Source organism: Hyla sarda, unplaced genomic scaffold (assembly GCF_029499605.1).
Source record: "Hyla sarda isolate aHylSar1 unplaced genomic scaffold, aHylSar1.hap1 scaffold_595, whole genome shotgun sequence".
Classification (NCBI taxonomy): Eukaryota; Metazoa; Chordata; class Amphibia; order Anura; family Hylidae; genus Hyla; species Hyla sarda.
In genome coordinates this window covers 1-213,949 of record NW_026610609.1, presented here as the reverse complement: position 1 = coordinate 213,949, position 213,949 = coordinate 1, and the positions used below count along the sequence as shown (strand labels likewise).

At 45.5% G+C, this 213,949-nt stretch overlaps 3 protein-coding genes across 7 annotated transcripts; all 3 read left to right on the top strand.

The window, feature by feature from the left end:
* The first annotated feature begins 9,137 nt into the window (after window positions 1–9,137).
* LOC130340502 (uncharacterized) lies at window positions 9,138–64,166 on the top strand. The gene is made up of 13 exons (XM_056554198.1): window positions 9,138–10,828; window positions 23,018–23,089; window positions 25,157–25,626; window positions 25,839–26,503; window positions 31,215–31,297; window positions 31,991–32,458; window positions 33,221–33,467; window positions 33,706–33,993; window positions 54,634–54,807; window positions 56,412–56,538; window positions 56,636–56,727; window positions 56,855–56,963; window positions 61,645–64,166. The coding sequence occupies exons 1-13, from the start codon at window positions 9,687–9,689 to the stop codon at window positions 62,964–62,966; spliced, it is 5,259 nt and encodes a 1,752-aa protein (XP_056410173.1). The 5' UTR covers window positions 9,138–9,686; the 3' UTR covers window positions 62,967–64,166.
* A 5,922-nt stretch (window positions 64,167–70,088) lies between these two features.
* On the top strand, window positions 70,089–109,835 carry LOC130340504 (oocyte zinc finger protein XlCOF7.1-like). 2 transcript variants are annotated; one of them, XM_056554204.1, is made up of 5 exons: window positions 70,089–70,160; window positions 72,852–72,970; window positions 73,380–73,559; window positions 74,725–74,851; window positions 108,876–109,835. In XM_056554204.1, the coding sequence occupies exons 2-5, from the start codon at window positions 72,893–72,895 to the stop codon at window positions 109,823–109,825; spliced, it is 1,335 nt and encodes a 444-aa protein (XP_056410179.1). In that variant the 5' UTR covers window positions 70,089–70,160; window positions 72,852–72,892; the 3' UTR covers window positions 109,826–109,835. The 2 variants fall into 2 exon arrangements, with proteins under 2 accessions (XP_056410179.1, XP_056410178.1); XM_056554203.1 differs by lacking the exon at window positions 70,089–70,160 and having other exon boundaries at window positions 72,724–72,970.
* Window positions 109,836–127,760: 17,925 nt separating this feature from the next.
* On the top strand, window positions 127,761–199,523 carry LOC130340503 (oocyte zinc finger protein XlCOF22-like). Of its 4 annotated transcripts, XM_056554202.1 has the most exons (10): window positions 127,761–127,857; window positions 143,806–143,924; window positions 144,723–144,899; window positions 147,177–147,303; window positions 147,401–147,492; window positions 148,198–148,276; window positions 148,384–148,475; window positions 148,604–148,712; window positions 156,326–157,331; window positions 198,386–199,523. In XM_056554202.1, the coding sequence occupies exons 2-10, from the start codon at window positions 143,847–143,849 to the stop codon at window positions 199,506–199,508; spliced, it is 2,883 nt and encodes a 960-aa protein (XP_056410177.1). In that variant the 5' UTR covers window positions 127,761–127,857; window positions 143,806–143,846; the 3' UTR covers window positions 199,509–199,523. The 4 variants fall into 4 exon arrangements, with proteins under 4 accessions (XP_056410177.1, XP_056410175.1, XP_056410176.1 ...); XM_056554199.1 differs by lacking the exons at window positions 127,761–127,857; window positions 143,806–143,924; window positions 144,723–144,899; ... (4 more) ...; window positions 148,604–148,712; window positions 156,326–157,331 and adding exons at window positions 184,121–185,498; window positions 187,150–187,326; window positions 188,101–188,227; ... (2 more) ...; window positions 190,730–190,821; window positions 190,951–191,059 and having other exon boundaries at window positions 197,536–199,523; XM_056554200.1 differs by lacking the exons at window positions 147,401–147,492; window positions 148,198–148,276; window positions 148,384–148,475; window positions 148,604–148,712; window positions 156,326–157,331 and adding exons at window positions 190,730–190,821; window positions 190,951–191,059 and having other exon boundaries at window positions 127,762–127,857; window positions 197,536–199,523.
* Window positions 199,524–213,949: the final 14,426 nt, after the last annotated feature.

Genomic DNA, 213,949 nt, shown 5'->3' with positions numbered 1-213,949 from the left:
TTTCCTCCTCTTTTCTTCCTCCCTTTCTTTACTCCTCCTCCTCTCTCCTTCCTTCCTCCCTTTCTTTACTCCTTTCCTCTTCCTCTCCTTTTTTACTCCTCTCTCCTTTCCTCCTCTTTTCTTCCTCCCTTTCTTTACTCCTCCTCCTCTCTCCTTCCTTCCTCCCTTTCTTTACTCCTCCTCCTTTCTTTCTCCGTGGTTGTGCCCTCCTATTGCCTAGACCACATCTGTTCACATTGTTGCTATATTTGCCCGTGTAGTTCAGTGATCTTGTTTCTTTATAACAATGTCTCTTTTTTTTTTGTTATATTTCTTATTGTTCCATCATATCATGTTTTTGCTCTTTATATCATTCTGGTTATATATGAGAAGTTTCTTATTTGTATTTTACCACTTGTTTGGAATGGACCCTTAAGACCCTCCAGGTTTTGGTCATCCCTGATTGTCTTTTCTTGAATTTAAAAAAAATCAAGACTCAGGTCTTCACTCTATGGCCTCTGTTATTACACATGACTGGATGAATTAAAAGGGGTATTCCGGTAACACACAAAATATCTTTTAAGGGTGCATTCCCACAGGGTGTATACGCAGCGTATTGACGCTGCGCAAAATTTATGGCAGCAGCGGGATATACGCTGCGTATTCCTCGCTCTCTATACACACAGGGCTTTCCGGCGGCAGCCCTATGCGTGTAGTGAGTTTTGGAGGCGGAGCCGTTGTGCCGGCGTGTCTGTGACGCGCGGCTCCGCCTCCAAAACTCAATGCACACATAGGGCTGCCGCCGGAAAGCCCTGTGTGTATAGAGAGCGAGGAATACGCAGCGTATATCCCGCTGCTGCCATAAATTTTGCGCAGCGTCAAATACGCTGCGTATACACCCTGTGGGAATGCACCCTTAAAAGATATTTTGTGTTACCGGAATACCCCTTTTAATTCATCCAGTCATGTGTAATAACAGAGGCCATAGAGTGAAGACCTGAGTCTTGATTTTTTTTAATTCAAGAAAAGACAATCAGGATGACCAAAACCTGGAGGGTCTTAAGGGTCCATTCCAAACAAGTGGTAAAATACAAATAAGAAACTTCTCATATATAACCAGATGATATAAAGAGCAAAAACATGATATGATGGAACAATAAGAAATATAACAAAAAAAAAAGAGACATTGTTATAAAGAAACAAGATCACTGAACTACACGGGCAAATATAGCAACAATGTGAACAGATGTGGTCTAGGCAATAGGAGGAGCACAACCACGGAGAAAAGAAAGGAGGAGGATTAAAGAAAGGGAGGGAAGGAAGGAGAGAGGAGGAGGAGTAAAGAAAGGGAGGAAGAAAAGAGGAGGAAAGGAGAGAGGAGTAAAAAAGGAGAGGAAGAGGAAAGGAGTAAAGAAAGGGAGGAAGGAAGGAGAGAGGAGGGGTAAAGAAAGGAGAGGAAGAAAGAAGAGAGGAGGAGTAAAGAAAGGGAGGAAGGAAGGAGAGAGGAGGAGTTAAAGAAAGGAGAGGAAGAAAGAAGAGAGGAGGAGTAAAGAAAGGAGAGGAAGGAAGGAGAGAGGAGGGGTAAAGAAAGGAGAGGAAGGAAGGAGAGAGGAGGAGTAAAGAAAGGAGAGGAAGGAAGGAGAGAGGAGGAGTAAAGAAAGGAGAGGAAGAAAGAAGAGAGGAGGAGTAAAGAAAGGAGAGGAAGGAAGGAGAGAGGAGGGGTAAAGAAAGGAGAGGAAGGAAGGAGAGAGGAGGAGTAAAGAAAGGAGAGGAAGGAAGGAAGGAAGAGAGGAGGGGTAAAGAAAGGAGAGGAAGGAAGGAGAGAGGAGGAGTAAAGAAAGGAGAGGAAGGAAGGAGAGAGAGGAGAGTAAAGAAAGGAGAGGAAGAAAGAAGAGAGGAGGAGTAAAGAAAGGAGAGGAAGGAAGGAGAGAGGAGGAGTAAAGAAAGGAGAGGAAGGAAGGAAGGAAGAGAGGAGGGGTAAAGAAAGGAGAGGAAGAAAGAAGATAGGAGGAGTAAAGAAAGGGAGGAAGAAAGAAGAGAGGAGGGGTAAAGAAGGAGGAGAGGAAGAAAGAAGAGAAAAGAGAGACCAAGGAAATCCTGCCAGAAAGCTGAAGGCAAGGTGATCAGGAGACAGATGTCAGGTGACCTGAAGCAAACCACAAAAAGACCAATAAAAAACGAGGGGGGCGGGGGGGGCGTGGCTTGGCGCCGACGGTGATGGCCGCACATTAGGAGGGCTCCTGCTCTGCTGGGCCGTAAAGGAGCTTTAATTCCACAAAGGTGACCCTGCTTTCAAATGGGGAAGAATTCCCGACATGCAAGAAACCCCTCCGCACCCGCCCGGCTGACTTTATCTACCTCCGGAGGCATACCACGCTACTTTCAGCCGTCCCGGCCTCAGCCTCTTCCTCACTCTCCGCCATTACGGGACCTGCGCTGGGCCTGCGCTCCCGTTCCGGCGCTCACCCAGTGCTACCCACGGAGGATCTCTCTGCTTACCGCCTGCCGAAGACACAGGGACGCCTGCGCTCCTACTGCGGTGACTGCAGCTGCTGTGACAGTGCCTCTGACCTCGCCTCAGCCGTCGGGGAGCAGCGCTACTGACCCTGCTCCGGTTCTCCTGCCTGCTGCTGCGGCCCCTGTTGTGGGCTCTTCTCCTGCTCCGGAACTGTTGCCTGTGGCGGTGAGTGCTGCTGGGGGATCTGTGTTCACGGCAGATTCCCCCCCCTAACCCCGCTCTGCAGCTGTCCCTGGTGGGATCCTCTCCCTTATCGTTGGGTGGACCTGCTGGGGCTCCATCTTGGGCCTCCTTGGTGGGGGGCCGGCCTTCTCCAGCAAGTTCTCTGCCATACTCAGCTACTCACTACTGCTCGGCCTCCCACTCCCCTACATCCTCGGTTAAGGGTCTGTGCCTTCCACTGCTGGACAGTTTCTACAAGTGGGACCTGCCTCTGTTCCCCCAGCTCATCCTCATACTGCCCCTCTGGACCCTCTAGCTGCCTGCTATACCCCCTCTCGTTCCCCTAAGCCACAGAGGTACAGGCAAGCTGCCATGCAGACCTCCATACCAGCTTCTGGGGCACTCCATATGTCTCCTAAGGGGACTCCTCGCTCTCAATCTGGGCCGGTAGCACCACCGGGGCCGACCCCAGCCCTCCTGTCCTGGGACTTGGCATCTGAATCTGATTTACCCTGCTCGGGCCTGTCCTGTGCATTCTTCTGCTCTCCCTGATTTGAGCCAGCTCCTTTCCCAAATTCCTACTAAGGAGGACTTCCGCTCTCTTATTGCCGAGGTTAAGGAAGCCTGTCGAGTGGAGATCTCCTCTATGCGACAGGACCTCCAGCATGTCTCTGACCGAGTGGATGGATTGGAAGATGCTCATGATCACACCAGAGAGTATATTGCCCAGCTCCACTCTACCATTGCTTCCCAGACGGACTTCCTTGGGGATCTCCATGCCCATGTTGAGGATCTGGACAATAGAGGGAGGCGTAACAATATCAGGGTGCGAGGGCTGCCGGAGGCTGCACGTGAGGAGGACCTTTTTGCCACCCTGGAAACCATTTTTAACCTGATACTTGGCGAACCCCCCTCCCATAAGATCAAACTGGACAGAGCTCACAGGGCGCTTCGTCCTAAATCTGCCACGGGCGCTCCACGGGATGTTGTTTGCTGTGTGTATGATTTCCAAGTTAAAGAAGCTATAATGGCTAAGGCTAGGTCCCTGAGACATTTTGACTTTGATGGGGCTCCTCTTCAACTTTTTCAGGACTTGTCCTGGTTAACCCTCAGGAAGCGACGACTGCTCCAACCCCTCCTGGAGGTCCTACGCTCTCATCAGGTGCCGTATAGGTGGAATTTTCCATTTGGGCTCCATGCCCGCAGAGATGGACGCTCCGCTGTTTTACGCTCCTTTTCTGACCTTCAAGCCTTCTGCTCCACCTTGGAATTGCCCGTGCCTCAGTTGGAAGATTGGGACCTGATGTCTCCCCCTCCACCTTTGCCTCCTGTGTGGCAATCAGTCCGGGCTCGCCGGTCTGGTTCTCAGCGGAAGTCTTCGCCACCCGCCCTGGGGGCCCCGACTCGGGCTCCCCCCTGAGTTTCTGACTGGGACGTTGTATTTTTTCCTCAATACTTTTTGCTCGGGGGTTCTTGCTGGACTCTGACTGTTCCCTGATTGGCGGAGATTATCCCCTCCGAGCGGTTGACATTTGTTCTAGTTTTATATTGTCCCCATCATTACAGAACAGTTGCATTTTTTGGTCACCTGTGGTTCTTATTCATATGTGTTTTTTCTGCGATGGCCTCAGGGTTGGGCACCTACCTTTTTGGTAGTGGTTCTCCAGTTGGCTCCTTCCATTTCCCCTCCTGAGGCCATAGTTATGGACCGCCCATGCTTTGGTTCATGGTCCACATTGATGGTCCTGGCCTCCACATTGGCTTCCTGGTCAATGGTTTATTTTACTACTGTTTGTTGTACTTTATTTGTTTATCTGGTATCTGTTTGGTCTTTCGTCTGTTTGTTTGTCTTTGTGTTTTCTCTTGATTTGGTGTTGTTTTCTGTTGGTCTTCTGTTGTCTTGTGTGTCCTTTTCCCTTTTTTTTCTTCCGCCTTAGGTTGCCTTCTCCTGCCAGTACAGTTGCTGGTCCCTGCTCTTTCCCAGTCCCCATTGAGGGTTTGGTGCTGCCCGGTGTATCCTACCAGGTTGTTCTTGTGAGTATGCTTCTTCTTGGCTGTTTCTTTTTCTTCACTCACCCGCCATGGTCAGGTGTGTCTCCCTGAATGTTAAGGGGCTTAATTCCCCCACTAAGCGATGCCTACTTCAAAGGGAGTTGGTTGGTTTACATGCTGATATAGTTTTCCTTCAGGAGATGCACTTCGACCATTCTGGGTCCTTCCAATTTCTTCAACACATGTTCCCCCAGTCTTACTCAGCTACCACGAGTAGGAAAACAGCGGGGGTGGCTATCCTGGCCTCTAGGTCCTGCTCGCTTCAAGTTTCTTCCTCTCTCTCTGACCCTATGGGACGATACGTAATCTTAGAAGGTACTCTGGGAGGGGTCCCCCTTTTGCTCTGTAATGTCTATGCGCCTAACACTTCGCAAATCCCTTTCCTGCGTAGGGTCTTTGCTAAACTCCAGAGGTGTCCCCCATCTGCATGGTTAGTGGGCGGTGACTTCAACCTCATTTTTCCCCGTCCTTGGACCGCCATTCTGTTACTAGTGCTCCCCCTGCACCTGCGCAGCTGTGTCTGGCTTCGCTTTTTCGACGTCTCATACGTAATTCCTCGCTCTACGATTTGTGGAGGATTGGCCATCCAACGGAGCGCTCTTTTAGTTTTTACTCACATCCCCACAAATTGCATACACGTATTGATTTTTTTTTTGGGAATCTCCCAATGGTGCGCATGCTCTCTGATACTTCTCTAGATCCTATCTCCTGGTCTGACCACTGTCCAGTTCTTCTCTCTTTTTCTTCTACCCCTTCCTCTCTGAGATCCTGTCATTGGAGGATGAACGACTCTCATCTTAAAACTTTACCTTCCCGTGAATCGATTCAGCAGTGTATTTCCGACTACTTTACCACTAATGAAGGCTCTGTGTCCTCTCAGGCTATCCTTTGGGAAGCTCACAAATCAGTGATCCGGGGCAATTGCATTGCTCTGGGCACTGGTCTCAAGCGGAACGCTCTGAGTCGATCTCGGGAACTTCGTATGGAGATTGCTCGTCTGGAGGCTCTCTTGTTGTGTTCTCCTTCTGTTTCGACTCTGAGGGGCTTGGTGGCGGCTCGGGCACGCTTAAGCGACCTGGCTCTCCATAAAGTTGAGAGGCAATTGCTTTATGCTAGGCAGAGTTTCTATGAGAAGGGGAACAAGGCCCACACTATGCTGGCGAGACGTTTGCGTGACCGGGCTGCTGCTCAGTCCCCCTCTGCTTTAAAGGACCCTGCTGGGGTGCTTCATTACCACCCTGCTGATATCTCTCGTCTGTTTGTTGACTATTACACTAATCTTTACTCACTTCCTTCCCAGTTGCCGTCCGACCCGGGGGAGAGAGTGGCAGCCTTAGATGCCTATCTTTCTCGGTGTGGATTGCCCTCTCTTTCGGGGGCAGACCGGGATGCTCTTAATGCTCCTATTACTGGAGAGGAGATCTCTGAGGTCCTTAAATCTCTCCCCTCTGGTCGCTCCCCTGGGCCGGATGGCTTCCCTTACCTGTACTATAAAACATTCTCATCTTTGTTGGTACCTAAACTTGTCCCTCTTTTCAATTCCTTTCTAGACGGAGAAACAATCCCGCAGTCTTTCTTGCACTCCCTTATCACCCTCATACCCAAGCCTGGTAAGGATCCTCATGATTGTTCCAGTTACCGGCCCATTGCCCTCCTTAACTCTGACCTTAAGCTTTTTTCTAAGGTTTTGGCAGTTAGACTATGTTCCTTCCTCCCGGCCCTTGTTCATAAGGACCAGGTTGGATTTATCCCTTGTCGCCAGGGTGGAGACAACACTAGGAGGGTAGTGGACCTGATTGGTTTGATCAATCGGAGATCTGAACAGGCATTAATTCTTAGTCTTGATGCTGAGAAGGCTTTTGATAGGCTTGGGTGGCCGTTCCTTTTTGCTACCTTACAGAAATTTGAGATTTCGGGGAAGTTTTTGACTGCACTGCGGGGTCTCTACTCCTCCCCTACAGCTTCACTTAAACTTCCTCACTCGCCATCTCCTACTTTTTCTTTGTTTAATGGGACTCGTCAGGGTTGCCCGTTATCCCCGCTGATCTTTGCACTCTGTATTGAACCCTTGGCTGCCATGATCAGGGGTGATCTGGACATAACTGGTATTTCATTACATGATAGGGAGTTCAAGGTTTGTTTATTTGCTGATGATGTTCTTCTTACGCTTTCTCGACCTCTACTGTCTCTTCCTTCTCTCTATAGGGTCCTGCATGACTATGGGGTGGTTTCTGGCTACAAGGTAAATCTTTCTAAGTCTGAGGCTCTTCCTCTTAACCTTCCCCCTCATCTTTCTACTCTTTTACGCTCTAACTTTTCTTTCCGGTGGTCTCCCTCTGCTATTAAATACCTTGGGGTCTGGAACTCCTCTCACTATTCCTCACTATACTCCACCAACTATCTCCCCCTATTCAGGGATCTCCGTGCCCTTATGGAAAAATGGCGCTCACAATATATTTCTTTTTTTGGTCGCATTGCCGCGGTGAAAATGACTGTTCTTCCGAAACTCCTCTACTTTTTTGAAACCCTGCCGTTTCGGGTCCCACTCTAGGCCCTGCGCTCCCTACAGGTGGCAATTTTTCGGTTCATTTGGGACGGGAAAAGACATCGGCTACCGATGTCCGTGATGTTGGCTGGGCGGGCGTTTGGGGGTCTGGCGGTCCCGGATGTGGTGAAGTATTACTGGGCTGCCCATTTGCGCCATCTCGCGGCGTGCTCCACCTATCATGCCTACAGCCGCTGGATGGAAATAGAGAAGCTGTGGTTAGCGCCTATCCACCCTAACGCTCTCCTTTGGACTCTTCCTGCCTCTGCTCCTACTCTCTCCCCTCTCCTGGGTCCTATGGCATAGCATTTTCTAAATATGTGTGGAATTACTGTTCTGTCAAATTTAAACTGCTGTCTCCCTCTTCCCCTCTTCAATCTTTCCTTTATCATCCTAGCTTTTCCCCTGGCCGGACCTCTCTTATGGTGAGGGAATGGGGTCTAGAGGCCTTTTTTGCTGGGCGGATGTAGTTGACCCTTTGTCGCGTACCCTCTTGCCTTTCTCTCAGTTACAGTCTCGTTGGGATCTCCCCTCGTCTGAGCGTTTTCATTATTCACAGCTACAACACTTCATGTCCTCCACGCTAGGTGCGCTAGTGGTGTCTTCCCCTACGGGGTTTGAACGGCTGTGTCGTGGTGGACCTCAGGCGAGGGGGCTTCTCTCCGATATTTATTCCTTGCTAATCCAATCTCAGGAGGGAGTCCAGGTATCTCATCGCTATATGTCTCGCTGGGAGGAGGCGCTTAATGCTACTATCCCTCTCCCTCAATGGAAGATAATATGGGAGCGGGCCTCTAGGGCATCTATATGTATGGCTTATAAGGAGACTCAGTATAAGCTACTTATGGGTTGGTACCATACTCCAGAGTTATTGAATAGGCTGAATCCCGATATCCCCCCCCAGTGCTGGCGTTGTGGGGTGGGTTTGGGCTCTCTGTTTCATGTTTTCTGGTCCTGCCCTCTTATCACGGGGTATTGGGAGTTAGTGAGTCGTTTGGTATCAGATGTTCTTGGAGTATCGGTCCCTCCTGACCCTCAGGTCTACCTCTTGCACCTTTCACACTCTGCTCTGCCCAAGAAACTGTTTAAGCTAGCTATGCATATGTTCTTGGCAGCTAAGACACTTGTTGCTAAATGCTGGAAGAGGACTCTTCCTCCCTCTGAATCAGACCTGCTCTCCCGACTACGAGATATACGCTCTTTAGAATATCTCACTGCCTCTTTGAATAATACTATCCCTGCCTTTCTTTCAGTTTGGGAACCATGGGACCGTTTCTCTGACAGGCAACCTCCCTGAGGCGGTACTGACATCCTCCTCCCCCCCCCCTCTTTCCCCTCCCTCCTTGTTCCCCCTCCCCCCCCCCCTTTTTTGTTGTTTGTTTGTTTTTGTTTGTTGTTTGTTCGAGGTTTTGTTGTCCTTGTCTCTTTTTTGTCTTTGTTTCTGTCTCCTCTCTTTGTCTTCGTGTTGAAGAGTTTTAGTTCTCTCTCTGAATATTTGGCTATATAACTATGTTCATTTACTACAGTCTTTATGGTTTATCTGAGGTTGGGGCTAGTTGTTTTGGACTACAACTGTTTCTGAATGCTCTGGTCTCTATTTTAGCTTGTCATTTGCCCTGATGTGATCGCACTGGGCACTGTCCCGGATTATGCTTTGATTGCGTTTTACTAACTTTCTGTTTTTTATGTGAAAATCTTTAATAAAAACTACAGTTAAAAAAAAAAAAAAAAAAAAAAACGAGGGGGCGATACTTCGTAAGTGAACACAACAATGTTCGATACATCTGAGAAGAGCAAAAGTCCAACCAACAGAGCTAGGTAGCACCATAGCGGTCCATATCTGCAGGGGGCCCGGACAGTAAGCTGCCATATGTTACACAACCCCCTGCAACGTCCAATATAACCTGAAGCACCGTTTCCCAAAATAAGATGAGTGTAGGACTATTATATGGATGACGTTGTACTCACGGCACCACCACAAGGCCAGCAGGTGTCTGGTATGGAAGGCCCCATCTATGAAGGGCAACCGACACTCTGTATCACCACGACAAGATCCTAAAGCGAATCTCCTGACCTTCTGTTGCCTTAATTTGGCCCATTGTTGAGGAGGAATTGTTCCCATCGCTGTTCCTACTGCACCCAACAATAAGGGGGAGGGATTAGGATCCAGATGAGAGCGATAGACCATAGACTAGAATGGAGGGCAGAGGGTGCGATGAGGCCAAACACAACTGTTCAAAGGGCAAGACGGACCGTCCCGGCATAGAGTAAGAATGAGGGCACTCGAAATGACGAGAGGACAATGACCGATCTCTACAAAGGACGTCACATGACAATGTAATAAAGGTCTCTACTTTATAGTTTAAAACAATAATAAAATTTATCTTTATCCCAACAGGAAATCCCAGTAAGAATTCTGAGGGAAACGTCATGTTATCTGTGAATTATAAAGGAGAAGATGGAGAGATCATGGAGCGCTGCTCAGGAGAAGATGGAGAGATCATGGAGCGCTCCTCAGGACAAGATGGAGAGATCATGGAGCGCTCCTCAGGAGAAGATGGAGAGATCATGGAGCGCTCCTCAGGAGAAGACCTCCTTACCCCTAATGTCCATCCAGATCTATCCTATAATAATCCACCTGATCATGAGGAACCTTCTCCTGAACAACCGCACATTGTTACCAAGAGGTCAGGTCAGAAACAGGGCAAAAAATTTAAATGTGATGAATGTGGGAAACGCTTTTCATCACGTTCAAGTTTTCTTGCACATAGAAGAAATCACACAGGAGAAAAGCCATATTCGTGTTCAGAATGTGGGAAATGCTTTACAAACAAATCATATCTTTCTAGACATGAGAAAAATCACACAGGAGAGAAGCCGTATTCATGTTCACAATGTGGCACATCGTTTACCAAAAAATCCTCACTAATTAGACATGAGAAAATTCACACAGGAGAAAAGCCATATTCGTGTTCAGAATGTGGGAAATGTTTTATACAAAAATCAGAGCTTGTGATACATGAGAGAAGTCACACAGGAGAGAAGCCATATTCATGTTCAGAATGTGGAAACTTTTTTATACAGAGACGAAATCTTGTCAGACATATGAGAATTCACAAAGCAAGCAAAAAGTTTAAATGTGATGAATGTGGAAAATTTTTTATAGCCAGCTCATATCTTCTTACACACCAAAAAATTCACGCAGGGGTGAAGCCATACTCGTGTTCAGAATGTGGGAACTGCTTTATGCGAAAATCAGAGCTTGTGTTACATTTGAGAACTCACACGGGAGAGAAGCCGTATGCATGTCCAGATTGTGGGAAATGTTTCATACGAAAATCGCATCTTGTGTTACATGAGAGAACTCACACAGGAGAGAAGCCGTATACATGTTCAGAATGTGGGAAATGTTTTACACAAAAATCAAGTCTTAAACAACACGAGAAAATTCACACAGGAGCAAAGCCGTATTCATGTTCAGAATGTGGGAGATGTTTTACTCTAAAAGCAACTCTTGTTCAACACGAAAAAAATTCACATTTGAGAGGCCATTTTAACCCATTGATGACTTAGCTCATTTTGATTTCTGGCTTTTTTTCTCCTATCCTTCTAGGTCCCATAACTTTTTTTATTTTTTCAAAGACAAAGTTGTATTAGGGCTTGACAAATAATAAATTCATACTTTTTATTGGTGCACTTTCTTCCATTATATAATGTATTACGAAGCCATAAAAAAAAAAAAACATATATATGTAGGGCAAAAAAAGATTTGAATTGCGCAATTTCTTTGTAAATAACTTTTTGGAGTTCACGATACTTTAAGACCGACGTAGTAACTTTATTCTATGGTTCTGTATGATTCCAATAATTCTAAAAAAAAAGAATAAAAATGTAGTAAGTGTTTTATTTGAAAAATCTGAAAAGGAGTGATTAAAATTTATATTAGTGGGGGATTTTTATATATTTTTAAAACATGTTTTTTTAAATTATTTTTTACAAATTTTTGGCCCTCCTAGGGGTCTATTATCCATCAGTAGATGCCGTTGCATTACATTGATCTATGTTATCGGCGCTCGATTGCAAAGGGCTGTCTAAGGCAATCACAGAGCCAGTAAATACACCAAGGGACAGGTAATGTCCCGAGCTTCCCCGGCACCCATCGGCACCCCGCAATTACATCCTGGGGGCCGATGGGACCACTAGACACCAGGGATTACTAGCATTTAGTGTTTAAATGCTGTGATTGCAAATGATCGCGTCATTTAACCAGTTAAATGACTGACATTGGAGCGTTTACCCATTTCCATCATTACAGCTGATGTCATCTGCCGGCAACAGAAACTCATCTCGCGGGATCACCCCATATTCCCCCCCCCCCCCCCGATCCATGACCTACATCTATGTCATGAGTCAGGAAAGGGTTAAAGGGGTATTCCATTCCACTTTAAGATCAACTGGCTCCAGAAAGTTAAACAGATTTGTAAATTACTCCTATTACAAAATCTTAATCCTTCTAATAGTTATCAGCTGCTGAAGTTCAGTTGTTCTTTTCTGTCTGACAACAGTGCTCTCTGCTGACACCTCTGTCTGTCTCAGGAACTGCACAGAGTAGAAGAGGTTTGCTATGGGGATTTGCTTCTACTCTGGACAGTTCCCGAGACAGGTATCATCAGAGAGCACTTAGACAGAAAATAACAACTCAACTTCAGCAGCTCATAAGTACTGGAAGGATTAAGATTTTTAACTTTCTGGAACCAGTTGATATATATATAAAAGGTTTTTTCCTGGATAACCCCTTTTAAAGTTCTATATATGGGGAAAATGTTTTCGGAACTCCTCAGAGAATTCAGATGAGAATAAACCCCGCCCCCATAACTATACCTGATTGGACAGAATTGTGGCAGAACATGCACCAGAATAATGTTGTGTAGAATTAATTACTTCATGTAACATTTTATCAGTATTGTCAATTTTCAATGTATTATTGGATTTAATAAAATGTGACATTGTTTGTTTACTTGGTGTGCCGGAGCTTTCTATTTGCCCGCTCTTTGTCTTAAAGGGGTATTCCACTGCCTCAGCAATCGGAAAATTTTGTGAGTGCGGGCGCCAGGGCTTTTGATGTCAAGGCCACGCCCCCTTGTGACAACACCCCCCCTCAATGTAAGTCTATGGGCCGCCACACCCCCTCCCATAGACTTGTATTGAGGGGGCATGGTGTGGCATCACAAGCCCCAGCACCCGCACTCAGCATTTGGAACAAAATATTCTGAATGCTGAGGCAGCCGAGTACCCCTTTAACCCCTTAATGAAAAAGCCCATTTTGAACTTAACCCCTTAAGGACCCAGGGCGTACCTGTACACCCGTGGGAATTCCTGTCCCCACCGGGCGTGGACCAGACCGTGATGCCTGCTAAAATCATTCATGTCGGAAATCGCCAATCAATTCAGAGCGGCTATTTCGGGTCAATCGGGTCCCCGGTGACCTGGAAAAAAGGGTGATAGGTGCCGTGTTGGATGGCACCTATCACCCTTTAGCAGCAGGAGTGAGGTGGCACTGGTGCTACCTCACGATTGTCCTGATTCATCAGCCGTTACTGGCCGACCAATCAGGACTCCTGCTGTGTGGGGTGTCCCTAAGGGAGGGCGAGAGCGAGTGCTGGGAGTATGTACCCCTGTAGTGGGGGCCCCTGATCCCCTGCATCAGTGGCGTGATCGGGGCCCCCGGAGCGCAGACAGTGGCGGCGGCAGGATGACAGGCAGGACTTGCACAGCAGGAGGTAAGGCCATGCCTCCTGCTGTTGCCTAGCAACAACTCCCAGCATGCACAAAAGGGCATGCTGGGAGTTGTTATGCAGTAGCAGAAGGCACAATTACAACTCCCAGCATGCCCTTTGGTAGTTTGTGCATGCTGGGGGTTGTAGTTAGGCAACAGCTGAAGGCAAATTTCTTCTATGAAAAATTGTGCCTCCAGCAATTGCATAACTACATGCATAAACTACCAAAGGGCATGCTGGGAGTTGCGGTAGTGTGCCGCCAGCTGTTGTATAACTAAAAGTCCCAGCATGCCCTTCGGCTGTAAGTGCTGAGAGTTGTAGTTTTGCAACAGATGAAGGCACACTGGTTGCAAAACACTGAGTTAGGTAACAAACTCCCGGTGTTTTGCAACCAGTGCGCCTCCAGCTGTTGCATAATTATAACTCCCAGCATGCAAGGACAGCCAAAAAGCATGCTGGGAGTTGTAGTTTTTCGACAACTGGATGTTAGGGCCACATATGGGGTATTTCAGTCCTCGGGAGAAATTGCGTTACAAATTTTGGGGGGCTTTTTCTCATTTCACCCCTTATGAAAAGGTAAAGTTGGGGTCTACTCCAGCATGTTGTTACGATTCGGCAGGCTGGAGGTGGATCCTCTGTGTCAGAGAGGGATTGGCGTGGACCGTGTCGGTGGACCGGTTCTAAGTTGCTACTGGTATTCACCAGAGCCCGCCGCAAAGCGGGATGGTCTTGCAGCGGCGGTAGCAACCAGGTCGTATCCACCGGCAACGGCTCAACCTCTCTGACTGCTGAGATAGGCGCGGTACAAGGGAGTAGACAAGAGCAAGGTCGGACGTAGCAGAAGGTCGGGGCAGGCAGCAAGGATCGTAGTCAGGGACAACGGCAGGAGGTCTGGAACACAGGCTAGGAACACACAAGGAACGCTTTCACTGGCACAATGGCAACAAGATCCGGCCAGAAAGTGCAGGGGAAGTGAGGTAATATAGCCAGGGAGTAGGTGGAAGCTAATTAGGCTGATTGGGCCAGGCACCAATCATTGGTGCACTGGCCCTTTAAATCTAGAGAGCTGGCGCGCGCCCTAAGGAGCGGAGCCGCGCGCGCCAGGACGTGACAGCCGGGGACCGGGACAGGTGAGTGACTTGGGATGCGATTCGCGAGCGGGCGCGTCCCGCTATGCGAATCGCATCCCCGCTGGCAATGTCAGTGCAGCGCTCCCGGTCAGCGGGTCTGACCGGGGCGCTGCAGAGAGAGGGACGCCGTGAGCGCTCCGGGGAGGAGCAGGGACCCGGAGCGCTCGGCGTAACAGTACCCCCCCCCCCCTTGGGTCTCCCCCTCTTTTTGGGACCTGAAAATTCTTTAATCGAGAAGACATCTGAGGACCCGGAGACAGGAGTAGCTTTCTCTCGGCACTTGACTTCAAAGTGTCCAAGATAACGTGGTCCCAGATTAAAACTGGGGACACGGAAATACTTGGTGGAGAGCCACACAAAGACAGGAGGAGTTCTTCTTTTTTTGTCGGCATGCTTCTTCATCCGGAATGAGGCTTGTATGAGGGATTTTTGAGTCTTTTTCCAGACGGTGGAGAAGCCCCGGGAAACCTCATCAACAGCGGGCAAACCAGAAGGCGTGGGAGTGGGGAGGGAGGGAAGAGGGTGAAGCTTGGCACGGGGCAGAGTGTTAACAGGACGGGGGCTATGAGGAGGAGACACAGCATAGTCCTGATAGGCCTTGGGGAGACCAGGTAAAGGAGGAGACACAGAGGTTTGACTGACGGGACTGGGAGCAGACATGAGGCATTTTTTGTGACAAGAAGTACCCCAGCTCTTGATCTCCCCGGAGGTCCAGTCAAGGGTAGGAGAGTGGCGTTGGAGCCATGGCAGACCGAGGAGGACTTCAGAGGTGCAGTTGGGCAAAACAAAAAGTTCAATTTTTTCGAGATGCAGTTTAATGCTCATGAGCAGAGGTTCTGTGTGGTAACGCACGGTGCAGTACAGACGAAAATTTTTATTTCTGCGGCAAGTCCTCTCTTCAGGGGTCAGGCGAGACCGATCCACTTGCACAGCCTCCTCGGTGGGAGGCTCAGGGGTAGATTGCAAAGGATACTGTGAGAGAGGTGCTCCGAGCGGTGTGGCCCATGGCAGGGCCTTCCCAGACAGGAGACCACGGCAGAGTCTAGAGTCCCCATCAAATTTGTCCGGCAGGGACAAGCGGGGTTGGGAGCGGCCGCTCGCTGCGGAGGAGGTGCAGGAGTCGGCGGAGGAGATGGTTGTTGCTGTAGCAGCTGCTGTATCTGCGGTAGCAGCTGCTGTATCTGTGACTGAAGTTGCTGTGTCACGGTGGTCAAGTACGACAGCTGGTGATCTCATTGGGCGATCAGTAGGGATTGCTGGGCGATCACCGTGGAAATGTCGGCGAGACTTGACAGCGGCACCTCAGCGGAATCCATGGCCGGATCTACTGTTACGATTCGGCAGGCTGGAGGTGGATCCTCTATGTCAGAGAGGGATTGACGTGGACCGTGTCGGTGGACCGGTTCTATGTTGCTACTGGTTTTCACCAGAGCCCGCCGCAAAGCGGGATGGTCTTGCAGCGGCGGTAGCAACCAGGTCGTATCCACCGGCAACGGCTCAACCTCTCTGACTGCTGAGATAGGCGTGGTACAAGGGATAAGGCAAGAGTAAGGTCGGACGTAGCAGAAGGTCAGGGCAGGCAGCAAGGATCGTAGTCAGGGACAACGGCAGGAGGTCTGGAACACAGGCTAGGAACACTCAAGGAAAGGCTTTCACTGGCACAAGGGCAACAAGATCCGGCCAGGAAGTGCAGGGGAAGTGAGGTAATATAGCCAGGGAGTAGGTGGAAGCTAATTAGGCTGATTGGGCCAGGCACCAATCATTGGTGCACTGGCCCTTTAAATCTAGAGAGCTGGCCCGCGCGTGCTCTAAGGAGCGGAGCCGCGCGCGCCAGGACGTGACAGCCGGGGACCGGGACAGGTGAGTGACTTGGGATGCGATTCGCGAGCGGGCGCGTCCCGCTATGCGAATCGCATCCCCGCCGGCAATGTCAGTGCATCGCTCCCAGTCAGCGGGTCTGACCGGGGCGCTGCAGAGAGAGGGACGACGCGAGCGCTCCGGGGAGGAGCAGGGACCCGGAGCGTTCGGCGTAACACATGTTATTGTAAAAAATTTTATTTTTTACACTAACATGCTGGTGTCGCCCCATACTTTTCATTTTTACAAGAGGAAAAACGAAAAAAAGATCCAAAATTTGTAAAACAATTCTTCCTGAGTATGGAAATACCCCATATGTGGGCTTAAAATGCTCTGCGGGCGCACAACAAGGCTCAGGAGTGAGAGCGCACTATGTACATTTGAGGTGATTTGCACAGGGGTGGCTGATCGTTACAGCGGTTCTGACAAACGCAAAAAAAAAAAAAAACACGTGTCCACATTTTGGAAACTACACCCCTCACTGAATGTAACAAGGGGTATAGTGAGCCTTTACACCCCACAACTGTTTGAAGAATTTTTGATAAAGTTGGACGGGAAAATGAAAAAAATTTTCACTAAAATGCTGGTGTTACCCCAAATTTATCATTTTCACAAGGGGTAATAGGAAAAAAGCCCCCCACAATTTGTAACCCCATTTCTTCTGAGTAAGAAAATACCCCATATGTGGATGTAAAGTGCTCTGCGGGCGAACTACAATGCTCAGAAGAGAAGGAGCGACATTGGGCTTTTGGAGAGAAAATGTGTCTGGAATTGAAGGCCACATGCGTTTACAAAGCCCCCATAGTGCCAGAACAATGAACCCCCCACATGTGACCCCATTTTGGAAACTACACCCCTCACAGAATGTAACAAGGGGTGCAATGAGCATTTACGCCACACAGGTGTCTGACAGATTTTTTTGAACAGTCCGTAAAAATGAAAAATAAAATTTTTCATTTGCTTAGCCCACTGTTCCAATGATCTGTCAAAAGCCAGTGGGATGTAAATACTCACTGCACCCCTTATTACATCCCGTGAGGGGTGTAGTTTCCAAAATGTCGTCACATGTGGGGGGGTCCATTGTTCTGGCACCACGGGGGGCTTTGTAAACGCACGTGGTCCCCGATCTCCATTCCAACCAAATTCTTTCTCCAAAAGCCCAATGGCGCTCCTCCTTTCCTGAGCCCTGTAGTTCGCCCACAGACCACTTTACATCCACATATGGGGTATTTCCATACTCAGAAGAAATGGGGTTACAAATTTTGAGGGCATTTTCTCTTATTACCCCTTGTGAAAATGGAAAATGTGGGGTAACGCCAGCATTTTAGTGAAAAAAATCAAATTTTTCATTTTCATGTCCAACTTTGGCAGAAATTTGTCAAACATCTGTGGGGTGTTAAGGCTCACTATACCCCTTGTTAAGTTCCTTGAGGGGTGTAGTTTTCCAAGTATTATGCCATTTGGGCTTGTTTTTGCTGTTCTGGCACCATAGGGGCTTCCTAAATGCGACATGCCCCCAAAAAGCATTTCAGCAAAATTTGCTTTCCAAAACGCAATTGTGGCTCCTTCTCTCCAGAGCATTGTAGAGCGCCCGCAGAGCACTTTACGTCCACACATGGGGTATTTCCATACTAAAAGAAATGGGGTTACAAATTTGGGGGGGCATTTTCTCCAATTACCTGTTGTAATAATTGTAAATTTGGGGGGAAAAATGCATTTTTGTGAAAAAAAAAAGTTTTTTCATTTACACATCCGACTTTAGCAAAAAGTTGTCAAACATCTGTGGGGTGTTAAGGCTCACTGTACCCCTTGTTATGTGCCTTGAGGGGTGTAGTTTCCTAAATAGTATGACATGTGTTTTTTTTATTTTGCTGTTCTGGCACCATAGGGGCTTCCTGCATGTATAAATTTTCCTGCATGTAGTTATGATTTTTTCCAGAAGTACGACAAAATGAAACCTATATAAGTCGGGGATCATTTTAATCGTATGGACCTACAGAATAAAGAGAAGGGGTCATTTTTACCGAAATATGCACTGCGTAGAAACGGAAGCCCCCAAAAGTTACAAAATGGTGTTTTTTCTTCGATTTTGTCGCACAATGATTTTTTTTTTTCCGTTTCGCCGTGAATTTTTGGGTAAAATGACTGATGTCTCTGCAAAGTAGAATTGGTGGCGCAAAAAATAAGCATCATATGGATTTTTAGGTGGAAAATTGAAAGGGTTATGATTTTTAAAAGGTAAGGAGGAAAAAAACGAAAGTGCAAAAACTGAAAAACCCTGAGTCCTTAAGGAGTTAATGAGTATTTAATAAATTACAGTGGTCCTACGACATACGATCGTTTCAACATACGATGGTCCACCTGGAACCAATTACCATCATATGTTGAGGGATCACTGTATATATATATATTTATTTATAATTGAATCTTTCTTGGTAAATTACTTCTTTTAGAGTATAATATCGGCCCCCCTGAAAATGAAGTATTCCTCACAGGAAAGGATTGCAGTAACACAGGTTTATTCCCTCTGTGTATATATATATATATATATATATATATATATATAGATCTCCTCTCCTCTGTATATATATATATATATATATATAGATCTCCTCTCCTCTGTATATATATATATTGCAGTAACACAGGTTTTGCTATACATATGTTTATTCCCTTTGTGTGTATATATATATATAGATCTCCTCTCCTCTGTGTATATATATATATATAGATCTCCTCTCCTCTGTATATATATATAGATCTCCTCTCCTCTGTATATATATATATATATATATATAGATCTCCTCTCCTCTGTGTATATATATATATTGCAGTAACACAGGTTTTGCTATACATATGTTTATTCCCTTTGTGTGTATATATATATATAGATCTCCTCTCCTCTGTGTATATATATATATATATATATATATATATATATATATATATATTGCAGTAACACAGGTTTTGCTATACATATGTTTATTCCCTTTGTGTATATATATATATATATATAGATCTCCTCTCCTCTGTATATATATATATAGATCTCCTCTCCTCTGTATATATATATATATATATATATATATATATATAGATCTCCTCTCCTCTGTATATATATATAGATCTCCTCTCCTCTGTATATATATATATATATATATATATATATAGATCTCCTCTCCTCTGTATATATATATAGATCTCCTCTCCTCTGTGTGTATATATATATATTGCAGTAACACAGGTTTTGCTATACACATGTTTATTCCCTTTGTGTGTATATATATATATATAGATCTCCTCTCCTCTGTGTGTGTGTGTGTGTGTATATATATATATATATATATATATATAGATCTCCTCTCCTCTGTATATATATATATATAGATCTCCTCTCCTCTGTATATATATATATATATAGATCTCCTCTCCTCTGTATATATATATTGCAGTAACACAGGTTTTGCTATACATATGTTTATTCCCTTTGTATGTATATATATATATATAGATCTCCTCTCCTCTGTGTGTGTGTGTGTGTGTGTGTATATATATATATATATATAGATCTCCTCTCCTCTGTATATATATATATATATATATATATATAGATCTCCTCTCCTCTGTATATATATATATATAGATCTCCTCTCCTCTGTATATATATATATTGCAGTAACACAGGTTTTGCTATACATATGTTTATTCCCTTTGTGTGTATATATATATAGATCTCCTCTCCTCTGTGTATATATATATATAGATCTCCTCTCCTCTGTATATATATATAGATCTCCTCTCCTCTGTATATATATATATATAGATCTCCTCTCCTCTGTATATATATATATATAGATCTCCTCTCCTCTGTGTATATATATATATAGATCTCCTCTCCTCTGTGTATATATATATATAGATCTCCTCTCCTCTGTATATATATATAGATCTCCTCTCCTCTGTATATATATATATATAGATCTCCTCTCCTCTGTATATATATATATATAGATCTCCTCTCCTCTGTGTATATATATATATATATATTGCAGTAACACAGGTTTTGCTATACATATGTTTATTCCCTTTGTGTATATATATATATATATATATATATATATATATATATATATATATATATAGATCTCCTCTCCTCTGTGTGTGTGTGTGTGTATATATATATATATATATAGATCTCCTCTCCTCTGTATATATATATATATATAGATCTCCTCTCCTCTGTATATATATATTGCAGTAACACAGGTTTTGCTATACATATGTTTATTCCCTTTGTGTCTATATATATATATATATATATGATACAGATAAGGTCAGGCTGCTCACCACTCTCGCGTTTGCTGCACTATCTCGTGCTACGGACACCGGTACCGCTCCCGGCTTAGTAGAACTCTCACAGAAAAGAAAACGTCCGGCACTCGAGAAGATGCAGGTAAAACTTGTCAATGGCTTTATTCACACGCTTAGGCAGGACACAATCTGACGCGTTTCGCACCCTCAGGTGCTTAGTCGTAGATAGACATACATTCAATAATGCAGGTTAAAATACACATGAGTTTGGTCACATGACCACATGGATCTTAATTAAAAACAGTTGGTTACAAAACATGGCATTGGGAATCATGATCATATTTGATCGTTCGGAGAGAGTTCACACGAGGATGCAATCAATGCGGCTTTAAATTTCATATTTTAAGTAACATTAAATTTCAAACTTGAATGGTCCAAAGGCTAATCTACCAATACTACCGATATTCATATTAATTTAGGGGTGCATATTTAACCGCAATAAGCAATTTAAATTATATCTACACATCAAAATCCGAGATATTTTTATATATAAATCGATAACCGCATGGTGTGTATCACACCATGTGAACAACCCCTATAATTTGTGACAATTCAAAATTTATTATATGTACCGATATTCATATTGGTTTAGAGGTACATATTTACCGAAATAAGCACTTTAAACTATATCTAAACATCAAAATCTGAGATATTTTTATATATAAATCGATAACCGCATGATGTGCATCACGCCGTGTGAACATCCCCCTATAATTTACAACAATTCAAAATTTATTATATGTGCACAGGAAACGAAGAATGAATATTAAACCGGGGACTAGACTTACGTGATTAATGATAAATTGTATACATCCACCATATTTACTTATTCAATTTATTCACACGTTAACATTAAATCCAATCTTTTATTTAATCCTTGCGGGAATCTTGTTCCCAAGAGGAACATCCAATGTGCCTCTCTATTGTATAATTTCTTTCTGAGATCGCCTCCCCTAGGTCCTAAGGTGACTTTTTCTACTCCCAATACTCGTAAATGGGTAGTGTCCCCTGAATGGGACTCTCTAAAGTGACGTGACAGCATGGACATGTTTGTCAAACTACTTTTAGCATCCGTAATATGTTTCCTAAACCTCACTTTTAATGAATTCCCCGAGCATCCTACATATTGCAAGTTACACGCAATGCATGTGGCTACATATATAATGGATTTAGTATTACAATTGATATACTGGTGTATATTGTATGTCCTATTTGTTGTGCAAGACGTTACAGTATTTGTATTCACCATATGTGTACATGTGATGCATCTGGTATGACCACATTTGCGATTACCTATATTCCTCAACCAGTCCCGATCCTTTACACTTTCCTTTTGACTGATAAATAGACTGGGTGAGACCCTGGTTCCAATAGTGGGGCCTCTCCTGGACACAATAGAAATACCTTCTGATAATAAGTCTCTTAATATTGGGTCTGTTTCTAATACCGGAATATATCTATTTATTATTTTCTTAATCTGTCCAAATTGAGTACTGTATGAGGTCACGAAAAATGGTGGTCTATCTTTACTCGAATTTACATTTTCATTTTCGATTGTATTTTTGGCTGATATGTCTCCAACCTTATGTGAGTCCCTTCCATTCTGATGCCTGCTGGAATAGGATACTAGTTCCTCGCGTCCCCGTCCTTCTATTCTTATTTCTGCTTTTTTTAATATTTTTTCACTATAACCCCTCTGTTCCAATCTAGTATGAAGTTCCTCTGCTGCAATTTTAAATTGTATCTCACTAGAGCAGTTACGTTTTATTCTACATAATTCGCCATAGGGAATATTATCCAGGACATGTCGTGGATGGCAGGAGGAGGCTAGCAGAATGGAGTTAGAGGCTGTATCTTTTCTATAGGGGCGAATTTCTATGCCATCACTCCCACTAATCAACGAAATGTCCAAAAAATTAATTGTATTTTTATCGAAATGTGAGGTAAACCCCAAATTTAGGTTGTTATTCCCAATATACTTAACAAATTTCGAAAATAGTGTCTCTGTACCCCTCCAAATTATCAATAAATCGTCTATGTAGCGGCTGATCCAGTGTATGTTATCATAATATGGGTTTTTGTCACTGAAAATAAAAAGTTGCTCCCAGTGAAACATGTAGATATTTGCAAAAGACGGGGAATATTTGGCACCCATTGATGCTCCCCTGGTCTGCAGGTAGAAACCACCATCGAACACGAAGTAGTTGTGTTTGAGCAAAAACTCCGTGGCGATGGTGATAAATTCCCGCAGACCAGGGGAGTATGTGCTGAACTTTTCCATATGAATGGACAGGGCCTCGAGGCCTTTAGACCAGGGAATGCATGGATATAAGCCTATAACATCACACGTTGCCCATGACAACTGCTCATCCCACACGATTTTTTCTAAGATATTGATCACATGCTTAGTGTCTTGTGTGAATGTGGGGGTGATTTTAGTCAGGGGTTGGTGATGGTGATCCACCCACTCTCCAAGGCGCTCACCCAGCGACCCAATGCCAGCAACTATTGGTCGAAGGGGAGGTGGAAATACACCTTTATGTACCTTGGGGAGTGAGTGGAACACTGGAGTAACTGGATTCTCTACAAATAGATATTCTTCCAGTTTTTTGTTAATTGCCCCCAGTGCTACACCCTCTTCCAATATTTTCTTAAATTCCATTTGGTACGTTTTAGTAGGGTCATTTCTTAATTTACGGTAAGTTGATGTGTCTAATAACATATCCTCATTAAGTTGTTTGTATAACCCTGAATCCAGAACAATAATATTTCCACCTTTATCAGCATTACGAATTACAATAGATTTATTCTCAGATAATTCCTTCAATGCTATACGTTCATTTTTATTTAAATTGTCATAAGCATTATTCCGAGACACCTGTTCATTGAGTTTCACTAGGTCCCGCTCGACCAACTCCTGGAATCTATCCAGCGCCTCCGAACGGGAGGCAACAGGATAGAAACCAGGGTTGGCCGAGCGGTAGTTATTATTCCTACTATCATCGACAACTGCATTTTCTTTCTGCAAACAGGTAAGCTGTAATAATACATTCTGATCCTTGAAATTAGTAACATTAACATTAATTTCATCACCATCGTTCGCTACTGATCCTTCCACCACTGTACCTGAGGATTCTCCCTCCTCATGACTCATAACCCCCTTATGAAAATGTCTTTTGAGAGTGAGTCCTCTTGCCAATTTATTAACATCTAATATGGTATTAAAAAGTTCAAACTTACTTGTCGGCACAAAATTCAGTCCTTTACCAAGTACAGTAATTTGGTCAGCAGATAAGATGCATGCAGATAAGTTCATTACCGGATTTATCTCGGAACCAGTAGCGAGCGCAGGGGATATCTTCTTTCTTCTATGTTTGCGTCCAGCTCTCCTTGCTTTTGACCCTTTAGGTTGTCGGTCTGACCCAGACGGTTTTTTGGAATAGCTCCAAGTTCTTTGGATGGTGCGGCAATCGATGTTAATTTCTTTTTCTGTTGTTGTACTGATGAGTATTGTGCACCTGTGTTTTCCTCTTGGGAACTTTCAGGGTCTGAAAAGCTCACTTTCCTTGCAGATCGAGACCTTGGATGATTTCTGCGTTTGGATCTGGATCGTGGTGTGCGTAAAATAGAGCGCGGTGTGTCTGGATTGTCCCCTTTATTGAGATGCCACGAGAATACTTGGTCTTTGTTGTAGTCCAAAATATCTCTTTGGAATTTACTCTTTTTAATGTCCATTATGGAGTTTTCCACACTATCTAGTTTCTCCAATGCTGCTTGTTCCACGCTGGCAAAATCCTTGTGCTCTTTGTACATAGCCAGCTGGGTCCTAAGGCCCTCCATTTCTTGCTGCATACTGGCTAATTCCAGGGATTCCTCCTCCACAATATATGTCATAAGTTTGGCTGAACATTCCAGCAATGCGGAGTCCCATTTGGTAATGAATCCCTGTGAGTATGTTTTTATGGGTCTTTTTTTCAGTCTTAGACCCCTTGGTACAATGTTCTTTTCTAAATATGTAGTGAGAGTTTTGTTATCCCACCAGGTCTTCGTCTCTTTAATCATGAGATTCTCCAACTGTCTTGTAATAGAAAGCATGTCGGGGGGAACCACGTTAACCGTGGTTGTTACAAAATCATTGAACACTGTTTGAGCTTTCGCATCTCTGCTCGGACCATATTTGTCCATATTACTCACATCAGCGGTTACAGGTTCCCCCAGTCCTAGCCTTGGCGTTTCCAAATTTGATTCAGCCATGTTAATCCACGCGGTGGGAGCACTCCAATGCGGGAACTGTTTGATACAGATAAGGTCAGGCTGCTCACCACTCTCGCGTTTGCTGCACTATCTCGTGCTACGGACACCGGTACCGCTCCCGGCTTAGTAGAACTCTCACAGAAAAGAAAACGTCCGGCACTCGAGAAGATGCAGGTAAAACTTGTCAATGGCTTTATTCACACGCTTAGGCAGGACACAATCTGACGCGTTTCGCACCCTCAGGTGCTTAGTCGTAGATAGACATACATTCAATAATGCAGGTTAAAATACACATGAGTTTGGTCACATGACCACATGGATCTTAATTAAAAACAGTTGGTTACAAAACATGGCATTGGGAATCATGATCATATTTGATCGTTCGGAGAGAGTTCACACGAGGATGCAATCAATGCGGCTTTAAATTTCACATTTTAAGTAACATTAAATTTCAAACTTGAATGGTCCAAAGGCTAATCTACCAATACTACCGATATTCATATTAATTTAGGGGTGCATATTTAACCGCAATAAGCAATTTAAATTATATCTACACATCAAAATCCGAGATATTTAGGACCCAGCTGGCTATGTACAAAGAGCACAAGGATTTTGCCAGCGTGGAACAAGCAGCATTGGAGAAACTAGATAGTGTGGAAAACTCCATAATGGACATTAAAAAGAGTAAATTCCAAAGAGACATTTTGGATTACAACAAAGACCAAGTATTCTCGTGGCATCTCAATAAAGGGGACAATCCAGACACACCGCGCTCTATTTTACGCACACCACGATCCAGATCCAAACGCAGAAATCATCCAAGGTCTCGATCTGCAAGGAAAGTGAGCTTTTCAGACCCTGAAAGTTCCCAAGAGGAAAACACAGGTGCACAATACTCATCAGTACAACAACAGAAAAAGAAATTAACATCGATTGCCGCACCATCCAAAGAACTTGGAGCTATTCCAAAAAACCGTCTGGGTCAGACCGACAACCTAAAGGGTCAAAAGCAAGGAGAGCTGGACGCAAACATAGAAGAAAGAAGATATCCCCTGCGCTCGCTACTGGTTCCGAGATAAATCCGGTAATGAACTTATCTGCATGCATCTTATCTGCTGACCAAATTACTGTACTTGGTAAAGGACTGAATTTTGTGCCGACAAGTAAGTTTGAACTTTTTAATACCATATTAGATGTTAATAAATTGGCAAGAGGACTCACTCTCAAAAGACATTTTCATAAGGGGGTTATGAGTCATGAGGAGGGAGAATCCTCAGGTACAGTGGTGGAAGGATCAGTAGCGAACGATGGTGATGAAATTAATGTTAATGTTACTAATTTCAAGGATCAGAATGTATTATTACAGCTTACCTGTTTGCAGAAAGAAAATGCAGTTGTCGATGATAGTAGGAATAATAACTACCGCTCGGCCAACCCTGGTTTCTATCCTGTTGCCTCCCGTTCGGAGGCGCTGGATAGATTCCAGGAGTTGGTCGAGCGGGACCTAGTGAAACTCAATGAACAGGTGTCTCGGAATAATGCTTATGACAATTTAAATAAAAATGAACGTATAGCATTGAAGGAATTATCTGAGAATAAATCTATTGTAATTCGTAATGCTGATAAAGGTGGAAATATTATTGTTCTGGATTCAGGGTTATACAAACAACTTAATGAGGATATGTTATTAGACACATCAACTTACCGTAAATTAAGAAATGACCCTACTAAAATGTACCAAATGGAATTTAAGAAAATATTGGAAGAGGGTGTAGCACTGGGGGCAATTAACAAAAAACTGGAAGAATACCTATTTGTAGAGAATCCAGTTACTCCAGTGTTCCACTCACTCCCCAAGGTACATAAAGGTGTATTTCCACCTCCCCTTCGACCAATAGTTGCTGGCATTGGGTCGCTGGGTGAGCGCCTTGGAGAGTGGGTGGATCACCATCACCAACCCCTGACTAAAATCACCCCCACATTCACACAAGACACTAAGCATGTGATCAATATCTTAGAAAAAATCGTGTGGGATGAGCAGTTGTCATGGGCAACGTGTGATGTTATAGGCTTATATCCATGCATTCCCTGGTCTAAAGGCCTCGAGGCCCTGTCCATTCATATGGAAAAGTTCAGCACATACTCCCCTGGTCTGCGGGAATTTATCACCATCGCCACGGAGTTTTTGCTCAAACACAACTACTTCGTGTTCGATGGTGGTTTCTACCTGCAGACCAGGGGAGCATCAATGGGTGCCAAATATTCCCCGTCTTTTGCAAATATCTACATGTTTCACTGGGAGCAACTTTTTATTTTCAGTGACAAAAACCCATATTATGATAACATACACTGGATCAGCCGCTACATAGACGATTTATTGATAATTTGGAGGGGTACAGAGACACTATTTTCGAAATTTGTTAAGTATATTGGGAATAACAACCTAAATTTGGGGTTTACCTCACATTTCGATAAAAATACAATTAATTTTTTGGACATTTCGTTGATTAGTGGGAGTGATGGCATAGAAATTCGCCCCTATAGAAAAGATACAGCCTCTAACTCCATTCTGTTAGCCTCTTCCTGCCATCCACGACATGTCTTGGATAATATTCCCTATGGCGAATTATGTAGAATAAAACGTAACTGCTCTAGTGAGATACAATTTAAAATTGCAGCAGAGGAACTTCATACTAGATTGGAACAGAGGGGTTATAGTGAAAAAATATTAAAAAAAGCAGAAATAAGAATAGAAGGACGGGGACGCGAGGAACTAGTATCCTATTCCAGCAGGCATCAGAATGGAAGGGACTTACATAAGGTTGGAGACATATCAGCCAAAAATACAGTCGAAAATGAAAATGTAAATTCGAGTAAAGATAGACCACCATTTTTCGTGACCTCATACAGTACTCAATTTGGACAGATTAAGAAAATAATAAATAAATATATTCCGGTATTAGAAACAGACCCAATATTAAGAGACTTATTATCAGAAGGTATTTCTATTGTGTCCAGGAGAGGCCCCACTATTGGAACCAGAGTCTCACCCAGTCTATTTATTAGTCAAAAGGAAAGTGTAAAGGATCGGGACTGGTTGAGGAATATAGGTAATCGCAAATGTGGTCATACTAGATGCATCACATGTACACATATGGTGAATACAAATACTGTAACGTCTTGCACAACAAATAGGACATACAATATACACCAATACATCAATTGTAATACTAAATCCATCATATATGTAGCCACATGCACTGCGTGTAACTTGCAATATGTAGGATGTTCGGGGAATTCATTAAAAGTGAGGTTTAGGAAACATATTACGGATGCTAAAAGTAGTTTGACAAACATGTCCATGCTGTCACGTCACTTTAGAGAGTCCCATTCAGGGGACACTACCCATTTACGAGTATTGGGAGTAGAAAAAGTCACCTTAGGACCTAGGGGAGGCGATCTTAGAAAGAAATTATACAATAGAGAGGCACATTGGATGTTCCTCTTGGGAACAAGATTCCCGCAAGGATTAAATAAAAGATTGGATTTAATGTTAACGTGTGAATAAATTGAATAAGTAAATATAGTGGATGTATACAATTTATCCTTAATCACGTAAGTTTAGTCCCCGGTTTAATATTCATTCTTCGTTTCCTGTGCACATATAATAAATTTTGAATTGTTGTAAATTATAGGGGGATGTTCACACGGCGTGATGCACATCATGCGGTTATCGATTTATATATAAAAATATCTCAGATTTTGATGTTTAGATATAGTTTAAAGTGCTTATTTCGGTAAATATGTACCTCTAAACCAATATGAATATCGGTACATATAATAAATTTTGAATTGTCACAAATTATAGGGGTTGTTCACATGGTGTGATACACACCATGCGGTTATCGATTTATATATAAAAATATCTCGGATTTTGATGTGTAGATATAATTTAAATTGCTTATTGCGGTTAAATATGCACCCCTAAATTAATATGAATATCGGTAGTATTGGTAGATTAGCCTTTGGACCATTCAAGTTTGAAATTTAATGTTACTTAAAATGTGAAATTTAAAGCCGCATTGATTGCATCCTTGTGTGAACTCTCTCCGAACGATCAAATGTGATCATGATTCCCAATGCCATGTTTTGTAACCAACTGTTTTTAATTAAGATCCATGTGGTCATGTGACCAAACTCATGTGTATTTTAACCTGCATTATTGAATGTATGTCTATCTACGACTAAGCACCTGAGGGTGCGAAACGCGTCAGATTGTGTCCTGCCTAAGCGTGTGAATAAAGCCATTGACAAGTTTTACCTGCATCTTCTCGAGTGCCGGACGTTTTCTTTTCTGTGAGATATATATATATATATATATATATATATATATAGATCTCCTCTCCTCTGTGTATATATATATATATATATATATATATATATAGATCTCCTCTCCTCTGTATATATATATATATATATATATATATATATAGATCTCCTCTCCTCTGTATATATATATAGATCTCCTCTCCTCTGTATATATATATATATATATATATATATATATAGATCTCCTCTCCTCTGTATATATATATTGCAGTAACACAGGTTTTGCTATACACATGTTATTCCCTTTGTGTGTATTGGAACTAAACCAAAAAAGGAGGAAAAAAAGCAAATTGGACATAACGTCACCAAACTCCAAAAATGGTCCGGACAAAATTATTGGCCCCTTAACTTAATATTTGGTTGCACACCCTTTGGAAAAAATAAGTGAAATCAGTGTCTTCCTATAAGCATCAATAAGCTTCTTACACCTCTCAGCCGGAATGTTGGACCACTCTTCCTATAACCATCAATAAGCTTCTTACACCTCTCAGCTGGAGTGTTGGACCACTATTCCTATAACCATCAATAAGCTTCTTACACCTCTCAGCCGGAATGTAGGACCACTCTTCCTTTACAAACTGCTCCAGGTCTCTCTTATTGGAAGGCGCCTTTTCCCAGCAGTAATTTTAAGATCTCTCCACAGGGGATCAATGGGATTTAGATCTGGACTCATTGCTGACACTTCAGAACTCTCCAGGGCTTTGCTGTCATCCATTTCTGGGGCTTTTTGAAGTATGTTTGGGGTCATTGTCCTGCTGGAAGACCCAAGATCTCGGACACAAACCCAGCTTTCTGACACTGGGCTGTACAGTGCGACCCAAAATCCATTGGTAATCCTCAGATTTCATGATGTCTTGTACACATTCAAGGCCCCCAGTGCCAGAGGCACCAAAACAACCCCAAACATCACTGACCTCCACCATATGTCACTGTAGGTACTGTGTTCTTTTCTTTGTAGGCCTCATTCCATTTTCGGTAAACAGTAGAATGATTTGCTTTACCAAAAAGCTCTATCTTGGTCTCATCTGTCCACAAGACGTTTTCCCAGAAGGATTTTGGTTACTCAAGTTCATTTTGGTAAAATGTAGTCTCTTTTTTATGTCTGTGTCAGCAGTGGGGTCCTCCTGGGTCTCCTCCATAGTGGGGTCCTCCTGGGTCTCCTCCATAGTGGGGTCCTCCTGGGTCTCCTCCATAGTGGGGTCCTCCTAGGTCTCCTCCATAGTGTTTCATTTCATTTAAATGTGGACAGATAGTTCGCGCTGACATTGATGCTCCCTGAGCCTGCAGGACAGCTTGAATATCTTTGGAACTTGTTTGGGGCTGCTTATTCACCATCTGGACTATCCTGCGTTGCCACCTTTCATCAGTTTTTCTCTTCCGTCCACGCCCAGGGAGATTATCTACAGTGCCATGGGGTTGTAAACTTCTTGATAATGTTGCGCACTGTGGACAAAGGCAAATCTAGATCTCTGGAGATGGACTTGTAACCTTGAGATTGCTGATATTTTTCCACAATTTTGGTTCTCAAGTCCTCAGACAGTTCTTCTCCTCTTTCTGTTGTCCATGCTTAGTGTGGCACACACAGACACACAATGCAAAGACTAAGTGAACTTCTCTCCTTTTTATCTGCTTTCAGGAGTGATTTTTATGTTGCCCACACCTGTTACTTGCCCCAGGTGAGTTTAAAGGAGCATCACAGGCTGGAAACAATCTTATTTATCCACAATTTAAAAAAAGGGTCCCAATAATTTTGTCCAGACCATATTTTGGAGTTTGGTGACATTATGTCCAATTTGCTTTTTTTCCTCCCTTTTTTGGTTTAGTTCCAATACACACAAAGGGAATAAACCTGTGTATAGCAAAACATGTGTTACTGCAATCCTTTCCTGTGAGGAATACTTCATTTTATAGAAACATTTCAGGGGGGACAACATTTACGGCCATGACTGTATATATATCTGTATATTAACAAAGAATGGTGCAAAATTATATCCTGAGTATTTATAACTGAGAGAACAAATGTATTGAAAAAAATCTAACAAAATTCTCCTTCTGGGAGTTGCAACAGGAACCTGTACACAGTAGAGAGGTGGGATTTTTAACATTTGGAAGATTAAAATGTTTTTTTTAAATGATCGTCTCCCTTTAAAGGAGTTACTATGACTTTAATGCGGTTCCAGATCGTAGAGTCGATCGCACTGGTGCAGCGAATCCCGGCTCCCCTGGACTTAATGCCTGGAGTGCTGCGCTGTCTCTTACGGAGGTTTGGCGTTGGAAGCATCCGTCTGACCCATTGTTCTCCTTCTATTCAGCGGTGCATAAATCATTCTCCAGAATAGATTTGGCATATGCCTCCTCTGATCTTCTGCCTTTGGTAAGAGATGTCATGTACACCACTAGGGGGATCTCAGACCACTCAGCTCTTGTGTTATCTTTGGGTTTGGGCCCTCACCACTCTTCCAAAGTCTGGCGGATGCATCCCGGCTGGCTGCAGGAGGAGGTGGTGACGGCATCCTTGTTGGAAGCTCACAATTGTTTTTGGGAACAGAATGGCTCTCACCATGACAGGTTGGTGCAATGTGATGCGTATAAGGCTCATGTTAGGGGGGCTTTTATGACTGGGGTTGCCAGACGGAGGGCCGTATATTCCGCTAGGGAGGGTGTGCTGCAGGTAGAGATTGGGGTTTTGGAGGTGGAGGTGGTGAGGGACCCTTCTTCTGATGTTGGACATAAATGGTTAAATGCCCAGAGGGCTCTCCTGATCCTTCAGAAAGAAAAGGTTCAAAAGCGGTTGGTGGACAGGACAGGGAGGTGGCTGTATTCGAATTTGGGGATAAAATGGTAGGTTATTGGCTTATTTGGCTAGAGAGAGTAGGCCAGTGGTAGCTATACCTTGTATTATGGGGGAGTCTGGGATTTAGGAATCTGACCCTATTGCTATAAATGCTGTCTTCAGGGACTTCTATGCTGAGCTATATACATCCCACTTGTCGGTTGTGCCAGAAGATTTGGTGCCCTTTTTGAAGGGATTGCCTCTTGCACCCTTGACTGCTGCTCAGGCAGCTGCTTTAGACGCCCCTTTCTCTGATGAGGAAGTTTCTATGGCTATTGCTTCTCTGCAAACAGGGAAAACTCCAGGGTTGGATGGATTGATTGGTGATTGGTACAGGGCGAACGAGGAGCGGCTGATACCTATTCTTCAGAACTTGTTTAGAGCGGCTACGGAAACTGGGAGACTCCCTGATTCCATGAGAGAGGCCCTTATTGTAGTTCTTCCTAAACCAGGGAAGGATCTGACGTTGCCTCATTCTTACAGACCTATTTCCCTCCTAAATATAGACATCAAACTTTTGGCTAAAATATTGGCTAATAGGTTGCGAGGGGTTATAGCCGCTATCGTTCATCCTGACCGGTTTTATGCCAGGTAGGGCCACCGCTATTAATGTACAATGCTTACATCTTAATATAGCCGCAGCGGAAGGGGGTGCTTCTGAGGGATATGTGGTTGGTTTGGAGGTGTACAAGGTCTTTGACTCGGTGGAATGGGTGTACCTTAGGGGTGTCCTTGGGGTCCTTCAGTTCGGTCCTCGGTTCTGGGCATGGGTACGCTTGTTATATGATCACGCTAGAGCCAGGGTGCACACAAATTTGGAAGTTTCAGAGTCCTTCCAGCTGGGTAGAGGTACGAGGCAGGGCTGCCCCGTCTCCTTTTTTGTTTGCTCTAGCTGTGGAGCCGCTGGCAGCAGCTATCAGATCGTCCTCTTGTATTCATGGGGCGTGTCGGGGCTCCTTAGAGGAGGAAGTCTCCATGTATGCTGATGACACGCTGGTTTACTTAGGGGGCCTTGTTTGTTCTATTAGACAAATTTAGTTCCCTTTCCGGTCTCGGGGTTAATTGGGCTAAGTCGGTTTTGATGCCTCCATCGGTGACTGTGGACCCCGTTCCACCTCTTCCTCATGGGCTGCACATGGTGTCTCAATTTAGATATTTGGGAGTGGAGGTTTCTGCATGTGTGAGGGACTATGTCAGGTTGAACTCGAATCAGGTATTGTCGTTGGTTACAGTAAAGTTGCAGGCCTGGTCATCCTGACCTCTTTCCCTAGCCGACAGGATTAATATTTTTAAAATGATATACCTTCCTAAGTTTTTGTATCTTTTCCATCTTTCTCCGGTAATTCCTCCTAGGAAATTTTTTGTGAAGCTGAGTGGCACCCTGAGATCCTTTTATTGGCAGGATAGACCACCGCAATTGGGTCAGGCGTTACTTCAGGCACCTAAACAGTGGGGCGGCTTAGCTGCTCCTAACATGTACGATTATTTTTTTTTAGCATCTCAATTGGTTTATGCTGCCTGGTGGATCAACCTGGATCTGGCGAAGGCATCTACTGCCCTTGCGGGAGCTTTGATGGGTTCATATGAAACTTTGACCAATGTTCTTTACAGGTACACTTCTCATTCTAGGTTGCTGACCCCCATTCAAACTGTGGCTGTGGCCGGTGATGTCTCCTAGAGCACCCCTGTGGGGGAACCCTCTTTTTGAGCACCTTCAGGAGTTCGAGGCTGCCGGCTTCTGGAGTGATTGGGGAGTCAAGTTCGCTCTGCATTTGTTTGGGGAATTTCCTTCTTTCCCCTCCTTCTTGGACCTTCGTGACCGTTTTGATCTCCCTCAGGGTGCCCAATTTCGGGACTTCCAGCTGAGACATGCGGTGGTGGCACAATTTGGCTCCCTTTATGTGACTCCAGCTTTTTTGGAAGTGGAGCTGCATCTGGGCACCGCTGACCTTCCCAAACCTCTGACTCAGGCTTATGCATTACTTCAATCTGTGGGCCCTGATCTGTTTGATTTGGCTTTTGTGAAGTGGGTCGCGGATATTTCTGATCTGCCTGAGGACCAGTGGAGGGAAGTTACTAGGACATACTATCCTACGGCAGTCAGTGCTAGGGACATGCTCATTCAAGTTAGACTAATCCTACTCTTATATTACACTCCTGACAAGCTGTTCCGTATTGGGGTTTCTGCTTCTGACTCTTGTTTTAGGTGCAGTGTGGATGTGGGCTCTCTTCTACACACTATGTGGACCTGTCCTTGTGTGGAGCCCTTCTGGAGAGAGGTGATGCAGTTCTTGACGGATCATTTAGAGTTTCCCTTTGTGTTTTCCCGTTGTATGTCTGTTAGGTGTTATCAATGATCTAGCTTCAGGCGCCTGCTCATTAGGTTTCTCCTGTTCTGTGCCCGTAAGGTCTTGATCATGGCATGGAAGGATACCTCTCCCCCCCCCCCCCCCCTATAGCGCGCTGGTTCAACCTGGTTAACAGATATGTACCATTGTATAAGACTCTAGAGAATGCTTCAGCTCACCCCAGGTGCGCACAGACCGGGCGTGGACCTTGCCCGCAACAGATAAGAACAAAAGAAGGAAGTCCAGCGTCCAAAACTCGGAGGATAACGTTTATTTCACCAGATGGCACATACAGGAACACAGGTACAGTGACGCGTTTCGGCCCTAAAACAAGGCCTGAGTCATACCTGTATGTATGACTCAGGCCTTGTTTTAAGGCCGAAACGCGTCACTGTACCTGTGTTCCTGTATGTGCCATCTGGTGAAATAAACGTTATCCTCCGAGTTTTGGACGCTGGACTTCCTTCTTTTGTTCTTATTGTATAAGACTCTGTATAGTAGTCTTAAATGTCCCAAAAAAATTTAACAAAGTATGGATGCCTTGGTTACTGATCGGTGAATTGGTGGTCCCTCCGGAACGATTGGGTTCTCCTGGGTAGTGCGCTGTTTCTCCTTAACTAGGTGAGGTGGGAGGTTGCTCCGGGTGTGTATGTGTCTGTCGACTGTCCTGTTGGTGTTCGGGCGCGGATCAACTTAATTTCCCAGCTACAGGTACTTTAGTATCCTGTCTCTAATATCCTTATTGGCGGGGATTGGGGAGCACTGTGCTCAAGCTTTTTTGTTCAATGTGTATGTGTTTGATTTTCATAAAAAGTTTAAATAAATATTTTAAAAAATAAAAATAAAGGAGTTACTATATGAAATTAAAGACCCTCTAGTCAATTTTTATTTTATTTTAAAATTCTGAAAATAATTACTTAAAAATCCCCCCAGGAGAGTTGAAAGATTAAATTAAAGTGGTACTCCGGCGCTAAGACATCTTATCCCCTATCCAAAGGATAGGGGATAAGATGCCTGTTCGCGGGGATCCCGCCGCTGGGATCTTCCACCCCGTTAGAATCAGCCCCCGGAGCGTCACACCATCTCCATAGGCTTTCATTGAGGGGCCGGAGCGTGACATCACACGGGGGCGGAGCCGTGACGTCACTATGCTCCGTCCCCGTGATCGCCAGTCATCAGCTGACAGCTGTCACAGCCCCTCCATAGGCTTCCATTGAGGGGGCGTGACATCACAAGGGGCGGAGCCGTGATGTCACTATGCTCCGTCCCCGTGATCGCTAGTAATCAGACCCGGAGCGAGCACGCTCCGGGGGCTGATTCTAACGGGGAGCGGCGTGGAAGATCACGGGGGTCCCCAGCGGCGGGACCCCCGCGATCAGACATCTTAACCCTATCCTTTGGATAGGGGATAAGATGTCTTAGCGCCGGAAATCCCCTTTAAAGACTTGCTAGACAGCAAAGAAGTTGATTTAAAAAAAAAAATTGGGGGAAAATTCTCCTTTTTTTTTGGAAGTTCCAAGTTTTGAGTCTGGCAAAAGAAGATGACACAATGGGGGTGATTTATAAAAACCTGTGCAGAGTGAAAGTTGCCCAGTTGCCCAAAGCAACCAATCAGATCGCGTCTTTAATTTTGCACAGGCTTTTTTTTAAATAAAAGAAGCAATGTGATTGGTTGCTACGGGCAACTTTTCCTCTGCACAGGTTTTGATAAATCTCCCCCAATGGCCTTATCCAAGTGTAAATACAAACAGAATTAGTGTCCAAAAATAGTGAAGAAGAATTAACTTTTGTATAAAAAGCCAAAATAAAAATAATCCTTTTTGTTGGAGACGATGGAGTGTGTGTAGGCCTGGATGGTGGTAGAAGCAGTAAGGGTGGACTGGGGGGATTGTAGTGGCCAAAGCACAGCAGGAGGTGGGGGACCTGTAGCAGCAAGCGAACAGCAAAAGGTGGCGGACTGGTTGGACCTGTAGTATCCAGCAGACAGCAGGAGGTGGCAGTAATGTCGTATCAGCGGCATCTGGAGTAAGAGGGTGAACATTCTACACAGATCCATGCCTGATGCATTTTTACAAACGTGAGTTTTCCCCGTTGCTGACAATGCGGCTCGCTGCGCTGAAAACTCTCTCTAATGCTATACTGGAGGGTGAAGAAGTGGGTTTCAAATTTTTCAGATTTTTTCAAGGCCTGTCTGAAAAACTACTGGGGTGACACACTGTAACAAACCTCCTCCTCATGTAATATCCCTACTACTGGGGTGACACACTGTAACAAACCTCCTCCTCATGTAATCTCCTTACTACTGGGGTGACACACTGTAACAAACCTCCTCCTCATGTAATCTCCTTACTACTGGGGTGACACACTGTAACAAACCTCCTCATGTAATCTCTTTACTACTGGGGTGACACACTGTAACAAACCTCCTACTCATGTAATCTCCTTACTACTGGGGTGACACACTGTAACAAACCTCCTCATGTAATCTCTTTACTACTGGGGTGACACACTGTAACAAACCTCCTCCTCATGTAATCTCCTTACTACTGGGGTGACACACTGTAACAAACCTCCTCCTCATGTCATCTCCTTACTACTGGGGTGACACACTGTAACAAACCTCCTCCTCATGTCATCTCCTTACTACTGGGGTGACACACTGTAACAACCCCCCTCCTCATGTAATCTCCTCACTACTGAGGTGACACACTGTAACAAACCTCCTCCTCATGTCATCTCCTTACTACTGGGGTGACACATTGTAACAACCCCCCTCCTCATGTAATCTCCTTACTGCTGGGGTGACACACTGTAACAAACCTCCTCCTCATATAATCTCCTTACTACTGGGGTGACACACTGTAACAAACCTCCTCCTCATGTAATCTCCTTACTACTGGGGTGACACACTGTAACAAACCTCCTCCTCATGTAATCTCCTTACTACTGGGGTGACACACTGTAACAAACCTCCTCCTCAATTAATCTCCTTACAACTGGGGTGACACACTGTAACAAACCTCCTCCTCATGTAATCTCCTTACTACTGGGGTGACACACTGTAACAAACCTCCTCCTCATGTAATCTCCTTACTACTGGGGTGACACACTGTAACAAACCTCCTCCTCATGTAATCTCCTTACTACTAGGGTGACACACTGTAACAAACCTCCTCCTCATGTAATCTCCTTACTACTGGGGTGACACACTGTAACAAACCTCCTCCTCATGTAATCTCCTTACTACTGCGGTGACACACTGTAACAAACCTCCTCCTCATGTAATCTCCTTACTACTGGGGTGACACACTGTAACAAACCTCCTCCTCAAGTAATCTCCTTACAACTGGGGTGACACACTGTAACAAACCTCCTCCTCATGTAATCTCCTTACTACTGGGGTGACACACTGTAACAAACCTCCTCCTCATGTAATCTCCTTACTACTAGGGTGACACACTGTAACAAACCTCCTCCTCATGTAATCTCCTTACTACTGGGGTGACACACTGTAACAAACCTCCTCCTCATGTAATATCCCTACTACTGGGGTGACACACTGTAACAAACCTCCTCCTCATGTAATCTCCTTACTACTGGGGTGACACACTGTAACAAACCTCCTCCTCATGTAATCTCCTTACTACTGGGGTGACACACTGTAACAAACCTCCTCATGTAATCTCTTTACTACTGGGGTGACACACTGTAACAAACCTCCTACTCATGTAATCTCCTTACTACTGGGGTGACACACTGTAACAAACCTCCTCATGTAATCTCTTTACTACTGGGGTGACACACTGTAACAAACCTCCTCCTCATGTAATCTCCTTACTACTGGGGTGACACACTGTAACAAACCTCCTCCTCATGTCATCTCTTTACTACTGGGGTGACACATTGTAACAACCCCCCTCCTCATGTAATCTCCTCACTACTGAGGTGACACACTGTAACAAACCTCCTCCTCATGTCATCTCCTTACTACTGGGGTGACACATTGTAACAACCCCCCTCCTCATGTAATCTCCTTACTGCTGGGGTGACACACTGTAACAAACCTCATCCTCATGTAATCTCCTTACTACTGGGGTGACACACTGTAACAAACCCCCTCCTCATGTAATCTCCTTACTACTGGGGTGACACACTGTAACAAACCTCCTCCTCATGTAATCTCCTTACTACTGGGGTGACACACTGTAACAAACCTCCTCCTCATGTAATCTCCTTACTACTGGGGTGACACACTGTAACAAACCTCCTCCTCATGTAATCTCCTTACTACTAGGGTGACACACTGTAACAAACCTCCTCCTCATGTAATCTCCTTACTACTGGGGTGACACACTGTAACAAACCTCCTCCTCATGTAATCTCCTTACTACTGCGGTGACACACTGTAACAAACCTCCTCCTCATGTAATCTCCTTACTACTGGGGTGACACACTGTAACAAACCTCCTCCTCAAGTAATCTCCTTACAACTGGGGTGACACACTGTAACAAACCTCCTCCTCATGTAATCTCCTTACTACTGGGGTGACACACTGTAACAAACCTCCTCCTCATGTAATCTCCTTACTACTAGGGTGACACACTGTAACAAACCTCCTCCTCATGTAATCTCCTTACTACTAGGGTGACACACTGTAACAAACCTCCTCCTCATGTAATCTCCTTACTACTGCGGTGACACACTGTAACAAACCCCCTCCTCATGTAATCTCCTTACTACTGCGGTGACACACTGTAACAAACCTCCTCCTCATGTAATCTCCTTACTACTGCGGTGACACACTGTAACAAACCCCCTCCTCATGTAATCTCCTTACTACTGCGGTGACACACTGTAACAAACCTCCTCCTCATGTAATCTCCTTACTACTGCGGTGACACACTGTAACAAACCCCCTCCTCATGTAATCTCCTTACTACTGCGGTGACACACTGTAACAAACCTCCTCCTCATGTAATCTCCTTACTTCCCAACCAGGACCTGCTCTGTATCTGCCAGAAGGTGGAGGTGTAGGACCTGTGATGATGTCACATTCATGTGACCAGTATACGTGGGGGCGGAGCTCAGCGGAATAGAAGGGATTGTAGTAAAGGACCTGTGAGGAAGGTCATGTGATAAAAGAGGGTGGAGCGCAACAATGGAAGAAAATAAGTAGCAGGAAAGGACCTGTGATGATGTCACCATCATATGACCTGGGTGGGAGGAGGCCTGCTGTGAAGAGGAGACTCCCTGCTGAAGTACGTTGATATGGAGAGGAGGTTTGTTACAGTGTGTTACCCCAGTAGTAAGGAGATTATATGAGGAGGAGGTTTGTAACAGTGTGTCACCCCAGTAGTAAGGAGATTACATGAGAAGGAGGTTTGTTACAGTGTGTCACCGCAGTAGTAAGGAGATTACATGAGGAGGAGGTTTGTTACAGTGTGTCACCCCAGTAGTAAGGAGATTACATGAGGAGGAGGTTTGTTACAGTGTGTCACCCCAGTAGTAAGGAGATTACATGAGGAGGAGGTTTGTTACAGTGTGTAACCCCAGTAGTAAGGAGATTACATGAGGAGGAGGTTTGTTACAGTGTGTCACCCCAGTAGTAAGGAGATTACATGAGGAGGAGGTTTGTTACAGTGTGTCACCCCAGTAGTAAGGAGATTATATGGGGAGGAGGTTTGTTACAGTGTGTCACCCCAGTAGTAAGGAGATTACATGAGGAGGAGGTTTGTTACAGTGTGTCACCCCAGTAGTAAGGAGATTACATGAGGAGGTTTGTTACAGTGTGTTACCCCAGTAGTAAGGAGATTATATGAGGAGGAGGTTTGTAACAGTGTGTCACCCCAGTAGTAAGGAGATTACATGAGAAGGAGGTTTGTTACAGTGTGTCACCGCAGTAGTAAGGAGATTACATGAGGAGGAGGTTTGTTACAGTGTGTCACCCCAGTAGTAAGGAGATTACATGAGGAGGAGGTTTGTTACAGTGTGTCACCCCAGTAGTAAGGAGATTACATGAGGAGGAGGTTTGTTACAGTGTGTCACCCCAGTAGTAAGGAGATTACATGAGGAGGAGGTTTGTTACAGTGTGTCACCCCAGTAGTAAGGAGATTACATGAGGAGGAGGTTTGTTACAGTGTGTAACCCCAGTAGTAAGGAGATTACATGAGGAGGAGGTTTGTTACAGTGTGTCACCCCAGTAGTAAGGAGATTACATGAGGAGGTTTGTTACAGTGTGTCACCCCAGTAGTAAGGAGATTACATGAGGAGGAGGTTTGTTACAGTGTGTCACCCCAGTAGTAAGGAGATTACATGAGGAGGAGGTTGGTTACAGTGTGTCACCCCAGTAGTAAGGAGATTACATGAGGAGGAGGTTTGTTACAGTGTGTCACCCCAGTAGTAAGGAGATTACATGAGGAGGTTTGTTACAGTGTGTCACCCCAGTAGTAAGGAGATTACATGAGGAGGAGGTTTGTTACAATGTGTCACCCCAGTAGTAAGGAGATTACACGAGGAGGAGGTTTGTTACAGTGTGTCACCGCAGTAGTAAGGAGATTATATGAGGAGGAGGTTTGTAACAGTGTGTCACCCCAGTAGTAAGGAGATTACATGAGAAGGAGGTTTGTTTCAGTGTGTCACCGCAGTAGTAAGGAGATTACATGAGGAGGAGGTTTGTTACAGTGTGTCACCCCAGTAGTAAGGAGATTACATGAGGAGGAGGTTTGTTACAGTGTGTAACCCCAGTAGTAAGGAGATTACATGAGGAGGAGGTTTGTTACAGTGTGTCACCCCAGTAGTAAGGAGATTACTTGAGGAGGAGGTTTGTTACAGTGTGTCACCCCAGTAGTAAGGAGATTACATGAGGAGGAGGTTTGTTACAGTGTGTAACCCCAGTAGTAAGGAGATTACATGAGGAGGAGGTTTGTTACAGTGTGTCACCCCAGTAGTAAGGAGATTACATGAGGAGGAGGTTTGTTACAGTGTGTCACCCCAGTAGTAAGGAGATTACATGAGGAGGAGGTTTGTTACAGTGTGTCACCCCAGTAGTAAGGAGATTACATGAGGAGGAGGTTTGTTACAGTGTGTCACCCCAGTAGTAAGGAGATTACATGAGGAGGAGGTTTGTTACAGTGTGTAACCCCAGTAGTAAGGAGATTACATGAGGAGGAGGTTTGTTACAGTGTGTCACCCCAGTAGTAAGGAGATTACATGAGGAGGTTTGTTACAGTGTGTCACCCCAGTAGTAAGGAGATTACATGAGGAGGAGGTTTGTTACAGTGTGTCACCCCAGTAGTAAGGAGATTACATGAGGAGGAGGTTGGTTACAGTGTGTCACCCCAGTAGTAAGGAGATTACATGAGGAGGTTTGTTACAGTGTGTCACCCCAGTAGTAAGGAGATTACATGAGGAGGAGGTTTGTTACAATGTGTCACCCCAGTAGTAAGGAGATTACACGAGGAGGAGGTTTGTTACAGTGTGTCACCGCAGTAGTAAGGAGATTATATGAGGAGGAGGTTTGTAACAGTGTGTCACCCCAGTAGTAAGGAGATTACATGAGGAGGAGGTTTGTTACAGTGTGTCACCCCAGTAGTAAGGAGATTACTTGAGGAGGAGGTTTGTTACAGTGTGTCACCCCAGTAGTAAGGAGATTACATGAGGAGGAGGTTTGTTACAGTGTGTAACCCCAGTAGTAAGGAGATTACATGAGGAGGAGGTTTGTTACAGTGTGTCACCCCAGTAGTAAGGAGATTACATGAGGAGGAGGTTTGTTACAGTGTGTCACCCCAGTAGTAAGGAGATTACATGAGGAGGAGGTTTGTTACAGTGTGTCACCCCAGTAGTAAGGAGATTACATGAGGAGGAGGTTTGTTACAGTGTGTCACCCCAGTAGTAAGGAGATTACATGAGGAGGAGGTTTGTTACAGTGTGTAACCCCAGTAGTAAGGAGATTACATGAGGAGGAGGTTTGTTACAGTGTGTCACCCCAGTAGTAAGGAGATTACATGAGGAGGTTTGTTACAGTGTGTCACCCCAGTAGTAAGGAGATTACATGAGGAGGAGGTTTGTTACAGTGTGTCACCCCAGTAGTAAGGAGATTACATGAGGAGGAGGTTGGTTACAGTGTGTCACCCCAGTAGTAAGGAGATTACATGAGGAGGTTTGTTACAGTGTGTCACCCCAGTAGTAAGGAGATTACATGAGGAGGAGGTTTGTTACAATGTGTCACCCCAGTAGTAAGGAGATTACACGAGGAGGAGGTTTGTTACAGTGTGTCACCCCAGTAGTAAGGAGATTACATGAGGAGGAGGTTGGTTACAGTGTGTCACCCCAGTAGTAAGGAGATTACATGAGGAGGAGGTTGGTTACAGTGTGTCACCCCAGTAGTAAGGAGATTACATGAGGAGGAGGTTTTTTACAGTGTGTCACCCCAGTAGTAAGGAGATTACATGAGGAGGAGGTTTGTTACAGTGTGTTACCCCAGTAGTAAGGAGATTATATGAGGAGGAGGTTTGTTACAGTGTGTCACCCCAGTAGTAAGGAGATTACATGAGGAGGAGGTTGGTTACAGTGTGTCACCCCAGTAGTAAGGAGATTACACGAGGAGGAGGTTTGTTACAGTGTGTCACCCCAGTAGTAAGGAGATTACATGAGGAGGTTTGTTACAGTGTGTCACCCCAGTAGTAAGGAGATTACATGAGGAGGAGGTTTGTTACAGTGTGTCACCCCAGTAGTAAGGAGATTACACGAGGAGGAGGTTTGTTACAGTGTGTCACCCCAGTAGTAAGGAGATTACACGAGGAGGAGGTTGGTTACAGTGTGTCACCCCAGTAGTAAGGAGATTACATGAGGAGGAGGTTGGTTACAAGTGTGTCACCCCAGTAGTAAGGAGATTACATGAGGAGGAGGTTGGTTACAGTGTGTCACCCCAGTAGTAAGGAGATTACATGAGGAGGAGGTTTGTTACAGTGTGTCACCCCAGTAGTAAGGAGATTACATGAGGGGGAGGTTTGTTACAGTGTGTCACCCCAGTAGTAAGGAGATTACATGAGGAGGAGGTTTGTTACAGTGTGTTACCCCAGTAGTAAGGAGATTATATGAGGAGGAGGTTTCTGTTACAGTGTGTCACCCCAGTAGTAAGGAGATTACATGAGGAGGAGGTTTTTTTACAGTGTGTCAACCCAGTAGTAAGGAGATTACATGAGGAGGAGGTTTGTTACAGTGTGTTACCCCAGTAGTAAGGAGATTATATGAGGAGGAGGTTTGTTACAGTGTGTCACCCCAGTAGTAAGGAGATTACATGAGGAGGAGGTTGGTTACAGTGTGTCACCCCAGTAGTAAGGAGATTACATGAGGAGGTTTGTTACAGTGTGTCACCCCAGTAGTAAGGAGATTACATGAGGAGGAGGTTGGTTACAGTGTGTCACCCCAGTAGTAAGGAGTTTACATGAGGAGGAGGTTTGTTACAGTGTGTCACCCCAGTAGTAAGGAGATTACATGAGGAGGAGGTTTTTTACAGTGTGTCACCCCAGTAGTAAGGAGATTACATGAGGAGGAGGTTTGTTACAGTGTGTTACCCCAGTAGTAAGGAGATTATATGAGGAGGAGGTTTGTTACAGTGTGTCACCCCAGTAGTAAGGAGATTACATGAGGGGGAGGTTTGTACAGTGTGTCACCCCAGTAGTAAGGAGATTACATGAGGGGGAGGAGGTTTGTTACAGTGTGTCACCCCAGTAGTAAGGAGATTACATGAGGGGGAGGTTTGTTACAGTGTGTCACCCCAGTAGTAAGGAGATTACATGAGGGGAGGAGGTATGTTACAGTGTGTCACCCCAGTAGTAAGGAGATTACATGAGGAGGAGGTTTGTTACAGTGTGTCACCCCAGTAGTAAGGAGATTACATGAGGGGGAGGAGGTTTGTTACAGTGTGTCACCCCAGGAGTAAGGAGATTACATGAGGGGGAGGTTTGTTACAGTGTGTCACCCCACTACTAAGGAGATTACATTAGGGGGAGGAGGTATGTTACAGTGTGTCACCCCAGTAGTAAGGAGATTACATGAGGAGGAGGTTTGTTACAGTGTGTCACCCCAGTAGTAAGGAGATTACATGAGGAGGAGGGTTTTTTACAGTGTGTCACCCCAGTAGTAAGATTACATGAGGAGGAGGTTTGTTACAGTGTGTCACCCCAGTAGTAAGGAGATTACATGAGGGGGAGGAGGTATGTTACAGTGTGTCACCCCAGTAGTAAGGAGATTACATGAGGAGGAGGTTTGTTACAGTGTGTCACCCCAGTAGTAAGGAGATTACATGAGGAGGAGGTTTGTTACAGTGTGTCACCCCAGTAGTAAGGAGATTACATGAGGGGGAGGTTTGTTACAGTGTGTCACCCCAGTAGTAAGGAGATTACATGAGGAGGAGGTTTGTTAAAGTGTGTCACCCCAGTAGTAAGGAGATTACATGAGGAGGAGGTTTGTTACAGTGTGTCACCCCAGTAGTAAGGAGATTACATGAGGGGGAGGAGGTATGTTACAGTGTGTCACCCCAGTAGTAAGGAGATTACATGAGGAGGAGGTTTGGTACAGTGTGTCACCCCAGTAGTAAGGAGATTACATGAGGAGGAGGTTTGTTACAGTGTGTCACCCCAGTAGTAAGGAGTTACATGAGGGGGAGGTTTGTTACAGTGTGTCACCCCAGTAGTAAGGAGATTACATGAGGGGGAGGAGGTATGTTACAGTGTGTCACCCCAGTAGTAAGGAGATTACATGAGGAGGAGGTTTGTTACAGTGTGTCACCCCAGTTGTAAGGAGATTACATGAGGAGGAGGTTTGTTACAGTGTGTCACCCCAGTAGTAAGGAGATTACATGAGGAGGAGGTTTGTTACAGTGTGTCACCCCAGTAGTAAGGAGATTACATGAGGGGGAGGAGGTATGTTACAGTGTGTCACCCCAGTAGTAAGGAGATTACATGAGGAGGAGGTTTGTTACAGTGTGTCACCCCAGTAGTAAGGAGATTACATGAGGAGGAGGTTTGTTACAGTGTGTCACCCCAGGAGTAAGGAGATTACATGAGGGGGAGGAGGTATGTTACAGTGTGTCACCCCAGTAGTAAGGAGATTACATGAGGAGGAGGTTTGTTACAGTGTGTCACCCCAGTAGTAAGGTGATTACATGAGGAGGAGGTTTGTTACAGTGTGTCACCCCAGTAGTAAGGAGATTATATGAGGAGGAGGTTTGTTACAGTGTGTCACCCCAGTAGTAAGGAGATTACATGAGGAGGAGGTTGGTTACAGTGTGTCACCCCAGTAGTAAGGAGATTACATGAGGAGGAGGTTTGTTACAGTGTGTCACCCCAGTAGTAAGGAGATTACATGAGGAGGAGGTTTGTTACAGTGTGTCACCCCAGTAGTAAGGAGATTACATGAGGAGGAGGTTGGTTACAGTGTGTCACCCCAGGAGTAAGGAGATTACATGAGGGGGAGGAGGTATGTTACAGTGTGTCACCCCAGTAGTAAGGAGATTACATGAGGAGGAGGTTTGTTACAGTGTGTCACCCCAGTAGTAAGGTGATTACATGAGGAGGAGGTTTGTTACAGTGTGTCACCCCAGTAGTAAGGAGATTACATGAGGAGGAGGTTGGTTACAGTGTGTCACCCCAGTAGTAAGGAGATTACATGAGGAGGAGGTTGGTTACAGTGTGTCACCCCAGTAGTAAGGAGATTACATGAGGAGGAGGTTTGTTACAGTGTGTCACCCCAGTAGTAAGGAGATTACATGAGGAGGAGGTTTGTAACAGTGTGTCACCCCAGTAGTAAGGAGATTACATGAGGGGGAGGTTTGTTACAGTGTGTCACCCCAGTAGTAAGGAGATTACATGAGGGGGAGGAGGTATGTTACAGTGTGTCACCCCAGTAGTAAGGAGATTACATGAGGAGGAGGTTTGTTACAGTGTGTCACCCCAGTAGTAAGGAGATTACATGAGGAGGAGGTTTGTTACAGTGTGTCACCCCAGGAGTAAGGAGATTACATGAGGGGGAGGAGGTATGTTACAGTGTGTCACCCCAGTAGTAAGGAGATTACATGAGGAGGAGGTTGGTTACAGTGTGTCACCCCAGTAGTAAGGAGATTACATGAGGAGGAGGTTTGTTACAGTGTGTCACCCCAGTAGTAAGGAGATTACATGAGGAGGAGGTTTGTTACAGTGTGTCACCCAGTAGTAAGGAGATTACATGAGGAGGAGGTTGGTTACAGTGTGTCACCCCAGTAGTAAGGAGATTACATGAGGAGGAGGTTTGTTACAGTGTGTCACCCCAGTAGTAAGGAGATTACATGAGGAGGAGGTTTGTTACAGTTTGTCACCCCAGGAGTAAGGAGATTACATGAGGGGGAGGAGGTATGTTACAGTGTGTCACCCCAGTAGTAAGGAGATTACATGAGGAGGAGGTTTGTTACAGTGTGTCACCCCAGTAGTAAGGTGATTACATGAGGAGGAGGTTTGTTACAGTGTGTCACCCCAGTAGTAAGGAGATTACATGAGGAGGAGGTTTGTTACAGTGTGTCACCCCAGTAGTAAGGAGATTACATGAGGAGGAGGTTGGTTACAGTGTATCACCCCAGTAGTAAGGAGATTACATGAGGAGGAGGTTTGTTACAGTGTGTCACCCCAGTAGTAAGGAGATTACATGAGGAGGAGGTTGGTTACAGTGTGTCACCCCAGTAGTAAGGAGATTACATGAGGAGGAGGTTTTTTACAGTGTGTCACCCCAGTAGTAAGATTACATGAGGAGGAGGTTTGTTACAGTGTGTCACCCCAGTAGTAAGGAGATTACATGAGGGGGAGGAGGTATGTTACAGTGTGTCACCCCAGTAGTAAGGAGATTACATGAGGAGGAGGTTGGTTACAGTGTGTCACCCCAGTAGTAAGGAGATTACATGAGGAGGAGGTTGGTTACAGTGTGTCACCCCAGTAGTAAGGAGATTACATGAGGAGGAGGTTTGTTACAGTGTGTCACCCCAGTAGTAAGGAGATTACATGAGGAGGAGGTTTGTTACAGTGTGTCACCCCAGTAGTAAGGAGATTACATGAGGGGAGGTTTGTTACAGTGTGTCACCCCCAGTAGTAAGGAGATTACATGAGGGGGAGGAGGTATGTTACAGTGTGTCACCCCAGTAGTAAGGAGATTACATGAGGAGGAGGTTTGTTACAGTGTGTCACCCCAGTAGTAAGGAGATTACATGAGGAGGAGGTTTGTTACAGTGTGTCACCCCAGTAGTAAGGAGATTACATGAGGGGGAGGTTTTTTACAGTGTGTCACCCCAGTAGTAAGGAGATTACATGAGGGGGAGGAGGTATGTTACAGTGTGTCACCCCAGTAGTAAGGAGATTACATGAGGAGGAGGTTTGTTACAGTGTGTCACCCCAGTAGTAAGGAGATTACATGAGGAGGAGGTTTGTTACAGTGTGTCACCCCAGGAGTAAGGAGATTACATGAGGGGGAGGAGGTATGTTACAGTGTGTCACCCCAGTAGTAAGGAGATTACATGAGGAGGAGGTTTGTTACAGTGTGTCACCCCAGTAGTAAGGAGATTACATGAGGAGGAGGTTTGTTACAGTGTGTCACCCCAGTAGTAAGGAGATTACATGAGGGGGAGGAGGTATGTTACAGTGTGTCACCCCAGTAGTAAGGAGATTACATGAGGAGGAGGTTTGTTACAGTGTGTCACCCCAGTAGTAAGGAGATTACATGAGGAGGAGGTTTGTTACAGTGTGTCACCCCAGTAGTAAGGAGATTACATGAGGAGGAGGTTTGTTACAGTGTGTCACCCCAGGAGTAAGGAGATTACATGAGGGGGAGGAGGTATGTTACAGTGTGTCCACCCCAGTAGTAAGGAGATTACATGAGGAGGAGGTTTGTTACAGTGTGTCACCCCAGTAGTAAGGTGATTACATGAGGAGGAGGTTTGTTACAGTGTGTCACCCCAGTAGTAAGGAGATTATATGAGGAGGAGGTTTGTTACAGTGTGTCACCCCAGTAGTAAGGAGATTACATGAGGAGGAGGTTGGTTACAGTGTGTCACCCCAGTAGTAAGGAGATTACATGAGGAGGAGGTTTGTTACAGTGTGTCACCCCATTAGTAAGGAGATTACATGAGGAGGAGGTTTGTTACAGTGTGTCACCCCAGTAGTAAGGAGATTACATGAGGGGGAGGTTTGTTACAGTGTGTCACCCCAGTAGTAAGGAGATTACATGAGGAGGAGGTTGGTTACAGTGTGTCACCCCAGTAGTAAGGAGATTACATGAGGAGGAGGTTTGTTACAGTGTGTCACCCCAGTAGTAAGGAGATTACATGAGGAGGAGGTTTGTTACAGTGTGTCACCCCAGTAGTAAGGAGATTACATGAGGAGGAGGTTTGTTACAGTGTGTCACCCCAGTAGTAAGGAGATTACATGAGGAGGAGGTTTGTTACAGTGTGTCACCCCAGGAGTAAGGAGATTACATGAGGGGAGGAGGTATGTTACAGTGTGTCACCCCAGTAGTAAGGAGATTACATGAGGAGGAGGTTTGTTACAGTGTGTCACCCCAGTAGTAAGGAGATTACATGAGGAGGAGGTTTGTTACAGTGTGTCACCCCAGGAGTAAGGAGATTACATGAGGGGGAGGAGGTATGTTACAGTGTGTCACCCCAGTAGTAAGGAGATTACATGAGGAGGAGGTTTGTTACAGTGTGTCACCCCAGTAGTAAGGTGATTACATGAGGAGGAGGTTTGTTACAGTGTGTCACCCCAGTAGTAAGGAGATTATATGAGGAGGAGGTTTGTTACAGTGTGTCACCCCAGTAGTAAGGAGATTACACGAGGAGGAGGTTGGTTACAGTGTGTCACCCCAGTAGTAAGGAGATTACATGAGGGAGGAGGTTTGTTACAGTGTGTCACCCCAGTAGTAAGGAGATTACATGAGGGGGAGGAGGTATGTTACAGTGTGTCACCCCAGTAGTAAGGAGATTACATGAGGAGGAGGTTTGTTACAGTGTGTCACCCCAGTAGTAAGGTGATTACATGAGGAGGAGGTTTGTTACAGTGTGTCACCCCAGTAGTAAGGAGATTATATGAGGAGGAGGTTTGTTACAGTGTGTCACCCCAGTAGTAAGGAGATTACATGAGGAGGAGGTTGGTTACAGTGTGTCACCCCAGTAGTAAGGAGATTACATGAGGAGGAGGTTTGTTACAGTGTGTCACCCCAGTAGTAAGGAGATTACATGAGGAGGAGGTTTGTTACAGTGTGTCTCCCCAGTAGTAAGGAGATTACATGAGGAGGAGGTTTGTTACAGTGTGTCACCCCAGTAGTAAGGTGATTACATGAGGAGGAGGTTTGTTACAGTGTGTCACCCCAGTAGTAAGGAGATTACATGAGGAGGAGGTTTGTTACAGTGTGTCACCCCAGTAGTAAGGAGATTACATGAGGAGGAGGTTGGTTACAGTGTGTCACCCAGTAGTAAGGAGATTACATGAGGAGGAGGTTTTTTACAGTGTGTCACCCCAGTAGTAAGATTACATGAGGAGGAGGTTTGTTACAGTGTCACCCCAGTAGTAAGGAGATTACATGAGGAGGAGGTTTGTTACAGTGTGTCACCCCAGTAGTAAGGAGATTACATGAGGAGGAGGTTTGTTACAGTGTGTCACCCCAGTAGTAAAGAGATTACATGAGGGGGAGGTTTGTTACAGTGTGTCACCCCAGTAGTAAGGAGATTACATGAGGGAGGAGGTTTGTTAAAGTGTGTCACCCCAGTAGTAAGGAGATTACATGAGGAGGAGGTTTGTTACAGTGTGTCACCCCAGTAGTAAGGAGATTACATGAGGGGGAGGAGGTATGTTACAGTGTGTCACCCCAGTAGTAAGGAGATTACATGAGGAGGAGGTTTGTTACAGTGTGTCACCCCAGTAGTAAGGAGATTACACGAGGAGGAGGTTTGTTACAGTGTGTCACCCCAGTAGTAAGGAGATTACATGAGGAGGAGGTTTGTTACAGTGTGTCACCCCAGTAGTAAGGAGATTACATGAGGGGGAGGTTTGTTACAGTGTGTCACCCCAGTAGTAAGGAGATTACATGAGGGGGAGGAGGTATGTTACAGTGTGTCACCCCAGTAGTAAGGAGATTACATGAGGAGGAGGTTTGTTACAGTGTGTCACCCCAGTAGTAAGGAGATTACATGAGGAGGAGGTTTGTTACAGTGTGTCACCCCAGGAGTAAGGAGATTACATGAGGGGGAGGAGGTATGTTACAGTGTGTCACCCCAGTAGTAAGGAGATTACATGAGGAGGAGGTTTGTTACAGTGTGTCACCCCAGTAGTAAGGTGATTACATGAGGAGGAGGTTTGTTACAGTGTGTCACCCCAGTAGTAAGGAGATTATATGAGGAGGAGGTTTGTTACAGTGTGTCACCCCAGTAGTAAGGAGATTACATGAGGAGGAGGTTGGTTACAGTGTGTCACCCCAGTAGTAAGGAGATTACATGAGGAGGAGGTTTGTTACAGTGTGTCACCCCAGTAGTAAGGAGATTACATGAGGGGGAGGTTTGTTATAGTGTGTCACCCCAGTAGTAAGGAGATTACATGAGGAGGAGGTTGGTTACAGTGTGTCACCCCAGTAGTAAGGAGATTACATGAGGAGGAGGTTTGTTACAGTGTGTCACCCCAGTAGTAAGGAGATTACATGAGGAGGAGGTTTGTTACAGTGTGTCACCCCAGTAGTAAGGAGATTACATGAGGGGGAGGTTTGTTACAGTGTGTCACCCCAGTAGTAAGGAGATTACATGAGGGGGAGGAGGTATGTTACAGTGTGTCACCCCAGTAGTAAGGAGATTACATGAGGAGGAGGTTTGTTACAGTGTGTCACCCCAGTAGTAAGGAGATTACATGAGGAGGAGGTTTGTTACAGTGTGTCACCCCAGTAGTAAGGAGATTACATGAGGAGGAGGTTTGTTACAGTGTGTCACCCCAGTAGTAAGGAGATTACATGAGGGGGAGGTTTGTTACAGTGTGTCACCCCAGTAGTAAGGAGATTACATGAGGGGGAGGAGGTATGTTACAGTGTGTCACCCCAGTAGTAAGGAGATTACATGAGGAGGAGGTTTGTTACAGTGTGTCACCCCAGTAGTAAGGAGATTACATGAGGAGGAGGTTTGTTACAGTGTGTCACCCCAGGAGTAAGGAGATTACATGAGGGGGAGGAGGTATGTTACAGTGTGTCACCCCAGTAGTAAGGAGATTACATGAGGAGGAGGTTTGTTACAGTGTGTCACCCCAGTAGTAAGGTGATTACATGAGGAGGAGGTTTGTTACAGTGTGTCACCCCAGTAGTAAGGAGATTACATGAGGAGGAGGTTTGTTACAGTGTGTCACCCCAGTAGTAAGGAGATTACATGAGGAGGAGGTTGGTTACAGTGTGTCACCCCAGTAGTAAGGAGATTACATGAGGAGGAGGTTTGTTACAGTGTGTCACCCCAGTAGTAAGGAGATTACATGAGGAGGAGGTTGGTTACAGTGTGTCACCCCAGTAGTAAGGAGATTACATGAGGAGGAGGTTTTTTACAGTGTGTCACCCCAGTAGTAAGATTACATGAGGAGGAGGTTTGTTACAGTGTGTCACCCCAGTAGTAAGGAGATTACATGAGGGGGAGGAGGTATGTTACAGTGTGTCACCCCAGTAGTAAGGAGATTACATGAGGAGGAGGTTTGTTACAGTGTGTCACCCCAGTAGTAAGGAGATTACATGAGGAGGAGGTTTGTTACAGTGTGTCACCCCAGTAGTAAGGTGATTACATGAGGGGGAGGTTTGTTACAGTGTGTCACCCTAGTAGTAAGGAGATTACATGAGGGGGAGGAGGTATGTTACAGTGTGTCACCCCAGTAGTAAGGAGATTACATGAGGAGGAGGTTTGTTACAGTGTGTCACCCCAGTAGTAACGAGATTACATGAGGAGGAGGTTTGTTACAGTGTGTCACCCCAGTAGTAAGGAGATTACATGAGGGGGAGGTTTGTTACAGTGTGTCACCCCAGTAGTAAGGAGATTACATGAGGGGGAGGAGGTATGTTACAGTGTGTCACCCCAGTTGTAAGGAGATTACATGAGGAAGAGGTTTGTTACAGTGTGTCACCCCAGTAGTAAGGAGATTACATGAGGAGGAGGTTTGTTACAGTGTGTCACCCCAGGAGTAAGGAGATTACATGAGGGGGAGGTTTGTTACAGTGTGTCACCCCAGTAGTAAGGAGATTACATGAGGGGGAGGAGGTATGTTACAGTGTGTCACCCCAGTAGTAAGGAGATTACATGAGGAGGAGGTTTGTTACAGTGTGTCACCCCAGTAGTAAGGAGATTACATGAGGAGGAGGTTTGTTACAGTGTGTCACCCCAGTAGTAAGGAGATTACATGAGGGGGAGGTTTGTTACAGTGTGTCACCCCAGTAGTAAGGAGATTACATGAGGGGGAGGAGGTATGTTACAGTGTGTCACCCCAGTAGTAAGGAGATTACATGAGGAGGAGGTTTGTTACAGTGTGTCACCCCAGTAGTAAGGTGATTACATGAGGAGGAGGTTTGTTACAGTGTGTCACCCCAGTAGTAAGGAGATTACATGAGGAGGAGGTTTGTTACAGTGTGTCACCCCAGTAGTAAGGAGATTACATGAGGAGGAGGTTTGTTACAGTGTGTCACCCCAGTAGTAAGGAGATTACATGAGGGGGAGGAGGTATGTTACAGTGTGTCACCCCAGTAGTAAGGAGATTACATGAGGAGGAGGTTTGTTACAGTGTGTCACCCCAGTAGTAAGGAGATTACATGAGGAGGAGGTTTGTTACAGTGTGTCACCCCAGTAGTAAGGAGATTACATGAGGAGGAGGTTTGTTACAGTGTATCACTTGTTCTGTGATTCAGGCTCCTCCTCTTCACCTCCAGCTGACCCAGTTGTCTCCTCTTCTCCTGAATGACCCCCAAGGATGGACAAGGACAGGAATGAGATGACTAAGAGAATATTACACTTCACCTTGGAGATCCTCCACCTGCTGACCGGAGGGGTGAGGTGACCCATCTACATTTCTACCATTGTTGGCCCCCCATCTACATTTCCACCATTATTGTCTCCATCTACATTTCCACCATTGTTGTCCCCATCTACATTTCCACCATTGTTGTCCCCCCATCTACATTTCCACCAGTATTGTCCCCATCTACATTTCCACCATTATTGTCCCCATCTACATTTCTACCATTGTTGTCACCATCTACATTTCCACCATTGTTGTCCCCATCTACATTTCCACCATTGTTGTCCCCATTTACATTTCCACCATTGTTGTCCCCATCTACATTTCCACCATTGTTGTCCCCCATCTACATTTCCACCATTGTTGTCCCCCCATCTACATTTCCACCATTGTTGTCCCCCATCTACATTTCCACCATTGTTGTCCCCCATCTACATTTCCACCATTGTTGTCCCCATCTACATTTCCACCATTGTTGTCCCCCATCTACATTTCCACCATTGTTGTCCCCATCTACATTTCCACCATTGTTGTCCCCATCTACATTTCCACCATTGTTGTCCCCATCTACATTTCCACCATTGTTGTCCCCCATCTACATTTCCACCATTGTTGTCCCCATCTACATTTCCACCATTGTTGTCCCCATTTACATTTCCACCATTGTTGTCCACCATCTACATTTCCACCATTGTTGTCTCCATCTATATTTCCACCATTGTTGTCTCCATCTACATTTCCACCATTGTTGTCCCCATCTACATTTCCACCATTGTTGTCTCCATCTACATTTCCACCATTGTTGTCTCCATCTACATTTCCACCATTGTTGTCCCCCATCTACATTTCCACCATTGTTGTCCCCCCCATCTACATTTCCACCATTGTTGTCCCCCCCCATCTACATTTCCACCATTGTTGTCCCCCCATCTACATTTCCACCATTGTTGTCCCCCCATCTACATTTCCACCATTGTTGTCCCCCCATCTACATTTCCACCATTGTTGTCCCCCATCTACATTTCCACCATTGTTGTCCCCATCTACATTTCCACCATTGTTGTCCCCATCTACATTTCCACCATTGTTGTCCCTCCATCTACATTTCCACCATTGTTGTGTCCCCCCCATCTACATTTCCACCATTGTTGTCCCCATCTACATTTCCACCATTGTTGTCCCCCCCCCCATCTACATTTCCACCATTGTTGGCCACCATCTTTGTAGCCGCTCTATGTTCTGGATGTCTCTTTGTAGGTGACCCCAGTATTCCAGATGTGCTCACTAGAGCTCTATACAGGGGGCACAATCTCCTCTTTGTAGTGGGGGAGGAATACTGGGGTCAGTCCCCTCATTGTCTCTCTCCATACACAGGATTACACCATAGTGAAGAAGACATGGGGGGAGTGTGTGGCCCCCAGCAGCCATCTCCAAGAGTCAGGAGGACGGAGCAGTGCCCGGGGCCCCATCATGGAGCCTCCACCTCACTCACTGATACATGAGGAGAAGATCCTAGAACTCACCCACAGGATCACTGAGCTGCTGACTGGAGAGGTGACCCTGCTGGGACATTATACAGTAATGGAGGGGTCTGGTGATAACTGGAGAGGTGACCCTGCTGGGACATTATACAGTAATGGAGGGGTCTGGTGATGACTAGAGAGGTGACACTGCTGGAACATTATACAGTAATGGAGGGGTCTGGTGATGACTGGAGAGGTGACACTGCTAGGACATTATACAGTAATGGAGGGGTCTGGTGATGACTGGAGAGGTGACACTGCTGGGACATTATACAGTAATGGAGGGGTCTGGTGATGACTGGAGAGGTGACACTGCTGGGACATTATACAGTAATGGAGGGGTCTGGTGATGATTAGAGAGGTGACACTGCTGGGACATTATACAGTAATGGAGGGGTCTGGTGATAACTGGAGAGGTGACACTGCTGGGACATTATACAGTAATGGAGGGGTCTGGTGATAACTGGAGAGGTGACACTGCTGGGACATTATACAGTAATGGAGGGGTCTGGTGATGACTGGAGAGGTGACACTGCTGGGACATTATGCAGTAATGGAGGGGTCTGGTGATGACTGGAGAGGTGACACTGCTGGACATTATGCAGTAATGGAGGGGTCTGGTGATGACTGGAGAGGTGACACTGCTGGGACATTATACAGTAATGGAGGGGTCTGGTGATGACTGGAGAGGTGACACTGCTGGACATTATGCAGTAATGGAGGGGTCTGGTGATGACTGGAGGGGTGACACTGCTGGGACATTATACAATAATGGAGGGGTCTGGTGATGACTGGAGAGGTGACACTGCTGGGACATTATACTGTAATGGAGTGGTCTGGTGATGACTGGAGAGGTGACACTGCTGGGACATTATACAATAATGGAGGGGTCTGGTGATGACTGGAGAGGTGACCCTGCTGGGACATTATACAGTAATGGAGGGGTCTGGTGATGATTAGAGAGGTGACACTGCCGGGACATTATACAGTAATGGAGGGGTCTGGTGATGACTGGAGAGGTGACACTGCTGGGACATTATACAGTAATGGAGGGGTCTGGTGATGATTAGAGAGGTGACACTGCTGGGACATTATACAGTAATGGAGGGGTCTGGTGATGACTGGAGAGGTGACACTGCTGGGACATTATACAGTAATGGAGGGGTCTGGTGATGACTGGAGAGGTGACACTGCTGGGACATTATACAGTAATGGAGGGGTCTGGTGATGACTGGAGAGGTGACACTGCTGGGAAATTATACAGTAATGGAGGGGTCTGGGGATGACTGGAGAGGTGACACTGCTGGGACATTATACAGTAATGGAGGGGTCTGGTGATGACTGGAGAGGTGACACTGCTGGGACATTATATAGTAATGGAGGGGTCTGGTGATGACTGGAGAGGTGACACTGCTGGGACATTATACAGTAATGGAGGGGTCTGGTGATGATTAGAGAGGTGACACTGCTGGGACATTATACAGTAATGGAGGGGTCTGGTGATGATTAGAGAGGTGACACTGCTGGGACATTTTACAGTAATGGAGGGGTCTGGTGATGATTAGAGAGGTGACACTGCAGGGACATTATACAGTAATGGAGGGGTCTGGTGATGACGGTATCATTGTGTGTCAGGTTCCTATAAGGTGTCAGGATGTGGCGGTCTATTTCTCCATGGAGGAGTGGGAGTATGTAGAAGGACACAAGGATCTGTACCAGGACATAGTCATGATGGAGGATCACCGGCCCCTCACATCACAAGGTAAGAAGAGACATATATATAGATATCACTCTCACTACCTAGTAACATAGAAATCTAACCAGCACTGATGTATTCATTCCCTGTGTGTTCCCTACAGATGGAGTCATTGATAGAAATCCACCCGAGAGGTGTCCCCGCCCTCTGTATTCCCAGGACTGTCCAGAGGGAAATGTCCAAGAGAAGCATCAGGTAGATGAGGCTGATCCTATATCTCTATAGGGGGGTCCTGCAGTCATAGATGTGGGGTAGATTTTGGGGTCTCTGTTGCTCCTCCTGTCTGCTGTATTGTAGTGAATTGTTCTATATGTCACATCAGGGGGGAGATCTGACTAATAATAAAGTGGAGGATGAAGAAGAGAGGATGAGGGGCCATCACCCGTGTATGAGGGAAGTGAAGGAGGAAATTCCAGGAGGTGTTACCCCAGGTATGTAATTATTCCAGGAGGTGTTACCCCAGGTATGTAATAATTCCAGGAGGTGTTGTCCTGGGTATGTAATAATTCCAGGAGGTGTTGTCCTGGGTATTTAATAATTCCAGGAGGTGTTGTCCCGGGTATGTAATCATTCAAGGAGGTGTTACCCCAGTAATAATGATCATGCAGAGCATTCAGTAGGATTTTGGAGATTGGCTCTTCCATTCCTTGTATATCTTGAACCTTAACAATCTATGACTGAATGGAGAGGGGTTCCGGACTCTTCCGCAGATTGGGGGGTGGAGGGATGGGTGGGGGGTTTCGCTCTCCCGGCATTAATCACATGACACAAGATTGATAACCGACAGAATCAGGATATCGGAGAGAAGAGATAAAGGCGGAGGAGAGAGGAGGAGTGTAATCTGTGGAGGATGACGCTGGTGTCCTCACTTCTCTACATGTGCAGGAGGATCCCACCTTGGCCCCAGAGGTGAAGTTGTTGGAAACTGCGGAGACGGGTGGGAACCTGTGACCATCTTGTTAGGATCCTAAATCTCATCCCTGCAAAACAATGAGACTCTGAGAACCAAAAATTTAGAATCACCTTCCCAAGAGAAAACAAGAGACAGGAGAGAAAATGAAACACCAGAGCTGACCCCGTCAGATATCTAATTCTCCCTGTGACCCTAATCCCCAGAGATCATCAAGGGCCAAACGTTGCCCATTATGGAGATAATCCAGTGATCTCACCAGAGGTCGAGAACCGACCAACCGGGGTAAGAGAGGCCTCCAGAGAACAGAAAACACAGGGGCCCCTCCTAGAAACCTGCAACAGAGAGAACTGGAAGAGACCAAGGAGGAGACAAGAGCGGCAACAACTAGAGGAAAACCGGCAGCGGGAGAGCCGGTCTTATATAGAGATCCAGAGCTTAGGACCTGCATGTCAGGACCGATAAACTACACAAGGAAGATTACTGTCCCGGTAGTCCCCATATTTAGAAGGCCAAGACCGCCGACCAATAAAGGAGGGACCTTACTAACCTTGCTTAATTATTGGCCCAGTAGGTTAGGATCGGTCTGGGTCGGAAACAGGAGAGACGGTAAAATAAAGGAGGGACCAGACGGGAATCATGAGGCCGACTCCGGGTAATACATAAGGAAGCAGAACCTTCACAGATCTACACTGGGATCCTTAGCCACCCTCCAGTACCGGGGAGAGGGTGGAGGTGGCTTAAATAGGCGCTGGTAAACCAGGATCGGAAAAGGGTCTTTAAATCCCTCAGAGTGAGTGCACAGCCCCTATAGGCCAAGCCAGGAACTGCAATGGGATCAAGCAGCGTGACAGTGGTGGCCAGGAGCCATGAGAGCTGCAGGACCTGACGGCACAAGGATGAGGGGAAATACTAGGGGAAGCCACCGGCATTATATGGAGGATCAAATACTCAAATATAAGATATACAGCCGATCCTGGACACAGAGCCGAGGAGTATAACTGAGGTGACCGCCCGTATGTCCACCGCCCGTATGTCCACCGCCCGTACATACACCCCTCCTGTATATACACCGCCCGTACATACATCCCTCCTGTACATACACCGCCCGTACATACACTCCTCCTGTACATAGATTGCCAGTACAAACCCCCTGTATATACACACCTGTACATACCCCCCCACACCTGTACATACATCACCAGTACACACCCCCTGTACACACCCCCTGTACACACACACCTGTACATACACCCCCTGTACATACACCCCCTGTACATACACACCTGTACATACACCCCTCCTGTACATACACCGCCCGTACATACATCCCTCCTGTACATACACCACCTGTACATACACTCCTCCTGTACATACACCACCTGTATATAGATTGCCAGTACATACACACCTGTACATACACCCCCTGTACATACACCCCCTGTACATACACACCTGTACATACACCCCCTGTACATCTGTCTTATAAGACAAGCATAATGGCCGTATACGAACCCCAAAAATATATTTCCAATCTCCTAACCGGGAAACCAATAAATAAGTTAATGCAGCAGAGGAAGAACAATACAAGAGACTGGACACTTGCAGAGCTGCCAACAGATACAAAAGATAAAGGATTACATTTAAGTAAGCACTCTGGGATTTTTTTTTGCTTACACCAGGTGGGATTCTGCCCATTCTTACAAACAGTGAAGTATCTGCAGGGTCTCTTCTATGGATTATGATAGTCACATCCTGAAGGTTCTGCGGGCCTCTTCTATGGATTGTGATCTTCACACCCTGAAGGTTCTGCGGGCCTCTTCTATGGATTATGATCTTCACATCCTGAAGGTTCTGCGGCCCTCTTCTATGAATCATGATCTTCACATCCTGAAGGTACTGCGGGCCTCTTCTATGGATTGTGATCTTCACACCCTGAAGGTTCCTTGGGCCTCTTCTATGGATTGTGATCTTCACACCCTGAAGGTTCCTTGGGCCTCTTCTATGGATTGTGATCTTCACACCCTGAAGGTTCCTCTGGCCTCTTCTATGGATCGTGATGTTCACATCCTGAAGGTTCCGCGGGCATCTTCTATGGATCGTGATCTTCACACCCTGAAGGTTCCTCGGGCCTTTTCTATGGATCGTGATCTTCACATCCTGAAGGTTCCTCGGGCCTCTTCTATGGATCGTGATCTTCACACCCTGAAGGTTCCTCGGGCCTTTTCTATGGATCGTGATCTTCACATCCTGAAGGTTCCTCGGGCCTCTTCTATGGATCGTGATCTTCACACCCTGAAGGTTCCTCAGCCTTTTCTATGGATCATGATCTTCACATCCTTAACCCCTCAGGACTCAGGGTTTTTCTGTTTTTGCACTTTCATTTTTCCACCTCACATTTTAAAAATCATAACCTACAGACCCATGTGATGACTTTTTTTTTGCACCACCAATTCTACTTTGTAATGACATCAGTCATTTTACCCAAAAATCTACAGCAAAACCCCCCCAAAAAATCATTGTGCGACAAAATTGAAAAAAAATACGCCATTTTGTAACACTTGGGGGCTTCCGTTTCCACGCAGTACATTTTTCGGTAAAAATGACCCCTTCCCTTTATTCTGTAGGTCCATACGATTAAAATGATTCCCTACTAATCTAGGTTTTATTTTGTCTTACTTCCGGAAAAAATCATAACTACATGCAGGAAAATAAATACGTTCTAACAAAGTCCTCTTCTGCATACGGGGATGTATAAGGGCTCATTTTTTTGTGCCGTGATCTTAAGTTTTTATCAATACCATTTTTGTTTTGATCAGACTTTTTAAATCGCATTTATAAATGTATTTTTTTGGACGCTCTTTTGGACTTTTCTAATTTTTTTATGTGTACGCCATTGACTGTGCGGTATAATTAATGATATATTTTCATAGTTCAGACATTTATGGACGCGGCGATACCTCATATATGTTTATATTTTTATTTACACAGTTTTTTTTTTTTTTTGTTGTATGAGAAAAGGGGGGTGATTCAAACTTTTTTTGGGGAATGGGTTAAATCACATTTATTAACTTTTTTTTTTTTTTTTTTTTGCAATGTTATAGCCCCCATAAGGGACTATAACATGCAGTACGTTGATTACAGACACTGATCAATGCTATGCCATAACATAGCATTGGTCAGTGTTTTCGGCGCTCGACTGCTCCTGCCTGGATCTCAGGCACGGAGCAGTCATTCAGCGATCGGACAACGAAGAGGCAGGTAGGGACCTACCTCGTGTCCGTACAGCTGATCGGGTCACTGCAGTGGTCCCGGTCCACCCGAGCTGCCGGGAATGCTTTTTTTTATTTTTATTTTTTTTAAATTTAAGACACGGCTATCAACTTTGATTGCCGTGTCTGAAGGGTTAATACCGGGCAACACATGTCAAGTATTAGCCGCGGGTCCCGGTTATCGCCAGCCGCCGGGACCGACCCGATATGACGCTAGGTGACCCCACGTTATTTTGCGGGAGCCGGTGCAGGATGTAAATATATGTCCTGCGTCATTAAGGGGTTAATGTTCCGCGGCCCTCTTCTATGAATCATGATCTTCACATCCTGAAGGTTCTGCGGGCCTCTTTACATATCTTGATCTTCACATCCTGAAGGTTCTGCGGGCCTATTCTATGGACCATGATTTTCACATCCTGAAGATCATGATTATAAGATGTCTGATGGCGAAGGGTCCAGCTGCTGGAACTCTCTGCGAACTCCGGGCTGGAACCACAGCGTTCTAGAGTCTAGGGGCGGAGTACCCCTTTAAGAGCACCGCCAGCCCGGACATAATAAAAACACAAGGAGTGAGAGGACTCAAAAATTACCCCCCCCCCCCCCCCCCCAAAGACAATCCTGGCTTGAACTCTTTATAATCTGTAATGTGACCTGAACGGCCCACCAGATACCCTCCGGGGCCGCAGGCATCATTGAGATTCTCAAGTGTTTATAAAGCTTTATTTACATTGTGCAGATTTTGTGACATTTTTGGTGCAGTTTTTCATTAGCTATAACAATAGCAGTGGATTCCAAATCAATGAGCAATATGAAGAAAATGTTCATACCCCTACTTACTGCTGGATCAAAAACTGCAAAAAAATTTTTTTTATAAATGTTTCTGTTTTGTGGCGTGAGAAAAAGTAATGAAATTTATCTTTATCCCAACAGGAAATCCAAGTGAAAACATAGAAGACGTCATGTTATCTGTTAATAATAAAGGAGAAGATGGAGAGATCATGGAGCGCTCCTCAGGACAAGATGGAGAGATCATGGAGCGCTCCTCAGGAGAAGATGGAGAGATCATGGAGCGCTCCTCAGGAGAAGATGGAGAGATCATGGAGCGCCCCTCAGGAGAAGATGGAGAGATCATGGAGCGCTCCTCAGGAGAAGATGGAGAGATCATGGAGCGCTCCTCAGGACAAGATGGAGAGATCATGGAGCGCTCCTCAGGACAAGATGGAGAGATCATGGAGCGCGTCTCAGGAGGAGATGGAGGGATCATGGAGCGCTCCTCAGGAGAAGACCTCCTTACCCCTAATGTCCATCCAGATCTATCATATAAAAATCCCCCTGATCATGAGGAATCTTCTACTGACCAACTACACATTGTTACCATAGAGACAGATCATAGAGGGGGCAAAAGGTTTCAATGTGATGAATGTGGGAAACAATTTACAGCAAGCTCAAGTCTTCTTACGCACAGAAGAATTCACACAGGGGAGAAGCCTTATTCATGTTCAGAATGTGGGAAATGTTTTACAAAAAAATCTACACTTGTTAGACATGAGAAAATTCACACAGGAGAGAAGCCATTTTCATGTTCAGAATGTGGAAAATGTTTCATAGAAAACTCAGAGCTTGTGGTACATTGGAGAATTCACACTGGGGAGAAGCCATATTCATGTTTAGAATGTGGGAAATGTTTTAAACAAAAATCAGAGCTTGTGTCACATGAGAAAATTCACACAGGGGAAAATATTTATTCATGTTCAGAATGTGGGAAATGTTTTAAACAGAAACGAAATTTTGTCATACATGAGAGAATTCACAAAGGAGGCGAAAAGTTTAAATGTGATGAATGTGGAAAAGAGTTTACAGCAAGATCCAGACTTCTTAAACACAGAAAAATTCACGCAGGGGTAAAGCCATATTCATGTTCAGAGTGTGGGAAATGTTTTTCACAGAAATGTCAGCTTGCATTACATGAGAGAACTCACACAGGAGAGAAACCGTATTCATGTTCAGAATGTGGAAAATGCTATATACAAAAATCACAACTTTTGTTACATGTGAGAATTCACACAGGAGAGAAGCCGTATTCATGTTCAGAATGTAGGAAATGCTTTAAACAAAAATCCGTTCTTGTACGACATGAGAGAATTCACACAGGAGTGAAGCCGTATTCATGCTCAGAATGTGGGAAATGTTTTATAACTAAAGATAAACAAAGAATTCATGAGAAAACTCACACAAGAGAGAGGCCTCTATGATGTTCTGCATGCGGAAAATGTTTTACATGGGAAATCGGATTTGGAAATTCACAGAGACTAGAAACCCCGGCCCCATTACTATCCCTGATGGGCCTGAATTGTGGCAGAACATGCACCAGAATAATGTTTTGTAGAATTAATTACAGATTCATTTTTATGTTTATACCGGGAAGAGTAGTTCCCTGCCCCCCACACCTTGTTTTTGGTTCATTACTGTTCTCTGTATGGGGAGGTGGAGCAGTTTTGTTCTTAAGTGTTTTTATTTTATATTGTTTGTTATCTTTGTATTTTCCTGCTTTTTTTCTTTAGTACATGAGCTACTCACAAAACTTTTTAGTTACATACCCCAAAAGGGGCGTGGCATTGATTTGACTATCTTTATGCCACTCAAGCAAACAAAACCAACATGGAATTGGTGTAAAAGTGGCATTTATGTGCAACCGGGGTCAAATCCTGTTAACCCCTCAAGGACCCGGGGTTTTTCCGTTTTTGCATTTTCGTTTTTCCCTTCTTACCTTTAAAAAATCATAACTCTTTTTTCAATTTTGCACCTAAAATTCCATATGATGCTTATTTTTTGCGCCACCAATTCTACTTTGCAGGGACATCAGTCATTTTACCCAAAAATGTACGGCGAAACGGAAAAAAAAAATCATTGTGAGACAAAATTGAAAAAAAAACCCGCCATTTTGTAACTTTTGGGGGCTTCCGTTTCTACGCAGTATATTTTTCGGTAAAAATGACACCTGCTCTTTATTCTGTAGGTCCATACGATTATAATGATCCCCGACTTATATAGGTTTGAAAAAGTCATAACTACATGCAGGAAAAACTGAGCAGTCATTCGGCAGTCGGACACCAGGAGGCAGGTAGGAGACCCTCCTCGTGTCCTGCAGCTGTTCGGGATGCCGCGATTACGCCGCGGCGATCCCGAACTGCTCCCTGAGCTAACCGGCATGGTTTCACTTTCACTTTAGACGCAGCGTTCCACTTTGAACACCCCGTCTAAAGGGTTAATAGCACGCGGCAGCGCGATCAATGCCGCACGCTATTAGCCACAGGTCCCACGCCGTGGCCCCGCATTATAGATCGGGAGCGGACGCGTTATAGATCCGGTGCGGACTCATGACATACCGGTACGTCATGGGTCCTTAAGGGGTTAAATGGGTACTCCAGGAAAAACTTTTTTTTTTTTTTATATCAACTGGCTCCAGAAAGTTAGATTTGTAAATTACTTCTATAAAAAAAAAATCTTAATCCTTCCAATAATTGTCAGCTGCTGAAGTTGAGTTGTTTTCTGTCTGACAACAGTGCTCTCTGCTGACATCTCTGCTTGTCTCGGGAACTGCACAGAGTAGAAGAAGTTTTCCATGGGGATTTGCTTCTACTCTGGACAGTTCCCGAGACAGTTCCCGAGTCATCAGAGAGCACTTAGACAGAAAAGAACAACTCAACTTCAGCAGCTCATAAGTACTGAAAGGTTTAAGATTTTTTAATAGAAGTAATTTACAAATCTGGTTAACTTTCTGGAGCCAGTTGATATATATAAAAAAGTTTTTCCTGAATAACCCCTTTTAATATGGGGTAAAGGGGGAGATTTATCAAAACCTGTGCAAAGGAAAAGTTTCCCAGTTGCCCATGGCAACCAATCAGATCGCTGCTTTCATTTCTCAGAGGCCTTTTTATTATTAGTGTAACGTGTATTTACTCCATTTTTCTATTTGTTTTCACTTTAACACATTTTTTTTTCTTTTACGCACTTGGGCGTCTCTAAGACACTTTGTCGTTATTTTTTTCATCTTATTGATTTCATTTATGTTTAACTTTATACGGAAATTTGTATTAATGTTGCAATAAAACTTTTATATACTCCAAATTATATTATAACCAGAGATGAACGAACTTTCACGCCGACCTTTTGCGAAATGTTCGATTTTGGTCAAACTCGTTCGTCATGAACCGGCAATAAAAATAAGCTCCTAAACGCGTGTGTAACACTGCTAGGAATATTTTAATTAGATTTAAAGGGGTTATCCAGGAATTTATATATAAACTGGCTCCAGAAAGTTAAACAGATTTGTAAATTACTTCTATTAAAAAAAATCTTAATCCTTTCAGTACTTATGAGCTGCTGAAGTTGAGTTCTTCTTTTCTAAGTGCTCTCTGAGTACACCTGTCTCGGGAACCGCCCAATTTGAAGCAAATCCCCATAGTAAACCTCTTCTACTCTGTGCAGTTCCCGAGACAAGCAGAGATGTCAGCAGAGAGCACTGTTGCCAGACAGAAAAGAACAACTCAACTTCAGCAGCTGATAATTATTGGAAGGATTAAGATTTTTTTAATAGAAGTAATTTACTAATCTGTTTAACTTTCTGGATCCAGTTGATAAAAAAAAAAAAAAATGTTTTCCCTGGAATACCCCTTTAACCCCTTAAGGACCAGGGGTTTTTCCATTTTTGCACTTTCGTTTTTTCCTCCTTACCTTTAAAAAATCATAACCCTTTCAATTTTGCACCTAAAAATCCATATGAGGCTTATTTTTTGCGTCACCAATTCTACTTTGCAGAGACATCAGTCATTTTACCCAAAAATCTACGGCGAAACGGAAAAAAAATCATTGTGAGACAAAATTGAAAAAAAAACGCCATTTTGTAACTTTTGGGGCTTCCGTTTCTACGCAGTACATATTTCGGTATAAATGCCCCCTTACCATTATTCTGTAGGTCCATACGGTTATAATGATCCCCGACTTATATAGGTGATTTTGTCGCACTTCAGAAAAAAATCATAACTACATGCAGGAAAATTTATACATTTAAAATTGTCATTTTCGGAGCCCTATAACTTTTTTATTTTTCTGCGTATGGGGCGGTATGAAGGTTAATTTTTTGCACCGTGATCTGAAGTTTTTAGCGGTATCATTTTTGTTCTGACTTTTTGATCACTTTTTATTAACTTTTTTGTGGTATAAAAAGTGATCAAAAATGCGCTATTTTGGACTTGAGTTTTTTACGCGTACACCATTGAACGTGCGGTTTTAAAAGCGGTATATTTTTATAATTCGGACATTTCCGCACGCGGCGATACCACATATGTTTATTTTTATTTACACTGTTTTATTTTGTTACTAGGAAATGCCGGGTGATTTAAACTTTTAATTCAGAAGGGAATGCCTGAAAGGGTTAACTTTTTTTTTTACACTTTTGTTTTGCTCCTATAGGGACCCATGAGCTTACAATGGCTGATTGCATACACAGATTGTTGTCTTGCCGTTGCATGGCAACAAGCTGTGTAATCGGCGGTTGATTGATCCAGCCTGTAACTCAATCAGATCCGGGACACCGACGGAAGAAAGTAGGGACCTTCTTCTCTCCGGGTAGCTGATCGGGGCTTCGCGATTTTATCCCGACTGAGCACCCGGGAAGCATTTACTTTCACTTTCGATGAGCGCCGCATCTGGAGGGTTAATAGTGCGTAGCTGAACGATCGTGGCCGCGCGCTATTAGCCGCGGGTCCCGGCTGTGAATAGGCGTCGGGACCATCCCGCTATTATAGACAGGGACCAGACTTAGGACGTACTCATACGTCCTTGGTCCTTAAGGGGTTAAAGTGATTATAACCCCTTAAGGACGCAGATAATTTTTATTTTTACGTTTTCGTTTTTTCCTCCTCGCCTTCAAAAAATCCTAACTCTTTTATATTTTCATCCACAGACTAGTATGAGGCTCGTTTTTTGCGCGACCAGTTGTCCGTTGTAATGCCATCACTCACTTTACCATAAAATTCATGGCGCAACCCAAAAAAATACTATTTGTGCGGGGAAATTAAAAAGAAAACCGCAATTTTGCTAATTTTGGAAGTTTTCGCTTTCACGCCGTACAATTTACGGTAAAAATGACGTGTTCATTATTCTTTGGGTAAATACGATTAAAATGATCCCCAAGATAACAAACTTTTCTATTACTATTGCGCTTGAAGAAAAAATTGCAAAATTTTTAACCAAATTAGTACGTTTAAAATCCCCCTATTTTGAAGACCTATAACTTTTTTCATTTTTCCGTATAAGCGGCGGTATGAGGGCTCATTTTTTGCGCCGTGATCTGTACTTTTTATTGATACCATATTTGCTTATATAGAACTTTTAATCCATTTTTTTATAAAAAAAATTTGGTAATAAAATGTTTAAAAAAAAAAGTCCAAAATAGCTGTTTTTGTATAACACTTTTTAGGGGTGAAATAGGGAAAATGGGACAATTTACGTTTTTATTGGGGGAGGGGGTTTTTCACTTTTTAAAAAAATTTTTTTTTAACTTTTTTTACTTATATTTTTACACTATTTATAGCAATCACTCAATTGCTAATCCTGATCAGTGCTATGTATAGGACATAGCACTGATCAGGGTTATCGGTCATCTTCTGCTCTGGATCTGCGGGAAGGCAGATCAGAGCAGAAGACGCCGGGAAGGCAGCGGAGGCAGGTGAGGGGACCTCCGTCTGCCATGCTGGATGATCGGATCGCCGCGGCAATACTGCGGGCGATCCGATCATCCATTTTAATGACCGCGATGCTGCAGATGTCGTGATCTGTATTGATCACGGCATCTGAGGGGTTAATGGCGGACATCCGTGGGATCGCGGATGTCCGCCATTAAGGGCGGGTATGATCTGGGTAGGATACCTGCCGCGCATGATCCGGGCATCACTCCGATGCTCGCGGTTATGCTTAGGACGTAAATGTACGTCCTGGTGCGTTAAGTACCAGCTCACCAGGACGTACATTTACGTCCTGCGTCGTTAAGGGGTTAAGGTGCTTGTTTATTGCGCTTGCAGATTCTGTATGATTATCAACACTAAAAGATGCATAAAGTTGCATCGGTAGATGGTTGTCGGTAGATGCTAGAGATAAGTGAAGTTACAGTACTTCGATTCTGCACGAATCTCGCGGCTCTGCGAGCCGCGAGGTTCGTGCAGGATCGAAGTACCATAACTTCACTCATCTCTAGAAGATGCTGCCGGTGTTATAATGTACACGGAGGGATCAAAAGACGCAGTGGGGTTTTTTTTTTCCAAGCAATCCAAAAATTATCCCTTTTTGTGAGTAGCAACAGGTTTGGTGACTGTGTCTCAAAATAGTGAAGAATACGGTAGGTTTTTCAAATTTTCAATAAAAAGGTTTTTCAAAAATTTTATTAAGAGGTTTTTAAACCTCTTAAAGGGGTACTCCGCCCCTGGCATCTTATCCCCTATCCCCTATGTGCGTAATGATGGGCGATACAGGGGCCGGAGCAGCGTGACGTCATGGTTCCGCCCCTCATGACATCACGGCCCGTCCCCTTAATGTAAGTCTATGGCAGGGGGCGTGACGACCGCCACGCCCCCTCCCATAGACTTGTATTGACGGGGGCGGGCCGTGACGTAACGAGGGGCGGAGCCGTGACGTAACTCTGTATTGCCCGTCATTACGTGCAGAGCGATCTCGCTCTGCGCAGTAATGATAGCGGGGCGTTGCAGCAGCGATCCCCGGGGTCCCCAGCAGCGGGACCGCGGCGATCTGACATCTTATCCCCAATCCCTTTTAAGGACGCAAGGCGTACCTGTACGCCCGATCCTGGTATAAATGCATATGACAGCCAGGACCCTGGGCTAATAGCATGCGGCACCAATCGTTGTGCCGCTCGTTATTAACCCTTTAGACGCGGCATTCAAAGTTGATCGCCAAGTCTAAATGAAAGTGAAAGCTTCCCGGCAGCTCAGTCGGGCTGATCGGGACCATCGCGGTGAAATCACGATCTCCCGATCAGCTAGAACGCGAGTCCCCTCACCTGCCTAAGGCTGGGTTCACATCACGTTTTTTCTAAAGAAAACCGTATGGCCAAAAAACTGATGGAACAGTATCGGAAAAAGTTTTTAAACTGTATACTGTTTTTAAAAGTGCATACAGTTCCGTCCGTTTCTTTTTTTTTTTTTTTTTTTAACCATATGTTTTTGAAAATGTTGTCCACTATTAATGGGATGGGTGGGGACTTAAGGATGCAAATGCGCATGTGGAAAGTAAAAACCGTATACGGTTTTGCCGTATGTGTGTTTCCCATTGATGTCCATGTTAAAAATAAATAAAGAAAGAAAAAGAAAAAACATACGCGGTTGCAGTACGGTTTTTAAACCGGAGACAAAAACCGGGTCAACCACGGTTTTGACTCCGGTTTAAAAACCGTACTGCAATCGCATAAGTTTTTTTTTAACATGAACGTCAATGGGAAACGCACATTTATACGGTTCCATACGGCGAAACCGTATGCGTTTTTTCTTTGCACATGCGCATTTGCATCCTAAAGTCCCCACCCAACACCCCTCCCATTAAAAATGGACAAAATTTTCAAAAACGGATGGGTTTAAAAAAAATAAAAACTGACGGAACTGTATGCACTTTTAAAAACAGTATACAGTTTAAAAACGCATACGGTTAACTTTTTCCGATACTGTTCCATCCTTTTTTTGCCATACGGTTTTCTTTAGAAAAACGGATTGAAAACAGTATATGGCAAAAACGTAATGTGAACTCCGCCTCAGTCACGTCCGATCGGCGATTGATTTGCTCCAAGCCTGAGATCCAGAGCAATCGACCGCCGATAACACTGATCTATGCCATGTCAATGCACGGCAATGATCTGTGTATGAGATCGGTATGTGCAGTAGGGCTGGGCGGTATACCGGTTCATACCGAATACCGAAATTTTGGTGCTGCACGATATGAATTTTTCCCATACCGCAATACCAGTTGGGCTCCTCCCCCTCGGGAATGAATGAATTATTAGCCCAGCGCTGCGTTGTCCCCACATCGGGGAACTAATCATATGTGATCCGCCAGCGCTGTTCTGCTCCCCCCCCCCCTCCTGAAATAATTTTACTCGCCAGGTTCTGCTCCCCCCCCAATTAATTATCAGCCCAGCGGGGTACTACTCACATATGTCACCCGCAAGCACTGTGGAAGAAGGACCTGTGAAGATTGTCATGTGACAGGAATAGGCGGAGCACAACAGTAGCAGACGAGACGTGGTACAAAAGAATCTTTAATGATGTCACAGTCATATGACCTGCGTGGGCGGAGCTCGACTACAGAGAGGAAAGTTTACACGTGGAGGGTGTTTGTTACAGTGTGTCACCCCAGTAGTAAGGAGATTACATGAGGAGGAGGTTTGTTACAGTGTGTCACCCCAGCAGTAAGGAGATTACATGAGGAGGGGGTTTGTTACAGTGAGTCACCCCAGTAGTAAGGATATTACATGAGGAGGGGGTTTGTTACAGTGAGTCACCCCAGTAGTAAGGATATTACATGAGGAGGGGGTTTGTTACAGTGTGTCACCCCAGTAGTAAGGATATTACATGAGGAGGGGGTTTGTTACAGTGTGTCACCCCAGTAGTAAGGATATTACATGAGGAGGGGGTTTGTTACAGTGTGTCACCCCAGTAGTAAGGAGATTACATGAGAAGGTTTGTTACAGTGTGTCACCCCAGTAGTAAGGAGATTACATAAGGAGGAGGTTTGTTACAGTGTGTCACCCCAGTAGTGAGGAGATTACATGAGAAGGTTTGTTACAGTGTGTCACCCCAGTAGTAAGGAGATTACATGAGGAGGAGGTTTGTTACAGTGTGTCACCCCAGTAGTAAGGAGATTACGTGAGGAGGAGGTTTGTTACAGTGTGTCACCCCAGTAGTAAGGAGATTACATGAGGAGGAGGTTTGTTACAGTGTGTCACCCCAGTAGTAAGGAGATTACATGAGGAGGGGGTTTGTTACAGTGTGTCACCCCAGTAGTAAGGAGATTACATGAGGAGGGGGTTTGTTACAGTGTGTCACCCCAGTAGTAAGGAGATTACATGAGGAGGAGGTTTGTTACAGTGTGTCACACCAGTAGTAAGGAGATTACATGAGGGGGTGGTTTGTTACAGTGTGTCACCCCAGTAGTAAGGAGATTACATGAGGAGGAGGTTTGTTACAGTGCGTCACCCCAGCAGTAAGGAGATTACACGAGGAGGAGGTTTGTTACAGTGTGTCACCCCAGTAGTAAGGAGATTACATGAGGAGGAGGTTTGTTACAGTGTGTCACTCCAGTAGTAAGGAGATTACATGAGGAGGGGGTTTGTTACAGTGTGTCGCCCCAGTAGTAAGGAGATTACATGAGGAGGAGGTTTGTTACATTGTGTCACCCCAGCAGTAAGGAGATTACACGAGGAGGAGGTTTGTTACAGTGTATCACTCCAGTAGTAAGGAGATTACATGAGGAGGAGGTTTGTTACAGTGTGTCACCCCAGTAGTAAGGAGATTACATGAGGAGGAGGTTTGTTACAGTGTGTCACCCCAGTAGTAAGGAGATTACACGAGGTGGAGGTTTGTTACATTGTGTCACCCCAGCAGTAAGGAGATTACACGAGGAGGAGGTTTGTTACAGTGTGTCACTCCAGTAGTAAGGAGATTACACGAGGAGGAGGTTTGTTACAGTGTGTCACTCCAGTAGTAAGGAGATTACACGAGGAGGAGGTTTGTTACAGTGTGTCACCCCAGTAGTAAGGAGATTACACGAGGAGGAGGTTTGTTACAGTGTGTCACCCCAGTAGTAAGGAGATTACACGAGGAGGAGGTTTGTTACATTGTGTCACCCCAGCAGTAAGGAGATTACACGAAGAGGAGGGTTGTTACAGTGTGTCACCCCAGTAGTAAGGATATTACATGAGGAGGATTGTTACAGTGTGTCACCCCAGTAGTAAGGAGATTACATGAGGAGGAGGTTTGTTACAGTGTGTCACCCCAGTAGTAAGGAGATTACATGAGGAGGAGGTTTGTTACAATGTGTCACCCCAGTAGTATGGAGATTACATGAGGAGGAGGTTTGTTACAATGTGTCACCCCAGTAGTATGGAGATTACATGAGGAGGAGGTTTGTTACAATGTGTCACCCCAGTAGTATGGAGATTACATGAGGAGGAGGTTTGTTACAGTGTGTCACCCCAGTAGTAAGGAGATTACATGAGCAGGAGGTTTGTTAGTGTGCCACCCCAGTAGTAAGGAGATTACATGAGGAGGAGGTTTGTTACAGTGTGCCACCCCAGTAGTAGGGAGATTACATGAGGAGGGGGTTTGTTACAGTGTGTCACCCCAGTAGTAAGGAGATTACATGAGGAGGGGGGTTTGTTACAGTGTGTCACCCCAGTAGAAAGCAGATTACATGAGGAGATGGTTTGTTACAGTGTGTCACTCCAGTAGTAAGGAGATTACATGGGGAGGAGGTTTGTTACAGTGTGTCACCCCAGTAGTAAGGAGAATACATGAGGAGGAGGTTTGTTACAGTGTATCACCCCAGTAGTAAGGAGATTGCACGAGGAGGAGGTTTGTTACAGTGTGTCACCCCAGTAGTAAGGAGATTACATGAGCAGGAGGTTTGTTACAGTGTGTCACCCCAGTGGTAAGGAGATTACATGAGGAGGAGGTTTGTTACAGTGTGTCACCCCAATAGTAAGGAGATTACATGAGGAGGGGGTTTGTTACAGTGTGTCACCCCAGTAGTAAGGAGATTACATGAGGAGGGGGTTTGTTAGGGTGTGTCACCCCAGTAGTAAGGAGATTACATGAGCAGGAGGTTTGTTACAGTGTGTCACCCCAGTAGTGAGGAGATTACATGAGGAGGAGGTTTGTTACAGTGTGTCACCCCAGTAGAAAGCAGATTACATGAGGAGATGGTTTGTTACAGTGTGTCACCCCAGTAGTAAGGAGATTACATGAGCAGGTTTGTTAGTGTGTCACCACAGTAGTAAGAAGATTACATGAGGAGGAGGTTTGTTACATTGTGTCGCTGGTTCTGTGATTCAGGCTCCTCCTCTTCCCCTCCAGCTGACCCAGTTGTCTCCTCTTCTCCTGAATGACCCCTAAGGATGGAGAAGGACAGGAATGAGATGACTAAGAGAATATTACACTTCACCTTGGAGATCCTCCACCTGCTGACCGGAGAGGTGAGGTGACCCATCTACATTTCCACCATTGTTGTCCCCCATCTACATTTCCACCATTGTTGGCCCCATCTACATTTCCACCATTGTTGGCCCCATCTACATTTCCACCATTGTTGTCCCCCCCCCATCTACATTTCCACCATTGTTGTCCCCATCTACATTTCCACCATTGTTGTCCCCCCATCTACATTTCCACCATTGTTGTCCCCATCTACATTTCCACCATTGTTGTCCCCCATCTTTGGAGCCACTCTATGTTCTGGATGTCTCTTTGTAGGTGAGGTCTCCAGAACTGACCCCAGTATTCCAGATGTGCTCACTAGAGCTCTATACAGGGGGCACAATCTCCTCTTTGTAGTGAGGGAGGAATACTGGGGTCAGTCCCCTCATTGTCTCTCTCCATACACAGGATTACACCATAGTGAAGAAGACATGGGGGGAGTGTGTGGCCCCCAGCAGCCATCTCCATGAGTCAGGAGGAGGGAGCAGGGCCCGGGGCACCATCACAGAGCCTCCACTTCACTCACTGATACATGAGGAGAAGATCCTAGAACTCACCCACAGGATCACAGAGCTGCTGACTGGAGAGGTGACCCTGCTGGGACATTATACAGTAATGGAGGGGTCTGTTGATGATTAGAGAGGTGACACTGCTGGGACATTATACAGTAATGGAGGGGTCTGTTGATGATTAGAGAGGTGACACTGCTGGGACATTATACGGTAATGGAGGGGTCCGGTGATGATTAGAGAGGTGACACTGCTGGGACATTATACAGTAATGGAGGGGTCTGGTGATGACTGGAGAGGTGACACTGCTGGGACATTATACAGTAATGGAGGGGTCTGGTGATGATTAGAGAGGTGACACTGCTGGGACATTATACAGTAATGGAGGGGTCTGGTGATGACTGGAGAGGGGACACTGCTGGGACATTATATAGTAATGGAGGGGTCTGGTGATGATTAGAGAGGTGACCCTGCTGGGACATTATACAGTAATGGAGGGGTCTGGTGATGACTGGAGAGGTGACACTGCTGGGACATTATATAGTAATGGAGGGGTCTGGTGATGACTGGAGAGGTGACACTGCTGGGACATTATACAGTAATGGAGGGGTCTGGTGATGATTAGAGAGGTGACACTGCTGGGACATTATACAGTAATGGAGGGGTTTGGTGATGACTGGAGAGGTGACACTGCTGGGACATTATACAGTAATGGAGGGGTCTGGTGATGATTAGAGAGGTGACACTGCTGGGACATTATACAGTAATGGAGGGGTCTGGTGATGATTAGAGAGGTGACACTGCTGGGACATTATACAGTAATGGAGGGTCTGGTGATGATTAGAGAGGTGACACTGCTGGGACATTATACAGTAATGGAGGGGTCTGGTGATGACTGGAGAGGTGACACTGCTGGGACATTATACAGTAATAGAGGGGTCTGGTGATGACTGGAGAGGTGACACTGCTGGGACATTATACAGTAATGGAGGGGTCTGGTGATGACTGGAGAGGTGACACTGCTGGGACATTATACAGTAATGGGGGGGTCTGGTGATGATTAGAGAGGTGACACTGCTGGGACATTATACAGTAATGGAGGGGTCTGGTGATGACTGGAGAGGTGACACTGCTGGGACATTATACAGTAATGGAGGGGTCTGGTGATGATTAGAGAGGTGACACTGCTGGGACATTATACAGTAATGGAGGGGTCTGGTGATGACGGTATCATTGTGTGTCAGGTTCCTATAAGGTGTCAGGATGTGGCGGTCTATTTCTCCATGGAGGAGTGGGAGTATGTAGAAGGACACAAGGATCTGTACCAGGACATAGTCATGATGGAGGATCACCGGCCCCTCACATCACAAGGTAAGAGGAGACATATATATAGACATGTCCCCCATGACTTCTCGGGTCACTTACCTCTTCTATAAAACATTGTGATGGAAAGGAAAGTGAAATAAAAGGGGGAGGGCGGGGCTTCTTCTAATCTTCCCACAGGTGACTGAGCTGGAGACACCACAGCCCAGTATAGAAGGGAAATACTTTTCCCGCCAATGGGCCTCCAGCCAATCAGAATGCTGTTGTTGGGCTGGAGCATCGCTGGGCAGAAGATTATGGTTACCGGGCAGAATCTGATCCTCCAATCAGAAGCAGGAATCCATCTCTTATGTACTACAACATATCAGTAATATATTTTCATTATTTATTTTTTCATTTTGAGGGTGAATTTTACGTTTGAAAACCGGCCACTAGGGGTCACCTTCCTAGTGGCCTGCTGCAGCCTGGCATGACGTCACGCCTGAAAAAGGACTGATTTTGGAGTGGCAATCAGTCCTTTTTCATTTAGGCTGCTCTCGCTCCCTGCCTGTCAATCAGACAGGCGGGAGCGAGCGCATTGGCTCCCCGGCCACTGGCTGGGAGGCCACTCCTCCCGCACGTGTTGTCGCCGCCGCTGACCCTGCACGCCCGCTGCCGGACTCTGCAGTATCAGTAAGCATCAGAAGGAGCGGGACAGGGGGAACTGGGTATGTGTTTGTGACAGGGGGAACTGGGTATGCGTGGGCTGTGTGTGACGGAGGGAACGGGGTATGCGGCGGCGGGCGTAGCGCCGCATGGCACTAAGTTATAGTTCATCTACACAGGGTGCCTCCAGCTGTTTTACTACTACATCTCCCAGCATGCCCTGACAGCCAATAGATGTCAGGGCAAGCTGGGAGTTGTAGCGGTGAAACAGCTGGAGGCCCCCTGTGTAGATGAACTAAGGGCGGAAGTCCCCCCCCCAGCAGGCATCAGTGACGTGGTGCCTGCTGGGGAAGTCTGCCTGGTAGTGAGCACACTATCAGGCAGACAAAAAGTTATTTTTAATTAAAAGCAGGGAGGGGGTTAGGGATAGATGGGCAATAGGCAGGGACAGAAAAAAAAAATATAGGATGGTGGGAGCTACCCTTTAACAGTAAATTTAGCTGTAGTGACCAGTGTCGGGCAGCTGCTGCCAAGGCAAATAAAATCATGGGGGGCATTAAAGGGGTATAGATGCCCACGACAAGGAAATAATTCGACCACACATAGAATACTGTGTATAGTACTGGTCAGACCGCACATGGAATACTGTGTACAGTACAGGTCAGACCGCACATGGAATACTGTGTACAGTACTGGTCAGACCACACATGGAATACTGTGTACAGTACTGGTCAGACCGCACATGGAATACCGTGTACAGTACTGGTCAGACCACACATGGAATACCGTGTACAGTACTGGTCAGACTGCACATGGAATACCGTGTACAGTACTGGTCAGACCGCACATGGAATACCGTGTACAGTACTGGTCAGACCGCACATGGAATACCGTGTACAGTACTGGTCAGACCGCACATGGAATACCGTGTACAGTACTGGTCAGACCGCACATGGAATACTGTGTACAGTACTGGTCAGACCGCACATGGAATACTGTGTACAGTACTGGTCAGACCGCACATGGAATACTGTGTACAGTACTGGTCAGACCACACATGGAATACTGTGTACAGTACTGGGCACCAGTGTACAAGAAGGATATAGTGGAGCTGGAGAAGGTTCAAAGACGGGCAACCAGGGTAATACGGGGAATGGGAGGACTACAGTACCCATGGGAGGACTACAGACTGTATATATAACAAGGAGGTGACCTAATAATATATATATAATATATCAGGACAGTACAGAGATCTCTCCATGATCTATTTATACCCAGGACTGTATACATAACAAGGGGGTGACCTAATAATATATATAATATATCAGGACAGTACAGAGATCTCTCCATGATCTATTTATACCCAGGACTGTATATATAACAAGGAGGTGACCTAATAATATATATAATATATCAGGACAGTACAGAGATCTCTCCATGATCTATTTATACCCAGGACTGTATATATAACAAGGAGGTGACCTAATAATATATATAAGATATCAGGACAGTACAGAGATCTCTCCATGATCTATTTATACCCAGGACTGTATATATAACAAGGAGGTGACCTAATAATATATATAATATCAGGACAGTACAGAGATCTCTCCATGATCTATTTATACCCAGGACTGTATATATAACAAGGAGGTGACCTAATAATATATATAATATATCAGGACAGTACAGAGATCTCTCCATGATCTATTTATACCCAGGACTGTATATATAACAAGGAGGTGACCTAATAATATATATAATATATCAGGACAGTACAGAGATCTCTCCATGATCTATTTATACCCAGGACTGTATATATAACAAGGAGGTGACCTAATAATATATATAATATATCAGGACAGTACAGAGATCTCTCCATGATCTAGTTATACCCAGGACTGTATATGTAACAAGGAGGTGACCTAATATATATAATATATCAGGACAGTACAGAGATCTCTCCATGATCTATTTATACCCAGGACTGTATATATAACAAGGAGGTGACCTAATAATATATATATAATATATCAGGACAGTACAGAGATCTCTCCATGATCTATTTATACCCAGGACTGTATATATAACAAGGAGGTGACCTAATAATATATATAATATATCAGGACAGTACAGAGATCTCTCCATGATCTATTTATACCCAGGACTGTATATGTAACAAGGAGGTGATTTAATATATATAATATATCAGGACAGTACAGAGATCTCTCCATGATCTATGTATACCCAGGACTGTATACATAACAAGGGGGTGACCTAATAATATATATAATATATCAGGACAGTACAGAGATCTCTCCATGATCTATTTATACCCAGGACTGTATATATAACAAGGAGGTGACCTAATAATATGTATATATAATATATCAGGACAGTACATGTCACGATTCGGCTGGCAGGAGGTGGATCCTCTGTGCCAGAGAGGGATTGCCGTGGACCGTGTTGGTGGACCGGTTCTAAGTTGCTACTGGTATTCACCAGAGCCCGCCGCAAAGCGGGATGGTCTTGCAGCGGCGGTAGCAACCAGGTCGTATCCACTAGCAACGGCTCAACCTCTCTGACTGCTGAAGATAGGTGCGGTACAAGGGAGTAGACAAGAGCAAGGTCGGACGTAGCAGAAGGTCAGGGCAGGCAGCAAGGATCGTAGTCAGGGGCAACGGCAGTAGGTCTGGAACACAGGCTAGGAACACACAAGGAAACGCTTTCACTGGCACAATGGCAACAAGATCCGGCGAGGGAGTGCAGGGGAAGTGAGGTATAAGTAGGGAGTGCACAGGTGAACACACTGATTAAGCCTGCTGCGCCAATCAGTGGCGCAGTGGCCCTTTAAATTGCAGAGACCCGGCGCGCGCGCGCCCTAAGGAGCGGGGCCGCGCGCGCCGGGACAAGACAGACGGGGAACGAGTCAGGTACGGGAGCCGGGATGCGCATCGCGAGCGGGCGCCTCCCGCATCGCGAATCGCATCCCGGCTGAGAGTGATATTGCAGCGCACCCGGTCAGCAGGTCTGACCGGGGCGCTGCGAATGAGAGGATGCTGCGAGCGCTCTGGGGACGAGCGGGGACCCGGAGCGCTCGGCGTAACAGTACCCCCCCCCTTGGGTCTCCCCCTCTTCTTGGAGCCTGAGAACCTGAGGATAAGACTTTTGTCTAGGATGTTGTCCTCAGGTTCCCAGGATCTCTCTTCTGGGCCACAGCCTTCCCAATCCACCCAAAAATTTTTTTTTCCTCTGACCGTCTTGGAGGCCAGAATCTCCTTCACGGAGAAGACGTCAGAAGAACCAGAAACAGGAGTGGGAGAAACAAGTTTGGGAGAGAAGCGGTTAATGATGAGTGGTTTAAGGAGAGAGACATGGAAGGCATTGGGAATACGAAGAGAAGGAGGAAGAAGGAGTTTGTAAGAGACAGGGTTAATCTGGCACAAGACTTTGAAAGGGCCAAGATAGCGTGGTCCCAGTTTGTAACTGGGGACACGAAAGCGGACATATTTAGCGGAGAGCCATACCTTGTCTCCGGGAGCAAAAATGGGGGAGTTCTTCTTTTCTTATCGGCAAATCTTTTCATCCGGGATGAAGCCTGTAAAAGAGAATTTTGGGTCTCTTTCCATATGGTGGAAAGATCACGAGTCACTTCATCCACAGCGGGCAAACCAGAGGGCAAGGGAGTAGGGAGGGGGGGAAGAGGGTGACGGCCGTACACCACGAAAAATGGGGACTTAGCAGAAGATTCGGAGACTCTGAAGTTGTATGAGAATTCGGCCCATGGTAGAAGATCTGCCCAGTCATCCTGGCGGGAGGAAACAAAATGCCGTAAATAGTCACCCAGGACCTGATTAATTCTTTCTACTTGCCCATTGGATTGGGGATGATAAGAAGAAGAGAAGTTTAATTTGATCTTGAGCTGTTTACAGAGGGCCCTCCAGAATTTAGACACGAATTGGACGCCTCTATCCGAGACGATATGCGTGGGCAAACCGTGAAGGCGAAAAATGTGTACAAAAAATTGCTTTGCCAACTGAGGCGCTGAAGGAAGACCAGGAAGAGGAATAAAATGTGCCATCTTGGAAAATCGATCAACGACCACCCAAACAACAGTGTTGCCACGGGATGAAGGCAAGTCCGTAATAAAGTCCATACCAATCTGTGACCAAGGCTGTTCAGGAACAGGCAGAGGATGAAGGAGACCAGCAGGCTTCTGGCGAGGAGTCTTATCCCGGGCACAGACAGTACAGGCCCGCACAAAATCAACAACATCCGTCTCCAGAGTCGGCCACCAATAAAAACGAGAGATGAGTTGCAAGGATTTTTTGATGCCCGCATGGCCTGCGAGGTGGGAGGAGTGTCCCCATTTGAGAATCCCGAGACGCTGGCGTGGAGAAACGAAGGTCTTCCCTGGAGGAGTTTGCCTGATGGAGGCTGGAGAAGTGGAGATCAGACAGTCAGGAGGAATGATGTGTTGCGGGAGACCTCTACTTCAGAGGCATCAGAAGAACGAGAGAGGGCATCGGCCCTACTGTTCTTGTCAGCAGGGCGAAAATGGATTTCAAAGTTAAAACGGGCAAAGAACAACGACCACCTAGCCCGGCGAGGGTTCAGTCGTTGGGCAGACTGGAGATAGGAGAGATTCTTGTGATCAGTGTATATGATAACTGGAAATTTTGATCCCTCCAGCAGGTGCCTCCATTCATCAAGTGCCAATTTAATGGCCAGTAGTTCTCGATCACCGATGGAGTAGTTTCTCTCCGCCAGAGAGAAGGTCCTAGAAAAAAAAACACAAGTAACAGCATGCCCGGAAGAATTTTTTTGTAGAAGGACAGCTCCAGCTCCCACTGAGGAGGCATCTACCTCCAATAGGAAGGGTTTAGATGGGTCAGGTCTGGAGAGCACGGGAGCAGAAGAAAAGGCAGACTTGAGATGTTTAAATGCGTCTTCCGCTTGGGGAGACCAGGACTTGGGATTGGCATTTTTCTTGGTTAAAGCCACGATAGGAGCCACAATAGTGGAGAAGTGTGGAATAAATTGTCTGTAATAATTGGCGAACCCCAAAAAACGTTGGATAGCACGGAGTCCGGAGGGGCGTGGCCAATCTAAGACGGCAGAAAGTTTATCTGGGTCCATTTGTAGTCCCTGGCCAGAGACCAAGTATCCTAGGAAAGGAAGAGATTGACATTCGAAGAGACATTTCTCCATTTTGGCATAAAGTTGATTGTCCCGAAGTCTCTGAAGAACCATGCGGACATGCTGGCGGTGTTCTTCTAAGTTGGCAGAAAAAATCAGAATATCGTCCAGATAAACCACAACACAGGAATATAGGAGATCACGAAAAATTTCATTAACAAAGTCTTGGAAGACGGCAGGGGCGTTGCACAGGCCAAAGGGCATGACCAGATACTCAAAGTGTCCATCTCTAGTGTTAAATGCGGTCTTCCATTCGTCCCCCTCCCTGATGCGGATGAGATTATAAGCACCTCTTAAGTCCAGTTTGGTAAAGATGTGGGCACCTTGTAAGCGATCAAAGAGTTCCGAGATAAGAGGTAAGGGGTAGCGGTTTTTTACCGTGATTTTATTAAGTCCGCGGTAATCAATGCAAGGGCAAAGGGAGCCATCTTTTTTGGACACAAAAAAAAATCCAGCTCCGGCAGGAGAGGAGGACTTGCGGATAAACCCCTTTTTTAAATTCTCCTGGATGTACTCCGACATGGCAAGAGTCTCTGGAGCAGACAGAGGATAGATTCTGCCCCGGGGTGGAGTAGTACCCGGGAGGAGGTCAATAGGACAGTCATAAGGCCTGTGAGGAGGTAAAGTCTCAGCTTGCTTTTTGCAAAAAACGTCAGCATAGTCCATATAAGCCTTAGGAAGACCGGATACAGGGGGAACCACAGGGTCACGACAGGGAGTACTGGGAACCGGTTTAAGACAGTCCTTGTGACAAGAAGTACCCCAGTTCTTGATTTCTCCTGTGGACCAATCAAGGGTTGGGGAATGGCGTTGAAGCCACGGTAATCCGAGAAGAATTTCACAAGTGCAGTTGGAGAGGACCAAAAATAAAAAATTTTCGTGATGAGGTCCGATGCACATTAGGAGAGGTTCCGTGCGGTAACGCACGGTACAGTCCAATCTTTCATTGTTAACAGAATTGATGTAGAGGGGTCTGGCGAGACTGGTCACCGGGATGTTGAACCTGTTGATTTGAGAGGCCAAAATAAAATTTCCTGCAGATCCGGAATCCAAGAAGGCCATAGCAGAGAAGGAGAAGGTAGAAGAAGAAATCCGCACAGGCACAGTAAGGAGTGGAGAAGCAGAGTTCACATCAAGAGCTGTCTCACCTTTGTGCGGAGTCAGCGTACGTCTTTCCAGGCGGGGAGGACGGATAGGACAATCCTTCAGGAAGTGTTCGGTACCGGCACAGTACAGGCACAGATTCTCCATGCGGCGTCGTGTCCTCTCTTGAGGTGTCAAGCGAGACCGGTCAACTTGCATAGCCTCCACGGCGGGAGGCACAGGAACGGATTGCAGAGGACCAGAGGAGAGAGGAGTCGGGGAGAGAAACCGCCTCGTGCGAACAAAGTCCATATCCTGGCGGAGCTCCTGACGCCTTTCGGAAAAACGCATGTCAATGCGGGTGGCCAGATGAATAAGTTCATGCAGGTTAGCAGGAATTTCTCGTGCGGCCAGCACATCTTTAATGTTGCTGGATAGGCCTTTTTTAAAGGTCGCGCAGAGGGCCTCATTATTCCAGGATAATTCGAAGGCAAGAGTACGGAATTGGATGGCGTACTCGCCAACAGAAGAATTACCCTGGACCAGGTTCAGCAGGGCAGTCTCAGCAGAAGAGGCTCGGGCAGGTTCCTCAAAGACACTTCGAATCTCCGAGAAGAAGGAGTGTACAGAGGCAGTGACAGGGTCGGTGTGGCCCATGACAGAGCTTTCCCAGACAGAAGGCTGACTACGAAAGCCACCTTAGACCTTTCAGTAGGAAACTGGTCCGACATCATCTCCAAGTGCAGGGAACATTGCGAAAGAAAGCCACGGCAAAACTTAGAGTCCCCATCAAATTTATCCGGCAAAGATAACCGTAGGCCGGAAGCGGCCACTCGCTGCGGAGGAGGTGCAGGAGCTGGCGGAGGAGATGGTTGCTGGAGCTGTGGTAATAGCTGCTGTAGCATCACGGTCAGTTGAGACAGCTGGTGGCCTTGTTGCGCTATCTGTTGCGACTGCTGGGCGACCACCGTGGTGATGTCGGCGACAACTGGCAGTGGGACTTCAGCTGGATCCATGGCCGGATCTACTGTCACGATTCGGCTGGCAGGAGGTGGATCCTCTGTGCCAGAGAGGGATTGGCGTGGATGGTGTTGGTGGACCGGTTCTAAGTTGCTACTGGTATTCACCAAAGCCCGCCGCAAAGCGGGATGGTCTTGCAGCGGCGGTAGCAACCAGGTCGTATCCACCAGCAACGGCTCAACCTCTCTGACTGCTGAAGATAGGCGCGGTACAAGGGAGTAGACAGAAGCAAGGTCGGACGTAGCAGAAGGTCAGGGCAGGCAGCAAGGATCGTAGTCAGGGGCAACGGCAGGAGGTCTGGAACACAGGCTAGGAACACACAAGGAAACGCTTTCACTGGCACAATGGCAACAAGATCCGGCGAGGGAGTGCAGGGGAAGTGAGGTATAAGTAGGGAGTGCACAGGTGAAGGTACTGATTAAGCCTGCTGCGCCAATCAGTGGCGCAGTGGCCCTTTAAATTGCAGAGACCCGGCGCGCGCGCGCCCTAAGGAGCGGAGCAGCGCGCGCCGGGACAAGACAGACGGGGAACGAGTCAGGTACGGGAGCCGGGATGCGCATCGCGAGCGGGCGCCTCCCGCATCGCGAATCGCATCCCGGCTGAGAGTGATATTGCAGCGCACCCGGTCAGCAGGTCTGACCTGGGCGCTGCGAATGAGAGGATGCTGCGAGCGCTTCGGGGAGGAGTGGGGACCCGGAGCGCTCGGCGTAACAGTACAGAGATCTCTCCATGATCTATTTATACCCAGGACTGTATATATAACAAGGAGGTGACCTAATAATATATATAATATATCAGGACAGTACAGAGATCTCTCCATGATCTATTTATACCCAGGACTGTATATATAACAAGGTGACCTAATAATATATATATAATATCAGGACAGTACAGAGATCTCTCCATGATCTATTTATACCCAGGACTGTATATATAACAAGGAGGTGACCTAATAATATATATATCAGGACAGTACAGAGATCTCTCCATGATCTATTTATACCCAGGACTGTATATATAACAAGGAAGTGACCTAATAATATATATATATAATATATCAGGACAGTACAGAGATCTCTCCATGATCTATTTATACCCAGGACTGTATATATAACAAGGAGGTGACCTAATAATATATATATAATATATCAGGACAGTACAGAGATCTCTCCATGATCTATTTATACCCAGGACTGTATATATAACAAGGAGGTGACCTAATAATATATATATAATATATCAGGACAGTACAGAGATCTCTCCATGATCTATTTATACCCAGGACTGTATATATAACAAGGAGACCTAATAATATATATAATATATCAGGAAAGTACAGAGATCTCTCCATGATCTATTTATACCCAGGACTGTATATATAACAAGGAGGTGACCTAATAATCTATATATAATATATCAGGACAGTACAGAGATCTCTCCATGATCTATTTATACCCAGGACTGTATCTATAACAAGGAGGTGACCTAATAATATATATAATATATCAGGACAGTACAGAGATCTCTCCATGATCTATTTATACCCAGGACTGTATATATAACAAGGAGGTGACCTAATAATCTATATAATATATCAGGACAGTACAGAGATCTCTCCATTATCTATTTATACCCAGGACTGTATATATAACAAGGAGGTGACCTAATAATATATATAATATATCAGGACAGTACAGAGATCTCTCCATTATCTATTTATACCCAGGACTGTATATATAACAAGGAGGTGACCTAATAATATATATAATATATCAGGACAGTACAGAGATCTCTCCATTATCTATTTATACCCAGGACTGTATATATAACAAGGAGGTGACCTAATAATATATATATCAGGACAGTACAGAGATCTCTCCATGATCTATTTATACCCAGGACTGTGTATATAACAAGGAGGTGACCTAATAATGTATATAATATATCAGGACAGTACAGAGATCTCTCCATGATCTATTTATACCCAGGACTGTATATATAACAAGGAGGTGACCTAATAATATATATAATATATCAGGACAGTACAGAGATCTCTCCATGATCTATTTATACCCAGGACTGTGTATATAACAAGGAGGTGACCTAATAATATATATAATATATCAGGACTGTATATGTAACAAGGGGGCATCCTCTACGTCTAGAGGAAAGAAGGTTTCTACACCAGCATAGACGGGTTCTTTACTGTAAGAGCAGTGAGACTGTGGAATTCTCTCCCGGAAGAGGTGTCATGGTGAACTCTGTAAAAGAATATAAAAGGGGTCTGGATGCATTTTTGGAGAATAATAACATTACAGGTTATATATATTAGATTTATAGGGACAGAACGGGGATCCAGGGATTTATTCTGATATTTGGAGTCGGGAAGGAATTGTTACCTCCTAGAAGGGCAAAACATCTACAGCCACAGCTATTAACATCTCTAGCCACAGCTTAACATCGGATGAGTACTCAGTCCAAAATAAGGGACTTGGAAATGTCCCGAAGTATGACAAGTCTATATTTGACTTTAAAGTGGACATGTTTAAATAGTCCCGGAATATTAAGATGAAGATGTATCTGCATGACAATAAGATCTCTCATCCTATGTCCCCTTCGATGGAGATACCAGAAAACTGGAGACGTTTATCTAGGTCTAATTTTGGGTCTGATATCCATTCGAGTAATTTGGAGACTTTTGAGATTATGGTTAAAAAGGAGGTGGAGGAGAGTGAAAAAGTATTCTTCCAACATTACTAGGGCTGAAAGGACTGCACGGTGACCCCTCCCTTGTTATAGAGAAAACTGACAAGTCCTAATGGACAGGGTTATGTATTTGGATGAGGCACATAAGCAATTAAAGGGGTACTCCGGGCCTGAGACATCTTATCCCCTATCCAAAGGATAGGGGATAAGATGTCTGACCACGGGGGTCCCGCCTCGGGGGACCTCCGCAATCTTGTATTCGGCACCCATCTGTTTTAGCTGCACGCCGCGGTGCCAGCTCACAAACAGCCTGGTGGCGACCATCGTGACATCATGACTCCGCCCCCATGTGACGTCACCCCCGCCCCCGATATATAAGCCTATGGTTGCGGGCGTGGTGGCCGTCCTGACTCCGCCCCCATGTGATGTCACACCCCGCCCCCCCCCCCCCCCCCCCCCCCGGTGTGCAAGTCTATGGGAGGGGGAGTGACTGCGTGACGACTCCGCCCCCGTGTGTTGTCACCCCCAGCTATGCAAGTCACCTGGGGTGACATCACCCCCCTCCCATAGACTTGCATAGCGGCGTGCAGCTCAAACAGGTGGGTGGCGAATACAAGATTGCGGGGGACCCCAGCGGCGAGACATCTTAGGGGATAAGATGTCTCAGGACCGGAGTACCCCTTTAAGCAGTGAGAAGGTGTATAAATGGATGAAATCAGATCCCACTACGGTTTTAAAAAAGGAAATAGATTCTTTCTTGGTCGCTCTTCATTGGGGGACACCTTACTGATGGGTATATGCTCTTGCCACTAGGAGGCGCTGACACTAGGAAAAAAAGTCGGCTCCTCCCTGGCAGGATATACCCGCCCACCTGCAGTGAGGTAATCAGTTTTAGTGTCAAAAGATATATTTATTGAAATCAAGGAAACGGTACAGAGAAGTACATTTCAGCCACAGTTTAACAGTATAAATAGTACTTACAGCTAGTTTTGAACCTAATGTAGTCTCACCGGAGGTAATCAGTTTTAACTCCCCAGACCTGGTCTTTTTTTTTTTTTTTTTTATTATTTTCTAGTAAGGGCTGTTTAGTTAGATTCTTTACTCCCTTTTGTTTCCTTTTTTTTTTTTTTTTTTTCAGATGGGGGTTCAGGAGCATGGCGCTACCTGTTCCCCCATATGCTGCTAAGGGGCACGGGACATGAAATACAAATGCATCGTCAACCCCTTTACCGCCAACGGCCAGCACCTTGGGGTAGCACCTTGGGTCCAGGTCCCCTTATTTTCTCTGCTCGTCTTGGACTGTTGCAGCATGACGTGATGCAGGTGAATATAAGACTGGCTGAATACATTTTAGGTGAGTATATATCCCCCCCCCCCCCACCTCCCTTCCTCTACCTGTGGGACTCTGTCCTTTATTGGGGGTCCCTCATGTCCCCTGGGGGGGGCTGTGTTTTATACATTCTCGGTCCTGTGGAGGACAGTTGTCGGCAGCGGCTCCCTCCACAGGAGTTTATGCCGGCTCACTTCTGAACAGCCTGGCTGTTCCTTCTCGGCTATTTCTTTTGTTAGGATCGACCTCAAAGGCCGAGACGTCTTCTGTCGGCGGATGCCCAATTTGTGTGTGGAAAGCCTGTATGGGGCTGCAGTCACCCAACGTTCCTTCCAACACTACCTGCCATTCAAAATCACGACACAAACACAAGTGTTGTCTCTGTAAGCTGAAGGCAGAACTGCCCTAGCCCTCTTTTCAGGAGTATTTTATAGCCCACTTTCAATTAGGCGTGCGCAGTAAACTCTACATTGTACAAACACAGGAAAACCATAAATCTTTCGCAGAAGAAAGTTAGATACAAAATATACATTGCTTAAGCTCAAATATAATGAACCATTGTTTCAAGGACGCATCTGGGGTAGAAAAAGATAAGTGTCTGCATTCTTGAAGATAAGGTACCCATCGTCTCTTAGTTCAAAAGTTTAAAGTTTGTTATGTAGAAAAAAACAAGAAAGATAGAATACAGTCACTTAGACCGAGAATAATCAAGTCTTCATACAAAATGGAGTCTTTGAACACAAAAATGGAGTCTCCTCTACCCAATTCTATCATTTCCCCCTTTGACATCATCATCTGAAAGAACTGGATCCTCCAGGTCAGGTGTATAGCAGGTCTTTCCTCAGGTACTATCCCAGACCGCGAGTTGTCTGAGGGAACCAAGTCTTCTTAAATTGGCTCCGTCCCCTGAGTAATGGACCGGCATCCTCACCAAGAAGAGTGTTTCAGGTGTGATGTCAATCTAAAAACAAACGAAAAAGAGAGGAGACATGAGAACCTGAAAACAAATGCCGATCATTATTCCTTCTACATCCTGGGAAAACAACATAAAATGTTTATGTTAACCCATTCATTTGAAGTAAACAATACTCAGTATTTACCGATTCTATATTTACAGCGACTTATGCATATCAAAAGCTTTATAACTAAATAAGATAAAAGAATAACAACTGTGACTTGTAATATAAAATGTATGGCACCTCCTACCCATCCTCCAATACCTTTCAACCAGGTGACTGGGTTCATTATGGAGAAAGTATCTCCCCACCACTTATCTTTATTTTGGTCCTTGTCTTTAGCGTACTGTTCCCTTAGTTTTAGTACGTTCTCAAGTTGGTGGTGCATCTGGATGGTACTTGTGGTGTCTGTAGTGACAGCAAGTGGGGCCTATAATCTGGCACATTCCCCCTTGAGCAGCTGTAAGGTAATCAAGAACTATTGTGTGCTGGTTAGTTGTACAGACACAGAGGTGTTAGTGATTTCCAGAATGTCATATATTTGGTCGTCAAGGTAGTCAGTGGTCTCAACTAATTTGTCCCATATTTGCATCATCATGGGGTATACAAAGAGAGTGCTGAAGAGTTTATTGGCTGTTCCCATCTGAACTACGTGTGGTCTTCCATTTTCTCTTTCCTTGTTGTCAGCTGCTCTCTGGTATAGCATGTGTCTTGGGACTGCTCTCTGGCATAGCATGTGTCTTGGGACTGCTCTCTGGCATAGCATGTGTCTTGGGACTGCTCTCATGTCAACATCTTTGTTGGGTATCACAAAAGTCGAGGGAGTGAGTCTTGTTAGGGTACATGTACCATTTACCCCTACTGGCAACCACTTGTAGGCCCCCCTTCCGCATACCCAATATGTGTCTCTTGGGAGTTCCCAATATGAGGAATGTTGATTTATCAGTTTGTTAACTATATCAACCAGTCTTGAGGCGTTAGTCATGTAGCACCATCCAGGTTTCTGTCCCAATGTACCACAGTAACCTATATCTGGGTTATTACATGTCGGGTCATAGGGCTGGTAATATGAAGATTCACTACATTTTTGGTGTCCTGTCATGTTATGGCACTCTTCTTCGGTACCTTGAGGAAAAAGTGTATTATTCAGCCAGTTTTTGTCTCTATTTCACTAGGCTTAAATGTATCAGTACTTACAGATGTTCTGCTAAAACTGACCTTTATCCCCTGTGTGGGTATTCGTCCTAGGTCTAGTATTTGTGTGACTTCACGTGCTACCCAGGAGCCCCCCTTAAAGGTCAGTATCTGCTGTGGTCCTTGTCCAAAACTGCTCAGGTTTCCCTGCCACCAGGGTTGCCCAATCCATCCCACTATTGGAATCCCCACTGAAGTGTTCCAATGTTTTGTATACCGTGTCTTGTTGCTTGCTAATGTGTTGAAGCAATTCCCCTGGAACATCTCATGTGGTGGCACAGGGATAGCCAAATAAGGCATACTCTGGGCAGATGTAGGAGCATGTGTACATATCCAGCAATCTTTCACTGTGAGATTTTGTGCCACCATTAAGTGGTGTTTCAAGAATTTGTTATCTGGATGCTTTTCTAGCTCATCATGTAAGGTTGTGATGTAACATATTAGACAGTTAAACAGAAACCAAAGTATTGTCATGGTCAGATACCGCCTTCTTGCAGTGTGACGCATGAATCCAGCTGGCTGTAGTCAAGAGGACTTGATATGGTCCTTCAAATCAGGGCTCGAGGGACTTCTTGGTATGTTCCTTTACATACACATAGTCTCCAGGCTGTAGCTTGTGGGTTCAATGCTGTCCGGATCTGGGAAGGAAAGACAACACTTGCCCACATGTTAGTTTCAGATACTTTCACAAGAACTGCACATATGAGGACAGATTCTCATACTAATGTTATAACTGTAATACATCCTCCCCATGGGGTAGGCCTCAGGCCAGCCTAAAGAGATCAACGCACACCAAGACAAACACATAGCCTGAACAAGGGGTCAAGCTTATGTAATCTACCTGGACTCTCTAGAGCAGACAGTGTGGCTTTGGGTATACTTTCAGGGGGCTGGTATAGTCCTCCCTGGATTGTATGAAGCACAGGTCATACAGGCTTGAAGAAAAGCTACTACGGTAGTGGAGATACCAGGGGCTATCCAGGATTTGTCTGTGACTTGCAGCATGGCCCCTTTGGACAAAATGTGTTTTACCATGTATTACTTGGACTATCATTGGGAAGCAGAGTTCTAGGCAGGCAGACTTTTGCAGAAGTCCCCCATATGCCGTCTTTTCTCCTCTGTCCCTTAACATCCTCCAAGATTCTTTTTACAGCAACATCTGCCTGTTGTGAAAGGTTTTTCTTTCCACACTCACCTCCACGTCTCTGACAGATATCACTGGCAGTGCGGCGACTGCCTCTGTAGTGGTGTCAGCCAACTCATTATTTTTGGCTTCTAAGGTACCAGTCTTAGTATGGACCCTAATTCTGACAATTCCCACCTCCTCTGACATTAGCAGCCCCTCCATGAGTGCTCCAACTCTCTGCATATTTTATTGGTCTGCCTGAAGAGGTGAGAAAGGTCTTCCAGATAAGTCTGTTAGCGGTTTTACCCCAGACAAGTCTGTAAGTTCCAGTTAGTGCAGCCAACTCATTACCTTATTGCCCTGGGCAAGCAGGTAGAGAGTTTGTTCTTTTGACTACTTGGTGTCATGTAGAATGCATACCCCATCATGTGAGAACCCTGCTGTCTCCTGTAACATTAACTCTATACAGGCATTCATCATCATCATCATCATAATCATTATTATACACAGAGTTTGTAATAAATGATGCCCCTCTCCCATCATCTCTTCCCCTCTCCCATCATCTCTTCCCCTCTCCCATCATCTCTCCCCCTCTCCCATCATCTCTTCCCCTCTCCCATCATCTCTTCCCCCCTCTCCCATCATCTCTTCCCCCCTCTGAATCCAGTCATTATCCACCAGAGAGCAATGAAGCTGGATTCAAGAGCACAGTTATCTAGTGTAGAGAGGAGTGTAATGGATTGGAAAGAAGACCAGACTACCAAGATGCTACAAGTCAGTGAATGGAATCAACAGGTTGACTCCCTCTCACAAACCAAAATGTAATTCTGAAATCATCTCAATCTTTCACAAGAACAGAATTTTAACCCAATAAGACAACAAGGTTTCAGCACTATGGCAAAATTACGCAAAATAAAAGGTGACTTAATATTTTTATCATAAGAGATAAACTACATTTAAATAATCACAAGAAAAACAAAGGGAAACAAACTAGTAATGCCGCTCTCACACAGAAAATCTTGAGAGATAAAAACAGGAAGGTGGGCTGCCCCCCCCTCTGCAGCGTCGAGATGTTCACACACAGGTTAGAATGCTGTGTCAGCTTTTACACGGACGGACCATAAAGACTCAAAAAATACAAACACAAAAAGGGATTCACATAGCAATAAATCACAGATTGCATGATAACTAGTCACCAGCCTATTCCTGAACTACAATACAAGGGTGTTAAACAGAACAGCATAAGCAAGAAGAGGCAAGGGTTAAATAACTAATCCAAGAATGATCTGTGACATACAATTAGATAGGGAAAAATAAAATATTAAACAGATAAAGACACAGGATCAGGATTAGTAAACAAAAAAGTCACAAAGACCTAGTGTTCAAACACAAACATTGAATATTATCTTTGAAGATCAGAAATCAGAACCAAACAAACCTAATAGTGACACAAAGATAGATATATATATATATATATATATATATATATATATATATATATGGATGCAAAAAGCTTATTAGTAGCCTTCTAAAACAGTCTCACTGAGAGATTATTTCCACTTCATTCGACTAAAACATTGCATACTCCAGAATTTCCACTAATCTGGCAACTTCCACATTTACTAAAAAGTATTCACAAACTATCCCATAAGGTAAACACTTATTTCTTTGTCTACAGTATGTAACGTACAAGCTCCTTCTCTTGGAATTTTTGGCGCTGGCTAGTCCCTAGACGCCATATTTAGACCATAAAGGTATCATACCTCACATAAGCGAAAAAAAAAGAGTTTCAATTCACGTTCTCTACCATCACAAGACTCACGTAAAAATGTAGCATGTTAGACATCCCATGTCCTGCATACACAGTGGACAACACAACTTGACAAAACAATTTGTATGGCAATAACAAACATACACATAGATTTCACAGAAAGCTTCTATTTCCTTCACTTAGCTTTAGTCAACTCAACTTGTCAACATTCCCATAACCTTCTGTCTCTCCAAACGCTGATTACTCAGAATTCCATCACTGTCACATTCTGATTTCATTCTTAACTCCGTACATCCCTTTAGTCCTGCTTGTCACTCCCCTCGTCAGCAATACGTTTTCTGCAGGTTTTTTTTTATGTGTCCTGACTTGCCACAATAATAACAAATTGGGGGTTTCCGCGGTCTGTCTCCTTTGTTATTCTGACCCCCACCTTGGGATTTTTCAGAGACATATGCTATTGTAGTCTTTTTAGGGGCTCCCCGTAGGTCAGGTCCTATCCCCTGGGCTTTCAGTTGTTCCCTTCTCTGGGGTCTTAAACCGTCCACAAAAGCACGTACAAACAGTCTCTGTATTACGTCACTATCCATATCTAATCCTTCGTCTAAGTAATGTTGCTCTAGACCAAGGTAATAGTCAGATACAGTCTGGGTCGGGGTTTGAGTGCCCACTGCTACCGTCCCCCTCTCTCTCTGTCTTTGCGTGCAAAAGGTTCTAAGAGAGTTAGTAAATGTCTGTCTGGAGGCCTCTCCCCTGGGTTCATTGGGTCTAGCTGCATGAGTGACAGTTATAAATTGAGAGAACATGGTGGGTGGCATTTTTAACCTGCAAAGGTTTTCCCCATCCTGCCATGTGGCATTATGAGATTCCATGACCTGAGTCAGGTACCTACAAAAACCCAAAGGCTTAGTAAGTGGGTCAGGGGCATTTTGCACAAGAGCCATACATTCCGCAGGACTCCATGGTTTATACAGGTGCCTATTTAAAGGTACTGTCTGATACTGGTTATCTCCTATCATCTCTCTAACCTCATCCCTCAGTAGGTGTACAGGGGCTAGGTTGACAACCTGTCCTTGCCGTGTAATTCTTCAAGGATTGTTTTAAGAGCGTGTATCTGGGGTTCTCCGTCTGCATTCTTGGACTTTTGCTGACCCATCTCTAGCCGACCATTCCTAAGTAGCTTATTGGGGGGAACTTCGGAAAGTATGCCCCCCTCGTTGCCTTCTCCTTAGGCGGCTAGTAGGTTAAAAAGGCTATTTTGGCCTTTTTACCTGATTAAAAGGCTCTCCTGGCCTTTACCTGTGATGCATGACAAGTCTGTATTAGACATTAGCTAACTCATACTAGCCGTCCGGTCCTAGGTAGCTTATTGGGGAAACCCTCGTAAGGTGTCTTTCCCTCTTTGCCGTCCTCCTAGGCGACTAATATGCTAAAAGGCTCACCTGGCCTTTTCACCGTCATCCACATCACTCTCATAGGGTCAGTGTCCGTTCTAGATGTGTTTTACCACACCTTATTCCCCCAGAATACACGGGCTTATCACACGAATCCTGTCCTGGACTTATGATGTATTCCAGGCTCATACTAACAACCAGATAATGGTTTATGTGATAATATGGGATTTAAGCATAATCTGTGACCCCGTTAGGCGCTTTCACAGATCAGTTCGGCAATACCCTCATAAAATCACATACCATCCTCTCTTGGCTCATACATTCGTTCCATGTCTCCTTGCGGAGTAACACTGTACATATCCAACCGACAGAAGGTATATGGGTTCATTGTCTATTCAAATAGACCCACTATCACAGGAGTTTAGCTATTCTAAAACCCAGTCTAAGTGCAGGACCCACAGCCACAGATCTCAGGAGGGCACAGATATAAGAAAAATAAAGCTTTTTCTTACCTGGCCAGGTTTTGTGTAGTCTGTGGTCTCCGGAGGCCCGAGCCGTAGTGGTCCCGCACTATATCTGAGATGCTCCTTGTGATTCGGCAGCGGGTCCCTGTTCGAGCACCAAATAATGTTAGGATCGACCTCAAAGGCCGAGACGTCTTCTGTCGGCGGATGCCCAATTTGTGTGTGGAAAGCCTGTATGGGGCTGCAGTCACCCAACGTTCCTTCCAACACTACCTGCCATTCAAAATCACGACACAAACACAAGTGTTGTCTCTGTAAGCTGAAGGCAGAACTGCCCTAGCCCTCTTTTCAGGAGTATTTTATAGCCCACTTTCAATTAGGCGTGCGCAGTAAACTCTACATTGTACAAACACAGGAAAACCATAAATCTTTCGCAGAAGAAAGTTAGATACAAAATATACATTGCTTAAGCTCTGTCACGATGCCGGCTGGCAGGTAGTGGATCCTCTGTGCCAGAGAGGGATTGGCGTGGACCGTGCTAGAGGATCGGTTCTAAGTCACTACTGGTTTTCACCAGAGCCCGCCGCAAAGCGGGATGGTCTTGCTGCGGCGGTAGTGACCAGGTCGTATCCCCTAGCAACGGCTCAACCTCTCTGGCTGCTGAAGATAGGCGCGGTACAAGGGAGTAGACAGAAGCAAGGTCGGACGTAGCAGAAGGTCGGGGCAGGCAGCAAGGATCGTAGTCAGGGGCAACGGCAGAAGGTCTGGAATCACAGGCAAGGAACACACAAGGAACGCTTTCACTGGCACTAGGGCAACAAGATCCGGCGAGGGAGTGAAGGGGAAGTGAGGTGATATAGGGAAGTGCACAGGTGTAAACACTAATTGGAACCACTGCACCAATCAGCGGTGCAGTGGCCCTTTAAATCGCAAAGACCCGGCGCGCGCGCGCCCTAGGGAGCGGGGCCGCGCGCGCCGGGACAGAACTGACGGGGAGCGAGTAAGGTACGGGAGCCGGGGTGCGCATCGCGAGCGGGCGCTACCCGCATCGCGAATCGCATCCCGGCCGGAGGTAGTAACGCAGCGCCCCGGGTCCGTGGAACCGACCGGGGCGCTGCAGTGAGGGAAGTGTAGCGAGCGCTCCGGGGAGGAGCGGGGACCCGGAGCGCTCGGCGTAACAGTACCCCCCCCCTTGGGTCTCCCCCTCTTCTTGGGGCCTGAGAACCTGAGGATCAGACTTTTGTCCAGGATATTGTCCTCAGGTTCCCAGGACCTCTCTTCTGGACCACAACCCTCCCAATCCACTAAAAAAAAAGTTCTTCCCCTGACCTTTTTAGAGGCCAAAATCTCTTTGACAGAGAAGATGTCCGAGGAGCCGGAAACAGGAGTGGGAGGAACAGATTTAGGAGAAAAACGGTTGAGGATGAGAGGTTTAAGAAGAGAGACGTGAAAGGCATTAGGGATACGAAGAGAAGGAGGAAGAAGAAGTTTGTAAGAGACAGGATTAATTTGACACAAAACTTTAAAAGGACCAAGATAGCGTGGTCCCAACTTATAGCTCGGGACACGGAAACGGACATATTTAGCGGAGAGCCATACCTTGTCTCCAGGGGAAAAAATGGGAGGAGCTCTTCTTTTCTTATCTGCGAATCTCTTCATGCGAGAAGAAGCCTGTAAGAGAGAATTTTGGGTCTCTTTCCATATGGTGGAAAGATCACGAGAAATTTCATCCACAGCGGGCAGACCAGAGGGCAAGGGGGTAGGGAGGGGGGGAAGAGGGTGACGGCCGTACACCACGAAAAACGGAGATTTGGAGGAAGATTCAGAGATTCTGAAATTATACGAGAATTCGGCCCAAGGTAGAAGATCTGCCCAGTCATCCTGGCGGGAGGAAACAAAATGTCGTAAATAGTCACCCAAGATCTGGTTAATTCTCTCTACTTGTCCATTGGATTGAGGATGGTATGCAGAAGAAAAATTTAATTTAATCTTGAGTTGTTTACAGAGAGCCCTCCAGAATTTAGACACAAATTGGACGCCTCTATCCGAGACGATCTGTGTAGGCAACCCGTGAAGACGAAAAATGTGTACAAAAAATTGTTTAGCCAACTGAGGCGCTGAAGGAAGACCAGGAAGAGGGATGAAATGTGCCATTTTGGAGAATCGATCAACGACCACCCAAATAACAGTGTTGCCATGGGATGGGGGTAAGTCAGTAATAAAATCCATACCAATCAGAGACCAAGGTTGTTCGGGGACAGGTAGAGGATGAAGAAAACCAGCGGGCTTCTGGCGAGGAGTCTTATCCCGGGCACAGATAGTGCAGGCTCGCACAAAGTCCACCACATCAGTCTCTAGAGTCGGCCACCAATAGAAGCGAGAGATGAGTTGCACAGATTTCTTGATGCCCGCATGACCTGCGAGATGGGAGGAGTGACCCCATTTGAGGATCCCAAGGCGTTGGCGTGGAGAAACAAAGGTCTTTCCTGGAGGAGTTTGCCTGATGGAGGCTGGAGAAGTGGAAATCAGGCAGTCAGGAGGAATGATGTGTTGAGGAGAGAGTTCAATTTCAGAGGCATCTGAGGAACGAGAGAGAGCATCGGCCCTAATGTTTTTATCAGCAGGCCGAAAGTGAATTTCAAAATTAAATCGGGCAAAGAACAGAGACCACCTGGCCTGACGAGGATTCAGCCGTTGGGCAGACTGGAGGTAGGAGAGGTTCTTGTGATCGGTGTAAATAATAACTGGAAATCTTGATCCCTCCAGCAGATGCCTCCATTCCTCAAGTGCTAATTTAATGGCTAGAAGCTCTCGATCCCCGATGGAGTAGTTCCTCTCCGCCGGAGAGAAGGTCCTGGAAAAAAAACCACAAGTAACAGCATGCCCGGAAGAGTTTTTTTGTAGAAGGACAGCTCCAGCTCCCACTGAGGAGGCATCAACCTCCAATAGGAAGGGTTTAGATGGGTCAGGTCTGGAGAGCACGGGAGCCGAAGAAAAGGCAGACTTGAGTCGTTTAAAGGCGTCTTCCGCTTGAGGAGGCCAAGACTTGGGATCGGCATTTTTTTTTGTTAAAGCCACAATAGGAGCCACAATGGTAGAAAAATGTGGAATAAATTGCCTGTAATAATTGGCGAACCCCAAAAAACGTTGGATGGCACGGAGTCCGGAGGGGCGTGGCCAATCTAAGACGGCAGAGAGTTTATCTGGGTCCATTTGTAGTCCCTGGCCAGAGACCAAGTATCCTAGAAAAGGAAGAGATTGGCATTCAAACAGACATTTCTCTATTTTGGCATAGAGTTGATTATCACGAAGTCTCTGAAGAACCATACGGACATGCTGGCGGTGTTCTTCAAGATTGGCAGAAAAAATCAGGATATCGTCCAGATATACAACAACACAGGAGTATAGTAGATCACGAAAAATTTCATTAACAAAGTCTTGGAAGACGGCAGGGGCGTTGCATAGACCAAAGGGCATGACCAGATACTCAAAGTGTCCATCTCTGGTGTTAAATGCCGTTTTCCATTCATCCCCCTCTCTGATGCGGATGAGATTATAAGCACCTCTTAAGTCCAGTTTGGTAAAAATATGGGCACCTTGGAGACGATCAAAGAGTTCAGAGATGAGGGGTAGGGGGTAGCGGTTCTTAACCGTGATTTTATTAAGACCGCGGTAGTCAATGCAAGGACGTAGAGAGCCATCTTTTTTGGACACAAAGAAAAATCCGGCTCCGGCAGGAGAGGAGGATTTACGGATAAAGCCCTTTTTTAAATTTTCTTGGACGTATTCAGACATGGCAAGAGTCTCTGGGACGGACAGAGGATAGATTCTGCCCCGGGGTGGAGTAGTGCCCGGGAGGAGGTCAATGGGACAATCATAAGGCCTGTGAGGAGGTAGAGTCTCAGCTTGTTTTTTGCAAAAAACGTCCGCAAAGTCCATATAGGCCTTAGGGAGACCGGTTACATGAGGAAGCACAGGGACACGGCAAGGTTTACTGGGAACCGGTTTTAAGCAGTCCTTGGAACAAGAGGGCCCCCAACTCTTGATCTCCCCAGTGGACCAATCCAGGATTGGGGAATGGAGTTGAAGCCAGGGAAGTCCAAGAAGGATTTCAGAAGTGCAATTGGGGAGGACCAACAGTTCAATCCTCTCGTGATGAGATCCGATGCACATTAGAAGGGGCTCCGTGCGGAAACGTATAGTACAGTCCAATCTTTCATTGTTTACACAATTGATGTAGAGGGGTCTGGCGAGACTGGTCACCGGGATGTTGAACCTGTTGACGAGAGAGGCTAAGATGAAATTTCCTGCAGATCCAGAGTCCAAGAAGGCCACTGTAGAGAAGGAGAAGGCAGAGGCAGACATCCGCACAGGCACAGTAAGACGTGGAGAAGCAGAGTAGACATCAAGGACTGTCTCACCTTTGTGCGGAGTCAGCGGACGTCTTTCCAGGCGGGGAGGACGGATAGGACAATCCTTCAGGAAGTGTTCGGTACTAGCACAGTACAGGCAGAGATTCTCCATGCGGCGTCGTGTCCTCTCTTGGGGTGTCAGGCGAGACCGGTCGACCTGCATAGCCTCCACGGCGGGAGGCACAGGAACAGATTGCAGGGGACCAGAGGAGAGAGGAGCCGGGGAGAAGAAACGCCTCGTGCGAACAGAGTCCATATCCTGGCGGAGCTCCTGACGCCGTTCGGAAAAACGCATGTCAATGCGAGTGGCAAGATGGATGAGTTCATGTAGGTTAGCAGGGATTTCTCGTGCGGCCAGAACATCTTTAATGTTGCTGGATAGGCCTTTTTTAAAGGTCGCGCAGAGTGCCTCATTATTCCAGGATAATTCTGAAGCAAGGGTACGGAACTGTACGGCATACTCGCCAACGGAAGAATTACCCTGGACCAGGTTCAACAGGGCAGTCTCAGCAGAAGAGGCTCGGGCAGGTTCCTCAAAGACACTTCGAATTTCCGAGAAGAAGGAGTGTACAGAGGCAGTGACGGGGTCATTGCGGTCCCAGAGCGGTGTGGCCCAAGCCAGGGCTTTTCCAGACAGCAGGCTGACTACGAAAGCCACCTTAGACCTTTCAGTGGGGAACTGGTCCGACATCATCTCCAAGTGTAATGAACATTGGGAAAGAAAGCCACGGCAAAACTTAGAGTCCCCATCAAATTTATCCGGCAAGGATAGTCGTATTCCAGAAGCGGCCACTCGCTGCGGAGGAGGTACAGGAGCTGGCGGAGGAGATGATTGCTGGAGCTGTGGTAGTAACTGTTGTAGCATAACAGTCAGTTGAGACAGCTGTTGGCCTTGTTGCGCAATCTGTTGTGACTGCTGGGCGACCACCGTGGTGAGGTCAGCGACAACTGGCAGAGGAACTTCAGCGGGATCCATGGCCGGATCTACTGTCACGATGCCGGCTGGCAGGTAGTGGATCCTCTGTGCCAGAGAGGGATTGGCGTGGACCGTGCTAGAGGATCGGTTCTAAGTCACTACTGGTTTTCACCAGAGCCCGCCGCAAAGCGGGATGGTCTTGCTGCGGCGGTAGTGACCAGGTCGTATCCCCTAGCAACGGCTCAACCTCTCTGGCTGCTGAAGATAGGCGCGGTACAAGGGAGTAGACAGAAGCAAGGTCGGACGTAGCAGAAGGTCGGGGCAGGCAGCAAGGATCGTAGTCAGGGGCAACGGCAGAAGGTCTGGAATCACAGGCAAGGAACACACAAGGAACGCTTTCACTGGCACTAGGGCAACAAGATCCGGCGAGGGAGTGAAGGGGAAGTGAGGTGATATAGGGAAGTGCACAGGTGTAAACACTAATTGGAACCACTGCACCAATCAGCGGTGCAGTGGCCCTTTAAATCGCAAAGACCCGGCGCGCGCGCGCCCTAGGGAGCGGGGCCGCGCGCGCCGGGACAGAACTGACGGGGAGCGAGTAAGGTACGGGAGCCGGGGTGCGCATCGCGAGCGGGCGCTACCCGCATCGCGAATCGCATCCCGGCCGGAGGTAGTAACGCAGCGCCCCGGGTCCGTGGAACCGACCGGGGCGCTGCAGTGAGGGAAGTGTAGCGAGCGCTCCGGGGAGGAGCGGGGACCCGGAGCGCTCGGCGTAACAAGCTCAAATATAATGAACCATTGTTTCAAGGACGCATCTGGGGTAGAAAAAGATAAGTGTCTGCATTCTTGAAGATAAGGTACCCATCGTCTCTTAGTTCAAAAGTTTAAAGTTTGTTATGTAGAAAAAAACAAGAAAGATAGAATACAGTCACTTAGACCGAGAATAATCAAGTCTTCATACAAAATGGAGTCTTTGAACACAAAAATGGAGTCTCCTCTACCCAATTCTATCACTTTGTACAGGTGAGGTCGGCACTGTGCGCTGCCAGACAGCGGGAGCTGTAGAATTTCTGCTGCCAGGAGTCCAGGTCCCTGGCAGCACATGTCCACCTTTCTGATTTCTCTGTCCCCTCTGTTGGAGGAGCAGCGCTCCACTTCGGCGGATAGCTCCACTCCTCTTCTTCTTCTCTTCCCTGATGCAGCGCGCGAGTCGGGACATCAGAGCTCCTCCTCTCCGGCCCGCGCGCTGCTGGAAGTTAGTGTCCCGTCCTCCTTCCCCGTTGCAGGGGTGGGCATGGGCAACAGTATAGGCTCCCCCAGCAGCAGTCCGGCAGCAGCCTGGCGGGAGCTTGCGGTCAGGCCGGCTATTTGCCCCATCCCGGAGCTTACTGTCTGCCGCTTATGGGCAGCACTTTGCGGGGTGCCCTGCGTCCAATGTTGCCTTACAAGTTATTGTGGATGGCTGGAGTCTATATTTTAATGTATAATATCAGGCATTTCTTGTATATTTTAAAGCATATAAAAAAATATATATATTTCTTGGTCACTCAGTTCCCTTGGAGTCGGGGGTCATATTCCAGCAATATGTTACCTTCTACCACTGGGTGCCATACAATGAGCACGTTCTTTTGCGTTCCTGGCGGACGCTCAGGTTTCTTTTAGGATTCCTCATCTGTCAGGTCTACAAGCCATCCATCCTAAGGTTGTTCTTGGCATGTCATGCTATGAGATTCCCTTCTCCACCGGCTATCGCATCCGTGGCTAGTGCTACGGATCCCCTCATCCAGCGCACGGTCCTCAGGGGAATATTCCTGCATGGCATGGATTAGACCTGAAATTATTATGCCAGACAGTAGGCTCACACTCGGTACCCCACTGCTGTGCGAGGTGCCCGATACACTGCCTGTCATACATCATTGGCTGCTGTATCTGCGGCTGCAGCCCCGGTACCTCACTACTGTTGGAGGTGTCCGACGGAGCGTCCCATTGTCTACTGTGGACCAATACCAGTAAGCCAGACATTGGTATGCATGGTTGCCTACACCACCTATAATACATCAAACGGCTGGTGTATCTGCATCTGGAGTTCCAGTACCGCACTACTGTGTGAAGCGTCCGATGGAGTGAAGTGTCCCATTATCTTCTATGGACCCCCACCAGTAAGCCAGACAGTGGTCTGCATGGTTGCCTACACCGCCTGTAATAAATCATGCGGACTCATTGTCTTCTATGGTTCTATGGACCCATACCACTAAGCCAGACAGTGGTCTGCATGTTCTCCTACACCATCTGTCACAGATCACATGATTGGTGTATCTGTGCCCGACGGAATGACTCGCTGTCAACTATGGGTCCATACTAGTAAGCCAGACAATTGTCTGCATTTTTTCTTCTGGAGTTCCAGTACCCTTCTTCTGTGCGCGGTATACATAGAACTGAGTCCAATAGACACTATACGGGATGTCAGGGATGCCTTCCACGGCTCCTCTGCCTCCCTCTATTCCTCAGGGGGCGGGGTTTCTCAGCCTCCCCGCCCTCCCACCTATGACAAAGGGGCACAGATATTGCCTGTCTGATTGTTCTCTTTTCGCCAGACACCTGGGGTGTTCTTGTTCAGTCAGACTGTTATCTACACTGGTTCCGCTGCCATCGGTCTCTGACCTCTGGGCTGCCGCGGACATAGCCAGGTTTTCCTGTACCTTCGCTGCTGGGTGAGGAATCTGAAGCAGGGTCCCTGCAAGTATTCAGGATTGATTCCAGCCGGACAATCCTTCATCTGTTGGGTTTTCTACACCACCGGGTAGCCCTTTGGTTAGGCCGCACTCCAGTACCCCGTTTTCGATGGAGGTTGATTGGAGTGACCCTGGGTGGTAAGGAATCCTTTACCTGCCGACCAGACGCGTTTCCGCATGACTTACTATGTCGGGTCAACTACCATACACTTTCACGGACGGTAGTTCAGGTTACCCATTAGAATGGTGTAGTTTCGAGTGAGTCTCCCCATGTTACCCATGGGCCTTATACAATGCCCCACATACTGGTTTACAGGGTTACCTACTTGGCCAGTTCCCTCTCTGCATGCCTACTACTCTGTCTACAGGCTGGTTTCTCACTTCACTGTGGGTTTCCATGTGCAGGACCCGGCGTGGCACAGTTCCTTTGCCACAAAGCTAGACTGTGCCTGCATAAGGTTCTAATCCACCTGGTCACCTCCCCCGTTTCTGCCGATGCTGCGGCTGCAGTCCGTGTCTCTCTTCCAGGTGTAGTGCCGCAGAGTGTATACCTGTGGGTTCTTGGGACCCTTTCTACTTGTAAGTAACACTGTGTCTGCCTTTTGCCTGCTCCACATTCTTTCTTCATCTCCTGAGTCTGCATCCACAGCCTTGGTGTCTGGCGCCATTAGGAGATGGGTTGCAGCCTTCTTTTCTGCAGGTCCTAGAGACTTTTTAAACAACAGAAGCATCACTCTGTTCTCCTTTCTTAGGTTGCACTATTGGTCTGCTAGAGGCATACCTCCCTTTCTGCTGGTCCCTTAGATGTCTGCGGTTTCTTTCGTATCCACATTTTTAGTACCCCACTGCTATTGTAAGGTACCCATGTCTGTGCTCCTACTTATGCAGGGTCCACCTTCCTCTTGTTTGTTGGGGTGTGCCTCTGGGCTTCCGGTAATTTTGTTTCCGCAGTTCTGCGGTGGTTGAGCACTTCTGTTCTGACATGGGATCTCCTGGGGCCACAGTCAGTTCAGCCCCTCCCTATGCCTCCAGGCATGTTTTCCGGGGTTTCTCTTCGGGGTGACTCAGGCACCTACTCTTCACTTTCTCGAACAGCTCTCAGCACGTCTGGTAGTTTTTTGCCCAGCTCCAGTGTACAGGATTCAGATCCCTCTGGGGACACAAGGTGGCTCCTCCGGACAACTTTGGTTGCCGTGTGGGCCTGGGGGCTCCGTCCACCCAGTACTTGTTCCGTAGCTGTGGGGCAGCATTTCCTTTCTCCTACTGCGCCTGGCGCGCCTTGCCTATCCCCTTTCCACAGGGGACACGGGGATCAGGGTGTTTGGCATGGGTCTGTTCTTGAGTTTTCATCTCGACCACCCTTATTTTCCCTCCTCTGGAGGGACTATTTTGTTGATTAAAATTTTTTTTTTACTGCTGCCAAGATGATGCCATCTCGCTGTCCCCACTATATAGGTGGAGTATCTGGCAGGGCCCTTGTTTTTTGCTGAGAGTATTCAACAGAGCCTTTTCCTGTCTAGGTTTTGTGCTCGCTGTCCATCATCGCAGCCTGGCTCTCTTTCTGCTTTTTGGTTATCTACTGCTGCTCACACAGCCTTCGCTCTCTCCTCTGTTGGAAGAGTTTGTACAATCTCCCTGGAAGGGTTTGTTCCTCCTTCCCTTTTGTCAGTTGTACTGTACAGACACCAAAGTCTTCTGGAGTCATCCTTCCTGTGCCCAGACCCTGAGAATCCCAGCTGGGTTCTCATTTGTTTCTCCCTCCGTTCCCATTCTGGCGGGATGTTTCTTCAGAGTGATCTGGTCCGTTAGGACTGGTTGGTCTCCTTGGCTTGGACTCTGTCCTAGGTAGCTGTGGTGTGCCTTCTTTTCAGGTGGCCCTTCCAGTTCCTTGGGCTTGGTGATGGTTCAGGTCTTGGGCATGTGTAGTGATTCGGCCAAGACTTCTCCGCGATCCCATTAATCGGGGCGGTCTTTCTGTTCCGCACTTCTTCATGGAAGTTTGTCGCCCAGAGAGTATTTCGCGGACGTCTGTTTTCCTTACTCTTCAGGGGTTCGTCTTCCAGGTCACTCCACATCTCCAGTTTACTTGTCTGTCTCTCCGGTATCCGGGATGCCCTCCTTTTCAGGGTGTTTGCCGCTCCTTTCTTCCTACGGGGTCCATGTCCTCCAGAGTTGGAGGGCGTTCAGGTTATCCTCATTACACCAGTATGGCTATTTTGCCTTCTGGGTGCTCATGGCGGGCCCCTGGGATAGGGGTTCTTGGGTCTGCGGCTGTTCAGGTCCTTGCGCTCATGCTCCGGACCTCTCCAGAGCAGGATTCAATCTTTCTTTTTTTCCTGTGGTTTCTTGTCTCCCTATATGACCCGGGTGTCTGGGGTCTCTACAGAGGATGACCTTTTCCTTTGGCATCCTAGTCCATCTCCTTGGACGGTAGATATTCCGGGAGTTCAATTTCTGGGCCTAATGTGTCTGAGGACTTGCCTGAGGACTTGTCTGCAGGCCTTGTGGACACGTGAGTTCAGTCACAGGACTGATTCCTTTTCTCTGGTGGTTGTTTTTCCCACCCTAGGGGACTGCTTTGGTACGTCCCATCAGTAAGGTGTCCCCCAATGAAGAGTGACTGAGAAAAGAAGATTTTTGTACTCACCGTAAAATCTTTCTCGTAGCCTTCATTGGGGGACACCGCACCAACTAATTTCTTTGTCTTTTTTACGGACAGTTTTTCCGGTTCTTGGCTTGCTTATCCGGGATTCCTTTCTAGGGTCCTTTGGACATATGTCTGTATTGGCTTCTCCTACTGCTTTGTGACAAAACTTATTTCCTCACTGCAGGTGGGCGGGTATATCCTGCTAGGGAGGAGCTGACTTTTTTTTTCCTCAGTAAGGTGTCCCCCAATGAAGGCTACGAGAAAGAGATTTCATGGTGAGTACAAAAATCTTCTTTTTCTGCTGCAGAGTGTGCATGAGGGCTTTATTTCCCAGCATATGTTGAGCAATTTGAAGGTGGATTCCCCCAGGGTTCCCGTATTGTACTTGGTTCCCAAGGTCCACAAGGATCGCGATCGCCGACCAGGTTGCCCGATCGTTTCAGGATCGGGTTCCCTGTTTTCTAGCCGCTCGCGATCCTTGTGGATAGCTTCCTGCAATTGGAGGTGAAGAGATTACCTAGATGTCTGAGGGACAAAAGTCAGTTCCTATATGAATTGAATCAAGTTGATGCGGCTGGCGTGTGGTTTTTGTGCACCCTTGATGTACAATATCCAATATCCCGCAAGCAGAAGGTGTTAGGAGTGTAGATGAGCTACTGTGTAGAAATAACAAGCTTACAAATTAGATGATTCCGTTTTTGGTGGCATTACTAGATTTTGTCTTAACTAAAAACTATTTTCGTTTTGATAAGGATTTTTATTTGCAGATACATGGGACCTCGATGGGGTTTCCCATTGCACCTAGTTTGGCTAATACTTTCATGTTGGCATTGGAGGATGATGCCATCTTCTCCCCCAGGGGCATGAACATGTCGCCCACCTGGTTTCGCTATGTGGACGATGTGTTCATGCTCTGGAGGGGAGAGGAGGCAGAGTTATTATTTTTCGTTGAGAAGTTAAATTCTGTACACCCCTCCATTAAATTCACCCTTACGTACGATGACACTAGAGTGCAGTGTTTGGACGTTGAAGTGATTAAACCTAAAGACACATTTCAGACATTGATGTAAAGAAAGAAAACAGATAAAAACAATATGCTTCACCGACTTAGTTTTCACTACAAAGGTAGATCGGCGTGAGGGATCTGGTACGCATGAGTAAGGGGGTGGACCCCAAAACGTTGCGTCATTTCCTGACCTTCTGATGCACGAGATGCTGTAGCTTTTGTCGTTTGTATCTTTTTGCATTTATTGTGAACTTTGCGAATAAAAGGAAAAAGAAGACTGGATGGTTGTGAATCCCATAATGAAGCGAGTCCTTTCTATTTTGTGTATAGCAGTATTATGTGCCCTAGGATTTCTTATCTTATATGCTAAGGGAGCGTTCAGTAGCGCTCCGCACCGGGGAGTTGATTTACATTGTGCACTACACGACAGAGAGACTATTTTTCATTACATTGTTGTTGTTTTTTGCCTTCCTCTGGATCAACTCAGTAGGGACTATTTAGGGTTATAGGTTGAACTCGATGGACTCTGGTCTTTTTTCAACCTTATGAACTATGTTACTATGATATAATATTACAGAGGAGAATGATATAGTATTACAGAGGAGGATAATGTAATATTACACAGGAGGATGATATGATATCAAAGAGTGGAAAATAATATTACAGAGGAGGATGATATATAATTACAGAGGAGGATGATATAATATTACAGAGGGATCTGGGGAAGCTGGATATGGCTGAACTGTGGGGATTACAGGACCAGGATAATAATGGTATGGGGGGGGGGGGTATTGCAGGACCAGGATAATAATGTTATGGGGGGGGGGGGATTACAGGACCAGGATAATAATGGTATGGAGGGGGGGCGGATTACAGGACCAGGATAATAATGGTATTGTGGGGAGGGGGGATTACAGGACCAGGATAATAATGTTATGGGGGGGGGGGGGATTACAGGACCAGGATAATAATGGTATGGAGGGGGGGGCGGATTACAGGACCAGGATAATAATGGTATTGTGGGGAGGGGGGGATTACAGGACCAGGATAATAATGTTATGGGGGGGGGGGGGATTACAGGATGGGGGGGGGGGGGATTACAGGACCAGGGTAATAATGGTATGGGAGGGGGGGGTGGGATTACAGGACCAGGATAATAATATTACACAGGAGGATGATATGATATCAAAGAGTGGAAAATATATTATTACAGAGGAGGATGATATAATATTGCAGAGAATGATATAATATTACAGTGGAAGATGATATATTACAGAGGAGAATGATATTACAGTGGAAGATGATATAATATTACAGAGGAGGATGATATAATATTACAGAGGAGGATGATATAATATTACTCAGGAGGCTGATATATCAAAGAGCAGAAAAATATATTATTACAGAGGAGGATGGTATAATATTACACAGGAGGATGATATAATATTACAGAGGGATCTGGGGAAGCTGGACATGGCTGAACTGTGGGGATTACAGGACCAGGATAATAATGTATTGGGGGGGGGATTACAGGACCAGGATAATAATGGTATGGGGGGGGGGGGATTACAGGACCAGGATAATAATGGTATTGGGGGGGGGATTACAGGACCAGGATAATAATGGTATTGGGGGGGGGTTAAAGGACCAGGATAATAATGGTATGGGAGGGGGGGGGTGGATTACAGGACCAGGATAATAATGGTATTGTGGGGAGGGGGGGGATTACAGGACCAGGATAATAATGTTATGGGGGGGGGGGGATTACAGGACCAGGATAATAATGGTATGGAGGGGGGGCGGATTACAGGACCAGGATAATAATGGTATTGGGGGGGGGGGATTACAGGACCAGGATAATAATGCTATTGGGGGGGGGATTACAGGACCAGGATAATAATGGTATTGGGGGGGGGGGGGATTTACAGGACCAGGATAATAATGCTATTGGGGGGGATTACAGGACCAGGATAATAATGGTATTGGGGGGGGGGGGATTACAGGGCCAGGACAGGTTATCACTTGGGGTTATTTAGTTTAGAGATAAGACGCCTTAGGGGGATCTGATGTACAGATATATGAATGGACAGAGCTCTTTATAGATCTTTTTATACCTAGACCGGTAACCATGACAAGGGGGCGTCCTCTACATCTAGAGCAGGGGTCTTAAACTCCCGGCCTGCAGGAACAACATTTTGCGGCCTGCACCAGGGATGTGTAATTTGTATCGGCCGACCCCCGGGCCATGCAGATTCGGGCGCCGGGCAGGTGATTTCTTCAGGAATTTAGCCCTGCTACGGACAAGCTGCGCTAAATTCCGGAAGACTTCACACAAGACTTGATGGGGCGCATCTTTGTCCCTGTGTGTGTGTGTGTCTGGCCAGTCTTCATTTGTGTCTGCGCTGTACACCAGTAACCCCCCCCCCCTTCCCGGGTCTTCATCTGCGTCCATGATCAACCCCCCCCCCCCCCCGTCCATCCAATAGAGCCCATTACCTTCACTTACTCTGTGCTGCCGCCAGAGAGGAGAAGCGCTGCGCAGGACAGATGAGTGCCTATGTGTGTGTGTCTGTCTGTTTGTGTGCCGGGGGGGACGCGACACAATGCTACCTAATGTGGGGAACCTATGCTACCTAATGTGGGGAAACTGCTGCCTACCTAATGCTTCCAACAACCCCCCCCCCAGGAGTAGCACCCCCATCATCCGTCAGCTCATGCTATTACCACAGGGGGATTGGGGGTGTAACTGGTGGATGATGGGTGGGCGCATGATGGGGCATTATATGTGAGGGGCGCATGCGGCCCAGCCTCACCCAGCTGCTACCTCCAGTGGCCCACAGATAATTTGAGTTTGAGACCCCTGGTCTAGAGGAAAGAAGGTTTCACCATCATCACAGACAGAGAGTGAGACTATGGAGCTCTACACATGATGTAGTAGTGGAGGATTCTTTACTGTAAGAGCAGTGATATTATGGAACTCTCTCTACATGATGTTGTGATGGAGGATTCTTTACTGTAAGAGCAGTGACATTATGGAACTCTCTCTACATGATGTTGTGATGGAGGATTCTTTACTGTAAGAGCAGTGATATTATGGAACTCTCTCTACATGATGTTGTGATGACTCAAAAACAAGTTATGGGGGGCCTGGGTGTTTTTCTGGTATAATATAATATTACAGGCTATGGATACGTGATTTATGGGGATAGAACGTTGATCCAGGGATTTACTCTGATGTCATATTGGGGTCGGGAAGGAATTTTTCCTCTGTCATGGGGCAATTGGCATCAGCCTCATTGGGGGGGGGGGGGTTACCTTCCTCTGGATCAGCACAGTAGGGTTTTAGGTTGCCTTACACACTATTATTTTATACTTCAACTTACTGTTGGATCTAATTCAAAATTCATCAAAAACTGCATGTGCGTTTCCAGCCTAAAACAAATGTTATACATTTCTCTATCTTTATCCCAACAGGACATCCCAGTAAGAATTCTGAGGGAAACTTCATGGATGGAGAGATCATGGAGCGCTCCTCAGGAGAAGATGGAGAGATCATGGAGCGCTCCTCAGGAGAAGATGGAGAGATCATGGAGCGCTCCTCAGGAGAAGATGGAGAGATCATGGAGCGCTCCTCAGGACAAGATGGAGAGATCATGGAGCGCTCCTCAGGACAAGATGGAGAGATCATGGAGCGCTCCTCAGGAGAAGATGGAGAGATCATGGAGCGCTGCTCAGGAGAAGATGGAGGGATCATGGAGCGCTCCTCAGGAGAAGATGGAGAGATCATGGAGCGCTCCTCAGGAGAAGACCTCCTTACCCCTAATGTCCATCCAGATCTATCATATAATAATCCCCCTGATCATGGGGAAACTTCCCCTCACCAACCCCACATTGTTACCACAAGGACAGATCAGAGAGGGGGCAAAAAGTTTAAATGTGATGAATGTGGAAAACAGTTTACAGCAAGCTCAAAACTTCTTATACACAGAAGAACTCACACAGGAGAGAAGCCATATTCCTGCTCAGAATGTGGGAAATGTTTTATACAAAAATCACACCTTGTTCAACATGAGAAAATTCACACAGGAGAAAAGCCATATTCATGTTCAGAATGTGAGAAACGTTTTATACTAAAATCAGATCTTGTTAGACATGAGAGAACTCACACAAAAGAGAAGCCATATTCATGTTCCGAATGTGAGAAATGTTTTAGACAGAAACAAAATCTTGTCAAACATGAAAGAAGTCACATAGGGGGCGCGCAGTTTAAATGTGATGAATGTGGAAAAGAGTTTACAGCAAGGGCAAGTCTTCTGACACACAGACAAATTCACACAGGAGAAAAGCCGTATTCATGTTCAGAATGTGGGAACTGCTGTATACAAAAATCAGAGCTTGTGATACATTTGAGAACTCACACATGAGAGAAGCCATTTACGTGTTCAGAATGTGGGAAATGCTATATACGGAAATCACACCTTATTCAACATGAGAAAACTCATGGAGGAGAGAAACCATATTCATGTTCAGAATGTGAGAAACGTTTTAGACTTAAGTCAGATCTTGTTAGACATGAGAGAACTCACACAGGAGAGAAGCCATATTCATGTTCAGTATGTAAGAAATGTTTTGCACAGAAACCATATCTTATCAAACATGAGAGAAGTCACAAAGGGGGCGTAAAGTTTGAGTATGGTGAATGTGGAAAAGAGTTTACAGCAGGCGCAAGTCTTCTGACACACAGAAAAATTCACACTAGAGAGAAACCCTATTCATGTTCAGAATGTGTGAAATGCTTTAAACAAAAATCAAAGCTTGTGTTACATTTGAGAACTCACACAGGAGAGAAGCCATATTCATGTTCAGAATGTGGGAAATGCTTTACACGAAAATCACATCTTGTGTTACACGAGAAAGCTCACACAGGAGATAAATCGTATGTATGTTCAGAATGTGGGAAATGCTTTGCACAGAAATGTACTCTTGTTCAACATGTTATAGTTCACACAGGAGAAAAGCCTTATTCATGTTCAGTATGTGGGAAATGCTTCTCACAAAAAATTTATCTTGTTCAACATGAGCCAATTCACACCAGACAGAGGCCACTTTGATCTTCAATACCTGGAAAATGTTTAACAGAGAAGAATCACCCCCGCCCCCCCCCCCCCCATTACTTTACCTGATGGGCCTGAATTTTGGCAGAACATGCACCAGAATAATGTTGTGTAGAATTAATTACAGATTTATTATTACCGTATTTTTCGCCCTATAGGACGCACCGGCGTATAAGACGCACCCAATTTATAGGGGCAAAAGCTAAAAAAATAAAGATTTTGAACCCAATAGTGGTCTTCAACCTGCGGACCTCCAGGTGTTGCAAAACTACAACTCCCAGCATGCCCGGACAGCCGTTGGCTGTCCGGGCATGCTGGGAGTTGTAGTTTTGCAACATCTGGAGGTCCGCAGATTGAAGACCACTGCATAGGAGGTAATACTCACGTGTCCCCGCCGCTCCGGACCCGTCACCGCTGCCCTGGATGTCGCTCCATCGCTGTCCCCGTCGCTCCGGAACGTCTCTGCTGCCGGCCGGGTATCCTCGCTCTCCGTTGCCGTCATCACGTCGTTACGCACGCTGACGCACGTACGCGACGACGTGATGACGAGGAAGGAGAGCGCCGGCCATACAGGGGATCCCTGAACGGAGAAGACACCGAGGAGGCAGGTAAGGTCCCTCCCGGTGTCCTGTAAGCACTAACCCGGCTATTCAGTCGGGTTGTTCGGGACGCCGCGGTGAAGTCGCTGAACAGCCGGGTTAGTGTCACTTTCCCTTCAGACGCGGCGGTCAGCTTTGATTGCCGCGTCTGAAGGGTTAATACAGGGCATCACCGCCATCGGTGATGTCCTGTATTAGCCGCGGGTCCCGGCCGTTGATGGCCGCAGGGACCGCCGCGATAGGGGGTGTATTCGCCGTATAAGACAAAAAATACGGAATGTTTATACCGGGAAGAGTAGTTACCTGCCCCACACCTTGTTATTGTTCTCTGTATGGGGAAGTGTAGTAGGTTTATTCTCCAGCTGTTTTTAAAGTTGTTTGTTATCTTGGTGTCCCGGAGCTTTATATTTTCCTGCCCTTTTTCGTTACTACATGCGCCAAACACAAAAAAATTTCAGTTAGATCCCGCAAAAGGGGCGGGGCATTGATTTGACTCTGTTTAAGCCACTGGCAGAAACAAAAACCAACATGGGAATGGTGTATAAGTGGCATTTATGTGGAATCGGGGCCACATCCTGTTTATAAGGAATTAAGTCTTTAGCGCCTTTTATTTGTATAACGTGTATTTACTCCATTTTTCTGTTAGATTTTCTTTTTGAAATTATTATAACTTTTTTTTAATATAAAACAACCAAAAAAATGGTAGTAGCCAGCATCCATCAGGGGTGGTGGTAGTACTGTCTAATCATGGACATCTGGCAGAGGAGGTTAAAGGGGTTCTCCAGCATAAGGTGATTTTAGTAGGTACCTGGCAGACAGTAATGGACATGATTAGGAAGGATCTGCGCTTGTCTATGTTGTGAGATTACATAACACTGTGGTAGCTTTTAGTGAACCGGTATTTTCTGTTTATGTTTACTTCTTTGCCTACAAGTCCCATAATTCCATTTTCCTCCCTCCTACACATCAGCCACCCCACCCATTGAAACATAAATGAGCTGCATCCATTCCAAAGACCTGTGGTTTTCAATCAGGGTGCCTCCAGCTGTTGCATTACTTGCAGATTGATCCCTCCACCCATTGAAGCAGACAGGCTCCCTGTCATCAGCTGACTAGTGATGTCAGGTCTCGGCCGCATTGCAACCTGGGAAAAATCTGAGACAACAGTGATTTTGTATGCTGATAAAAATAAATATTGGGGTAAAAATCACAAAATTGTTAGAAAACCGTCACACACATGCCCCTGTTGCATAGTCAAATAAAAACAATTCCTGGAATACCCCTTTTAACCTCTTAACCCCTTAAGGACCAGGCCCATTTTCACCTTAACCCCTTAAGGACTCAGGGTTTTTCCAGTTTTTGCACTTTCGTTTTTTCCTACTTACCTTTTAAAAATCATAACCCTTTCAATTTTCCACCTAAAAATCCATATTATGGCTTATTTTTTGCGTCGCCAATTCTACTTTGCAGTGACATCAGTCATTTTACCCAAAAATGCACGGCAAAACGGAAAAAAAAATCATTGTGCGACAAAATCGACAAAAAAAACGCCATTTTGTAACTTTTGGGGGCTTCCGTTTCTACGCAGTGCATATTTCGGTAAAAATTACACCTTATCATTATTCTGTAGGTCCATACGGTTAAAATGATCCCCGACTTATATAGGTTTGATTTTGTCGCACTTCTGGAAAAAATCATAACTACATGCAGGAAAATTTATACGTTTAAAAATGTCATCTTCTGACCCCTATAACTTTTTTATTTTTCCACGTACGGGGCGATATGAGGGCTCATTTTTTGCGCCGTGATCTGAAGTTTTTATCGCTATGATTTTTGTTTTGATCAGACTTTTTAATCACTTTTTATTCATTTTTTAATGTTATAAAAAGTTACCAAAATACGCTTTTTTGGACTTTGGAATTTTTTTGCGCGTACGCCATTGACCGTACGGCTTAATTAATGATATATTTTTATAGTTCGGACATTTACGCACGCGGCGATACCACATATGTTTATTTATTTATTTTTTTACACTGTTTTATTTTTTTTATGGGAAAAGGGGGGTGATTCAAACTTTTATTAGGGAAGGGGTTAAATGACCTTTATTAACACTTTTTTTTAACTTTTTTTTTGCAGTGTTATAGGTCCCATAGGGGCACTGATCATTGTTATCCCATAGGGACCTATAACACTGCACACACTGATCTCTTATACTGATCATTATTATCCCATAGGGACACTGATCATTATTATCCCATAGGGACCTATAACACTGCACACACTGATCTCTTATACTGATCATTGTTATCCCATAGGGACCTATAACACTGCACACACTGATCTCTTATACTGATCATTATTATCCCATAGGAGACTATAACACTGCACACACTGATCTCTTATACTGATCATTGTTATCCCATAGGGACCTATAACACTGCACACACTGATCATTGTTATCCCATAGGGACCTATAACACTGTACACACTGATCTCTTATACTGATCATTGTTATCCCATAGGAGACTATAACACTGTACACACTGATCTCTTATACTGATCATGGTTATCCCATAGGGACCTATAACACTGCACACACTGATCATTGTTATCCCATAGGGACCTATAACACTGCACACACTGATCTCTCATCCTGATCACAGGCACGGAGCAGTCATTCGTCGATCGGACACCGAGGAGGCAGGTAAGAGCCCTCCCGGTGTCCGATCAGCTGTTCGGGACGCCGCGATTTCACCGCGGCGGTCCCGAACAGCCCGACTGAGCAGCCGGGATACTTTCAGTTTCACTTTAGAAGCGGCGGTCAAAGCTTCTAAAGGGTTAATACCGCACATCGCCGCGATCGGCGATGTGTGGTATTAGCCGCGGGTCCCGGCCGTTGATTAGTGCTGGGACCCACGCGATATGATGCAGGATCGCGGCGCGATCCCGCTTCATATCGCGGGAGCCGGCGCAGGATGTAAATATACGTCCTGCGTCGTTAAGGGGTTAAGGACCAGGCCAATTTTATTTTTGCGTTTTCGTTTTTTCCTCCTCGCCTTCTAAAATCCATAACTTTTATATTTCCATCTACAGACCCATATAAGGGCTTGTTTTTTGCGCGACCAATTGTACTTTGTAATGAAACCTTTCATTTTACCATAAAATGTACGGCGAACCCCAAAAAATATTTTTGTAGGGAGGAAATTTCAATGAAAACCACAATTTTGCACATTTTGGAGGCTTTCGTTTTCACAATGTACAATTTACGGTAAAAATTACGTGTTCTTTATTCTGTGGGTCAATACGATTAAAATGATCCCCATGGCGAGATACTTTTATATTTTTGTACCGCTTAAAAAAAAAAAAATCTAAAACTTTTTGTACAAAATCAGTAATCTAAAATCGCCCTATTTTGACCACCTATAACTTTTTCATTTTTCCGTATATAGGGCGGCATGAGGGCTCATTTTTTGCGCCGCCATCTGAACTTTTTATCGTTACCACATTTGCATATATTAAATTTTTTTTTAATAAAATGTGACAAAAAATGCATTTTTGGACTTTTTTTTTTGTTTTACGTTTACGCCGTTCACCGTACGGGATCATTAACATTATATTTTAATAGTTCAGACATTTACGCACGCAGCGATACCAAATATGTTTATTTTTAAAAAATTACGCTTTTTGGGGGTAAAATGAGAAAAACTGACAATTTTTATTGGGGGAGGGGATTTTTCAAATTTTTTTTTCTTTTTACATTTTTCAACTTTTTTTTTAACACTTTTTATGGCCCCATGGGGACTATATTCTATAGCTATCCTTTGATTGCTAATGCTGTTCAGTGCTATGTATAGGGAATAGCACTGATCAGTATTATCGTCTATCTGCTGCTCTGGTCTGCTCGATCTCGGACCAGAGCAGGAGACGCCGAGAGACGGCCGGAGCCAGGTGAGGGGACCTCCGGCTGCCATTGCAGATGATCGGATCGCTGCGGCAGCGCTGCGGGCGTTCCGATCATCTATTTTATTATGCACATTGCCGCAGATGACGTGATCTGTACAGATCATGGCATCTGAGGGGTTAATGGTGGACATCCGCACGATTGCGGATGTCTGCCATTACGGGCGGGTCCTCGGCTGCTGATAGTCGCCGGAACCTGCCATGTATGACGCGAGCACCGCTCCAATGCTCGTGGTCATGCACAGGACGTACATGAATGTCCTGGTGTGGGAAGTCCCGCAAAACCAGGACGTATATTTATGTCCTTGGTTGTTAAGGACCCATGACGTACCGGTACGTCATGAGTCTGCTCCCGATCTATAACGTGGGGCCAACAGCTGGGACCCGTGGTTAATAGCACGCGGCACTGATCGCAGTACGGCACGCTATTAACCCTTTAGACGCGGTGGTCAAAGTTGAACGCCGCGTCGAAAGTCAAAGTAAATCACTGCCGGTTAGCTCAGGGAGCTGTTCGGGATCGTCGCGGCGAAATCACAGCATCCTGAACAGCTGTAAGACACAAGGAGGGTCTCCTACCTGCCTCCTGGTGTCCGATCGCCGAATGACTGCTCAGTGCCTGAGATCCAGGCATGAGCAGTCAAGCGGCAGAATCATTGATCAGTGGTTTCCTATGAGGAACCATTGAACAATGTAAAAGATCAGTGTGTGCAATGTTATAGCCTCCTATGGAATAACAATGATCAGTATAAGAGATCAGTGTGTGCAGTGTTATAGACTCCTATGGGATAACAATGATCAGTATAAGAGATCAGTGTGTGCAGTGTTATAGGTCCCTATGGGATAATAATGATCAGTATAAGAGATCAGTGTGTGCAGTGTTATAGTCTCCTATGGGATAATAATGATCAGTATATGAGATCAGTGTGTGCAGTGTTATAGTCTCCTATGGGATAACAATGATCAGTATAAGAGATCAGTGTGTGCAGTGTTATAGGTCCCTATGGGATAACAATGATCAGTATAAGAGATCAGTGTGTGCAGTGTTATAGTCTCCTATGGGATAATAATGATCAGTATAAGAGATCAGTGTGTGCAGTGTTATAGTCTCCTATGGGATAATAATGATCAGTATAAGAGATCAGTGTGTGCAGTGTTATAGTCTCCTATGAGATAACAATGGTCAGTATAAGAGATCAGTGTGTGCAGTGTTATAGCTCCCTATGGGATAATAATGGTCAGTATAAGAGATCAGTGTGTGCAGTGTTATAGCTCCCTATGGGATAATAATGGTCAGTATAAGAGATCAGTGTGTACAGTGTTATAGGTCCCTATGGGATAATAATGATCAGTATAAGAGATCAGTGTGTGCAGTGTTATAGTCTCCTATGGGATAATAATGATCAGTATAAGAGATCAGTGTGTGCAGTGTTATAGTCTCCTATGGGATATTAATGATCAGTATAAGATCTCAGTGTGTGCAGTGTTATAGTCTCCTATGGGATAATGATCAGCATAAGAGATCAGTGTGCACATTGTTATAGGTCCCTATGGGATAACAATGATCAGTATAAGAGATCAGTGTGTGCAGTGTTATAGTCTCCTATGGGATAATAATGATCAGTATAAGAGATCAGTGTGTGCAGTGTTATAGTCTCCTATGGGATAACAATGATCAGTATAAGAGATCAGTGTGTACAGTGTTATAGTCTCCTATGGGATAATAATGATCAGTATAAGAGATCAGTGTGTGCAGTGTTATAGTCTCCTATGGGATAATAATGATCAGTATAAGAGATCAGTGTGTGCAGTGTTATAGTCTCCTATGGGATAATAATGATCAGTATAAGAGATCAGTGTGATCAGTGTTATAGTCTCCTATGGGATAATAATGATCAGTATAAGAGATCAGTGTGTGCAGTGTTATAGTCTCCTATGGGATAATAATGATCAGTATAAGAGATCAGTGTGTGCAGTGTTATAGTCTCCTATGGGATAACAATGATCAGTATAAGAGATCAGTGTGTGCAGTGTTATAGTCTCCTATGGGATAACAATGATCAGTATAAGAGATCAGTGTGTGCAGTGTTATAGTCTCCTATGGGATAACAATGATCAGTATAAGAGATCAGTGTGTGCAGTGTTATAGTCTCCTGTGGGATAACAATGATCAGTATAAGAGATCAGTGTGTGCAGTGTTCTAGTCTCCTATGGGATAATAATGATCAGTATAAGAGATCAGTGTGTGCAGTGTTATAGCCCCCTATGGGATAATAATGATCAGTATAAGAGATCAGTGTGTGCAGTGTTATAGTCTCCTATGGGATAATAATATCAGTATAAGAGATCAGTGTGTGCAGTGTTATAGGTCCCTATGGGATAACAATGATCAGTATAAGAGATCAGTGTGTGCAGTGTTATAGTCTACTATGGGATAATAATGATCAGTATAAGAGATCAGTGTGCGCAGTGTTATAGTCTCCTTTGGGATAATAATGATCAATATAAGAGATCAGTGTGTGAAGTGTTATAGTCTCCTATGGGATAATAATGATCAGTATAAGAGATCAGTGTGATCAGTATTATAGCATCCTATGGGATAATAATGATCAGTATAAGAGATCAGTGCGTGCAGTGTTATAGTCTCCTATGGGATAATAATGATCAGTATAAGAGATCAGTGTGTGCAGTGTTATAGACTCCTATGGGATAACAATGATCAGTATAAGAGATCAGTGTGTGCAGTGTTATAGGTCCCTATGGGATAATAATGATCAGTATAAGAGATCAGTGTGTGCAGTGTTATAGTCTCCTATGGGATAATAATGATCAGTATAAGAGATCAGTGTGTGCAGTGTTATAGTCTCCTATGGGATAATAATGATCAGTATAAGAGATCAGTGTGATCAGTATTATAGTCTCCTATGGGATAATAATGATCAGTATAAGAGATCAGTGTGTGCAGTGTTATAGTCTCCTATGGAATAATAATGATCAGTATAAGAGATCAGTGTGTGCAGTGTTATAGTCTCCTATGGGATAATAATGATCAGTATAAGAGATCAGTGTGTGCAGTGTTATAGTCTCCTATGGGATAATAATGATCAATATAAGAGATCAGTGTGTGAAGTGTTATAGTCTCCTATGGGATAATAATGATCAGTATAAGAGATCAGTGTGATCAGTATTATAGCATCCTATGGGATAATAATGATCAGTATAAGAGATCAGTGCGTGCAGTGTTATAGTCTCCTATGGGATAATAATGATCAGTATAAGAGATCAGTGTGTGCAGTGTTATAGACTCCTATGGGATAACAATGATCAGTATAAGAGATCAGTGTGTGCAGTGTTATAGGTCCCTATGGGATAATAATGATCAGTATAAGAGATCAGTGTGTGCAGTGTTATAGTCTCCTATGGGATAATAATGATCAGTATAAGAGATCAGTGTGTGCAGTGTTATAGTCTCCTATGGGATAATAATGATCAGTATAAGAGATCAGTGTGTGCAGTGTTATAGTCTCCTATGGGATAATAATGATCAGTATAAGAGATCAGTGTGTGCAGTGTTATAGTCTCCTATGGAATAATAATGATCAGTATAAGAGATCAGTGTGTGCAGTGTTATAGTCTCCTATGGGATAATAATGATCAGTATAAGAGATCAGTGTGTGCAGTGTTATAGTCTCCTATGGGATAATAATGATCAGTATAAGAGATCAGTGTGATCAGTATTATAGTCTCCTATGGGATAATAATGATCAGTATAAGAGATCAGTGTGTGCAGTGTTATAGGTCCCTATGGGATAATAATGATCAGTATAAGAGATCAGTGTGTGCAGTGTTATAGGTCCCTATGGGATAATAATGATCAGTATAAGAGATCAGTGTGATCAGTATTATAGTCTCCTATGGGATAACAATGATCAGTATAAGAGATCAGTGTGATCAGTATTATAGTCTCCTATGGGATAATAATGATCAGTATAAGAGATCAGTGTGTACAGTGTTATAGTCTCCTATGGGATAATAATGATCAGTATAAGAGATCAGTGTGTACAGTGTTATAGTCTCCTATGGGATAACAATGATCAGTATAAGAGATCAGTGTGATCAGTATTATAGTCTCCTATAACATTGCAAAAAAAGTGACTAAAGATCATTTAACCCCTTCCTTAATAAAAGTTTGAATCACCCCCCTTTCCCCATAAAAAAAAAAAAAAAAAACTATAGATAAAAATAAACATATGTGGTATCGCCGCTTGCGGAAATGTCCGAATTATAAAAATATATTGTTAATTAAATTGCACGGTCAATGGCGTACGCGCGAAAAAATTCCAAAAGACCACAATAGCGTATTTGTGGTCACTTTTTAAATCATGATCAATGATCAGTAAGTCCGATCAATTCAAAAATGATATTGCTAAAAACTTCAGATCAAGGCACAAAAAATGACCCTCATACCGGCCCGTACGCGGAATAATAAAGTTATAGGGGTCAGAAGATGACAATTTTAAACATATAAATTTTTCAGCATTTTTCTGCGTTTTTTTTCCCAATTTTGTCTCACAATAATTATTTTTTCCGTTTCGCCGTCGATTTTTGGGTAACATGACTGATGTCATTACAAAGTAGAATCGGTGGCGCAAAAAATAAGCCTCACATGGATTTTTAGGTGAAAAATTTTAAGTTATGATTTTTTAAAGGTGATGAGGAAACAACGAAAATGCAAAAACAGAAAAAGCCCTGGTCCTTAAGGGGTTAAAGGGGTATTCCAGGAATCAAAAAACAGGCCGCTTTCTTTCAAAGACAGCGCCCTCCTTGTCTCTACTTTGGGTGCGGTATTACAACTTGGCTTTATTTACTTCAATGGAACTGAGCTGCAGAACCGCACCCAAACTGGAGACAAACAGGGAGAGGTCTTTGAAAGAAAAAATCCTGGAGTACCCCTTTAAATTCCTTACTGCTCCATGACTGATTCATTTTAACAAAGGAGTTTTTCCATGTTGCTGCCTGACAATCTTATTCGCTTAGGGGTGACGATGCTGTCTGCGGCGCTGAACGCTCGGATGCTACTCTGCAAGGTAAAGGAGTAACCACCTTTAAGGCCTGATACTAAAACATAACTTTTAATAGCTCAAAGTTAAAAAGGAAACCAAAACACAAAAAAGGTTAAAATGAAAGTGAATGTACAAAAATCTAATGGCCCGGAGTGGAGACTGATCACATACAGGATTGTATAGATGTAGAACAGATATGATCAGTAACGTAGGTGCAGATTGATGGATCAGTCAGATAATATTGTTGGGACAAATAATGAGCAGGAAAGGGTAATCGCGCCCACCCTGATGTCCCCCCAAAAAGTCTTTCCCTGCCTTTCGAGGGACCCATCTCCTTACAGGATGGCCTCGACCACGGAGCCGTTCCCTTCCTGTCATCTAAGTGCACAGGATAAAATAACAACCAGATGCAGGAGGGGAATAGAAAGGTAGCGATGTAGTGTGAGACTATTGTGTGATCTCCGATCGTCTCGAATCCGGGCCACAGTGTAAATGTGAACACGTGAATAAATAATCACATACAATGTCCACTAGATATTTGGACCATCCGAGCTGGAATTAACTTGTTCCCTAAAAAGACAGGGCGACAATCCCCATGTATTTTACCGACGCGTTTCCCCCCACTCTTGGCATAGAGGGGTTCATCAGGGATATGGAATCGGGTCCATCACTTGGGCCATAATCACCCTGGTATATGGTGTTCAGGTACCAATAACCCAGCACGGGGCTGCACAGGAGATACAGAGATCACTTTACATACTATGATGAGCATAGAGATCACATGATAGATGATACGTAGCTCAATGCCCCCATTATGAGATGAGAAAGCCCAGGTTTTTCAGCCCGATCAGCTGAAGGGCCCAGTCCTACAGGCAATGATGTCCAGACTGCGGAGTGGAAGCCCAGTTATGTCAAGAAGGATGCCAAAGGATAGATACAGCGATGCTGGCACCTCATCTCATAATGGGGGCATTGAGCTACGTATCATCTATCATGTGATCTCTATGCTCATCATAGTATGTAAAGTGATCTCTGTATCTCCTGTGCAGCCCCGTGCTGGGTTATTGGTACATGGACACCATATACCAGGGTGATTATGGCCCAAGTGATGGACCCGATTCCCTATCCCTGATGAACCCCTCTAAGCCAAGAGTGGGGGAAACGCGTCGGTAAAATACATGGGGATTGTCGCCCTGTCTTTTTAGGGAACAAGTTAATTCCAGCTCGGATGGTCCAAATATCTAGTGGACATTGTATGTGATTATTTATTCACGTGTTCACATTTACACTGTGGCCCGGATTCGAGACGATCGGAGATCACACAATAGTCTCACACTACATCGCTATCTTTCTATTCCCCTCCTGCATCTGGTTGTTACTTTATCCTGTGCACTTAGATGACAGGAAGGGAACGGCTCCGTGGTCGAGGCCATCCTGTAAGGAGATGGGTCCCTCGAAAGGCAGGGAAAGACTTTTTGGGGGGACATCAGGGTGGGCGCGATTACCCTTTCCTGCTCATTATTTGTCCCAACAATATTATCTGACTGATCCATCAATCTACACCTACGTTACTGATCATATCTGTTCTACATCTATCCAATCCTGTATGTGATCAGTCTCCACTCCAGGCCATTAGATTTTTGTACATTCACTTTCATTTTAACCTTTTTTGTTTTTTGGTTTCCTTTTTAACTTTGAGCTATTAAAAGTTATGTTTTAGTATCAGGCCTTAAAGGTGGTTACTCCTATTGAATTAATTACATGAATTTGGACCGGTCGTCCGCTACCTTGGGTGTTTTTCGACCTGACAGTTTACAGCTACTGCATCATTTCTTGCTGTTTGTTACAGTGTGTCACCCCAGTAGTAAGGAGATTACATGAGAAGGAGGTTTGTTACAGTGTGTCACACCAGTAGTAAGGAGATTACATGACGAGGAGGTTTGTTACAGTGTGTCACCCCAGTAGTAAGGAGATTACAGGAGGAGGAGGTTTGTTACAGTGTGTCACCCCAGTAGTAAGAAGATTACATGAGGAGGAGGTTTGTTACAGTGTGTCACCCCAGTAGTAAGGAGATTACATGAGGAGGTTTGTTACAGTGTGTCACCCCAGTAGTAAGGAGATTACATGAGGAGGAGGTTTGTTACAGTGTGTCACCCCAGTAGTAAGGAGATTACATAAGGAGGAGGTTTGTTACAGTGTGTCACCCCAGTAGTAAGGAGATTACAGGAGGAGGAGGTTTGTTACAGTGTGTCACCCCAGTAGTAAGTAGATTACATGAGGAGGAGGTTTGTTACAGTGTGTCACCCCAGTAGTAAGGAGATTACATGAGGAGGAGGTTTGTTACAGTGTGTCACCCCAGTAGTAAGGAGATTACATGAGGAGGAGGTTTGTTACAGTGTGTCACCCCAGTAGTAAGGAGATTACACGAGGAGGGGGTTTGTTACCGTGTGTCACCCCAGTAGTAAGGAGATTACACGAGGAGGGGGTTTGTTACCGTGTGTCACCCCAGTAGTAAGGAGATTACAGGAGGAGGTTTGTTACAGTGTGTCACCCCAGTAAGGAGATTACATGAGGAGGAGGTTTGTTACAGTGTGTCACCCCAGTAGTAAGGAGATTACATGAGGAGGTTGTACAGTGTGTCACCCCAGTAGTAAGGAGATAGTAATGAGATAGAGGAGGTTTGTTACAGTGTCACTCCAGTAGTGAGGAGATTACATGAGGAGGAGGTTTGTTACAGTGTGTCACCCCAGTAGTGAGGAGATTACATGAGGAGGAGGTTTGTTATAGTGTGTCACCCCAGTAGTAAGGAGATTACATGAGTAGGAGGTTTGTTACAGTGTATCACCCCAGTAGTAAGGAGATTACATGAGGAGGAGGTTTGTTACAGTGTGTCACCCCAGTAGTAAGGAGATTACATGAGGAGGAGGTTTGTTACAGTGTGTCACCCCCAGTAGTAAGGAGATTACATGAGGAGGAGGTTTGTTACAGTGTGTCACCCCAGTAGTAAGGAGATAACATGAGGAGGGGGTTTGTTACAGTGTGTCACCCCAGTAGTAAGGAGATTACATGAGGAGGAGGTTTGTTACAGTGTGTCCTTTACCTTGTAGAATATCAGAACAGCAAGAAATGATGCAGTAGCTGTAAACTGTCAGGTCAAAAAACACCCAAGGTAGCGGACGACCAGTCCAAATTCATGTAATTAATTCAATAGGTGACACACTATAACAAACCTCCTCCTCATGTAATCTCCTCACTACTGGGGTGACACACTGTAACAAACCTCCTCCTCATGTAATCTCCTTACTACTGGAGTGACACACTGTAACAAACCTCCTCCTCATGTAATCTCCTTACTACTGGGGTGACACACTGTAACAAACCTCCTCCTCATGTAATCTCCTTACTACTGGGGTGACACACTGTAACAAACCTCCTCATGTAATCTCCTTACTACTGGTGTGACACACTGTAACAAACCTCCTCCTCATGTAATCTCCTTACTACTGGGGTGACACACTGTAACAAACCCCCTCCTCATGTAATCTCCTTACTACTGGGGTGACACACTGTAACAAACCTCCTCCTCATGTAATCTCCTTACTACTGGGGTGACACACTGTAACAAACCTCCTCCTCATGTAATCTGCTTACTACTGGGGTGACACACTGAAACAAACCTCCTCCTCATGTAATCTCCTTACTACTGGGGTGACACACTGTAACAAACCTCCTCATGTAATCTCCTTACTACTGGGGTGACACACTGTAACAAACCTCCTCATGTAATCTCCTTACTACTGGTGTGACACACTGTAACAAACCTCCTCCTCATGTAATCTCCTTACTACTGGGGTGACACACTGTAACAAACCCCCTCCTCATGTAATCTCCTTACTACTGGGGTGACACACTGTAACAAACCTCCTCCTCATGTAATCTCCTTACTACTGGGGTGACACACTGTAACAAACCTCCTCCTCATGTAATCTGCTTACTACTGGGGTGACACACTGAAACAAACCTCCTCATGTAATCTCCTTACTACTGGGGTGACACACTGTAACAAACCTCCTCCTCATGTAATCTCCTTACTACTGGGGTGACACACTGTAAGAAACCTCCTCCTCATGTAATCACCTTACTACTGGGGTGACACACTGTAACAAACCTCCTACTCATGTAATCTTACTACTGGGGTGACACACTGTAACAGACCTCCTACTCATGTAATCTCCTTACTACTGGGGTGACACACTGTAACAAACCCCCTCCTCATGTAATGTCCTCACTACTGGGATGACACACTGTAACAAACCTCCTCCTCATGTAATCTCCTTACTACTGGGGTGACACACTGTAACAAACCTCCTCCTTATGTAATCTTCTTACTACTGGGGTGACACACTGTAACAAACCTCCTCCTCATGTAATCTCCTTACTACTGGGGTGACACACTGTAACAAACCTCCTCCTCATGTAATCTCCTTACTACTGGGGTGACACACTGTAACAAACCTCCTCCTCATGTAAACTCCTTACTGCTGGGGTGACACACTGTAACAAACCTCCTCCTCATGTAATCTCCTTACTACTGGGGTGACACACTGTAACAAACTTCCTCCTCATGTAATCTCCTTACTACTGGGGTGACACACTGTAACAAACCTCCTCCTCATGTAATCTCTTTACTACTGGGGTGACACATTGTAACAAACCTCCTCCTCATGTAATCTCCTTACTACTGAGGTGACACACTGTAACAAACCTCCTCCTCATGTAATCTCCTTACTACTGGGGTGACACACTGTAACAAACCTCCTCCTCATGTAATCTCCTTACTACTGGGGTGACACACTGTAACAAACCTCCTCCTCATGTAATCTCCTTACTACTGGGGTGACACACTGTAACTAACCTCCTCCTCATGTAATCTCCTTACTACTGGGGTGACACACTGTAACAAACCTCCTCCTCATGTAATCTCCTTACTGCTGGGGTGACACACTGTAACAAACCTCCTCCTCATGTAATCTCCTTACTACTGGGGTGACACACTGTAAGAAACCTCCTCCTCATGTAATCACCTTACTACTGGGGTGACACACTGTAACAAACCCTCTCCTCATGTAATCTGCTTACTACTGGGGTGACACACTGTAACAAACCTCCTCCTCATGTAATCTCCATACTACTGGGGTGACACACTGTAACAAACCTCCTCCTCATGTAATCTCCTTACTACTGGGGTGACACACTGTAACAAACCTCCTCATGTAATCTCCTTACTACTGGGGTGACACACTGTAACAAACCCCCTCCTCATGTAATGTCCTCACTACTGGGATGACACACTGTAACAAACCTCCTCCTCATGTAATCCCCTTACTACTGGGGTGACACACTGTAACAAACCTCCTCCTCATGTAATCTCCTTACTACTGGGTGACACACTGTAACAAACCTCCTCCTCATGTAATCTTCTTACTACTGGGGTGACACACTGTAACAAACCTCCTCCTCATGTAATCTCCATACTACTGGGGTGACACACTGTAACAAACCTCCTCCTCATGTAATCTCCTTACTACTGGGGTGACACACTGTAACAACCCTCCTCCTCATGTAATCTCCTTACTACTGGGGTGACACACTGTAACAAACCTCCTCCTCATGTAATCTCCTTACTACTGGGGTGACACACTGTAACAAACCTCCTCATGTAATCTCCTTACTACTGGGGTGACACACTGTAACAAAACCCCTCCTCATGTAATGTCCTCACTACTGGGATGACACACTGTAACAAACCTCCTCCTCATGTAATCCCCTTACTACTGGGGTGACACACTGTAACAAACCTCCTCCTCATGTAATCTCCTTACTACTGGGGTGACACACTGTAACAAACCTCCTCCTCATGTAATCTTCTTACTACTGGGGTGACACACTGTAACAAACCTCCTCCTCATGTAATCTCCTTACTACTGGGGTGACACACTGTAACAAACCTCCTCCTCATGTAATCTCCTTACTGCTGGGGTGACACACTGTAACAAACCTCCTCCTCATGTAATCTCCTTACTACTGGGGTGACACACTGTAACAAACCTCCTCATCATGTAATCTCCTTACTACTGGGGTGACACACTGTAACAAACCTCCTCCTCATGTAATCTTCTTACTACTGGGGTGACACACTGTAACAAACTTCCTCCTCATGTAATCTCCTTACTACTGGGGTGACACACTGTAACAAACCTCCTCCTCGTGTAATCTCCTTACTACTGGGGTGACACACTGTAACAAACCTCCTCCTCGTGTAATCTCCTTACTACTGGGGTGACACACTGTAACAAACCTCCTCCTCATGTAATCTTCTTACTACTGGGGTGACACACTGTAACAAACCCCCTCCTCATGTAATCTCCTTACTACTGGGGTGACACACTGTAACAAACCTCCTCCTCATGTAATCTTCTTACTACTGGGGTGACACACTGTAACAAACCCCCTCCTCATGTAATCTCCTTACTACTGGGGTGACACACTGTAACAAACCTCCTCCTCATGTAATCTCCTTACTACTGGGGTGACACACTGTAACAAACCTCCTCCTCATGTAATCTCCTTACTACTGGGGTGACACACTGTAACAAACCTCCTCCTCATGTAATCTTCTTACTACTGGGGTGACACACTGTAACAAACCCCCTCCTCATGTAATCTCCTTACTACTGGGGTGACACACTGTAACAAACCCCCTCCTCATGTAATCTCCTTACTACTGGGGTGACACACTGTAACAAACCTCCTCCTCATGTAATCTTCTTACTACTGGGGTGACACACTGTAACAAACCCCCTCCTCATGTAATCTCCTTACTACTGGGGTGACACACTGTAACAAACCTCCTCCTCATGTAATCTCCTTACTACTGGGGTGACACACTGTAACAAACCTCCTCCTCATGTAATCTCCTTACTACTGGGGTGACACACTGTAACAAACCTCCTCCTCATGTAATCTCCTTACTACTGGGGTGACACACTGTAACAAACCTCCTCCTCATGTAATCTTCTTACTACTGGGGTGACACACTGTAACAAACCCCCTCCTCATGTAATCTCCTTACTACTGGGGTGACACACTGTAACAAACCTCCTCCTCATGTAATCTTCTTACTACTGGGGTGACACACTGTAACAAACCCCCTCCTCATGTAATCTCCTTACTACTGGGGGTGACACACTGTAACAAACCTCCTCCTCATGTAATCTTCTTACTACTGGGGTGACACACTGTAACAAACCCCCTCCTCATGTAATCTCCTTACTACTGGGGTGACACACTGTAACAAACCTCCTCCTCATGTAATCTCCTTACTACTGGGGTGACACACTGTAACAAACCTCCTCCTCATGTAATCTCCTTACTACTGGGGTGACACACTGTAACAAACCTCCTCCCCATGTAATCTACATACTGCCCGATAAGGACCTGCTGTAAATATGCTAGATGGGGGGAGATGTAGGACCTGTGATGATGTCACAATCATGTGACCAGTACATGTGGGGGCGGAATTCAGCAGGATAGAAGAGATTGTGGTAAAGGACCTGTGAGGATGGTCATGTGACAGGAGTGGGCGGGGCTCAGCAGTAGGAGATCGGGTGGTGAAGGACATGATGATTTCACAATCATATGACTGAAGGAGATCATAACTAATGTAAGTTTAACCCCTTAACGACCGGGGGGTTTTCAGTTTTTGCATTTTCATTTTTTTTTCAATCTTGCACCTAAAAATCCATATTATGACCATTTTGTAACTTTTGGGGGCTTCCGTTTCTACGCAGTGCATATTTCGGTATAAATGCCCCCTTCTCTTTATTCTGTAGGTCCATACGGTTATAATGATCCCCGACTTATATAGGTTGGAAAAAAATCATAACTACATGCAGGAAACGTTTAAAATTGTCATCTTCTAACCCCTATAACTTTTTATTTTTCCGCATACGCGACGGTATGAGGGCTCATTTTTTGCGCTGTGATCTGAAGTTTTTAGCGGTACCATTTTTGTATTGATCGGACTTACTGATCGCTTTTTATAAATTTTTTCATCATATAAAAAGTGACCAAAAATATCCTACCTTGGACTTAGGAATTTTTTTGCGCGTACGCCATTGACCGAGCGGTTTAATTAATAATTTTTTTTTATAATTTGGACATTTCCGCACGCGGCGATACCACATATGTTTATTTTTGTTTAGTTTTTTTTGTTTACACAGTTTTTATTTTTTTATGGCAAAAGGGGGGTGATTCAAATTTTATTACGGAAGGGATTAACCCCTTAAGGACTGAGCGATTTCACGTTTTTGCATTTTAGTTTTTTCCTCTTTGCCTTTAAAAAATCATAACTCTTTAAATTTTGCACCTAAAAATCTGCATTATGGCTTATTTTTTGCACCACCAATTCTACTTTGTAATGACATCAGTCATTTTACCCAAAAATCCACGGCGAAACGGAAAAAAAATCCATTGTGCGACAAATTTAAAGAAAAAACGCCATTTTATAACTTTTGGGGGCTTCCGTTTCTACGTAGTACATATTTCGGTATAAATGCCCCCTTCTTTTTATTCTGTAGGTCCATACGGTTATAATGATCCCCGACTTATATAGGTTGGATTTTGTCGCACTTCAGAAAAAAAATCATAATCTCATGCAGGAAAATTAATACGTTTAAAATTGTCATTTTCGGAGCCCTATAACTTTTTTATTTTTCTGTGATCAGGGGGCTATGAGGGCTCATTTTTTGCGCCGTGATCTGAAGTTTTTAGCGGTACCATTTTTGTTCTGATCAGACTTTTTGATCACTTTTTATTCACTTTTTTGTGGTATAAAAAGTGATCAAAAATGCGCTATTTTGGACTTTGGAGTTTTTTGCGCGTACGCCATTGAACGTGCGGTTTTAAAAGCGGTATATTTTTATAATTCGGACATTTCCGCACGCGGCGATAGCACATATGTTTATTTTTATTTACACTGTTTTATTTTGTTACTAGGAAATGCCGGGGGACCTCTTATTAAATAAACTTTTGATATATTTTAGATGAATGAATGTTGAATAACTTTCCAATAACAGGTTAATGACAAATCTGCTTCTTTCTATTGTATTTTTCCCGATCAGTCCCGTCAGCAGCATTTCTGCCTCATGCTGGAGTCCTAAACACTCAGAGCTGCCAGCCTGCTTTGTTCACAGCCAAACAGACTGTGCACAAAGCAGGCTGGCAGCTCGTAGTGTTTAGGACTCCAGCATGAGTCTGAAATGCTGCTGACGGGACTGGTAGGGAGACCCCTAGTGGTCATTTCTTCAAAGTGGAAAATGAAATAGAAAGAAGCTGATTTTTTAATAACCTGCAATTGTAAAGTTATTCTGCAGACATTAATCTATAATATATCAAAAGTTTTTTTGATGAGAGGTCCCCCTTTAAACTTTTAATTCAGAAGGGAATACCTGAAAGGGTTAACTTTTTTTTTTACACTTTTGTTTTGCTCCTATAGGGACCCATGAGCTTACAATGGCTGATTGCATACACAGATTGTTGTCTTGCCGTTGCATGGCAACAAGCTGTGTAATCGGCAGTTGATTGCTCCAGCCTGTAACTCAATCAGAGCCGGGACACCGACGGAAGAAAGTAGGGACCGTCTTCTCTCCGGGTAGCTGATCGGGGCATCGCGATTTTAGCCGCGGGTCACGGCTGTGAATAGGCGCCAGGAACATCCTGCTATGACGCAGGGGTCCCGCCGGGGACCCCACGTTATAGACAGGGACCGGACTTAGGACGTACTCATACGTCCTAAGTCCTTAAGGGGTTAAATGATCGTCACTTTTTTCCCCCTTCTTTTTGCTGTGTTATAGCTGCCATAGGAGACTATAACACTGCACACACTGATCTCTTATACTGATCATTGTTATCCCATAGGGACCTATAACACTGTACACACTGATCTCTTATACTGATCATTGTTATCCCATAGGAGACTATAACACTGCACACACTGATCTCTTATACTGATCATTATTATCCCATAGGAGACTATAACACTGCACACACTGATCTCTTATACTGATCATTATTATCCCATAGGAGACTATAACACTGCACACACTGATCTCTTATACTGATCATTATTATTCCATAGGGACCTATAACACTGCACACACTGATCTCTTATACTGATCATTATTATCCCATAGGAGACTATAACACAGCACACACTGATCTCTTATACTGATCATTATTATCCCATAGGGACCTATAACACTGCATACACTGATCTCTTATACTGATCATTATTATCCTATAGGAGACTATAACACTGCACACACTGATCTCTTATACTGATCATTATTATCCCATAGGAGACTATAACACTGCACACACTGATCTCTTATACTGATCATTATTATCCCATAGGGACCTATAACACTGCACACACTGATCTCTTATACTGATCATTATTATCCCATAGGGAACTATAACACTGCACACACTGATCTCTTATACTGATCATTATTATCCCATAGGAGACTATAATACTGATCACACTGATCTCTTATACTGATCATTATTATCCCATAGGGACCTATAACACTGCATACACTGATCTCTTATACTGATCATTATTATCCTATAGGGACCTATAACACTGCACACACTGATCTCTTATACTGATCATTATCCCATAGGGGACTATAATACTGTACACACTGATCTCTTATACTGATCATTGTTATCCCATAGGGACCTATAACACTGTACACACTGATCTCTTATACTGATCATTGTTATCCCATAGGAGACTATAACACTGCACACACTGATCTCTTATACTGATCATTATTATCCCATAGGAGACTATAACACTGCACACACTGATCTCTTATACTGATCATTATTATCCCATAGGGACCTATAACACTGCATACACTGATCTCTTATACTGATCATTATTATCCCATAGGAGACTATAACACTGCACACACTGATCTCTTATACTGATCATTATTATCCCATAGGAGACTATAACACTGCACACACTGATCTCTTATACTGATCATTATTATCCCATAGGAGACTATAACACTGCACACACTGATCTCTTATACTGATCATTGTTATCCCATCAGGGACCTATAACACTGTACACACTGATCTCTTATACTGATCATTGTTATCCCATAGGAGACTATAACGCTGCACACACTGATCTCTTATACTGATCATTATTATCCCATAGGAGACTATAACACTGCACACACTGATCTCTTATACTGATCATTATTATCCCATAGGAGACTATAACACTGCACACACTGATCTCTTATACTGATCATTATTATCCCATAGGGACCTATAACACTGCATACACTGATCTCTTATACTGATCATTATTATCCTATAGGGACCTATAACACTGCACACACTGATCTCTTATACTGATCATTATTATCCCATAGGGAACTATAACACTGCACACACTGATCTCTTATACTGATCATTATTATCCCATAGGAGACTATAATACTGATCACACTGATCTCTTATACTGATCATTATTATCCCATAGGGACCTATAACACTGCATACACTGATCTCTTATACTGATCATTATTATCCTATAGGGACCTATAACACTGCACACACTGATCTCTTATACTGATCATTATCCCATAGGGGACTATAATACTGTACACACTGATCTCTTATACTGATCATTGTTATCCCATAGGGACCTATAACACTGTACACACTGATCTCTTATACTGATCATTGTTATCCCATAGGAGACTATAACACTGCACACACTGATCTCTTATACTGATCATTATTATCCCATAGGAGACTATAACACTGCACACACTGATCTCTTATACTGATCATTATTATCCCATAGGGACCTATAACACTGCATACACTGATCTCTTATACTGATCATTATTATCCCATAGGAGACTATAACACTGCACACACTGATCTCTTATACTGATCATTATTATCCCATAGGAGACTATAACACTGCACACACTGATCTCTTATACTGATCATTATTATCCCATAGGGACCTATAACACTGCATACACTGATCTCTTATACTGATCATTATTATCCTATAGGGACCTATAACACTGCACACACTGATCTCTTATACTGATCATTATTATCCCATAGGAGACTATAACACTGCACACACTGATCTCTTATACTGATCATTATTATCCCATAGGAGACTATAACACTGCACACACTGATCTTATACTGATCATTATTATCCCATAGGAGACTATAACACTGCACACACTGATCTCTTATACTGATCATTATTATCCCATAGGAGACTATAACACTGCATACACTGATCTCTTATACTGATCATTATTATCCCATAGGAGACTATAACACTGCACACACTGATCTCTTATACTGATCATTATTATCCCATAGGAGACTATAACACTGCACACACTGATCTCTTATACTGATCATTATTATCCCATAGGAGACTATAACACTGCATACACTGATCTCTTATACTGATCATTGTTATCCCATAGGGACCTATAACACTGCACACACTGATCTCTTATACTGATCATTATTATCCCATAGGAGACTATAACACTGCACACACTGATCTCTTATACTGATCATTATTATCCCATAGGGACCTATAACACTGCACACACTGATCTCTTATACTGATCATTATTATCCCATAGGGACCTATAACACTGCACACACTGATCTCTTATACTGATCATTATTATCCCATAGGAGACTATAACACTGCACACACTGATCTCTTATACTGATCATTATTATCCCATAGGAGACTATAACACTGCACACACTGATCTCTTATACTGATCATTATTATCCCATAGGAGACTATAACACTGCACACACTGATCTCTTATACTGATCATTATTATCCCATAGGAGACTATAACACTGCACACACTGATCTCTTATACTGTTCATTATTATCCCATAGGAGACTATAACACTGCACACACTGATCTCTTATACTGATCATTATTATCCCATAGGAGACTATAACACTGCACACACTGATCTCTTATACTGATCATTATTATCCCATAGGAGACTATAACACAGCACACACTGATCTCTTATACTGATCATTGTTATCCCATAGGAGACTATAACACAGCACACACTGATCTCTTATACTGATCATTATTATCCCATAGGAGACTATAACACAGCACACACTGATCTCTTATACTGATCATTATTATCCCATAAGGACCTATAACACTGCACACACTGATCTCTTATACTGATCATTATTATCCCATAGGAGACTATAACACTGCACACACTGATCTCTTATACTGATCATTATTATCCCATAGGAGACTATAACACTGCACACACTGATCTCTTATACTGATCATTATTATCCCATAGGAGACTATAACACTGCACACACTGATCTCTTATACTGATCATTATTATCCCATAGGGACCTATAACACTGCACACACTGATCTCTTATACTGATCATTATTATCCCATAGGAGACTATAACACTGTACACACTGATCTCTTATACTGATCATTATTATCCCATAGGAGACTATAACACTGCACACACTGATCTCTTATACTGATCATTATTATCCCATAGGAGACTATAACACTGCACACACTGATCTCTTATACTGATCATTATTATCCCATAGGAGACTATAACACTGCACACACTGATCTCTTATACTGATCATTGTTATCCCATAGGAGACTATAACACTGCACACACTGATCTCTTATACTGATCATTATTATCCCATAGGGACCTATAACACTGCACACACTGATCTCTAATACTGATCATTATTATCCCATAGGAGACTATAACACTGCACACACTGATCTCTTATACTGATCATTATTATCCCATAGGAGACTATAACACTGCACACACTGATCTCTTATACTGATCATTATTATCCCATAGGAGACTTAACACTGCACACACTGATCTCTTATACTGTTCATTATTATCCCATAGGAGACTATAACACTGCATACACTGATCTCTTATACTGATCATTGTTATCCCATAGGGACCTATAACACTGCACACACTGATCTCTTATACTGATCATTATTATCCCATAGGGACCTATAACACTGCACACACTGATCTCTTATACTGATCATTATTATCCCATAGGAGACTATAACACTGCACACACTGATCTCTTATACTGATCATTATTATCCCATAGGAGACTATAACACTGCACACACTGATCTCTTATACTGATCATTATTATCCCATAGGAGACTATAACACTGCACACACTGATCTCTTATACTGATCATTATTATCCCATAGGAGACTATAACACTGCGCACACTGATCTCTTATACTGATCATTATTATCCCATAGGAGACTATAACACTGCACACACTGATCTCTTATACTGATCATTATTATCCCATAGGAGACTATAACACAGCACACACTGATCTCTTATACTGATCATTGTTATCCCATAGGAGACTATAACACAGCACACACTGATCTCTTATACTGATCATTATTATCCCATAGGAGACTATAACACAGCACACACTGATCTCTTATACTGATCATTATTATCCCATAGTGGCCTATAACACTGCACACACTGATCTCTTATACTGATCATTATTATCCCATAAGGACCTATAACACTGCACACACTGATCTCTTATACTGATCATTATTATCCCATAGGAGACTATAACACTGTACACACTGATCTCTTATACTGATCATTGTTATCCCATAGGAGACTATAACACTGCACACACTGATCTCTTATACTGATCATTATTATCCCATAGGAGACTATAACACTGCACACACTGATCTCTTATACTGATCATTGTTATCCCATAGGAGACTATAACACTGCACACACTGATCTCTTATACTGATCATTATTATCCCATAGGAGACTATAACACTGCACACACTGATCTCTTATACTGATCATTATTATCCCATAGGAGACTATAACACTGCACACACTGATCTCTTATACTGATCATTGTTATCCCATAGGAGACTATAACACTGCACACACTGATCTCTTATACTGATCATTATTATCCCATAGGGACCTATAACACTGCACACACTGATCTCTAATACTGATCATTATTATCCCATAGGAGACTATAACACTGCACACACTGATCTCTTATACTGATCATTATTATCCCATAGGAGACTATAACACTGCACACACTGATCTCTTATACTGATCATTGTTATCCCATAGGAGACTATAACACTGCACACACTGATCTCTTATACTGAACATTGTTATCCCATAGGAGACTATAACACTGTACACACTGATCTCTTATACTGATCATTATTATCCCATAGGAGACTATAACACTGCACACACTGATCTCTTACACTGATCATTATTATCCCATATGAGACTATAACACTGCACACACTGATCTCTTATACTGATCATTATTATCCCATAGGAGACTATAACACTGATCACACTGATCTCTTATACTGATCATTGTTATCCCATAGGAGACTATAACACTGCACACACTGATCTCTTATACTGATCATTGTTATCCCATAGGAGACTATAACACAGCACACACTGATCTCTTATACTGATCTGATCATTATTATCCTATAGGAGACTATAACACTGCACACACTGATCTCTTATACTGATCATTGTTATCCCATAGGAGACTATAACACAGCACACACTGATCTATTATACTGATCATTGTTATCTCATAGGAGACTATAACACTACACACACTGATCTCTTATACTGATCATTGTTATCCCATAGGAGACTATAACACTGCACACACTGATCTCTTATACTGATCATTGTTATCCCATAGGAGACTATAACACAGCACACACTGATCTCTTATACTGATCATTATTATCCCATAGGAGACTATAACACTGCACACACTGATCTCTTATACTGATCATTATTATCCCATAGGAGACTATAACACTGCACACACTGATCTCTTATACTGATCATTATTATCCCATAGGAGACTATAACACTGCACACACTGATCTCTTATACTGATCATTATTATCCCATAGGAGACTATAACACTGCACACACTGATCTCTTACACTGATCATTTTATCCCATAGGAGACTATAACACTGCACACACTGATCTCTTACACTGATCATTTTTATCCCATAGGAGACTATAACACTGCACACACTGATCTCTTATACTGATCATTATTATCCCATAGGAGACTATAACACAGCACACACTGATCTCTTATACTGATCTGATCATTATTATCCTATAGGAGACTATAACACTGCACACACTGATCTCTTATACTGATCATTGTTATCCCATAGGAGACTATAACACAGCACACACTGATCTATTATACTGATCATTGTTATCTCATAGGAGACTATAACACTACACACACTGATCTCTTATACTGATCATTGTTATCCCATAGGAGACTATAACACTGCACACACTGATCTCTTATACTGATCATTGTTATCCCATAGGAGACTATAACACAGCACACACTGATCTCTTATACTGATCATTATTATCCCATAGGAGACTATAACACTGCACACACTGATCTCTTATACTGATCATTCTTATCCCAAAGGAGACTATAACACTGCACACACTGATCTCTTATACTGATCATTCTTATCCCAAAGGAGACTATAACACTGCACACACTGATCTCTTATACTGATCATTCTTATCCCAAAGGAGACTATAACACTGCACACACTGATCTCTTATACTGATCATTGTTATCCCATAGGAGACTATAACACTGCACACACTGATCTCTTATACTGATCATTGTTATCCCATAGGAGACTATAACACTGCACACACTGATCTCTTATACTGATCATTGTTATCCCATAGGAGACTATAACACTGCACACACTGATCTCCTATACTGATCATTATTATCCCATAGGAGACTATAACACTGCACACACTGATCTCTTATACTGATCATTATTATCCCATAGGACAGGGGTGGGCAATTATTTTTTCCATGGGGCCACATGAGAAACTAAAAATATTGTGGAGGGCCGGGTAGTTTTCCCCCAGATTAGGCAGCATAGTTGTCCCCCAGATTAGGCAGCATAGATGTCCCCCAGATTAGGGAGCATAGATGTCCCCCAGATTAGGCAGCATAGATGTTCCCCAGATTAGGCAGCATAGATGTCCCCCAGATTAGGCAGCATAGTTGTCCCCCAGATTAGGCAGCATAGTTGTCCCCCAGATTAGGCAGCATAGATGTCCCCCAGATTAGGCAGCATAGATGTCCCCCAGATTAGGCAGCATAGTTTTCCCCCAGATTAGGCAGTATAGTTGTCCCCTAGATTAAGCAGCATAGTTGTCCCCCAGATTAGGCAGCATAGATGTCCCCCAGATTAGGCAGCATAGATGTCCCCCATATTAGGCAGCATAGATGTCCCCCAGATTAGGCAGCATAGATGTCCCCCAGATTAGGCAGCATAGATGTCCCCCAGATTAGGCAGCATAGTTGTCCCTCAGATTAGGCAGCATAGATGTCCCCCAGATTAGGCAGCATAGTTGTCCCCCAGATTAGGCAGCATAGATGTCCCCCAGATTAGGCAGCATAGATGTCCCCCAGATTAGGCAGCATAGTTGTCCCCCAGATTAGGCAGCATAGATGTCCCCCAGATTAGGCAGCATAGATGTCCCCCAGATTAGGCAGCATAGATGTCCCCCAGATTAGGCAGCATAGTTGTCCCTCAGATTAGGCAGCATAGATGTCCCCCAGATTAGGCAGCATAGTTGTCCCCCAGATTAGGCAGCATAGTTGTCCCCCAGATTAGGCAGCATAGATGTCCCCCAGATTAGGCAGCATAGATGTCCCCCAGATTAGGCAGCATAGATGTCCCCCAGATTAGGCAGCATAGATGTCCCCCAGATTAGGCAGCATAGATGTCCCCCAGATTAGGCAGCATAGATGTCCCCCAGATTAGGCAGCATAGATGTCCCCCAGATTAGGCAGCATAGATGTCCCCCAGATTAGGCAGCATAGATGTCCCCCAGATTAGGCAGCATAGATGTCCCCCAGATTAGGCAGCATAGATGTCCCCCAGATTAGGCAGCATAGTTGTCCCCCAGATTAGGAGCATAGATGTCCCCCAGATTAGGCAGCATAGTTTTCCCCCATATTAGGAGCATAGTTGTCCCCCAGATTAGGCAGCATAGTTGTCCCCTAGATTAGGCAGCATAGTTGTCCCCCAGATTAGGCAGCATAGATGTCCCCCAGATTAGACAGCATAGTGTCCCCCAGATTAGGCAGCATAGTTTCCCCAAGATTAGGCAGCATAGATGTCCCCCAGATTAGGCAGCATAGAATGTCCCCCAGATTAGGCAGCATAGTTTTCCCCCAGATTAGTAACATAGTTTCCCCCCATATTAGGAACATAGATGTTCCCCAGATTAGGCAGCATAGTTTTCCCCCAGATTAGGAGCATAGTTATCCCCCAGATTAGGAGCATAGTTTTCCCCCATGTTAGGAACATAGATGTCCCCCAGATTAGGCAGCATAGTTTTCCCCCAGATTAGGCAGCATAGATGTCCCCCAGATTAGGCAGCATAGTTGTCCCCCATATTAGGAGCATAGTTGTCCCCCATATTAGGAGCATAGTTGTCCCCCAGATTAAGAACATAGTTGTCCCCCAGATTAGGCAGCATAGATGTCCCCCAGATTAGGCAGCATAGATGTCCCCCAGATTAGGCAGCATAGATGTCCCCCAGATTAGGCAGCATAGTTGTCCCCCAGATTAGGAGCATAGATGTCCCCCAGATTAGGCAGCATAGTTTTCCCCCATATTAGGAGCATAGTTGTCCCCCAGATTAGGCAGCATAGTTGTCCCCTAGATTAGGCAGCATAGTTATCCCCCAGATTAGGCAGCATAGATGTCCCCCAGATTAGACAGCATAGTGTCCCCCAGATTAGGCAGCATAGTTTCCCCAAGATTAGGCAGCATAGATGTCCCCCAGATTAGGCAGCATAGAATGTCCCCCAGATTAGGCAGCATAGTTTTCCCCCAGATTAGTAACATAGTTTCCCCCCATATTAGGAACATAGATGTTCCCCAGATTAGGCAGCATAGTTTTCCCCCAGATTAGGAGCATAGTTGTCCCCCAGATTAGGAGCATAGTTTTCCCCCATATTAGGAACATAGATGTCCCCCAGATTAGGCAGCATAGTTTTCCCCCAGATTAGGCAGCATAGATGTCCCCCAGATTAGGCAGCATAGTTGTCCCCCATATTAGGAGCATAGTTGTCCCCCATATTAGGAGCATAGTTGTCCCCCAGATTAAGAACATAGTTGTCCCCCAGATTAGGAGCATAGTTGTCCCCCAGATTAGGAGCATAGTTGTCCCCCAGATTAGGAGCATAGTTGTCCCCCAGATTAGGAACATAGTTGTCCCCCAGATTAGGAGCATAGTTGTCCCCCAGATTAGGAGCATAGTTGTCCCCTACATTAGGCAGCATAGATGTCCCCCAGATTACCACAGTTTTCCCCCACATGAGGCAGCTCGCCCTCCACACTGTCACACACATACAGACATATACACAAAGACACATATAAACACACACAAAGACACATATAAACACACACATACACAAAGACACACACATAAACACACGCAAAGACACATATAAACACACACATACACAAAGACACACATAAACACACACATACACAAAGACACACATATAAACACACACAAAGACACACATATAAACACACACATACACAAAGGACACACACAAAGACACACATATAAACACACACATACACAAAGACACACATATAAACACACACATACACAAAGACACACATATAAACACACATACACAAAGGACACACATATAAACACACACATACACAAAGACACACATATAAACACACATACACAAAGGACACACATATAAACACACACAAAGACACACATATAAACACACACATACACAAAGGACACACATATAAACACACACATACACAAAGGACACACATATAAACACACACATACACAAAGACACACATATAAACACACACTTACACAGACACACATATAAACACACACATACACAAAGACACACATATAAACACACACATACACAAAGACACACATATAAACACACACATACACAAAGGACACACATATAAACACACACATACACAAAGGACACACATATAAACACACACATACACAAAGGACACACATATAAACACACGCAAAGACACACATATAAACACACACATACACAAAGGACACACATATAAACACACACATACACAAAGACAAACATATAAACACACACAGGACACACATGACACACATATAAACACACACAGGACACACATATAAACACACACATACACAAAGACACACATAAACACATGCATACACAAAGACACACATATAAACACACGCATACACAAAGACACACATATAAACACACGCATACACAAAGACACACATATAAACACACACATACGCAAAGGACACACATATAAACACACACATACACAAAGACAAACATATAAACACACACAGGACACACATGACACACATATAAACACACACAGGACACACATATAAACACACACATACACAAAGACACACATATAAACACACGCATACACAAAGACACACATATAAACACACGCATACACAAAGACACACATATAAACACACGCATACACAAAGACACACATATAAACACACACATACGCAAAGGACACACATACACAAAGGACACACATATAAACACACACATACACAAAGGACACACATATAAATACACACATACACAAAGGAAACACATATAAACACACACAGGACACACATGACACACATATAAACACACACAGGACACACATATAAACACACACATACACAAAGACACAAATATAAACACACGCATACACAAAGACACACATATAAACACATGCATACACAAAGACACACATATAAACACACGCATACACAAAGACACACATATAAACACACACATACGCAAAGGACACACATATAAACACACACATACACAAAGACAAACATATAAACACACACAGGACACACATGACACACATATAAACACACACAGGACACACATATAAACACACACATACACAAAGACACACATATAAACACACGCATACACAAAGACACACATATAAACACACGCATACACAAAGACACACATATAAACACACGCATACACAAAGACACACATATAAACACACACATACGCAAAGGACACACATACACAAAGGACACACATATAAACACACACATACACAAAGGACACACATATAAATACACACATACACAAAGGAAACACATATAAACACACACAGGACACACATGACACACATATAAACACACACAGGACACACATGACACACATATAAACACACACAGGACACACATAAACACACACATACACAAAGACACACATATAAACACGTATACACAAAGACACACATATAAACACACGCATACACAAAGACACACATATAAACACACATACGCAAAGGACACACATATAAACACACACATACACAAAGGACACACATATAAACACACACACACACACACATACACAAAGACACACATATAAACACACATACACAAAGACACACACAGACACATATAAACACACACACACACTCACTCGGCTGAAGTTTAGAGCTGAGGGGAGGGGGCGGAGCAGACAGGATACACAGCCCCTCCTCCTCATCTCCCTCCCCTCCTCTCCTCTGCCTTTCGAGGTTCTACGACTGCACGGCAGAGAGGAGGGGGAAGGGGAGAGAGTGCGCGCTCCCTTCTTCTGCCTGTCAGCACTGTACGGGCTTTCCCTGTCACAGGCTGATGGTGCAGACCTGGGCATTGTACGGCCCGACAGTGAGCGCGAGCCAGTCAGTGCCAATCGAAGGGCAGTATGTGGCCCGCGGGCCGTACAATGCCCAGGTCTGCCATAGGAGACTATAACACTGCACACACTGATCTCTTATACTGATCATTATTATCCCATAGGAGACTATAACACTGCACACACTGATCTCTTATACTGATCATTATTATCCCATAGGAGACTATAATACTGATCACACTGATCTCTTATACTGATCATTATTATCCCATAGGGGCTATAACACTGCACACACTGATCTCTTATACTGATCATTGTTATCCCATAGGAGACTATAGCACTGCACATACTGATACATTACACTGATCATTATCCCATAGGAGACTATAACACTGCACACACTGATCTCTTATACTGATCATTATTATCCCATAGGAGACTATAATACTGATCACACTGATCTCTTATACTGATCATTATTATCCCATAGGGGCTATAACACTGCACACACTGATCTCTTATACTGATCATTATTATCCCATAGGAGACTATAACACTGCACACACTGATCTCTTATACTGATCATTGTTATCCCATAGGGAGCTATAACACTGCACACACTGATCTTTTACCCTGATCCCTGCAAAGCCATAGCTTTGCATGGATCAGCATTATAGGGGCTCGATTGCTCAAGCCTGTATCTCAGGCTTGGAGCAATCAAACGCCGATCGGACGCGACGGAGCAAGGTAAGGGGACCTCCGCTCTCGTTCTAGCTGATCAGGACTTTGTGATTTTATTGCGATGTCCCGATCAGCCCGACTAAGCTGCAGGGAAGATTTTACTAGACGCTGCAATCAACTTTGATCGCCACGTCTAAAGGGTTAATAACGCGCGACACAACGATCAGTGACGCACGCTATTAGCCCAGGGTCCCGGCTATCATTATCCGCCGGGACCGACCTGGTATGCCGCGGGGTCACAGCGTGACCCCGTTTTATTTACCGGGAGATGGCGGGTTAAATCAGCAGGTTTGTTACAGTGTGTAATCCCAGTAGTAAAGAGATTACATGAGGAGGGGGTTTGTTACAGTGTGTAATCCCAGTAGTAAAGAGATTACATGAGGAGGATGTTTGTTACAGTGTGTCACCCCATTAGTAAGGAGATTACATGAGGAGAAGGTTTGTTACTGTGTGTCACCCCAGTAGTAAGGAGATTACATGAGAAGGAGGTTTGTTACAGTGTGTCACCCCAGTAGTAAGGAGATTACATGAGGAGGAGGTTTGTTACAGTGTGTCACCCCAGTAGTAAGGAGATTACATGAGGAGGAGGTTTGTTACAGTGTGTCACCCCAGTAGTAAGGAGATTACATGAGGAGAAGGTTTGTTACTGTGTGTCACCCCAGTAGTAAGGAGATTACATGAGGAGGAGGTTTGTTACAGTGTGTCACCCCAGTAGTAAGGAGATTACATGAGGAGGAGGTTTGTTACAGTGTGTCACCCCAGTAGTGAGGAGATTACATGAGGAGGAGGTTTGTTACAGTGTGTCACCCCAGTAGTAAGGAGATTACATGAGGAGGAGGTTTGTTACATTGTGTCGCTGGTTCTGAGATTCTGGCTCCTCCTCTTGCCCTCCAGCTGATCCAGTTGTCTCCTCTTCTCCTGAATGACCCCCAAGGATGGACAAGGACAGGAATGAGATGACTAAGAGAATATTACACTTCACCTTGGAGATCCTCCACCTGCTGACTGGAGAGGTGAGGTGACCCATCTACATTTCCACCATTGTTGTCCCCATCTACATTTCCACCATTGTTGTTCCCATCTACATTTCCACCATTGTTGTCTCCATCTACATTTCCACCATTGTTGTCCCCATCTACATTTCCACCATTGTTGTCCCCCCATCTACATTTCCACCATTGTTGTCCCCATCTACATTTCCACCATTGTTGTCCCCATCTACATTTCCACCATTGTTGTCTCCATCTACATTTCCACCATTGTTGTCCCCATCTACATTTCCACCATTGTTGTCCACCATCTACATTTCCACCATTGTTGTCTCCATCTACATTTCCACCATTGTTGTCTCCATCTACATTTCCACCATTGTTGTCTCCATCTACATTTCCACCATTGTTGTCCCCATCTGCATTTCCACCATTGTTGTCTCCATCTGCATTTCCACCATTGTTGTCCACATCTACATTTCCACCATTGTTGTCCCCATCTACATTTCCACCATTGTTGTCTCCATCTACATTTCCACCATTGTTGTCCCCATCTACATTTCGAATATTGTTGTCCCCATCTACATTTCCACCATTGTTGTCGTCCCCCCATCTACATTTCCACCATTGTTGCCCCCATCTACATTTCCATCTTTGGAGCCGCTCTATGTTCAGGATGTCTCTATGTAGGTGAGGTCTCCAGAACTGACCCCAGTATTCCAGATGTGCTCACTAGAGCTCTATACAGGGGGCACAATCTCCTCTTTGTAGTGAGGGAGGAATACTGGGGTCAGTCCCCTCATTGTCTCTCTCCATACACAGGATTACACCATAGTGAAGAAGACATGGGGGGAGCGTGTGGCCCCCAGCAGTCATCTCCATGAGTCAGGAGGACGGAGCAGGGCCCGGGGCCCCATCACAGAGCCTCCACCTCACTCACCGATACATGAGAAGATCCTAGAACTCACCCACAGGATCACTGAGCTGCTGACTGGAGAGGTGACACTGCTGGGACATTATACAGTAATGGAGGGGTCTGGGGATGACTGGAGAGGTGAAACTGCTGGGACATTATACAGTAATGGAGGGGTCTGGTGATGATTAGAGAGGTGACACTGCTGGGACATTGTACAGTAATGGAGGGGTCTGGTGATGACTGGAGAGGTGACACTGCTGGTACATTATACAGTAATGGGGGGGGGGTCTGGTGATGACTGGAGAGGTGACACTGCTGGTACATTATACAGTAATGGGGGGGGGTCTGGTGATGACTGGAGAGGTGACACTTCTGGGACATTATACAATAATGGAGGGGTCTGGTGATGATTAGAGAGGTGACACTTCTGGGACATTATACAGTAATGGAGGGGTCTTGTGATGACTGGAGAGGTGACACTGCTGGGACATTATACAGTAATGGAGGGGTCTGGTGATGACTGTAGAGTTGACACTGCTGGGACATTATACAGCAATGGAGGGGTCTGGTGATGACTGGAGAGGTGACACTGCTGGGACATTATACAGTAATGGAGGGGTCTGGTGATGACTGGAGTGGTGACCCTGCTGGGACATTATACAGTAATGGAGGGGTCTGGTGATGACTGGAGAGGTGACACTGCTGGGACATTATACAGTAATGGAGGGGTCTGGTGATGACTGGAGAGGTGACAGTGACACTGCTGGGACATTATACAGTAATGGAGGGGTCTGGTGATGACGGGAGAGGTGACACTGCTGGGACATTATACAGTAATGGAGGGGTCTGGTGATGACTGGAGAGGTGACACTGCTGGGACATTATACAGTAATGGAGGGGTCTGGTGATGACTGGAGAGGTGACACTTCTGGGACATTATACAGTAATGGAGGGGTCTTGTGATGACTGGAGAGGTGACCCTGCTGGGACATTATACAGCAATGGAGGGGTCTGGTGATGACTGGAGTGGTGACCCTGCTGGGACATTATACAGTAATGGAGGGGTCTGGTGATGATTAGAGAGGTGACACTGCTAGGACATTATACAGTAATGGAGGGGTCTGATGACTGGAGAGGTGACACTGCTGGGACATTATACAGTAATGGAGAGGTCTGGTGATGACGGGAGAGGTGACACTGCTGGAACATTATACAGTACTGGAGGGGTCTGGTGATGATTAGAGAGGTGACACTGCTGGGACATTATACAGTAATGGAGGGGTCTGGTGATGATCAGAGAGGTGACACTGCTAGGACATTATACAGTATTGGAGGGGTCTGGTGATGACTGGAGAGGTGACGCTGCTGGACATTATGCAGTAATGGAGGGGTCTGGTGATGACTGGAGAGGTGACACTGCTGGGACATTATACAGTAATGGAGGGGTCTGGTGATGACTGGAGAGGTGACACTGCTGGGACATTATACAGTAATGGAGGGGTCTGGTGATGACTGGAGAGGTGACACTGCTGGGACATTATACAGTAATGGAGGGTTCTGGTGATGACTGGAGAGGTGACCCTGCTGGGACATTATACAGTAATGGAGGAGTCTGATGATGACTGGAGAGGTGACACTGCTGGGACATTATACAATAATGGAGGGGTCTGGTGATGATTGGAGAGGTGACACTGCTGGGACATTATACAGTAATGAAGGGGTCTGGTGATGACTGGAGAGATGACAATGCTGGGACATTATACAGTAATGGGGGGGGGGGTCTAGTGATGACTGGAGAGGTGACACTGCTGGGACATTATACGGTAATGGAGGGGTCTGGTGATGACTGGAGAGGTGACACTGCTGGGACATTATACGGTAATGGAGGGGTCTGGTGATGACTGGAGAGGTGACACTTCTGGGACATTATACAGTAATGGAGGGGTCTGGTGATGAATGGAGAGGTGACACTGCTGGGACATTATACAGTCATGGAGGGGTCTGGTGATGAATGGAGAGGTGACACTGCTGGGACATTATACAGTCATGGAGGGGTCTGGTGATGATTAGAGAGGTGACACTGCTGGGACATTATACAGTAATGGAGGGGTCTGGTGATGATTAGAGAGGTGACACTGCTGGGACATTATACAGTAATGGAGGGGTCTGGTGATGACTGGAGAGGTGACACTGCTGGGACATTATATAGTAATGGAGGGGTCTGGTGATGACTTGAGAGGTGACACTGCTGGGACATTATACAGTAATGGAGGGGTCTGGTGATGATTAGAGAGGTGACACTGCTGGGACATTATACAGTAATGGAGGGGTCTGGTGATGACGGTATCATTGTGTGTCAGGCTCCTATAAGGTGTCAGGATGTGGCGGTCTATTTCTCCATGGAGGAGTGGGAGTATGTAGAAGGACACAAGGATCTGTACCAGGACATAGTCATGATGGAGGATCACCGGCCCCTCACATCACAAGGTAAGAAGAGACATATATATAGATATCACTCTCACTACCTAGTAACATAGAAATCTATCCAGCACTGATGTATTCATTCCCTGTGTGTTCCCTACAGATGAAGTCATTGATAGAAATCCACCAGAGAGGTGTCCCCGTCCTCTGTATTCCCAGGACTGTCCAGAGGGAAATGTCCCAGAGAACCATCAGGTAGATGGTGTTTAAGTTTCCAAAATATGACCATAAAGTGATTGATCCCATGATAATGGCACCATAGGTCCCACTCTTATTAAAGGGGAACTCCGTTTGATCTGGGTAGGGACCCCCACGATCTCCTGCCCGGCGCCCCGGCTCTGCTCATGCAAGAATAAATAAATAACTTTGATCTAAATACTAAATCCTCAAATCAAAGTCGTAGTAATAAAATAGCAGAACCACAATAAGTTATAATAATAGACATGTCCCCCATGACTTCTCGGGTCACTTACCTCTTCTATAAAACATTGTGATGGAAAGGAAAGTGAAATAAAAGGGGGAGGGCGGGGGCTTCTTCTAATCTTCCCACAGGTGACTGAGCTGGAGACACCACAGCCCAGTATAGAAGGGAAATACTTTTCCCGCCAATGGGCCTCCAGCCAATCAGAATGCTGTTGTTGGGCTGGAGCATCGCTGGGCAGAAGATCATGGTTACCGGGCAGAATATGATCCTCCAATCAGAAGCAGGAATCCATCTCTCAGCAGAACAGCTGTTACCGGGCAGAATAACTGAGGAAAACAACCTGTGGAGATAAAGGAGAAGAAGGAAATAAGGAGGAGGGGACATGTATACTGGGGACCATGGGGCCGTGTGCCCCCCCAGGTTATGGTGGAATTCGGGAGCCCCTTTTATTTTTTTTTTTTTTTTTTGCTCTTTAGGGTGAAGATCTGATGTGTATTAAGGTTGAGGTTAAAGATGAACCAGAAGAGGAGACGGATTTCGGGGCCGATCAGCAGTGTAAGGAGGGAGAGACTATTATTGGTGGAGGGTCTCCTAGATACTACTACACCCATCATCTGATCATCACATGGAATAATCTATTCATCACTGTGTGTTCCCTACAGATGGAGTCATTGATAGAAATTCACCCGAGAGGTGTCCCCGTCCTCTGTATTCCCAGGACTGTCCAGAGGGAAATGTCCCAGAGAAGCATCAGGTAGATGAGGCTGATCCTATATCTGTATAGGGGGTCCTGCAGTCATAGATGTGGGGGTAGATTTTGGGGGTCTCTGTTGCTCCTCCTGTCTGCTGTATTGTAGTGAATTGTTCTATATGTCACATCAGGGGGGAGATCTGACTAATTATAAAGTGGAGGATGAAGAAGAGAGGATGAGGGGCCATCACCCGTGTATGAGGGAAGTGAAGGAGGAAATTCCAGGAGGTGTTACCCCAGGTATGTAATAATGCCAGGAGGTGTTACCCCAGGTAACTAATAATTCCAGGAAGTGTTACCCCACGTATGTAATAATTCCTTGATCAGAGAGACCACAGAGTCCAAAAAGGCACTGATACCGGCAATTCCACCATGTGGAGGAGACACTAAAGAGTATATGGCATCGGGAACAATTAATGCGCTCTCTGCCAAATGGACTCGATAACTACCCCTGCGAATAACTGTACAACAATCCAGCCATTGGGATAAAGTGAATGACCCCGCTGTTGGGGTGGAGTCAAGGATCCGGCCGTTGGGGTGGAGACAAGGATCCGGCCGTTGGGGTGGAGACAAGGATCCAGCCATTGGGGTAGAGACAAGGATCCCGCCATTGGGGTAGAGACAAGGATCCGGCCATTGGGGTAGAGACTAGGATCCGGCCATTGGGGTAGAGACTAGGATCCAGCCATTGGGGTAGAGACAAGGATCCGGCCATTGGGGTAGAGAAAAGGATCCAGCCATTGGGGTAGAGACAAGGATTCGGCCATTGGGGTAGAGACAAGGATCCGGCCATTGGAGTGGAGACAAGGATTCCGCCATTGGGGTAGAGACAAGTATCCGGCCATTGGGGTAGAGACAAGTATCCGGCCATTGGGGTAGAGACAAGTATCCAGCCATTGGGGTAGAGACAAGGATCCCGCCATTGGGGTAGAGAAAAGGATCCCACCATTGGGGTAGAGACAGGGATCCGGCCATTAAGGTAGAGACAAGGATCCTGCCATTGGGGTAGAGACAGGGATCCCGCTATTGGAGAGGAGACAGGGATTCGGCCATTGGGGTGGAGACAAGGATCCGGCCATTGGGGCAGAGGCAAGGATCCCGCCATTGGAGAAGAGACAAGGATCCCGCCATTGGAGAAGAGACAAGGATCCCGCCATTGGAGAAGAGACAAGGATCCCGCCATTGGAGAAGAGACAAGGATCTGGCCGTTGGGGTGGAGACAAGGATCCGGCCGTTGGGGTGGAGACAAGGATCCAGCCATTGGGGTAGAGACAAGGATCCCGCCATTGGGGTAGAGACAAGGATCCGGCCATTGGGGTAGAGACTAGGATCCGGCCATTGGGGTAGAGACTAGGATCCAGCCATTGGGGTAGAGACAAGGATCCGGCCATTGGGGTAGAGAAAAGGATCCAGCCATTGGGGTAGAGACAAGGATTCGGCCATTGGGGTAGAGACAAGGATCCGGCCATTGGAGAAGAGACAAGGATCCCGCCATTGGAGAAGAGACAAGGATCTGGCCATTGGGGAAGAGACAAGGATCCGGCCATTGGGGAAGAGACATTGATTCGGCCATTGGAGAAGAGACAAGGATCCCGCCATTGGGGTAGAGAAAAGGATCCCACCATTGGGGTAGAGACAGGGATCCGGCCATTAAGGTAGAGACAAGGATCCTGCCATTGGGGTAGAGACAGGGATCCCGCTATTGGAGAGGAGACAGGGATTCGGCCATTGGGGTGGAGACAAGGATCCGGCCATTGGGGCAGAGGCAAGGATCCCGCCATTGGAGAAGAGACAAGGATCCCGCCATTGGAGAAGAGACAAGGATCCCGCCATTGGAGAAGAGACAAGGATCCCGCCATTGGAGAAGAGACAAGGATCTGGCCATTGGGGAAGAGACAAGGATCCGGCCATTGGGGAAGAGACATTGATTCGGCCATTGGAGAAGAGACAAGGATCCGGCCATTGGGGAAGAGACAAGGATCCGGCCATTGGGGTAGAGACAGGGATCCGGCCATTGGGGTGGAGACAGGGATCCGGCCATTGGGGTGGAGACAGGGATCCCGCCATTGGGGTAGAGACAAGGATCCCGCCATTGGGGTAGAGACAAGGATCCCGCCATTGGGGTAGAGACAAGGATCCCGCCATTGGGGTAGAGACAGGGATTCGGCCATTGGGGTAGAAACAGGGATCCCGCTATTGGAGAAGAGACAGGGATCCGGCCATTGGAGAGGAGACAGGGATCCGGCCATTGGGGTAGAGACAGAGATCCCGCTATTGGAGAAGAGACAGGGATCCGGCCATTGGAGAGGAGACAGGGATCCGGCCATTGGGGTGGAGACAAGGATCCGGCCATTGGGGTAGAGACAAGGATCCGGCCATTGGGGTAGAGACAAGGATCCCGCCAGTGGGGAAGAGACAAGGATCCAGCCATTGGGGAGGAGACAAGGATCAGGCCATTGGGGTAGAGACATGGATGCGGCCATTGGAGAAGAGACAAGGATCCGGCCATTGGGGTAGAGACAGGGATCCGGCCATTGGGGTAGAGACAGGGATCCCGCCATTGGAGAAGAGACAGGGATCCCGCCATTGGGGTAGAGACAAGGATCCCGCCATTGGGGTAGAGACAAGGATCCCGCCATTGGGGTTGAGACAGGGATCCCGCCATTGGGGTAGAGACAGGGATCCCGCCATTGAGGTAGAGACAGGGATCCCGCTATTGGAGAGGAGACAGGGATTCGGCCATTGGGGTGGAGACAAGGATCCGGCCATTGGGGCAGAGACAAGGATCCGGTCATTGGGGAAGAGACAAGAATCCGGTCATTGGGGTAGAGACAAGAATCCGGTCATTGGGGTAGAGACAAGGATCCGGTCATTGGGGAAGAGACAAGAATCCGGTCATTGGGGTAGAGAGAGAGTAAAATGAATATCGGCATCTCAGGACACTTCTCACCTGCTGGGATCATTGACATTATAAAGTGTTTACAGTAGAATCTCCCAATAGCGCACACTCACGGGGAATAAAAAAGTGTCCTCTATTGAGAGATGTCCCTTACTGAGAGATGTCCCTTACTGAGAGATGTCCCTTATTGGGAAAAAAGGCTCAAAAACCTTTCTCAATGTCTGAATACTGTCCTGTACTCACTCCAGAGTGTATTTGCCTATAAAACATGATAAAAAACCATATTACAGGAGAATCTCCTAGTGCTGTTTAATCCCCCCCTTATCCCTCCCATCATTTCATCCTCCCTTAATAACCTGTGCCACCTTATTCCCCCTATGCCAAATTATCCCCCATTACCTCCTGTGCCACATAATTTACTCTTGATCCCCCTGTGCCATTTCATTCCCCTTTAATACCCTCTGTGTAAATTCATCCCCCCCCCCCCTCCTTATGAAATGGCCCAGGGGGATCAAGAGGAAATGATGTGGCACGGGGGTAAAAAAGGGAGAGGGATGATTTGGCACAGGGGGAATAAAGTGGCACAGTGGGATCAGAAAAGAGGGGTGAATGATGTGGGCCGGCAGATGTACAGGAGCGGGAGAGTACTGTTTAAACAGCGGTCTTCTGTGCTGGGGCAGGGTGCAGCGGGGGCTTGGGCCCCTTACTGGGGTATTGGCTGTACCCCCTCATGGCAGCCTTGTGTACAAGGTAGGGCCGGCACATAAGCCTGGTTGTCCCCCTATAGGGAGTGTTTTGTCCCCCTGTCGGGAGTGTTTTGTCCTCTATCGGGAGTGTTTTGTCCCCCTATCGGGAGTGTTTTGTTCCCCTATTGGAAGTGTTTTGTCCCCTATTGGGAGTGTTTTGTCCTCCTATTGGGAGTGTTTTGTCCTCCTATTGGGAGTGTTTTGTTCCCCTATTGGAAGTGTTTTGTCCCCTATTGGGAGTGTTTTGTCCCCTATTGGGAGTGTTTTGTCCCCTATTGGGAGTGTTTTGTCCTCCTATTGGGAGTGTTTTGTCCCCTATTGGGAGTGTTTTGTCCCCTATTGGGAGTGTTTTGTCCCCTATTGGGAGTGTTTTGCCCTCTATTGGGAGTGTTTTGTTCCCCTATCGGGAGTGTTTTGTTCCCCTATCGGGAGTGTTTTGTTCCCCTATTGGAAGTGTTTTGTCCTCTATTGGGAGTGTTTTGTCCCCTATTGGGAGTGTTTTGCCCTCTATTGGGAGTGTTTTGTCCCCTATTGGGAGTGTTTTGTCCTCCTATTGGGAGTGTTTTGTTCCCCTATTGGGAGTGTTTTGTCCTCTATCGGGAGTGTTTTGTCCCCTATCGGGAGTGTTTTGTCCTCTATTGGGAGTGTTTTGTCCTCTATTGGGAGTGTTTTGTCCTCTATTGGGAGTGTTTTGTCCTCTATTGGGAGTGTTTTGTCCTCTATTGGGAGTGTTTTGTCCCCTATTGGGAGTGTTTTGCCCTCTATTGGGAGTGTTTTGTCCCCTATTGGGAGTGTTTTGTCCTCCTATTGGGAGTGTTTTGTTCCCCTATTGGAAGTGTTTGTCCCCTATTGGGAGTGTTTTGTCCTCTATTGGGAGTGTTTTGTCCCCTATTGGGAGTGTTTTTTCCCCTATTGGGAGTGTTTTGTCCCCTATTGGGAGTGTTTTGTCCCCTATTGGGAGTGTTTTGTCCCCTATTGGGAGTGTTTTGTCCCCTATTGGGAGTGTTTTGTCCTCTATTGGGAGTGTTTTGTCCCCTATTGGGAGTGTTTTGTCCTCTATTGGGAGTGTTTTGTCTCCTATTGGGAGTGTTTTGTCCTCTATTGGGAGTGTTTTGTCCCCTCTATTGGAAGTGTTTTGTCCCCTATTGGGAGTGTTTTGTCCTCTATTGGGAGTGTTTTGTCCTCTATTGGGAGTGTTTTGTATCCTCTATTGGGAGTGTTTTGTCCTCCTATTGGGAGTGTTTTGTCCTCCTATTGGGAGTGTTTTGTCCCCTATTGGGAGTGTTTTGTCCTCCTATTGGGAGTGTTTTGTCCCCTATTGGGAGTGTTTTGTCCTCTATTGGGAGTGTTTTGTCCCCTCTATTGGGAGTGTTTTGTCTCCTATTGGGAGTGTTTTGTCTCCTCTATTGGGAGTGTTTTGTCCCCCTATTGGAAGTGTTTTGTCCCCTATTGGGAGTGTTTTGTCCCCTATTGGGAGTGTTTTGTCCCCTATTGGGAGTGTTTTGTCCCCTATTGGGAGTGTTTTGTCCCCTCTATTGGGAGTGTTTTGTCTCCTCTATTGGGAGTGTTTTGTCCTCCTATTGGGAGTGTTTTGTCCTCCTATTGGGAGTGTTTTGTCCTCCTATTGGGAGTGTTTTGTCCTCCTATTGGGAGTGTTTTGTCCCCTATTGGGAGTGTTTTGTCCCCTATTGGGAGTGTTTTGTCCCCTATTGGGAGTGTTTTGTCCCCTCTATTGGAAGTGTTTTGTCCCCTCTATTGGGAGTGTTTTGTCCCCTCTATTGGGAGTGTTTTGTCCTCTATTGGGAGTGTTTTGTCTCCTCTATTGGGAGTGTTTTGTCTCCTCTATTGGGAGTGTTTTGTCTCCTCTATTGGGAGTGTTTTGTCTCCTCTATTGGGAGTGTTTTGTCCTCCTATTGGGAGTGTTTTGTCCTCCTATTGGGAGTGTTTTGTCCTCTATTGGGAGTGTTTTGTCCTCTATTGGGAGTGTTTTGTCCCCTATTGGGAGTGTTTTGTCTCCTATTGGGAGTGTTTTGTCCTCTATTGGGAGTGTTTTGTCCTCTATTGGGAGTGTTTTGTCCCCTATTGGGAGTGTTTTGTCCCCTATTGGGAGTGTTTTGTCCCCTATTGGGAGTGTTTTGTCCCCTATTGGGAGTGTTTTGTCCCCTCTATTGGGAGTGTTTTGTCCCCTCTATTGGGAGTGTTTTGTCCCCTCTATTGGGAGTGTTTTGTCCCCTCTATTGGGAGTGTTTTGTCCTCTATTGGGAGTGTTTTGTCTCCTCTATTGGGAGTGTTTTGTCTCCTCTATTGGGAGTGTTTTGTCTCCTCTATTGGGAGTGTTTTGTCCTCCTATTGGGAGTGTTTTGTCCTCCTATTGGGAGTGTTTTGTCCTCTATTGGGAGTGTTTTGTCTCCTATTGGGAGTGTTTTGTCCCTGTCTGCTATTGGGAGTGTTTTGTCCTCTATCGGGAGTGTTTTGTCCTCTATCGGGAGTGTTTTGTCCCCTATTGGGAGTGTTTTGTCTCCTATTGGGAGTGTTTTGTCCCTGTCTGCTATTGGGAGTGTTTTGTCCTCTATTGGGAGTGTTTTGTCCCTGTCTGCTATTGGGAGTGTTTTGTCCTCTATCGGGAGTGTTTTGTCCCCTATTGGGAGTGTTTTGTCTCCTATTGGGAGTGTTTTGTCCTCTATCGGGAGTGATTTGTCCTCTATCGGGAGTGATTTGTCCTCTATCGGGAGTGATTTGTCCTCTATTGGGAGTGTTTTGTCCTCTATTGGGAGTGTTTTGTCCTCTATTGGGAGTGTTTTGTCCTCTATTGGGAGTGTTTTGTCCCCTATTGGGAGTGTTTTGTCCTCTATTGGGAGTGATTTGTCCTCTATTTGGAGTGTTTTGTCCCCTCTATTGGGAGTGTTTTGTCCCTGTCTGCTATTGGGAGTGTTTTGTCCCCTATTGGGAGTGTTTTGTCCCCTATTGGAAGTGTTTTGTCCCTCTATTGGGAGTGTTTTGTCCTCTATTGGGAGTGATTTGTCCTCTATTTGGAGTGTTTTGTCCCCTCTATTGGGAGTGTTTTGTCCCTGTCTGCTATTGGGAGTGTTTTGTCTCCTATCGGGAGTGTTTTGTCTCCTATCGGGAGTGTTTTGTCCCCTATCGGGAGTGTTTTGTCTCCTATCGGGAGTGTTTTGTCCTCTATCAGGAGTGTTTTGTCTCCTATCGGGAGTGTTTTGTCCCCTATTGGGAGTGTTTTGTCTCCTATCGGGAGTGTTTTGTCTCCTATCGGGAGTGTTTTGTCCCCTATCGGGAGTGTTTTGTCTCCTATCGGGAGTGTTTTGTCCCCTATTGGGAGTGTTTTGTCCTCCTATCGGGAGTGTTTTGTCCTCTATCGGGAGTGTTTTGTCCCCTATCGGGAGTGTTTTGTCCCCTATTGGGAGTGTTTTGTCCCCTATTGGGAGTGTTTTGTCCCCTATTGGGAGTGTTTTGTCTCCTATTGGGAGTGTTTTGTCCTCTATTGGGAGTGTTTTGTCCTCTATTGGGAGTGTTTTGTCCTCTATTGGGAGTGTTTTGTCCTCTATCGGGAGTGTTTTGTCCTCTATCGGGAGTGTTTTGTCCTCTATCGGGAGTGTTTTGTCCCTGTCTCCTATTGGGAGTGTTTTGTCCTCTATCGGGAGTGTTTTGTCCTCTATTGGGAGTGTTTTTCCCCATATTGGGAGTGTTTTGTCCTCTATTGGGAGTGTTTTGTCCCTTCTTTTGGGAGTGTTTTGTCTCCTATTGGGAGTGTTTTGTCTCCTATTGGGAGTGTTTTGTCTCCTATTGGGAGTGTTTTGTCCTCTATTGGGAGTGTATTGTCCCCTCTATTGGGAGTGTTTTGTCCTCTATTGGGACTGTTTTGTCCTCCTATTGGGAGTGTTTTGTCCCCTATTCTGAGGGTGCAGATACAGTAAGTCATGGTATTTTGCCGGGTTATTAACTGTCCGCTATTGGGATATTTTACTGTATAAAGCTTTATTTACATTGTGCAGATTTTGTGACATTTTTTGTGCAGTTTTTCTTTAGCTATAACAGAAATAAATTGAAAATCAATGACAAAAAATAAGAAAGTATTCATACCCCTACTTACTATTGGAACAAAATGCATCAAAAACTGCAACAAAATGTAATAAATGTCTCTACTTTGTGGCGTGTAAAAAAATAATAAAATTTATCTTTATCCCCAACAGGAAATCTCTGTAAGAACATAGAAGACGTCATGTTATCTGTGAGTGATAAAGGAGAAGATGGAGAGATCATGGAGCGCTCCTCAGGAGAAGATGGAGAGATCATGGAGCGCTCCTCAGGAGAAGATGGAGAGATCATGGAGCGCTTCTCAGGAGAAGATGGAGAGATCATGGAGCGCTCCTCAGGAGAAGATGGAGAGATCATGGAGCGCTCCTCAGGAGAAGATGGAGAGATCATGGAGCGCTCCTCAGGAGAAGATGGAGAGATCATGGAGCGCTCCTCAGGAGAAGATGGAGAGATCATGGAGCGCTCCTCAGGAGAAGACCTCCTTACCCCTAATGTCCATCCAGATCTATCATATAATAATCCCCCTGATCATGGGGAACCTTCTCCTGACCGACCACACATTGTTACCACAAGGACAGAGAAGAAAGGGAAAGGAAGGATTCAATGTGATGAATGTGGGAAATGGTTTACAAAAAGATCAGATCTTGTTATTCACAGAAGAATTCACACAGGAGAGAAGCCGTATTCATGTTCAGAATGTGAAAAATGCTTTACTAAGAAATCTTGTGTTGTTAGACATGAGAGAATTCACACAGGAGAGAAGCCATATTCATGTTCAGAATGTGGGAAACAATTTACAACAAGATCATCTCTTGTTACACACAGAAAAGGTCACACAGGAGAGAAGCCATATCTGTGTTCAGAGTGTGGGCAACGCTGTAAAAGTCAATCAGATCTTATTATTCATAAGAGAAGTCACACAGGAGAGAAGCCATATTCATGTTCAGAATGTGGGAAATGCTTTATAAGGAAATCACATCTTGTGTTACACGAGAGAACTCACACAGGAGAGAAGCCGTATTCATGTTCAGAGTGTGGAAAATGTTTTACGCAAAAACCACATCTTCTTCAACATGAGAAAGTTCACAGAGGAGAAAAGCCGTATTCATGTTCAGAATGTGGGAAATGTTTTACTCAAAAAATAACTCTTCTTCAGCACGTGCGAATTCACACAAGAAAGAGGCCACTTTGATGTTCTATATGCGGGAAATGTTTTACCTGGAAATAAGATTTTTAATCTCATCAGACAAATCACAGAGAAGAAACCCTGCCCCCATTACTATACCTGATGCGCCTGAATTGTGGCAGAACATGCACCAGAATAATGTTGTGTAGAAATAATTACACATTTATTATCATGTTTATACTGGTGTATTGAAGAAAACTGTGTCCTGTAACCGAATGTGACCCTGTAAACAAAACATGGGGGGGAGGGACTTGGCGACGTGTGACCCTGCTCCATGAGGCGCTGACACCGCTCCCTGCACATGGGGAGGACCTCCAAGAAAGCCCAGAAGTCGCCCTCAGCCCTTTGGTTACCCCCATCCCGCTAGCGGTATTGCTAGATTTCTATGATCCTGGCCCTGCACCCTCAGAGGGAGTTTGAACCCGCTCACACAGCGCTACTCCTGAAAGGGACTCACGTGATCGCGGCGGACGGGCATCCCAGCAGTCCCCTCCAGTTTCTGGCTCTTGGTCTTCATCGACCTCTGCTCATCCTGCAGGGACCTCAGTCGACTGGTGGAGAGATCTGTGTCCTGCCGCTCGTTTCCTGCGGGGCTCCCTTCTGCAGATGTCTCCTGTCCGCACTGATGCAACGGCTGCGTCATTGGTGCTGTTGGGGTCTTCTCTTCCTGCTTCTGGGACTCCACTGCAGTCTCTGGTTGACCTGTCCCCCATTTCTCTCTTTCTCTCCTTTCTCCTGCCTTACCCGGCCCTGTAGTTGCCCCGTTTCTCTATATGGCGGCTTACCCTGCAACTCCTTTAAGCAACAGGGGGTCTTTTGCAGGGGCATAGTGAGAGCTTGGGCCCCTTTCTTTACCCCCAAAAGGATCCTGCTCCCCTCAGGAAGAGTTCTCTGTATCCCTCAGCACGGAGGGCACCGCATGGGACGCTGCACTGGATTCAGAGCTGGAGTGTTCTGGGGTGGTTGGTCCATCTACCGCTCCATCGCAGTGGGGTCGCATTCTTTCCCAAATACCAACTGAAGTTTTGGAGGGGAACACGACTCCACTAGGGCCCATATTACCTAATTTCAATCCACATTTGCTTCCCAGTATGAGCTTTTGGGCCCCCCTCCAGACAGAAGGTCTCGCTAACCGTTGTAAACGCAATACCATCAGGATTCATTGCCTCCCGGAGGCGAGTCATGATAAGGATCTTCCAAGCACCTTGAAGCTGTCTTTAAAGGGGTACTCCACCCCTAGACATCTTATCCCTATCCAAAGTATAGGAGATAAGATGGCTGATCATGGGGCTTCCGCTGCTGGAGATCACCATGATCTCCCTGCTGCACCAGGCGTTCGTTTAGAGCATTGGGTGCAGCGCCGGAGGCTCGTAACGTCATGGCCACACCCCCTCAATGCAAGTCTATGGAAGGGGGCGAGATGGCCGCGAGCAGGCGTGGCCGTGACATCACAAGCCTCCGCCCCACATCACCAGTCATCTGGCATGGAGAAAAGTTCACTCAGTTCACCGAGATCGCGGGGGTCCCCAGCGGCGGGAACCCAACGATCAGACATTTTATCCCCTATCCTTTGGACCACCTACCACACCCAGATTTGGTAAGCTGCTGTATGTTACTCTGGTCACTTTATTTACCATTATGATCCGTTGTGTCTTCTTAAACATTAAAGGGGTACACCGGAGGGGGATGTTAAATCAACTGGTGGCAGAAAGTTAAAGGGGTACTCCGGCCCTGAGACATCTTATCCCCTATTCAAAGGATAGGGGATAAGATGTCTCACCACGGGGGTCCCGCAGCTGGGGACCCCCGCAATCTTGTATTCGCCACCCACCTGTTTGAGCTGCATGCCGCGGTGCAAGCTCACAAACAGCCGGGTGGTGACCACGGGGCCAGAGTATCGTGACGTTACGACTCCGCCCCATGTGACGTCACCCCCCCCCCCCCCCCGGCTATGCAAACCTATGGGAGGGGGCATGATGGCCGTCACAACTCCGCCCCCGCGTGACGTCACCCCGCGTGACGTCACCCCCGCTATGCAAGTCTATGGGAGGGGGCGTGACGTCCGCCACGCCCCCTCCCATAGTCTTGCATAGCGGGGGCGTGACGTCACATGGGGGCGGAGTCATAACTTCACGATACTCCGGCCCCGTGGTCGCCACCCGGCTGTTTGTGAGCTGGCACCGCGGCGTGCAGCTCAAACAGGTGGATGGCGAATACAAGATCATGGGGGTCCCCAGCGGTGGGACCCCCGCGGTGAGACATCTTTAAACATATTTGTAAATTACTAAGCTTCAAAGAAGAAAAGCAGGACTTGGCATAGTACTATACCCATGAATTCCCACGGAGGTATCAGGTGAATGCCATTAGGTACAGCTCAGAGTATTTCGTCATTACAGGTGGTGCTCACTGGTCAAAGGTAGCAGTCCCATGTAAAAATATAATAGCGAAGGTAGTAGACAAGGGCACTCACCAGATCAGATGCTTAATAAAAACTTTCAATCTTTATTGAAGACGTACAGACAGTGCTGGAGGGATTTTCATGGACGCACAATGTGGAAGGGGAAAGACTCCGGGCTACGGTGCCGTTTCACGCTACATAACGCTTCTACTGGCTCAGATAGAAGGTCATGCTGGGAGCTGGAGCGTCAAAGGTGGGGGAACACAAATTATCACCTAAGAGCTTTGGCCCCGTCCCAGGTCCCGCACTGCTCTGTCCTCTTCTGATCACGCCTGTCCAGAGCAGATGATGCAGACCAGTGTTTCCCAACCTTTTTCAGCTCGGGAACCCCTCAGAAACAAAAAATGGAAACAGCCGCAATGCACAACATCAATTTATCTGTGGCTATGTAGATTTCACTGCTGCTTTATACAGCAACTCACGAATGACGTCTTCTAAACTCAGTGTCGTTCCCTTCTCTTCTCTGGGTCATTATGACGATTTCTTCCAGCCACAATTCTTCACCGTTAAACCTGTGTACATGGGTGACAGAGGGGTGTACATGGGTGACAGAGGAGTGTACATGGGTGACAGAGGGGTGTAGTGGAGTGTACATGGGTGACAGAGGGGTGTAGAGGAGTGTACATGGGTGACAGAGGGATGTAGAGGAGTGTACATGGGTGACAGAGGGGTGTACATGGGTGACAGAGGAGTGTACATGGGTGACAGAGGGGTGTAGTGGTGTGTACATGGGTGACAGAGGGGTGTAGAGGAGTGTACATGGGTGACAGAGGGGTGTAGAGGAGTGTACATGGGTGACAGAGGGGTGTAGAGGAGTATACATGGGTGACAGGGGTGTAGAGGAGTGTACATGGGTGACAGAGGGGTGTAGAGGAGTGTACATGGGTGACAGAGGGGTGTACAGGGGTGTAGAGGAGTGTACATGGGTGACAGAGGGGTGTAGAGGAGTGTACATGGGTGACAGAGGGGTGTAGAGGAGTGTACATGGGTGACAGAGGGGTGTAGAGGAGTGTACATGGGTGACAGAGGGGTGTAGAGGAGTGTACATGGGTGACAGAGGGGTGTAGAGGAGTGTACATGGGTGACAGAGGGGTGTAGAGGAGTGTACATGGGTGACAGAGGGGTGTAGAGGAGTGTACATGGGTGACAGAGGGGTGTAGAGGAGTGTACATGGGTGACAGAGGGGTGTAGAGGAGTGTACATGGGTGACAGAGGGGTGTACAGGGGTGTAGAGGAGTGTACATGGGTGACAGAGGGGTGTAGAGGAGTGTACATGGGTGACAGAGGGGTGTAGAGGAGTGTACATGGGTGACAGAGGGGTGTAGAGGAGTGTACATGGGTGACAGGGGTGTAGAGGAGTGTACATGGGTGACAGAGGGGTGTAGAGGAGTGTACATGGGTGACAGAGGGGTGTAGAGGAGTGTACATGGGTGACAGAGGGGTGTAGAGGAGTGTACATGGGTGACAGGGGTGTAGGGGGTGTACATGAGTGACAGAGGGGTGTAGAGGAGTGTACATGGGTGACAGAGGGGTGTAGAGGAGTGTACATGGGTGACAGGGGTGTAGAGGAGTGTACATGGGTGACAGAGGGGTGTAGAGGAGTGTACATGGGTGACAGAGGGGTGTAGAGGAGTGTACATGGGTGACAGAGGGGTGTAGAGGAGTGTACATGGGTGACAGAGGGGTGTAGAGGAGTGTACATGTGTGACAGAGGGGTGTAGAGGAGTGTACATGGGTGACAGAGGGGTGTACATGGGTGACAGAGGGGTGTAGAGGAGTGTACATGGGTGACAGAGGGGTGTAGAGGAGTGTACATGGATGACGGGTGTAGGAGTGTACATGGGTGACAGAGGGGTGTAGAGGAGTGTACATGGGTGACAGAGGGGTGTAGAGGAGTGTACATGGGTGACAGAGGGGTGTAGAGGAGAGTACCTGGGTGACAGAGGGGTGTAGAGGAGTGTACATGGGTGACAGAGGGGTGTAGAGGGGTGTACATGGGTGGCAGAGGGGTATAGAGGAGTGTACATGGGTGGTAGAGGGGTGTACATGGGTGACAGAGGGGTGTAGAGGAGTGGACATGGGTGACAGAGGGGTGTAGAGGAGTGGACATGGGTGACAAAGGGGTGTAGAGGAGTGTACATGGGTGACAGAGGGGTGTAGAGGAGTGTACATGGGTGACAGAGAGGTGTAGAGGAGTGTACAGAGGGGTGTAGAGGAGTGTACATGGGTGACAAAGGGGTGTAGAGGAGTGTACATGGGTGACAGAGGGGTGTAGAGGAGTGTACATGGGTGACAGAGGGGTGTAGAGGAGTGTACATGGGTGACAGAGGGGTGTAGAGGAGTGTACATGGGTGACAGAGGGGTGTAGAGGAGTGTACATGGGTGACAGAGGGGTGTAGGGGAGTGTACATGGGTGACAGAGGGGTATAGAGGAGTGTACATGGGTGACAGAGGGGTGTAGGGGAATGTACATGGGTGACAGAGGGGTATAGAGGAGTGTACATGGGTGACAGAGGGGTGTAGGGGAATGTACATGGGTGACAGAGGGGTGTAGAGGAGTGTACATGGGTGACAGAGGGGTGTAGGGGAATGTACATGGGTGACAGAGGGGTGTAGGGGAGTGTACATGGGTGACAGAGGGGTGTAGGGGGGTGAAAGAAGGGTGGACAGTAATGACAAAGGGACGGGGTGAATAGAGGGGGTTTGACATTGGTGGTAGACTGGGGGTGGTGAATATGGGTGACAGGGGCGGAGAAGGGTGAAAGGGGGTAACAGAGGGGGGTGGACAGAGGGATGCGGGTGCATTACCTTTATTAAGCTGAGCTGTTTTTCAATGTCCTTCTGCAGGGGGCCGGGAGGATGGTCCTGGGGCCGGGAGGATGGTCTCGGGGGATGGTTCGGGGCACCATCCTCATTTCATATATCCTCTTCCCAGCCTGTGACTCACGGCGCCGCAGGGGCGAGGGGGACGCAGTGTGCACGTACACTCAATGCGCACCCAGTCTTCCCTTCCCCTCTGCACCACTGTGATTCACCGGCGCGCAGGCCGGGGAGAGAGATCTAAAAAAATTGCAGGACTTAACGGAACCCCGATTGGGAATGACTGATGCAGACAAAGCTAATCACAGAAGAAGAGCCGGGACACAACGTTACCTTACTCCGGGCCGCGGATATTCATTTATATCGGGGTCTTAACCCTTTAGGGGCCCATTTTACCTTAAGGACTCGGCCATTTTTTGCAATTCGGACGACTCTCACTTAAAGCGTTAATAACTCTGATGCTTTTACCGTTTATTATGATTCCGAGAGTTTTTACCTGACAAATTCTATTTTAACCTACTGGTAAATTTTTGTCGATACTTGCATCCTATCTTGGTGAAAAATCCCAAAATTTCATGAAAATTTAGCATTTTTCTAACTTTGAACTCTCTGCTTGTAAGGAAAATGAATATTCCAAATAATTTACATATCGATTCACAAATACAATATGTCTACTTTGTGTTGACATCATAAAGTTGAGATGTTTTTACTTTTTGAAGACATCAGAGGCTTCAAAGTATAGCAGCAATTTACAAAATGTGACCCCGTTATAAAAACTGCACCCCTCAAAGTATCCAAAATGACATTCAGTAAGTGTTTTAACCCTTCAGGTGTTTCACAGGAATAACAACAAAGTGAAGGAGAAAATTCAAAATCTTCATTTTTTACACTCGCATGTTCTTGTAGACCCAGTTTTTTAATTTTTACAAGTTATGAAAGGAGAGAAATCCCCCCCAAAACTTGTAGCCCAATTTCTCTTGAGTAAGGAAATACCTCATATGTGGATGTAAAGTGTTCGGCGGGCGCAGTAGAGGGCTCAGAAGGGAACGAGCGACAATGGGATTTTGGAGAGTGAATTTTTCTGAAATGGTTTTTGGGGGGCATGTCACATTTAGGAAGCCCCTATGGTGCCAGAACAGCAAAAAAAAAAAAAAACACATGGCATACTATTTTGGAAACTACACCCCTCAAGGAACGTAACAAGGGGTCCAGTGAGCCTTAACACCCCACAGGTGTTTGACGACTTTTCTTTAAAGTCAGATGTGTAAATTTAAAAAAACAAATTTTTTTCACAAAATGAAGTTTTTCCCCCAAATTTTAAATTTTTACAAGGGGTAATAGGTGTAAATGACCCCCCCCCCCAAAAAAAATGTTTTAACCCCATTTCTTCTGAGTATGGAAATACACCAAATATGGATGTAAAGTGCTCTGCGGGCGCACTACAATGCTCAGAAGAGGAGGAGCGCCATTGGGCTTTTGGAGAGAGAATTTGTTTGGAATGGAAGTCAGGGGCCATGTGCATTTACAAAGCCCCCCGTGGTGCCAGAACAGTGGACCCCCCCACATGTGACCCTATTTTGGAAACTACACCCCTCACAGAATTTAATAAGGGGTGCAGTGAGCATTTACACCCCACTGGTGTTAGACAGATCTTTGGAACAGTGGGCTGTGCACATAAAAAAAATGTCATTTTTCATTTTCACGGACCCCTGTTCCAGAAATCTCTCAGACACCTGTGGGGCGTAAATGCTCACTGCACCCCTTATTACATTACGTGAGGGGTGTAGTTTCCAAAATGGGGTCACATGTGGCGGGGGGGAAGCCACTGTTCTGGCACTATGGGGGCTTTGTAAACACACGTGGCCTTAAATTCCGGATAAATTTTCTGTTCAAAATCCCAATGGTGCTCCTTCTCTTCTGAGGATTGTAGTTCGCCCGCAGAGCACTTTACATCCACATATGGGGTATGTTCTTACTCAGAAGAAATGGGGTTATACATTTTGGGAGGCTTTTCTCCTATCTTCCCTTGTGAAAATGAAAAATTTAGGGAAACACCAGCATTTTAGTGAAAAAACATTTTTTTTTCATTTTCCCATCCAACTTTAACGAAATTCGTCAAACACCTGTGGGGTGTTAAGGCTCACTATACCCCTTGTTACGTTCCGTGAGGGGTGAAGTTTCCAAAATGGGGTCACACGTGGGTATTTATTTGCATATATGTCAGGACCGCAGTAAAATCAGCCACCCCTGTGCAAATCACCAATTTAGGCCTCAAATTTACATAGTGCACTCTCACTCCTGAGCCTTGTTGTGCGCCCGCAGAGCATTTTACGCCAACATATGGGGTATTTCCGTACTCAGGAGAAATTGCGTTACAACTTTTTTCCTTTTACCTCTTGTGAAAATGAAAAGTATGGGACAACACCAGCATGTTAGTGTAAAAATAATGTTTTCTTTACAATAACATGCAAGTGTAGACCCCAACTTTACCTTTTCATAAGCGGTAAAAGGAGAAAAATCCCCCCAAAATTTGTAACACAATTTCTTCTGAGTACGGAAATACTCCATATGTGGCCCTAAACTGTTTCCTTAAAATACGACAGGGCTCCGAAGTGAGAGAGCGCCATGCGCATTTGAGGACTGAATAAGACATTTGCATAGGGACGGAGACAGATACAAGAATTACACTTGCGCCCAGGGCCGGATTAATGTAGGGGCGGATGGAGCTGCCGCTCCAGGCCCTTACATTAAAATAGGCCCAGTGGCCTGCACAGGCGGCCCGCATAGGCCGCCCAGACCGGTGACCCACCTCCCGTTCTGCCGCCAACACCTAACGCTAACAGAGAACCCCCCCCCCCGCTCCCCACTATCTTACAAAACACCTAACGCCACCCCCCCCCCCCCGCTATCTTTCAACACCCGGGCCGTCGTCACCTCCGCCAGTCACACGCGCTGCGGCAGCTGTCAGTAAGAGCTGCGGTGACGTCATCCACTTCACGGCGGCGCCCGGAAGTCACGTCCCCGCGGCTCCCACTGACACAAGGACTGAGCAGCAGCCGCCGCAGCGTGTCAGTCTGAGTCACCGGGTCCCAGAGAGAAAGGTCACAGCCCTTGGGGCCATTTATAATGTAAGGCACTGTGAGGGGCACAATTTTACATGCATGTCAGGAGGGCAGCAACCGCATTATAGGTTGCAAGACATGGTTTATTATATATGAGGGGGACATTATATGTGGGGGCACATGACAGAACACCCCTGTCATGTGCCCAAATAATGCCCCCCTGTCATGTTCCCCTCATATATAATACCCCATATCCTGTGCCCCTCACATATACTGCCCCCCTGACATGTGCCCCTCACATATAATACCCCCCTGACATGTGCCCCTCACATATAATGCCCCTGGCTGTCCTGCCCCCTCAGGGACATTATATGTGAGGGGCACATGTCAGGGGGGCATTATATGTGAGGGGCACATGTCAGGGGGGCAGTATATGTGAGGGGCACATGTCAGGGGGGTATTATATGTGAGGGGCACATGTCAGGGGGGCATTATATGTGAGGGGCACATGTCAGGGGGGCATTATATGTGAGGGGCACATGTCAGGGGGGCATTATATATGAGGGGCACAGGACATGGGGTATTATATATGAGGGGCACATGACAGGGGGACATTATATGTGAGTGGCACAAGACATGGGGTATTATATATGAGGGGCACATGACAGGGGGACATTGTATGTGGGGGCACATGACAGGACCCCCCCCCCTGTCATGTGTCCATATAATGCCCCCCTGTCATGTGCCCCTCTTATATAATACCCCATGTCCTGTGCCCCTCATAAATAATACCCCATGTCCTGTGCCCCTCATATATAATGCCCCTCATATATAATATCCCATGTCCTGTGCCCCTCATATATAATGCCCCTCATATATAATACCCCATGTCCAAGGGGCATTATATGTGAGGGACAAATGACAGGGGGGCATTATATGTGGGGGCACATGACAGGGGCCCCCCTGTCATGTGCCAATATAATGCACATATAATGCCCCCCTGACATTTGCAGCTTACTTATAATACCCCCTGCCCTGTGCCCCTCATATATAATGCCCCCTGTCATGTGCCCCCACATATAATGCCCCCCTGTCATTTTCTCCCCACATATAATGCCCCCTGACATGTGCCCCTCATATGCAATGCCCCATGTCCTGTGCCCCTCATATATAATGCCCCTCATATATAATACCCCATGTCCAAGGGGCATTATATATGAGGGGCACATGTCAGGGGGCATTATATGTGGGGGGCAAATGACAGGGGGGCATTATATGTGGGGGCACATGACAGGGGCCCCCCTGTCATGTGCCAATATAATGCACATATAATGCTCCCCTGACATTTGCCGCTTACTTATAATACCCCTGACATGTGTCCCTCATATATAATGCCCCATGTCCTGTGCCCCCTCACATATAATGCCCCCTGAAATGTGCCCCTCATATATAATGCCCCATGTCCTGTGTCCCTCACATATAATGCCCCCTGTCCTGCCCCCTCAGGGGGCATTATATTTGAGGGGCACAGGACAGGGGGCATTATAAGTCAGGGACATATGTCACAGGGCATTATATGTGCATTATATGGGCACATGACGGGGGTGGGGGGCTGTCCTGTGCCCCCCACATATAATGCCCTATGTCCTGTGCCCCTCACATATAATGCCCCCTGAGGAGGCAGGACAGGGGGCATTATATGTGAGGGGAACATGACAGGGTGCATTATATGCGAGGGGCACAGGACAGAGGGCATTGTTATTATGTGGGGAGAACAGGACGGGTTATCATTAATATATGTGGGGGCACAGGATGGGGCATTACCATATATGAGGGGCACAGAGTGTTTTGCATTTCAGAGGTATGGGCCGGCATTTATCATTGTAGTGTATGTGAAGCATTTTTACACCTTTTTTGTGTGCTGTAATGTGTAGGAGCATCAAATTTATTAAAAGGTAGCCGACCATTTGATACATTTTGTACAGGTCACATTTTCTAAAATTTCACTCTTCACATACACCCAAAAGCTAAGTCTGGGCTGGTGTAATTTTAGAGACTTTTCAGCGGTTTTGCAAATTTTTTGCGCCTTTTCACAAAAAGGTGCAGTTCATAAAACCCGTCCATATTATGTGTATTGCCAAAATCTGTGGATTACAACTCAAGCGCAAAAAAGGCACAATTCAAAGGATATGGTGTTTTGCAGTATTATAATAATTATTGTTTTCATATAGAGGATCAGAATCCGCTGACATAGTGAGGAGCCGTCTGGGTATCAAGTTCTGCTGAGAGAACATTTAGCTGAAACAAGTCCTGGCGGTATGTACCATCTGAATTAGATAAGAAAAGACTATAGAGAAGACGTCACCTGTAGTCACTGATATCATTGTACATTCTCCTCACTATAGAGAAGACGTCACCTGTAATCACTGATATCATTGTGTATTCTCCTCACTATAGAGAAGACGTCACTGTAGTCACTGATATCATTGTGTATTCTCCTCACTATAGAGAAGACGTCACCTGTAGTCACTGATATCATTGTGTATTCTCTTCACTATAGAGAAGACGTCACCTGTAGTCACTGATATCATTGTGTATTCTCCTCACTATAGAGAAGACGTCACCTGTAGTAACAGATTTTATTGTGTATTCTCTTCACTATAGAGAAGACGTCACCTGTAATCACTGATATCATTGTACATTCTCCTCACTATAGAGAAGACGTCACCTGTAATCACTGATATCATTGTACATTCTCCTCTCTATAGAGAAGACGTCACCTGTAGTCACTGATATCATTGTGTATTCTCCTCACTATAGAGAAGACGTCACCTGTAGTCACTGATATCACTGTGTATTCTCCTCACTATAGAGAAGACGTCACCTGTAGTCACTGATATCATTGTGTATTCTCCTCACTATAGAGAAGACGTCACCTGTAATCACTGATATCATTGTGTATTCTCCTCACTATAGAGAAGACGTCACCTGTAGTCACTGATATCATTGTGTATTCTCCTCACTATAGAGAAGACGTCACCTGTAGTCACTGATATCATTGTGTATTCTCCTCACTATAGAGAAGACGTCACCTGTAGTGTCACGATTCGGCTTACGGGATGTGGATCCGCTGTGTCAGCGAGGGATTGGCGTGGACCGTGCTAGTGGACCGGTTCTAAGAGGCTACTGGTTTTCACCAGAGCCCGCCGCAAAGCGGGATGGTCTTGCTGCGGCAGTAGCAACCAGGTCGTATCCACTAGCAACGGCTCAACCTCACTGACTGCTGAGAAGGCGTGGGACAGAAGGACTAGGCAGAGGCAAGGTCAGACGTAGCAGAAGGTCGGGGGCAGGCGGCAAGGTTCGTAGTCAGGATGGATAGCAGAAGTTCAGGTACACAGGCTTTGGACACACTAAACGCTTTCACTGGCACAAGGCAACAAGATCCGGCAAGGGAGTGCATGGGAGGAGATCAGATATAGCCAGGGAGCAGGTGGAAGCCAATTAAGCTAATTGGGCCAGGCACCAATCATTGGTGCACTGGCCCTTTAAGTCTCAGAGAGCTGGCGCGCGCGCGCGCGCCCTAGAGAGCGGAGCCGCGCGCGCCAGCACATGACAGCAGGGGACCGGGACGGGTAAGTGACCTGGGATGCGATCGCGAGCGGGCACGTCCCGCTGTGCGAATCGCATCCCCGACGGCCATGACAGTGCAGGGAGAAAGACGCCGTGAGCGCTCCGGGGAGGAGCGGGGACCCGGAGCGCTAGGCGTAACAGTACCCCCCCCTTAGGTCTCCCCTTTTTTTTGTCCGGTAACTGCCTCCCCTGGGATGAGGACACCGGGAAAGAATGGATGGTCTCCTCAACGGCAGGCAGTACAGCAGGAGTGGGAATGGGGAGGGAGGGCAGAGGGCGAAGCCTGGCACGGGGCAGTGTGACACCAGGACGGGGGCCATGAGGAGGCACTGAGGTTTGCCTGACGGGACTGGGAGGGGGGGAGAGGCACTTCCTATGGCAGGCAGAGTCCCAGTTCTTGATCTCCCCGGTGGTACAATCAAGGGTGGGGGAATGAAGCCGGAGCCATGGCAGACCGAGGAGGACCTCAGAGGTACAGTTGGGGAGAACGAAGAGCTCAATCCTTTCGTGGTGGGGTCCAATACACATAAGGAGGGGTTCTGTGCGGTAACGCACAGTGCAATCCAGTCTGGCTCCATTGACCGCGGAAATGTAGAGCGGCTTGACGAGACGGGTCACCGGGATGCGGAATTTATTCACAAACGACTCCAAAATAAAATTACCAGAGGCACCAGAGTCCAAGCAGGCCACGGCTGAGAGGGAGGAGTTGGCTGAAGGAGAAATCCGCACGGGCACCGTGAGACGTGGAGAAGCAGACTTGGAACCAAGAGACGCCACACCCACGTGAGCTGGGTGCGTGCGTGCGTTTCCCAGACGTGGAGGACGGATAGGGCAATCCACCAAGAAATGCTCGGTACTGGCACAGTACAGACAGAGATTTTCTTCTCTACGGTGATTCCTCTCTTCCTGGGTCAGGCGAGACCGATCCACTTGCATGGCCTCCTCGGCGGGAGGCCCAGGCGTAGAATGCAAAGGATGCTGTGGGAGAGGTGCCCAGAGATCAAAGTCTTTTTCCTGGCGGAGCTCTTGGTGTCGCTCAGAAAAACGCATGTCAATGCGGGTAGCCAAATGGATGAGTTCTTGGAGGTTGGCAGGAATCTCTCGTGCGGCCAGCACATCCTTGACGCGACTGGATAGGCCTTTTTTAAAGGTCGCGCAGAGAGCCTCATTATTCCATGATAACTCGGAAGCAAGAGTACGAAATTGGATGGCGTACTCGCCCACTGAAGAATTACCCTGGACCAGGTTCAACAGGGCAGTCTCGGCAGAAGAAGCTCGGGCTGGTTCCTCGAAGACACTCCGGACTTCAGCGAAGAAGGACTGGACTGTGGCTGTGGCAGGATCATTGCGGTCCCAGAGCGGTGTGGCCCAAGACAAGGCCTTTCCTGAAAGAAGGCTTACTACGAACGCCACCTTAGACCGTTCTGTTGGAAACAAGTCCGACAACATCTCCATATGCAGGGAACACTGAGACAAAAATCCACGGCAGAGTTTAGAGTCCCCATCAAATTTGTCCGGCAGGGACAAGCGGAGGTTAGGAGCGGCCACTCGCTGCGGAGGAGGTGCAGGAGCTGGCGGAGGAGATGGTTGCTGCTGTAGCAGAGGCAGAAGTTGCTGTAACATGGCGGTCAACTGCGACAGCTGCTGTCCTTGTTGGGCAATCTGCTGCGATTGCTGAGCGACCACCGTGGGAAGATCAGCGAGACTTGGCAGCGGCACCTCAGCGGGATCCATGGCCGGATCTACTGTCACGATTCGGCTTACGGGATGTGGATCCGCTGTGTCAGCGAGGGATTGGCGTGGACCGTGCTAGTGGACCGGTTCTAAGAGGCTACTGGTTTTCACCAGAGCCCGCCGCAAAGCGGGATGGTCTTGCTGCGGCAGTAGCAACCAGGTCGTATCCACTAGCAACGGCTCAACCTCACTGACTGCTGAGAAGGCGTGGGACAGAAGGACTAGGCAGAGGCAAGGTCAGACGTAGCAGAAGGTCGGGGGCAGGCGGCAAGGTTCGTAGTCAGGATGGATAGCAGAAGTTCAGGTACACAGGCTTTGGACACACTAAACGCTTTCACTGGCACAAGGCAACAAGATCCGGCAAGGGAGTGCATGGGAGGAGATCAGATATAGCCAGGGAGCAGGTGGAAGCCAATTAAGCTAATTGGGCCAGGCACCAATCATTGGTGCACTGGCCCTTTAAGTCTCAGAGAGCTGGCGCGCGCGCGCCCTAGAGAGCGGAGCCGCGCGCGCCAGCACATGACAGCAGGGGACCGGGACGGGTAAGTGACCTGGGATGCGATCGCGAGCGGGCGCGTCCCGCTGTGCGAATCGCATCCCCGACGGCCATGACAGTGCAGCGCTCCCGGTCAGCGGGACTGACCGGGGAGCTGCAGGGAGAAAGACGCCGTGAGCGCTCCGGGGAGGAGCGGGGACCCGGAGCGCTAGGCGTAACATGTAGTCACTTATTTCATTGTGTATTCTCCTCACTATAGAGAAGACATCACCTGTAGTCACTTATTTCATTGTGTATTCTCCTCACTATAGAGAAGACGTCACCTGTAATCACTGATATCATTGTGTATTCTCCTCACTATAGAGAAGAGGTCATCTGTAATCACTGATATCATTGTGTATTCTCCTCACTATAGAGAAGAGGTCATCTGTAATCACTGATATCATTGTGTATTCTCCTCACTATAGAGAAGAGGTCATCTGTAATCACTGATATCATTGTGTATTCTCCTCACTCCTCACATACTTAAGGTCATACTGGGAGCTGTAGTTTTAAATGGTAAAAACTTTTTTAGCACTTTCCCATTCTGTGGCAATTGGTATATTTGATTATTATACTGGAAATAATTTTCTGCAACATGCTACAGCGCGGGCATCACAACATGCTAAAAAAATCAGGGCCTATATCCCCTTTTTGTTATGCTTTTGCAAATATTCCTCCAGTTGCTATTTAAACGTCTGCACAGACTCTAATAAGATCATATCCACAGGCAGAGGATTCCACATCCTTATTGTTCTTTCCTTTGCCTTAGACAAAATCTCCTTTCTTCCAGTATAAAAGTTGCTGAATTGCCCATAGCAACCAATCAGATCACTTCTTTCATTTTTGAAAAGGCCTCTGGAAAATGAAAGAAGCGATCTGATTGGTTGCTATGGTTAACTCAGCAATTTTTCCTCTGGACACTAACATATTTTCAGCTATCCTGGTAATTTAACCCCTTAAGGACCAGGCCATTTTACACCTTAGGACCAGAGCGTTTTTTGCACATCTGACCACTGTCACTTTAAGCATTAATAACTCTAAGACGCTTTTACCTATCATTCTGATTCCAAGATTGTTTTTTCGTGACATATTCTACTTTATGTTATTGGTAAAATTTTGTCGATACTTGCATCGTTTCTTAGTGAAAAATTCCAAAATTTGATGAAAAAATTGAAAATTTTGCATTTTTCTAACTTTGAAACTCTCTGCTTGTAAGGAAAAAAAAATTCACTAAAATGTGTGTTTCCCCCCCAAATTTCACATTTTTGCAAGCGTTAATAGCAGAAAATACCCCCCAAAATGTGTAACTCCATCTCTTCTGAGTATGGAGGTACCCCATAAATTGACCTGAAGCGCACTACGGGCAAACTACAATGCTCAGAAGAGAGGGAGTCATATTTGGCTTTTTGAGAGCAAATTTTGCTCGGGGGGCATGTCGCATTTAGGAAGCCCCTATGGTGCCAGGACAGCAAAATAACCCCCACATGGCATACCATTTTGGAAACTAAACCCCTTGAGGAATGTAACAAGGGGTACAGTGAGCATTTACCCCCCACTGGTGTCTGTCAGATCTTTGGAACAGTGGGCTGTACAAAATTTTTAATTTGCGCAGCCCACTGTTCCAAAGATCTGTCAGACACCAGTGGGGGGTAAATTCTCACTGCACCCCTCATTACATTCCGTGAGGGGTGTAGTTTCCGAAATAGGGTCACATGTGGGGTTTTGTTTTTTTTGCGTTTGTCAAAACCGCTGTAACAATCAGCCACCCCTGTGCAAATCACCTCAAATGTACATGGCGCACTCTCCCTTCTGGGCCTTGTTGTGCGCCCCCAGAGCACTTTGCGCCCACATATGGGGTATCTCCGTACTCGGGAGAAATTGCATTACAAATTTTGGGGGGCGTTTTTCCCTTTTACCTCTTGTCAAAATGAAAAGTATGGGGCAACACCAGCATGTTAGTGTAAAAAAATTTTTTTTTTACACTAACATGCTGGTGTAGACCCCCAACTTCACCTTTTCATGAGGGGTGAAAGGAGAAAATACCCCCCAAAATTTGTTAAGAAATTTCTCCCGAGTACGGTGATACCCCATATGTGACCCTAAACTGTTGCCTTGAAATACGACAGGGCTCCAAAGTGAGAGCGCCATGCGCATTTGAGGCCTAAATTAGGGACTTGCATAGGGGTGGACATAGGGGTATTCTACGCCAGTGATTCCCAAACAGGGTGCCTCCAGCTGTTGCAAAACTCCCAGCATGCCTGGACAGTCAACGGCTGTCCGGCAATACTGGGAGTTGTTGTTTTGCAACAGCTGGAGGCTCCATTTTAGAAACAGTGGCGTACCAGACGCTTTCATTTTTATTGGGGAGGGGGGCTGTGTAGGGGTATGTGTATATGTAGTGTTTTTTTACTTTTTATTTTATTTTGTGTTAGTGTAGTGTAGTGTTTTTAGGGTACAGTCACATGGGCGGGGGGGTTACAGCGAGTTTGAGCTGCCGTGCAAAATTTGCTGCATCTCAAACTTGCAGCCTGATACTCACTGTAAGCCCCCTGCCCATGTGAGTGTACCCTGTACATTCACAGGGGGGGGGGGGGGGGACCTCCAGCTGTTGCAAAACTACAACTCCCAGCATGCACAGTCCATCAGTGCATGCTGGTAGTTATAGTTTTGCAACAGCTGGAGGCACACGGGTTGGGAAACACTGAGTTAGGAAACAGACAATGTTTCCCAACCAGTGTGCCTCCAGTTGTTGCAAAACCACAACTCTCAGCATTCTCAGGCATGCTGGGAGTAGTAGTTCGGCAACATCTTTAGAGCTAGATGTTGCCGAACTACAACTCCCAGCATGCTTGGAGTTGTAGTTTTGCAACATCTGGAGGACTAGTTTGCAGACCACTAATACAGTGGTTCCCAATCTGTGCCCTTCCAGATGTTGCAAAACTACAACCCCCAGTATGCCAAAACTGTCCAGGCATGCTGGGAGTTGTAGTTCTGCAACATCTGAAGGGCCAGATGTTACAGCACTACAACTCCCAGCATGCCTGGACAGTAAGGGTATGCTGAGGATGTGTAGTTTTGCAACATCTGGAAGGGCACAGTGGTCTCCAAACTGTGGACCTCCAGATGTTGCAAAACTGCAACTCCCAGCATGCCCAGACGCCAAGGGCTGTCTGGGCATGCTGGGAGTTGTAGTTTACAGGGTCCCTTTACAGCAATGCATGTCGCTTTACGGCGACGTGCATTGCTGTAAAGGGCCCGACCGCGGCTGAAGATCTACTCACCTGTCGCCGCCGCCGCCAGGATCCGGGTCTTCAGGGACGAGGTAAGTACCGGGGCCGGACCCCAGCACTCCCCCGTCCCCCTCCCGTCCTCTCCGGACTTCAAGGGGCCAGGCAGGACGGGAGGAAGTAACCGCCCCCCCTCCTGCGATTGGTGGGTTAACTAACCGACAGATCTCAGGGTATAGGAGGAGGGGGCCGGCTTGCCACCTCGCTCCGATACTTCAGCACGGTCCTGACTGTCTGTGACAACCGGGATCATGCGAAATTACCGGGCGGTCGGGTCCCAGAGACCAATCAGCCCGGTATCACCGCAGATCGCAAGGGCGATTTCCCTACATGGCCCCCCTCGGCGTTTGCCCTGGATGCCTGATGAAGGATTTCAGCAGGGATCCGGTTCCGATCTCTGCCCGGCGAGCGGCAGAGACCGGAAAATGCCAGGACGTTGTGGAACGTCATTGGTCCTTAAAGCCCAGGGTGCCATGACGTTCCACAACTTCATTGGTCCTTAAGAGGTTAATGTGCATAAAACATGTGACTGTTGCGCTTTATTTGTGTTAAGAAAAATTACTTTGTGTTGCATTTTCATTTTATATATTCCGATAAAAAGGCCCATCAAAATCTTCAGCACCGGCCCCTGATGCTCTTAATCCGGCCCTGCTTGTGTCTGATACCAAAGTTACCCTACGGCAGTGTTTACCAAACAGGGTGCCTCCAGCTGTTGACAAACTCCAAGCATGCCCTTTGTCTGTCCGTGCATGCTAGAAGTTACGGTGGCGGATGAACAGGTATCTTCCGGAGACCACGGACCCCCGGGGTGGTATACACACTCTCTGCCTGTATATAACAACTTTACTGTATGGCTCCCTCTACTGGTTTATTGGGAAACCATCACCCATCCTGAACAAGTTATACAGGACATACAGCAAAGTTCTTATATACAGTGTGTATACCATCCTGGGGGTCCGCAGCCTCCAATATATACCCATTCATCCCCCACCAAAACCTCCTCCTCATGTAATCTTCTTACTACTGGGGTGACACACTGTAACAAACCTCCTCCTCATGTAATCTCCTTACTACTGGGGTGACACACTGTAACAAACCTCCCCCTCATGTAATCTCCTTACTACTGGGGTGAAACACTGTAACAAACCTCCTCATGTAATCTCCTTACTACTGGGGTGACACACTGTAACAAACCTCCTCCTCATGTAATCTCCTTACTACTGGGGTGACACACTGTAACAAACCTCCTCCTCATGTAATCTCCTTACTACTTGGGTGACACACTGTAACACACCTCCTCCTCATGTAATCTCCTTACTACTGGGGTGACACACTGTAACAAACCTCCTCCTCATGTAATTTCCTTACTACTGGGGTGACACACTGTAACAAACCTCCTCCTCGTGTAATCTCCTTACTACTGGGGTGACACACTGTAACAAACCTCCTCCTCATGTAATCTCCTTACTACTGGGGTGACACACTGTAACAAACCTCCTCCTCATGTAATCTCCTTACTACTGGGGTGACACACTGTAACAAACCTCCTCCTCATGTAATCTCCTTACTACTGGGGTGACACACTGTAACAAACCTCCTCCTCATGTAATCTCCTTACTACTGGGGTGACACACTGTAACAAACCTCTTCCTCATGTAATCTCCTTACTACTGGGGTGACACACTGTAACAAACCTCCTCCTCATGTAATCTCCTTACTACTGGGGTGACACACTGTAACAAACCTCCTCCTCATGTAATCTCCTTACTACTGGGGTGACACACTGTAACAAACCTCCTCCTCATGTAATCTCCTTACTACTGGGGTGACACTGTAACAAACCTCCTCCTCATGTAATATCCTTACTACTGGGATGACACACTGTAACAAACCTCCTCCTCATGTAATCTCCTTACTACTGGGGTAACACACTGTAACAAACCTCCTCCTGATGTAATCTCCTTACTACTGGGGTGACACACTGTAACAAACTTCCTCCTCATGTAATCTCCTTACTACTGGGGTGACACACTGTAACAAACCTCCTCCCCATGTAATCTCCTTACTACTGGGGTGACACACTGTAACAAATCTCCTCCCCATGTAATCTCCTTACTACTGGGGTGACACACTGTAACAAACCTCCCTATGTAATCTCCTTACTACTGGGGTGACACACTGTAACAAACCTCCTCCCCATGTAATCTCCTTACTACTGGGGTGACACACTGTAACAACCCTCCTCCTCATGTAATCTCCATACTACTGGGGTGACACACTGTAACAAACCTCCTCCTCATGTAATCTCCTTACTACTGGGGTGACACACTGTAACAAACCTCCTCCTCATGTAATCTCCTTACTACTGGGGTGACACACTGTAACAAACCCCCTCCTCATGTAATCACATTACTACTGGGGTGACACACTGTAACAAACCTCCTCCTCATGTAATCTCCTTACTACTGGGGTGACACACTGCAACAAACCCCCTCCTCATGTAATCACATTACTACTGGGGTGACACACTGTAACAAACCCCCTCCTCATGTAATCTCCTTACTACTGGGGTGACACACTGTAACAAACCTCCTCCTCATGTAATCTCCTTACTACTGGGGTGACACACTGTAACAAACCCCCTCCTCATGTAATCTCCTTACTACTGGGGTGACACACTGTAACAAACCCCCTCCTCATGTAATCTCCTTACTACTGGAGTGACACACTGTAACAAACCTCCTCCTCATGTAATCTCCTTACTACTGGGGTGACACACTGTAACAAACCCCCTCCTCATGTAATCTCCTTACTACTGGGGTGACACACTGTAACAAACCTCCTCCTCATGTAATCTCCATACTACTGGGGTGACACACTGTAACAAACCTCCTTCTTATGTAATCTCCTTACTACTGGGGTGACACACTGTAACAATCCTCCTCATGTAATCTCCTTACTACTGGGGTGACACACTGTAACAAACCTCCTCCTCATGTAATCTTACTATTGGGGTGACACACTGTAACAAACCTCCTCCTCATGTAATCTCCTTACTACTGGGGTGACACACTGTAACAAACCTCTTCCTCATGTAATCTCCTTACTACTGGGGTGACACACTGTAACAAACCTCCTCCTCATGCAATCTCCTTACTACTGGAGTGACACACTGTAACAAACCTCCTCCTCATGTAATCTCCTTACTACTGGGGTGACACACTGTAACAAACCTCCTCCTCATGTAATCTCCTTACTACTGGGGTGACACACTGTAACAAACCTCCTTCTCATGCAATCTCCTTACTACTGGGGTGACACACTGTAACAAACCTCCTCCTCATGTAATCTCCTTACTACTGGGGTGACACACTGTAACAAACCTCCTTCTCATGTAATCTCCTTACTACTGGGGTGACACACTGTAACAAACCTCCTCCACATGTAATCTCCTTACTACTGGGGTGACACACTGTAACAAACCTCCTCCTCATGTAATCTCCTTACTACTGGTGTGACACACTGTAACAAACCTCCTCCCCATGTAATCTCCTTACTACTGGGGTGACACACTGTAACAAACCTCCTCCTCATGTAATCTCCTTACTACTGGGGTGACACACTGTAACAAACCTCCTCCTCATGTAATCTCCTTACAACTGGGGTGACACACTGTAACAAACCTCCTCCTCATGTAATCTCCTTACTACTGGGGTGACACACTGTAACAAACCTCTTCCTCATGTAATCTCCTTACTACTGGGGTGACACACTGTAACAAACCTCCTCCTCATGTAATCTCCTTACTACTGGGGTGACACTGTAACAAACCTCCTCCTCATGTAATATCCTTACTACTGGGATGACACACTGTAACAAACCTCCTCCTCATGTAATCTCCTTACTACTGGGGTAACACACTGTAACAAACCTCCTCCTCATGTAATCTCCTTACTACTGGGGTGACACACTGTAACAAACTTCCTCCTCATGTAATCTCCTTACTACTGGGGTGACACACTGTAACAAACCTCCTCCCCATGTAATCTCCTTACTACTGGGGTGACACTGTAACAAACCTCCTCCTCATGTAATATCCTTACTACTGGGATGACACACTGTAACAAACCTCCTCCTCATGTAATCTCCTTACTACTGGGGTAACACACTGTAACAAACCTCCTCCTCATGTAATCTCCTTACTACTGGGGTGACACACTGTAACAAACTTCCTCCTCATGTAATCTCCTTACTACTGGGGTGACACACTGTAACAAACCTCCTCCCCATGTAATCTCCTTACTACTGGGGTGACACACTGTAACAAATCTCCTCCCCATGTAATCTCCTTACTACTGGGGTGACACACTGTAACAAACCTCCTCCTCATGTAATCTCCTTACTACTGGGGTGACACACTGTAACAAACCTCCTCCTCATGTAATCTCCTTACTACTGGGGTGACACACTGTAACAAACCTCCTCCTCATGTAATCTCCTTACTACTGGGGTGACACACTGTAACAAACCTCCCCCTCATGTAATCTCCTTACTACTGGGGTGAAACACTGTAACAAACCTCCTCATGTAATCTCCTTACTACTGGGGTGACACACTGTAACAAACCTCCTCCTCATGTAATCTCCTTACTACTGGGGTGACACACTGTAACAAACCTCCTCCTCATGTAATCTCCTTACTACTTGGGTGACACACTGTAACACACCTCCTCCTCATGTAATCTCCTTACTACTGGGGTGACACACTGTAACAAACCTCCTCCTCATGTAATCTCCTTACTACTGGGGTGACACACTGTAACAAACCTCCTCCTCATGTAATTTCCTTACTACTGGGGTGACACACTGTAACAAACCTCCTCCTCGTGTAATCTCCTTACTACTGGGGTGACACACTGTAACAAACCTCCTCCTCATGTAATCTCCTTACTACTGGGGTGACACACTGTAACAAACCTCCTCCTCATGTAATCTCCTTACTACTGGGGTGACACACTGTAACAAACCTCCTCCTCATGTAATCTCCTTACTACTGGGGTGACACACTGTAACAAACCTCCTCCTCATGTAATCTCCTTACTACTGGGGTGACACACTGTAACAAACCTCTTCCTCATGTAATCTCCTTACTACTGGGGTAACACACTGTAACAAACCTCCTCCTGATGTAATCTCCTTACTACTGGGGTGACACACTGTAACAAACTTCCTCCTCATGTAATCTCCTTACTACTGGGGTGACACACTGTAACAAACCTCCTCCCCATGTAATCTCCTTACTACTGGGGTGACACACTGTAACAAATCTCCTCCCCATGTAATCTCCTTACTACTGGGGTGACACACTGTAACAAACCTCCCCATGTAATCTCCTTACTACTGGGGTGACACACTGTAACAAACCTCCTCCCCATGTAATCTCCTTACTACTGGGGTGACACACTGTAACAAACCTCCTCCTCATGTAATCTCCATACTACTGGGGTGACACACTGTAACAAACCTCCTCCTCATGTAATCTCCTTACTACTGGGGTGACACACTGTAACAAACCTCCTCCTCATGTAATCTCCTTACTACTGGGGTGACACACTGTAACAAACCCCCTCCTCATGTAATCACATTACTACTGGGGTGACACACTGTAACAAACCTCCTCCTCATGTAATCTCCTTACTACTGGGGTGACACACTGCAACAAACCCCCTCCTCATGTAATCACATTACTACTGGGGTGACACACTGTAACAAACCCCCTCCTCATGTAATCTCCTTACTACTGGGGTGACACACTGTAACAAACCTCCTCCTCATGTAATCTCCTTACTACTGGGGTGACACACTGTAACAAACCCCCTCCTCATGTAATCTCCTTACTACTGGGGTGACACACTGTAACAAACCCCCTCCTCATGTAATCTCCTTACTACTGGAGTGACACACTGTAACAAACCTCCTCCTCATGTAATCTCCTTACTACTGGGGTGACACACTGTAACAAACCCCCTCCTCATGTAATCTCCTTACTACTGGGGTGACACACTGTAACAAACCTCCTCCTCATGTAATCTCCATACTACTGGGGTGACACACTGTAACAAACCTCCTTCTTATGTAATCTCCTTACTACTGGGGTGACACACTGTAACAATCCTCCTCATGTAATCTCCTTACTACTGGGGTGACACACTGTAACAAACCTCCTCCTCATGTAATCTTACTATTGGGGTGACACACTGTAACAAACCTCCTCCTCATGTAATCTCCTTACTACTGGGGTGACACACTGTAACAAACCTCTTCCTCATGTAATCTCCTTACTACTGGGGTGACACACTGTAACAAACCTCCTCCTCATGCAATCTCCTTACTACTGGAGTGACACACTGTAACAAACCTCCTCCTCATGTAATCTCCTTACTACTGGGGTGACACACTGTAACAAACCTCCTCCTCATGTAATCTCCTTACTACTGGGGTGACACACTGTAACAAACCTCCTTCTCATGCAATCTCCTTACTACTGGGGTGACACACTGTAACAAACCTCCTCCTCATGTAATCTCCTTACTACTGGGGTGACACACTGTAACAAACCTCCTTCTCATGTAATCTCCTTACTACTGGGGTGACACACTGTAACAAACCTCCTCCACATGTAATCTCCTTACTACTGGGGTGACACACTGTAACAAACCTCCTCCTCATGTAATCTCCTTACTACTGGTGTGACACACTGTAACAAACCTCCTCCCCATGTAATCTCCTTACTACTGGGGTGACACACTGTAACAAACCTCCTCCTCATGTAATCTCCTTACTACTGGGGTGACACACTGTAACAAACCTCCTCCTCATGTAATCTCCTTACAACTGGGGTGACACACTGTAACAAACCTCCTCCTCATGTAATCTCCTTACTACTGGGGTGACACACTGTAACAAACCTCTTCCTCATGTAATCTCCTTACTACTGGGGTGACACACTGTAACAAACCTCCTCCTCATGTAATCTCCTTACTACTGGGGTGACACTGTAACAAACCTCCTCCTCATGTAATATCCTTACTACTGGGATGACACACTGTAACAAACCTCCTCCTCATGTAATCTCCTTACTACTGGGGTAACACACTGTAACAAACCTCCTCCTCATGTAATCTCCTTACTACTGGGGTGACACACTGTAACAAACTTCCTCCTCATGTAATCTCCTTACTACTGGGGTGACACACTGTAACAAACCTCCTCCCCATGTAATCTCCTTACTACTGGGGTGACACTGTAACAAACCTCCTCCTCATGTAATATCCTTACTACTGGGATGACACACTGTAACAAACCTCCTCCTCATGTAATCTCCTTACTACTGGGGTAACACACTGTAACAAACCTCCTCCTCATGTAATCTCCTTACTACTGGGGTGACACACTGTAACAAACTTCCTCCTCATGTAATCTCCTTACTACTGGGGTGACACACTGTAACAAACCTCCTCCCCATGTAATCTCCTTACTACTGGGGTGACACACTGTAACAAATCTCCTCCCCATGTAATCTCCTTACTACTGGGGTGACACACTGTAACAAACCTCCCCATGTAATCTCCTTACTACTGGGGTGACACACTGTAACAAACCTCCTCCCCATGTAATCTCCTTACTACTGGGGTGACACACTGTAACAAACCTCCTCCTCATGTAATCTCCATACTACTGGGGTGACACACTGTAACAAACCTCCTCCTCATGTAATCTCCTTATTACTGGGGTGACACACTGTAACAAACCTCCTCCTCATGTAATCTCCTTACTACTGGGGTGACACACTGTAACAAACCCCCTCCTCATGTAATCACATTACTACTGGGGTGACACACTGTAACAAACCTCCTCCTCATGTAATCTCCTTACTACTGGGGTGACACACTGCAACAAACCCCCTCCTCATGTAATCACATTACTACTGGGGTGACACACTGTAACAAACCCCCTCCTCATGTAATCTCCTTACTACTGGGGTGACACACTGTAACAAACCTCCTCCTCATGTAATCTCCTTACTACTGGGGTGACACACTGTAACAAACCCCCTCCTCATGTAATCTCCTTACTACTGGGGTGACACACTGTAACAAACCCCCTCCTCATGTAATCTCCTTACTACTGGAGTGACACACTGTAACAAACCTCCTCCTCATGTAATCTCCTTACTACTGGGGTGACACACTGTAACAAACCCCCTCCTCATGTAATCTCCTTACTACTGGGGTGACACACTGTAACAAACCTCCTCCTCATGTAATCTCCATACTACTGGGGTGACACACTGTAACAAACCTCCTCCTCATGTAATCTCCTTACTACTGGGGTGACACACTGTAACAAACCTCTTCCTCATGTAATCTCCTTACTACTGGGGTGACACACTGTAACAAACCTCCTCCTCATGCAATCTCCTTACTACTGGGGTGACACACTGTAACAAACCTCCTCCTCATGTAATCTCCTTACTACTGGGGTGACACACTGTAACAAACCTCCTCATCATGTAATCTCCTCACTACTGGGGTGACACACTGTAACAAACCCCCTCCTCATGTAATCTCCTTACTACTGGGGTGACACACTGTAACAAACCTCCTCCTCATGTAATCTCCATACTACTGGGGTGACACACTGTAACAAACCTCCTCCTCATGTAATCTCCTTACTACTGGGGTGACACACTGTAACAAACCTCTTCCTCATGTAATCTCCTTACTACTGGGGTGACACACTGTAACAAACCTCCTCCTCATGCAATCTCCTTACTACTGGGGTGACACACTGTAACAAACCTCCTCCTCATGTAATCTCCTTACTACTGGGGTGACACACTGTAACAAACCTCCTCCCCATGTAATCTCCTTACTACTGGGGTGACACACTGTAACAAACCTCCTCCTCATGTAATCTCCTTACTACTGGTGTGACACACTGTAACAAACCTCCTCCCCATGTAATCTCCTTACTACTGGGGGGACACACTGTAACAAACCTCCTCCTCATGTAATCTCCTTACTACTGGGGTGACACACTGTAACAAACCTCCTCCTCATGTAATCTCCTTACTACTGGGGTGACACACTGTAACAAACCTCCTCCCCATGTAATCTCCTTACTACTGGGGTGACACACTGTAACAAACCTCCTCCTCATGTAATCTCCTTACTACTGGGGTGACACACTGTAACAAACCTCCTCCTCAAGTAATCTCCTTACTGCCCAACAAAGACTTGGTCTGTGTCTGCTAGATGAGGAGGTGTAGGACCTGTGATGATGTCATAATCATGTGACCAGTACAGTGGGGGAGGAGTTCAGCAGGAGATAAGAGGTTGTGGTGAAGGACCTGTAAGGATGGTCATGTGACAGCAGTGGGCGGGGCTCAGCAATTTGAGAGAATAAGTGGTGGTAAAGGACCTGTAAGAATGGTCATGTGACAGGAGTGGGCGGGGCTCAGCTGTGTGAAGATAAGGCGGAAGGTAATAATATGTGAGGTTTGTATCAGCTTTATAGGTGCGATCATCATCTCCTTCTACAGGACCAACCCCTCCAGCTGATCCAGTTGTCTCCTCTTCCCCTCCAGCTGATCCAGTTGTCTCCTCTTCCCCTCCAGCTGATCCGGTTGTCTCCTCTTCCCCTCCAGCTGATCCGGTTGTCTCCTCTTCCCCTCCAGCTGATCCGGTTGTCTCCTCTTCCCCTCCAGCTGATCCGGTTGTCTCCTCTTCTTCCCCTCCAGCTGATCCAGTTGTCTCCTCTTCCCCTCCAGCTGATCCGGTTGTCTCCTCTTCCCCTCCAGCTGATCCGGTTGTCTCCTCTTCCCCTCCAGCTGATCCGGTTGTCTCCTCTTCCCCTCCAGCTGATCCGGTTGTCTCCTCTTCCCCTCCAGCTGATCCAGTTGTCTCCTCTTCCCCTCCAGCTGATCCGGTTGTCTCCTCTTCCCCTCCAGCTGATCCAGTTGTCTCCTCTTCCCCTCCAGCTGATCCGGTTGTCTCCTCTTCTTCCCCTCCAGCTGATCCAGTTGTCTCCTCTTCCCCTCCAGCTGATCCGGTTGTCTCCTCTTCTCCTCCAGCTGATCCGGTTGTCTCCTCTTCTCCTCCAGCTGATCCGGTTGTCTCCTCTTCCCCTCCAGCTGATCCGGTTGTCTCCTCTTCCCCTCCAGCTGATCCAGTTGTCTCCTCTTCCCCTCCAGCTGATCCAGTTGTCTCCTCTTCCCCTCCAGCTGATCCAGTTGTCTCCTCTTCCCCTCCAGCTGATCCAGTTGTCTCCTCTTCCCCTCCAGCTGATCCAGTTGTCTCCTCTTCCCCTCCAGCTGATCCAGTTGTCTCCTCTTCTCCTCCAGCTGATCCACTTGTCTCCTCTTCTCCTCCAGCTGATCCAGTTGTCTCCTCTTCTCCTCCAGCTGATCCAGTTGTCTCCTCTTCTCCTCCAGCTGATCCAGTTGTCTCCTCTTCTCCTGAATGACCCCCAAGGATGGAGAAGGACAGTAATGAGATGACTAAGAGAATATTACACTTCACCTTGGAGATCCTCCACCTGCTGACCGGAGAGGTGAGGTGACCCATCTACATTTCCACCATTGTTTTCCCCATCTACATTTCCACCATTGTTGTCCCCATCTACATTTCTACCATTGTTGTCCCCCATCTACATTTCCACCATTGTTGTCCCCCATCTACATTTCCACCATTGTTGTCCCCCCATCTACATTTCCACCATTGTTGTCCCCATCTACATTTCCACCATTGTTGGCCCCCCATCTACATTTCCACCATTGTTGTCCCCATCTACATTTCCACCATTGTTGTCCCCCCATCTACATTTCCACCATTGTTGTCCCCTCATCTACATTTCCACCATTGTTGTCCCCTCATCTACATTTCCACCATTATTGTCCCCCCATCTACATTTCCACCATTGTTGTCCCCCATCTACATTTCCACCATTATTGTCCCCCCATCTACATTTCCACCATTGTTGGCCCCTCATCTACATTTCCACCATTGTTGTCCCCTCATCTACATTTCCACCATTGTTGTCCCCATCTACATTTCCACCACTGTTGGCCCCATCTACATTTCCACCATTGTTGGCCCCTCATCTACATTTCCACCATTGTTCTCCCCCCATCTACATTTCCACCATTGTTGTCCCCATCTACATTTTCACCATTGTTGGCCCCATCTACATCTTCACCATTGTTGTCCCCCATCTACATTTCCACCATTGTTGGCCCCATCTACATTTCCACCATTGTTGGCCTCCATCTACATTTCCACCATTGTTGGCCCCATCTACATCTTCACCATTGTTGTCCCCATCTACATTTCCACCATTGTTGTCCCCCCATCTACATTTCCACCATTGTTGGCCTCCATCTACATTTTCACCATTGTTGGCCCCATCTACATTTTCACCATTGTTGGACCCCCCATCTACATTTCCACCATTGTTGGACCCCCCATCTACATTTCCACCATTGTTGCCCCCCCATCTACATTTCCACCATTTTTGCCCCCCCATCTACATTTCCACCATTTTTGCCCCCCCATCTACATTTCCACCATTTTTGCCCCCCCATCTACATTTCCACCATTGTTGCCCCCCCCCATCTACATTTCCACCATTGTTGGCCCCCCATCTACATTTCCACCATTGTTGGCCCCCCATCTACATTTCCACCATTGTTGGCCCCCCATCTACATTTCCACCATTGTTGGCCCCCCATCTACATTTCCACCATTGTTGGACCCCCCATCTACATTTCCACCATTGTTGGACCCCCAGCTACATTTCCACCATTGTTGGACCCCCCATCTACATTTCCACCATTGTTGCCCCCCATCTACATTTCCACCATTGTTGCTCCCCCCATCTACATTTCCACCATTGTTGCCCCCCCCCCCATCGACATTTCCACCATTGTTGCTCCCCCATCTACATTTCCACCATTGTTGCCCCCCCCCCATCGACATTTCCACCATTGTTGCCCCCCCCCCCCCATCTACATTTCCACCATTGTTGTCCCCCATCTTTGGCCCCGCTGTATGTTCTGGATGTCTCTTTGTAGGTGAGGTCTCCAGAACTAACCCCAGTATTCCAGATGTGCTCACTAGAGCTCTATAGAGGGGGCACAATCTCCTCTTTGTAGTGGGGGAGGAATACTGGGGTCAGTCCCCTCATTGTCTCTCTCCATACACAGGATTACAGTATAGTGAAGAAGACATGGGGGGAGTGTGTGGCCCCCAGCAGCCATCTCCATGAGTCAGGAAGACGAAGCAGGGCCCGGGGCCCCATCATGGAGCCTCCACCTCACCCACTGATACATGAGAAGATCCTAGAACTCATCCACAGGATCACTGAGCTGCTGACTGGAGAGGTGACCCTGTTGGGACATTATACAGTAATGGAGGGGTCTGGTGATGACTGGAGAGGTGACCCTGCTGGGACATTATACAGTAATGGAGGGGTCTGGTGATGTCTGGAGAGGTGACACTGCTGGGACATTATACAGTAATTTAGGGGTCTGGTGATGATGAGAGAGGTGACACTGCTGGGACATTATACGGTAATGGAGGGGTCTGGTGATGATTAGAGAGGTGACACTGCTGGGACATTATACAGTAATGGAGGGGTCTGATGATTACTGGAGAGTTGACAGTGCTGGGACAATAAACAGTAATGGAGGGGTCTGGTGATGACTGGAGAGGTGACACTGCTGGACATTATACAGTAATGGAGGGGTCTGGTGATGATTAGAGAGGTGACACTGCTGGACATTATACAGTAATGGAGGGGTCTGGTGATGACTGGAGAGGTGACACTGCTTGGACATTAGTAATGGAGGGGTCTGGTGATGATTAGAGAGGTGACACTGCTGGACATTATACAGTAATGGAGGGGTCTGGTGATAACTGGAGAGGTGACACTGCTGGGACATTATACAGTAATGGAGGGGTCTGGTGATGACTGGAGAGGTGACACTGCTGGGACATAATACAGTAATGGAGGGGTCTGGTGATGATTAGAGAGGTGACACTGCTGGGACATTATACAGTAATGGAGGGGTCTGGTGATGATTAGAGAGGTGACACTGCTGGGATATTATACAGTAATGGAGGGGTCTGGTGATGACGGTATCATTGTGTGTCAGGTTCCTATAAGGTGTCAGGATGTGGCGGTCTATTTCTCCATGGAGGAGTGGGAATATGTAGAAGGACACAAGGATCTGTACCAGGACAAAGTTATGATGGAGGATCACCGGCCCCTCACATCACAAGGTAAGAAGAGACATATATATAGATATCACTCTCACTACCTAGTAACATAGAAATCTATCCAGCACTGATGTATTCATTCCCTGTGTGTTCCCTACAGATGGAGTCATTGATAGAAATCCACCCGAGAGGTGTCCCCGTCCTCTGTATTCCCAAGACTGTCATGAAGGAAATGTCCCAGAGAAGCATCAGGTAGATGGTGTTAAAGTTTCCAAATTATGACCATAAAGTGATAGATCCCATGATCAGTGGCACCATAGGTCCCACATGAATTAAAGGGGAACTCCATTCAGGGACCCCCACAATCTCCTGGCCAGCGCCCAAGCTCATCTCATGCAAGAATAAATAAATAATTATGATCAAAATACTAAATCCTCAATCCAAAGTCGTAGTAATAAAATACCAGAACCACAGGGCCGGTTCTGCCTATAGGAAAAATAGGCATCCGCCTAGAGAAAGTAAGTAGCCAGAATCTGAAGCGCCCGCCCAGGCTGACAGGTTCATCCATCATCCTGACATTGCATGCACCGCCATACATCCGCCCCAACTCCTGCCCTGAACCAGGAGGAGGTTTGTTACAGTGTGTCACCCCAGTAGTAAGGAGATTACATGAGGAGGAGGTTTGTTACAATGTGTCACCCCAGTAGTAAGGAGATTACATGAGGAGGTTTGTTACAATGTGTCACCCCAGTAGTAAGAAGATTACATGAGGAGGAGGTTTGTTACAGTGTGTCACCCCAGTAGTAAGAAGATTACATGAGGAGGAGGTTTGTTACAGTGTGTCACCCCAGTAGTAAGGAGATTACATAAGGAGGAGGTTTGTTACAGTGTGTTACCCCAGTAGAAAGGAAATTACACGAGGAGGAGTAGGTTTGTTACAGTGTGTCACCCCAGTAGTACTGTGATTACATGAGGAGGAGGTTTGTTACAGTGTGTTACCCCAGTAGTAAGGGAATTACATAAGGAGGAGGTTTGTTACAGTGTGTTACCCCAGTAGAAAGGAAATTACACTAGGAGGAGTAGGTTTGTTACAGTGTGTCACCCTAGTAGTACTGTGATTACATGAGGAGGAGGTGTGTTACAGTGTGTCACCCCAGTAGTAAGGTGATTACATGAGGAGGAGGTTTTTTACAGTGTGTCACCCCAGTAGTAAGGAGATTAGATGAGGAGAAGGTTTGTTACAGTGTGTCACCCCATTAGTAAGGAGATTACATGAGGAGGAGGTTTGTTACAGTGTGTCACCTCAGTAGTAAGGAAATTACATGAGGAGGAGGTTTGTTAGTGTGTCACCCCAGTAGTAAGGAGATTAGATGAGAAGGTTTGTTACATTGTGTCACCCCAGTAGTAAGGAGATTACATGAGGAGGAGGTTTGTTACAGTGTGTCACCCCAGTAGTAAGGAGATTAGATGAGGAGAAGGTTTGTTACAGTGTGTCACCTCAGTAGTAAGGAAATTACATGAGGAGGAGGTTTGTTACAGTGTGGCACCCCAGTAGTAAGGAGATTACATGAGGAGGAGGTTTGTTACAGTGTGTCACCCCAGTAGTAAGGAGATTAGATGAGGAGAAGGTTTGTTACAGTGTGTCACCTCAGTAGTAAGGAAATTACATGAGGAGGAGGTTTGTTACAGTGTGTCACCCCAGTAGTAAGGAGATTACATGAGGAGGAGGTTTGTTACAGTGTGTCACCCCAGTAGTAAGGAGATTAGATGAGGAGAAGGTTTGTTACAGTGTGTCACCCCAGTATTAAGGTGGGGTGTGTCAAAGGGCCAAGCCATTAGGCAGGGTCAAGGAGCCTTAAAATATATTTTGCTTAAGGTGGTAAAAACCACAATAAGATATAATAATAGACATGTCCCCCATGACTTCTCGGGTCACTTACCTCTTCTATAAAACATTGTGATGGAAAGGAAAGTGAAATAAAAGGGGGAGGGCGGGGCTTCTTCTAATCTTCCCACAGGTGACTGAGCTGGAGACACCACAGCCCAGTATAGAAGGGAAATACTTTTCCCGCCAATGGGCCTCCAGCCAATCAGAATGCTGTTGTTGGGCTGGAGCATCGCTGGGCAGAAGATCATGGTTACCGGGCAGAATCTGATCCTCCAATCAGAAGCAGGAATCCATCTCTCAGCAGAACAGCTGTTACCGGGCAGAATAACTGAGCAAAACAACCTGTGGAGATAAAGGGGGAAGAAGGAAATAAGGAGGAGGGGGGGGGGGACATGTATACTGGGGACCATGGGGCCGTGTGCCCCCCCAGGTTATAATGGAATTCGGGAGCCCCTTTTATTTTGTTGTTGTTTTTTTTTTTTGCTCTTTAGGGTGAAGATCTGATGGATATTAAGGTTGAGGTTAAAGATGAAGCAGAAGAGGAGACGGATTTCGGGGCCGATCAGCAGTGTAAGGAGGGGGAGACTTTTATTGGTGGAGGGTCTCCTAGATACTACTACACCCATCATCTGATCATCACATGGAATAATCTATTCATCACTGTGTGTTCCCTACAGATGGAGTCATTGATAGAAATCCACCCGAGAGGTGTCCCCGCCATCTGTATTCCCAGGACTGTCCAGAGGGAAATGTCCCAGAGAAGCATCAGGTAGATGAGGCTGATCCTGTATCTCTATAGGGGGGTCCTGCAGTCATAGATGTGGGGGTAGATTTTGGGTGTCTCTGTTGCTCCTCCTGTCTGCTGTATTGTAGTGAATTGTTCTATATGTCACATCAGGGGGGAGATCTGACTAATAATAAAGTGGAGGATGAAGAAGAGAGGATGAGGGGCCATCACCCGTGTATGAGGGAAGTGAAGGAGGAAATTCCAGGAGGTGTTACCCCAGGTATGTAATAATTCCAGGAGGTGTTGTCCCAGGTATGTAATCATTCCAGGAGGTGTTGTCCCAGGTAGGTAATCATTCCAGGAGGTGTTGTCCCTGGTAGGCAATAATTCCAGGAGGTGTTGTCCCTGGTAGGTAATAATTCCAGGAGGTGTTGTCCCTGGTAGGTAATAATTCCAGGAGGTGTTGTCCCTGGTAGGTAATAATTCCAGGAGGTGTTGTCCCTGGTAGGTAATAATTCCAGGAGGTGTTGTCCCTGGTAGGTAATAATTCCAGGAGGTGTTGTCCCTGGTAGGTAATAATTCCAGGAGGTGTTGTCCCTGGTAGGTAATAATTCCAGGAGGTGTTGTCCCTGGTAGGTAATAATTCCAGGAGGTGTTGTCCCTGGTAGGTAATAATTCCAGGAGGTGTTGTCCCTGGTAGGTAATAATGCCAGGAGGTGTTGTTCCTGGTAGGTAATAATGCCAGGAGGTGTTGTCCCTGGTAGGTAATAAAGCCAGGAGGTGTTGTCCCTGGTAGGTAATAATGCCAGGAGGTGTTGTCCCTGGTAGGTAATAATGCCAGGAGGTGTTGTCCCTGGTAGGTAATAATTCCAGGAGCTGTTGTCCCTGGTAGGTAATAATGCCAGGAGGTGTTACACCAGGTAGGTAGTAATGCCAGGAGGTGTTACTCCAGGTAGGTAATAATTCCAGGAGGTGTTATCCCAGGTAGGTAATAATGCCAGGAGGTGTTATTTCAGGTAGGTTATAATGCCAGGAGGTGTCATCCCAGGTAGGTAATAATGCCAGGAGGTGTTATTCCAGGTAGGTAATAATTCCAGGAGGTGTTATCCCAGGTAGGTAATAATGCCAGGAGGTGTTATTCCAGGTAGGTAATAATTCCAGGAGGTGTTACCCAGGTAGGTAATAAAGGTGTTAAGGCGTGCACTCCGGTCCCCTGACCGGAGCGCCCGCCTCCTCGATCCTTTGCCCCGGATTCCTTTGTGTCTGGGATGCGGCTGCCGGGACTGCTGGCCCCCGTTCACGCGCCGCGTCCCAGCTCCACTCACCAGTCTCCCCGCGCCGCCTTCAGTAAATTTAAAGGGCCAGCGCACCGGTAATTGGTGCGCTGGCTCCTCACTTCCCCTGCCTTCCCTAATAAAAGCCTCCTGCCCCTTCCTTCTCTTGCCGGATCTTTGTGCCCTAGTGCCTCTGAGAAAGCGTTCCTATAGTGTGTATTGCCTTGCCCGTTTGCCGAACCCGTTGCTACCGCCTACTCGCCTGTGAACCCTTACCGCCTGCCCTGACCTCTGCTACGTCAGACTACGCTCCTGCCTGCTCCCTGTGTACCGCGCCATATCAGCTGCCAGAGAGGTCGAGTCGCTACTGGAGGATACGACCTGGTGTTTACCGCCGCAGCAAGTCCATCCCGCCAGTAACCACTTAGAACCGGTCCCCTGGTACGGCCCGCGCCATCGCCTCTCCGGTCCAGAGGATCCACCCCCAATCAGATGACAAATCCTTCCCAGCAATGTCATCAGACCAGACATAATATTAGTGTGAACCAATCCGGAAGATCAATTAACCCCTTAAGGACTCAGGGTTTTCCGTTTTGCACTTTCTTTTTTCCTCCTCAGGCCCATATAAGGCTCGTTTTATCCGCTACTCATTTTACTTTTTTTCACCTTTTAAAAATCATAACCCTTTATTTACATGGTGGATTTTATTTTTTATGGGAAAAGGGGGGTGATTTGAACTTTTATTAATGAAAGGGTTAAATCACATTTATTAACTTTTTACACTTTTTTTTGCAGTGTTATAGCTCCCATAGGGACCTATAACACTGCACACACTGATCTCTTATACTGATCATTGTTATCCCATAGGGATCTATAACACTGCACACACTGATCTCTTATACTGATCATTATTATCCCATAGGAGACTATAACACTGCACATACTGATCTCTTATACTGATCATTGTTATCCCATAGGAAACTATAACACTGCACATACTGATCTCTTATACTGATCATTGTTATCCCATAGGAGACTATAACACTGCACACACTGATCTCTTATACTGATCATTATTATCCCATAGGGACCTATAACACTGCACACACTGATCTCTTATACTGATCATTGTTATCCCATAGGGACCTATAACACTGCACACACTGATCTCTTATACAGATCATTATTATCCCATAGGTGACTATAATACTGATCACACTGATCTCTTATACTGATCATTGTTATCCCATAGGGACCTATAACACTGCACACACTGATCTCTTATACTGATCATTGTTATCCCACAGGAGACTATAATACTGCACACACTGATCTCTTATACTGATCATTGTTATCCCAAAGGGACCTATAACACTGCACACACTGATCTCTTATACTGATCATTATTATCCCATAGGAGACTATAACACTGCACACACTGATCTCTTATACTGATCATTGTTATCCCATAGGGATCTATAACACTGCACACACTGATCTCTTATACTGATCATTATTATCCCATAGGAGACTATAACACTGCACATACTGATCTCTTATACTGATCATTGTTATCCCATAGGAAACTATAACACTGCACATACTGATCTCTTATACTGATCATTGTTATCCCATAGGAAACTATAACACTGCACATACTGATCTCTTATACTGATCATTGTTATCCCATAGGAGACTATAATACTGCACACACTGATCTCTTATACTGATCATTGTTATCCCATAGGAGACTATAACACTGCACACACTGATCTCTTATACTGATCGTTATCCCATAGGAGACTATAACACTGCACACACTGATCTCTTATACAGATCATTATTATCCCATAGGGACCTATAACACTGCACACACTGATCTCTTATACTGATCATTGTTATCCCATAGGGACCTATAACACTGCACACACTGATCTTATACCCTGTTCACTGCAAAGCCATAGCTTTGCAGTGATCAACGTTATTGGCGGTCGCTTGCTCAAGCCTGCATCTCAGGCTTGGAGCAATCAATCGCCGAGGGAACACGACGGAGGCAGGTAAGAGGACCTCCGCTCGTGTCCCAGCTGATCGGGACATCAAATTTTCACTGCGGTAGTCCCGATCAGCCCCGCTGAGCAGCCGGGCAGCTTTCACTTTTTTTAGGGTTCTAAAGGGTTAATAGCGAGCAGCACCGCGAACACTGACGCGCACTATTATCCCCGGGTCCCGACATCAGATACATGCCGGGACTGACCCGATATGATGTGGGGTCACCGCGTGACCCTGTGTTATATCGCGGGAGCCGGCCAAGGACGTAAATATACGTCCTTGGTCGTTAAGGGATTAATGACATCAATCAATTAATAATAAAATCTACCGTGTAACCAAAAAACTATTAAAAATCACTTTTCAGTAAAAATGACTCCATATCTGTCATTTTGGTTCCTACGGTTACCGGAGGATAAAGAAATTCTAACTCCATGCTCCAAAATCAGTATGTTTAATATTGTCCTGACCCCTATAACTTTCTTATTTTTCCGTCTACAGGATTATGAGGCTCATTTTCTGCGCCGTGATCTGTAGTTTTTATCGATACCATTTTTTTATGGGACTTCTTGATCACCTTTTTATACCTTTTTTTTTTATTTATATATTTTTTTTTTTTTTGGGGGGTGGGGGTGGGGTTCATAAAAATTTACCAAAAATTCAAAATTTTGTACTTAGGAATTTTTTTACGCATACTCCATTGACCGTGCGGTTTAATTAACATAATGTTTCAGCCCCTTTACGACGAGCGCCGTAAATGTACGTCCTGGTGAGGTAGTACTTAACGCACCAGGACGTACATTTACGTCCTAAGCATAACCGCGAGCATCGGAGCGATGCCCGGATCATGCGCGGCAGGTCCCGGCTGCTGATCGCAGCAAGGGACCACCCATAACGGCGGACACCCGCGATCCTGCGGATGTCCGCCATTAACCCCTCAGATGCTGTGATCAATACAGATCACGGCATCTGCAGCATCGCGGTCACCAAAATGGATGATCGGATCGCCCGCAGCGCTGCCGCGGTGATCCGATCATCCTGCACGGCAGCCGGAGGTCCCTTCACCTGCCTCCGCTGCCTTCCCGCAGACCAGAGCAGAAGATGACCGATAACACTGATCAGTGCTATGTTCTATACACAGCATTGGACAGCATTAGCAATAGAGTGATTGCTATAAATAGTGTAAAAATATAAGTAAAAAAAAATGTGAAAAACCCCCTCCCCCAATAAAAACGTAAATTGTCCCATTTTCCCTATTTCACCCCCAAAAAGTGTTAAAAAAAATATTTTATATACATATTCGGAATCGCCATGTGCGTAAATATCTGAACTATTAAAATAGAATGGTAATGATAGCGTACGGTGAACGGCGTGAACGTAAAAATAAAAAAAATCCAAAATAGATGCTTTTTTTTTTTTATAACATTTTATTCCCAAAATTTTTTATAAAAAATGGATTAAAAGTTCTAAATAAGCAAATATGGTATCAATAAAAAGGTACAGATCACGGCGCAAAAATTGAGCCCTCATACCGCCTCTTATACGGAAAAATGAATGAAAGTTATAGGTCTTCAAAATAGGGGGATTTTAAACGCACTAATTTGGTTTAAAAGTTTGCAATTTTTTTAAAGCGCAACATTAATAGAAAAGTTTGTTATCATGGGGATCATTTTAATCGTATTGACCCAAAGAATAAAGAATACGTCATTTTTACTGTCAATTGTACGGCGTGAAAACGAAACCTTCCAAAATTAGCAAAATTGCGGTTTTCTTTTTAATTTCCCCGCACAAATAGTATTTTTTTGGTTGCGCCATAAATTTTATGGTAAAGTGAGTGACGGCATTACAACGGACAACTGGTCGCGCAAAAAACAAACCCTCATACTAGTCTGTGGATGAAAATGTAAAAGCGTTATGATTTTTTGAAGGCGAGGAGGAAAAAACAAAAACGTAAAAATTTATTTGTCTGCGTCCTTAAGGGGTTAATATTTCAGACATTTACACACTGCGATACCACATGTTTTTTATTATGTTTACATATTTTTTATATGGAATTTATTTTATTTTTTACACCATTTTTAGCCCCCATAGGAGACTATACCATGTGATCTTCTGATTACATACACTGTTCTGTGCCTTTAGCATAGCATTGATCAGTGTTATCTGTGCTCGATTGCTCCAGCCTGCTGAGCCAGGCTGGAGCAACGCAGAAGAGATCGGATGGCGAGGAGCCAGGTAAGGGCCCTCCCACCATCCTCTCAGCTGATCGGGACACCACGGTTTCACTGCGATGGTCCCTATCAGCTCCGCTGAGCTACAGGGGATGCTTTTTTTTATTTTAGATGCCGCAATCAAGTTTAATCGCAGCTTCTAATGGGTTAATGCCGGGCATCAAAGCAATTGGTGATATACGGCATTAGACACGGGTCCCAGCCGTTGTTAGCTACCGAGACCACCCCGCTATGATGTGGGGTCAGCTCGTGACCCTGCGTCATAGCAGGGTAGTGGAAACAGGGCGTACAGGTACACCCTGCGTCCTTCAGTGTATGATTAGCGCTTTTAAGGTGGGACCCCCGCCGGCCGTCTGCTTCTGCACTAAAGTTTCTATGCCCTCCCCCGTTGTTTGAATACTCATTATCTTCATCTCCACATCCTAGTGACGTGGAGTCACCTATCCCCTGAGCGCAGCGCTCTGTTTGCATAGCGCATGCGCATAAAGATTTTACCCAGCTCTCCCGTCCTGATGACATGAGAGCTCTGCATACTGCTCTCACTCCCCGCAGTGCCACTGTGCATGCGCCAGTCCCTCGCTACACCCGGGAGTCGGGAGGCTTCAGTATTGACGTACACACAGCATCATGCGCATCAATTGTTCCCTACATATAATTATTTGTCTTATGTATCTGTGTCCTCTCCCTATCAGGTCCTCTTAGTACTTCCGGGTTGGGCCCTAGTATAATTCCCAGAATGCATTGCTTTCCCTCTCCTCTCCATCACAGTCCTCACACAGCAAGTTTCCTGCCTAGAACATTCTGCAGCACCTGCTGTAATCATTCCCTGTCTGCTCCTCTGGCTGTAGCATTGCTCAGCACACTGCAGCACGCTGTAACCACACCTCGTTCTCCATACATGTCCCAATAGAGATATATTAGTACGTTACATGTCTCGGGGTGAAAACTTTTTGTAATAACGGAATATCCCTTTAAAATGTTTTAATTTATCAATTCAAATGTGAGAACAAAATGAAGGACAAAGTCCTGGACGCCATCACTGACGTTATAAAGTGTTTATAAAGCTTTGTTTACATAATACAAGGAAGTATTCATACCCCTACTTACTGCTGGAGCAAAATGTATCAAAAACTGCAAAAATATAATAAATGTCTCTACTTTGTGGTGTGGAAAAAAATAATAAAATGTATCTTTATCCCCAACAGGAAAAGAAGATGGAGAGATCATGGAGCGCTCCTCAGGAGAAGATGGAGAGATCATGGAGCGCTCCTCAGGAGAAGATGGAGAGATCATGGAGCACCCCTCAGGAGAAGATGGAGAGATCATGGAGCACCCCTCAGGAGAAGATGGAGAGATCATGGAGCGCTCCTCAGGAGAAGATGGAGAGATCATGGAGCGCTCCTCAGGACAAGATGGAGAGATCATGGAGCGCTCCTCAGGAGAAGATGGAGAGATCATGGAGCGCTCCTCAGGAGAAGATGGAGAGATCATGGAGCGCTCCTCAGGAGAAGATGGAGAGATCATGGAGCACCCCTCAGGAGAAGATGGAGAGATCATGGAGCGCTCCTCAGGAGAAGATGGAGAGATCATGGAGCGCTCCTCAGGACAAGATGGAGAGATCATGGAGCGCTCCTCAGGACAAGATGGAGAGATCATGGAGCGCTCCTCAGGAGAAGATGGAGAGATCATGGAGCGCTCCTCAGGAGAAGATGGAGAGATCATGGAGCGCTCCGCAGGACAAGATGGAGGGATCATGGAGCGCTCCTCAGGACAAGATGGAGAGATCATGGAGCGCTCCTCAGGACAAGATGGAGAGATCATGGAGCGCTCCTCAGGACAAGATGGAGAGATCATGGAGCGCTCCTCAGGAGAAGACCTCCTTACCCCTAATGTCCATCCAGATCTATCCTATAATAATCCACCTGATCATGGGGAACCTTCTCCTGACCAACCACACATTGTTACCACAAGGACAGAGAAGAAAGGGGAGAAAAGGATTCAATGTGATGAATGTGGGAAAGAGTTTACAAGAAATGTAGGTCTTTATACACATAGAAAAATTCACACAGGAGAGAAGCCGTATTCATGTTCAGAATGTGAGAAATGTTTTACGTATAAATCACGTCTTGTTAAACATAAGAGAATTCACACAGGAGAGAAGCCGTATTCATGTTCAGAATGTGGAAAATGTTTTACAGGTAAATCCTATCTTATTATACATGAGAGAATTCACACAGGAGAAAAGCCGTATTCTTGTTCAGAATGTGGAAAATGTTTTATAAAGAAAGCAAATCTTATTGACCATGAGAGAATTCACACAGGAGAGAAGCCTTATTCCTGTTCAGAATGTGGAAAATGTTATAGACAGAAATCAGATCTTGTTAAACATAATAGAATCCACACAGGAGAGAAGCCGTATTCATGTTTAGAATGTGGAAAATGCTTTATAAGCAAATCACATCTTGTTAGTCATGAGAGAATTCACACAGGAGAGAAGTCAAATTCATGTTTAGAATGTGGAAAATGCTTTACAAATAAATCACATCTTGTTCGACATAAGAGCATTCACACAGGAGAGAAGCCATATTCATGTTCAGAGTGTGGGAAATGCTTTAGATTGAAAACAGATCTTATTATACATGAGAAAATACACACACAAGAGAAGCCATATTCATGTTCAGAATGTGGAAAATGTTTTATAAGGAAAACAAATCTTAATGTACATGAGAGAATTCACACAGGAGAGAAGCCATATTCATGTCTAGAATGTGGGAAATGTTTTAGACAGAAATCAGATCTTGTTAAACATGAGAGAAGTCACACAGGAAAGAATCCATATTCATGTTCAGAATGTGGAAAATATTTTACTAGTAAATCATATCTTGTTAGTCATCAGAGAATTCACACAGGAGAGAAGCCGTATTCATGTTCAGAATGTGGTAAATGCTTTATTAATAAATCACATCTTGTGACACACAAGAGAATTCACACAGGAGAGAAACCATATTCATGTTCAGAATGTGGGAAATGCTTTACAAATAAATCAGGTCTTGTTACACATGAGAGAAGTCACACAGGAGAAAGGCCATATTCATGCTCAGAATGTGAAAAATGTTTTGTACGAAAACAAAATCTTGTCGCACATAAGAGAATTCACACAAGACAGAGGCCACTTTGATGTTCTTTGTGCGAATTTTTTTTTTTTTTTTGATGGAAATCAGATTTTTTTTTCTTATCAGAGAATTCAGAAGAGAATAAACCCCGCCCCCATAACTATTCCTGATGGGACAGAATTGTGGCAGAACATGCACCAGAATAATGTTGTGTAGAATTACAGTGGTCCCTCAACATACGATGGTAATTCGTTCCAAATGAACCATCATTAGTTGAAACCATTGTATGTTGAGGGATCCGTGCAATGATAAGTATAGGAAGTTATACTCACCTGTCCCCGCCGCTCCGGACCCGTCACCGCTGCCCTGGATGTCGCCCTCCATGGCTGTTGCCGTGTCCCCGGGGTGTCTCCGCTGCTCCGGAACGTCTCCGCTGGCCAGGATCATCGCTCTTCATCACGTCGCTGCGTACGCTGCTCCTATTGGATGACGACGAAGGAGAGCGATGGCGATGCAGGGGATCCTAAGAGAACGGTCCGGAGCGTCGGGAACAGGTGAGTGATCATCAGCGGAGCACACGGGGCACATTAAACGCCTATCCGGTGGTAGCTGAAGCCGTCTGCGCTGGAGGATAGCCGTTTATGCGATGGCCCCGACATATAAAAGCATCGGATGGTGAAATTATCAGGGGAGGGGGGGGTCACTGTAATTACTTCATGTAACAGTCGTAATAAGGTGCGACCGGGGCCAAATCCTGTGTATTATATCATTTAGTGATGAATAAATCTTTAGCGCATTTTATTATTGTATCGTCTATTTACTCCATATTTCTATTAGTCTTAACGTGATACTGCAGAACCTCTATATAAGATCATCACATCCTGATATACTGCAGAACCTCTATATAAGATCATCACATCCTATATACTGCAGAACCTCTATATAAGATCATCACATCCTGATATACTGCAGAGCCCCCTATATAAGATCATCACATCCTGATATACTGCAGAACCTCTATATAAGATCATCACATCCTGATATACTGCAGAACCCTCTATATAAGATCATCACATCCTGATATACTGCAGAACCTCTATATAAGATCATCACATCCTGATATACTGCAGAACCTCTATATAAGATCATCACATCCTGATATACTGCAGAGCCCTCTATATAAGATCATCACATCCTGATATACTGCAGAACCCTCTATATAAGATCATCACATCCTGATATACTGCAGAACCTCTATATAAGATCATCACATCCTATATACTGCAGAACCTCTATATAAGATCATCACATCCTGATATACTGCAGAACCTCTATATAAGATCATCATATCCTGATATACTGCAGAACCTCTATATAAGATCATCACATCCTGATATACTGTAGAACTTCTATATAAGATCATCACATCCTGATAAACTGCAGAACCTCTATATAAGATCATCACATCCTGATATACTGCATACTGCAGAGCCTCTATATAAGATCATCACATCCTGATATACTGCAGAACCCTCTATATAAGATCACATCCTGATATACTGCAGAACCTCTATATAAGATCATCACATCCTGATATACTGCAGAACCTCTATATAAGATCATCACATCCTATATACTGCAGAACCTCTATATAAGATCATCACATCCTGATATACTGCAGAACCTCTATATAAGATCATCACATCCTGATATACTGCAGAACCTCTATATAAGATCACATCCTGATATACTGCAGAACCTCTATATAAGATCATCACATCGTGATATACTGCAGAGCCCTCTATATAAGATCATCACACCCTATATACTGCAGAACCTCTATATAAGATCATCACATCCTGATATACTGCAGAGCCCTCTATATAAGATCATCACATCCTGATATACTGCAGAGCCCTCTATATAAGATCATCACATCCTGATATACTGCAGAGCCCTCTATATAATATCATCACATCCTGATATACTGCAGAACCTCTATATAAGATCATCACATCCTGATATACTGCAGAACCTCTATATAAGATCATCACATCCTGATATACTGCAGAACCTCTATATAAGATCATCACATCCTGATATACTGCAGAGCCCTCTATATAAGATCATCACATCCTGATATACTGCAGAACCTCTATATAAGATCATCACATCCTGATATACTGCAGAGCCCCCTATATAAGATCATCACATCATGATATACTGCAGAACCTCTATATAAGATCATCACATCCTGATATACTGCAGAACCTCTATATAAGATCATCACATCCTGATATACTGCAGAACCCTCTATATAAGATCATCACATCCTGATATACTGCAGAACCTCTATATAAGATCATCACATCCTGATATACTGCAGAGCCTCTATATAAGATCATCACATCCTGATATACTGCAGAGCCCTCTATATAAGATCATCACATCCTGATATACTGCAGAACCTCTATATAAGATCATCACATCCTGATATACTGCAGAACCTCTATATAAGATCATCACATCCTGATATACTGCAGAGCCTCTATATAAGATCATCACATCCTGATATACTGCAGAACCCTCTATATAAGATCACATCCTGATATACTGCAGAACCTCTATATAAGATCATCACATCCTGATATACTGCAGAACCCTCTATATAAGATCATCACATCCTGATATACTGCAGAGCCTCTATATAAGATCATCACATCCTGATATACTGCAGAACCTCTATATAAGATCATCACATCCTGATATACTGCAGAGCCCTCTATATAAGATCATCACATCCTGATATACTGCAGAACCTCTATATAAGATCATCACATCCTGATATACTGCAGAACCTCTATATAAGATCACATCCTGATATACTGCAGAACCTCTATATAAGATCATCACATCCTGATATACTGCAGAGCCCTCTATATAAGATCATCACACCCTATATACTGCAGAACCTCTATATAAGATCATCACATCCTGATATACTGCAGAACCTCTATATAAGATCATCACATCCTGATATACTGCAGAACCCTCTATATAAGATCATCACATCCTGATATACTGCAGAACCCTCTATATAAGATCATCACATCCTATATACTGCAGAACCTCTATATAAGATCATCACATCCTATATACTGCAGAACCTCTATATAAGATCATCACATCCTGATATACTGCAGAGCCTCTATATAAGATCATCACATCCTGATATACTGCAGAACCCTCTATATAAGATCATCACATCCTGATATACTGCAGAACCTCTATATAAGATCATCACATCCTGATATACTGCAGAACCCTCTATATAAGATCCTCACATCCTATATACTGCAGAACCTCTATATAAGATCCTCACATCCTGATATACTGCAGAACCTCTATATAAGATCATCACATCCTGATATACTGCAGAACCTCTATATAAGATCATCACATCCTGATATACTGCAGAGCCCTCTATATAAGATCATCACATCCTGATATACTGCAGAACCCTCTATATAAGATCATCACATCCTAATATACTGCAGAACCTCTATATAAGATCATCACATCCTATATACTGCAGAACCTCTATATAAGATCATCACATCCTGATATACTGCAGAGCCTCTATATAAGATCATCACATCCTGATATACTGCAGAACCTCTATATAAGATCATCACATCCTGATATACTGCAGAACCTCTATATAAGATCATCACATCCTGATATACTGCAGAACCCTCTATATAAGATCATCACATCCTGATATACTGCAGAGCCCTCTATATAAGATCATCACATCCTGATATACTGCAGAGCCCTCTATATAAGATCATCACATCCTGATATACTGCAGAGCCCTCTATATAAGATCATCACATCCTGATATACTGCAGAACCTCTATATAAGATCATCACATCCTGATATACTGCAGAGCCCTCTATATAAGATCATCACATCCTGATATACTGCAGAACCCTCTATATAAGATCATCACATCCTATATACTGCAGAACCTCTATATAAGATCATCACATCCTATATACTGCAGAACCTCTATATAAGATCATCACATCCTATATACTGCAGAACCTCTATATAAGATCATCACATCCTGATATACTGCAGAGCCTCTATATAAGATCATCACATCCTGATATACTGCAGAACCTCTATATAAGATCATCACATCCTGATATACTGCAGAACCTCTATATAAGATCATCACATCCTGATATACTGCAGAACCCTCTATATAAGATCATCACATCCTGATATACTGCAGAGCCCTCTATATAAGATCATCACATCCTGATATACTGCAGAGCCCTCTATATAAGATCATCACATCCTGATATACTGCAGAGCCCTCTATATAAGATCATCACATCCTGATATACTGCAGAACCTCTATATAAGATCATCACATCCTGATATACTGCAGAGCCCTCTATATAAGATCATCACATCCTGATATACTGCAGAACCCTCTATATAAGATCATCACATCCTATATACTGCAGAACCTCTATATAAGATCATCACATCCTATATACTGCAGAACCTCTATATAAGATCATCACATCCTGATATACTGCAGAGCCTCTATATAAGATCATCACATCCTGATATACTGCAGAACCTCTATATAAGATCATCACATCCTGATATACTGCAGAACCTCTATATAAGATCATCACATCCTGATATACTGCAGAACCCTCTATATAAGATCATCACATCCTGATATACTGCAGAGCCCTCTATATAAGATCATCACATCCTGATATACTGCAGAACCTCTATATAAGATCATCACATCCTGATATACTGCAGAGCCTCTATATAAGATCATCACATCCTGATATACTGCAGAACCTCTATATAAGATCATCACATCCTGATATACTGCAGAACCTCTATATAAGATCATCACATCCTGATATACTGCAGAGCCTCTATATAAGATCATCACATCCTGATATACTGCAGAACCTCTATATAAGATCATCACATCCTGATATACTGCAGAACCCTCTATATAAGATCATCACATCCTGATATACTGCAGAGCCCTCTATATAAGATCATCACATCCTGATATACTGCAGAGCCCTCTATATAAGATCATCACATCCTGATATACTGCAGAACCTCTATATAAGATCATCACATCCTGATATACTGCAGAGCCCTCTATATAAGATCATCACATCCTGATATACTGCAGAACCTCTATATAAGATCATCACATCCTGATATACTGCAGAGCCCTCTATATAAGATCATCACATCCTGATATACTGCAGAACCCTCTATATAAGATCATCACATCCTATATACTGCAGAACCTCTATATAAGATCATCACATCCTATATACTGCAGAACCTCTATATAAGATCATCACATCCTGATATACTGCAGAGCCTCTATATAAGATCATCACATCCTGATATACTGCAGAACCTCTATATAAGATCATCACATCCTGATATACTGCAGAACCTCTATATAAGATCATCACATCCTGATATACTGCAGAACCCTCTATATAAGATCATCACATCCTGATATACTGCAGAGCCCTCTATATAAGATCATCACATCCTGATATACTGCAGAACCTCTATATAAGATCATCACATCCTGATATACTGCAGAGCCTCTATATAAGATCATCACATCCTGATATACTGCAGAACCTCTATATAAGATCATCACATCCTGATATACTGCAGAGCCCCCTATATAAGATCATCACATCCTGATATACTGCAGAGCCCTCTATATAAGATCATCACATCCTGATATACTGCAGAGCCCTCTATATAAGATCATCACATCCTGATATACTGCAGAGCCCTCTATATAAGATCATCACATCCTGATATACTGCAGAGCCTCTATATAAGATCATCACATCCTGATATACTGCAGAACCTCTATATAAGATCATCACATCCTGATATACTGCAGAACCTCTATATAAGATCATCACATCCTGATATACTGCAGAGCCTCTATATAAGATCATCACATCCTGATATACTGCAGAACCTCTATATAAGATCATCACATCCTGATATACTGCAGAACCCTCTATATAAGATCATCACATCCTGATATACTGCAGAGCCCTCTATATAAGATCATCACATCCTGATATACTGCAGAGCCCTCTATATAAGATCATCACATCCTGATATACTGCAGAACCTCTATATAAGATCATCACATCCTGATATACTGCAGAGCCCTCTATATAAGATCCTCACATCCTGATATACTGCAGAACCTCTATATAAGATCATCACATCCTGATATACTGCAGAGCCCTCTATATAAGATCATCACATCCTGATATACTGCAGAACCCTCTATATAAGATCATCACATCCTATATACTGCAGAACCTCTATATAAGATCATCACATCCTATATACTGCAGAACCTCTATATAAGATCATCACATCCTGATATACTGCAGAGCCTCTATATAAGATCATCACATCCTGATATACTGCAGAACCTCTATATAAGATCATCACATCCTGATATACTGCAGAACCTCTATATAAGATCATCACATCCTGATATACTGCAGAACCCTCTATATAAGATCATCACATCCTGATATACTGCAGAGCCCTCTATATAAGATCATCACATCCTGATATACTGCAGAACCTCTATATAAGATCATCACATCCTGATATACTGCAGAGCCTCTATATAAGATCATCACATCCTGATATACTGCAGAACCTCTATATAAGATCATCACATCCTGATATACTGCAGAGCCCCCTATATAAGATCATCACATCCTGATATACTGCAGAACCTCTATATAAGATCATCACATCCTGATATACTGCAGAACCTCTATATAAGATCATCACATCCTGATATACTGCAGAACCTCTATATAAGATCATCACATCCTGATATACTGCAGAGCCTCTATATAAGATCATCACATCCTGATATACTGCAGAACCTCTATATAAGATCATCACATCCTGATATACTGCAGAACCCTCTATATAAGATCATCACATCCTGATATACTGCAGAGCCCTCTATATAAGATCATCACATCCTGATATACTGCAGAACCTCTATATAAGATCATCACATCCTGATATACTGCAGAGCCTCTATATAAGATCATCACATCCTGATATACTGCAGAACCTCTATATAAGATCATCACATCCTGATATACTGCAGAGCCCCCTATATAAGATCATCACATCCTGATATACTGCAGAACCTCTATATAAGATCATCACATCCTGATATACTGCAGAACCTCTATATAAGATCATCACATCCTGATATACTGCAGAACCTCTATATAAGATCATCACATCCTGATATACTGCAGAGCCTCTATATAAGATCATCACATCCTGATATACTGCAGAACCTCTATATAAGATCATCACATCCTGATATACTGCAGAACCCTCTATATAAGATCATCACATCCTGATATACTGCAGAGCCCTCTATATAAGATCATCACATCCTGATATACTGCAGAGCCCTCTATATAAGATCATCACATCCTGATATACTGCAGAACCTCTATATAAGATCATCACATCCTGATATACTGCAGAGCCCCCTATATAAGATCATCACATCCTGATATACTGCAGAGCCTCTATATAAGATCATCACATCCTGATATACTGCAGAGCCTCTATATAAGATCATCACATCCTGATATACTGCAGAACCTCTATATAAGATCATCTCATCCTGATATACTGCAGAGCCCCCTATATAAGATCATCACATCCTGATATACTGCAGAACCTCTATATAAGATCATCACATCCTGATATACTGCAGAGCCCTCTATATAAGATCATCACATCCTGATATACTGCAGAACCTCTATATAAGATCATCACATCCTGATATACTGCAGAGCCCTCTATATAAGATCATCACATCCTGATATACTGCAGAGCCTCTATATAAGATCATCACATCCTGATATACTGCAGAGCCCTCTATATAAGATCATCACATCCTGATATACTGCAGAACCTCTATATAAGATCATCACATCCTGATATACTGCAGAACCTCTATATAAGATCATCACATCCTGATATACTGCAGAGCCCTCTATATAAGATCATCACATCCTGATATACTGCAGAGCCTCTATATAAGATCATCACATCCTGATATACTGCATGTCACGATCCCGGCTGGTAGGAGGTGGATCCTCTGTGCCAGAGAGGGATTGGCGTGGACCGTGCTAGTGGACCGGTTCTAAGCCACTACTGGTTTTCACCAGAGCCCGCCGCAAAGCGGGATGGTCTTGCTGCGGCGGTAGTGACCAGGTCGTATCCACTAGCAACGGCTCAACCTCTCTGACTGCTGAAGATAGGCGCGGTACAAGGGAGTAGACAAGAGCAAGGTCGGACGTAGCAGAAGGTCGGGGCAGGCAGCAAGGATCGTAGTCAGGGGCAACGGCAGGAGGTCTGGAACACAGGCTAGGAACACACAAGGAAACGCTTTCACTGGCACAATGGCAACAAGATCCGGCGAGGGAGTGCAGGGGAAGTGAGGTATAAATAGGGAGTGCACAGGTGGAAACTAATCAAGGTAATTGGGAAGAATGGACCAGGCACCATCATTGGTGCACTGGCCCTTTAAATCGCAGAGACCCGGCGCGCGCGCGCCCTAGGGAGCGGGGCCGCGCGCGCCGGGACAGGACCGACGGAGAGCGAGTCAGGTACGGGAGCCGGGGTGCGCATCGCGAGCGGGCGCCACCCGCATAGCGAATCGCATCCCGGCTGGAGGCGGGACCGCAGCGCACCCGGTCAGTGGATCTGACCGGGGCGCTGCAGTAACGAGGATGAGGCGAGCGCTCCGGGGAGGAACAGGGACCCGGAGCGCTCGGCGTAACAGTACCCCCCCCCCTTGGGTCTCCCCCTCTTCTTGGGGCCAAAGAACCTGAGGACCAAAAACTCAATTTTTCCGTGATGAGGTCCGATGCACATTAGGAGGGGTTCCGTGCGGTAACGTATGGCACAGTCCAATCTTTCATTGTTTACACAATTGATGTAGAGGGGTCTGGCGAGACTGGTCACTGGGATGTTGAACCTGTTGACGAGAGAGGCCAAAATAAAATTTCCTGCAGATCCGGAATCCAAGAAGGCCATAGTAGAGAAGGAGAAGGCAGAGGCAGATATCCGCACAGGCACAGTAAGACGTGGAGAAGCAGAGTTCACATCAAGGACTGTCTCACCTTTGTGCGGAGTCAGCGTACGTCTTTCCAGGCGGGGAGGACGGATAGGACAATCCCTCAGGAAGTGTTCGGTACCGGCATAGTACAGGCAAAGATTCTCCATACGGCGTCGTGTCCTCTCTTGAGGTGTCAGGCGAGACCGGTCGACCTGCATAGCCTCCACGGCGGGAGGCACAGGAACAGATTGCAGGGGACCAGAGGAGAGAGGAGCCGAGGAGAAGAAACGCCTCGTGCGAACAGAGTCCATATCCAGGCGGAGCTCCAGACGCCATCCGGAAAAACGCATGTCAATGCGAGTGGCAAGATGGATGAGTTCATGTAGGTTAGCAGGAATTTCTCGTGCGGCCAGAACATCTTTAATGTTGCTGGATAGGCCTTTTTTAAAGGTCGCGCAGAGAGCCTCACTATTCCAGGACAACTCGGAAGCAAGAGTACGGAATTGTACGGCGTACTCGCCAACGGAAGAATTACCCTGGACCAGGTTCAACAGGGCAGTCTCGGCAGAAGAAGCTCGGGCAGGCTCCTCAAAGACACCACGGACCTCAGCGAAGAAGGACTGGACTGTGGCTGTGGCAGGATCATTGCGGTCCCAGAGTGGTGTGGCCCCAGACAAGGCCTTTCCAGAAAGGAGACCACGGCAGAGTCTAGAGTCCTCATCAAATTTGTCCGGCAGGGACAAGCAGGGGTTAGGAGCAGCCGGTTGCTGCGGAGGAGTTGCAGGAGCCGGCGGAGGAGATGGTTGTTGCAGCTGCTGTGTCTGTGACTGAAGTTGCAGAGTCACGGTGGTCAAGTATGCCAGCTGGTCATCTTGTTGGGCGATCTGTCGGGCTTGCTGGGCGACCAGTGTGGTGAGGTCGGCGACAACTGGCAGAGGAACTTCAGCGGGATCCATGGCCGGATCTACTGTCACGATGCCGGCTGGCAGGAGGTGGATCCTCTGTGCCAGAGAGGGATTGGCGTGGACCGTGCTGGTGGACCGGTTCTAAGTCACTACTGGTATTCACCAGAGCCCGCCGCAAAGCGGGATGGTCTTGCTGCGGCGGTAGTAACCAGGTCGTATCCACTAGCAACGGCTCAACCTCTCTGACTGCTGAAGATAGGCGCGGTACAAGGGAGTAGACAGAAGCAAGGTCGGACGTAGCAGAAGGTCGGGGCAGGCAGCAAGGATCGTAGTCAGGGACAACGGCAGGAGGTCTGGAACACAGGCTAGGAACACACAAGGAAACGCTTTCACTGGCACAATGGCAACAAGATCCGGCGAGGGAGTGCAGGGGAAGTGAGGTATAAGTAGGGAGTGCACAAGTGGAAACTAATCAAGGTAATTGGGAAGATTGGACCAGGCACCATCATTGGTGCACTGGCCCTTTAAATCGCAGAGACCCGGCGCGCGCGCGCCCTAGGGATCGGGGCCGCGCGCGCCGGGACAGGACCGACGGAGAGCGAGTCAGGTACGGGAGCCGGGGTGCGCATCGCGAGCGGGCGCCACCCGCATAGCGAATCGCATCCCGGCTGGAGGCGGTACCGCAGCGCACCCGGTCAGTGGATCTGACCGGGGCGCTGCAGCAACGAGGATGAGGCGAGCGCTCCGGGGAGGAACGGGGACCCGGAGCGCTCGGCGTAACAGTAATAAAGAGACAGGAGTGTGCAATAAAGAGACAGGGTGTGTAATGAAGAGACAGGAGTGTGTAATGAAAAGACAGGGGTGTGTAATGAAAAGACGGGTGTGTAATGAAGAGACAGGGGTGTGTAATAAAGAGACAGGGGTGTGTAATGAAGAGGTAGGGGTGTGTAATGAAGAGACAGGGGTGTGTAATGAAGAGACAGCAGTGTGTAATAAAGAGACCGCAGTATGTAATGAAGAGACAGGAGAGTGTAATGAAGAGACAGGGGTGTGTAATGAAAAGACAGGGGTGTGTAATGAAGATACAGGGGTGTGTAATGAAGAGACAGGGAGGTGTAATGAAGAGACAGGGGTGTGTAATGAAAAGACAGGGGTGTGTAATGAAGATACAGGGGTGTGTAATGAAGAGACAGGGTGGTGAAATGAAGAGAGAGGGGTGTGTAATGAAGAGACAGGGGTGTGTAATGAAGAGACAGGAGAAAGTAATGAAGAGACAGGAGAGAGTAATGAAGAGACAGGGGTGTGTAATGAAGAGACAGCGGTGTGTAATGAAGAGACAGGGGTGTGTAATGAAGAGACAGGAATGTGTAATGAAGAGATAGGGGTGTGTAATGAAGAGACAGGAGTGTAATGAAGAGACAGGGATGTGTAATGAAGAGACAGGGGTGTGTAATGAAGAGACAGGAGTGTGTAATGAAGAGACAGGGGTGTGTAATGAAGAGACAGGGGTGTGTAATGAAGAGACAGGGGTGTGTAATGAAGAGACAGGGGTGTGTAATGAAGAGACAGGGATGTGTAATGAAGAGACAGGAGTGTGCAATAAAGAGACAGGGTGTGTAATGAAGAGACAGGAGTGTGTAATGAAAAGACAGGGGTGTGTAATGAAAAGACGGGTGTGTAATGAAGAGACATGGGTGTGTAATAAAGAGACAGGGGTGTGTAATGAAGAGACAGCAGTGTGTAATAAAGAGACAGCGGTATTTAATGAAGAGACAGGAGAGTGTAATGAAGAGACAGGGGTGTGTAATGAAAAGACAGGGGTGTGTAATGAAGATACAGGAGTGTGTAATGAAGAGACAGGGTGGTGTAATGAAGAGATAGGGGTGTGTAATGAAGAGACAGGAGAGAGTAATAAAGAGACAGGAGAGAGTAATGAAGAGACAGGGGTGTGTAATGAAGAGACAGCGGTGTGTAATGAAGAGACAGGGGTGTGTAATGAAGAGACAGGAGTGTAATGAAGAGACAGGGATGTGTAATGAAAAGACAGGGGTGTGTAATGAAGAGACAGGAGTGTAATGAAAAGATAGGCATGTGTAATGAAGAAACGGGTGTGTAATAAAGAGACAGGAGTGTGCAATGAGGAGACAGCGAGGTGTAATGAAGAGACAGGGGTGTGTAATGAAGAGACAGGGGTGTGTAATGAAGAGACAGGGGTATGTAATAAAGAGATGGGTGTGTAATGAAGAGACAGGGGTGTGTAATGAAGAGACAGGGGTATGTAATAAAGAGATGGGTGTGTAATGAAGAGACAGGGGTGTGTAATAAAAAGACAGGGTGTGTAATGAAGAGAAAGGAGTGTGTAATGAAAAGACAGGAGTGTGTAATGAATAGACAGGAGTGTGTAATGAAAAGACGGGTGTGTATTGAAGAGACAGGGGTGTGTAATGAAGAGACAGGAGTGTAATGAGGAGACAGGGAGGTGTAATGAAGAGACAGGGGTGTGAAATGAAGAGACAGGGGTGTGTAATGAAGAGACAGGAGAGAGTAATGAAGAGACAGGAGTGTAATGAGGAGACAGAGGTGTGTAATGAAGAGACAGGGGTGTAATGAGGAGACAGGGGTGTGAAATGAAGAGACAGGGTGTGTAATGAAGAGACAGGAGTGTGTAATGAAGAGACAGGAGTGTAATGAGGAGACAGGGGTGTGAAATGAAGAGACAGGGTGTGTAATGAAGAGACAGGAGTGTGTAATGAAGAGACAGGAGTGTAATGAGGAGACAGGGGTGTGAAATGAAGAGACAGGGGTGTAATGAGGAGACAGGGGTGTGAAATGAAGAGACAGGGTGTGTAATGAAGAGACAGGAGTGTGTAATGAAGAGACAGGAGTGTAATGAAGAGACAGGGAGGTGTAATGAAAAGACGGGTGTGTAATAAAGAGACAGGGGTGTGTAATGAAGAGACAGGGGCTCTGCAGTATATCAGGATGTGATGATCTTATATAGAGGTTCTGCAGTATATCAGGATGTGATGATCTTATATAGAGGTTCTGCAGTATATCAGGATGTGATGATCTTATATAGAGGTTCTGCAGTATATCAGAATGTGATGATCTTATATAGAGGTTCTGCAGTATATCAGGATGTGATGATCTTATATAGAGGTTCTGCAGTATATCAGGATGTGATGATCTTATATAGAGGGCTCTGCAGTATATCAGGATGTGATGATCTTATATAGAGGTTCTGCAGTATATCAGGATGTGATGATCTTATATAGAGGGCTCTGCAGTATATCAGGATGTTATCTTATATAGAGGTTCTGCAGTATATAGGATGTGATGATCTTATATAGAGGCTCTGCAGTATATCAGGATGTGATGATCTTATATAGAGGTTCTGCAGTATATCAGGATGTGATGATCTTATATAGAGGTTCTGCAGTATATCAGGATGTGATGATCTTATATAGAGGTTCTGCAGTATATCAGGATGTGATGATCTTATATAGAGGCTCTGCAGTATATCAGGATGTGATGATCTTATATAGAGGTTCTGCAGTATATCAGGATGTGATGATCTTATATAGGGGGCTCTGCAGTATATCAGGATGCGATGATCTTGTATAGAGGGCTCTGCAGTATATCAGGATGTGATGATCTTATATAGAGGTTCTGCAGTATATCAGGATGTGATGATCTTATATAGAGGACTCTGCAGTATATCAGGATGTGATGATCTTATATAGAGGTTCTGCAGTATATCAGGATGTGATGATCTTATATAGAGGTTCTGCAGTATATCAGGATGTGATGATCTTATATAGAGGCTCTGCAGTATATCAAGATGTGAGGATCTTATATAGAGGTTCTGCAGTATATCAGGATGTGATGATCTTATATAGAGGGTTCTGCAGTATATCAGGATGTGATGATCTTATATAGAGGGCTCTGCAGTATATCAGGATGTGATGATCTTATATAGAGGGCTCTGCAGTATATCAGGATGTGATGAGCTTATATAGAGGCTCTGCAGTATATCAGGATGTGATGAGCTTATATAGAGGTTCTGCAGTATATCAGGATGTGATGATCTTATATAGAGGGCTCTGCAGTATATCAGGATGTGACGATCTTATATAGAGGTTCTGCAGTATATCAGGATGTGATGATCTTATATAGGGGGCTCTGCAGTATATCAGGATGTGATGATCTTATATAGAGGCTCTGCAGTATATCAGGATGTGATGAGCTTATATAGAGGCTCTGCAGTATATCAGGATGTGATGATCTTATATAGAGGTTCTGCAGTATATCAGGATGTGAGGATCTTATATAGAGGTTCTGCAGTATATCAGGATGTGATGATCTTATATA

Excerpts from the sequence above, each read along its gene's own strand:
- LOC130340502 (XM_056554198.1), top strand. The coding sequence starts at position 9,687 with ATGTTATCTGTGAATTATAAAGGAGAAGATGGAGAGATCATGGAGCGC. Across the intron at positions 23,090-25,156 it reads GGGTCATTTCTTAATTTACG|GGGTGCATATTTAACCGCAA; the intron begins GTAAGTTGATGT and ends ATATTAATTTAG. Across the intron at positions 33,468-33,705 it reads CATATGAAACTTTGACCAAT|GGTGCCCAATTTCGGGACTT; the intron begins GTTCTTTACAGG and ends GATCTCCCTCAG.
- LOC130340504 (XM_056554204.1), top strand. The coding sequence starts at position 72,893 with ATGGAGAAGGACAGGAATGAGATGACTAAGAGAATATTACACTTCACC. Across the intron at positions 72,971-73,379 it reads TCCACCTGCTGACCGGAGAG|GATTACACCATAGTGAAGAA; the intron begins GTGAGGTGACCC and ends CTCCATACACAG. Across the intron at positions 74,852-108,875 it reads CCGGCCCCTCACATCACAAG|GACATCCCAGTAAGAATTCT; the intron begins GTAAGAGGAGAC and ends TTATCCCAACAG.
- LOC130340503 (XM_056554202.1), top strand. The coding sequence starts at position 143,847 with ATGGACAAGGACAGGAATGAGATGACTAAGAGAATATTACACTTCACC. Across the intron at positions 147,493-148,197 it reads ATGTCCCAGAGAACCATCAG|GGTGAAGATCTGATGTGTAT; the intron begins GTAGATGGTGTT and ends TTTGCTCTTTAG. Across the intron at positions 157,332-198,385 it reads ATAACTCTTCTTCAGCACGT|AAAAATTCACACAGGAGAGA; the intron begins GCGAATTCACAC and ends TTATACACATAG.